Here is a 234,294-nt window from a genome sequence, read left to right as displayed (position 1 = left end):
AGAACAGTATTTTTAATGAAAGTCATTGTATAAATCACTAAGCTAATTACAAACACGAAATTCCAGCTACAAAAATATTTGGCCAAAGCCTGAACTAAATAAAATCTGTAGAACTAACCTTCTTTCAGTACTATGAATGAAAAAACAAGAAAAGTAAAGTTATCATCTGCAGCTATAGGAAAAATTACCACTGAGACGATACCTGAATTCACATATATTGCCAGTGATTTAAGAGCACCTTGGTTAATTTGCTGAATTATACACTCAGGGACTGTCCATTAATCACTGATTTGTAATAAATACAATATATTAAAGATCTTTACAATAAAATACAGAGAACATCTGAAAAGAAGAGAATTTTCTAAAGCAGAAAATTGTTCCAGCAAGATCAGAAGAAATCAATAGTTCTGAGAGAACCAAAGTGAATTCTAGACGCTGTAGCTCTTAATAAGAAACAGCAGTAAACTGGTATTAAACTTATGAAACATTGAAATATTAACTAGTTAAAAACAGCTGAGAATAGGACAGTAATGGTTATTAGAGACAGCTAAAATTAGGGAGCCCCCACTGTACTAAGAGCTTTATTTGTATTATTTCCTATGTTTCCACAGTAGCTACATGGAGTATTATTACCATGCCATTGACAGAACAGGAAAGTGAAGCTGAGAATGGCTAGGAATATGATCAAGAACACACTGTAAATAAATGACAAGGCCACAATTTGAACCTAGACTTATCTGATATTTGAGCCTAAATTCTTTTATGTTCTAAATGTAAAAGCAGTATTATCACATTTAAGTTTAGAAGTATAATATGTAGTTTTGTATTTATGACTATCATTGCTCTCTTTGGTATTATTTGGTTTATCTATTTATAGGTATTAAAGTACACATACACACGAATGCCAATTGGCTGACTACCAATAAAAAAAGCTTATTAGAAACATACTCAATACTAATCTTGTGGGGTCATATATCAGAAACACTAAACTATTTTTTAAATTATTTTATCATGAGGGAAGGGAGTAGAATACAAAGCTAAAAACTGAAATGTTCACTTTTCCTAATCCTAATGATCAATAAAATTAGGAAATCATTTGATTGTACACAGTTTGGGTAATTTAATCTCAGAACCCAAACTAATAGTTATTTATTTTAATTATAGTTAGTATCTATACCAGATACGTCGAGCACATCAACAATATTGGTTGAGCTTTAAAACAGGCTAATGATTAACAGAATTTACCTAAAAATTATAAGGGGAGATGGTCAACACTACAGGTACAAATGGGCCATAAAAGATCCTTATATTCTCTAAGTTTGGAAATTACAGTAGGGATATTTTAAAAAATGATTTTCATTAATCTTTATTTGAAATAAAACATCTTTCAAACTGATATTGTTTGTATTTTTTGGTAGTTCTCTCTGAACAGTACATTAAAAAAATTTTATTGAGATATAATTCATACACCATAAATTTACCCTTTCCAAGTGTATAATTCAATGCTTTTTAGTATATTCACAAAATTGTGCAATGACCATCACTTTTAATTCTAGAATATTTTCATCACCCTCCAAAAAAAACTGTATCTATTAGTAGTCACTCACCATTCTCCCCTCCTTCCATTTCTGACAACCATTAGTCTACTTTCTGTCACTATGGATATGCCTGTTCTGGACATATCATATAAATAAGATCATATAATATATGTCCTTTTGTGTCTGGTTTCTTTCACTTAGTATAATGTGTTCAATATTCATCTATGTCATAGCAAGCATCAATATTACATTCCTTTTCATAGCAGAATATTCCTCTGTATGGATGTACCACATTTAATTTGTCTCTTCATCAGCTGATGAACTTCGGGATTGTTTTCACTTTTTGGCTATTATGATAATGCTGCTATGAGCATTAGTATACAAGTTTTTGTGTGAACATTTCATTTAAATTATTTTGGGTAGTACTTAGTAATTTTTAACTTAGGCCCACAGACCATTTATTGTATAAATTCACACTTGCCCACGTCTCTTCTAATAGTTGTACTCATTGCAAACAAAACAACACAAAACCCAAAATTAAAAGCTTATTCAGAGGAGATATCACAGTGAGCACTTCATTTTTATTACCAACTAACTAGTGACAAAGTGAAACTCTCTCTTTTTCTCTCCACTTTATCTATTAACTAGTGGAACATCTGTTACTCAGCAAAATTCCTGTGCTCAACACACTAGGGTGCTCAAGAGATCCACACATCTGTCCATCTGAAGGGGGTTGGACTGGAGCGCATATGGTAGGTGGAACTGAAGGGATGGCAGGGATGATGCCTGTAACTGCACAGCTCAAGGGAGCACAGCAGAAGCAGCAGATGGGCCACAACTCCAGCACCCCTTTCCAGGGCCTCCGCAGGGTGAGCGCTGGAGGCACTGGCTTCCTCCCCTGGCTGTGGAAATGAAGAACCACTATAGCTTGGTAACAGCAGCAGAGGCAGTGCACATATCTCTTGCTCCCGGGTCAAAGGAGAGCCAGCCGCCACAAGAAATCAGGAAGCAGCAATGGCGGGGCTCGGGACCCCTGCACCAGACACATTGCCTGCTTGAGACTCAGACAACCTAGATGCATCAGGGGCGTGGCCACCTCTGTGACCCTGATGGTGATGCCTGCAACAGCAAAGAAACTCACAACAGCAGCAACACTGGAAGCAGCAGGACACCAGCAATCCCAGACCAGTAACAAAGAGGGCACATTTGACACATCTGGCAGAGGCCTTAGAATGTGGAAACTCTTGGCTTTCAAATACAACCAGAATTAGCTCAGATAAGAGAAACCAAAAACTTGTGCTACAGCGCCACCTATTGGAAAACTAAAGAAAGGTCTCTGATTATCAACCTGCTGAATTGTTATAATTAAAGCTAAAGAAGAAAGGCTTTTGCTACTTCAAATGCACTGGCAGAGGAACAACCCATAAAGCACCATGGATAATCACGGTAACAAAAAGAAAATGACAATTCTCCAGAAATCAAAGTCACAGATGATTGTGACCTAAATGATAGAAAATTTAAAATTGTCATGAAGAAACTAAACAAGACAAGAAAACTCAGACAGGCAGTTCAGTGAACTCAGGAATACAATTAATGAAAAAAAGGAATACTTTACCAAAGAGATTGAAACTCTAAAAAAGAACCAAACAGATATTCTGGAGCTGAACTCAATAAATGAGATGAAGAATGCATTAGAAAGCACTGGAAATACAGCAAACTGTATGGAAGAGAGAACTAGTGAGCTCGAAGGTATAAATCTACAAATAATTCAGGTGGATGTGGAGAGAGAACTAAGATTTTTTTTTTTTAAATGAAAGAACTCTACGAGAACAATCCAAGTCCATTAGAAAGGGCAACATAAGGATATAATGGATATCCTAGAAGGAGAAGACAGAAAGAAGGGAACAGAGAGCCTATTTATGGAAATAATAGATAGGAACTTACCAGTCCTGGGGCAGGAGCTGGACATAGAAGCCAGAAGCTAACAGAACAGCTAATTACCTCAATACAAAAAGACCTTCTTCAAGATGCGTCGTATTAAAATTGTCTGAAGTCAATGATAAAAAAAGAATTCTTAAGGTAGCCAGGGGGTAAAAAGACAGTAACTTACAAAGGGACCCCCATCAGACTACATCATCAGATTTCTCAGCAGAAACTCTACAGGTCAGGAGAGAGGGGAATGACATTTTCAAAATAATGAAAAATGAAAACTGTCATACAAGAATAATACATCCAGCTAAGTGATCTTTCAGATAAGAAGGGGAAAAAAGCTTTCCCAGACAAAGAAAAACAGAAGGAGTTCAATACATCAAAACCTGCCTTACAAGAAATGTTTAATGGAACTGTTCTACTGGAAATGAAAAGGCAAAAATAAAACAAAACTTTGAATAGGGTGATAAACAGAATCAGAAAACTGAAATTCAATTACAGACTATAAGTGTGAGGCACTTAATTACAGCATAAAAGTTAAAGAGAAAAAAGCATTAAAAATAGTGCTTACTTCGATTTGGTAGTGAACACACAACATAAAAAAAGAACAATTTATGACAACAAAAACATAAAAAGGGAGGAGAAAAAGGACAAAACTTATATAGGCAAATGAAGATAACATGCTATTGGAAGAAAATGGACTATTTTATCTATAAGATGTTTTGTATAAACCTGATGGTAAATACAAAACAAAAATCACGTCATGATCAAGTGGGATTTATTCCAGGGCTGGTTCAAGAATGGTTCATCATCTGCAAATCAATCAACATGACACACCACATTAGCAAAATGAAGGATAGAAATCATATGATCATCTCAATAGCTAAAAAAAGCATCTGACAAAATTCAACATCCATTTATGATAAAAACTTTCAATAAAATAGGCATAGAAGGAAAGTACCTCAACATAACAAAGGCTAAATAAGACAAACCCATAGCTAACATCATAGCAATGTTTCAGTGAAAAAGTGAAAGCTTTCCCTTTAAGATCAAGAACAAGACAAAGATGCCCACTCTTGCCACTTGTGTTCAACATAGTATTGAAAGTCCCAGCTAGAGAAAATAGGCAACAAAAAGAAACAAAAGGCACACAAACTGGAAAGGAAGAAGTAAAACTGTCAACATTTGTGGATGACATGATTTTACATGTAGAAAACCCTTAAGACTCTACCCCATCCCAAAAAACATTAAAAATAACAAATGAATACAGTAAAGTTGTGGGGTACCAAATCAATATATAAAATCTGTTTTGTTTCTATATACTAACAACAAAATATCAGAAAGAGAAATCAAGAAAAGAATCTCATTGGGGTGACCGGTTAGCTCAGGCGGTTACAGCGTGGTGTTAATAACACCAAGGTTACCGGTTTGATCCCTGCATGGGCCACACTGTGAGCTGCACCCTCCTTAAAAAAAAAAAAAAAAGAAAGAAAGAAAAGAAAAAAAATCACATTTACAATTCCAACAAAAAGAGTAAAATACTTAGGAATAAATTTAATAAAGTGAGAGAACTGTACCCTGAAAACTATAAGACATTAATGAAAGAAATTGAAGAAGAAACAAAGAAATGGCAAGTTTTTCTATGCTCAGGAATTGGAAGAATTAACAATGTTAAAATGTCCATACTACCCCCAATGCAATCCACAGATTCAATGCAATCCCTACCAAAACACCAGTGGCATTTTTCATAGAAATACAACAAAAAAATCCTCAAATTTGTATGAAATCACAAAAGACCATTAACAGCCAAAGCAATCCTGAGAACAAAACAACAAAGCCAGAGGTGTCACACTCCCTGATTTCAAACTACACCATAAAGCTACAATAATCAAAACAGCATGGTACCAGCAGAAAAACACACATAACTGACCAATGGAACAGAACTGAGAGTCCATAAATAAACCTACACATATATGGACAAGTAATTTACAACAATAGATCCAAGAATATACAAAGGAGAGAAGAAAGTCTCTTCATTAAATGGTTTTGGTAAAACCGGACAACAACATGTAAAAGAATGAAACTAGACCACTACCTTACACCAAACACAAAAATTAACTCGAAATAGGTTAAAGACTTGATGTAAGACCTGAAACAGTAAGATACACAGAAGACAACATAGACCCTAAGTTCCTGGACATCAGTTAGCAATGTTTTGGTGGATTTGACCTCAACAGCAAGGGAAACAAAAACAAAAAATAAACAAATTGGACTACATCAACTAAAAAGCTTTGGCACAGCAAAGGAAAACATCAACAAAATGAAAAGAAAACCAACCGAATGGGAAAAGATATTTTCAAATGATACTTCTGACAAGGAGTTAGAATCCAAAATATATCAAGAACTCATATAACTGTCCTCCCCCCAAATCAAACAACCTGATTAAAAAAATAGGCAAAGGATCTGAATAGTTTTTCAAGGAAGACATCAGATAACCAACAGGTATATGAAAAGATGTTCAACATCACTAATTATTAGGGAAACACAAATCAAAACTACAATGAGATATCACCTTGCACCTGTTAAAATGGCTATTATCAAAAAGACAAGAAATAACAAGTGTTGGAGAGGATGTGGAGAAAAGGGAACTCTCATACACTGATATGGGGGTTGTAAATTGCTGCAGCAACTATGGAGCTTCCTCAGAAATAACCTAAGTGTCCATCACTGGATAACTAGATAAAGTTATCCACACACACACGATGGAATATCACTTGGCCGTAAAAAAGATGAAATATTGCCATTTGTGACAACATGGATGGTATTATGCTAAGTAAACATGAGGGTATTATGCTAAGAAAAATAAGTCAGATAGAATATGAGGGTATTATGCTAAGTAAAATAAGTCAGATAAAAAAGGATAAAAATTGTACAATTTCACTCATGTGGAATATAAAAAAAGAGAAACAATAAAAGCAAACTCATCGATAAGGACAACAGATTGGTGGTTATCAGAAGGGAAGAAAAATAGGGAGCAAAATGGGTTTTTACCTTTTTAGGGTCAAATGTATGGTGACAGACGGAAAACCAGGCTTTTGGTGGTGAGCACGCTATAGTGTATACACATATCGAATTGTAATGTTGCACACCTGAAACTTATATAATGTTATAAACCAATGTCACCTCAATTTTGAAAAGAAGTTTATTCAACATGTTAATAGGGCAACATGCATAGACAGATAATTGGGGACCAAAGGAGAAAGTTTAAATTTCTAAATCTATTTGTTTTATATAAATTAACAGTGATTTGGGCAATGAAGTCCACAAAGGAACACAAATTTTCAGGATTATTTTAAAGATAAAAACATAATTTGTTTGAATATGCTTTGTGAGTCCCTATAATTTTTATTCAAATACAAACAATATGTTTGCATTGGTATCAATCAATTTTCTAGAGATAAGAAATACATAGGAAAGCAAAACTAAGTTTGATGATTTTCAGAAACAGAAATTAGAATCACATGTCCTAGGTTAACCCTTATGCACTCTACAACTTTTCTTTACTAAATAACTAAACAACGTTAGAAAGGTAGGCAGAATCTCTTCAGTTAAATCATTCTGTTGTGGCTTCATCTGATCATTATGAATGTGCCAATGTAGGTTTTTTTTCTCAAAGTATATCAAATGCATAATTTAAATGGTTTCAAACTAATAATTTTAAATGGTTATATAGCAGTGCATGATACATTTATCATTTTATAGTTTTAAAAAATGATTAATGGGTGTAAAAATAGAAAAATTTTTGTTGTCACAGAATTTCACTACCATAGCACAAAAGAAATTCTGATTGTAGAACTGAAGACTACCTGGCTATCACAGCTATTACAAATGAGTCTGTCGTTAGTAAAATGTCACCTTTTAGATCAGTGCCAACCAAAGGAAATTTCAGTGACAAAGGAAATGTTCAATAATTTACACTGTCCAACATGACAGTCACTAGCAACACTTGGCAATGAGAATTTGAAACCTGGTTAGTGAGACTAAAGAACTGAGTTTTTAATTTTACTGAATTTAAAAATTACATTAATTGCATCTAGTGACTACTGTATTGGATAATACAGTTCTAGATGAACTGCAGCAAATTTCTCATTCCAAATAGTGAGGGCTCAAAATAGCATCCTTAACCTATGTCCTCAGTTGGATATCATACAATGAAAATCCCATTTTTCTTTGCCAATCCTAATCATCTTTTTTGGGGACCACATTCACATAACTTTTATTTCAGTATATTGTTATAATTGTTCTATTTTCTTACTAGTTATTGTTGTTAATCTCTTACTGTGCCTAATTTATAAATTAAACCTTATTATAGGTATGTATGTACATGTACATACATACATAGGTACATAGGAAAAAATGTATTATAGGTACATACATACATAGGTACATAGGAAAAAAATAGTATATATAAGGTTTGGTGATTTCAGACATCCACTGGGGGTCTTGGAATATATCCTCCACGGATAAGGGGGGACAACTTTATTTCTTTTTTAATTTTTTGAGGAACCTCCAAACCTAAACATCTTAAAGAGCTAATCATTACTGCCACTGATCTAATTTATTATGGTAAAATACTGATTTTCCGAATTTGTTTTCCTTTTGTAATGCCAAATGGGCGTCTGGTTTAAAAACTGGATCTTCTTAGCTTGATCAAGTTAAAACCATGATTCCTTAATTATGATGCATTCATATGGTCTTATATATAGATTTCTATCTTACAATCAAAACTATTGTAAAGAGCAAAAGTCTCCACTGTTCACATATAATGTATCCAAAGGATAAATGCCTAATCCAGTTGTGCTTTGTATACAAATTTAGCAATCTCACTAATCAATTACTTTGTTAATGAATAATTAGAAATACTGTTTTTAGAGCAATTATAGGTACAATATGCAATTCTTAAAAGACTGTCCTAATTGCAAAAATAAATTAGCTGACCTTTTAGTAAAGAGAAAGTCTTCAAAAGTGTTGGCTAGCTCTGGCCACATACTGTCAAATTTTCCAGAAGAAGCATGCTGCCTGGCAACAGGTAGCCCAATAGAAAGAACCTTGAGGAGAGAAGATACTGCTAGTTTCCATGTGCTTTCAGAAGGGCAGGAATACTTCAAACTGAGAGGAACCCTAAGGGTCTGTGAAAATAAAAAGACAGTTTAAGATAAGTATTAATTAAATCATAGACACTACTTAAAAAAAAAAAAGACAACAGCAAAGAGAAAAAAATAGCATAGGCATTTTCATTTTAAAAAGGATGTTATTTTCTAGAAAGACCAATTCTCAGTCACGGTCCTCAAATCCGACTGCTTAGAAAAATATACTTTTAAAGCCTGTCTCCATTTTATAAGCAACGTCACTGAAGAAGAAACAACCTTTCTAAACCTGTTTCCCATCATAAAAAATAGGGCTGTTATTTGAAAAGTTAAGAGTAAGAGTAGGAATCTTAAAACTTTGCAGCTTCCCTCAGCTTGATGTTATGGAATTAGAACATTCTGCCATAGTTCTTCTAACAGAACATAATTTGACTGATGGGGTTCTCCCACCCAAGAAAGATCAATATTGCTTATTTTTTCCCAATAACGGTTAGGGGAGAATAAAGATAGCTTAAAGAATTATTAATTTGACGTATCTCTAAAATTCACTGAATTTTATCTTCTACTTTAACATTTTAACATATTTTTCCTTTTCCAAATATTTTAGTAAAACTAATAATTCAAGACGATGGTTTATTTTATCTTTCACCCTTGAGGATACTGGAGTAGAGCATCTGAGCTATGTATAGTGACTAAGATGCTGAGACTTACTTTTTAATTGATCAACTTTTGAGACAGGCTATTGTTAACCATGAAAGCACTAATTTGGCAGTTCAGAATAGAATTCTCTGGTCAGAGTCTATGCAGCAACTAGAAGACCAGACTGATCAAACTCTCACAGTGAGTTATCCCAGAGTACCATCAATTAATACTATCAGTATACTGTCACATAATTTGCATCAGAGTGAAAATTCTGATTTTATGGAACAATTCTAGTCAGAGAAAGAGTAAAGAGATAAATTTTCATATTTCAATGTTATGAAGTGGAGTGAATGAATATAAAATCCAATTTTATCATCCCCCACACAAATTACTACTGAGTATTCACGTAGTACACATATGAACCATGATATATTAGCATGAAATGGACCTCCACTAACAGAGAATTAGGTTACCTAGAATTTGTTTATCCCTTTCTCCTCCCCACCTGTTTTGGGGGAAGCTGACCCCACCTTCAATAGGGAATTAGAGTAAGGAGATGATTACCTTATTAAACCAATCTACTCCATTTCCCTGGCTATAATCACTGGTTTAATATTAGACATGGGACTAAAGCTGGTCCACTTTAGGTTAATTTTGGGAACTTAAGAATAATAATGTAACAGAAGCACATGTACACACACACACACACACACACACACACACACACACCCCTTCTATTGGACATATAATGCCGTTTTTAGTCTACAGCTATAAGGAAAAACAGTTAGGAGGCACTCAACCCTTAGCAAGCAGACCATAGAGAAAAAAATTGGCGTTTTGGTGATACTACGGAATCTCTGAATTTTCCAACTAAGCACACTAACAAATCCTTTTTATTGTTAAAACTAGTCAGAGCCTGAATGTATGTCATTTGCAAATAAAAAAATACTAAATTATACTAGGGCCATCCTGAGTTAACATTTTATAACTCAAGGTTAGAGAAAAGTATGGTTTACTACTGCAATTAGTATTTTACTGAAATCAAGGGAACATTAAGCAAAATAGATCTGTTCGATTTATACATTTTATTTTTTAACATATTTAAGCAAATAACAAAGGGATTGGAATCTAGTGCATACTCAGTAAATGTATGTGGAACTGGGAAATTCAGTCTTGCTGTCACAAAGTTCATACTTTTTGAGAAAGGAAGAGCCTTGTCCAGTTAACCACAATACAGTGCAATTAAGTGGCATCAACTAAGTGGGAGTACAGAAAGGAATTATTTAATTCCTTTAAAAATGCAAACTGATTCATGCCACTCTTCAATGTTCGACCATTCAATCATTAAAGAATAGTTTGATTCCTTATGAATAAAACCCATAGCTATCTTTTCAGAATTATTCCAGGCCCTGTCACCTCCCTAAATTGAATGTCTCAACAGTTCTTTAAAATATATCATGATCTTTTATGCTGCTTAATTTACCTGTAAATCAGGTAATAAATTTACCTCTCTCTCCCTCTATCTACCAAACACTATTACTCTTTCAGGTGTCACTTCTGTTAATCCTTGCCAAAATCCCATAGGTAGTTTAGTTACTTCCTTGTCTATGGGAAGAACTAAGTTTTATTAAGCAGACTACTTGACAAATATTATTATTAGGTTGGTACAAACATAATTGCAATTTTTGCAATTATTTTTAGCCTTTTAAACCGCAATTACTTTTGCACCAACCTAATAAATGCTGTATCTCAATTGGTTCTCTTTTTAGTTAAGACATGTAAGTGGTATTGGTATTATCCTCATTTTTACAGATGAGAAGCATTCTCAGACCAGTTCATTTGCCCAAAATCATAGAGCAGCAAGTAAATCGGAGGGCACTATTTCTAAGCCAGGTCTATCTGAATGCAAAGCTGCCTCCACTCTGTGGTTGTTACTTAGCACTTAACACACTGTATTATTATTTACCTTTCTATATTCCTATATTGAATTATTAAATGTAAGAATTATCTTACTCATTTTTTAATCTTTACTATTTAGTTAGTATCTACTAAGAGAGATGACTGAAAAAATATTCTTAATAAATGAGGAGAGAGAGGACAGTTACAATGCAATGAGTGGCGAGGGGTAGAAAGAAGTACAACAAAAGTCAAGAGAATAAAGAGTTTTAAGAAGACAACGGCAGTAGTTCCACGTTATAGGGAAGATAAAGAATTAGAAAAGGGCTTAGGATTTGAGGATTTGATCTTAAAGCTTTAACTTTAAGCAAGTACTTTCTGTAGCACAATATGGAAGTAAGCCAGCATGCAATAAATAGGTCGAGTGACTGGTGCCTAGGTGAGGGCCAGAAGCTAAGGAAAGGAAAGTTGAAAGAGGATGGCAATTTGAGTAGGAAGTAAACGAAGAGAAAGTACTTGTATAAAAGGCTTACTCATCTTTCCAAGATAAAGTCTAAGAGGCTGAAAGGAAAATGAAGGAAAGAATCACTAACAAAGAAAGGTGGGAAGAAGAAAGGATGGACACAAAGAAAGAAACAGAGAGGGGCCGGCCCAGTGGCTCAGGTGGTTAGAGCCCCATGCTCCTAACTCCAAAGGCTGCCGAACGGCACCCTCCACAACTAAGATTGAAAGGACAACTTGACTTGGAAAAAAGGCCTGGAAATACACACTGTTCCCCAATAAAGTCCTGTTTAAAAAAAAAAAAAAGAAGAAGAAAAAAGAAAGAAACAGAGAAAGGTGTTCTTCTTTGAGGGCAGTCTGTTCATATTGGCCTGTTTTTGTTCAGTAAATAAGAGGCACATCTGTGTGCTAGGGAAAGAGCAAGGTTTAAGTTTTTCCTTCGAAGTAGAGGGAAAAACAAGAAATAAACTTTGGAGGAATGGGGCAGAGTCAATAGAGATGGATTTTGAAGATGACTGACAGAAGACAGTATGCGTGATCAGTGAAAACAAAGGGCTACATTGTGAATTTCTCCCTGAATGCTCATCGACCTCAAAATACGACAAGTACTATCCTAAGAACCTGGATCCTCACTGCCTTATGTAGCAAAATTTAAGAACTGTAAAAAAACTAATGCATACTTACTTTAAAATATTTTTCATTAAAAAAACCTCATGCGTTAGAAAAACGGCTTCCTAAATACTATCCACGAATGTTGGAGAAAAGTCACTATAAATAATAATATAAATTATATTTTCTATTTATCTCAATATATGATAATATATTATTACCTAAAGAGTAATTTCAATAATACTGTCATCATCAAATGAAAGTGTAGAAATTAAAAAAAAGAGAGATACCTTAATAATATTCTGGAGTACTTTCTCATTCACCACTGCTTTGTGACAGGCTGTTTTTTGGTACAAATCCACAACTACTTCTAAAGACCTTTCAGCAAACGGTACATAATTCAAGGCTACCCATTCCGCCTAGAAAGTAATATTTTTAAATGAAGTTAAAAATAAATGAGATTAAATGAAATCATGTTGTTTTCAAAGAGAAAGCTTCTTGGTCTTAAAGTTCAGGCCTTGGTTTTAGGTCAGATTATATCACATGCAAAGTTTTCAAAGAGATATGTACTTCATGAAATAATTTTCAGCCAGGCAAAAATTAAAACTATCGGAAAAAGCACACAGAGCATTCTATCAGGAACTGGGAAAGATGTACTTTATTTGTTGCCAATAGGTTAGGACAATTTTAGGAAATTTAACTCACCGGTGCAAATAGTTGGATCTATTGTGATTCCATTGTGTTGCAAGACAAATAGAATGAGAAAAGTTAATACACATTAAAACTACTTTTCGGACCATGTAAAATTATAATTTTAATGTTGTGTGAACAAAATCAGCATGTGCACGCATTCAGAAATTTACTTTTCCCCAAAGTTAAAGTTTGCCAATTATGGCTATAAATCTTTTATGTAAAATCCAACTGAATTTCACACCAGTAGTAGATAACTTCTTATTTAGTACACACAGATATTTTCATTTTGCATTGCAGGTGTCTATTTTAGATAAAATTAGGCTTAAGGATTCAGAAACCATTTTATAATGGTATGAGGCAGCCAAGAAAGGAATTTTGAAGGAAGATGTCCTATAGAGTAAAATGAAATGCCAAACTTCCTGGAGAATCACGTGTGAAATGAAAATCATAAATAAGAAAAAAAGAAACACAGAAAAGATTTTTCAAATAGTATTTCTTTTCAGCTTAAACTGTTAACAAACATATGAAAGTTTATTTGTGAATGAAAAGTTTCTGAGATAATCAGAGTCCATCTTAAGTGGAATTGACTTGCATTTACAAGTCATGAAATCTTACAAAGTAAATGCAATTTAGAGTAAATTACCTGATTATATTTTGCATTTGCAATGTGCTTTGTTTCCAGCTGTCCATACTGTGGAGGTTTACAGGAAAATTCTACAAATGCCAGTAACTGGTCAAATATAGCCGGATACATTATCTGCATGTTTTCTGGTCCTACACAGATGGCCTATAAAAGGAAAACATGAACAGCAGAATGCGTAATCTGAACTCCATTAAGTTCTTTACTATTACATGCATTTGTTTAACGGAAGAATCTTAAGGACCGTCCTATTTTACATATCATACAATCTTTTATAAGCCCTGGAGGACAGTTAAGCTATTTTAAATTATTAATGATGAAGTGTAGGTTAAATGTATTAATCAACTAAAAAATGCTTTTTAATAAAAAGTGTGATTACTTAGCAGACTGGAAAAAGGGCAAGCACTTAAAGAGAAGTACAGGCAGTCCTGAGGTTCTCCAGTCTGATCATTTGTTCAGTAATACAGACATCATTAAGAATGCTTCACTGACCAACATGGTATTGACTTCTATGTAAGTGATGAGATCAGTTCATTCAAATGACAGCTGATTTCTGCAACATATCTGGTCTATTGACTTTAACAAATAATCATGTGCATTACAACTGGGAAAATAAATCATGTATGAAAATTTATTTTGAAAAGATATGTATGCTAATGTTTTTTAACAGGGTAGTATCTATTTAGTGTCTAATGTATCTAAATATAGACTTGATTTAAACAAAGAATATTAAAATATTTTTAATAGAAAAAACTCATTGCTACAAATAATTTGATAAAACACAGAATAAAATGCACATCTTGACATTGAAGATTTTAATTACCAATTCACATATGTCTAAAGTACTTAAAATAAATCTTGTTTTTATTTTTTTTCTAGCCACAAATGTGCTTTCTTCTCTCATCCTTGCAAATTTTCCTGTTTTACTATTTATTTTCTCTGTGGGAAAAATATTTAATGATATTCATAGATTGTCTAAAATATACTTGTGCTCTACATAACAAAAACCGTGATTACACTCAAGGTACCCTCAAAATACTAAATCAAAATTCAAAATATTCATATTTTTAAGGAATTTCTTTTTAAAAATGTTTACAACATTTATATTTTTATGCCATCATGGCTTTTTTAACTTGTCAGATAATAATTAGATTAGTTTTATTTTCCCTCAGAGAAGATACAGCTATTTAGCTATAACTGAAATTTTACATAAAGCTGTCCCGAGATACAAAGCAGATAAGCAAAGTGCCTCCCATACCTAAGTTAGATCATTTTATAATTACAATGTAAAAAAGTAGAATAAAGATATCTAAAATCATCTCTCAGTACTTAGTTATTTTTTGTCAGAAATAGTGAATGAAGAACTTGAATGGCTCATTGCCTAAAATATTCTCTCTACTGATTGCTTCCAATAGTCTTACTTTCTTCTTTATTAACCTCTTGCTGAGTCTTAACTCTTATAAACAAGCAAGTAGTAATTACTGTGGAAAAGAGATAATTAACCTAAGTGAATTCTTTTATTTTCAATGACTGAAAAAGAAAAAGAAAACAACAACAAAAAACCCTGTGTGGACACCTTAGAAAACTAAGAATCACCATTTTTCTGGATATACCATAACACCAAATAACGACTTTGACTATATGTTTTGATTTTCAGTAATTCTTTATAAAAAGAAAACATATAGTGTTATAATAGATTACAAAGCTATTCTAGGATCTTAACATGCATAATACGGAGTCAATTTTTGTTTAAACAAACTTCATCTAAGTAAAAGCTATTATTGGCTTTTTTTCAGTATTCTGAAGTCTGTATACCAGGAAAACCTATAGTGTGAACTTGATAACAGATTTTACTCCAAAAGCTGAGAATCAATGAGCAATATGAACAATATTTCCTATTAGTCCTTGAAAACTGTGTACCTGAAAAGGAGAAAAGAAGCTGGACATCTAATCTCTGGTATGGTTCAAACATTCTCTCATTATTTAACAAGAAATCATTCAGTGCCTATCATATAGTCACTAAATCTTACAAACTTTATCCCACTTAACCAAAAAAAAAGTTGTAGGTTTATTATTTTCATTTTATAGGTGAGGAAGTAGAGATTCAGAAACTAGCCCCTATTAACTAGAAGACAGGGCTTCATTGCACGACTCGAAGGGCGCCATTTGCACACAATGTGATGGTGTCTCCTGGAGTGCCACTCCAGTACCTTGATGATGGAGGTAGAGAAACTATCTAGCCATCTGACTTTAGGAAGTTTAGCAATAAATAAGACAGATGCAGTCTTCTGATCTCAGAACTTGGGGAAAGCAGATAATCAAATTCTCAGGTTCCCCATGTATGCCAAAATATCTTGGCAAAAAAAAAAAAAAAATCAATTATCATTCATAACTAAGGCAATTTGGTCAGAAACTAGTGATTTGAGAACCAAGAGAAAACTGTGACCCTAAATATCAGGGTAAACATGAAACAAAAAAGTATTTTTTTTTTAAAAAAAGTTTTTAATCAATAAAATATTTTAATGAATAGCTTATTAGTTTAAGGATAGTCCCAAATCAAGTAAATTTTGTCCCAAAGCAAAAAATTTTCCAACACCTATGAAAGAAAATATCAAAACACTCTTACAGATAATGAAAAATACATTAACTTTGTTAGGAAATATTAAAGACCCCATGTTTGTATCCCTTTCAAGTATTATGAAACACAATTTAGATAATCACATAAGTAATAAACAATGGATACAGTGAAATTAATAATGCAAAATATCAATCTGATAGAAACGAATAACAATAAAGCTTTTTAAGTTTCAGGTTGAAGGTACATATTGTTTTCAAAGTCATTAAAAGCTCAGAACAAATTCCTAGTAATTGGGATGAATCCACTTATTGTCTTATTGCTAAAGCAGATTTTTTTTGTTGTTGTAAGTATATACTTTTTTCCCTTGAAAGGAGTTTTTGGCATTTGTTGTTTCTTCTTTATTATCCTCTAAACATATATAAAAGCTTGACTCAAACATCTGAATGAGACTTCTAGATTATATGCATCCCACAAGGCCTGTGGTGTTTCTTTTCTTTTTTGATAGAATAACTTTTCCGTTCCCTCTAGGGCAGTCTAGAAAGCAATTTAGGAGCATGGTCAATCAAGGGAAAAAAGTAATTATTGAGAGGCTACTTTTTTCCCCCCCAATTAAATTAAAACCAGCTATTTTGATTTCAATTGTAGAAAACTGATATCCCTACAATAATTTTTTTTTAAATGCCAGATTCTCTTAAATTTTAAGTTTCTATTCACAATTTGTTTCCCTGCACAATGAAACTAGGGTTAAAGAGATTAAAGAATTACTGCTCAGCTAGACTTCCTCCAGAGACAATTAAGAGGTATTATGGTATAATAGAAACCACCATTCCTACTGTGAAAGTTTTCATCATTCCAATATAATGCCATCAGTTAATTAGAAAACATGATTTACAATACACAAATGATTACTGATCACACATGTGTAATCAGGATGTAATTACATTCTAATTTTGTTAGAATGTCATAGCTACCTTGTTGGACTTGCTGTCTCTTCAGCTGGCATTTTTTCGTTTATTTAGCATTTTGGTTGTTGTGAATTGCACTAACAATTATCTTGACAGTTTAAAGAATTCTTTGATTTTGACCTACTCTTGCTTGCTAATTGGGATTTGCTTGATGGTTTTTACGTCTGTTTTTAATATTTTTTTGCAGTAACAAAACATACACAGATAAAAATATATCTTTCTAAAATTTCTGTGAGAGAAAAACTTTATAAATTTATTCTTCTTTTTTTAAGAAGTAGTATAGGTGTCCAACAATTCCCGAACTCAATTTGAGTACAGATGAAAAAATATATATATTTGAAAAAATATAAATATATAAAAATTTATATATCCCATTGCTTATTAATTTTCTAATTACACAAGTACTTTATTCAAGTTGTTATTCCAAAAAGTACATCCACTTGTGAAGAGATGCATGTACAAACTAAAACTGCTGGTGAATAGAAACAGCATGCAGGCAGTTTCTTAGACTCTCAGAACAAACCTGATTTACCTTTTAAAATAGAAACCCACAAGTTTTCAAAACAATTAGATGTTTACAAGCCTGAATTTATCCCGAAGTATACATACACAACAATATTGATCATCCAGAATCTATCCCAAAAACTATACAGCAAACTAAAACAATCCCAGAGAACCATATGCATTATTTCATAGATAGCCACTAAGATTCTATTACCTTTTGGAGAACATCTAATGCTGTAAGTACAGCTTCCTGTAAACTTGTCAAAACTGCTTCAGTATAAGATGGAAGGATGAAAGGGGATGCATCTGAACTGATTGGCACTGAAACAGCACTGTGCAATATGACTCCCAACTTCTGCAGGTCATCCATGTTGAAACCAGTTTTTATGTGTTGGTAGAGAGCTGGAAATATCTGAATTAAAGCTGTAAGGAAAGGCTGGCTGGGAATGAAAGTCAGTTTATCAAAAGTAACAGGCGGCTTAGTGCTTTCAGATCCAATCCTATACCAGGTATTCCATGCAGCCCACCAGAGATTCAAATCTTCAAGCTCATCGGTAACTGTGGGTGGCTCCGAGCTACCACCGTATCTTCCAAGTCTTTCTCCAATGGAATCTGTTCTTACAAATGGCCGGCTCAGGCCAGGGCCTGATATGGGCCCTAAAAGGACAGGGACAGGTACATTGACTGCAGGTGGTGTCTCAGGCTTATCTGAGTCTCTGACAGGGGACACAATCTGTAAAATTTCCTGGAAGCTTTTCAGTGCAGCCAGAGATACTTCATTGTTCTTGCTGAGTGCTGCTGATTGTATATGGTCAAGAAGAACATCCCACGCTCTTGAAAAGTCTCCTACATTCGGAAAGAAAAAAAAAAATCACCATAAAAGTGATCAAATTTTCTCTGTTAAGACACTTTAAATTCTATGTGCTTTATTTTTCTGCTTAAATTCCTATGGAACTAGAAAAAATACTGCTTAGGCACTAGCAATGTGCATTAAAATCACTACAACCTGAAAATCCAAATTTTTTTTTTTTTTTCAGATACAGGAACCAAGGGCACCAATAAGAGGACAATGGCATATCAAACAATGTTTTGGTCTTAAAAACAAAACTCTATAAATGTAAGTATACATGTTTATACTATTTCCTAGTATTTCTGCCTGAAGAGAACAGAATAAAAACTTAAGAGGGTGAAAATAAAAGCTTTTTACTAACATCTTTGGTCTATCTACCTTCATTAAAGACTAAGTAAGATGTTATCATTCTTAAGCATATTGGAAGTTACAAGTTGTAACAGTATGATACATGTTTTTTACAGGCCTAACTGTTTCAAATAAACTGTATGTCATACTCCTTAAATCTTAATTTTATACTTTAATTTTCACATTTAAATAATTTATAGTTGCAGAACTTGCTTAAATATTTTTTCTCAGAACAGCTCGTGAGTTACCAGTCGAAAATGCACCATAAAAAATAGACTGTCCTTTTTTATAATGAGTCTAAATTTATTTCTCTCATGTGAAACTGAGACTGCTGATCCACCATCAGCAGAACATAGGCTGAATGGCAGTTGCTGGTTTCCGTGGATCAAGCCAATCTCTTGCTCTATCCTATGACCAAGTAAACACATTTATAATGAAGCTCTCTATGGCCAGGTGCAGTTTGTTTCTATGAAGCCCAGCAAAAATGACCTTGTTCCTACAGCAATCTAGCTCAACAGTTTGATTAATAGTCATTTTAATTTTAATAGCCACTGTATTACTTACATATTTACACTTAAATAATGCAAAAATCAGAAGAAGCGACATTTTTCAAAGCACTGTAATATAATTAAACTATGAAACATAAATAATCAAGGTTTAAAGACTTCTATTTTGCAAAGTCTATAAATGACTTGATTTTTTTTTTTTTTTAAAGAAAGGATAAATCCATATGCCTGAAGGAGCATTCAGTTAATAGGAAAGCTGGAAGTAGGTCTAGTAGGAAACAATAAGTACTATTCTGCCTGTATAGGACAAACTATAACCTTCCCAATTACGTGCCTCTTCTACTCTATACTCTTCTTTTTTTTTTTTTTTTGCAATCCCACCAACAGTGCATAAGGATTCCCTTTTCTCCACATCCTCACCAACACTTGTTTGTTAATTTATTGATGATAGACATTCTGATAGGTGTGAAGTGATATCTCACTGTGGTTTTAATTTACATTTCTCTGATGATCAGCGTCATTGAGCATCTTTTCTTATGTCTATTGGCCATCTGTATGTCCTCATTGGAGAAATATATATACAATTTTGCAATTCTCCTCATTGGAGAAATATATATACAATTTTAATGTAATTCTACTTCTTCCTTCATACAAGGATGGGGTGTGTTTTGCTCATCACTGTTTTCCCTAGAGGCTAGCCCACAATAGATACACAATACATATTTTCTCAAAGAAATGAATGAAAACATGCACGCTCATGCACCTACCACACATAAACATGAAGACTGGCAGATATATTATTCTTGGCAAGTAGCATTTATATGAATTTTACAAGAATCTTCTATATTTTCCAAATTTCCTTCAACATGAATTACTTGTACCACCAAGAAAATAAATGTATGTATACCTAAAGGTTGCAGTAAATATCGTCTAGTGTTGAAGATTCTTGCTACTCCAGCCAATGTTAAAACCCATGTCTCAGCCCACTGCTTCTCTGCTGTGTCTCTCGAATGATGAATGAGAATATTGCCACCTCCGGATTCAATCTTTTCTTTGTCTGCAGTGGTAGAAGACTCTCGAACTCGGTCCAATAGATGAAAGAGAACCTGAACATTTATAAAAATACACATAAAAAGTATTGATAACAAAAGTATTGATAACATAACTGATTTAACAGCATAGGAAATTAATAATTGTTACAAAAATTATACCTGACAATGTGATCAATCCTGTATATTAGAAAAAGTTGAACAATAGAGACATTGTTATATTCTTAAGTTTATCCTTAAGGTCACTGAATATGAAAAATTAAAATAAATTGGACAGAATATTATCTAAGACTTGCTGAAGTGTTAGTGTAGCATCTGCAGGGTAATGTACAAGAAAGGAACAAAGCTAAGGAGAGGGGTCCAGGCAAAAAATATTATGGGAAGCATTTGGATACAGATTATAACTGAAGCTTTGGGATTAGATGAGAGTGCTTGGAAAAATGAAGCAGGAAGTGGTTAGGACTTGGAGAATGTTTACATTTAAAGAGTACATTCAGGGGAAGGAATAGGAACCAAAAATAAAAATAAAAATTGAATACAGAAGCAGAAGCATGCTGAGAAACAATCTAAGGAAAGAGAAATTTCAAGGAGAAACTAATCAACAGAGTTAAATGCTACAAAAAAATGAGTAGGATAAGAATTGAGCATAGAGCAAAAAACTTGGCAGTTAGAAGACCACCTGTAGCCTAAGAACAGTTTCTGCAGTTCTTAAAATATGGTCTCAGAAGCAGCATTAGCATCACCCACGAGTTTCACAGTCATGCACATTCTCAGATCCCATGCCAGAGGAAAAAAAAATCAGAAACTCTAGAGGATAGGGGGTGGTGGCTCAGCAATCTGTGCTTTAACAAGTTCTCTAGGTGATTCTGTTACACACTAAGGTTTAAGAGACTCTGGAGTAGAATAATCTGCAAATTAAACTACAAGGAATAAAGGGCATGCAGGAGAGGTGAGGAAGAAAAAAAAAACCACTGAGAATTAGGCAGCAAGATTAACAATGAAGCTGTATGAAACAGGAAAACAGAAATTAGAGAAAATATCAGTTTGTTCGTTTCTTAAAACAGTAATGGAGACTTAAGCATGTTTGTGATCTGAGAGCCAAGGAAGGGATAGAGTTGAAACCGAGACAAAGGACGGAGCAGGACTTTTAATTATTTTTATTAGGGAACACACATTATCAATTTTTTAAGAAGACATTTTGGGGTCTTTTATTAAATTGAAAGCATTGTTAAATACAATTGAGATTTACTATGCTGCCTATTGTCAAACTTAATGATCTCAAAAATTTACAAAAGTAGTGAAAAGATTACAAATAGAATTTTATTAAAATGGAACAGAGAGAAGAAAAAAGGAGAGCCTTTTAGCAAAGAGAAGATGCTCACTAATAAGCTGTTTACTTTGTTAAGAAAGTCTTAAAAAGAGGATAAAAAAGAAAAATGAAACAACTAAAACTGTATATTTAATGTTTATCATGTAGAATTTACCAATTGGAGGCTACTTTTGTTCGGTGATTCTTTAAGTATATTTCACTGTGGTTAATATTCTTTATCAAATTCTTATTTGGTTATATTATATTTGAATTACATGTACTGGTTTAGCAACTCCTATTTTTACCACTTGGGAAAATGGGAGGAAAAAAAGAAAGGGCAAAGGCAGAAATCAGAGACAGATAAGAGATGAACAGAAAAAGAAAGATGAGGCTTTAAATATTTAATTTGTTCTGTATAAGGTGCAACTTAAAATATGACAAAGCAAACACTTTCTATTTTGTCAAATGCACCAATGCATGGAAATGCTTTAAAAATGAATAGGAATAAGTTTAATTGAAAAAGTCCATAAGTGTGTTCCAATTAAAAGCTGATAACGCAAGTTATTTTATAATACCTTCCAAATAACAGTGTGCCATGTTGAATGCTGTAATAAAGTTCCATGTGCACCAATTGTTGAAAACAGAGTTTGCCCTGCACTCTTCCTGACAGCAGGTCGGGGGTCCACACACAGTTCTCCTAATTTTGCGTAAAGACACAACCACAAGCAATCAAATGGTGGTGCAGGGTGGAATGGCCGATTTAAAGCCACTCCTTTCTCTTCTGCCTGTTTTTGCTGTGCTGCCTCTTCTTTATTTAATTCTTTTTCAATAGTTTCCCCTCTTTGAAAAAAATAATCTGAAATATTCCACTGAAAAGCAAAGCAGAAAAAGATTACTTTATTCATAGATTTTATTTTAAACACATAAATAAATATGCAATTCATGGTTGGTTTATAATGCCTTTCAGAATAAAACTTTTAAAAATATTTTTTCTAGAAGGGATTCAATAAAAACATCTCCTCCTCTGTCAAGAGTCTCTATCTGATTTCAGAAGAATATAGGGGAACAATCTTGTCTTAACATTAATATTTTTATAAATTTTATTATGAAAAATTTCCAGAACACACAGATAAAACAAGGAGAATATATCATTATGTTGCTATATCCACAACCTAGATATAACAATTGTTATAATATCTTGTCACATTTACTTCATGCCTATATTTTATAATCTACTAGAAAAAGGCTTTAAAAAACATAATGCTGATACTGTTAACACCCTAACTAAATCATTAACAATTGCTTAGTATAATTTAATAATATTTTGTAATTTAATAATATTTTGTAATAAGAGTGATTACTATCTCCACATATATCTTATGACTTCATTCTTAACCATAGTAAGGTATGCAAGTTAATGAGAATCATGTCAATGGTAAAAATGTAGAGCATATGTTATCTGTGAACATAAATATAAAACAAAGGAGGTGATATATAGTAGAAATTTAATCAACATCGAATTAACCAAACACAGTTTGGGAGCAATTATATACACAAAATGCCTGTACTTTTTCCCATGATTACATTTTTAATGGTAAAATACTAAGTTATCTAGCTTGCATGGGATACTTAAGTTTGACTTTTAAAACTTTTGAGTTATAATATACATTTAAAAGAGTCTAAATAATTGCCTTTAAATAAATTTTTGCTGTGAATAGCTATTTGTTTACTTCATATAATAGTTATCAATACCCTAACTTAGATGCTACTACTTCTATATTCAAAATAAGTAAGATGAAGTTCAGGAGGTCAATACTTTAGCAATTAACAAGAAGCTGACAGAATTAAAATACATGTATATCTGTTTCCACAGTCTAGGCTCTTCTATTATCACATGCTGTCTCCTTATAGCTAACAAAGCAGTGTTGACAAACTACAGGACTATGTAAATGGTAAGGCCTTTCATAGAAGCTTTATTTACTAAGTAAGTAGCATATGAAAATACTGCTACCAAAACAATATTGAAAATCAGTTAACCTTCACACTAGAGTCAATTATTTCTCTTGTATGTACTATTATTTGTTTACCAAATCCTCCCAAGACAAACCTTGCGAACACCAAATTTCAGCTCAATATATCAAAATTATTCCAACTAGTCTACTATTAATGAATTGTTTCTTAAATGATGTCATTTAATCCTTTATGTAAGATATGTTTGGTACTTCAGAGTCATTTAAACAACTCCTATAGAGCCAAAAGCATAATTGCTTAGCATTCATTCTCAACTGCAACCAGTGATTTCTAGATTATATTATTATGAGAAAGGCAATGATACTTACCAGTAAACCTATTGAAGTTAAACTAATATTAAGTTCTTGGTTATGAAGTCCAAAGCTACCTGCAACATCAACAACTATCTGCAGGCAAGTGCAAGGCATTGTTGGTAGAAAATCTGTCACAACCAACTGAAGACATTGGAATGCAGTTCGTATCAAGGACTCTCTGAAAAAACAAAAGAAATGTATACTCATGCATTTAAAAGAAATGTAAGGGAAAATGCATACCTTACAGTAATTTGAGTCATGCAAAATTTTATTTTAAAATTTGAACAAGAAAATCTTCCCTAATATAGATGATATAGTACTTCAACATTTACATAGATTTTTAAAAGATATGGTTACTTAAAATAATTAACAAATAGAAAAACTTCACAGGCATATGAGAATAAAACAGTAGCCAAGAAAAAGGAAAAGAAAGTATGTATTAATGCCGTGTTATTACTATTTGTATTTTGCATCAACTAGCCCAAGAAAACTTAAGCCACTGAATGAGAAATTGGATATAGCTGCTTTCTCACCACTGTATCCCCAATATCTAGCATGGTGCCTGGAACATATGAATACACACAATTTATTCACAGAATGAAAATTGTTTCCTGATTTTTTATACCTATACCTCATTTTAAAATCCTGTGTCTAGTCTGTAAAAGAAAAGAGTAATTTTGAATTTCAAATGAAGAGAATAAGAAAGAAGTATTTGGCTTTGGAGAGAAATTCTGGTAGTGAAAGATAATAATGAAAACAAATTATAACAGCTAACACATTGAGTTTTTACTATCAGAGTTTTACATGTATTAATTTCATCCTTACAGAGTCCTATTTTATAATTAATTGCACTGTATGTTGGGAGAAAAAACTTCAGTTTCATTTAAGCTATTGCTGATCTCTTTCCCCTTTAATCATCTCAATATTTTGTAAGGATTTAAGTAAATTTGTTACTACAAATAAGAAAAATTAGATTTCCATAACAGTCTCAAGCATCTCAATCATGTAAAACTCCTAAACTAGTTATCAAAACAAAATATTATGAATCCTGCTAAAGAATTACGAATATATCCAAACATCTCTTAACTCTCTCACTGTACTGTCCTACCTTAAACAAATCCACACATTTCATCCAAATGTGCTCTTTTTCTGTATTCCCTATTTAGTTGGATGATACCACCATCTACTAAACTGTCTAAGTCCATAATCTGGGAGCCATTCCTGATTCTATCTCCTATTTCTGCCTTTCCCCCTGCAGTCAATCAGCTAAGTAGCTCAAATCCGTCTCCTCCTCTGTTTTCAGAGCACTGCATGCAGGCTTTCCCATCCACCCCTCCATGCTGCTTGACACAGTGATATATCTCAAATGCATATCAGATCACATCTCTCCTCTGACTAAAATCCTAAAATGCCACCCAAACGCATTGAGGGTAAGTCCAGACAGTTTATAAAGGCATCTAAGTTTCTTCATAATTTTGGCTTTGCCCCTCTCCAGGGCATAAGCACCTCCTACTGGAATCTTGTTCTTCATGCATAACAAACTCCTCTCTTACTAGGATTCTACTTAGAGGGCCTGTTCCTTTTTCATAGGATTCTACTTTTTGAGAAGGAGCTATTTGTTTATCTGTGTAATCAGAATAACTAGCAAGCACAGTGTTTGGAATATACGAGGCACAGAATGTTTAATAAATGAACAAATCAATGAAAATGTCACTTAAAAGCAATTTCTTAGACTTCCTAATATATGCAGAGAGATCATATAGCATCAAATATCAAAAAAAAGAAAGCCCAATCTTTGGATATGTTACAAAGTTTGTTAGATTGATACATTTATATTATTATGAGAACATTGTATTCTAGTATAAATGTCAATAAACAGCAATTTTTCCATCCTTCCAAAACAAAGGTGAGCCGTAATAATTCCCTGTAGCCACCCAGGGATAGGGCTAAGAAAAACTATTCTAGATCTTAAACTTAAGCAGGAAGGGCATACATAAAAAAATGAACACAACTGCAAGAATTTAGGATGGATTCCTTTTTCTCCCTATCACTTTTTGGATATTAATTTTAAACACTTACCCTTGATCATTTCTGATTGCTCCCATGACTCCAAGCACTAATGGCCATCCAGGCCCAAGACTGTCTCCCTGACTCTGGAGAATCTGTAGCACACATTCTAATTGCTTGAGTCGGATATCTGGATGGTTAATACTGGACATCTCCTTCAATGGGTTCAATAAAAGCAACTGCAGCCTCTGAAAAGGGGGCAAGAAACTAATTAGAAAAAGAAGCCCAAGAGACAGGAAGGCTCTGCTGTTACTTTTTAAGTTTAAACTCACCTCCATTCAGAATGCAATGGTAAACAGAACTTTTTCTAGTAAAAAAAACACCGAGTGTGATTTTTCTAACAGTAATCATTAGAGGTTTATTTTGTCATCTATGTTTTTTTACTATAAGAGAAAATAAAAATCAATCTTTAAGGTGTTACATTTCAGGATAAATGGGGAGTGTCCTTATGTTAAAAGTATTAATTATAGACCCACATAGAAATGAATCTCACTAAAGGAAATATATCTATATAACATCTAGCTCTATTTGAAGGAAAGCGATTCCTATTTTTAAAAATTACCTTTCATTTACTCTATTAATGTACACCACGTGTATTTAAATTTAAAATTCTCAATACTACTAAAAAATGAGTAAGTATGGTAAACAAAGATGACATATAACCACAAAATCAGCTGGAAAGGTAAAAGAAAGTATTCTATTCTACTCCTTTCAGAATCGGAAAGCACTTGCTTCATTTTTAACTTTCTTCTCTCCATAGATGATTTATTTGGTTCATTGATTGAACAAACATTTATTAAGCTCTCACTGTATCAGGTATTATATTAAACTGGACATTGAAGATATATAATAACAAGGGTTTTTCTTTTAAAAAAACTTAAAATTGTAATAGGAAAAAATATGAAATCACTAAAATGAAAGCTCTATAAAAACATAGATCTTTTCTGTCTTGTGCATCAATCTGTTCCAAAAACTAGAACATTGTCTGGCACGTAATAAGTACTCAATGATTATCTGACGAGTAAATTTGTGGAATACAATTACAATGCAGTAAGACAATGAGGGCAATGGGAATGGTTATTAAATACCTCCTCCCTACTCAATCCTCAAACAAAACTTTGGTGGATGTTTAAAAACATTGTAAGATCTATGTGAATGATTAGGTGAGTCTGGACAAAGGATTTATGACAAATGTAAATTCTGAAAGTATGAAATAACTTTTAAAATTACTTGAAAAGAGAAATCTGTTTTACTCTGCTTGCCTCTTCTGCCACTTGTTTTCTCCTCATGTCAGGGTAATGAGAGGAAATAAATCAGAGACAGGTAAGGACCAAAGCAAAAGAGGCTAATAATAGGGCCCCAAAATAAAGCCTGAGCATTGAAACTTCTAGATCAGGAGACCAATTCTAGGTGGTTTATTAACTTAGATCATTGTCATGTACAAGAAAGATTTTACAACTTTAAATAAATTCTAAAACTATAGGCATATAAACCTTCTATAAGAGATCTATGGCCCACATATAACAGGATATTAAGCAATAAAATCCACTTTTAGAATATACATTTGATAAAGTAAGAAAAAAATGCCATATGGGACAAGATGATTTTATATTAAATAGTTCTAAAAAATAGATTTTTTTTTACCTGGTTTTGTGAAAGTGGAGGATCGTGGTTAAATGTTAATCCTGCTTTAATAAGTGAAGTTAAAGCTTCTGCTCCCCATTCTCTCATTCGAGAATTTGGGTGCTGGCAGACCTGAGGGTACATATGTTAAACAAAAATTAAATATGTAATTTATATCCTTAAGCTCACACATCATTTTGATAAAAGAAAAATGAAAACATTACATTTCCTATTCTTTCACATTAAAAAAATTGTATCAAATGAGCATCAATAAGAGTTGAAGGAAAACATTATATCCAAAATGTAAGTAAGCTTACCTTCTGAATAAGGGGCAAGAGGAAGCAATAGAGAGAAGATAAAAGATGAAATTAAACAAGTCACAGAACAGAAAGGATTTCATAAAAGTAAATGATGTCATCAGAGTAAACAAAAGAAGCAGATACTAAGGTTCCTCATTAGGCCTACCCTCATAATTGGAAAATGTGCTACTATTTTAAAAACCTACTTTGGGCCACGTGATGAATGTCCATACTCAAGCAATGTGCATGTATTCTTTAATTGCTCATAAAAGTAATGCCAATTAGATGGGAAAAAGAAAAAGAAAAGCACAAGTACAATGATCACCATATTAATACCTTTTCGGGGAGTAGGGGGAGGTGAAGGGTAATAAGAGGTTCAAATTTCCAGTTATAAAATAAATAAATCAAGGGGATGTAATGTACAAAAAAAAAAGATACCTTTCTCAGTTCACTAAAATAATATAAAATGATCAAGGCAACCTAAATCTCAACTGCACATAAACATGTATCCTGATAGAAGCAGCTGTTATTAAGAAGCAGCTAATTATTAGGAATCACTTAACTTGAATACAAGAGAATACAAATCCAGATAAAATTCCCTGGCACTATCTATAATTAGTGACACCAAACAGGTTTTTTCTTTTGTAGAAGATCTATCTCATAATCATAGGAATGGCTATAAAGGAGCAGTGTTAACTATTAACTCAGCCCCAACTGCCTTGAAGTTTCAGAATTAGCTGAAACTAAGGTGACCAAAGATTGTATAATAAAAGAAAAGGGGCCCAGGCTAACAGCTGAAGGAGACTTCAGAGATTAATTGACAAATCATCCATTTTCAACCAAAAAAAGCAACCCATTCCTTCACCAAAGCAATTATTATAAATCTTTAGTCCCTGATAAAAACATTATATAAATAAATAGAAGCACACGAAAAAAAAGTTAATCCTGATTTTTCATATGGTTATCCAGAATCATAAGTTCACTGTGTATGTCTTTATTCTTATCAAAAAATTAAATACAATAATTTAAAAAAAGAAGTTACCTCAAGTAGATGGCCAGTTAGAGGTCTCCAGAGAATTTCTATTCGGTGCATGTTAACTAGACCAGTTTCTAACAATTTAGCAACAGCAAAAAGAGATGGTTCCTAGAGAGAAAACATTGCATTTTGATATTATAAGGAGAATTTCAGTACTTCAACTGTAAATAAAACAGAACACTCTGAAGAGCATGACTACAATTAATAAATGATTGACAAGTATAAAGTTAGTAATAAATATAACAAAAACTCAATTATCATGAGACAAGCCTTTCTATCTACTCTCAAGTATCTAGAATAGCTCCTACTTGGAAAATTTGGTTACGCAGAAAATGTTTTAGTGAGCAAAGAGTGAAATTCAAAACTTATTCCAGACACACAAAATGGCTAGTCTTCTGACCAGAAGGAAAGATGATTTCTGGTATGGATTGAATTATGTCCCCTTAAAATTCCTATGTTGAAACTCTAAATGTTATGGTATTTGGAGACAGGGCCTATGAGGAAATAATTAAGATTAAAAGAGGTAATAAGGATCAAGCCCTGATACAATAGGATTAGTGTCCTTTTAAGAAGAGACCAAAGAGCTTGCAAATGCTCTGTCTCTCCTCCACCACCCCTGCCATGTGAAGACACAGAGAGAAGGCAGCCATTTTCCAACCTAGGAAGAGAGTCTTCACGAGAACCAACCACAGAGAACCACCCTGATCTTGAACTTCCAGCTTTCAGAACTGTGAGAAAATTAATTTCTGTAGTTTAAGCCATCCAGTCTATGGTATTTTGTTATTGCAGCCTGGGGGGACTAATATGAATTCATATTAACAAAGTCTTCAAATATCCAGGTTTTATGTGTGAATGTCAGAAAGCATTAAAACAACAACAACAGCAAACAAACAAACAAACAGAAAAGAGACAAGTAAGTAAGAAAGGGAAAGTAAGTAAGACAAGTAAGTAAGAAAGGGAAAAGAAATATAAAATCAAGACATGGCACAGATCAGGGCTGTCAATGCAGACAGTAACAGAAAAGTTGCAGAGACAGAAGACAAACCCTTCTCCATTGCTGGCATTTCAACAATCAGAAAGGGCATCAGTATATTTCATATATTGCTAAATTAGAGTACTTGGTTCATGTGTTATAGGAACAGTTTCAGTGAAAAGATCAAAGGGCAATTAACACTAATCCAATATTAATAGAGGTGTTAAAATATGCTTAAATGCAAACTCAGCTGATCAACACCATGAGAATTTCCTGATGGGTGGCTGTGATATAGAGACAGTGTATTAGAAAAAAAAGAAAGAGCAACTGAAATTGAAAAAGCAAATTATGAGAATAATTTTATAATTTTTAAAGGAACAGATGTTTAAATTATTCTATACTCTTGACATTTTTACAGTGCTGATAAAAATCTAACATGGAAATGTTTAATAATATATTTCTTTCCTAGTAGAAGTTGGTGAACCAAGTACACTGGAGTTTTAAGACAAATACGGTGAGGGTGATCCTTTCTGCATGTGCTAATGTTGCAGGCACCCTAAAATTTTTTGTGGAAGAAAAATTTATTTTTCTAGAGACAATACGATATAGTGGTTAAGACTGATGACTGTAAAGTTTTACCAGCCTGGGATTTCATTTCAAATTTACCTCTTAATAGCTATGTACCTTGAGTGAGTTACTACCACTACTAAATTTTTTTTAATCTATAAAATGGAAATAAGGTACAGAAACAACCACACGTTAGAAAGTGCGTGGCACGTACATCTCCATAAATGTTGCCTAGTATTTATTACTTTTCCTCCTCATTCTAACAAGGATGTACACAGGATGTGTGGCATTTAAAAGAATGTATAGATGTCCAAACCTCATAGCCAAAGATTCTCATTTAGAAAGCCTCGATGCGGCTTTGACATTTGTATTTTTAAAAACTTCCACACCTGACTTTGAAGCACACAGAAATTAGAGTCATGAGTGAAGTGGTTAAGAATGAAGCTCTAGAATGAGACCTATGTGGGTTAAATCCAAGCTCTACCAATTATAAAATAGGTGATCCCACACAGGTCACGTAAGATATTTCATATTTCATCTATAAAAGGGGGGTATTACTATTGAACCTTACAGAGTTGTTTTTAAATGATTAAATAAAATAATGTAAGTTAGTTCCTGACATACAGTAAACAATGAACTTTATTATTTTTGCTTTATTATTACTTATTATGCTTTATTACTTTGGTTTATTATTTTTATTATTGTTATGCACATAGTAATATGCCTGCTCTAGTGTCATCAGTATCACCTCTATTTAAAGAAGAATTTGCAGGCTTTATTACCATCAGCTATTTTCTCAATACATTAGGACAAATTCCTGAAATGAGGAACAAAATGAGATAACTGGTCACTTTAAAGCCACACCTAAAGAACACTGATATATATATATATATATATATATATATATATATATATATATATATATATATATATACATACACACATCTTTAATCCCTAGAATATTTAAATTACTTGAATGGCTGACATTAATAAACTTTCTTTAAAAAATGTAGAAAAATTCAAAAGTGTCTACTTATTTTAACATCTGCATATTAATAATTTTTATAGAAAGCACAAATAATAAACTGTCTTATGTCTCCATCAAAAAACATTTTTATAAAGTTTATACTTGAATATTTTTATTTTTAATTCCATTCGTTACCACTTCACTTTACAAAATTAAATCCTAAAATGGAAAGATGTGACATTCTCATGAAAGTGATCTCTATTCCAGTGTATCCATTTTCTCAACACTTGTTCCCTCCAAGCATCTCTGAAATATCACATCTATTCCTATCACTCTCTTGAAATTGTATTCTTCAAGGTTAACAATAAACTAATAATAATCAAATCCCTTATTTTTTCAGTCCTCATCAATCTTGACTTCCTGTAACATTATTCTCTTTTGATTTCCATCTTTCCCTTTCCTACCTATCTAAATCCTACCATTCTTCAATATCCAGCTCCAATTACACTACTCCACCTTGATTAATCTTAATTCATTTTAGTAGAAATGTGTACCAAACTGTCTATGTAACAAGATACATAGAATAAGTCTCATATCACTTAGTACTATACTATTCATTTAGACTCTTATCCCACCTTAACTGCCACTTAATGATGAGCCAAATAATTTATATGCTCTATCAAAGTGGAAATCTTATCATTCTTAGGAGAGTGTCGTGTACATAGTAAACATACTGTATTTGTTAAGTGAATAAATTCTCAAGACATTTCCGTATAGACTTGCTGAAATTACATTAAGGTAATCTATTAAAAACATTATACTTCTATATTAAAAATTAGTCTTAACGATGTAGAGTTATTGAAGATATCAAGAAATTGATTACTTCACTGTATTTTATATTATCCTTGCCTTGACTTGCAGAAAACTGTAATATATATTTTCAAATATATGGATGTTTATGTAATTCTGTAGCTATGTACTGTAATATACAAAGTTTTGTCCTAATAAGACCTTATTAACTAATCTTTAAATGAGTCACATGGGCCTAGATATGCCACAGTACACAGAATTATAATTAAGGACTAGCCAGACAACATAATTTTGGTTCCTGCAGTTATGTGTTGAACAAGTTACAAAGCTGCATTCTCAGCTTTTTAATCCTTTTCTGGGATTGCTCACTTATTTGTAAATGGTCCAATTGTATCTATTCATTTTAAAATGTAGAAAACATCTTATTTAAATCATTTCTAAGATATAAATAAACCAAAATATTCCTGTGCTTTTCAAGTATAACAGAAAATGTTTTGAGTATAGAAAGAAATGTTCTCAAAAGTACTTTCTTACTTTCTAGTCATGTAGTCAATGAACAAAGCAACAATGCAATTTTTAAGGCAGGAAGAATAATTACTTTTAGAAAGAAATGATTAGTTCCTTATTGTCTTTCCCAACAAAGGCAAGAGCAACTGAGACATACATTCCTTGATTTAAATCTTATATTGCCCCAATCATAAATTATAAGTATTAATGTGACATTTTATGGAACTCATTTATAAATGGGATGTTGCATTATTCTTTATAAAAATATTTTTTGTAAATATTCAGTACATAAGAGAAATGGACATGATTTAAAATCATAGTACATAGTGGGTCATATCACAAGCCAAATCATGTTCTCTTCACTTCCTTCAACAAATAATAACCATAAATGGTAAAAACCCAACAGAGTAGGGTTAGCCTACCAAATTTTGGTCTGACTAGTAAAACACTAACATCATACCAAGTATACACCTTATTTAAGTAAATAATGTACTATATTTAAAGCAAATAGGTAGAATATCACACCTTATTATTTCCATAGGCCATATCCATTGCTTCTAGGGATAAGGAGCAAAGTGCATTTATTAAATGATGCAATGATACATCATCAAGATACCTAAAATAAAAAATGAAGAAATAAGACATCCTCATCTAAAAATACATAACTAATAGTGTTTCTACCAATTTAAAAAACTGACTCTTACTGTGAGCTTTCAAACAATCTTGAAAGTATATTGGAAATCACTGGTAAATCTGTCATCACCGCTGTTGTTAGAACCTAAGAGAAGAATAAAATTAAATGTAGTATATAAACATTTTGGGAAGCACTAACTAAGTAAGACTGACTAGAACTTACTGTACTGGGTCCTTCTACAGCTCTCCCAGGTTTCAAAGCACCACCACTACTAGGCTTTAATCCCAGAATCCACACAAGATGCTGAAAAATTAAAAAAATTAAAACAAATTGATAAAGTTATAAAGATTCTAATAACTAAAATTAAAACTCAGTAGTAACTTCTAATAACTAAAATTAAAATCAGCACTAGATTTCTAATAACTAAATGTAAATCAGTAATTAATATTCATATAAAACACTTATTAAACCAAGGATAGGCAGAACTCAGGCCATTAATGAAAAGCATTCCATTATTTCATACAATATAAGTCGTGTATTTTTTCTTTCCCAACTTCTTTTTTCATACTTACTGTCTAGTCCTTTGGCCTGCTCAAAGTACCAATAGGCATTGCTTAGTTTAATTATTAGCACTTAGATATAAAAACAATACTGCCTTCTGACCCAGAGACTATAACGTACCTGTAGAGTTGCCAAGACAAGTTGCCATGATGTTCCAAGAACAGCCCCATGACAGTGTGCCAAGTTAAGTAAAGTCCTCATACACTGGATATTTTTGGAAGTTAGCTACATTAAAAAAGGATATATTTGCAAGAACTGTTATACATTTTTGAAAACTAAAAGCTTGTAAAGCAGCATTATCATATTCAAATATTTTTTAAACAAAAATATTAAGAAAATAGGTTCAGATGATTTTGTATAGAACAAGTTCATTTGCTTAAAAATTGTGTTATCATAATTGGTTATGATAATGTCAGCTGTATATTTATCTAATTTCTTCTAAAGGTATCACCCAGGTAAATAAATAAGTAAACAAGTATAATGACACATTTTGGCAAACACACAAAAAAAGGTACAAAAGTTTTCCTGGTAGTTAATTGGTAATCAAGAGGAGAATAAGTCCTTTACCATTACTGTCCCTTGAGGCTGAACTGCTAGTGGTTGACCCACTGCCACAACTTGCTGGTGAGATTCACTTGATGGACTTATCATCATAACATTTTGGCCTTGAATAGAATATGCTAGAAGACAAAAGAACACGTAAATAATTAAAATACACTTTTTATGTGCATTCAAAGTAATGTTATATCTTAGGACATAAATTTGAGTAAACTACATTCAACTATGAAACTCATTTAGTAATCGATATGCAAACATTTTAAAAACTCAGGAATTGGAAAAACATAGGCAAATATTAGGTAATTTTCTATTAGGTTGGTGCAAAGGTAACTGCGGTTTAAAAGATCAAAAATAATTGCAAAAACCACAATTACTTTTGCACCAACTTAATATACAGCTTTAACAAATTATAAAACTTTATAAGCAAAACAGAAATTGAGCACTAAGTATTTTATACATGTATTTCCAATAAATTTGTCAAGTTAAAGTTAGGGATCGATGCTCACATTTTCAGTTTAAAAACTGAATATCATACAGAAATATATTTATATGTAACAAACTTGAGTTTTTCAAAGTATTCAAAAAGAAAATTTTTTTTGAATATCAGCTTAATCTAAGTATTTGCAAATATTATTGTTCTACTAATTCCATTTAAGAAAAACAAAAAAACACCATTTCAATAGTGTGTTGTAGTTTACAAAGGACTTTCAGATTTTTCTTCTTTCATCCTCACCATTACTGTTTAACATTGGTATTATCCTTCCCACTCCACTTCCATTGTTTTAAAAAGATGGAAGAAATTGAGGCTCAGGAACATTAACTTCTCACAGAGGTGACAAGAGTCAGTGAGTAAAAAAGCAGAGGCTTGAAATAAGAATTTCTGTAAACTTTTCTCCACGCCATGTCACCCCACTAGATGAACAGAACTTTGAGTAAACTTTAAGTCTTACATTTGTTGGAAAGCGTGGCTGCACTGGTGGTATTCAGCACAGTAAGAGCATAATGGGGAGGCAGGGAACCTTTACATATTGCAGTTATAAAGGCATCTCTTGAAGTTATAAGGCCCAGTCTTCCACAAAGAGCAGCCATAGTCAGTTCAGCTTTTAAAATATTCTCAGTGGCAGCTTCATCTGTGCTGAAAAAAATAAAGTATTTCATTTAACATGATTAATACAATTCATTTTTAATTATAATACAAACATGATGTAGATTTAGGTATTAAGTGAAGTTTTAAGAAAATCTATTTAAAATTGTCAAAATCAATATACTTAACATGGAATTTTAACTAACATATATCTGAACATTAAAAACATTAAGATAGGAGGAGAGCTGACCCTGGGTGGTGAACACACAATGTGATATACAGATGATGTATTACAGAATTCTACACTTGAAACCTATGTAATTTTACTAAACATTGTCACCCCAATAAATTTTAATTGAAAAACAAAAGGAAAAATATTAAGCATTTTAAAATCAGTAAGTGCTGTGATTCTGAAGAAAAACATCAAAGAAATTGAATAATATCATCATCATAATTGCAAAAGCAGTAATAAAGCTTAAAATGAAAAAGGAGCTCTATAATTTTAGGACTGTATTTTCCATTAAAGTATTATGGCAACAATTCTGGTGGAAAGTAGGGAAAGGATAGGATGAGGGAGGGGGATTGCAGGAAAAGAATACTATTATACACTTGTAAAATGCAAATATTACGAAATAATTCTCAGGACAAATTTAAGTAAACAATTTTAACGTTTATTTTAACTGTCACATGCAATATTAAACTTACGAAGACTTAATACCTGGCATCAAGAAGGAGTGAGAGAGCAGCAAGTAGACCACACCAGCAGGCATTCACCATTTCTTCCCAAACAGCTCTATTAACTTAAAGGAAAAAAAACATACAATACTTAATGATAATTACAGATGTCAGAGTATTTGGTAATATGTCAAATTCTAAACTATCCCCAAATATTCCATCAACAACTGAATTATTCAATACTAAAGCTCTTACATTTAAAATATTTCTGAATAAATGAAAACTTAAAAACCATACTATAGCTCCAGAATTCAAGACATCGTAAAACTAAGTCATTTTAAAGTATCAAGGGTAAGATCTTCCTGTATACAAGTTAAATGATACCTTTAATAATATATATTACCATATATATACATATATATTACCACATATATACATAAATACATATATATATACAGATATATATATATATATATATATATATATATATATACACACACACATATATATACATATTCCTATTGTCTTCCTCTTCATTGGGACAAACTTTCAGCCTGTTACCAGCTGGCATTAAATCACTGTAATAAGCAGCTCAGCCAGATTGGTTACATATACTGGGAATCAAGCAAATAAGTAAATACATTGAGTAAAATGGGATCGAGTTTCTCACTGTGGGAGAAGGGAATTACAAATATGTAAAGTTAAAAATAAATCTTGTGGTATTAACTGGAATTGGAAAAACTGGTGAGACCTCTTGGTAATTAATAAAGTTAGATATTTTTAAATGTAGAGAAATGTCTGCTCTGCGTGTGTATTTCCTATCAAAGTAGCAAGAAGCATAGCTAAAGCCCATGTGTTACTTTCTAAATACTATTCTCCACTAAAAAGAACTAGGGCTCCTTGGAAAAATAACTGACTCCCAGACAGCGCAAGAAAAATCCAATACAAGATTGGAACATTTTGTTGTATCAGACAGTAAAGTAGTGCTCAGAAAATGACGAAAGGATATGGGGATAGGTTAAAAGGGCTCAGGGGCTAGCTTGAAAGGGGTCCCCACTGGCCATGTTGGGTACAATCTTAGTGTCAAACCAAAGAATGATAAGCACAGATTATAGCTCTTTGAATAAAATAGGAATCTAAGAATTCATATTAATATAAACAAATTAATGGAAAAAAATGAATGAGGGAGAAGGGAAAGTTCTCTTTCATAGTAGAGGTCTCAAAGTATTTCTCCAAAAAAGATAATTAACTTTACACTGAAGAAACAGGGCACACATCATATTAACCAATGATAGAAGTTAACGTCACCAATAATGAGACATAGTGGCACTATATGTCTTTTGATGTGTTGAATACATTAAGTATAGCACAGCAACATTTCTGTGGTGGCCCTTCCAGAAATGATTAAGTGGAATCTAATTATAAGGAAATAAAAGACAAACCCAACTGACCAGGATGTACTCTTAAAAAATGTCAACATCACATAAAACAAAGAAGAATTAAGTAACTTTTCCTGGTTAAAGGACAGTATAGAGACATTGAACTAAATTCAACACATGACCCTGAACTATAAAGAACATCATTGGGGCAACCGGCAAAATTTGATGGGGACTGGGATTAGATGATAATATTGGATTGATGCTAAGTTTCTGATGGTGAATGTATTATGATTATTAAGAACACTGTCTTTATATTTAGAAAATACACTTTAAAGTATTAAGGGGTAAGGGGTATCATATTTGCAAGTTACTCAAATGGTTCAGTAAAAAAGTACAGTGACATGTATATAAATAGAGAGGTAACGCAAATATGGTAATGTTAACCATTGGGAAATCAGGGTGAAGGATACATGGAAACTACATGATTTTTGCAACTTCTATGTAAATTTTAAATTATTTCAAAATAAAAATTAAAAATATAGAATCATAATAATATACCTATTTCCTTATCCATTTGGTCTGATGTTGACTGTAATTCTTGCTCCTCTGATGACTGTGTTGGTGAAGAAGCTGTTTCAGTGCTAGTCTGACATTCTGCTTCAACCTCTCCTAACTCTCCTTCAATCATACTAGTGATTCCACGTACAAGGTCTAACAAACAATGGAAAGCCACAGACATGGCATAACCTTCTGGTATAGTCGGTGGCTCAACTTTGTCCAACATCTCTAGGCTGAAATTATGAAAAAAACAGAACACTAATAAACCAGCTACAATGATGACAATATATTAAACTATTTCCATAACTTGTAGACAACAGAAATTAAAATTAGCACAATAACAAAAGTAAATGGACATTACTGAGTTTGTTTCCTTTGGAGGAGGGATGCCTTCATGGTATTCTAAGAAACACATTAGAAAATTTAAGGTGTAACCACTGCCATAACTAATTATTTTAATAACTTTGCCTCTCTCCCCAATGTGTCAATATTTTTATTAATTGTTGATATTAGAAAAACAAAGGCTTAGATACCAAAATAGAGTAAGACATAAACCAATTACAAAATGTCTTTAACTATGACTTAGATGTTTTTAAAATAAGGCGCTATAAAATCAAATCAATCCTTGAAAAGGAAGATGCTTTCACACTGGGGAAAGTGTCACTATGCGGTACCCAACTCACCTATCATCGCAGATACAGTCTGCCACTGGGTAAGAACAACAGTTCAAGCATCAGTGAGTGAAGTTCAAATTTGAGAGCAGTTTCTACCTCACAGTTAGGACAAAGCTTTCAGAAGACAACAAATCTTCTGTCTTAAATCATAGTAAACAGAGAATTGTGGTTTTAAATTCCTTAATTTTAAAACCTGACAAAATAATTCCATATAGAAAGAATAATTCAATGGGGAAAGAACTAATTGTGCTGGAACAATTGAATATTCACATGTAAAATGGTGGTATTAGAGACCAACCTTACACCATAAACAAAAATTAACTCAAAATGAATCAATGACCTAAATGTAAGAGATTAAACTAAATACTCTTAGAGGAAAACATGGGCAAAAATCTCCGTGACCTCAAGTTAGGCAACGGTTTGTTGTTAAACATGATATCAAAAGCACAATTGACGAAAGAATAAATAGGTAAGTTGAATTCATTAAAATTAGAAACTGTTTTCAGGGACACTATCAAGAAATGCAAAGACAATCCAAGAATGCAAAAAAAAAAATTTGCAAATCATATATTTGGTAAGGGACTAGATCCAGAATATAAAAGAACTTTTACAACTAAATAATAAAAAGACAAATAACCCAATTAAAAAGAAGCAAACGATGTGAATAGGCATTTCTCCCAAGATGATAAATAAGTGGCCAAATAAGCACATGAATGAGATGTTCAATGTCATCAGTCATTAGAGAAATGCAAACTGAAACACAGTTCAGATATAGCCACTAGGATGGCTATAATCAAAAGACAGACAATAACAAGCATTGTGGAGAACGGAGAAAAATTTAGACTTTCATACATTGTTGGTGGGAATGCAAAATTGTGTTGTCACTCGGGAAAACAGTTTGGCAGTTCTTCAAAAAGTTACACACAGAGTAACTATATGACCCAGCAATTCCATTCCTAGGTATATATCCATGAGAAATGAAAACATATGTCTATGCAAAACTTGTACACAAATGCTCCCAGCAGCATTATCATAGCCAAGACATGGAAACAACCCAGATGCCCATCAATTAATGAAGAGATAAACAATATGTGATAGGTCCATACATTGGAATATTATTCAGCCATAAAAAGAAAGGAAGTACCATCCATCTTGCAACATAGATGAACCTTCAAAACATTATGCTGAGTGAAAGAAGCATGTTACAAGAGATTATTTATTGGGCCGGCCGGGTGGCGCAGGCGGTTAGAGCTCCGTGCTCCTAACTCCGAAGGCTGCCGGTTCAATTCCCACATGGGCCAGTGGGCTCTCAACCAAAAAAAAAAAAAAAAAAAAAAAAGAAATAGCAAATAGCAAATAAAAGTAATGGTTATTTAAAAAAAAAAAAAAAGAGATTATTCATTACATGATTCTAGTTATATGAAATATCCAGAATAGGCATAGCAATAGAGACAGAAAATAGATTAGTGGTTGCTAGAGGGTGGGGAAGGGAGGTTGGAGAATGACTGCTAATGGAGTTGGGATCTTTTCTGAGATGATAAAAAGTTCTGGAATGGTCACATAACTTTTGAATATCATAAAACCATTAATTGTACATTGTAAAAGGGCGAATTTTATGGTATGTAAATTACATTTCACAAACAAAATTGAAATTACTAAGAAAATCTAATAATACAAGTAATTTCCTATCTCAAATTCTAAAAGTCTCTGAATCATAATCAAAACTAGGTAAGGCAGGAAATTTATAAAGAAATGTAAAACTCAAAATAAATAATTATTCTCAACCTGGGACTCTTATACACACACACACACACACACACATATATACATATATAGACATTCTCATATATATATATTATATATTATATATATATATATATATTCTCATTCAGCTCCTCACAAAGCCCCTAAAAGATATAGATGATGAAACTGAGGACTAAGGTGACACAATTATTAATCAGCAGTTTATAACCCAAGTGTGACTCTAAAGGCTATCAATTTAACTCCTAATATGTGCCAACTCTGAGTATTTTAAAATTTAGATAATCAATAAAAATATATTTATGTTATTGATCAAGAAATTTAAGCTCAAATGGGGAAGTGAAGTTTATAGGTCTTATCTTTGCCAGGCCCATTAACCTTATAGAGCCACGTACTAAACCAATAAGCCACAAACTAAGCATCTTTGTTAGACAAATCTCTGTTCTCAAAGAACGTATGATCTATTGGGAAAATGCATGTAAAAAAGATAAAACAATCCTAAATATAAGAAACTCCAATTCCCAAATCTATGGCATAGACTACAAGTGCTAAAATAATTAAGATATAAAGGTAATTTGTACTTATTTTTATTTATATCACAAACCTAAACAAAAGTCCTTATTTTCTTACCTCACTGTTTTGGTGCTATTTTATTACAGTTACTATGTAAATTCCAGTTTTAGATAAAATGTAACCCATTTATATAAATATTTTAAAATTAAGGTCAAGCTGCAAAAACTGTTGCAAGCTCAACTTTGAAGGCAGCCATAGTGTAATAAATCTGAAAGAATATAAGGTCAGCAATACTTAGGTCAAAACTACTTCTGTCTATACATCAGTTAGGTGGTCAAATTATTACACACTTAAGAAATCTAAGAGAACAGAACATACAATTAAGATTTATATGTATGCCTTCAAAGAAAATAGTGAAAATCATTTTATACTGAACCTCACAATGAATGAATGAATGAACGATACCAATTCAACAGGGAAGCTCCAATGTGAACATACTAACCTTCGTGCAAAACAACAATTAAAATCTTCTGGCTGAAAAGTAGATATATTACTACTCCAATTTTATAGATGAGGAAACTGAGACTTCTAAACAGTGAACTTATTTGCTGAAGGTAAGTCAGTATTAGAAGACCTAAGTTCACAGGGTCTGAAATCAAGCCCTATACTTAAAAAACCACACAGAAGAGCTGAGTAGGTTCTTAGGTAAGGAACCAACATTTTGTTGTATAATGTTGTTAACAGTCTACAAATAGTACAAAAGAAGACAAACAAAATCCAGTCCTAAATAAAATTCTCATAACACAACAAAAGAAAATTAGTTCTAAAATGTGTTAAAAATACTAAGTCTAAAATTTCAAGTATAATACAGAGAGAAACATATTAAGATAAAATTTCATTCCCAACAAATAATTCCTTACAAGATAATGCTACTACTACTTACTAAGTTGCTTTAGCACTGCCTTGTACTGTTATAGTCAGAATAGGTATCCAAGTTCCTCTATATTCAAATGCTGGTAGCAAAGTAACTCCTCCACCAATCCCCAACATTCCTGAGTTAGCTGGTGCTGAGACAGTGCCACCTGAATTATTGTTTCCTATTAGATAAGGGAAAGAAAGCAAAGATACCAATTTACTACTTAATCACAAATCAACAATATTCAAACATCTGGTCAATTAAAAAAAATTTTTGTGCTATAAGAATGGATATTGAACAAATAAATGAAATTCATCAGTTCTATTTTGGCTATTAGGAAGTCTCTCTGTTTCCCTAAACCACCATTTCCTTTTTTATATAAAAGGTACTAATAAAAACATAGACAAACTTTATAATATACCTTTCATTAGATCACTTTTTATCAGAGGTGGGAATAAAAAATTAAAAAAACACTAATCAGATAGTAAAAAGTGGAAGAGAAAGAAGGTAAAGGGAAACAAGAAGACATGTTGATTTCCAAACTTAAATCAAGTTCACCTGTTTTGTTAAAAGGGGGACTAACAGACCTCCCAAGGTATCAACCAGACTCTTTATAAAGAAAGGCAACAAATGAAGACTCTTCTAAACTGAAGATTAGCATCTAAACTTTTGTTATGGAATTAGAGGAACTGAAAGTATGTCAGAGAAGGAAACATTCTGTAAAGAAATACACACACTTGCCTCAGTGAGATCAAATTATTCTTTAAGTATGTCTTTATTTCTACTTATATGTAAACAATTATAAATAAGTGTAACAAAATATTATAAAATAAATATATACGTTTAAGTAATCCAAATTTCTCTAGTCACAGGATTTCTATAAACTATCCTCTCAGAATAGTGAATATTGTAAATTATCACAATATAAAAATGAAAATATGCAGGAGCCTTTACCAGCTTGGTTTGTTGTAGCAGGATTTCCAGTAGGAGGGACAAGAAACAATGACTGGATAAAAGATCCCAGTGCATTCACAATATCACGAAAAACCTTGGTAGAATGTTGTTTCATATCATAGGACTGACAAAATGACCTGTAAAATAATTTTAAATGTTTCGGGGGAAAACATTTGAATACATTAAAATTTTCAGACTTTTTTTTTTAATAGCAAGTAGTGTTGATAAACCAGTCTAAATGCTATACTTAAAATACATCTGAGTGATTTTCCTAATTTAGGACACAGATTCAGACTGAGGTCAGTGCTCTAAAAAAAAATTATCTTGGCCATATTAACTCAGTAAACTTGATTGATGTCAAGTTCTAACTATACTTTTTGCCCACGTCCCAGTTCTTTTCCATACCCATACCTTTATCCCTCCGTATACATAAAATACACATTTTTTGTTTGTTTGTTTAGAAGTCACTAATATTTGGAAATAAATACTTAAACTCTTTCTATTATCCTATCCAAATATTAACCTATCCATTTAACATAATATTGCTGAGACTTACCTTAATAGCTGAGGCTGTACACAGAGTCTATGTATTGATTCTACTGCAACAGCTCGTAGCCACTGCGGTTTATCTGCATCCAGAAATTTCACCAGAAGTGACAGAAATATCTCACATTCAGTTACCTAAAACGTGTAAGATTTTAAAATAACATTTCTTTAAATCTAAGAATTGTAAATTGCATTCTTGTTCTTCGTCCTATGGACAAGCCAACTAAAATCTTTTAGTTTTAAATAAATTAAAATTCTTAATGAGGAATGGAGAAAAAGGAAAAAGTTATATTTGAAAATCTAACAGTAAAAATAATCAGTTTCTCTCTAAATACATTCTTGAAAATTCACCTAGTGACCTGGTAATATGGTTCACTTTCTATCCTTATTCTTTAGAAAGCACTATGCACCATTACGCCATCCCCATTCCTGGCTGGTAGCATAAATTGCTAATAGGATGTATGCTCTACCCTTCAGTAATACCACAACAGTTTTTCCACGTGTTCTTTTGCTGCTTAAGAAAAAACAGTCCAAGCCAAGGGATGTTCAACATATGTTTTATATTAACAAAACAAGAAGGAACCTGTAGCAGTTGACTGGTATAAAATATGTACATATAACATATGTATGTGTATATGCACATACATACACAAAGTGTAAACACATTTTAAGAAAGGAAAAAACTGTATTAAAATTGTAATAATACACCGATAACAAAAGATGAATACAAGTCATGTTTGACTACTGCAATTACAAGAGGTGTTCAAAGTGGTGACCATCAGCATAATTTTAATAGTTTTTTCCTTTCTTAAAATGTGTATACATTTTTTTTTGGCACCGTGTGTGTGTGTGTGTGTGTGTGTGTGTGTGTGTGTGTGTGTATGTGTGTATTATCTAGAACAAGGCTTGGTAGTTTTGCTTTATTAAATGTTAGCTACCATTACCTTTGTTATTAAAATAAACCATCTCTGCAAGCTCTTTGTAAATAAAAAATGTTTAAAGCTCATTCTCAACATTATTCATTAAATGTTTGATGATTGAATGAACAAAAAGTAACCAGTTTATTCAGAGGTTAATGGACTGTTTGTTACATATTTGTTGAAGACACAGCAAGACCTCCAGGAGGTAAGAATTAACCTGATGTGATCCCTAGGCCAAACTGAATCTTCCTTCTACTTCAGGTATAGCAGGTTATTGGACGTTTCAGCTGGGGTGCCCTGAAATGAGTGAGCATACATGGGGCAAGAGTTTGGGGGAATATAGTAGCCCTCAGGATTTTAGCCCCGTATCTTTCTAAGGTATTTACTAATGCCTTTCAGCATTTTTAACTGGAGGCTTAAAAGTAGGACATAATCATGAGGATAAAGTAGGAGGAATAAAACAACTTTATCCTTAGATTGGGGAAGTCATAAGACCGAGGTTTGTCACTGTCCTAAATGATGGTGAAAAGCACTAGATCAGAAGTCAGATGGCTCAGCTTCTTCATCCACCAACTTTGTGGATGACAAGCTAGGTAATTTTCTTATAGCAGATCTACACCTTCCTGAGAAATCGAGAAAAACGTAATAAAAATGCCCCTAATTAAGACAAGTGATATGCAAATACAGAGTGCATTATTACTTTTTCTAAACAAAATGACCCCCTTTTAGTACAGAACTGAAAAGGAATCAGGCTAGTGACTCACTGGGCAATAGTTATCTATTGAAGAGTTTTAACATTAGAAGGTCCTTCAAAAGGTGCACTTACTGCTTTAGAGTGAAAGTGGAATACAAACGTGGTAGTAGAATCGAAGGCTCAGCAGTTAGGTTTTGAGGCCAGAAAATAAAGGCTCTCAGAAACATCAAGAACATGTCTAATACAGCCAAAGGAATTACTAATGTTAAAAAAAACCTTGCCTTGAAGGTTATATCCTGTGAGAATGACTAAGTACAAATCAAACAATCATGCAATTCATACTATAGCCACTAAAATATTGCGATTTGGGTAAAAGAGCCTCTCCCCTTGGGTCTGAAACTTTACTCTCCCTTTCTCCCTCCTTGCCAAGTGTGACAGTCTGGTCAGAAAATTAGTGTTGAGGACAGTGACTTGTTTTCAAGGGCTTCAATGGAAGGTGCCTCCTGTGAATCTGTTAAGCCTTTCCTCTAGGATACACTTATAGGAAAACAGCTATCAAGATTAGTATCCATGGCTGAAGTCCAGTTCTTGTGGCGCAAAGATACTTCAGGAACTCCATTATACTAGAAAGAAGGGTGATGAATGCTTCTGAATTCCTGTAGTTCTTTGGTACTGCATAATAGTCAAGAGATAAATGATGCTTAAAATGAATCAAAGTCATCTTGGTGGAAATGCTAACAGATGTCTAATAAGGAATCATGTACATAAGACATCTGTTGGCTTAGGAGACTATGAACAAAGGCTGCAAGAATATATAAATGCAGTAGTTATGCATTTACTGATGATAAGATCTTCTGTTAGAGAAATGTATGTGAAGTAGAAAATTAGGTTGGACAATCAGTTTATAGCCCCATTTGTTCCTGTTTAAAAGCAGTTAAGGCAAAGGCAGAGAAGAGATGTATAGCCACATTAAGTTTCATGGATTCCTTAAAGATATGTTTCTTAAAAAGATATCTGGGCATGGAGCCTAACTGATTCAGATGACAGAGGAACACCAAGCTCAGATCATAGAAAGGGGAAAGGATATTAGTGTACTAGCTAAATTTTTACCTAAATGCCCGTGGTATTGTAATTTCCCATAGTCACTCTACATATACCTATTAACAGAACTAACCTGTAAAGATTCATTACCTTCACTCCTGAGCTACTAGATAGAACAAGATAAGCTGGTGAATATTGGGGGAGAACACTGATTCTCCAATGCAGTGGTTCCCAAAGTGTGGTTCCTGGATCCCTGGGGGTGCTGAGACCATTTTAGGGGATCTGTGAGGTCACAATTATTTTCATAATAATACTAAGATACTACTTGCCATTTTCAATGTGTTGACATATATTGATGATGCAAAACAATGGTGGGTAAAACAAGTGATGCTTTAGCAAGAATCAATACAGTAACACCAAACTGTACTCCTACTGTCACTGTATTCTTGACCATAACACACAAGTTTTTTAAAAGTCTGTTTTACTTAAGAACCACAACAAAAATAAAATTAAAATAAAAATGATTGATTTTATTAAATCTGACCCGTAAGTGCCTATTTTTCTGTGCGACAAAATGGGAAGTACATGCAAAGCACTTTTGCTGTGCCTCAAAGTACAATGATTATCTGGAGGAAAAGCACAATTGGGAACTGACTTAGTCACTTTTTTTCCCTGTGGAACACCACTTTAACCGAAGGAGCAAATAGCCAACTATAACTACTTAGATTTGTGTGTATTACAGACATTTTCTCAAAAATGAACACAGTAAGCCCGTATGGGAAACTGAGAGTATTTATTGGCAATGATAAAATTCAAGCTTTCAAACAAAAATTAGAATTTTGGAAAATGTGTATCTGCCAGAACACCTTGACAGCTTCTTAACAACAGAAGACTTCTGATAAATGGTTGGTGATATTAACATGTGTGTTTTTTGGAACTGTATAAAGTGTTAACATTTGGAATATCTGCACAACTAAAATAAGTAATGTTACAAAATCACACTTGGGTAAAAGATACAATAGAAACACAAGATGAATCAATGAATTTTAATCTAACAGAGTAGGAAAATGTCATTAATATGGTTTCAGATTCTACACTTTATGAAAGTGTCACTGTTCCAGTTTGGATATCAAAGAATAATATCCACTATTACCTGAAAAGGCCATTAAAATAATTCTGCCTTTTCCAACTACGTATCTTTGTGAGGTCAGATTTTCTTCATATGCTTTGACCCAAACAAAAGAATGAAAATAGAGGAAGATATGAGAATCCAGCTACCTTCTATTAAGCCAGACATTACAGAGATTTACAAAAAAAAGTATAAAACAATGAATTTTTTCCTTTGGCAAATATAGGTATTTTTCACAAAATAAATTTTTATGGTAACATGGGTTTTAGTATCACCTCAGATAATTTTTAACACAGTAAATAATGTAGAAATAATCCACATACACAAAAGCTCATCAATATTTGTTAAGAGTGCAAAGGAGTCCTATGACTAAAAAGTAAGAATTGCTACTTAGTAGTAAAGTCCTCTAAAAGATTATCTTTAAACCACGCTTAAATAAAGAAGACACAAATAAATAAGAGGGAAACATTCTACATCAATCACATATCTCACCTCACAAATACCATATCTCTAACTTTTGCCGTTGGAGGAACTAGGATGTCTGAACTTTCCCATATTAATAAGTCCCAATATAACAAATTATAATACTGAGGAAATAATATCATACACATCTGAACAATTCATCTTTGCAAACACAGTCCTAGAGCTGCCTTATTGTGAAGAGAGGTTTTACTAGTGGGTTATCATACCCAATTGATGAGTGAAGTACAGAAGTACGCCTTTCTCTTCCTTGAAACAGCAATATTAAATCTTTACTGTGGCTTGTTGTGCTGTTTTCTCCCCCCTTTTATGCCCCCCAAATCAAGGAGACTAAGGTCAAAATACGGAGAATAATACAGAAGCAGTACAAGAAATAAGCACTGGCAGACTTGGAGAGGGGAAGAAATGAGAAATAAGAAAACAGTGTGGTAAGATGCAGTAGGGTTAAGAGCCTGGTTTGGGGGTCTAAAAAAATTATTTAACATCCCAGTTCTAAAGCTTATAAACTGTATAATCTCAGGCAAATTACATAAACATCCTGAGTCTCATTTTTTCAGCTATAAAATGAAAATACAAATGCCTTCTTTATAGGTTCGTAGTGAAGTCTAAATGAATTAAGATATCTAAAGCACTCTGCAGTGTCCAAAATAAAATATATGCACTCATAACAGCAATTTCATCCAAAACTGAAATTACTAAGGAATAAAGTATCTGTATCTCTGGAAAAGTCACTAAATGAACTGCTCAATAATAGAACTGGTGGACAGAAACGAAGTGCCTTAGTCTGCTCAGGTTGCCATAAACAAACAAAAATAGCACAGACTGGGTGGCTTAGAAATTTATTTATCACAGTTTTAGAGGCTTGAAGCCCAAGATCAGAGTGCCAGCATAGCTGGGTTCTGGTAAGAGCTCTCTTCCTGGTTTGCAGACGGCTGCCCTATCCCTGTGTTCTCACATGGCAGAGAAAGAGCCAGCAAGCAAGCTCTCCAGTGTCTCTTCTTATAAGGTCACTAACATCATCATGAGGGCCCTTCCTCATGACCTCATCTAAACTTAATTATCTCCCAAAGATACCATCTCCAAATACCATCATATTGGGGTTAGAGCTTCAACATATGAATTTCAACAATTCGGAAGCAAGCTTTATAAAAATAAAAGATAAGTAAGTTGGTAATTCTTAGTTTGGAAACAGAAACAAAATAGAAATTCTGCATTTGTTATGATGAATATGTAAACATGCTGCATTACTGTGGAGAAGAAAAACTTGGCTTGCCGTGACTGACTACTGAATATAAAAAGGAAAAGGACAAATGTCTTCTCTTCCAATAGCCTTATGTTAATTAGTGAAAACAACATTTTGCAGAGGGAAAAAGGAAAAGCCCTCCTAAGACAACTCTAATAATGTTTAGGGAATAAGTAGGGAGGTGATATATATTTGGCCTAATAACTCTGTTTTGTTTTGTTTTTAAATCTGGGCAAATCTTAATTTCTCTTTCATTTTTTGAAAGAAAGTTTTGCTGGGTACAATATTCATGGTTGACAGCTTTTTCTTGCAGTACTTTGAATATATCACCCCAGTCCCTTCTGTCTGGCAAGGTTTCTGATGAGACACCTGATGATTATCTTTTAAGAGCTCCCTTGTATACGAAGACTCATCTTTCTTTTGCTGCTTTAAAGACTCTGTTCCTCTGGCAGTTTGATTATAAAGTGTTTTAGAATAGGTCTCTTTGGATTAATCCTAGTTGGAATTCCTTAAATTTCATGAATTTGTGTATCTGTTTTCTTCTTCAAATTTGGTAAGTTTTCAGTCATTACATCTGCCCCCTTTTCTCCTTGTCTGCAACTCTCACAATGCATAGTGAAATTATAAGAAATATATATACTGATCTCTACCCCAAGTTCTTGACACAGAACCCCTTGTATATAGGAATGCTAGGAGTATCTTTTATTCTAATATTTGGTTGTTTACCCCAGTTCCTGACACAAATCTCCTAAAATCCTAGTAATTTCCTGAGTGATAGGAGTGTCTGACACTAAGTTCCTAAATCCCTTAGAATTATCTGGGTGATAGAAGCACCTTTTGAGGCAACTAATGAGGCAATTCTTGGTGGATGCTGGGATAAGGGCTGGTTACCAGAAAGACCAAACCATGATTAGAAGCTTGGTACTCTCAGGATCACCCCCCCATTCTCTGGAGAGGGCCTACCCCAACTTCACAGGGACAGAAATTTCTGCTCTCAGGATCCTTCCAGACTTCATCCTATGTATCTCTTCATCTGCTTCATCACTGGTATCCTTTAAAATAGCCTTTGTAACAAATTAGCAACACATGTTTCCTCCACTATCTGAAGTGAAGCATTACTAAGAAAACTTTGTACACCAAAATGGTGTAAAGCAAATAGTATCCCCCACTTTTCAATAGTTCGTATTACCCATTTTGCTTTTACAAAAGACATACATTAGTACAGTAATGACTCTTTTCATTAAAGCAAAAATTCTCTATAGATTCCTTTCAGTTAGTGAAAACAGTTACTAATGTAGGTCTCTCATCAAAGTGAAGTGGCACAATGCAAACTTTCAGAAAGTGCGGAGTACCTGTAATAAGTAAAATGTGTTCCTGGGTTCCGTGAAAAACTCTATCAAATTACTGAAACCAAGAAGAGTGTTGTGGGAACCTCCAATTTGTAACCAAGTTAAACAGAAGTTGTGGGTTACTTGGGGACACACTACTTACAGAACTGAAATGTAGGACACCCCGCTGTCAGAGAATTGGTCAGTGTGTGGAGAAAAATCCACACATCTGGTGTCAGAGGTATTGTGAGTGTAAGAGCAAAACACAGTGCTTATTTCCTAGATATGTATATATTGATCTGCTTGACAATGTCCCATTAAGTTCCTTAGGGCTTCTTAATTCTTTTTCCTTTTTGCTCCTCTTAGTTGGTAATTTCTAATGGCCCACCAATTCTTTCTACTGCTTGTAAGAGTCTGTTGTTGATCCCCTCTAGTGACTTTTCAATTCAGTTACTGTATTCTTCAGCTTCAGAATTTCTGTTTGATTCTTTTATATAGTTTCTATCACTTTGTTGATATTCTCATTTTGTTCAGACACCATTTTCCTGATTTCGTGTAGTTGTCTGCGTTCTGTTTGAACCCACTGAGCATCTTTATGATGGTTATTTTAAATTCTTTGCCAGGTAACTAAATCGATTCCCTTTCTTTCAGGTCAGTTTCTGAATATTTATTTTGTTCCTTTGATTAGGCTGTTTTCCTGTTTACTTGTATGCCTTGTTATTTTCTGTTAAAATTTGGGCATTTGAAAATACAGCCAACTCTGTTACTCCCTATGTATTAGTTTTCGTACAGCGAAATATTTTCACCAAGCAACCTGCCTAGAAATTTTGGGGTTCTCTCAAACCTTTTCTGTCGGTGTGTTTCCTCTAGGCTTGTGTGTATAATTTCCCAGCTGAAGAGGTTGGCCTATTTCTATTCAGGAGCTCCTCCTAGTGTCTTTATGAAGTATTGCAGTCTCTGGTGCTATAACAAGCCACGGGGGATTGCCTTTATTTTCAGCAGGCCCTTGGGCATCCAAGAGAGCTACCATCTTTTCTGTCAGTGTTCCAAGAGTTAGGTGAGACAAAAACCAATCCCTTGAGCAGTATCCCAAAAAGTTAAAATGTCGTTGCACATTTCACCCTTCTTTCCTAGCTGAAGGAGAAGCCATAAACTGGGAATTTTCTCTTGATCATGCTGTGCTATGCCGTGCCAGGAGTGGGATAAGGTATGGCAGGTAAGTCCAACAGGCTTTCCCACGCACTCTAATGAACCTCTTCTTGGCCTTGCACTTCCCTGGGGTGCTTTAATCTCTCAACTGGTTTCTGAATTCTCACAAACACAATCTGATCTGTATATTGTTAAATCAGTGTCTCTGTGGAGGATGGAGGGCCTGGAGCTTCCACCATCTTGGTGATGTCACTCTGGGTTTTTTTTTTTCTTTCAGTTTTTTTGTGGATTGAAATAGACTACAAATAAATACAATATAGAAAATATAATAGCTGACAGGTAAAAACTTTCCATCATTAGAGAAACTAAGCTACTGTTCATTTATTTTCAAAATGCCTACTGACCTTTCAAAATTTCTAAAAGTTAATCAATGTAAAACTCATAGCATTTCCCTCCATTTTAATTGTATAAAATTGACAACAAAGTCTTAGTTTTTTTAATTTAATATAATTATTGGAAATTGTATCAAATAGCTAACATGTTGCAGGGAACACTGATCATAATTTTTTAAAAGTTAATCCTTTTAAGAGAAAGATGGAGCTATGAACTAAAGTAAGTTTATAAACTTATATACCTAATGTTCATTTATATATTATTAATCCAGGCCAACAATTAGCAGTATACCAAAAGACTCTTAAACCTTTGGCATCAACCCCGGATAGCTTACAGGGTCTCTAAACAGCAACACAAATAAGTTAATCTTATTTAATTTTCTATAGGTATTTCTAAACAATTCATTAAATACATCAATGTATATTATACATATACGTTGTGTGGCCAGAAATAATTATAATAAGTATATATAAAGATTATTTTAATTGCATTTTGCATAAATGGATTTTGAATATTAAAAGAAAATTTGTAACAAATTATCATAACTATAAAAAAAACTTTATTTTAAAAAGCTCTCCATAGAATTTAGTATAAAAACTATCTTTGCTATCTTTTAGCTTGTAATGTTGCTTATCTCTAACATTTAGTACATTGACTGCTCATAGTAGGTGATCAAACAACCAATTACTTTTGTTAATTAAAATTGAGGGCATATATGCTACAAAATTATGCAATGATGAATTTGACTTAACATAAAATTAAAAAGAAACATAATGCACCATTTTCTTTGACAAATATTTGAATGTTTAAGAGTAAGCCATTATACTGATACAACTATGACAAGGTATCATAACATACTCTGCAACCATAAATTTATGCAAAATAGATACAATATTGGACCAGAAATCAAAATTGATTTCTAATCCTAGAATTCATCAAATCTTTAACATTTTTGCTTTAATCTGTTCTTTTTTAAATTAAAGGTTATTGGAGTGACAATTGTTAGTAAAGTTACATAGATTTCAGGTGTACAATTCTGTATTACATCATCTATAAACCCCATTGTGTGTTCACTAATCTGTTAATATAAATGAAAGAGTATAAATAAAAACAGAATAAATTGAAGACACTGTAATTTGAATTTTCATCAAATTATAGATAATTAGCTAAGAAACTAAATCCAAAGCCACAGAGCTTATGCTGCCTTCAGATAACAGGCTATGACTCTCCTAAACGTACATTAAAGATACTATCTAAACATAAGACACATTCAAGAGAGAAAATAACGAACCTTTAGAGCAGGGGTGTCCAAACTTTTTTCAACATTTTTTACCAAGGGCCATATGCAGTAAAATACACAAAAGCCGGGCCACTTACTCGAGGTGAAGTACGTATTGCCTCACCTGGTTTATTTAAGTAAACTAAATGTATTTTTGGAATTTGCTGCGGGCCAATTAAAAATGGATTGTGGGCCACCGTTGGCCTGCGGACACCCCTGCTTTAGATTATCTAGGAGAATACCTATAGGTACTCATAAAAAGAAAATCTGATTAACTAAAGTGAAAAAGATAAATACTATAATACATCATTTTCTAAAAAGCACTGTCTGCAATTACACACACAAATATGTATGAAAATTAGCACTTACCAAAAGACTGTAAAATTGCTTAATCAGAACAGATACTACTCTCAGCAAACGCATGCAGATAGGAAAATACGGTTTTTCAACTGGTGCCGGAGAAGATGAAGTGCTGGAACCTTGTCTGAACTTTATATTTGGAGAAAAGAGCTTTATCACAAGAGGACATACTCTTTCTTTAAGAAGGAAACTAAACTCCTGGTGCTATTTGAAAAAATAAAAAAAAAGAAGAAAAAAGAATTAACTTAGCTTGTACTTAATGCTTTTAAAACAGTCTCCCTGGTAAATAAAACTTCTTAATAATCAGTGTAAATAATTTAGCTTTATTATGTAAGTTTATGTAGTTTATTATTTTACCATTCACACACAATTCTGAAATTAGTACTGCTCTTTGAGAGTGTAAGCTCAAAGTCTAATCAATATTTCACTAAGTTTTAAAGAGAATCTAAATTTAAAAGGAACATTTAGCGATTTTGGAATTAAGTGATGTATATCCTAGGAATTTTAATTTTAGTAAGACACTAACAATTAAAAACAAAGAACAGAAGAAAGAAAATTGATTATACAAATTCAAACAGATAAAGTATTTAAAATAGGCAGCTGAGGAGACAAAACTTCATTAATAAAGTATAAGATACAACTTACTGATTCTTTTTTGCAAAGATAAAAATTCCATTCATGCATAGACTTACTAATTAACATAATATTTTGTCCTACTTAGGCTACTTAAACAGAACACAACAAGCTAATAAAAAAACAACAACACAGTAACAAACAAGTATAGTTTTTTAAAGTCTGGGAAACCTTGAAAATAATTCTTAACCTCAGAGTATATTATGCAGAACTCCTTTATTTTATTTTATTTTTTAATATTTCAGGTGTGTAAAACAATGCAATAGACATTTCACCCCTCACAAAGTGGTAACCCTCTTCCCCAATCTATTGCCCCTTGGACATCGTATTTGTCTATTACAATTCCATTGACTCTATTCCCTATGCTGTACTCCATATCCCGGGACAATATATATATTAAATTATAGAGAACTCCTTTAATCTGTTAATTTCCTGCCTGTATGAGCCAAAGTAGTCCCACTTTACTGACCATATAAGGCCCAGTTGACCTCAAACATATATTTATGGTTATTTCAATCATCCAAATTTCATTGAGGCAGAGTACAAAGACACAATCATAAAAATCAGCCAATCTAATACTTTAATGTCACATAAAAAGAGAAAAATAAGACACAAGGAAGGTTGTATGCTCAGAATCACAACAATTTTTAAATGTATCTTTTAAAAAATCAGATTTATTCAAGAAAAACAATTAGGGGGGAAAATGAGATTCATTAAAGAAAAAAATGCAGGAACATAAAAAGATAAAAATGAAAGTCTTGCATAATCTCACCTCCTGGAAATAAATTAGTTAGCCATTGTTAATTCCAAAAGTATATCCTTCCAGACGTTTATATTCATTTTAATGTACTTTTTAATTCTTTCCCCCCCCAAATGGGATCTTAAGAGTTTAGTGATTTGAAATTCTACTCTCTATCTAGTTAGTTTGTCTGCCAAAATTAAAGGCAAAGTTCATTTTCATAACTTCACTAAATAATTTTATGTATCGGTTAATTTATGAATGTTACAGGCAATTCTTAGAAGTTTTATTTATTCACTTTTCTCCCCTCACTACTCAACTGATTAAAGTTGGGTTTCCTCCACAATTATCTCGAACCACCTCAGCTCAACTCAAACTATTCTAATTATATTCATCACAATCTCTGTGGCTAAAGCAAACATAGCCTTTTCAGTCTTCATTCATCTTACCAGATCTCTCTGAAGCACTTGACATAACTGACTACTTGGTTTATGTGGAAGCTTTGTTTTTGTCTTTTATTGTGTCACACTCTCTCAGATGCATTCCTGCCTTTCTTTCTGGCCTCATGTTCTTAAGTCTCTTTTACATTCTTACCTTTTTATGCCCAACCATTCAATGCTGAGATTTCTCAGAGCTTCAGAGTACCTATCACTTCCTAGACTATGCTATCACCATAGTTAATCTTATTCATTCCCATATCTTCAGTAATAACCATAAGCCAGTGACATTTAAATTTATAAATTCAGCCCATAAATTTACTTCTGAGCTCAAGATGTATTAATTCAACTAACATTTTGTAATATCTCATTCTGAGGTATCCAAGTATGTTCAAAACTAAATAATCTATCCTTTGCAATAAAAGTTCTGCCCATAGTGTATTCCACCTTAGCAAGCAGTTCACTGCTCAAGCCAGAAAGCTAGAAGTCATCTTTGATTCATAAACTATAAAAAGTTATATAATTTGCTGATTTTATTTTGAAGAAGGCAAAAGACTGCCTTTTTCCTCACCTACTACAATTTATTGATTTATTCAGCAACTACTCACTGCTAACATGTACTAGGAACTCTGCTAGGGAAAGGCGTTCAGGGTTAAGCTGAACTTTGTCCCTTCCCTTATAGAGCTTATTTTCTAGAGACAGATCCTTTCTCAGGGTCACTGGTCTGGAATATTCTTTTGCTATTCTACCTATTTCGGCCAACTAACTATACACTTCATCCTTCAGGTAAAAGCTTCATATGTTCAATTCCTCACGTACTCTCCACCAGGCTTGGTACCTATGTTACTTATTTCCATAGCACTTTTTATACTTTTTCTTCACAGCACTCATTACATCTCACCATTCACTTAATATTTTTCTCCCAGTTGGATTTGCAAGTGCCATAAGGGCAAGAATTTTAATTGTCTACCGTGTTTCCCCAAAACACAGTTTTATTTTACTATAAGACCCGGTATAATATAGTATTTTATTTATAGTTTTATTTTACTATTATATAAGACCCAATCTTCAATGTAAAATAATATAATATAATTAATATAATGTAATATAATATATGATACGATACGATATAATATAATGTAATATAATACCGGGTCTTATATAATACAAGGCCGGGTCTGATATTAATTTTTGTTCCAAAAGACGCATTAGAGCTGATTGTCTGTCTAGGTCTTATTTTTTGGGGAACACAGTACTTAACTTCTGTATCCTTGGCACAGAACACATAGACCAGCACATTATAAGTGACTGGTAAATTTTGAGCAAATGATGAGTGAAACAAAAATATTTCTCTCTCAATGAAAACTTTATAAGAGTAAATTCTAGGATCTTACACAGGATAATTCTTTTTTTCCTTGAGCGTTACAGCAAGGAGAATAAAGTAGAATAGGAATTTTGTGGGGACAACAAATATAGAAACATTTTTTCAAATCTTTTCATACAAAATCAGAAAACACAATGCAAACTAGAAATTTCTAATTAAATTCATTTACCAATTCATTCATTCACTCATTCATTCATACACATATTTATCAAACTCCTGCCATATGCCAGGCTCTATTATAGATACCTGTACAACAGTGACTAACTCCCTGCCTCATAGAGCTTACTTTCCTATAGAGGAAGAGAGAAAATTAACTAATGTACAAATACATATGTCTGGAAATAATATGTGTTATAAAGAAAAATAAAGAAGGGTAAGAGAGATAAGGGTTTGATAAGTTGACCACTGAGCAGAGATCGCCAAATAAGAGAACAAGCTACCTAGGAGAAAAGCAAACCCAAGAAACAGTAACTACAAAGACCCTGAAGCAGGAATTTACTTGGGTCATTTAAGAAACAGCAAGACTGACAATGAGGCTAAAAAGTAACAGCAAGAGAAAGAGTGAAAAGAGAAAAGACCAAGAAATATTGGGGAGTAGATTATAAAAAGTTCCACAGGTCATAATTAGGACTTCATTTTTTACTCTGGGCAAAAAGGCCATCTACTAAAACACTTTTACAAAAGACTGAAAAGATGTGACTTGTTTTAAAAGACCATTCTGGATGTTGTGTGAGAAGCAACCATAATAGAATGGATCAGGTATAGATGCAAAGAGACCAGTTGAGAAGCTAATACAGTAACTGAGGTAAGAAAGAGGTGATTTGGCCTAGATTCGGATGATTGTGGTAAAAGTCATATGAAGTAACTAGATCCTGTATATATCTTTCTTTTTTTTTTAGATTTTTTTTAATTGGGGAAGGGGTACAGGACTTTATTGGGGAACAGTGTATACTTCCAGGACTTTTTTTCCAAGTCAAGTTGTCCTTTCAGTCTTAGTTGTGGCAGGCGCAGCTCAGCTCCAGGTCCAGTTACCGTTGCTACTTGCAGGGGCGCAGCCCACCATCCCTTGTGGGAGTCAAACCGGCAACCTTGTGGTTGAGAGGACGCGCTCCAACCTACTGAGCCATCTGGGAGCTCATCGGCAGCTCAGCTCAAGGTGCCGTGTTCAATCTTAGTTGCAGGGGGCGGAGCCCACCATCCCTTGTGGGACTCAAGGAATTGAACTGGCAACCCTGTGGTTGAGAGCCCACTGGCCCATGTGGGAATCGAACTGGCAGCCTTCAGAGTTAGGAGCATGGAGCTCTAACCGCCTGAGCCACCGGGCCAGCCAAGATCCTGTATATATCTTGAAGGTAATGGTTGGGATGTGGGTGTGAATGAAAAAGAGGGGACAAGGAATCTGGACCAAACTGAGTTCAAATCCCAACTCTATCACTTACAAACCATAAAACCTTAGACAAATTACTTAATCCTCTGAAAGCCTTAGCTTCTTCCTGTGTAAAGCAGGAATAACTGATACTTCTCAGGCATTTGTGAAGAGATTCAATGAATGTATTACTATGTATGTAAGGAATTTTGCACATTCATAGCCTGTAGTAAGCAGTTAAAAAGTGGTAGCTGTATGGCTATCATTTTATACAAGACTGTTAGACAAGTTATATCTAAACACTACTTATTCTAGTATAACACAAGAAAGGGAATCATAAGTTAATATCGGTCACTATCAACATATTTGCATAATATGTACCAAAAATTATGAACCACATAACAAAAATTTCAGTCCTAACTCCTGGGCTAAAGGATGTTCTACTATTGTGACACTTGATTCACACATTTTGTAGGTAAGCGCTAAGGACAAAACAGATGACTTAGAGAAGCATGACAGGGAAAGAAGCTAGATTAGTAGTTAAAAGATCTAAATTTTAGTTCAAGATCTGCTAGGAACCCTATGTAAATCACTGAATCAAATTTGGACTTTAGCTTCTAACAAGTAAAATGAAAAGTTTGAATTCTTTCTTACTGTTTCTCCTATTAACTTTCTGTTTTGAAATATTTTTATTGTACATTAAGTTTATTTAGCATTGACTATTTCTTTTTTCCATTTAAATTATCTATAAGCACATAGCTACACATAATCAAGTAAAAATCAGTAACAGTTTTTTTTGGTTTTAAATATTATAAAAATAGCTCACACATCACACTCCCTCATACACCCATCGATTGAGAAATGCCTGACTAGACAGTCTCTAGAGATTCCTTCTAATGTTAAAATTTCAAGATGTGAGGGCACTACAAAAATGTAAGGTAACACTGAATTATATGTCTAAAATCTAAGAATAATTGTTTGTGTATTTGAATGTGGGAAAGAATACATGTTACATTCTTGAAAAATATCTGTGAAAAAACTAAAGACTAATTTTGTTGCAAGATACTAATGGCTTACTTGTAAAAAGACTTGTGGAAAATCATTCAGGACTGACTCAAGTAATTCGAGGCCAAACGTTCGAGTCATTTCTGTCATGCCTACTAGCCAGTAAGGGGCATCAGCATTAACCAACTGACAAAGGTCCTGAAAAAATAAGTCAAACAAATAAGACATTCACATGCTGGAATGAAAGACGTTTTTCAAAATTCATAGTTCATAAAATGTTGTAAAACTACCTCTTCTTAAACAGTAGTTTACACCCCTTAAAAACTAAGGATTGGTACTTCAAATTTTGACAAATTATATACTTGACTATGTAAGTAAACTTTTACTGAATCATGTAACTATTAACAATAGAGTGCACAGATAAATGGTTAATCTACCATTCTTTTAATGAAAACCCACTTAAAACCTTTTAATCAAAATTAATAAAACATTCAGTACAGATAAATTTTACTTTACTTGAAAGGTTTATTAATGACAAGTAATATAAAAATCAGATATTTGTATATCAAACTATATTGAGTAGACCAGAGGTTTATTACTTAAATTTTCCTGTTAAAGAAATTATTTTATATGACTACTCATCTCTAATTTACCTATATTTTAGTTCTGGGTTTAATTAATTTTATTTCTTTAAAGTAAAACATAACATTTTATGTATCACGTTTGTTAATTAGCTAGATACTGTTCAATGTTTTAGAATTCTTCTGAAATACTACTTCCGACACTTTAAAATTTGACAATTTAAAAAATTGACACTAAAAAAAATTAAATAATACATATAAAATTCCATAATCAAAAATTCACACAAAATTATATTCTACAAAAAGTACTTGTATCAACTGAAATACCTGGAAAAGCATATATGCATCTTTAGCACAAGGTTTAAGGGTACTGACAGATCTTCTGTTACTGTTTGCTTGGACCAGTACTGGTTGTTCTATAATATCTGCAATCAAAATAAGATGGGGTTTAGGAGTTCATAATGACCTTCACTAAATCAAATACTGCATACTATATAAAAGGCATGTTTAAAATATATACTTGCTTATAGAATTATAAACTTTGATTATAAATTCAGAACTGTAACTCCAAAATGAAAAAAAATTGGGAATCTATTTTTATACAAAATGCTATAAAAATCACAGTTCAATATCATACATTCATTTTAATGAGTTCACTATTTTTACCCATCTATTTGATTTTCCCAGTCTCTCATTTTCTAGCCCCTTTATTTCATGGATTTGAAATTCACATGATCTTTGAATGTGCCTTTAAAATATCAAACAAACATAAAAGTTTACCACATGGTTAATTCCTGTATCATCTTACCATCTTCAAGAGAATTAACTGCTGGATCTACCAAAATTACTGTCAGTTATAGGTACTGACTAGCTAGCTAAGAGTCAGCTGGTATGGTGCTTCCCAACTTGGCATTTCTTTGAATACTAATAAAATACTGTTCACTGTAAATTATGACAGCCTATTTGGAATAAATGTTGAATTAGAGACTACTTGAAAAGAAAGAAATTCTAAGTATGGTCTACTTTATTAGAAAGTATCAAATAAAATATTAGTGTTAAGAAATACACTGCTAAAACTACCAATCCAGGAATTATGTTGAGGTTATGAATATATAAGACATTCGAAATGGAGAACTATCCTGTTTTATCCTGTTTAATTCCTTAATATTTCAAACTGCTGGAATTCCATCTGCATTTCCCTGTAGGAAAAATGCATGAAAATCAATAAACCAAAGTCAGTGTGAACATTCTGATAAACTAACAGAGTCATAATGCCTAAAACTGAATGTGAAAAATCTGACCAATGGTTAATTTCAGGAAATGTGAAATAATTATTACAGTAGGCAGCATTACCATTTCTTACTTGTATTACCATTTTTACCAGTGCTACCAAAAGAACATCAAATAAAATGAAAGACTGCATAATATCAAGAGTTTAAGGGAAAAAAACTATATAAAGGGAAAGATAATTTAATCTTTCGTTTCTCGACTACATAAAGCAGAAAGGTTGCTCATGATGGCAGCACATTATGATCTTTTCAATTAACCATGAAAAAAATTACTTTTCATCCAATAAAGGATAATAGATGAAAAATACATAATTTCTATAGTTAAGGTTATCAAATTATAAAAATTGTAACAAACAATATCTGCCAGCTCTCTGAAAGGACATGTTTTTAAGTTTTTAGGAAATTTTTAAAATCACAAGATGTCAAAAATCACAATAAAGGTATAGGATAACATTAATCTTTACATTATATAAATATTTTTAACACATGTTAATACGCAGAGACAAAAATTCACATGAGGGAAACCCACTCTTGGGAATTTACACTAAAGAAGTATTTCAAATGGAAAAAGTCCATGTAGGAAGACACTCAAAACAATACTAAAATATTGAACACAATGTAAGTGCACAATTAGAGACCTGTTCATTAACTTACAGAATAGAAACAAAATATAATACAACTATTAAAATTACAAAAATGAAAAACAAAAAAATGAAAGAGTAACATGAAAAAATTATATAAATGTAATGTTTGGCCAAAAATACATATAATGCAAGATTTTGTATAAATGTGAAAATATCATTTTTAATATGAAATTATGCATCCATTATGCAAATATGGATACTAAAGAGTCAACCTCTTGGGGTGATAAAAATGTGGGGTATTTATTTTTTGAATTGTCATCAATATAATAATGTTGCTAAATATATTTTTTAAAATATTCTCATTTTTAGATAGCCTAAATTCACAGGAAAGAGGCTGAAAATAAAAGAGGAATCATGGATATAAAGAACCACCCACTGTCAAAAAGAAACATTTTCATCACTTTACCTCTGTGTCGTTCATCTTCAGCAACCATCCTCTCAAAAACAACAGTAACAACTTGTCTCACTGTAGCAGCAGCTGTATTATTTGTAATATTATCTTTTGTAAAATGTAGTCGAAAACAAAGAACAATTGCCTAAAAAAAAATTTCATTTAGTGTGAAACAAGATTGAAGAACATGACTTTTATTTTTAATTTATCTGATGTAACCCAAAATGAAATCATTTAAGTTTGGCTGTCTCAATCACATATACTAAAAGTCCTACCCTTTTATACACTAAAACTACAAATATCCTTGTATCGTGAAACAATTCAAGCTCTCAGTAAATATATAGCCCCATAGATTAGATAAGGTAATGTGAAATACAACTTTTACAATTAGGTACTTTTAACATGTATATAATAATATGCTGTGTTTTTATTACTCCAGAATGTCTTGCTTTGCAAATAACAAGGACTCAAAGTTTGTTATGTCACTAAATCATCTGGAGAAATACTATATAAACTTGCAAAGTATATAGATAAATAAAAATATAATTTTTTTAAACATAATTTTTTTTGTTTTTTAAACTTTTATTTATTTTAAGTGTGTTTTTCCAGGACCCACCAGCTCAAGCAGTTGTTCCAATCTAGTTGTAGAGGGCGCAGCTCACAGTGGCCCATGTGGGAATCGAACCAGCAACCTTGTCATTAAGTGCACCGCCCGGCCGTCCCCAAGTGTGTGCACTCTTTTGTGTCTGGTTTCTTTCACTTACAATATTTGTACTTTGTACTTTTTTTATTCCTGAGTAATATTCCAAAGTATGGGTCTATCACATTTTGCTTATCATTCACCTGCTGACGGACATTTGAGTTGTTTCCAGTTTTTGGCTATTGTAAATAATGCTGCTATGAACATTCACATACCAGTCTCTGTAAGAACATGTATTTTTATTGACCTTGTGCAAATAAATACTTAGAAGTGAAATGGCTGGATCATATGGTAAGTATAAGTTAAACTTTTAAAGAAACTGCCAGCTTTCCAAAGTGGCTTTACAATTTTATATTCTTGCCAGCAGAATGTGTGAATTCGGAACTCCACATCCTCAACAGCACTTGATATGGTCAGGCTTTTTAAATTTTAACTATTCTAATGGATGTGTAATGATATCTTCTTGTGGTTTTAATTTGCTTTTCCTTGATAAGGCTGAGCCAATTTCCATGTCTTCATTAGCCACTTGAATGTCTTATTTTGTGAAGCGTTTGTTGAAATCATTTGTCCATTTTTTTCTTGGGTTGTTTGTCTTATGAATGAGCTGTAAAAATTTTTTATAAACTCTAAATAAATGTCCATTGTCAGATATTTGTGAATATTTCCCCCCATTCTGTGTTTTCTTTTGTGATTCATGGATTTTGTCTCCTACCTAAGAAATCTTTGTCTATCCCAAGTACATTTTCTCCTATGTGTTCTAGGAGTTTCATAGTTTTAAAAGAAGCCATTTTTGAAGAAAAACATAATGGTAATTTCCATGTCTTATTAATGGTATTACAGGTTTTAAAGGAAACAAGCCCTTGATACCACAATTACTCTTTAAATTTCAACATAAAGGAAAGATACATGTTATATAGAAGCTTTTGTATTACTCAATTTTGTATGATTTCTTTATACTTCATTTTTTATCCCAAATTATTATATTTCTAAATTAACCAACATGCTAAAATAAATCCAATATTTATTTATAAAACTATAATCAGTTCTTATTACTTGGGTAGGTCAAATGATAATCTTTTATAAAATTTTAAATACATATATATCAGAATAATAATTTGATAGCTAGAAACCAAGAGGAAATAATGTACAACAAAAGTACATATAAAAATACATAAAATATTTTCTAACGTAGATAAGAGCTTAAAAAGAATAAACTACTTGCAATTAAGTAAAATTTCATTATGACCTAAGAACATCAAAGGAGTAACTAGAAAAGATATCATACTCTCTAGAGATAGTATACATAGCTTAATCTGACAGTAGCCTTTTCTACTTTATAAGCCATCCATCTGTGAAGGCATGCAAATTATATTAGAATTATTAGTAAAAGTCCAACAAATTCCTTAAACAATAAACTATTAATTAAAGACTGTTCTTTATATTACTCTCTGTACTTTGTTTTTTAAAAATATTTCATAATTTTAAAAAAACTTTTTAAAGAATGAAATAAATAATTGAACAGCTGTTATATATTCCAAAGAGGGTGGGAGTAGTAAGAAATGAGAAATACGTATCATACATGCAGCCTTATCTAGTATAAATGCCAAAAAGACACTTCTCTAGCTATGTAAAGGACAGGTTTAAACTATCTGGCCTAGGTATCATATACATGTAAAATTATTTTTAAAAGCGGATAATGGAGAGCTACAGAGGGAATACCCAAGGCAATTGTGCAGAATACTGATATCGCAAAACACATTTTTCTCTCTCACTCTCTTCCCCTATTCTTATTCCTCTGCTACTTGTCTTTTTCTGTTTCCTATTCATAACTAAGGCTGTTAGCCATACCCAGAGGGATTTGGTTAATGACGCTAACCTGATTTCAACTCTAGGAAAAATAAGGCACTATACAAGGTCCATTATAAACAATAGCTGCAGAGAAGTTGCTTTAGGTTCTACCAGTACCAGGCTTTTTTCTTTCAGCCAGCTTATTCTAAGCACTTACACACTTTGTCAAACAGGTTTCCTACCTTAGAGAGTGCCTCGTCATGAACTACTGTATTGGTTGTTAAAAGAACAAGAACTGTTTGAAGTAGCTTAAGTTCTTCAAGACTATTTTCCATTAGCTGCCAAAGCATGTTAATTATATTTCCAGCTGCAGTCTGTAAAATAATTATTTTAATTATTGTCAACAAATAAAACATAGGTGTTTAAGTCCCTAAATAAGAAACTGTATACAATTATTACCTTACCTGGAAAAAATTTCTTGATCACAGTAAGACCCATGTTTCTAGATACATAGTTTCAAACATGTCTCTCAACCAATTTGAGACTTAACAACCAATTAATTTTCTTCTAAAAAAATCATTTCTTTAAAATGTAATATACCATTTGAATATTTTCAAATAGCAGCATACAGTTCTGAAATACCTAGTCAAAATCAAAGCTCATGTCTACAATAATATGGGTATCTTTCATTTGGACACTGATGAATATGGACATACACAAACTATGAATCTGCTACTGTTTCTCATATATAATTCCTTCTACGATATGTTATAGAAAAAACAAATTATAACTTAAATTAACAACACATCTATAAACTCAAATCTGACATTGTTTAGAATGTTATACTAAAGGCAAAAGAATTTACCACTTCTATTAAAGTAACTTATGGAGTACAAAGTTAAGGTTAACACCATTACATTTGGAAAAAGGATGCAGATTCATAGTGATGAAATGTTTTTCCTTGTTTTAGTATTGTAAGATTAGACACGAACAATACACTTAAGTTAATGAACAACAAATTATCACTTCAGATAATCTAGGAAACAGTCATGATTTTTCCCTCCTACCTTTTAAAAACATCTTATGACTTATATTTTCTTCAGTGAATTGACTATTGGCTGGGTTCTCAAAATTATCTATATTACTGAACAGTGACTACTTAAATAATAAAAAACTTGACAAAATGCACTTCATCTTTATTCATATTTACAAGTGTTTAATAATGAGATAATATGTTGATCTTTTAAAATTAAGCCATGTCTTTCAAGAACATTGCTAGTTATAAAACTTTTACATTTAATATCAGGTATGTTTCATTCTCCCCTTATGAAAACTCCTGATTTGATTTTTAGGTACACAGTTCAGATAAAATCTTCATATTACCTCAGACACAACTTCATGTGACATGAGTCTCTGAATGGCAGCCAAACATAGCTGAGTAATCTTCGGTTCCTTGGTTCCACAACCCATTAGAAAAGGCTGAACAACCTCCGAGCTGTTTTCTTTCAATGCTTTATTTAGAACACATAAAAATGAATTATTAAATCTAATTTATAAATAGCAACACATTTTATATAATCAGAACCAGTAATGACAATTTAATAAAAGCTACTTTATATAAAATAAACTCCAACTTAAAATCAAGCATAAGAGTTAAAATACTTCAAATAAATGCTACAGACTCTGTATCTAAACTGCTGCTTAACTACTGCTTTGCCTTGCCTTTTTCCTGACACTCTATCCTTTGGTTCTTCTTCTTATATAAACTCTTTAAGGTCAACTTCTCAGAAGTTCTATCCTGCCTCAGAGAAGCATGCTATTTCTTCAATAGTGCAGAAGGGAACACATGAATAAGAATTTGTATTCTAGAGCAGAAAAAGTAATTTAACAATTCTGAACGTTCAGAAACTCCTTATAAGTTTATTACATGCTCTAAATTTACATAGCCATAATTTCTTCTTCAAGAAATAAACTCATTACAAACAATAACATTACTCCTCTTAATACTGAAGCATTACTTTAAATTAATTGGATACACATACTGTAATCCCAAATATTAATTTAACTCCTTCTACCAAACCAATTCTTTCAGAAGTTTTAAAGGGGCAAAAAAATGTAAAAGGTTAGAAAATGCACAAACTGAATTATATATAACTGACAAAATGAAATTAAATCAATATACCCTGAATGCCTACACTAAAATGGATGAGACCGGTCTGTCATCCTTGAGAAATTTAATAAAAACGTGGAATTCTGACTGAAGAGCACAGTAAACTTATGTGTTTGGTATATGCTTTCACAGATACTACTCTGTCCATCAACTATTTTTTGAGGTTAAAACTCATAATAAAGACCTACAAATCTGAGTTTTAACTTGTTTTTCAAAGGAAATTATGAGAAGGCATCTAGAACCACCATTAAAAGCATAAAACCAATATTAACATCAGTTTTATCATTTAAATCTCCACCTTTCTGCTCCCAAAGTTCCCTTTACGATACGGGAAATAAAGACTACAATTTCCTCTGGCATGCCCTGCAAAGTCCCTCAGTACACCAAAGGGCTCCCTTGCCTTATTTCCTAGCTTTCTTGTGCATAACGTTTTGATTCAAACCCAGAGACATAAATTTTCGATAACAATGTTTTAAAACGCTTATATGAATGACTAAAAGATGACAATAGAGCTCCAAAAATACTATTCTGAAGTAGTAAATATCCTGTTGTACCAATCCTGCCAGAGTGCAGCTACCCCTAACTCTGCTAAACATTTTTAATTATTACATGTTCAGGTAAGTAAAAGATTTCAATAGTAACAAGCTGCTATTGAAATTTTTATGATGTTAATATGCACTTCTCATTTGAGTATCACAATAATCATATACAGTTTATAGCCCAAGTGACAAGTAAGTAGGTGGTACAGACAAAATTTGAAAATACAGAAAAATATATACACATTTTAAGATAACATCGCTTTAAATATGTATACATTTTTTTGGCACCCCTGGTATGTCTTCAAATCTGATTCACTCTTCTTCCCACAACTTTTTAAAGTACGCAGCACTTGATACAAACAGAAGTAAAAAGAGTTACAAGCGTTTAAGAGGAAGCAATGATCTGCACTTTAAAATCTGCCTGAAATCTTCAGATAAATGAAGGAAAGGGATCCTGTCTTCATTGAAGGAAAAACAATGTACTTTCATAGTCTCTGATGACAATGATTTTAAGACACAGCCATAAGACACACAGAAAGAAAATCAATGCCAAGTAAACTATGATACAATGCTCACTAATTACTTAAAATTTTTCCTCACAGTTTCATCCTCTAAGCCATCAAGAGCATTGGAGATGCCTTTGTCTTTGAGATCTACTTCACCTTTGTCTCTGAGATCTTCGAAAGCAATGACACCCATTATGCATGTTTAGATGCTGGTGCTGTTTTTACCTGAGATGTTAATGGATTCTGCACAATAACTAAAGTGGCACTTAAATAGCACTTAAACTTATGTGATATCAACAATGCAAGTAACTCTACTGATGTGATAATAATATGAACAAATATGAACAAGTTCACACATGCACTGAAAAAGACAACTACAATACTATCTGGCCCACAATGATTCTAAGATGCCATCAATTATCAGATGAACACCAATTTGGGGACTACTAAACTGTGAAAAAACTATGCATCTTAGAAAGAATAAAATAAGGTGAGTTACAGTGAAATGTTATATACATGTCAGTCACAGTTATCCAGGTCTATCAAGCTGAGATTAACTTAAGGTAGTAATCAAAATAATTTTTAAAAACTTCATTTTAATGTAACTCAAAGGAATCAAACATCTATCTCTCACCTCCGTCTCACTTTTTTTCTCCCACTTTATATGAGAATATAATGGCCAAAAAGGAAGTTTCTATGTCATCCAGAATAGATGGTCAATAAAAAAATGTTTTTAAATCTATTAATCTATTCTGTCTTTTGAAGCATAGTGTGAAAAACAAAAACATATCCGCCATATCCAGATCATAGTGCAGTAAGATAAAGATCATAAAAAAAATAAATTACTGATTTTTTTCCTTCTTTTAAAAGTGATAATTGTTCTAGGAAGCAGAAATGTATCTTGTTCTTCTGTCTGAGAGATAACTGCTCTCCTTTTACATACAGTATTTAATGATATGCTATTTAAGCTCAGGTTATACAAAAACCTTATGGATTTAGACTCTAGAGATTACATTGAAGAAAAGGCTATATAACAATATAAAAACACTTTTGTTTTATCATTCCAGGAAAAAAGGAAGAAAGGGTCAACTCAATCAAAATTTTCTACTTCAATTTCCGTTAAAATATAAAGACAGCTTTTGGGGTAAAAAAAGTAAAAGTTTATTTTCTACAAAGTCCCCTAATAAGCACACTTCCTTTAGTAGAAAACACTGTGTGTTTGTTAAATAGATTTTATTTCCAAATTTTTAACTGTGAGATCAAATGATGCACTTTCACACACCTGAAAGAGGTCCAGCAGGTCCCCATATCCTAGGGGTTTCCTTGCTCTGAGCAGATTCACTGCATAATTGCAGTTTTTATCCTGGAAAAAAAGAATTAAGCTAGGATACCCCACTGTGAATCACATTAATAGGGGTTAATAAAAGTTTTATTATGATAAATTTTAATGGTCATTAAATAACAAATTATAATTCTTGTGAAAAAAATAAAATGCGACATAGATACAATTGTTATCCTCAAATCCCTTAATATCTACATATGGGAAAAACTGATGCTCCTAACAATATTTTCAAAAATTTAAATGGTTCAAAAGATCTGAAAATGTTTTTAAATAATTCAAGAACTGAAGGATAAAAGTATGAGTAGTTTCATATTAAAAGAAGATTAGGAAAAGGAAGGATTATTCAACAAATGATTAGTAATTTTACAAAAGAAAATAAAATCTAGGTCCTCACATCATCCCATATTTTATTAAGAAAAAAAATTAAACCATAGAAAAACTATCAGAAGATGAAAAATGGCTTTCAATTATGTGGAAGGATAAGCACTTCCTAAGGGGAGTGCAAAAAACCAGAAAATTTAGATTATGTAAAAATACAAAGCATCAAGATAAAAAAATTAAATGGTAAATGGCTGTAGAAAATATGATATACATACGAGGGGAAGTTTTTGCTACATAAACAGCTCAAACAATTTGATAAGGAAGACACAAAAAATCAAAGAAATAAATGTAAAGTAAAAAATATATTCAGAGAGAAATGTTCAACATTAAAAAGATATGCCAATGAAAATGAGAAGTAATTTGCCTGTTGGGTGCCTTCCCTACGTTCCCATAACAAGCTTGTCTATACTTCCATGTTGGCATTTACCATATAATATTAAAATTCTCTGTTTAGGGTCTGTCTCATCTATTATCAGGCTGACAGGAACTAATCATGACACGTAAAATTGAAGAGAGGTAGAAAAGCATACTAGAGGCAGCACTAAGAGACTTACGTGCACTTGTGGAGTGACTCATGTAGCAGCCTACATTCAATGAGGGTATACTACTTCACACGCAATGTACTAACTACTAGTAACATAAGAAAGAATAAGATATTGATCCTGTTGTCAGGAACGGAAAATTTCTGGCAAAGGACTTCAAAAAGCAGGTAAGCTAAACAGCATGAATGGCACATACTGGTCAAGTATATTTCTTGTATTTCTATACAGATTGTAGGTGAATTACATTAACCATCTTTGTATCTCTCCTGCTGAGTCCTACATTATTATTTCTTTACTATTTCTTTACTATTTCTTTATATGTTGTACAATATATTCTATAGATATATTCTATAGATGTTTATAAAATATCACAAGTATGTGTATTGATAAAATAGAATATACTAATTAAAATCAGCAGATAAAAATTCCAAAGTATATACTCAAATTACTTAAATTGGAAACCTTTTAGTACTAAGACCATGTAGAAATGAAAACGGTGAGGGAAAATGTGTGATATGAGAAGAACCTAAATAATAGAAGAACCTACATAATGATTATTTCTGTAAAAATTCTGTATGTATACTGGCAGTAGCTGAAAGCAGCCATAAGTAGATGTAATCATTATGGCTTTGAGTATGGGGTAAATATACAATTTTAAAAGATATCACAACTTTATTGATTTCCTTGTTTCAAATATTTATTCAAAAAAGCAGAATCTCTGTTTATGTAATTTTCGTATGACACAAGCCTTCTCAGTCAATTTCAAGTATGTTGTAAGCTTGGATAATAAAAACAGTTTGTAATGTATGGTAGTCAAATGTAAGATTAAGGCATTTGGCCTTAAATGAAAAACTTATGTTGCTATCTCTCATTCACAGAGTTTTATCTTTAACGAAAAAGGAAATTTTGAGATAATGATCTGTATATTTGAATCAATGCTGACATTACCTGGCATAGCATTCCCACTTATGTCAGCATTCATGACAGCAGTGAAAACAAAGAAAAATAAACATTAAAGGAGGATGCTTAAAAGAAGGAGAGATGTAAAGCAAAGATTTATTTTGCAATGTAAATAAACTTCCCTTGGGAAATAAGTCTAGGAAAACTAAAGTTGGCTAGAAATTTATGCTGAGTATCATTGATCAGACTGATCCTAATTAAGGTTCTGGTTTTCATGGCAACCCTTTATCTTTTCTGAATATGCCGGATATTTGAGGATTAAGTATCTCATCTCATGTGAGACTCCTCAATAGTATGATGTATTAACATCCATTACAGCACAAAAACAGTAACCTACAGTCTCTAGCACTATAGAGAAGTAAACACTTCTCAGAATATTAAAACAAAAACGTCAACCAAATTTTTTTCTCAGTATTAACTGTACTCTGAATTGCACTCTGAATTAAGTAGTTTAAAAACTACATACTGACAAATTTAAACTCTGTTTGTTGTTAAGAGCCTTTGATTTTCAAGAGGACAGTGGTCTAAAATCTATAAATTTTGATGTATCAATAGCTATAAATACTTAGTAAAAAATACCAGGAAAAAGTTTAAATGCATAGTATAGCTCCTCAAGTACATGGCTTTGTGTACTATGGATAAAGACTGTGCATAAAGACTTATTCTACCTTGATCTGAATAAAGCTTATTGAATGAAAATGAAATTAACAGCTCACCCGTATGTTAAACTCTTACTGAGACAAAATTTTTCTTACTCATCCTTAAGATTAACTAATTAGACATTTTACTTGTTATACAACTCTGAACAGTGATCCTCTGAAGAAATCAGTCTTTTAGAAATATCTTCCATCAACTCCAGACTCAATGAAAATTACTATGATTGGAGAATCATTAAGGACTTACCATGATGTTGGCAATTATAGTACCAAAAGTAAATACTTGTAATGATATTCTAATATGATTGGCTGATGATGTCTCCAACTTAAAAATATCCAGGTCATAATTTATCTTTAAACATTCATTTCCTTATAGTAACTAATTCACCCAAAGTGCATCTCCCAAAACCCACGCATCGGCCCTAGCAATCCAGTCCTACATAACTACATCTTTACCGGTAACGTCACTTTCGCTATAGCCCTTCTCAACGTTCACACAAAGCATTATTCAGTGAAGTGAATAACATTATAAAACTATTTGGTGTTTTGACAGAATATTCAAAATCAGAGAAGCTGTGAGAAACAGATGTAACTCAGGAGAGCTAACCCTAAGGGCAAATTTTCAGCAAAGCCAGTAAGCATAAGTGAAACTCACTCTCCTCTCCCACCCTTAAACTGCTCCCCAAAGTCTTCATTTTATTTTGTAAACAACACTCTGAAATTCCACCAGTTAAGGTTTATTGGTATCCTTTTTTAAAAATATAAGAGATTTATGAGAGTTAGAGAGATTCTTTACTAGTGTTTGGACTTTACATAAATTAATTTAATAGGACTGCTTTTGTCCTACAACTAGCTGAGACCAACAGCACTATTGGAACTGGAAATGCAGATTGAAGGATTGGTGAAGTAAACAATGGTTAGGTATAAACACTGGGGAGGGAGCAGCTGGTATGGAAGCCTCTCACTACCACAGCAGCACACTGCAGGAGGAAGAACATGGGCTCTAAACAGCCCTGGATTTGAATCTGGTTCTACCACTTATCATGTAACCCTAGGCAAGTAACTTCATCTCTCTGCATCTCAACTTGCTCTACTATAAAATAAGAAGAATAGTTCCCCATAAGGTTGTCTTATATAAAACAGAGTGGCATAAATGCCTGACATGTAACAAATTCTCAAAAAATGCCAATTTCCTTCTTTTCCATGTTCATTTTTGAGGCAAGAACACAAAGGCACCAAAGAAAAAGAAGTATACTGATTATCAAAATGGTGCCAAAGAGAAACTTGAAAATTCGCCCTTGGAAACCAGGTTCAATCAAGAGACTGTAAGAAAACACTTGTTTTCTTTTCTACACCCCACTCCCATTCTTTCTTCATGACCATATTGTGTTAGCCCCAGGACTCAAAACTCATACAGTACCACCAAATTTATAAAACTACATTATAACTTGTCTGTATTAATTAAAGATAAAATAGATCTTAGAAGGTGAACTAAGAACCATTCTTCCATTCAATTCAGCACAACAAATATTAACTGAATGCCTTTTATGGGTAAAGTGTGTCTTAGATGATTGAAAACAGGTGGAAGAGAATGCAAAGATGAGTAAGAAAAATCCTTGCCTTTCAGGAGTTAAGGAGTTTTATGCTTTTTTGATTTCAGAGAATTTTATAGCATTCATCTCTGGAAACCCAGTTCGTTCATAAGTTAGGGACTTTATGCTACAGAAAATTACGTTAGTTTTTGTTGTTGCTTTCGTTTTAAAGATTCAACTTCTACTATTAGTCAAATTTTCATTAATTGTTGAATTTTTAATGCAAAAAATTACCTGCCAAAATTTCGGTGTTTCGTGCAGCTATTGTTTTAACTTTTATTATTCCTGATTCAGCCGCCTGCAAGAATAAAAATAATTAGAATACAAAACTTACTATCAACATGAATTATTTAGGGTAAAGAAATCATATATGATAGATAAAATCTCAAGCAGAGTCAGTCACTGTTATCTTTTTTTATTTTCAAAACTTCAATCCTAAAGCCTAGTCAGGACATATACAACAAATGTAATATTATTAATTTAATTATTCACATGCAAGCTCTGCAGTAGAGCATGTTGCCTTTCTCTGCCTTAAGGTGCATCTGAAATACCCCAATCCCTCATAAATTTAAATGTTCAGAAAGTGAAAAATAAACAAAAACAAAGTCTAATGAAAAAAAAATTAGGTTTCTCTTCCCCATTTCACACCTGCCTTCCCACCATAAAAAAATTGTAAAACACTGCAAAATCATGTAAAACTATTTTGGATTAGAAGAGAAAGAATAATCAAGCACTTGTTACTACTTTTAGGCTACATTATTTAAACACTACTCAGTTTTCATAAGATGTCTAAAATACTTCATCATAAGTATGTTTAGCTGGCAGTACTTGGAAGCCACACAGCATTTTATACAGTGCCACAAAAATGCTATTTTAATATGGTAGCCGCTGACTACCTGTGGCTATTAAGCACTTTATATGTGACCAGTCTGAATTGAGTTGTACTCTAAGTTTAAAATACACACTAGATTTTGAAGACTTAGCATGAAAAAAATGCAAATTATCCCTTAAGTATTTATATTGAATACTGAAGTGATAATATTTTGAACATACCAGGTTAAATAATATACATTATTCAAATTAAATGTCTGTTTCTTTTTACTTTTTAAATGCAATTTAAAATTACACTTATGAATTACATGTGTGGCCCACATTATATTTCTATTAGACAATGTTACCATATAATACTGAAAAATAACTTCAAACATATAAACTCAGAATATTTTAACTATTGATAAATGTACCTATTTGATATTTATACTGGTCTCCACACCTCCAAAAGTAATACCTAAATACTTGTAAGTAATATGTCCAAGTTTCCCTATTAATTTGCATGCTACTTGCTCATTTATTTTGTTATCTCTTATTGTTTGCTAAGGGACAAGCGGTACCAGGCTCTAAATGTTTAACAGTAATTGTGGAAAAACACCAGTGTCCTTATGGGTGCTTAGTTTGAGGGCCAGTGAATTAATACATAAAATAAATACCACACTGTTAGCTATGCTATGCGTAGTACACCTCTGTCACTTTGTTAGCGTCCAACTCTGTGAAGCCCTTGCTTGTGTTTGGAGAATTCCCAACTTCATGAGTTCCGATGCAAGACAGAGCCAATCTTCCACCACTAAAAACTGAAAATGCCAGAGACACGCTTGCTTTCCCACATGCCCTGGAAGCCTACGCTTATCCAAATACATACCTACCAGAGATTTTGAATATGGAGGCCAGTGGCACAGAAAAGCAAAGACAAGAGAGAATTCTTTGTGACAACAGGCACAGTGAAGGCACCTTGTCGTTTCCCAGGGCAGTGATAGCAGCAGAACCAGTGGTGGCATAAAGTGACCAGGGACACCAGCAGGGCGCCCAGTTACTGTTCAGCAGACAGTAGTCCTGTCTCACCGGCATGACCTATGCTGTGGGTCTGCTTAGCCTCCCTTTGTTCCTGTATTTTTCGTCAGGCATTCTGTGAGCCACTCAACAGTCTACCAGTAAATGTCATTTCTGCTTAAATCAGCCAGAGTAAGCTTTCATAGCTCACAGCTAAGAAGCCTAATGGATACACTAGGACTTAACTAACTTTAAGAAATACAAATGTCCCAAATTAAACAAACATGGCTACTAGCATAAAACTATAGTAAAAATGAAGGGACTATTTAAAATAAATAGGAATAAAATAAAGGGTCTACTTCAGGAAAAGACTATGGATTTTCTGATTATTTGGGACAGTGCATATAAGAAACACCAGAAGCTTAAAAAAAAATCCTGATGCCCAGGTTGCAACCCATTCCAATTAAATCAGAATGGCTGCCAATGGGAGCCAGCCTTCAGTATTTTTAAAAATGTTCAGGTGATTCCAAAATGCAGCAATATTAGGACGTTATTGCAATAACATAAGCAAGAGAGGATGGTAGATAGGCCCCAGGTGACAGTGGTTGAGATAAGCAGTGGTCAGATTCTGGATATACTTTGAAGATGTACAAACCACAGCAAATTTACTATTGTACAAATTAAAGAACACTGAAATTATTATGTATACTTTGTTCTACTCACACAATCCATCTCAAACTCTTTTGGGTAAATTTCTTACTGGGCCAGTTGAAATTCATCTGTGGTCACTGAGATTTCTGCCACCAACATTTTCAAATATTAAACCTCTCCCCCTCCTCAGTATTGCCCTATGTACCGTGCATATGCTCAAATTCAATATTTCATTCTGCTTCAGTCGACAGAGATTGATCAAACTGAATCATCATAAATACCAATGTAATTGGACTTGACTTTCTGAATTCCAGTCAGTATGAACTTTCCAAATCCTAACAATTTCCAAAATCAGTCCTATAGCATGCCAGATGTCAGTAAAGGATGTCAAATTTGCCAGACACTATTTTATTTCCATACTTGTTATTTCCTAAGATAAATAAGAGTGGACTCATGTATGTGTCGTAAATAAGCATAAATAAGTATAAATAAATGACATTGTAAATAAGTATAAAATATATTTAACTAATATTTTTACACATACACACAATAAGGAAAGGGATAAAAAGGAGTGTTGCTGTGTTTTTAGATGTTTCAAAGTAGTAAATGTTTTAAAAGATATATAACTGGTATTTTCATTCCTAAACTCAAGAAATCATCAAAGGACCACTCGTTGCCTTAGATGTAATTAGATCTATCACATAACTCCTCATTTTTTAAATCTAAGTTTTGACTGTCAAACTTTGAAACTGTCATGTCTTGTTCTCCTCACAGGCACCTTGTGTTGCTGGAAAGTCTCCCTATCGATGTTTATTGATACACCTGTATATTAGGGTCCACTGAACCACATCTTCAGGCCTAGCCTACATCTTCAAGATCACCCTGTATAAATGAAGTATTTAGACTAGCTCCTCCTTCTGTTTGTCAAGGATTGTCTGTGGGAAGAAGGGTCTTTAATTTCTTACTTTAAAAGTATCCCCTACTTTGATCAGATACCTTGTATATCCATAAGGGAACTACACAATCGCAAACATTGTTATTTTTTCCTGAATTGGCCCCCATGCGGAAAAAAAAAAGTATCAGATTTGCGGACTTGGATAGAAATGATACAGGTTAAGGTCAGTAGTCTAATAGGTATCTCTATTACTGAGGGCAATCTGTGAGTTGGGAAAGGAAGCTAAAAGTCTTAAATACACTGCAGTATTTAATACTTGCTGCTCTTATCATTTATCTCTCTCAAGGATTATTTTTTCTCTTTCCCAATATACTTTGCTTCCCAAATAGACACACCCACCAGGAATTTTGAATATTGAGGCTAGTGGCACAGAAAAGCAAAGACAGGAGAGAATGTGGACTCCTCTTCCAAGACCATCTAGAATATCCCTGGCCTCAATTCTCACTCAATAAAATCTTCCTGGGCAATCTCATAATTCCATGGTTTCAATTACTTTTCTAAATGCCGAAGACTCCTAAATTATATTCCTTTCCCTTACCTGTTGCCTAACCTATAGGACTTTTTAACCTAGATGTTTAAAAGACAACCTTATATTCAAGACTTTCAAATCAGATGTTGTCATCTCACACACATACACACCCCAACTCTCACCTGAGCCCCAGAAGAAACTGTTTCCCGTCCCATAATCTCCATTTTTAGTATTCATCCAGTCACTGGCCAGACTTCTGGGGGTTCTCCCTCACCCCACAAATCTAATAAGCCACACAGGCTATGTAGTGAACATATCTTGTATTCTTTTTCTTCTCAAATCCCACTTCTACAGATTCAAACTTCTCATTATCCATCTAAACTAAGCAATTTCTCTGCTTACAATCGTGTCCTCTATGCATCCATCGTCTCAACTCTTCAATGGTTCCCCAGCACCCACCCCTACCAGTGCTTCTCAAAGCTGAGTAGTGTAAGGATATCTTTTAAGAAGAAAAAAATCTCATGGACCTACCCAATCACTGACAAATTTAAGTGTGTATAAATAAAATTAAAATTAACTATTTTTATAGCTCTTAAATTATAAAGCCAACAAATTCACAAATTAAATATAAACCCACATTAACACTAATTAAATGTGAAAAATAAAGCTTTGCTGAACTGAAACCATTGCTAACAACATGAGATAGCTGTAGGCTTATGGTGCGGTTCTTCTGACGTGACACTCTTATATATAGTTCCATAAACAGTGACAAAAACCATTTCCTCCATCACTTTTTTCTGTGGCAACTATCAAAAAGCTCTCTATGGTTTGTATCTGTAACATTTTATCCCATTTACCTCATTACAAATCTGTTTCTCCATTCTACCTGGAAGTCCCACGAGGGTAAGAAACATATTTCACTCATCTCGCCATATTACTAATGCCTATCAGTGTGTAGCATACAGTAGCCACATAGTAAATATTTCTAAACAAACAAATGGAAAGTTATAAATAGAAGGAGAGACTTTGCTGCCCACTAAATGAAAAATCCAGAGGAAATCTGATCAAGAGATTTACAACAACATCAGGGCTGCAGTTTCAATTTCTGCCATTCTCTTGGTTCTCTCCTGTTCCATGGGTAGGTTTACCCTCAGGCTGCTTCCAATCTTGGCAATGAAGATAGTTGCAGCCATTCTATACCTCACAATTTTATATGACATGATCTGGACAGAGAGAAAGGGTCTCTTTCAGTAGTAGTTCTTGAGAGAGGAAGAAGAAACATTCCTTTCTCAGGAGTGGTCACTGGCACTATGTGACTTGGGCAGAAATGAAGGTGAGAGTAGTGAGGGATTAAACACTGGAGCAAGGAATGAGATGAATGCATCTAAATCCAAAGAAACGTTAATGAAGAAAGAGTGCAGGCTGCCACTGAAGGAAGCAAGAGGAAATGGATGCTAGGCAGGGAATTAACAAATGTCTACTACTAGAACTATGTAAACAAATTTATTTTAAAAAATAATAAATGCTGCTTCCCTTCACCAAAGCTCCTATGTTCTGTTTTTAAAAACATATATTTTTCACAACATCTATGAGAGTAGAGCCTCAAAATTAAAACAAATTTACCAAATGACCAAATTAATTATTCATAGGACATAGCATGAAACAAGAGCTAAAGAAATCTAATATTCAAGTTAATGGCAACTTAGCAAAAGGTACGCATGTGACACCAGGGTAGTACGAAGCTGCCTGAAGACTGATGATTTTAGATGGCAGGTAAAATCAAAAGACCTAAAGTCAAGTCTACACTTGGGAATACTTAATAGATCTAGAACACTCTCTAGAGGGCAATATTATGCTCATAAAACAATTACTACATTGAAACCAATAACACTTTCTTCTGTAAAATGCAATTAATCTATAATCCCAAAGCTTTGAAAAATGTATATCTACATGGCATCCTATTCAAAACCTCCGGGAAAACAAACAAACAAACAAAAACCAAAAATAAAAAAAGGTCTAGCTTCTAGGAAACAATAAAATTTCTTATAACATATTAAATGAACAATTGAAAGCCAGTTAAATGTGGAAAGCGCTCTCTCTCTCTCTCTCTCTCTCTCTCTCTCTCTCTCTCTCTATATATATATATATATATATATATATATATATATATATATGTACATACATACATATATATAGTATGCCTATATATACACAGAATCCCTTTTTTAAAAATTTAATCTGACAAATACCTACTTAGCATCTCCCAGATATACAAATATTTTGTACTATACGGATAGCAGGATAAACAAGATGCAAAACTGACCTATAAGGAGCTAAAATAATTACAACAGAAGGTGAATATAAGAGTTATAAGGAAATAACATAAATAAGCTTAAATGAAAGTGAAGAAAGCAGAGGAAAACATACTAACTAGCTTGAAAATCTGGGGCAGGAGCTGTTTTTGCTCCAGAAACTAGCTAGCAGTAGTACATGGCACACAGTAGGTATTCAAAAATTATTTCATAAACAAATACAAGAGGGAATGAGGAAAGAAATTAGAAAATTGTCTGTGAAGTTGGTTCATTCATGCAACAAATGGATGAGCAACTACTTAAAGTGGGATTAAACAAAGGGTAAGATCTTAATTTTAAAAAGATGCCAGCAGGTGATTCCAGGCCAGCCAAAGGAACCTCAGAAGCCGCAGCATGGAAGAGAAAAGCAGTATAGCAAATTTGGAAAATAAATAGCAGGTAATGCAGTTTAGCTGAAGTATAAAAGCATATAAGGAAAAGCTGATGGTGATGAAGCTAGAAAAGAAGGTTGGGAAGATCAAGACGGTCTCAAATTCGATACCAAGGAGTTCTATAAGGAGAGTAGCACTGAGGGTTCTTCAGCTGTTTATGTGCATTAATCTGGTGATAACATACAGAATGGTTTGCCTTTTGTGGCCTTAATGCATATGAAAGGCCAGGCATACAACTGAAACCTGGAATTATAATAACAGCTGACAAAAGAGATAAAAGGAGAGGTATGTCAGAAATCACAGAGCTGGGAGAAATAGCTGACAATGAATAAAGAACTGAAAGAAGGTAGCCAAATATGATTAAGGTAAGCAACAGTGATAAATATCATTACCGGAGTGAATGAAATAGGATGAAAGGACAAGTTTTAAGGAAAATCAATACAAGAAGTCCCATCGGAAGTCTGTGCAAGATATCCTGGTAGATGCAGTAAAGAGCAGAATTAGTGAAAATGATTGAGGGGTCATCAGCATTTTGGTAAGGCAGAAGCAACAGGAGTGGATGACAGTGGTAAGAAATGAGCACGGAGAATGAAGAGATACACTTATATGTAAAGAAGAGGAGAAGGAATATTGAGAGGGGAGAAATAGGACAGAACAGTGTTTTATAAAAGTCAAAATGGGAGCACTCCAAGATGGAAAGATGAACAAATCGTACCAAATAGTGAAACAAGGCATACAAATAGTAACGATGATAAATACAAGTGAAGCAGGTTTTAAAGGCGTGTGCAATGTGATATAAGGGAAAGGAGAGGCATGAGAGATGGGTGCACATGGATTAACACCCCAGTTCTTTCACTTTCTAGCTTTACTTACTACCTCATCCCAAACCGCATTTTCCTCATCCGTAAAACTGAAATGGCATGTTGCAATAGACTCAATGGATGCAAAATTCCTAGCCTGGTGGAAAGACAATGTGTTCCTTAACCGTGAGTTAGCCTCATGGAGCTAAAGGCAGTTTCATTCATATCTGTATTTCCAGGTATGCTTCACACGAATAAATTTTTATTAAATTATAACAGCAATAGCAAAACCCAGTATTTTGTATATGGTTGAAAACAAACTATACTTATATAAAAGAAAAAAAAGAAAATAATTCCGTTTTTGAAGTATGTCTCCCTTTTTCTTTTAAGCCTGGAACAATGTCTTATTTCTTCTCTGTTACCAAAGCACAGTGCTAAGGAGATGATCAATACAGTCTTTTGGCTCAAATATGTGTTTATTGATCTTTGCTCTCTATTCATTTTCTACATGAAAGTAATGGTCAAAAACTTAGTAAAAAATAAACTTATGTTTTATACTTTAACAATAAATTTCAGTGGTGATGGTACTGACTTCCATAAACATATAAAACATGTTATAGACTAATCAAAAGCTTTTTAAAGAACTCTCATTGGAAAATGCTCCTAGAATACTACAATAAGCTGGTAAAATTTTCCCAGAAGTCCTAGTGGAAAAATTACTGCTCATATTACTCTTCAAGTTAACATCTAAAATATTTATCAGAAGAAAATAAATTTAATGACACTCTAAGAATCTAATGTACTTTTTCTGGAATAGTCAACAGAAGCTTAAAAAGAAAGAGCAGAGTCAAAAACAGGCTTCTTGCCTGTCTATACAAGTATGTAAAATTGTATGATGTAGGAAAGTAAGCCTTGACCAAAGTGATTAACTCCTCACCACACTTATCATATTGTTTCGGCTAGTGTTGGCAAGTCTTTTTGAATAAAATATGAAAACTAATTTATTTCAGTATATAAAACATGAATTTATTCTATTATTTTTATGAGAGAAAGAACATAATTGGTTGTAGCATGAGCAAACTTCTCTGACCAATGTCAATAAGGAAAAAAAACTATAGTACATTGTAAAATACTAAACCAAAACAGCTCCCAGTGTTGCATGTAAACATTATCCAGCCCTCACTCTTCACTGCCATAAGGAGCTGAAAACGAGATCTTCTCCCACCAGAAGAGCCAACTGACTTGGGCCTCAGTCCCCAAACAGCTGGTTAAAGAGAGAATCCTGTCCTGGTAAGTAGAAGGCATCTCTTCATCAAGGGTCCGTACCCACCCACCCCCAGCCAGCTAACACTGGACACTCAGGAACTCTACTCCAGGACCTTTGCTAATTTAGGCAAAAATCCCTGCCCACCAACTTGTATCAGGCCCGAATGGGCAAGAGGAACTTAAAGTACATAGCCTAGGAAGGCTACTTGCACTTTTTAATCATTTACACACTTACTGATTCCACTTCATTAAAAAAGAAAAAAAAAATCCACCCCAACCCTAATTTTGACCACCTCAACTCAAATGACCTTCATTCCCCTTGCTCTTCTACCACCCACTCCCTGGACGTCATCCTCCTCCAGTGCTGCGCTACTTAGCAATCTGAAATCCAATATTCCCGCTATTGTCCCAATCCCTGTCCTTCTAGCTCTGTCACTCCCCAACTCCATTGCTCTTTGACTAAATTGCTGCCGCTAGTCCCTTAACCCTTCCATCTTCCAATCAAAGCTCTGCTGGATTTCCTTCTTTGGGAATCCAACCTAGATCTCACAATCCATCGTCATCTCAACCACTTTTCCTGCCAAGACTCTTAAGTGTGCCAAGTCAATTTCTCCTCCATTTCTCCAAACTGATCCACTGCTCCTCTCAAACTTCCCACACATCACTTCTTTCATCACTAATTACTCACAGCAACAACCTTGCATCCTATTTTACCAAGGAAACAGAGGTTAGAGGTCTAACTGTCCACAACCTCCTCTCTTCTCTATGCCCCTCATTCAAATGTATCACATTCAAACCCATTTTTTTTCTTTTCCCTTCCTCTGGCAAAGAGAATGTGTCCCTTCTCAGATTGGAAGCCAATCAATGCCCATAATTATGCCCTCGAAACTCCAGCTTTCTCAGGGACCTTACTCTGGCAAGCATTCCCTTTCTCCCCCATATCCTTACTTAGTGTACCTAGCTGCCTCTTTCCCCTTAGTGCTGTTGTTTCCCAAAGTTCCTTCTTCAGCCCTGATACTCTCACTGTATACACTCTTCCTGGCTCATCTTATCCTCTCCTATGGCTTCTAATATCATGTATAAACTGATAATCCTAAATCTGAAATTCTAGACCTCCCTCTTAAATACCAAACCATCATTTTCAAATACCTACTGGATGTCACACACAAATCTTCAACTTAATATATATTCATGATTACTCATTTTTCCCAAAAACATTTCCTCCTCCTATCTTCCTTCTCTTAGTGATCTCCGTTTCCCAAGTCAGAAACCAGAGAGGCATCATAGATTTATCTCTCTACGTATACCAAAGGACACTATACCCTGATAATTTTAGCTGAAAAACCTCTTTTTAATCCATACTCTCTTTCACCCAAGTCTACCACAAGGCAAACAACTTCCTGTCTACCTCTACTGCGACCTCAATGCAGGCAATCATCACTTTTTAAAATCTGCCCTCTCTGCCTTCCTTAGTCTCAGTCCCCTCTAATTCTTCCCACCAATACTGTTATGGTAATGTTACTAATTATGAATTTGGTCATATGCGCCCTCTCTTAAAGTTTTAATGGCTTCCAATCACCTTCAGCATGAAATTTATTTCACATGGAATACAAACGCACGCTATTTCCTCTGCCTAGAAGGACCCACCACCACTACCTTCTTCTGTTGGCTACCTTCTACTCATCCTACAAACACTCATCTCAAGAATTACAAACTCTGACCACGCTTCCATGCTCAATTATATCCCCTCATCTGTTTCTATAGGGGTGCCTGCCAATAGGCAATGACCAAAAAGTTTTTATTCATTAAATACATAAAGTTTCAGAGGTTATTGCCTTTGAAGGCCATTAAATATCAATTACATAAAAGTGATTTTACAAAGCTTTAAAGTGGTTAAGACAAAATTTTTTATACAAATATTCCAGAACAAATTAGCTAGTACACTTGTGCTAAAAAAAAGTTATACTGCTGAAGCATGAAGATTTATATTTAAGGACTAAGAAAAATAAGCCAGGGGAAAGAGAAAGAAATGTATTGCTCTTATCATTTAATGACTCCCCTTATTATAAAATGACAGAATAAAATTATAGACACTTTAAAAACTATTTACTATACAAAGGATAGGTTTATAAATGGAAACAATTCATATGGAGAAAACTGTAGGAAATCCAAAGATAAGTAAATATCAATAAATAAGGCACTGTCCTTTATCAACACTCTTCTGTTTTTCTAATGGATTTCAAATCTTTAAAAAAATCCATTTTATCATTAATTTATAAATTACATATAGCCAAGCTCTGGGGCCAAAAATGTATAAATTACTAAACTTTTAAAACAAAGACTAAATACAGATTGTCTTAATTAATTCCACCTTTTTAAAAAACGTATTGGGAAGGAGCCATCTCTTTCAAAGGACATATGTAATTATCACTGTATTGAATTAAGTTATGAGTATTTTCAGGTAATAATGTGTGAAGAATACTAGGCGAGTGTTAATTAGCAAACCAGTATACAGACGGAAAAGCTTCTTATACTTAGAAAGGCTCTGCTTTAGAGTCTACCAAGCATCCCCACAAAAATATAAATAAAACTAAAAACTTATCAGTTCCTTAAAGAACAAAAGCCAAAATTTGGCATTACTATTAAATTACCAGGAAAAATTTAATTCAACCAAAATATTTCTTGAAAGTCAAGGCTCCCTCCTAAAATATCACTATTAGGCTAATTACTCCATTCTTGTTTTAAACTTGTGACATAGTCAAAGTCATTTTTTAATTCCTAAATTAAGGCCTTGCGCATATTAGAAGTGTCATTGGTTAAGGAGTAAAAGTTCTCACATTCAACAAATTCTTATGAGTATGAACTATATGTGAAATTATGTATCAGACATACACCAACAATTACTTTTGCAATTACCTCAAAGACTAGGAACAGTTACTAAATACCTCTTCAGGCAATACAATGTTCAAGCAAAAAAGTTAATGAGGCTTACTGAAAATTCCTAGATTAGAAACTTTGTAAGTTACCTCTTTGGAACTCTGAATGTTTTTCCAATAGAAATGGTGTAACAAATGGCAACTAAATTCCCAAGCCAGGAATCATAGTTTTTAGATTAATTAAAAGAAGTCAGTCCTATAAATTATTGTTAAAATTACAAAATAGAATTTGACATTTTCTAAATGAGAGCATTTCTCTTACAACAGCCTAATTCTTTAAAATTACTTGTTACGACTTTCAACAGAAGATGATATAAATAATGAAAAGCAATATCAAAACAAACTACTTAATACCTGAAATAAAACATATCATAATAGTCACTTTTCCAAGTGTGGCACATCTGGTTGGCATCATTGAGTAATACTTGCTTACTTTATTAAAAATAATAGACAGTGTTTGTCGAAGACTGCTGAGACCAACGCACTTGGTTAAGGTTCCTCGGAAGCCTAAAATCCAAACTAATTACAGAATCTTTATAATGATAAACGCAAAACATTTAAATAAGGATGAACATATTTCAAAACTCTTTGGTGAACTTTTGGGGAGATTAGTAAATGAAATTGTAGGTATACCAAACGACATTACATAGAAATAGAAATAATTGCTTTTTTAAAAAAATATCAGTGAAACATCTTATTTCAGAAATGAGAAAAGAAATTAAGCAGCGTTTTACAAAAGTTTGAGAAACAAAATGGCACCTTACGAGAAAGAGCCCATAGTGACCAAACCTTAAAAACTTCAATTCGGGAAACATGTGGAGCGTTCAATTTGTTTATATTATTAACTTGAATCTCTTTAATAATACCCTTTTTGCTCTGACGACATTCCCATTAAAATCGAATAAATCCACCCTTTCACCCTGTTTTACATCTGAAAGAAAACTGAAGCTCAATGAGGTTGAGGCATTCGTGTTGCTAGCACAAACGTCCCCCAACAAGTATTGCTCCTATCAAGGTCTAACGCGGTTACTGTGCGTCTTCAATGTATGTCGTAAGTGGGGCTCTGGATAACGTGTTAATACTTCATGGGATTGACAGAGTTACGCTGCACAACATGACCAGAAGGGAAGCTACTTGCAATTGAGTGATACATACTGCAAACGCGAGGTGCATTACAGCTCACCACAACGACGGAGATTAGCTTTTGGACGCCACAAAAACAAGTTTTCCAATTCTGGCTTGGCTAGTGTCGCGTTTGAAAAGGCCAGAAGAGGCTGAATCGGCTCACACTTGCGAACTGCGTTCCTAACTCCAGAGACCAGGAGCGTAGAGAAAATCAGCGCCGCTCAAACCTCTCCAAAGGAAACTATAAAAAGCGCTCGGGCACCCACCCACCAAGCCACTCGCCCGTTCGTCGAGGGGAAGGCCAAATGACAACTAGACAGGGCTGGCGGGCAGCTGTGGACTCCCGAGTGACATACACAGGACTAGACACGCTCTCCGTGCCCGGCCCCAACGTCACCCAAAGCTTACCTCCTTGACAGGTGGAAATTTCTTCTTGCATTCCAGGGACAAGGCCCGTAAGTCGCTCTGCATATTCTCCAGCAGCTTCTTCACAGCCTCGGGGCTGTTGGTGCCAGACATGATCCACCGAGCTCCAAGCCGATCTCTGAGCGGCGCAAACGAACTCGGGCACTGTCAGCTGCGTGGGGCGACAGGGCAGCCCCCTCCTGGAGCCTCTGGCCCTTCCGGAGCCCTCCTCTTGGGCTCCGCGGGGACCCAGCCAGGCCTGCGCTGCGAAGACGGAGCGTGCCCGAGCGCCCCCCGCAGCCTCCTCGCAACTCCCCCGGCTCCTCTCCGAGGCGCCCCCCACAGTCAGTCCGTCCCGCTAGGACCCGTCTGAGCTCCGGCCGAGGAGCTCACAGTGCGGGCAGGTCCCTCCCGCTACCGCGGGGCCCAGCCACACCGGTCGTCACCAGCCAACCTGGCTAGAAGCTTCAGCGCTGGCTCCCCAAACCCCCCAGATTCGCCGACGCCATTAGCCGAATCGCCCACAATTCCAAGCGCAGCCGTGACACGTCAGCTGCACTTCCGGGCACCAAGGCCACCGCCCCCGCCGCGACCAACCCGGGCAGGCGAGCCGCCGGGGGGCGTGGCCAAGGGCGTGGTCACGCCCAGAGCGGGCTCGGTTCCGGTCGCGGGCGCTTTCCCCAGCCCCACTCCAGGCGTCCGAATAGGCTTAACGCACCGTTTGCCTCGTCAATTTGGCTTCCTTTTCGGTGACAAATGTCTGAACGGAGCCCCAAGTACTCCTTGGCGTATCTCTTGGGGTATGTTTGTGTTAAATTTTATTTCGGTGTAAATAGTTGGTCTCCTTTTGGAGCAATCTTCATTTGCCGTATCCGTCTTCACGTCTTGACACTTGCAATCCCTGGGCTAGTGGCCCCAAATCAACGCATACCTCCTGCTATTTTTTTTTCCCCCTCTGAGCACCTAAATTGCAATTTCTCCATAGAGTTGTACTGGTGCACTTACTGCGGAGTAGTCACTGACTTTTCTAACCTATAAAATGAGAAATGAACCGCAAAGTCGAAGCCAAAATTCCTCGGTTCACCAATCCCCTTCAACGCCTATCTGCTTTTCCGCTACAATGAACGTTTCAGAAGCTTTGGGATTTATTTTTCTGTGTTCTTCCTTGCTGTATCTCGAATGCCTACAACAGGTCTTGGCAATAGTAGATGATCTAATTTCTGCCTTTCTGTGTTATTTTTATCTGATTTTTAAAATTAAATGTATTGGGTGACATTGGATAATAACATTGTTTCAAGTGTATAATTCTGTAATACATAATGTATATATTGCCATGTGTGTTCACCACCCAGAGTCAGTTCTCCTTCCATCACCATATATTTGATCCCCTTTACCCTCTTTTACCATCCTCCTTCCCCCCTTACCCTCTGGTACCCACCATACTTTTGTCTGTCTATGAGTTTTTGCTTGTTTGTGTGTCTTGTTCGTTTGTTGGTTTTAGCTTTGTATCCCACATATATGCGTGAAATCATATGGTTCTCAACGTTTTCTGTCTGACTCATTTCGCTTAGCATGATAATTTCAAGATCCATACATGATGTTGCAAATGGCAGTATTTCATCTTTTCTTATGCTTGAGTAAGATTCCATTGTATATATGTACCATATCCAATCATCTATTGAAGGACACTTTGGTTGTTGCCGTGTCTGGGCCACTGTGAAAAATGCTGCAGTGAACATAGGGGTACATATATCTTTATTGATAAATGTTTTCAGAGTTTTGGGTAGATATCCAGAAGAGAGATTGCTGGGTCATGTGGTAATTCTAGTCTTAATTTTATGAGGAACCTCCATAGTGTTTTCCATAGTGGCTGTACCAAATTAAATTCCCAGCAGCAGTGTATGAGGGTTTCTTTTTCTCCACAACCTGTCCAGCTTGCTATTACTTGTCTTGTTGGTAACAGCCATTCTAACAGGTGTGAGGTGGTATCTCATTGTGATTTTGATTTATATTTCCCTAATAGCTAATGAAGTTGAGCATTTTTTCAACTGAGCGGCCAAATAAATGTTGGCCATTTATTTGTCTTCATGGGAGAGGTGTCTGTTCAGGCCCCCTGCATGCATGGATGGATAGATAGATAGATAGATAGATAGATAGATAGATATTAGATAGATAGATAGACCTTTATATATTTTGTTAAGTTCTTATTTATTTTGGATATTAGCCCCTTATCAAAGGTGTTATTTGCAAATATCTTATTCCATTTGGTTGTTGCCTGTTTATTTTGTTAATGGTTTCTTTTGTTGTGTAGAAACTTTTTAGTTTGATATGTCATTCATTTATTTTTGCTTTTACTTCCCTTATCTTTGAGGTCAAATTCTTAAAATCCTCTCTAAGACCAACATCCATAAGTTTAGTACCTATGCTTTCTTCTATGCAATGTATTGTTTCAGGTCTTATGTTTAGGTCTTTGATCCATTTTGAGTTAATTTTGGTGTGTGGAGACAGATTAACAGTCTAGTTTTTTTGTATGTGGCTAAAAAGCCGAGTTGTGATTCCCAAATTAGGCTCCGATATAAAAGCCTTCATTAGGTCCAACGTGCCATATATATGTGAGGCAAAGGTAAACAGAAAATCATTTGAGCTCGAAGATCTAGCTCAGTATGTTTTTGCCCAAGACATTTTGCAAACTACTGAGTAGGAAGCAAAGAAAGGTAGAGGGAAAACCTGAACCAGGGTACAAGTAGGAGATTAAAAATGAACACCTTCAGACAACTGAGCTGATGACACCTTTTCAGGATGGAAGAATGAACTATGAGATTGTCTGTGGGCGGCAATGTTGGGCAGTAAAATAAGGATTTATACCATAGTACTTTGTAAACTAATTTTTTTTTCCTTCTGAGAAGGAACAAAGCAAGGATGGATGAAGGTGACAGATGAGGTAATAGGAGGATGCTCCCAGAACAGTAATTTGGATCATTTGTGTCTACTATACAACTTCTAGGAAACTTGACAGCTCCTATCGTGTAAGCTTTATGTATTAAAAGCTGTGGATTTAGCCAAAAAAAAATGCTTAGGTCAAATATGTGGCAGACATATTTCTTTAGGTCCCAGGGAGCTTTTAAAAATGACCTAATAATTGGCCCAATAATCCAGAATCAAGCTCCTGCCCAGTGCCTTTCCTTACTATGTGGCCAATTATTCTTTTGAAATTTAATTTTTTTTATTATTGATAACTTTGACACGATTGACTCAAAATCATCTTCCTTAGAGTCTTTTACATCTCTATTATATAGTTGAGGGAATGCAATCGGAATTCATTAACTGTAAACAATATCTATAACAATTTGAAAAGAGAGATTGTACTGCTTCAGAAACAATGCATGGCTTTATTGATAACTTTGACACGATTGACTCAAAATCATCTTCCTTAGAGTCTTTTACATCTCTATTATATATAGTTGAGGGAATGCAATCGGAATTCATTAACTGTAAACAATATCTATAACAATTTGAAAAGAGAGATTGTACTGCTTCAGAAACAATGCATGGCTTTATGCCAAAACCAAGCAAGTTAGCAGAGGTAAAAATAATTTTTGGTTCTGTAGGTTAAGAAATGAGTTAAACTCAGGAGTTAGCACTCTGAAACAGAATCATTTTTCTTTTAGTAGCAAAAACAAAAACAAAACCCAAAAAACCCCAGATTATTCAAATACATATTATTGTTCTCAAGTACCTCAAGAAGTACTTTCAAAATTGTAGCACACCTATAAATGGTAAAATGGTTGTCTGTGGCTACAAAGTCTGCCTTCATTGAAAATTACATTAATAAATGCCCAATAAATTTAATCTTTTATTACCCTAAGTAATGCTTTCACAGCATTATCAAGTAGTACTTAATAAGCCTCAGTCTCTGAAGTCTAAAAGCCCTCAGTTTGAATCTTAGCCCTGTTAGTTTAGTACCTAGGTGATTCAAGCAAATTACTTAACCCCTCTAATCTTCAGTTTCCACATCTTTCCACATCTAAAGGAAAATAAGACTGCTGTCCACATGGGGTAGTTCTAATATCTAAATGAGATTTTGCAGATAAAGCACAATGCCTGGCACACATTAACTATTAAGTAAATGTTTTAAACAGGTAGTAAAGGTAACTCTTTGCAATCATCACTCACACTGTCTTCTTATTAACTTTTAAACAGACTTAATTATGAGCAAATTTTAACCTTCTATTTGAAAATTAGGAAATGCATGCCTTCGTATCTAACAATGAGCATGTATTCATGCGTAACAAGAAAACTTGTCTAATATCAGTCTGAAATATGTCTCAATTTAATGATGAAATATACATATCACTCAATCTACCTTTCTAGTTCAATTCCTCAGTTTTTACTACAACTCATTTTTCTTTCTTGGACTTTTCTCTCTTCCACCTACTCCTTAGATATTAGTATTTTTTAGAATTCTATTCTCCGCTTTCTTTTCTTCTTAATTTATTCTCCTGGAGTGATGTTATGCACAGCAATGGCTCGATTACTACCAATGTATTGATACCACTCTTTATTGATAAATACCAATAGAAATGTGCAGATTAACAGAAATACCACAACAGAGACACCACGTGGATTTACTTATCTAAGGGATACAATATCAGCTAAGAGATGAAACTGCCAGCTTCTAAACCTTCCAAATACTCAGACTTTCTGGAATACATAAACCAGACCTTGTGGAAATATCACTTCCCCTTCTAGTCCTAACCTTATATACACAAAGCTAGACTGGTGCTATACCCAGCCATGTTTATAGGTCACCTCACCTAGGCCAGGTAGCTTATCAATCTCATGTTAAATAGTGAACAATATAATAGCTGAGGTACAGTACAGAGGATATTCAGACTTGAACAGATCGTTTATTCTCAGCTTCTGTGGGCTAACACAGCTTAGTCCAAGTAAGTTCCTGAAGTTAGGGCTATGGGAATAAAATAAGAAATCTTTGCCAGATATCTCTGAAAATCATGAAATCAAGCCCTTATACACAAACGTACAGCTTCCAGACCTCTTGTGTGAGGTCTAAACATGAATATTCCACTGCCTACTGGACATCTTTACCTGGAAGTCTCATTGGCACCTAACTCTCCTCCCTGAAAAGGAGTTGGTCCTTTGTATACATTATGTTTTCAAAGAAAAGCACCACCATCCATCTGGTGGCTCAAACCAGAAAACGAAGAATCAAACTTAACTCTTCCTACTCCCTCATCCAGTACATCTAAGGGGAATCAAATTCTATTCAGTCATCCACCTTTCTTCATTCTTACTAGCTTGGTTCAAGCCATCATCATCGCTCTGGCTTAAAACAACAATTTGCAAAATATAATCCCTACCTCTAGTCCATTTTCAATTTATTTTCCACACTGGTCCCAGAGTTTTCTTTCTAAAATGAAAATATGAAGCCCTTTTATGATTTTTTATTATTTTTCAAACTCCTTTACATGATATACTAGATTCTTTTAGATACCGTGAGCAATAGGGGTTCAAAGAAATAAAGCATGAGAAAAAAAAGAGATAGGAATTTCACAAAGCCAGGCCCTATGGGAATATAGGAAAAACTTGGCTTCACAGAGCCTAGAATGTAGTTTGGGAACTGGAAAGCCCTTTGGCATCCATAACTGCTCGATTAATCTCAGCAGCAGGTGTGTTTTGCTTGCTTCCTTCTCCCTCTGCTAGTACGTAAGTATTACCAAGACACATCTATCTACTTTGTGTCTCTGCTAAGATTTCTCCTGCTTCTACCAACCATTTGTATCACGCCTAATTCTATATGTACAGAGATTCTACTTTCTTCTGCTTCCTCAGGTCTTCGGCTACCTTAGGGCCTCTGCTGCTTTTCTTTTTTCTCTGTGTCTGTTTAACTTGTCTCACTACCCTACCAACTACAACTTTCTTTTTATGTATCACATTCTAATTTCTAAAGAGAAAGAATCCAAGTAGTTCAGGAAACCAAATATAGATAGTGCATTCTGATTTTTCCACGCTTCTTACCAGACCACCTAAGTCACTCGGAAGAATACAGATCAACTGTCCTTGGAGCATGGGACACCCCTGGTTCAAACAGCGGCCCAGGGTGGTCGGTTTCTGAGGTCAGGGTAAGACGTTCACATAGTACAGAACGTGGGCATCTGTGCTAAAGAAAACATATCAGAGATCTGTCTGCTGAGAACTGGTAAGAAATTTTATTTGCAAATGTGTTTGGAAATGCTTTCTTATGCACTTTTATCAGTAATTATATTTTATGTATTTATAAGTTAAAATTTTTATGTTTGGAGATTAAAACTGTTGAATTTAATAGCTACTTTGAATTTAATTTTAGATTTATTTTAGTTATTTTTTCCCTTGTCATCACTTTCTATCTCTGAACTACTTTTCCTGAAATTAATTCACTTTTACAGTTTTCTTTTTCAAAGTATTTTACTTAAGTAGTCCAGACATGATTAGTCTTTAATACCTCATGGTACATGCTGTCTATGTATTTCTTAAAATATACTTTTCAAAGAATCCCTTAAGCTTTAATATTCAGAATTAAAAATTATAACTTACCTGTTTAAATTACATACTGATTGAAGAATGTGATGATTTCTTTACAGAAGAGCGAAATGATTATAAAAGACCAATTAGGAGTAGAGAACATATAATTTACTATTTCAAATACCACATTCCTCGATGTAAGAATACGTTATGTTTATATGTTTCTTATGGTTACTCTCCAAAATCATTTTTCAACATTTTACTTTCTATCTTTATTGTAACTGCTTTCAGAACATAAAAAATGATTGTTACATGTGGTACCTCACAGTGAGGTTTGTGTTGTGTGAAATGGCACTAACAGTGATGTTACAATGAAGGAAGAGGTTTTCAGCAAGGTAGCCATCTTTACTACAGAACTTCTCTTAGCTCGTCCTTCCCTAACTCACTGTCTCAGTCAGTTACTGGAGTGCCAGTGGTACAGAAATAATTCTGCTATGAAGCGGCAGAAGCAACAGTCACCCCTGGTAGATGTCCTCCACTCCTAGCAGCTTACAGAATGTTTTATCCAGCAAAGGGGAGAGGGGGCAGTGTACAGATCTGCCAGGTTCTTTCTGCGTCACAGTCGAGATTGAAATACTGCAGCCTTTTCAGAATCCAGAGGATTGTAGACTCCTTTGTTCTGTGGTTGTCATGAATTCTTTGGAGATATTTAATATTGACAACAAATTATTTTAGAAGTGTTTTTCCTAATAATTCTGTTGTTTTTACACCAACTTAAGACTTTGTGCTTTATTCTTGCTTTTCACCTTGTTCCTGAGACCAAGACCACATTGTCTGGTCATCCCCAGCTCCTTTAAATCACCTCTCTCATTGCCATGTCTCACACTGCAAACCACACTGATGGAGGTTCCGGTCAGACTTCTTGTTCATCGTCTTCATTTTGAACTGCTCTCCTGGACTTGGTCCTCACACCTGACTCTGTTCTTTGACCTTAGCCTAAGCTGGCTTCCCTGGTAACAGGCCCTAAGGAGAGATTTGTCTGCAAGTAATTTATTAAGGACAAGTTCCCAGGAGAAACCAATACAGAGTGGCAGAAGCAGGAAGTGGAAAGAGGCCAATCAGGCAAAGCCCCAGCAAGGGCAGGGGAACATTAGGGAACCCTCTAGGCAAGGGAGCTATCTCACTCAGATCAGCCATTGCCAAGGACCTTTCACTCTCTGTATGTGGGGCAAAGAAACTACAGAAGCTCAAAGGCAGTCTTTTGGAGATAAAAAATGCTGAAAGAAGGGGAGCAGAGAAGGCAGGACACGCTACACAGAAATGATAAAAGTGACAGGGATCTGGACAGAATGCTCATTATACTGTCTTACTGGACATTGTCATTCATTACGTCTTCAAGAGCAACTCATCCCTGACACCTCTTATCCCCACCTGCACTACCGGAGCAGTGCTTCTCACCAGGCATACTCTAGGCCAGCAGTTCTCAACTGGGGCAGTCCCCTCCCCCTCCCCACACTGGGACATTTGGCAATGTATGGAGGCATTTCAGATTGTCACAACTTGGGGAGGGCATAGTAATGGCACCTAATGGGTAGAGGCCAAGGCTCATTGTCATGCAGGGTCTTAGCTCCCATCCCCTGCACAAGAACACAGGATATGGTAAGGCCAAAAAGGGACACCAATGGAGCCATGGATAGGGGGTTCATACCACTATAGTCTCGCTGGCAGCTGGGTTGGAGACACAGGAAGCAGGGGCCGTAGTCTGCTGTCTGCTTCTCTGCCAACCAACCAACAACCCCACTTGCTAGCTGCAATTCGCTGTCCACTTCTCTACCAACCAACCAACCCCTTAGCCACGGCAGTTATATTAGTGGCTAATGGCTAACCAGTAACAGCTCATGGCCACCCAGCCACAGCGGATGGCCATCTGATTACAGCTGATGGCCATCTAATAACCGAGCCAGCACCTTTCCAAGCGTCTTCCGTGAGGGGCCCTGTGTCAAGAACCTGGAAGGTGGATGCAATATCCTGGGCACAGCCAGGTGTTCTCAGGGTACTGCCAGTTTTTCTGGGCACAGCCAGACTTCCTGGGCACAGCCAGGATTCTCAGGGTACCATGCTGGAACAATAGTGGTTCACAACCAAGGCACTTACATATTCTCGACAGTGGCCAGTCGAGAGACAAACTCAAACATCCGCCTGTTCCACTACCTGGTGGCACTTTCCCAAACAAACAGTCAAGTGGTCCATTACATCAGGGATGGAAGCCAATTCCCCATAGTCTACAATCATTCGCCAGGGCTCTGCATTGGCCTCACAATGTGTGCCCTCTCCGCAGGGTGAGGGCTCCAAGTCCTCCCCAACCTGGGGGTGAGGGATGACCCTGACCTCACCTGCAACCTCCACCGAGGACTCAGCAAGTGTTTCCTCCTGGGACTACAGGGCCCGCACCTGAGCTGCCTCAGCAAGCACTTCCTAGCCCACAGGGCCCCAACAGCTGCTTTCTCCAGCCTATATTGGTCGGAGAACCGTCCACATCCCCCAACCCCTTCATGGGGGTCCAGCTCCTGAGAAGAGTGGCCAGCAGGCACCACACACTGTGTGAGGGCCACATGTCCTCCTGCCCAGAGTCAGACATCATTCCTACCTGGCCAGAATCCTGCTCGCTCTGCCAGGCATCCGAATGGGTGGTGGTCCCTGCGCAAGATGTTCACAACTCTAAGAGCCCACGGCAGCAGCAGACCACCAAAGGAAGGTGACGCCTGCTATGGCCAACAGGGCGGTGTGCCATCTGGAGGCTCAAGAGGACCACCAATTCACCGAGGGGGTCACGTTTCTCACAAGCAGGTCATGTTTCCTGTTCCCAGTGCCGCTCCTCCTGGTCTTCCTGAGACTGAGTGTTCATACGCACAAACTGCTCCACCACCCTTTGGATAGTTCTGGCCGGCACCGTACTCTGCTCGCAAAACTGAGCTTTCATACATATAAACTGCTCCATTACCCCTTTGAAAATTCTGGCCAGCACCGTACCCTGCTCGCTGTGCCATGTGTCACGCAGGGTCTCAGCTCCTGCTCCCTGCATAAGAACGCAGGATATGGTGAGGCCAAAAAGGAACACCCACGGAGCCATGGATAGGGGAGTCATACCACTGTATTCTTCCTGTAGGTTGGAGACACAGGAAGCAGGAGTCGCAATCTGCTGTCCGCTTCTCTGCCAACCAACCAACTGCCTACCATAGCCATGGCAATTATATTAGTGGCTAATGGCTAATGGGTTAACAGCTGATGGCCATCTAATAACGGAGCCAGCACCTTTCTATGTGAGGCCGAGAGCCTGGAAACTGCTCTCTGGGACCCTGTCCCCACACTCATGCTAAACATTTTATAAAGCACAGAGCAGTCCCCCTAAAAAAGAATTATCCAATCCAAAATGTCAATACCGTCGAGGTTGAGGAACCCTGCATCAAGCTTCAGTTCTGGTAGTTACTTCACTGCTTTGTTCCCTATGTTTGAAACCCTGGTTTCAAACCAGGGTTTGAAACGTGTGGTACCCCCAATTCTCTGAGATTATTCTTATGATCCCCAACCTCTCCTCAGACTGAATTAATCCCTGAACCCCAGCTTCATGGATGCCCACCTGCGTAGATCTCAGAATATTGTCTGCCCTTAAGTCCCCGTATCTAGGAGCTTTGTCTGCCCACATGGCTAACCAACCAGTTCTTCTGGCTGGCTTTTCTTGAGGGCAAGAAATAGCTATCATCCTGAATATTAATATCCTGTGTTGCTTATGAATCTGCTCTTGGGTGTCAAATGCCACCTCCTTGTCTAGACTTCTTCCTATGGCTGATATTTAATCTGTTCTCTCCTGGCAGGTTCTTCCCACTTCTCAACTATTGCTCTTTCACCAAAGACACATGTAGTTTCCTACTCCCATCTTTCCTGGTTAGCCTTATCTCAATGCAGTCAACACATCTATGTCGAGCTGCTTGACTACACACCTCAAAATGTGCTTTAGAGTTCAAAGGCATGTCCCATGAAGCCAGAGGAAATCAAGGTGGATTAGCTCAGTATTTCCTAACTGGAAAAATCAGGAGAGAAGTGGTCCACGCAAAGCAGCATTCTGACTAGGTTTGTCTCCTCTAAGTCTGAGGAGAGGTAATAGTTTCCATTGACAGAGCAGCTATGTGGGAGGGTCTATACTAAATGCATTTACTATCTCATGTAATTTAACCTTTGCAAAAAAATCCTGGGAATTAGGAATTACTGTTTCTACTTTAAAGATGAGGAATCTCAGGCTCAAAGAGATCAACTCACTTAATAAAGATCTTCTAACCAGTAAGTGAGGAGTCAGAATTTCCTCTCAGGTTTTTTGACTCTAAAACTTGTGCTTCTTCTTCATCTGTATTTCAAAGTGACAAGCTGTCCCGTGAAAAATCTGGTAATGCCTGAGGCCTATCTCCTCTCTTAACCTATTTCCTAAACATCTTATTGAGTAGAACCTTCCTTTCAGATTGATTATTTGCTTAGAAACAAAGAACTTTAGGTTTGTCACAAGACTCAATACATTTCCCTGTGGGGAATAACATATATCCCACTTATTAGGTTGGTGCAAAAATTAATTGCATTTTAAAAGGTTAAAAGTAATTGCAAAAACCATAATTACTTTTGCACCAACCTAGTAATTGTAAGGTTATTTTTATGTCTCTATGCTATACTATAAGCTTTTCAGGGGAAATGCCTTTGTGTTGTTTATAGCTGTACTTCTGGCATAAATATACAAAGCTTCAGTAAACATTTGTTTTAGTTAAGTGGATTCTTGTCTTCAATCATAGAAGAATAAAGGTACTGAGAAAGTTACCAAGACAAGAATTCAAGCAAAGGAAAACAAAATAAGGGACTAGATAGACACACTGGGCAACCTGCACACACAGAGAAGACTGGAATAAATCTGGTAGAAGTTCCGGCTGCTATTATATGTACCTGCCACCATACATCTTTTCCCAAACAGCTGCTTCCTTCCTTCCTTCAAGAAATATTTGTTGAGTGAGTGAGTGAATGAGTGATTGAGTAAATGATGAGATTTAAGACCTCAAGTGTAAAAATTCCTGGCCATTATAAAAACAACTGGTTTGTGCCTGAAGTAAATGTCTCAAGTCTTTGAAATATAACTTGAATAACAACCAAGAATTCTTCTTGAAATCAATGAAAACAATGTAGATTCCTGACTAAGACTTGGTTACTTTGCATGCAGTAATAAATGACTTTTGTTGTCTAACTTCCCTCTCCCTCCATCTTCTCCCAGTTCTCCTACCTCCAGTTTTCAATAACAAGCAGAGCATGTTATCTGCTCCGTACAAACAACAGGGAGAAAAAGGTTTTAAAGACAGGATTTAATGGTTTATTGGTTCCCTTCCCTTAACAGTCCCATTTCCCAGATGCCTGCTGCTACAACTAGCCAGACCTACATCTAACAGTCCCACCTTCAGAGTCATCAGTAACAACAGGTACTGCCTTTATTTCTTAGCAATTGATATTTTCTTTTTTTCTAACATTTCCATTTTAATGGTACATATATTCTGATCCATTTCAAGACACAAAGCAAGATCTTTGTAGTTATAAGGGATTAGATCTAGAACGGACATTAGCGACCATCTAACCTGCTTGTTTTACAGAAAAGTCCAAGGCCACAGATGACCCAAGCTAGTTACTGATGATATAATAAACATAAAATTCCTAGCACACTGCTCGCAATATGACTGGTGCTCAAAAAGCAGGAGCTCCATGTCCTCCTAATACACAGCCAAGAATAGCCAGGGAATATTTTCCCTCACTGCATTAAATAAAATGCATATTTAATTAAAATTAAATGCACATTTTAATTTTAAGACATTTGTGGGCACCTGGTTTTATTTTTTATTTAATTATTGGCGAGGCCAGACGTTAGTCAAAATGGTGGAGTAGGGAGCTCCAAGGGCACATCCCTCCACAGAGGCACCAAAACAGTGAATAAAACTCAGAATCAACTTTGCCAGAACTCTGGATAGTCAAAGATGTATAGCAACCAAGAGAACACTGACTCAAGAAAAAACGTGACTTAATCCATTGGGAGCAGTTTGTGGTATTTTAACTTTGTCTTGCCCCACCCACCTCCCCAGCATAGCTGTGGGTCTTCTGGAGGGCAGTTCACATGCCTGGTGTGAGTACCTGGTACTGGGGAGAGTAAAATGGGCCTTGTTCCCAACTAATTGTGTTTGCTATGCTTTGTCTGGGAGTTCCCTGGAGGACTGACACAACACAATTGCCTTTGTTTTGCCTAACTCAGAACTCTCAAAATGAAAAAGCAGCTAAGTGAGGGCATTCTTTGAAAACACTGAAAAACAAATGAACAAACTCAGGAATCTTTCTCTTGAATATATAAATACAATCTAAATATGGATCTATGTATAAATATATGTTTACACAAATTATTACACTATATATACTATAAACATATAAATGTAGGTTACATATATATTTAGACTACACTTATATATTCATATGCTTAAGAATTTATGTATTTAAACTGTAAACTTCCAGACTGCTTTACAGAATGGGTGAATGAATTTCATCTTTTACCAGTAGCACATGAGGGTTCCTGTATTTCCACCTTCCCACTAACACTTCAGCAAAGAGATAGTAAGCACAAATAAGGACATAGAAACCATAAAGAAGAACCAGTCAGAAGTAAACAATGCAATAATTGAAATGAGGAATATACTAGAATGAATCACCAGCAGACTAAATGAAGCAGAGGATTGCATCAGCGACTTGGAAGACAAGGTAGCAGAAAACACCCAATTAGAACAGCAAAAAGAAAAAGGAATTCCCCTCCCCCCCCCAAATTCAGGATAGTTTAAGAGACCTCTGGGAAAACATCAAGTATAACAGCATTCACAGAGGTACCAGGAGAAGAGAGAAAGCAAGGGGCTGAGAACCTATTTGAAGAAATAATGACTGAAAACTTGACTAACGTGGCAAAGGAAACAGTCATACAAGTCCAAGAAGTGCAGAGTCCCAAACAAGATGAACCCAAACAGGCCCACACCAAGACACATTATAATTACAATAGCAAAGGTTAAAGCCAAAGAGAATCCTAAAAGCAGCAAGAAAAAGGCAACTAGTAACTCATAAGGGAGCTCCCATAAGATTGTCAGCTGCTTTCTCAGCATAAACTTTACAGGCCAGAAGGGAGTGGCAGAAAATATTAAAAGTGATGAAAAAGCAAGGACCTACAACCAAGACTACTGTACCCAGCAAAGCTATCATTTAGAATTGAAGGAGAGATAAAGAGCTTCCCAGACAAGAAAAAGCTAAAGGAGTTCATCACCACCAAATCAATATTACAAGGAATTTTAGAGGGAATTCTTTAAGACGGGGGGAAAAAAGATCAAAATTATGAATAATAAAATGGCAATAGCTACATTTCCACAATTACTTTCAATGTAAATGGATTAAATGCTCCAATCAAAAGATATAGGAGGGGTGAATGGATAAGAAAACAAAACCCTTACATATGCTGCCTACAAGAGACTCCAGATTGAAAAATACACGCAGACTGAAAGTAAAGGGATAGGAAAAGATATTTCATGAAAATGGGAACAAACAAAAAAGCTGGGGTAAGGCTACTTATACCAGACAAAATAAACTTTAAAACAAAGGCCATAATAAGAGACAAAGAAGGACCCATTAATCCCACTTCTAGGTATTTGTCTGAAGAAACCTTAACTCTACTTCGAGAGGACATGTGTATGATCATTGAAGCACTGTTTACAATGGCCAAGAGTGGAGGCAGTCTGGGTGTCCGTCAATGGATAAAGAGTAGGTGGTGCATGTATACAATGGAATATTACTTGGCCTTGGAAAGGAATAGGTTCTTGCCATCTGCAGTAGCATGGATGGACCTGGAGGGTATTGTGCTGACTACAGTATGTCAGACAGAGAAAGATAGATGCAATGTGATTTCACTTACATGTGGACTCTAAACAAAATAAACAAAACAAACAAACTCAGGATACAGAGAAATTTTGTTGGGTGCCAGATTGGAGGGGTCTTGGGAGTGAGTGAAAAAGGGGAAGGGATTAAGAAGTATGAATTGAGAGGTAGAAAAATAGTCATGAGGATGTAAAGCATAGGGAATATAGTCAACAGATGGTAATAACTATGTGTAGTACTAGGTGGGTACTAGACTGGTGAGGGGGATCACTTAAATATTTTAAATGTCTAAACACTATGCTGTACACCTGAAATTAATATAAAATAATACTGACTGTCTAAAAAAGGAACACCTTTGTACCACCATTGACATTAAATAAAACAGTATCAGTTAAATAAATAAATAAATACATAAATAAATAAATAAATAAATAAATAAAGAGTTATTCTTTACTCCCCTTAGCTGCATGATTGACCTTGGTTTTATTTTGATTTAATTATGAGTTTTCATTGGCCCTTTCAAATCATTAGGAGGCATCTCCAAGATCCACAAGAAATTTGACTAATTGATAAAGGTCTGAAAGTTCTGGAGAATATGCCTCTAAATCTAATCTGAATTGTGTAGAAAATTGGCTTTTCAAGGGAAGTGCTTTATTATATAGGGCAGATTGATACCAATGCTTAAAAATGACTTGTTGAGGAGGAACAATTGAGTTCCTTCAATTTTCCTTCCTTGAGATCCAAATACCAGAGAAGTAGGGCCAAGGTCTCCAGTAATAGCAGGAACCTGGGGAGCCAGCAGAGTAGGAACAGGTTTGGGGAAGAGTGGGCAGATATGAGGAGCCTCAGGACATGGCAGAGAGGGAGACAGGAAGGAGTTTGGAATTGCAAATGGATTAGGAAAGGAAAAGGAGGCAGGTCTGAGTGTCTTTGAGGTTGGAGTGGATGAGGGAGTAAGGGTTGAGGAGGAGAGGTGCGTCCTTGAGAGGTTAAAATAGCTTCCGGTAAAGCAGACTGAGACTGTTGAGTGGCATAGTTAAAGTGAGAGTGAGAAAGCCACAAATTCGTCTTACTAAGAGAAATAAGTAGAACATTATTTAGAGGGGGTTTTGGATACTTAGAATTCAAGGGCCTCCCATAGATGAACCAAGCTGAGGAGATCCCAAGAACTCCAGAGAGAGGACGTTGTACCTCCAAACTATCCTTTGTAAAATGTTGACATTTTTGGAGCTATTAGCCTGCATTCATGCCATACCGATGGAGTATAGTGTCAGGAGGAGAGGAGCCCGATGGAGTGAGAATTACTCATGAAATTAGGCTACCATTCAAATATAAAAAAGAGACCTCACAAAAGATGTAGGAGGATTCCACTCAACAGGAAAGAGCCAGGAAGAATTTCACTCAATGGAAAGGGATTGAATCCTCACTCAGAAAAACCAAGAAGACTTCCACTCACGAAATTTCTCTTAGACAGAAAAGAGCCAGGAAGAGTTCCTCACAATACAGAGTCAGGATTAAATAAATGCTCGCTCAGAAAGTGCCAAATAGTGTAGCGTTTCCTCAAAAATTACAAATAGAATTATCATATAACCCAGAAATTCCTCTCCTGCACATATATCCAAAATAATTGAAAGCAGGGTTTCAAAGAGATATTTGATTCATAATCATAGCAGCATTATTTATAATAGCCCAAAGGGTGGAAGAAACCTAAAGGTTCACTGATGGATGAATGGATAAAGAAATTGTGGTATATACACACAATGGAATGTTATTAGCCTTAAAAAAGAAGGAAATCCTACCACATGCAACAACATGGATGAACCTTGAGGGCATTATGCTAAGTGAAAACAGCCAGTCACAAAAGGACAAATACTGTATGATTCCACTTATATGAGATATCTAGGGTCGTTAAACTGATAGAAACGGAAAGAATGGTAGTTGCCAGAGGCTTACAGGGGAGAGGATATGGGGAGTTGTTGTTTAACTGGTACTGAGTTTCAGTTTTTCAAGAGGAAAAAGTTCTGAAGATTGGTTGCCCAACGTGAGTATACTTCACACTGCTAAACTATGCACTTACAATGGTTAAGATGGTAAATTTCATGTTGTGTCTATTTTACCACAATTTCTTTTTAAATTTTTAAGAAGAGCCAAGATAACTCTTGTCCAGGAAAATTATTGACCACACAGAAAAGAATCAGGAAGAGCCCCATTTAGCAGAATCAAAGTAATTCCTTACTGTGTTACAAACAGACATGTATCTGGATACTTGAATTAGGAGTTGTCACTTACCACTGTGTATGTGTTATTGTGTCCCCTCAAAATTCACATGTTCAAGTCCTAACCCTCAGTAACTCAGAATGTGACTATATGGAGGTAGGCCTTTAAAGAGGTAATTAAGGTACAATAAGGCCGCCTGGATGGGCCCTAATCCCGTATGACCAGTATCCTTATAAAAAGAGGAGATTAAGACACTGACACAACAAAGGGACAACCATTTGAGGACACAGTGAGGAAGCACCCATCTGTAGGCCTAGAAACAGGCCTCCAAAGAACCAAACCTGTGGATTCCTTGATCTTGAACTTCTCAGCCTGCAGAATTGGGAGAAAATACATTTCTGTTGTTCAAGCCACCCCATTTGTGGTATTTTTTTTTGGCAGCCCTAGAAGACTAATACAGTGTGGATCTCAATTTCCCCAGCAAGGAAGGACTCAAAGGATCCAAGAAGCCGACATGAATACCTGGGAAGAATACTTCTTAAAAGTCTTTCATTCGTAGTAAGATACATAAATACACACACACACACACACACACACACACATTTTTTGCTTGTTGATTCATCTCATTTGGCATTGCACTTTTTTTCTTTTTCGCTATAATTTATTTCTTCTTTAAGAGAGATATCAGTTGAGTGCGGTGTGAACGTGGGGGAGCAAAAGAAAACAAGGAAGAATATGACCGTGAAGCGAATGCTTAGTCTCAGAAATCAGAGGCTTAAAGAAAAGGATAGATTAAAACCTAAAGAGAAAGAAAAGAATGATCCCAGTGCACTCAATGATCCCAACACCCTCCCTGTTTATTCTTCCAGTATAACACACAGTTGGGCCCACCTTACCACATCCTGGTGGATACCAATCTTATCAACTTTTCCATGAAAGCCAAACTAGACTTAGTGTAGTCAATGATTGTCTATATGCCAAGTGTATCCCTTGTATAACTGACTGTGTAATGGCTGAAATTGAATGGGGACAAACGTATTGAGTAGCTCTAAGGATTGCCAAGGATCCAAGATTTGAACGATTACCATGCACACACAAAGGAGCCTTTGCAGATGACTGCTTAGTACAGAGAATAACTCAGCACAAGTGTCACATTGTGGCCATGCTTGATTGGGGAGGGGGTCTTATCCCCTGGAGTTCCCATCATGTGCGTTTCTAACCACAGGTACAACACTGTGCGGATGCCAGATGATTGTGGCACCCCTCGGTTCTAATCCTTAAAAGACAAAATTCCTCTGCTCTCCTTCAACCAACTTTCTCTGTTGCCAGTTTATGAAACATGCTACAGCATGAATTATTATTCTGCTCACCCATTGGCTCTGTTCTGAGCTAAGAATGGTGAGAGACACTTTTTGATGTTGTTTTGAAAACGATATTTGTGTATCATTTAAAAATTTGTTGTATCTTTTTTATAAATCTGATAACTGGTCACCAAAAAAAAAAGTATCCGTTTCCAACTAAAGAATCTATAATTAATGCTCTGGAAGTCTGGTGTGAATTAGTAGCCGCCTCTCGTATATTTTCCATTGCTTGGTAAATTTTGGTTTTGACAGATGAGAGGGATGACTGCTCACTGAAGGATGTGCAAGGTGATATGTAATCATTTTCTAGAGTAGTATGTGCTCTGGCTCTATCCAGAGCTTTGCAATCTGAATTTATATGTTATTCACTACTTTAAGACCACCATGTTTACTCATCACTGTATAGACCATTCTGAGGGCTAAGATTTATACAACATAAAAATAGTATTGTAAGAACTTTGTCAATGTTGAAATGAAAACAAACTGAAAAAATACAGTCTGCCAAATGTACACCAAACTGTCAATGAGGTATTTTATCCTTTACAGCAAAATTGTCTTTTAGCCAATTGTGTGGCAAAAATGCTTGTGGCAAAGATGTTTCAGGTGAAACTATCTAGAACCCCAACTAACACCCCCTCTTTGGGTGCTGCTCTAACTCTATTCCATTTGACAACCTCTTGATAAGAGGTATCTACAGTCCCATCGTCACTCACTGCTGTGTCCTCCTCTCCCTCATTCCACCCTTAGTTCCCAATGGCCTCTGCCTTTGCATCTGGGCTTTCATGTCCATGACCAGCCTAGTCCTGCTACCAGCCGCCCTCTACATTCATACTCCCCTTTTCCCTACTCACATCAATGGCCTTATCTCCTCTGCTTCAAAGGTATCCCTTGCCATGAAGCTCTGTTCATTTTCTACTTATTATCTCCTGTACCAGTCGTCTTTGCCACCAGAGTCCTCCCTGTCATTAGACCCCAACTCACCTCATCTCCCCTTTTCCCAGTTTCAAATCTGGGCTCCTCTCTGTCACCGGAGCATTTGTTACCTCTGGACCTGACCGCTCCCTCACTTTTCTTGTTTTTTTCCTTACCTCTGGCACCTCTCTTACAGCAGAGTGCTTTTTGCCCCATTTTACATTTGTAATGGACTTTTGTTTACCCTCACGCCTTGCCTTTTCCGATCTCCAGTGAGAGCACACTCAGATTCTTGGCCCCGTCCTTTATCAGACCTCCCTGCATCTCTGAACTACGTCTCCTCACCTGATGGCACCCTTTCTCAGAACATAAACATCTACTAATCATGGCCCAACTCATGAATCCCAGGGATTCTTTGCTCTGTTTCTTCCCAACCACCAATCCTCTCTACACGACCACCAGCAGCCTCTACTTTCACTGTGACTCAATCGGAGTCAACCCTCCATGTCACATGGAGCTCAGCTCCATGAAACACTTTCTGACTGCTCTCTTCTTTCCCAGCCATCTCAGGCATTGCGGGCCAAGCCTGCTCCCCTTTCAGCCTCACCAAGGAAGGGGAGCATCCCCTCTGAGCTCAATTTTTGTGTCTGGAAGAAGTTGGTGGAGAAGCTTTATCTGTTTCTACCATGGTCAAAGCAGCCTGGGAAACAGTTGAGGAAAAGACCTCCATGTTTCTCAGCCACAATAGGAAGGCATCCCAAGAGTTAAAGAGGAAAACTTGAAGGGGAACAAGAAGAGGAGGAAGAAGAAGGGAGGAGGAGGAAGAGGAGGAGGAGGAGGAGGAGGAGAAATATTAACAAGGAATTTAGGGATTTCAGGGTGTCAAAGAGATCCTGGAAATTGTCAAATCCAAATAGGCCCTTGCTTCTCAACAACTATCAGGAGACTTTGTAAGAACTAGTGACCCAGGAAATTAGCATATGGTAGATAGGCATGTATGTGGTCTCGAGCCTTCAGTAAGCAAGGAATTCCCCACATCACTAAGCATGTTGATTAGCAAGATCAGATTCAGGATAGCCATGCTTTAGAGAGCTGCTTCCTGGTAACACTGGACACAGAGCCCGAGAACCAGCCCAGGCCTGTTTGGCTGCATTGTCCCTAGCCTCAGACAGATTGATTTCTGCGTCTGAGTGTCATCCCAGAGCAGGGCCAGTGGAGACCTGGCATCTTCCCAGGTGCTTGCTATTGACAGGGAGGCCTGAGAGAGCACCCTGTACCTGTGAGAGCATGCTAAACTAGGCTGCAAGAAAGAGCCAGAAAAAGAATGCAATCCTGATGAGGACTCTAGGTGCTCCAAAACAGGAGGCCGTGTAGGGGTCACAAAGGGGTAGAGGATCCCCAAGTCAGAGGGGAGAAAAAAACCTGCCCAAGCCCGTGAATTACCTGAGATTTTGTGAGCAAGACTGCCCCGCTCCTGCCACAGAACACACAGGGTCCTTCCAAAGGAAAATGGAAAAGAAACATACTCGTAACAAGCTATTTTCAGTGACTTTGGTTTCAGGAAAAAAAGGCAAGGGGAAGGGAAAGCCCACTGCAAACAGTCCAGTCAGTACCAGCTTCTGTGAGAAGCCCCAGGTCAGATGAATGTAGAGCTACATGAGTTTTGGGGATTCTGAAGCTCAAGGGACACATGCAAGTTTTGGGGCCAAATCTTGGAAAGAAACAAGGTCTTAGGCAGACTTTTCCAGCATTTGAAAAAAGTCAGGACAAGGAGGAACTTCGGGTCCAAGCACAGTTTTTCCATGGGAAAAGCTGTTATCTATAAGGCCCCTTCCTATCCAGATCAAAGGAAATGGACCAGTGCCATGTCATGCAACCATAAAGCAGGCTCTGAGGATGGGAGTCATCCTAGCAGGGATGGGGGTGATGAAAACCCTTAGCGTCATCCTTGCAAAACTGTCAGATTTCAATGATCAAACAAAGGGATAACAGGTAAATTCCCTGGAAACATGCAAGAAACCCAACTTTTTAACACCACTGAGTTGGGTCTGACTTCTGGGAATACATGGCCCTGTTGTAACAGCTGTGAGTGCAGAAAGCTAAGAGATCAGAGAGCAAGGCTTAAACTTTCAACGTCAACTGGACATGTCCCCATAATGTCCATAGCCCCTGCAGGATGTGTTTCCCTGGGCAATCCAATATGGCCTTCGCTCTAGTCTTTGCAAACTTCTTAAACAAAAACTAGGGAAGTTAAATAACAAGCCCAAGATTACCCAGCTGGTGAGGACTCACATTCTGAGAGTATGTCTTTCTTTCCATCCCTGTCCCCAGTTGAGATTATCTGCTGAATGTAAAGGTAGAAAATTTTGTTACTTGGGTTCTAAGAGAGCAGCCAAATTTTTGTGGGAAAACAAAATTGACAGTCATTATCAGTAGAAACTTATTCCAATTTACCAGTTTTAACATAATACCAATAGTAATTTTGCTATGTACCAATTCTATAGCTTAAAAAATTAAAAGAATTCAAAATCAAATTAGAAGCACTTTTTTTTTATGTAGGTCTTGGGAAAAATCAGAATACAGTAATTTATACAGCTGGACACTCTTGCCCTCTGCTGGCTAGAATTCATTGCAATCTGACTATCTCAGGTTAATTGTACAAACTTGGTATCTGTCAACATTTCTAATAGAAAATAACCAATTCTTCCTGTACTTTGACTAGGAAATTTCTTAATTTCCTGCAAGAGACAGAGAAAGAGACAGAGGAAAAAGAGGGAACAGAGACAGAGAAACAGAGAGAGACAGAGAGACATAGAGACAGAATAGGTAGACACAGAATACCTTACATTTCTGCCTTCCCCTCCCCCTCCACCTTATTGCATTGTAATAGCCTGCTCAAGTAATGATTTGTTTCATTATACTGTGAGAAGACAGAGACAATTCTTTTCTGATTCAAAATATAATCACCAGCCTAAAATAGTATCTGGTATACAGAAATTTGTTGAGTGAACGAGTGGCAACCAGAGAGAAAACAGGAGGGATTGAGAGAGGAAGAAGACAGACAAGACCTATTCTTTCAAGGACTCTTATCACCTCTCTTTGAGAGAGGTTTATTTCAGAAATAATAGTATCACACTTAACCGTGTTTCCCCGAAAATAAGACCTAGCTGGACCATCAGCTCTAATGCGTCTTTTGGAGCAAAAGTTAATATAAGACCCAGTATATATTATATTGTAACCATTTAATAATATGATAATATAAGCATTTTACAAATATTTGTATATAATCCCTATAACCTATCCTATAAAATAAACACTATTATATTCATTTTACAGATGAGGAGACACAGCAGGAAGAGAGTAAGTTCAATTTTCCAAGGCTAAAGAGCTACTAAGTGGTGGGAATAGGATTTGAACCCAGGAAGTTTGGCTTCACAGTTCACACTTTTAACCAGCAGCACAGTGCCTCTCCAGGAGAGAGCAGAGATAGAAAAGAAAAATAACTTCAGGAGTATTGTACCATTCTTTCTATGGAAGTCCCCTGCCTGCTAGAACATATTTATATCACAGATGACATCATCATAGCAGGGAACCAAATTCATCAATCCAGTGCTTTTCCCACTTGATAACTAAAGAGGAGCTAATTGCATACCTGGGTAAAGCATACACGGAGTGGAAGAGGAACCAGAACAGTCTTAATAAGTCTTAGTGTTTTTATTTACATATATATATATGTATATATACATATATATATATATGTATATATATATATATATATATATATGTATGTATATTATTAGTTTCAGGTGCACAAGACAAATACTTAGACGTTTATCATTTATATCCCTCACACTGTGGACCCTCCTCCCCCCATCCATTATCTCTCTGACATCGCACCGAGCCATCACATTTCCACTGTCTCCACTCCCAATGCTGTACTCCACCTCTTGTAAGTATATATACATATGTATACTTGTATATATATAAAATTATAGTTGGCATTCATTATTGTTCAGCTTCAGGTGTACATTGCAGTGATCAGGCATTAGTAGTTTTTTATAATAAAACATTTATTAAACCTTTTTACTTTCAACGATGGATAGATCATCTATGCAGAAAATCAATAAGGAAACACTGGACTTAAACTACACATTAGATCAGATGGACCTAACATTTATTTACCTTACATTTCATGTAACAGCAGCACAACACACATTCTTCTCAAGCGCACGTGGAATAGTCTCCAGGGTAGATCATATGTTAGGACATAAAGCAAGTCTTAATAAATTTAAAAAGATTGAAATCATATCAAGTATCTTTTCTGACTACAGTGGTATGAAACTAGAAATTCATTATAAGTGGAAAACTGGAAAATTAACAAATGTGTGGAGATTAAACAACATGCTTCTGAACAACCAATGGTTCAAGAAATCAAAGGAAAAATAAAAAATATCTTGAGACAAATGAAAATGGAAGCACAGCATACCAAAACTCATGGAATGCAGCAAAAGTAGTTTTAAGAAGAAAGTTCACAGTGACAAATGCCTCCATTAAGAAAAAAGATCTCAATAATCAACCTCACTTTCTACCTCAAGGAAAAACAAAAAGAGTAAATAAACAAAGCCCAAAGTTAGAAGGAAATAAAGATCGGAGTAGAAATAAATGAAATAGAGACTAAAAAGATGGTAGAAAAGATCAGTAAAACTAAGAGCTGGTTCTTTGAAAAGATAAAATTAATAAGCCTTTATCTTAACTCACCAAGAAAGGACTCAAATAAAATCCAAAACGAAAGAGATGTTACAACTGATAACAGAAATACCAAGGATCATAAAAGACTACTATGAACAATTCTATGCGAACAAATTAGAAAACCTTGAAGACAAGTGACATGAGAAATATGGCAGCATGCAGGGTCCCCCCTTGATCTCTCCCCTGGAAGTATCAAGTTGAACAGCTATAATTCAACAAAGGACTCCCTGTGTAACACACAAACACATCTGAGAGATCTATGCATCAAAACATCTAAAGGTGGGCGAATCTCTAAAGGTGAGCGAATCGGGGTGAATGGGAGGAAGGAAGGGAGAAGTGCAGAGGTGGGGGCCATGAACACACCGGAGCTTACTGCGGTCCTAGAGGAGGGGAGGCCTGAGATTGCAGGCGCACACTCTGTGGCCCCAAGTAGTCCTGCCTCAGTGATCAGCATATAATATGGCTGAACTAAGAGATTGATAGGGGCAGTAACCTTAGGGCAAAGACTGAATACAGAAGCGTGACAACTGATATAACAGCCCTCACTGCCAGGCAGAAAACAAAGCTACTGAGCCTGGCTGCCTCCCCTGACCCTCCCAGTGCTAGTAGCGGGCCCCAGAAGAAACTGTAGCAATGTCGAGTTAAAAAGCAGAATATCTACAGCCCAGAAAACTGAAGAGATAGTTCCTGACTGGCAAATGCACAACGCAGCTAATTCCAGTGACAAGGGAGGAGATATAGGGTAGAGGAAGCTATGGTCTGGCAGTTGCCATTACTAGGAGGAGAACAAAGACACAAACACACCAGAGGCCTCTTCTAGCCCATCCTGCCCTCACCTTTTGCGGTTGAACCCAATGGGGGCACACAGCTCTGTATTTGGCTGCAGGGATTTCTAATCCCATCGTCCACCACATTCTCCCATGGGGGTGATGCCCCGAGACTGAGAGGACTTGGTCACAGAGGAAACCCACTTCCCCAGGAAATCTATCATGAGAAGCCGGAAAGGGCAAAAGAAAATAAAATGCTCCAGTGCTACCTACTGCAAAAACAAAATGAATACTTGACCAAATAGGCTGAAATTTTTAGAAAGAACCAAATAGAAATACTGGAGCTGAAGACCTCAATAAAAGAGATGAAGAATGCAACAGCAATCTTAGGACATAGAGCTGACCAGATGGAGGAAAGAATTAGTGATTTTGAAGATAGAAATCTGGAAATGACACAGATGGAAGAAGGGGGAGAGACTTGAGAGTTAAAAGAAATGAAATAACTCTAGAAGAACTATCTGACTCCATCAGAAAGAGCAACATAAAAATAATGGGTATATCAGGAGAAGAAAGGGAGAAGGGCACAGAGAGCCTATTCAAACAAATAGTTGATGAGAACTTCCCAAACCTATAGAAAGAGCAGGATCCTCGAATCCAAGAAGCAAATAGAACACCTAATTACCTCAATCCTAAAAGGCCTTCTCTAAGGCACATTATATTGAAACTGTCAAAAATTAACGACAAAGAAAGAATTCTCAAGGCAACCAGGGAAAAGAAGACGGTAACCTACAAAGGAAAGTCCATTAGATTATCATCAGATTTTTCAGCAGAAACTCTACAAGCCAAGAGGGAGTGGAATCAAACATTCAAACTATTGAAAAAGAGAAATTACCGGCGAAGTATAATATATCCAGCAAAGCTATCCTTTATTTATGAAGGAGGAATAAAGACCTTTCCAGACATACAGAAGCTGAGGGAATTTTCCACAAGTCCTGCATTACAGGAAATACTGAAGGAGGCTATTCAACCTGAAACAAAAAGATTAAAGGATACAAAACTATGAGTGAGATTACTAAAAGACAGACAGAAGCAGAAAATGGCAACCCCTACACAGAATAGGGCACTATACACTTAAACATAACTTAAAGTGTAAAGGAGGTAAAAACAGAAAGAGAAGAAGACAATTTGCTACTGCAACTCTGAAATGAACTCACAGTACAAATAGGGATAATTTGTGACAACAAAAATATAAAAGGGGGTAAAGATCTGAATTTGCAAAGTGGAATGGAGATAAGATGCATGCTTAAGAAAAAGGACTACTATATTTATGAAACTTTCTTTTACATAAAGTCAAAAATCCAGAACTGACACACAAAATATAAAAAAAGAGGAGAGGGGAAAAAAATCATAGAATACCACCAAACTAAAATAACAGACAGGACCCCAATAAAGTTAATAAAAAAATAAATAAATAACAGACAGGAACATAAAGGCAAAGAAACAATGGAGACACCAAACTACCAGAAAATGAAAAATAAAATGGCTATAGGAAATCCTCATATATCAATAATCATATATCAATGTAAATGGACTGAACTCACCAATAAAAAGGCACAGAATAGCAGACTGGATCAAAAAACAAAACTCAACCATATTCTGCCTTCAAGAGACACATCTTTGCTGCAAGGACAAATACAGACTCAAATTTCGTGAAAGGGTGGAAAACAATACTCCAAGCACATGGAATCCAGATACAAACTGGTGTAGCCATATTTGTATCTGATGAAACAGACTTCAGGATAAAAAAAAAAGGTAACAAGAGACAAAGGTGGGTATTTCATAATGATAAAGGGAACAATACAAGGAGACATTAACACTTGTCAATATATATTCTCCCAATCAGAGAGCACCAAAATACATAAAGCAACTACTAAAAGAACCAATGGGAGAAATTGACACAAACACAATATAGTAGGGGACCTAAATATGCCATTGACAGCTATGGATAGATTGTGCAAACAGAAAATCAATATGGAACTATCAGCCTTAAACGACACGTTAGCCAAATGGACATAATTGAAATTTACAGAACATTTCATCCTAGAACACTAGACCATACATTCTGTTCTAGTGCACAAGGAACATTCTCAAGGATAGACCATATGTTGGGACTCTCCAGTGGAACCATTTGGACCGGAGGTTTTCTTTATTGGAAGACTTGCTACAAATTCAATTCTTCTAGTAGCTATAGGACTGTTCATGTTATCTATTTTGTCTTCAGTGAGCCTTTTAGGTTTTTCTCTTTCATGAATTTGTCCTTTTCATCTAAATTGTCAAATTTAAAGTTGTTTGTAATATTCCCTCATACTTGTAATATGTTTATTTTGTAGTGATGTCTCCTCTCATTTCTGATATTGATCATTTTTGTCCTCTTTTTCTTCATCACTATGATTAGAGGTTTATCAATTTTATTGATCTTTTCAAAGAATCAGTGGACTAATTGTTAGCCTCCTCTTTGTTTTCTTCCTAAAGAAAGCTTATTGGAACTTGAGTGCGAATGATATTGTACAGTGATAACCATTCTCGTTTGTAAAGAAAGTTCATCCCCACATTTGGGTACTACTTTATTAGAAATAATACCTGCTGTATTCTTCATAATGATCCAATCATTTTGAAAGGTAGGTAATACTCAGTGCCAGGAGTGGCTGGCTCATGTGGATGGTGAGTTTATAAATAGCCCTTCACCACAAGTAAACTGTACAGTTTGAGAAAAATCATGTTTGCTAAGCAAATATTCAGTTATAAGAGTCTTACATTCCTTTTAATCCTGCTTTCACCCCAAGCCCTCCAAGATGAAAATCCTGGAGCTGCTCTAGTTTGGAAATAGGAGGAGAGTCAGAGAGGTGACGTACGTGCAGAAAAGTGGTAGGCCCAGAATTCCGGTGGTTTAACTCTTGAGCCTATGTGCCAAACCAATCTTTTGTTTACATGGAGGCATTAGAGGAGAACTTTAAACTAAAGAGAGGAACAGAATCTGATTTTTTTTTTTTTAATGGAGATCACTCTGACAGAATAGAGAATGGACTGGGATAGGAAGGTAGTAGTGGCCAGGAGACATAATCCTGTGAGTGGATCCGAATGTATAGATTTTCAAAAGAGATGCTACATCTTGGTCTGCCATGACATGCACAGTTATTTAATACTGGTTAAATTAAAATGCCTATAATCGTCACTAAATATATCCAAACGTAATCTTTAACTCAAATGATTTTAGATAATGATTTATGAAATTGGGGGGAAAAGACAACATAATTCATGTCTGCTGAAGGCAGAGAAAAGGTTCTAAATGTAAAAGCTGTGAAATTAAGCTCATAAATAGCTTTTAAGATCATATTTGTCAGTATATAACTGGATTCTAGTACCCATGATGAAATTTTAATTTTCAAGCTTACCATCACACCAAGACTTCTGCTCCAAGTCTTCCATAGGAGCTAGGAAAAAAATTTAAACAAATGAAAAAAAACAAATATTAATTTGACCCATACTACTGATTATTCTTTTGCTAAAAATGTATGTGTATGTATACACTTTAAGAATAACTTCAAAAGCTGAATGTGAATGCAAGCATTGGCGAAGTATTTATTAGTGATAATAGAGCCGTGATAGAAAAGACTGCCTTGTTTTGCAAAACCGGGAAGTTCACACCTCCACATCCATTAACTCCCTCAGTCCTCGCAAGAAACTTGTATCATTTTATGGTGGAGAAACGTGAAATGCAAGATAGCGGTGGTGAAATGGTTCTAAATATAAAATGTTTCCTACCATATCTTTTTGTCTCCCACCAAAATATTACCCAAGTATTTATGATTATTGATGTTTACTGTGTGAATCTGCAGCATTAGCTCAACTCAAATAATAGATGCATGGCTCAAAATTGAATGTGATTCTGAGTTGTATAAATTGCAGAGTTATATCTTATTCAAGCCACTCAATATTTAAGTTTTATCGAAATTCCTTCTCAAATTAAAAACTTGTAAATATTTCCGTATTTATGTATTTTTTTGTTTTCTGAGAACAATTCTAAAATAATTCATGTTGTAGGCTGCTTTGTCTTAAGTAATTACAGGACACTGATAATTCATTGTAGGAATTAGGGAGTTTAGGGGATTGACAATGAATGACCTGGGTGTCTTCAGCTTCTTGTGGGAAATGAATTAGGTCATGATGGAATTAATTCTGAGGAACTCAGAGGATTTAATAATTTGCGCACTTGATGTTAATAGAAAGATGGTTCTCACTATAAAGAAAATTAAATATTTCAGTAGTTATATGGAGAACTCAAGGTCAGAAGAAGACAGGGCAGATGAAAGACTGAAGGCATACATGTAGGACCAGACATAAGCAGAACACTTCAAATACCTGAGTCTGAATTATTTATAAGCTAGTATACCTAAGAATTAATGCACAGAGGAGGAATAATGAATTATAATGTGTGTTAACCTACAGTGTTCCTTTATAAAGTTTAAAATACTGCAAAAAAAGTTTTAATGAGAGACTTCTGTTCAAGATGTTACAAAGTTTAAGAATCCTGAAAGATTTTAACTAAGAATTAAAAAGCAGAGTAATTAAGGTTTAAAACAACAGTTTGGGAAATGTTAAGAATTTGTCATTACTGAGAAAAATGAAAATAAACATTATGGGAAAAGACTGTTGGGGTGTTTCCGTATTTATTGTTTTACTTTTATGTATGTAGATTTAACTCCAGCTGGTAATCGACTTAAAGGTCACAGCAAACGAACTATTTTTTGTTTCACCAAACTATATAGAACAAGCTACAAGTTCCTGACACGAGGGAAAATTCTGAGCAAAATGAGCACCAACTTCAACCATGATTTTCTACAGAACATAGTTAAGTAGCAATACAGTTTAAACATTTAAAATATTTGATTTTTGTGCATATTAAAAATGTGCAGTCTTTTTACAGCATTTCCATTTTAAAAAACAATTTCCAAAGAGATAGCTGCATTTTTAGCTGCTTTATATAAATCACATTTAATAGACATTTCTAGAAAAAAAAATTACATTGAAACCCACTTGACTGATTTTCTCCTGTTCTTTGAGCCTAGTCCAAAATATTGTATCAAATTTTAATTTTTCTTGAATGGTTTATCGACTCTGGATTTCCCTAATAACCTAGAGTTTTTTCCATTCACTACCCTGGCAATTTCCAGGCTCTCAAAGGCAGAGCTGAGATATAATTAGACAATGGTATGATGTGGGGTGAGAATGCATATATTTGTCAAAAATAATTTTTGTACTGTCTGTTTTATATTATCCATTTTAAAATTCTTTACCCCATCATTAGTGCAAATAAGGCTTCATCAATATTTGAATTTTACCATGTACATTTTATCTTCCCAATTCTGATATTCAAAAACCTATCTATATAGCTTATTAAAAAATTGAATATAATTAACCCAGTTTTAAATGAAAGTTTTGTTGTCTGAGCTTTTTGGAAATTCCTTTGCTTAATACATAGTAAATATGAAGTAAGCACATGAAAAACATACAGATTGACTTGAAATGCCCCCCCAAACCTAGAATAATGCTTACAAGAAAAATGATGTATTTTTCATTAGAAAAATCTGATAATAAAACAATATAGTATAGCTCTGCAATTTAATATGTAAATCAACAAGGATATAAACAAACTCCTGTTTTCTTTCTCTGTCCTCTAGCATTTAAAAGAATTATTGGGGAGTTATCAACAAAATTATATTTTCAAGAGAATCTGGCTCAAAGAAAAACAAGTTTCATTGTAGAGCAAAAAATATGAATAAAGATTTCCAGTACTCTTCTTTGGCTCCAAAAAAGAAATGTATTTTCCTTTCCTTCTCATGCCTCCGAAATTTTAGAGAAGTTATTATCCCTTTCCATGATGCACAAGAATGCTTCACATTTGTACCTTAAAAACTAAACTGGAGAGAATGTGCTCATCCACACTGCACAAGCAAATATCAGAAGCTTATCAAATAGGGAGGGTAGGAAGCAGGCAGTAATGAAATGCATTATCTTTAAAAAACTTAATTAAAACAGACTAAAAGTTGGCCTGCTTTTCATTATCACCATGCACCAATGATACTATATTCCTCCTCTCTGGGGTGGCAGGCTCTACTGGCATGCCACCCTCCTAGCCCCCTTTTGGTAAGCCACTGAAGGAGACTCCCCTCATTTGGTCTCACAGGTCCTGGCTTCCTTCTATGTCTTCACCTCAATGAAATTAGCTGACGAAAAAGCACTGTCCTCATACTGTATCAATCAGTGGCTTTAGTACTTCCTGATTTTCTTCATGCCCAAATCAGTATTTTGTGTGGTTTCATATCTAGTTGCCAGGAAAGCAAAGATAACCATAGGACTAAAGAAAATGGATTATAAGAGAAAGCAAGATATTTAAATAAAGCATCAGACTGCAGCTTTTTCACAAAGTTTACTTAAAACTAAAGTATAGGTGAAGAAGCAAGTCCTGAAAATCAGGATTGTATCTGGGGAAATGTAAAGAAGGGCACACTTGAGTTGGATGAACAAGAAAAAAGAATGCCATCTGACATTTAAAATGTAATTAAAATTGTAATAAATGTACATACGTTGAATTAAGTTAATTGTAAAAGGCAAAGGTTGGTCAAATTCCAGCTGGTATCTTTCTTATTCAAATACTGAGCTGAAGGTACTTTTGGAAGCCAAGTGATCGACTTCAAGATGACTTTCTATTTAGACTGAAGAAATCAGTAATGAGTATACTACATAGTTTAAAAGTACCTTCCCATAAAATACATGATCACATCTGAGTTCTCAACAATCCTGTGAGGCAGACACTACAAGAGTGGGAGGTAGTACATGTATCTGAGGATAAAATACTGGCTCTACCACATAGTAATCATATAAATTTGGAAGTATTGCTTAACTGCTTGATACCATATGGTTTTTCCATATAAAAAATGGGAATAATGACTGTCCCTACATCATAGCTATTGTGGGAGTAAATTAAATGAGATTGTATATATAACACTTTAATATAGTACTTGTACCATGGTGAGTACTCAATGTTATTATTTTTGTCATTAATTATTTTATAGGTAAAGAAACAGACTAGGAGAGATTAAGTTCAAAGTCATGATTACTAAGTAGCAAAGCTAGAAGTAGAATTCTAGACTGGATATAATATTCCTATTACCCTGTATTACCTATGAATACCTAATTTTATAGTATAGATAAGCACTATTTTTAGTTAATTTTTTTGCATCTGGCATTAACAACATCATTTCCAATTAAAAAACACAGTGGGACTAGAAATTAATTACAAGCATTAAAAAGGAATGGTATCTATGGACAATTAGGGTGCAGACTATAATCTAGAGCTAGAAAAACAATTTTGGCTTTTCTTTAAAATTCAGAAAAAAGAAATACAGTCTATCAGTAGGTAACAGAAAGACTGCAAGCTCTGTGAATGCAGGGATATTTGTTTACTACTTTATCTCAAGATTAGAGAAAAGTGATTAGTAGGTACACAAACATTAGTTTAATGAATGTTTAAATTTTAAAAATCAATTTTAAACATGTCCTTAAACAGTAGGATTCACTTTATCTGATGTGCTTTCCTTTCTATTTTTAATGATATGATAACTAAAAAGTCTAGCATGTGGTCACCTACCCATAAGACAGGATTTTTATCAAAGATTCAGAGTAAGAAATAAAAGACTAAATAAGGCCTTGAATAGCTTTATTGAAATCTGTATAAATAAACATGCACATTTCAAATGTAAACCCAAGTGAACTCAAGTGCAGACAAAATTTTAACCTCTGTCATGCAGGAGGTTAGTTTACAATAAAAAAAAAGAAAAGAAAAGAAAAGAAAGGAAAGAAAAGAAAAAGAAAAAAAGAACAGACAAAAAAGAAAACCCAAAGCAGCTTTTAAAATACCAGGATGAAAACCAGCTTTAATATCAAGGTATAAAGCAAAGCCATGATCAACATACCTCATTTATCCTGGTCAAATGCATTTTTTTTGAACTTTTAAATGCTAACATAAATAAATAATTTACCAAAATGTGCACTCACAGAGTGAACTTTTATGTACAATACACAATTTATAATCTATTGTATTTGATTAGTTCAAGTGAAGAACATTATACTTTTTGCTTTAATAACAGTGGGACACAAAGCAATTTCTCAGGTAGTCGATAATGTAAAATGTGCCCCAGCATTTAGATTTTCTATTAAAGGCAGTATTGTATGCCAATTGACAATACATTCTTTCAACTAGATCAAAGGGAAAAAGCAGCAAATGAAAAATGTTTCAAATGTTCACACATATTTTTGGCATTCTGGATCCTTGAATGTGGTGAACTAAAATCAAATTCAAGGTTTGTATGCTTTATATACTACACAGGTTCAGAGTCTGGAACATGCAAATGCCAATTGTCTTATAGCAAGTTACCTTCTGAGAAAAGCTGTAAGGCTATGGTGATTCCATCAGGAACACACAAAGAAAGTTAACAGACCTACCTTTAAAGCCAATTGTCCATTAATGATTTAAAGGCCAGTATATAAAAAAAAATTTTTCTCATCCTACGCTTGATGTATTACTATGGATACAGAATACTATTAAGTCTGCCCTTATATTACAATAATTGGGAGAGCTAAAAGTTGCCAAATTACGAAAAAATGGGGTAGAGAAAAACAGACAGCAAAAATTTTAATTTTGGACCAACACCAGATTAAAGATATGCATTTTAAAGCAAGTCAAAAATCTGAATGTCTAAGGAATAGATCCCAATAGCAGTAAAAATACTTACATTTAAATGACTTTAGATGAAGTATGAAATCTAGAACCTGTTCCCACAGTAGCAGTAAAATGAACAAAATATTCTGGATTTTTAATGATACTACAAAAGAAAATAACTTTTTCAAGACTGTTTCTTGTATCATGATTTGGTTTTTTTAATAGGCCCACAATGATTACCAGGGATAGTTTGAAAATTTGGTTTTCTAAGAATACTACTGCAGTATTTATGCCACATTGATACTGCAGCTAAATATTATAGTAGTATATATGGCAGCCTAATGCACATGAACTAGATTATCCAAAAACTAAGTTCAGCCATAATTCTTGCAGTATTATTAGAGCAAAATAAATGACCAACATCCACAAATTTAACATTTCTCATCAATTAACTCACATCCAAAAATTAAAGAAAACATAATTCATCAAAACAGCAGCAAACTTAAAAGGGATTTATTTGTGATTTCCTATATATATTTAGCTTGTAAATACAAGACTGTAAATGTATTAAGAGACAATTTCTGTTAAAGTTTTCATTGTGTTTCACTTCAAGTACTGCACAAGTTAAAATCTGATAAAGGATTTACATTCGGTTATCTGAAACTCCCCATCTCAGACTTTTGTTTAATGTGGTGGATAACTTCATCATCTCAATAGATCACCACCAGCAGGAAAGTCTCTCTTATGGCTTCTAGGACTTCCATTAGTTAGTGTGCATACAGTTTTCGTTTTCTATATCATTGTCATTATCATTGCTATCTTCATCACTTTCTAATGGGATGCCTGTGGCAGCTGAAGCACCTTTAGTTTCTCGGTCAAGAGGAAAAAAGCCAGTTCCACTGAAAGTGTCTTGCCTCTGGTAGAAGAGTACATATGCTGCTTTGGACTGTTAAAATAAACAGAGGATGTCAAAAAGGTCATGATTCTCAAAGATCACATTAAATATGAGTTTTTAGCTGGTAACCAATTTTGGTGACAGAGCATAAATCAAATAGAAAAACCACACATGGTCAAATGGAAATTACTAAAATTGAATAATATGACTTCTATACATAAAGGAAGAATACACGGGAATTAACATTTTTATTCTCTTATAAATTAGTTGGACAGATAAATAAATGCAACTATCAGGTTGTTGCAAAAGTAATTGCAGTCTAAAAGGTTAAAAATAATTGCAAAACCCGCAACTACTCTTGCACCAACCTAATATACCACAGATTAATCTACTCTAACATGAAATAGAATTCTGTGCCTATCTTCCTCCAGTCTCTTAGGAAAAGATGAGTTTCTTTCTAATACTAATCACTTCTATGTTTGCTGTGCAGTCCAACTTTTCCTACTGTCATAAGGATATTTTGCTCCATCAAACATCACTGTATCTTTAATGCGTCCTTATCGACTAGACTTTGTGGCATAAAAAGTCTTCCTCACAGCCAGGCTAGTAGACAGAATAGTCTAATATTCACCATTTACTCTCATGTACACTCAATTCAATGTGACCTGTTGTCCCAGCCATTTTAATTAAATGGCTTTCACTAGGGTCAATAACCTCCTACAAATGAATTAAACGAACATCTTTTTCAGTTCTTTAAGTCAATCTCTCTGTAGCATTTAATGCCGTACTACTCTTTCTTGCATCCAAACATTTTTGGCTTCTATGACACTACTTTTCCTTAGATCTTCTATCTCTCTGGTTTCTTCAGACTTTTCTGTGGGCTCATTAAATCCTGACCGTAAAAAAAAAAAAAAAAATTATTTACTATCCTTAGCTCATAATGAAGAAGGCCATCTTTCTTGATCTGAATTTCAAATTTAGCTAATTTCTGCCCCATGTCCCTAACAAGAGTCTTTCCTTTCAGTAATACCTAATTAGCTGCTGTTCCTAAATGCCATGTTTTTGTCATGCCTACTTCTGCAGGTACTGGTCTTCTTGTGTAGAATACTTTGCTTCTATTGTCTGATTTACTCCTATTTGTAATTGCAGACCCTGTTGAACACCACTTTCTCTATGCAAACTTCCTTGCAGTGGTCCTGTCCTCTTAAACCCCAAATCAGTTGAGACAGCTGTCCCCTTTCTATGTAGCCAAGATACTTAATAGTACTTATCATATATAATTGTTGATTTGCTTCTCTGTCATCTTTAGATTGTAAACCTAGATTGTAAACCTCTTGAAATCAGAGCTATCTGTCTTTTAACCTTATTTAGAATAGTCCTACATATAGGAGGTACTCAAATATTTGTTGACTAAATGATGAATCATTATTTTTAAGAGCAAGGTAAAATCAAATACATATATTGTACATAAACAAGATATATTGTTTACTTATATAAACAGAATACATTGTTTATTTATATAAACAACATATATTGTTTATTTGAAGGCAACACTAGGATATAGGCTATTTCAGGATGTTTTGGCAAATTAAAGAAGAGAACAGAATTGTAAAGTGAGGGATATGACTTGAAATTAGAAGTCCAAATATAAACCGCAAATATAGTTAATTTAGGCATATAAACATTTAAACAATATTAGAGTTCAAGTCTCTCTTTGTTCTTTGTTATAGCTATAGGGAGATAAGCAACAGTACATAATTTATATATACATACATATACGCAGATACATAAGATAAAAATATAAAACATCTATGGAGAAACAATTCAAAATTTCCTATCTGTTCATCCAATGACAGACTAAAACTATGCCAACAATTGGCCTTAGAAGTTTATTAATTTATTAAGTTGAAGAATTTTAAAGTATTATAAACTAAAAAAAAAGCTAGTCTCTGCCCTCAAGGAATATACAATTTAAACTGGGGAATAAAGTAAAGCAGTTAGTACTCCCACATCAAGAAAAAAACCTCTGTACAGGGAATATCACATGAGCAAATACTGTATTTCTCACTCTTTGTAATAGTATGATAAATAAGTAAAATCTACAGAAATGCAAAATATATAGAAAAATAAACATTTATCAAGCAAGCCTGAGCTTTCTTCTTAGGATATAGCAGTCATCTTTTCATCAATCAGTATCTGATAATAAAAATCTGCTTTGATGGGAAGTAAAACAAAAGCCAGTATCCTGCCTCCAGCTGTGGCTGATACACTGCTGCCAAGAGTGTGAAGAGATGTAACTTCCTCATTTTTCTACTATTCAGAAAATATCAAAGTTAACAAATACACAGGGTTAACTAAAAAAAAAACATAACTTGTTTTATCTAATTACATCATTGTGAGTTTAAGTGTTTGTCATAAAGGATAACGCTTTACTTTAAAAATCATACGTATGGTAAGGCCCTTAAAGCATTTTTTTTTTCCATTTTAGCATCTGAAAGTAGTCGATGTCTAGAAATGTCCGAACCTATTTTCCAGAGGAAATTTTTTTATTAGAATAATAATTTATTATTTTTCTTGGAAAACTCCAGTTTTCATGTTGAAAACTACCAGAAAAATTTTCACATTGCTATTTATAGTTCTTAGTGGGCAAATTTAGAAGACAAATTTGTAGTTAGGGGCCGATTTTACACTTCTTTAAATGAGAGCACGTCTCTCTTAGTTGACGGAATTACTAGAATATAGATTACAGTGTCCCATAGATCCCTTTTAAAAAGTGGATTCCTTGACATTCAGAAAAGAAAAGACACACTTACCACAATCTGATCTTCAGATGCAGTTGAGACACTACTGTCATCAAAGTAGTACCATTTTCCATCATCTTTATTTTTTGCAAAAGCAGTATCTAATGGAAAGATACAATCACTTCTGTGACTGAAACGATCTATGGTTTCCTGGGGGGAACTCTTAAAAATTTTAAAACATCTGCATGAGAAATATCTATAAAAATTATATGGTAATTATCTATATAAAGCTTATCTATTACACATTCAACTAATTTCACTGATTAAAGGATTTTAGAATAATTTCCTATAATCTATGTGCCTAACATACTTTTCATATCAGATGAACTTCGTAACTTTTTTCATGCCAGGGACAAACAGAACAGATTTATTCACAGAATAACAGTACTAACGCTAATGTATGGTAATTACCACTTATCACGCACCAGGCACAGTGCCATGCACTTTACACGCATTACCTCATAAAGAAGGTATTATCATTACTATTCTTGTGCTTTTAGAGTTGGGGAAAGTAAGACATCAAGAGAAGTTTTCTTTGTCCAACAGCATAGCTGTTAAGTAGCACAGTTAGGATTCAAACCCAGGTCTGTCCCTGACTGCAAAGTTTGAAATTCAACTGTAATTTATATTTTCTATGACAAGTATTTTTCCAACACTGCTATTCCACTAATATGTAGTGATTTTTACAACACCAGAATCATTTTCAGTCTTTAGCAAAAGTGCATAGAAAGAGGAAGGCAAAAAGCGATTAATCTGCGCAATTTTTAAAGATTTGCATTATCTTTAAGGTAAAAGAAAAATGCCCTCTTTCCTATGCTTCATATAAACTACCCAATAACTGAGAAAACAAAGTTGCAAAATGTCCCCAAAACAATTTTCTGCTGATGTAGATTCTAAAAAGTGACACTTTATAGACCATGTTTTCTAAATAATTCTCCCACTCACAAAACAAATTTATTGTTTTTCTGGGTTGGAGTCTATTGTGGGCTGTAAATTTGTCAATCTGAACTCATGAGCTGCACTCACTAATGAAAAGAAACATGTTGTTAGACTGAATAAAAAGACCAAAAAAAGTTAGACTAACATTTTTAACTTTGAGAAAAACAAAAGGGAAAAGAAAATGTCAATCCTGGTAAAAGGAACAATAGAGAAAGAAGAGCTACCCATTATAAACATAAATGCAACTAATAATGCAAAATAACTAATAAAACTGTTAGAAGAAACAGATAAATCCACACTTCAGTAGTAGTACTGATAAATTCCTGTAATAAACATTCAAAATGACCAGAGATGGTAATAATTTGAATACAACTGATAAGCTTAAACTATTAGAGAAATGTATAACCCTATGTTTGAATAGAAAATACCTGTTTTTCAAGCACACAAACATTTAAGGAACAGACCATTTATTAAGTCACATGGAAGTCTTATGGACAATGTCCGTTAACAAATACAATTAAAATTAAGAGGAGGAGTGCTTTACCAAAACCATATGTGTAGAGCTTTACAAAAGCCATAAATTTATATAACTGAAAAATACTACATTTCAAATTTTATGGGATAGAGATAAAGCAGTAATTAAGAGGGAAATTTAGAGTTTTTATTATAGCTTTCAATAGAGGAGAAAAAATGGAAAGCAAAAATCATTCAACCCAAAAAGTTGGGAAAAGAGATACAGAGCAAACCCAAAGTAATAAGAAGAAAAATATACCAAAGGGAAGTGAAGAAGTCAATGAGATAGAATACATACATGTAACAACAAAAGGAAAATTTTAATAAACTGGAAAGCTAATTCTTTTGAATAGGTTAATAAGACAGACCTCTGAGAAGACCAATTAAAAAAAAGATAAAAGAACAAGAAAAGGAAAAAAATATAGCATAAGAGTATTATAAACAACTATTATCAAATAAATTGGAAAACACAGATACATTTTTACAAAAATTGAAAAAGCCACAATGCACACATTTTGGAAAAAAGAAACTGATAGACTTCAATAAGCATGACATAAACAAAAAAGTTTAAGGCTGTAAAGCCCATATAGGTGAAATTTTATAGGTGAATTCTATTAGACTTTCATGAATAGTTCATTCCTATACATTACCAGCTGCTTCAGGAAACAGAAACAAAGTATCCCAGCCTATTTTATTAGGGTAGACTATAATCTTAATTCCAAAGTATGAACAATATAAAAAAAATTACTGGACCATTTCACTTATGAATTAAATTGTAACAATCCTAAATAAAATTAGTTCACCAAATCTAACTGAGTATATAAAAAATACTAAAAGATAAGTATGATTTCCCAGGAATGCAAAGTTGTTTGAACACAAAAATCTATCAACTGGAGAGTGTAGACTGGTTTAACCATCCTTGAGAGCCATCTAGCAGTACTTTAAATACTCATGACCCAGCAATCTCACTTCTGGGTATGCAGCTCAAAGAAATTCTCTCAAAGGAGACCATAAACAATGATGTTTATCAGTCTTATGGTGGCAGAAAGTTCAAAGCAATTTGGATGTCCACCATGAAGTGAGTAGAGATAAAATCTGGTAGCTGTTAAGTCATAAGTGTTTGGAAGCAATGGACTATATGGACATGTCATAAGTGTTAAGAGAGAAACGTAAGATTTATAGTACAGCACCAATTATGTAACTTAACAATGTGGCAGGATTTATAAGAGCACATACACATTAGAAAGGGAAGGAAAAGTAGAATGGGGAAGGACAGGAGCCCTGAATGGACAAGTAATCTTCCTGTGCTCTCAACTGAGGAGTATGAAAAACTCAGTCCTCTAACTCCTGATGTCAAAAAAGGTTCAAAAGCGGATTCATTCATTAATCAATATTTTTGAACCATTAGTACATGTAAGACACATCTCACATTTTCCTTTTAAGAATAAATATCTTAAGGGAAAAAGTCTGGAGTTATCAAACATGATTTTAGTAAAAGGTAAACTGTCAACTTACAGTGTCCCCCTCCCATCCCTCCATAGTGGTTGGAAACAGCAATCAAATTGTAGCGGCAAGGACCTGCATTTGGATTAATTAGGAACTCCGACATATCCAAGTCACTGTTTTAAAAAGAGATCAAGTTAGTTTTATGTTTTCCCTAAATGCAATGAATTCTATTCCTTTCCATAATATTTATCTCACTAAAAAAATTACTAAGAGCCAAATAACTTTATGAAAACAAATCATGTATATATATCCTCGATATTTGAATGTTTTGGCAAAAATTTTCTTACGGGTTGAGAATTCAAAAATTCTCCACTGATTGCTGTTATTCAGATTAATATTTTTATGTTAATACATTTAACTCTCAGTACTAGGAAAAACAGTCATCACTATCATCTTGGTCCTTTTTATTTTTTATGTTTTAAAAGTTATTTTTAGAATGATTCATTTATAGAAGAATAAAGGAGTAGTGGGAAAAAAAACTTTCCTAGAAATTTTACAATAATTTAAATATATGTAAGCCCCAATACTTATTCCACATTTTCTTGGTTTTGATAATCTATATATCCCAAATGGGCAACGTTCTTGGAAATGAAATGAGTTGTTTACATCCATCATGCACGAAAATGGAACAGGACCATCTTATAGCTTATCAATATTTCTGGTTATTCTTTCTGTACTTGCCTCATTAAAAAGCAATAATGATTCTAAACTTCTAATACATCTCTAATAGGTCCTAGCTTATCATTACTTCTGGTTCTTCTTGTACTTAACATTGTCCAAATGCTACCTTCTTGAAAACTTTGAGGGCTCATAATTTTCTTAAAGAGCAAATTAACATTTTTTTGTTTCCATAATTACAAAACATTTTCAATTTTAAACTTATAAACACCAATTGGAATAAGCACTCCAAAGAATAGTTTCAATATTACATCATTTCCTTCCTTCCTTCCAGTCATCTTTGTATATAAGATGTATATGCCTTCCTGTATATGCCTTCAGCATATCTACTTATTAACTATATCAAAGTAAATTTGGTGCACAGACATCATGAAATATAAAAGCATACCGTTTCCCCAAAAATAAGACCTAACCGGACAATCAGTTCTAATGCGTCTTTTGGAGCAAAAATTAATATAAGACCCAGTATTATATTATATTATACTCAATCTAAATAAGACTGGGTCTTTTATTAATTTTTGCTCCAAAAGACGCATTAGAGCTGATTGTCCGGCTAGGTCTTATTTTCGGGGAAACATGGTATTATTCAATGTTCTTTTAGCAAAATAGAAGAGAATCAAGTTCTTGTTGCAAAGTATTGTAAAAAAGTCCTTCCTGGACTACATGAATGAGAATACAATATTCCTTATTAGTCCTTCTCAATTCTCAATTACACTTAGTGAAAGCTTTAAAAAAAAGGACTACAAAAATAATGTCTCCAGACTGCTTTATAACTTTTTACGAATATGATGTCATATTCTGGACAGTGCAATAAGAAAACTGAAGGATGACACAACAATAGGGATGATCACTCTACTGTGTTATCCTTCTAAGCAACTCCATTATTCTATTTTTATATATTTCTTAAGTCTTTTTAAAAGCATATTTAGGAATAATTGATGATTAATGATGAAGTAAGTCCGAGGAAAAACAAAATCACTAAGGTCCCATCAGTAGCTTAGATTTATAAACAGGGTCAGTGAGTTTTTAGTAATACAGAATGAGTTTTATTCTATTTTCTAAAATAATATATTTTCTCTTTATTCTTTGGAAAAAATCTCTCAGTAGGAAGAAAAATTATTAGTGATCCCTACAAATTGTTAGAGCTACTCAAAAACACACTCAAAAACTGAAACTGGGCCCAATGGTACCATATATTTAAAAAGAGTTAGTTGTCCAATGTTTATGAAGCATAAGCAAAACTTACTTGATAGGAAAATCAACTAAAGTATCCAACTTGTCTCTCATGTATCGACTGTAAGAAAATCTCTTGAGATGTACCACAAGTACTGGAGGCAGAGACCATAAGTCCAATTTCTTTGTGGCTTGCTGATGTTCTTTACAATTTGGACAATACCTAAGAATGAAGAGAAACATTTAAAGCTTGATAGAGGTAATTAAAACAATACATATTTTGAAAGTTTGAAAAGTTCTACATTTATTCAGTGAGCAGTTAGGCCTAATATGTACAGACTGACAGGAACTCCTGTTATTATTTTTATCTTCAGTACATTTTTCAAATAGATTTAACTATTATAAACTAATATGATAAATAAGTATTCAAAGAAATGATGAGGGCTAGGTTATATCCATCACAGTATGCTAGAAAGACATGGATGTGCCACAAAACTGTGCGAAACTATAGGTATTAGAAAATCTCAAAATTTCTGGGCTCTAATGGAATTAATAACACCACAAAACATATCATTGTGATTTTCCTAAAAGTTTCTCTCAAAATGGCTGCACAGCTAAAAATTCTTAAGAAAAAGTAATTAAAGTTAATTATTCACAGTCAAATGGGTATTATGGGAAATACAGTAATGAGATTAAAGCTTAACATAATACTTTTAAAGACATTCGCATCCCCCTAATAGACTATTACCATATAAAGAAATGCTTATTTAAAATATCAAAGGGAATTTAGTTATTACTTTTTTAACTTGATGTAGCACATACCTCAGTATAAATCCTTAAAAAAAAATTAGAAAAAATTATTTAACTTTGTTTCTTACCAGGGATCTTCAGCACCTAGCTTTTCTTTTGTTGTAAAAAGCTCAATGCAATCTTTTAATTTCACAAAGGGTTTTTTAGGAGGTTTATATTCCACACTTTCATGTTTTTCAAAATCCTAAAGAGAAGTATTTCTTGAGTTAAGAGAACAAATGAAACAAAACTCATTTTAGTGATACCATCTTACTATGAATAGTAATGAAAACTCCTAAACTTTCTCAAAAGAACCATAAAGCTTATTTCAGCTGAGATTTATACCATACTTCTAAATAACTCCTGTATACACACCTATAAACGACTAAAAAGTGGAAACAGAGAGCATGTTCAAAATCAACAAGCCTTTTCTAGTACATAGCCAATTTCTACTGACAAAATAAATACATTTGATAGAAACAGAAGAGTGTTAACAAAACTGTGATCAACATGGAAAAGATAAGGAAGGAATGAGCAATGACTTACCTCAGCAGCATTTTCATCAAAATATCTTTTTTTCAAATCAGGATCCCAATCCAAAGCAAGAAAAGATCTTTCTGAGGTAGGAAACATAGTTTTTCTTTAAAATTTAATACGCCACAATATTAAAACTAATGTATTTTAATGTTGAGCTATATGCAAGAATAAATAAACAGCAATCTTTACTTTTACTAGGTGAACAAGGCAAATTGCTGTTTCCAAGCCATTAAAATAGTTTAGGAGTTAAAAAAACAAAACAAAAAAAAACCCTTTAAGCATAAGTTCAACCTCCATTTAATAAATATTGACATGTGTTTTAGTATACTTGGAAATTAAGGCTTTTCATTTAATAGGTAAGTAAATGTTATTTTTCATGAGTTGAACTTTGTGGTTTTTACCTAAAAAAAATAACATGCTTTGCTCAAGTTTAGTGTTGAGGCCTTTTTTCACAAATACTTACCATCTAGCCTAAGCTGCCTATCATCGAATCTTATATGCCTGGTATCATCTTTGATGTAGTTGATATCAGTATTGCCTAAGTTGTTGAACTGGAATGTAAACAATCGTTTTTTGTGTCCCGTGAGTTGACCTTTGCAAGTTTCCTCAGTACATAATCCATTTTCAGAATCATTATCTCCTCCAACTGAATCTTCAGATTGACTGTTTTCATTCTCAGAGGGAAGTTCTTGATCCTGGCTGGATTCATCATCTGGCTCATCTGTTTCCATTTCACCTAATTTTAGATATTAGAAGTCTTTAAATAAAGTCAATGCTACATTTAAAAATTATTAATACTAACATTATTTTTTCCAGGCTTGCAAATATTTTTCAGTTCCTTAATCCCCATCCTTTCAACTTTTCTCTAAGGCAATAATCCAGGCGAAGAGTTCTTACAATAGGGAAGTCTTACTTGGTGAGCCTTCTTCATGTATGCCATTTGGACCATTCCCATTAATATTTTGGTCCTTACAGCAGTGTAGGGATCCTTCAGAGTCTTCTGTTTCAGTAGATATTTTGACATATCGGCTTTAAAAAAATCAGAAATCAAGTAAGTTCAGTTCTACAAAGGTAAGAACTTAAAAAAAAGTTTTCTATTCTTTCAATGAAACAAAACTTTTTAATGCAGTAACAGTGGTCATTTAGTAGATTCAAGAATAAATTCAGACTCAAGATACAGTTCCATAAATGCAAATGACTGACTAATCATTTACGTTATGGTTGTCTTTATAAAAAAGTAGTTTGCTCTTCTTGGGTTTTAACATCTTTCTTTTATGTGTTAAAAGTTTGTGGCAGATAATTTTTAGAGTTAAAAATTTTTAAATGAAAGTCCTCATTTAGATAGATATATATATATATTAGTTTTTTTAAGGCTAACATCATTTATAATTGTATAACGTGATCTTTATGTATAGATAATGGGACTACAATGATTAAAATAGAAAGAATACTAAATATATCAGCTATAAAGGATAAAAGAAAGGGATCAAATGGTATTCTTGATTACCTTATAATTCAAATCAAGGTTTTAGGAAGAGAAAAAGGGGTTGCCTTACAATAATATCAACCATGAAAGTTTATCCTTTTAAATAAAAGCTATTTATTAGTACGCATTCTTGAACTTGCAGAGTACATAAAGAAATGAAACATGTGACATTATGATTTCAGAATGCAAACATGCTAAATTTTTATTATCTTCCAACTGTCAACTTTTGTTGTAAAACAGCTAGAAGAATTCATGTTTCCTTGGTTTGAAATAACCTCAGTAATGTGTTACATGATCAAGAAATTGGATTAGACTATGATTTTTTAAAACTGTTACCTATCTAAACAATGAGATTGAATACAGACTTATCTAATCATATTCTGATAGTACCTTGCATATTTACTTTCATTAGCTATTTTATATTATTTTGTGAATGTAGAATTATCTGGCACTTACCACATTCTCAAAAGCAGGAGATTGTAGAGTTTATCTTCGGTATTGTTTCGTGGTACAGCCATAAGAAAAGGCTGACCAAACAGTGAAGAACCAGTATGGTGGGTGTAACTTGAGTGTCTAAATTTTTCTCTTAGACAAACAGGAATAATCACATGCTCTGTATCTTCTGTCCTATTGATGTTAATTTCAAACCTACAAGGACAAAACTGACCATAAATTCTGAAAATTTGTGATTTCTTTTGAATTTTTTCTCAAGTAATATTTTGAACAATGAATTTTATACTTACACATAAATATCATCCCGTTCCATAATACTACTAAGGTTTTCATCCACTGCAAATATTCTGTGAAATCTATGATTGTATATGTCAGTAACTATCATCTAAAAGAAAATAAATTTCTATTAAGCTGGTTTTACAGCACTGCAAAGCTAAACTCCACGTAACATACTTCAAACCCAGAAACATCTTACCTTATCTGCAGGTATTCCTGATAAAGCAGACAATGCTGTACAAAGATCAAGTATGTTTCCAATTTTTGGGACAACCACTTTGTACTAAAATACAAGAAAATTGTAATGAATTTATTACTTTGCAACAAATGTTCAATAGATGAAAGCAACCTCATGAGGCTGCTTCCTCACATTTACTTGGCATGTTGCTCAGGGTATGGCCAATCTCACCGTTATCCTGGGTGACAATATCCATAGGCATGGTTTATCTGCACCTACTATTCCTTGGCTCCTCAATTCAAAGACCTCCACTTGCATTCAACTGTAGCTAACTTCGTGGACCTCAAAGTTAAGGGTAACCTGATCCACCTCAGATATCTTACACTCTTAACAGGCTACTGTCTAACCATTCCTTTCTTTTCCTGGGAGCCCATTATTTTCTATTCTTGGCTTGCATTGAGATCTTTAGTTCTTTTAATTCTGATTTTTCCCCCAGCCTACCAGGTTCCTGTCTTCACACCTTTCCATCCAGACCCCACATGATTCCTCACTTCAACTACTGCATTGCAAAACCTTTCGCTGTTATTCAGTTTTATTCTTGTTACACTTTCTTAGAGCTGTTCAGAAATGCTGGGGAAAACTAACTTTAAAGATTGGTGCACTACAAATTCACAGTGCTCAATCTCAACTGATTCTTCAATACCAGTCAGAAATTCTCCCATGTATCCTTTATTTACTTATTTTCTATTTCTCTCAATAACTATTTAAAATCTTCACCATTCCTTAGGCTTCAGATTTCACCATTTCTCCCTTCACTACCAGCAGAAGACCTGTTTCAACTAAGAAAATTAGAGGCTACTGGATAGGAAAATCTCCAGCTTCTTTTCCCTCTACAAACTTGAGTGTAAAACATCCCTTTCCATCTCTTACAATACATGCAAAGAGGATCAGGGGTCATTCTTCCCATTCAAGGCTAACTCTAGCATCTATGCTCTGAATTCCATGCTCTTCTGCTTCTTCTGGAATCTAAACCCAGCAATTATCCTTTATTTCATTTTACCTTGACTCATATGTAAACACTGGAATATATATACAAGTTTCACAAAAAACAAAACAGTCTCTCATTTCTTTCCCTCTAATAATTCCCCTCCAATGATCTCCCTTTCTGGTCTGCTTTATAAATAAGCTTGATAAAAGGAATGCCTACGGTGACTATGATAACTTCCTCACGTCCCATTCACTTACAGATCACTCCTGGCTTTTGTCTTCACCTCTGTATGTAATGTTAACACACAACCAGGTCTTTATCAGTTCTTCTGTTATTGACCTTTCCATAGCATGGCTGCTGACCACACCCTCCTTTAAAATTTTTCTTCCCCTGCATTACTACTTCTCATTCTTTTCTATTGCCCTGGTCACACCTTCTTCTGAGGCTTTTCTCTCATGTCCTTTAGAGTTTTATCCTTAATTATCTTCTTGATTCTGTATGCTCTCCCTAGACTAGGTGACAATATATCCTGGTTTGCTTTGGCCAGTCCTGGATTAGCCTGCTGTCCTGGTATAATTATTAATAACAGCCCCTTTTATTTTCTAGATGATAGATAACAAATTACAGGGTCACCCTAAACTTAAATAATCTCATCCTTCTAAGACACTCATTACCACCTTCAGAGCTCACCACCCAATTTATATCTCAAGTACAGATCTTTTCCTCTAGTCTAGATACATAAACTCAATACTTACTGATATCTCTACCTAAATTTTCCTTATGCATCTCACTCAACATGTCCAATACTAAATACAGATTTAGGTCATAGTAGGTCAACATATCCAATACTAATACTTAAGGTTCGTCGTAAACCTTTCTTCTATATCCCATTAAAACAAATAGTACCATTGTCGCCTCAATTTACAATCCAATAAACTTGGCTTCATTTTTGAATACTCTTAAACATTCTCACTCCTATATTCAATTGTTCTTCTATCTACCTGCCATCCTGATACTAACCTTAACAGTTCAATCCCTTGTCATATGTCATCTGAACATTGCAAAAGCCTCTCACTTGGTCTTAGGTACATCTTACCCTAAGCCTTTCCGATCCAATCTTTGCATTAGCCAGAGTCTTTTTTGTCAAACACAAATCTGGCCAAGTGATCTCTCTACTGAATACTCCTTCATAGCTCCCACAGTCTTCAGGGTAAAATTCAAACTTTCTGTCATCAAGGTTCTTTGTGATCTAGCATCTGCTTACCATATTATCTACTTGCAGTTTCCATATGTGGGCCATGTACTTTTTCGCCTTCAGCCCTTTGTACATGCCTCTTTCCTGATCTATAATGCTTGTACTTCTAGTTTGCATGTGCTTAAAACCTAATCATCCTTCAGGATTCACTCAGGAATCATCACGAGTTAGGCATTTGTATACTCATACTCATACATTTGTATACTCATACAGCATTCTGTCAGAGCACTTTCTACACTGTATGATAAGCTTCTTGAGAACAAGGACTAGGAACACCTTTGTGTTTCCAGCACCTTATACAGTATGAGATTCTAATATATAATACACGTTCAATATAATTACTAATAAACTTCTATGACCTAAATCAAGTTTGGTGATGGAAAATCTCCAGTAGGTTAACTCAGCTAATCTCCCTTTCCTCTCCAGCTGGTTAAAGCATAGTGTTAACTAGGCTGTCATTTTGTATTTGCATTGTTACTCCCTCAAAGTGGGAAAAAAAAATCCCAGTTCCGCTGTGCTGACCATGGATTTAACCCCCACAAGTTTATATTTTTGGTCACCAAGTAGGAAAAGAGGTATATTAATGAAATTCCCATTGCTAGAAATATAATTAAAAACCCATATGGTAGAACATTCAACATATATCTTATAGCTAATGTGTAATCTGAATATAATCTGTAATACAGATTATATTATTGGCATGGGAAGGTACTGTACAGAAAAAGTATCCACAATTTTTTGGTGTTGTTGTAATAAATTTTATACTCTTCTCATATTCTATTATACCCATTGGGATATATTTGTAAAGTTACAAACTAGAGAAGTAAGTGTGTAGAATAGCATTGTTACAGTTTCTCTCCATTGAAAAAAAATGTTAACAGTTCAATACTTAGAAACAAGTGAATACTGTGAGTATCTAAAGCATGTGATTTTAGAAATGTGAACATACATCTCCGGGCCAAAAATAAAAGTGGGTCTTTACTGACTCTGCTCATGGATAAGGGCAAATACCATGTTTCTCTATACTATTCTCAACACTATTGGATGAAATACTAACATGAGGGCACCAAGTTCAATGAGTTCATGAGGGAAGCATAAAGCAGCAGCAGCAAAAAAATGGGTGAAATCTGCATAACTGAGTAAATAACTAGTCTCTACTAAACTTTAACTTTTAATAAAAGGACTATATTTTTATGAAGACTTCATATACTATGCCCTGTTGATAGTGAACCCAAACACTTCCACTAAATGAATGGTTAAGATCATAATTTTGTTCAAAGCATTCCTTTCACATAGATCTCAAGAATATTGCTATGGGCTGAACTGTATCCCCTCAAAATTCCTATGGTGAAGCCCTAACCACTGATGTGATGGTATTTGAATATGAGGCCTCTGGGAGGTTTAGAGGAGGTCCTGATGGTGGGGCCGCGACAATGGGGTCAGTGCCCTTCTAAGTAGAGACATCAGACAGTTCACACACGTGTGCTCTCTCACCCTGCCATGTGACGACACAGAGGAGGGGGCTGTTTGTAGACTGTTTGTAGAGCCTGCACGAGAAACCAGCCATGCACGATTATCTTAGCCTTCCAGCCTTCAGAACTGTGAGAAGAAATTTCTGTTCTTTAAACCACTTAGTCTATTGGATTTTGTTATGGCAGCTTGAGTACGAATGAAACTATTATGCTCTAACAAACTGTACTATCTGGCTGGGACCCTGAGCTAAGAATCTTTAGTAAACATTCTTCTAAAGTAGGAACTATGTCTACTTTGTTTACCAAACAAGAGCTTTACATCCAGTACATGCTCAGTACATATTTGAATGAATAACATTTTTGAACACTACTTCTGCAGTAGTACCTACAATCATGAGGGTTAGAAATACAAAGATTTAAAGTCCATATCTTCAAAGAACTCGTCTACAAAAGAAAAGATCAAAATAAACCAAAGGTCATAATGATATTTTGTAAGTGCTATAATAAATAGAATTTAGGGGAATAGAAGGTAGAAGAGAAGGAACTAGTTTTATTAGGGCAGGTCAAGTGTCAGAAATGGATTAATTGATTACTAAAGGAAGAAAATACAGTGTTTTGCTCCACAAAACGTAAAATAATCCAATTATAACACTAGGCAATGGAATCAGACAGACAACTAATATTAAGGCCTAGCATAGGGCTCTTGAATAGAAAAAGCAATATTTGATACTCCAAACTATTAAAAGATTGAAAATTATTTTTAGTCCAACTACATTTCCATTTCTTTGAAGTTCTTAAGATGCCGAAAAATTATACATATTTAAATTTATCACTATCTTATATCATGAATCAAAATATATTGTAGTTATTAGTTTTATTTCCAACAGCTGCTAGGAATAAAATTATAATTAACATTAAAGAAAGTTCAGGTTGGAAAATAAACAAAATTATATTATGTTACTAATCTCTGTAAACTGTTTGCCCCAACATTGTAAAATCAAACAACCTCTCATTTTTCTTTAGTAAGAAAGGAAACCTTTGAGAATTTTGTTTTTACATAAAAAACAATATATTTTGCACATCCCTCACCCTTTCAAGTTTCGAAAAAGTTGTACTAATTTCCGAAGTATTTAGCATATGGACTCAACATTATTTTTTATAAAAACAGCAAATGCAAAGAAAATAATCACTACTTACCTGCATAGGTTTGGTAAGTGGGTCCATTCTAACTAAATAAACTTCCAAGGTACGTTCTTTTTTCATGGGCAATGGAAGTGTCAAGTAACAAAAAGGATCAAATGTCACTGAAATCTTAGCACATTCAGGACAAACTAAAGTTGATTTGAACAGGCCATGAAATATATCTACTATGATAGAATCATTTCTTTTTAAATGGTTTTCCCAGGCTTCTTCAGCAACTACCTATAAGGAAAACAGACACATATTATACAGAGATATTATGTTAATAAAACAATGGTGACAATCATATGATTAAACTTACCTTATCTGGCCTTCCATCAGCATCTTTTAATTGTATATATGGTTTTTTCCTAATTCTATTCAAATCCTCATGTAGTCCATCTAACAGGAAAGCTAGTAGTTCTTGACAGTCCTGCTGCTGGTATCCAGAGAACTGAGGTGCAAAACGTCCTACTTGTGTCTGTAAGAAAAGCAAAACTATAAAATCAGTTTGAAAGACAGATTGATTTTTAAATAAATAGTCGGTTCTCATTATTCATGAATTCTATACTTGTGAATTTATCACCTTGCTAAAACATATTTAAACCCCAAATCAACTTCTGGCACTTTTACAGTCATTTGCAGATATGATAATTACATATGTGTAAATACAGAGTATTGCATATCTAAAAATATTTTAAAAATCCTAATAACTAATCCGTAAAATAGAAATGCTGACCTGAGGAAAGAATGAGGAGACAATTTGGAAAACACTAAAGTTTTAGTGGGAAACACTGAAGACTATTAAAATTCAATTATTTCTTGGCCACTAGAAAAAATTACAAAGTTCTCACTTAGTTTCTATGTGTAAAAAGAGGTTGAATCTCACAGAGAAAACAGGAATATTTGTGTTCATATGTAATTTTCCTAATGTTTCCAGTATTAAGTACTTCTTTGATGAGACTAAAGAAAATGTTAAAGGGGTGGTGGATGGGGGGAGGGGTTCACGGTGTGAGAGATGTAAAAATAAAATAAAATAAAATAAAACTATAAAAAAAAAAAAAACCTGAAAAAAAAAAAAAGAAAATGTTAAAGGAAAAAAGTCAGGTATCAAGAGGATATTTATGCAATTTAAAAATATCTAGCAAAATGAAACTAATCATTGGTAAGGGTTGAGAAATGGTTTGTCTGAACTAGTTTGTCCAAAGTTTAGAAAGTTAAAGAAGATAAATGCAGTTTTCTGATAATGTTTTTTATTATTTTTTAAGAACTAGTATATAGTTAATAAAATGTTGCCTAGTAGATGTCCTCTACGAATGTCATTTAAAATGTTTGTATAAAAAAATGGTTAAAACTGCTTATTTTCTTTAAAATTTTAATGACAAACTAAAGTACCTGAGATTTTACTGATTCTAAGTAACCACTTCAGAAATTAGAATGAACCTAAAAGTTTAAGAATTATATTGAAATGTTTAATTAATATTTAGTGTTTGTTTTGTAGACAAACATTTCATACTTACAATGATTCTTAAAATAAACTGAACTCTTTAGAGTTCAATAACATGCCCAAATTTAAAATTTAGTCTTTCCATCTGTACAAAACGTTTTTGTAGGTTCCCCAGAGATGTACTGTGTCCTAATACCTGTGAATGCTCCCTGCTATCTCTCTAAATAGTCACTTTGTACCACACCATTGTTTCTCAACCTTTACTTCATCACTTCCTTCCCTATCCCCTGGAGCATTTTTAAGACATTTTAAAAATAGCCATCTGTCCCATCCCCCAGCCAGAAAATTAAATGCCACAGATAATCATACTATCTGTTGATGTGCTGTGTCACTTTGACGGGCCACAAACCATTGTAACAGCTTTGATTTTTCACCCCTTGCCCAGAGAACCAAGTTTTGTTCTATTGGGGGTGATACAACCCTCATTCAAAATGTATTTACTAACCTTAAAGGCTCTTGGTGTGACGTAGCTAAATTTTCCAGACCACATTTGCTTGATCAATTCAGCATAAGATTTAGCTATTTCACCTCTCATTCCTAAGGGATTGTCAAAATTCAGTTCTTCTTGATACTTATCATTGAGGAAGTATTCAGTAAGTGGAGGGGTGTTGCTCAAACACTGCAAAGAATAAAATAAATTTTCAAGTCAAAGTAACCACACGTTAAACATGTTAAAATGAACAGAGAAACAAACTGATTTGCCATAACATATACAGAAAAATTTAAGTGATGGCCTCTTGTACTAATAAATAACTAGTCAAATAAACACTCAAATGATGCACTCAACTGGTCATTTACCAAATTTCAAATCAATTACTTATGATAATTGAAAATGCTAATATTTGTTGCTGTAAAATCTGCATTAATTTTAACCACAGCAAACTACCTGTTAACTGGGAGAGAAGCTCAGAGTTTTCTTTCCTTCTTTTACTTGATTGGTAGAAATTATGGATTGTCTACTCATCCCAGGCACCTGCAAATTAGCCTGAGTAGGTAAAAACTGAGATAGAGTGCAAGCACGAAATTAACTTAAAAGAGTATTTACTGTGTTCATTTTCAATTCCTTATCATGAAAGAGAAGCCTTTAAATTTTCCATTTGGTCAACCATTTATATAGGGAACAGTACAGATTAGCTGAGCCTAAGAAAACAAAGTTTTGTCATGTGAATTCTGGCTAAATTGTGTTCTTACTTCTTCAAGCTCTCCTTTAATATCATAATCCAATTTTCCTTTATGGCAAGATTAAAACTATGAATAAGTGAGTTCTCCAACCCTTTTCCTTTTTGAATCAAATAATCTAGAACTTAAAATAGCAGAAGCATAGTTTTTCCATAATACTTAAGAAGGAATAATTTTAAGTTGATAATACCATCTGTCCCATATGAACCCAATATTACGTTATCAATTAGATGTCTAGGGTCATTAAGTAGAGTATATAATGAATGACACAGACATACAGTCATATAGGTAACTTTTTTTTTTTCCTACAGGAAGAGATATTTGTCTTGGAGTCAAGTGACAGTGCTTTAAATGAAGCTAGTTGCATGTAAAGTAGTAGAAACCCACTCTTAGGAGAGCTTGGATTTATATTAATGGAAATCAAAGTGTTTCAAACTTTGCTTATCACTCATTTAGATTAAGTTAAGTAAAGTCTTGATAGCTATGAAAGGTTCCGCCTGCTGGGTTCATGCTGATTACTTGGAAGCTGTAAGTTATGACTATACACCTTGTGCTGTTTGGCTAAAACTCCAAAATTAAATATATTCACTTACTTGAAATAAATTATGGTGTTCTATTTTGTGGTTTCAATTATAAATCAATTCATGTTTACTCAAATAACCATAATATCTATTTTGGAGTTTTTTTATATAATAAAAATAAGACTGTCCAAACCGATCGTCTAACCCCTATGTCAAAGAAAAAGGGAGGACTGTTTATAGCATCATGGAATTTGTTATGTAATTCTTAGGCAATAAAAACAGTATAAACAGTTAAAAATGTTTGGGTTGGGCTACATAGGCTTTAGAATAATTTACGTGTCATTTTCAGCAGAAAAATTTTTATGTGAGCAGATAATAGAGATACGTTACAATGTAGGAGGCAATTAGGGAAAGAATACTTTTCCACCTTTCTTCTTAACTCTTTTTATATTTCCAACCTTTCATAGTGTTACATGCCTTCTGAGTTTCATTTTCTCTTTTCTTTTTGATTGGCCTTTTACTTATAAACCCAGCACTGGAATAGAGCCAGAAAACCCAGAGTACAACATGGCTATACAGGGTATATATGCCATCACTTAGTAGTATCATCTGATTTAGTATAGTGTCACCACTAAATAGTCAATGAGGCAAAGAAGAGGTAGGACAGTATTTCCAACAATGATCAATTAGTTTGCAAATCCTTATATTTGATCAGTTCAGGGTTATACTAAGAATATTCCACTACTGGCTGTTAGTTATACAAAGAACCCAATTTATGGCTTTACCAAACACCTCAAAGAACCAAGCTGTGCAGACATAATTCTTGAACTTTGTTTTTATGCGATTTTTCACATGTATCCTTATCTTGCAAGGAGCTTCCAAATATAATTTAAATTTTTTCAGATTTCCAATAGCATCCAGAGTGATCTTTCTAAAATTTGCACCTAATCCTGTTCCTTGCTATAAATCCTTTAATAGCAGTTTCAGATTAAAATCTCAGATCTTTAGATGGGTCTATGTTTTGCCCACTTATGTATGTAGCTTCATCCCTTATTAATACCTTTTTTTAACTCCATCCCAGCCTTATTTGATTTGTGGTTCCTTGACCTCTATGCATTCTCTCTCTGTAAGTTTGCAACATTACTCCATTTACATAAAATATACCCTTTTTACCTTACTTTTAACTAAACCATCAAGATTCAGGTATCCTGTCTGGGAAGCCTTTCTAGACTCCCTTACAGTGTTTCATCTTGTACATTTCCATATTGCTTAATGCTCATGTTTTGTTACATCACTTATTTTATAATACACTGTAACTTTAGTTTTCAGTTTGTCTGTCTTGCTAAATGGACTGAGACCCTGATGAGAGCAGGAACTGTGGTATCTTTACTTTTATATCTCTAGTACAGAGCACCTATATTACTTGGCACTTAGCATGTGAACAATAAATGTATGCTTAATAAAAATGATTTTGCTTATATTTACTAATGTATTCATCCTCTTGTTTTTTTTTTACTCTTTTCTTTCAACGTTTTGCAGAGAGCACTTAAATTTTATTATTTATTTATTTTAAAAATTTCCCAATTGCAGTAGACATTCAATATTATTTTACATTAGTCTCAGGTGTACAGCATAGAGGTTAAACATTTATATAATTTATAAAGTCATCCCCCCAATAAGTCTATTACTCACCTGACACCATCCATAGTTATTACAATACTACTGACTATATTCCCTACGCTGTACTTTACATCTTCATGACTACTTAAATTTTTTGAATGAAATATTACTAAGTGAGGCAAAAATATATTTGCTTGTAATAAACAATACCAAGTTTCTTCAAGCACTTCTACCTGAATACTAAACCAAAGAAGAACACCTACTAAAAAATCGTCCCCCCTTTTGTTTGACTGTCATTCAATCCACTACCTGCTCTGTAGTGAGTCACTGCTTGGATTTTTGTTATAAGTCACTGACACAGAGAACAGTGCTTATTTTCATAGTGACACATCCTAGTTTATAAATGATTATAGTTCAACGTTAACAAACCAAACAACAAAACACAAATAGTTTTAATGATAAGAAACCGTCTGTAAAGATATCATAACCAATATATTTTGAGATAAATCTTATATTTAAATTTCAAACATTCTTACATGGCCCCAATAAACATTATTTGTTGAACATGGTTTAAGAAACTCACAAACTACATTTTCTAAAACTTTGTACAAACACATACAAATACAGAAATTCAATAGCCAGTTGATTGTTCTACTAATGCAGAGATTGTAATAGTTTAAAAACTAAACTGATGCCAGACTTTTCTTCATCTTGAAAATATCATACTCTTCTCCCTCACCTTGAAAACAACATTATTCTAGGAGTCTTAATATAGTATAAAGACCAGTTAAAATATTAAAAGTCCTCTTATAACTTCGATAAAAATTTCAAGGTATAATTGGAATAGAGGTAAAACCACTAAAATATGTCCATGCCCCAGGTGGTATCAGCATTGAATGCAAACATTCTGGTAGAAGAAAGCAGTTTCTTAAAGTTGGTCATGAGGTTTGATTTGTAATTTATGCAAGTCATTATTCAATATTTTAACATGCAGTTATCTTACAAACATGAACATCTTTGACAATTACAAGAAAACTGGATATGTGGACTGGTGTCATTAAATACAAGGTTTTGGGACAAATACAGTTTTCATTAGTTCAATAATAAAAATCATAACCAGAGTTCAGAAGCATCTCTCTAGAAGATAGTATCACTTTCCTATCTGATTAGGATTGTTTCAAAACAATTTATTTTTAAAGATATATATATATATATATATATATATATATATATATATATATATGTAAAGTCATATATGTGTAGATATGGGAAATTGCTTTTTTAACTTGTAAGATACTTAACTGGGTGATATGCTATGAACCAGAGATCACATACAACGTGTTGTGCCTATGTAGATATATCTCTTACTCTCAATGTTTCCTAAACTGTAAAACAGATCAAAACTCATCCTTCCTTAATACATGGTTTTTCTTATCAAAAACTAAGAATAGATATGAATGTATCATAAAAGAAATTATATAAATAGTATTAGTATGTTATTGTTGTGGCTACTTAACAAATTTTGTGACATTCTACCAGTCATGTGCCATTTTGAGCTTCACCTCTGTTAATTCATTTGATTTCAATGTCTGACATTAACAAATGCTAACACTTCAGTATTTCAAGGAGCTCTTACAACTCATCACCAAAAAATGAGGTCCAAATATGAAGTAAAGTGACTGACCACAAAAACACTTATCTTAAGCCACATTTTGTTTATATCATAATTGTACCTAGAGTTGGTTCTAAAATTGGGTAAAATTTTGTAAAATACCACGTTAAAAATAAAAGCAACACTCAGACTGAAGAAAAAGATTCTATACCGGTGGTTTCAATTCTCAATGCAAAAGAGAAGGAGTGAAAAACTTATATTAATGAACAGTCAAATGCACTCTTAAGTAGGCTGAATATTTTTATGTTTAAATCCCTACGTAAATTAATAATGTGCAAAATGGACAAAAGCTTTTGAAGATCTAAGGATTAAATAACTAAATTTCATATTTATTGTACAGTAGACTTTTGGCATTCATTAATTTAGCCTTAGTGATATGGTTAGTTGCCTAACTGGAAGGTTCAAGACATAAGCTGGTATGAAAAGCTGTTGATCCATAAGGAATGATGAGAATGGCTGGTGTATGTGCAAGCCAATCATTTTGTGAGTAGACGTGACTGCTAAGTATCTGTTCCTCAAAGTGGTTTTGTGGTTCTCTACTTGTGCTTACTTATGCATTTAAAATTGGAAACTACAAGAAATAAGAGTACTCTTGAATGTAAATTTGAATTAGGACTCTCAAGACATATTCCTTAGTTTATAACGTATTAAGATTGATGCTTGTCATGTACTCTTCCCCTTCGTAGAATATTCTTCCCCTATAAGAAATTCCTACTTGTTCTTTAACACTCATCTCAGTATCTTTTACAAATGTTACATCTTCCTTAGCGCCTCTAGGAGGAACCAACATTCCTTCCTCTCGGCTAACTTTATACCTTGAACTCACTTATACTGAACTTATCTTGAGAGCAGAGTCCATGTCTTATTCATCTTTGTACCTTAGGATCTAGCACAGTGCCTGGCACATATCTCAATAAAGGTGTGTTGAATGAATCAAAACGTGTATGGTAGAGAGACTGGAAGCAGTCCTTTCAGATCAGAGGAGAAACACTTGACTAAAGAAATCTGAATTGCAGCCTATAACATAACTATAACCTATTAAAAGTTCTACAAGTTAAAGATGAAAGTCTAAATAATGCTGAAAGAGGCTTTCCTAATGAAGGAAAATAACTACTGTGAATGCCCCAACAACGAGCAAGATAAATCCACGTAAGTAAAAGATATGTGAAGGAAAAATAGTTGGAAGATATTTTTAGGACGACTCTTTTTCCCGATTTTCAACCTGGAACCAGACATAAAATTTCTAAAGAGAATTCTTCTAAATAATCAAATGTCTCACCCAGTGGATATTCTCTATGGTTCAGTGTATAGAGACCTTTAGCCACTGCCACCATGCAGAACTATTTTTAAAAAGAATGCATATACCATTATACTATTTTGTAAAGTATTAATATTCTATGAAAAACTCGTTATAAATTTTCATCCTTAATCCAACATCTTAAAATTGGATTATACAAAATATTATTTTCTTTCATTATTTAATTACTTGGAAAGACTACAATGCTTTGCACATAACTTTTCCTTATATACACATGCAGAAATCCTATTGCTCTTACATTACTTTCAAAAAGTTCTATGAAATATGTTCTCATCAATAAAATTGATGTTTTCAGAGCTCTCTGAGAAACTATAAGTGACTCATGTGAGAGTCTCAATTTTGTATTTCACTATAAACTTCTACAGTTTTTTTTTAAATTGATGAAGTAAAGTAAGGTTCTACTGTATTACCATATCTCAAGTCTGTAATCAACATATTTTAGGAAATGAATAATTAATAGCCATCCCAATCATGAATCTGGAATTTCCCCAGTACCTGGAAAATAGCCAAAGTAATCCCCTTCAAAAAGAGAAAGTTGTCTTTTGTAATGCTGAATATGAACCACTCCCTTTCTGTTCAGGCGCTCCAGAAGCCCAATTTTCAAGTGATCATGTATGCTCACTATTTTAGTAAACCGGTAACTAGAACAGGAAAGAAAACAAACTTAATTTTTGATTACCTAAAGCTTTTGAGTTGCGTAACTCATTCTGTACCTGATCAAAATGTAATGCCACTCTTAACCATTTAAAAAAGTAGCTACACCTTCAAACTGACCAATACTAAAAATAAAAACCCAATCTAAAATGAGGAAACCATTTTATTACGATTAAAAATTTTTAAAACCCCGATTAAAAGGATTAAAGTAATCTTAGAATACCCCCAAATTATTTTTTATGGATTTTAAGATTAGATGGATAAAGAATTTTCAAATTTGCCACGTTACTGTTGTTTCTCAATCTGTTAAGACAACAGTATAAACATTCTAAAAAGGTACTGTATAATTCTGAAGCATTCTATTAATACTGCTACTGGCTATAGTTCTGTAAATAAATGAGACAGGAAATTGTGATGTAGACTTTACAGTGAAGAACTACAAATATAAGCCTCCCCCTGAACCACGTAGATTGAAAGCAAATGGGACTATATTCTGCTATTTCGCATTACCATGCTCTCCTCAGCTTTCTTTAAAGAAAAATTCATGTAAGAAATATATAAGTGGATATAACTTTCTTTTTATTTATTTAGTTTAAAAAAAACTTACTTTAACTATGTCCCCGCCCCCCACGCCCACCCCCACACCGTCCAATCCCAGTCAGTAGAGAACTGGCATAAACTCTACTTAAAATATTGAAATTTTAAATAAAGCAGTTTTAAAGGGAGCATTTTTGAATTGGACAAGGATGTTGTTCTAACATTTTAACATTTATCAATCTGGTTACTATGCTTAAGGCATGAATAAAATTAAACTTTATTTAAAGTCCCTGCTGTCACCCTTTCCTTCAAATTCTATGGAATGTCTTCTTTCCACACTACTTGAACTCAGTGAAGAATTATTATGAAAGCTCTGGGAAGTATGACAACTAATGGGAAACATTCTGTTGGTTAGCAAAGAAATGCCAATGCTTTCCCTGCCTCATCTACAGAAATGAGGAAGGAGAATTCTAAGTTTGTCAAAAAGTTACCCTGTTACTTGCAGTGAGTAAATCCTGTAACTCAATATCAGTGCTAAAAAAGCCATGATTATGTAAAGACTATTGGTTTTCATCTTAAAAGCTAAAAGCAGAAATTGAAGAGAAGATCCCTTGCAATATAGATAAATTTGAAAGCTTCTGTCGTAATGATTACACCAGCAACAATGCTATGAAGTTTCTGATATGAGGTTTTAAAACTACTAGACTATAACAGCAATGGTGTAATTTATTTATTTATTTTTAATTTTTTTTAGTAACAGGCTATTTTAATGAGTGATTTTATGTTTAGGTATTTACTTTATGGGAAGCACGCTAAAACTAAATGGTTCTAATAACACTAATAAACATTAATGTAAGTTATATTTAAAGAACTAAGGGGGTAACATAATCATATTTGCATTTTAAAACAATGAATCTGGAAGCAGTATACTAAATGGAACTGGAAGAGGATAAATGATAGAACGAAGAGATGAATTCAAGAGATATTTCAATAGTTCACATAAAAGATACTCAAGTATTGAAACAGTGTACTGTCAGGAGAGGAGAAAATAGATGGGATATTTCAGAGGCAGTAGGATGAACAGGACTTGGGTTACTGGGTGGATGGTTGGAGCTACAAGAGTATAAGAAATAGAAGGATCAATTTTGGGTGAAATACAGAGGGTGCCAAAAAAAAAAAATATATATATATATGTGTGTGTATATATATATACACACATTTTAAGAAAGGCAAACTGCATTAAAACTGTAATACTCAATATATAACGATAACAAAAGATGAATACAAGTCACGTTTGACTCCTGCAATTACAAGAGGTGCTCAAAGTGGTTACCATCAGTGTCCAGACACTTCTGATTACAGTGAACTACTGCTTGAGCAACGTTGACCAAAGTGTCCACTTGTATACATGTTTTTGGCACCCCTGGTATGTTTAGTCTTAGTAGACATTTTGAGTTTGAGTTATCTGTAATATTAACTAAACAGGAATGTCTAGCTAATAGTTATATATTGGAGGGAAAATTATGGTTGAGATAGATTTGGTATTTGTCAGTAAAGAATGGATGTCAACTTCTCAAAGGTAAAGGACCTAAGCAAACAGGAGGTCAAGAGTGACCTTATCAAAAGCAATTTCTGTGCGGTGGTATGACAGTCACAGTGATAATATAATAGCAGTTGATACTTACTCCTTACTATGTGCCAAGCACTTCTTAAGCATTTTATTTTCATTTAACAGCTGAAGAAACTAAGAACCTTGTAATCCATGGTCACACAATTCATAAGTGGAAGAACTAGGATTTGAATCCAAGCAGTCAGGTTCCAAAATTCATGCTTTTAACTACTATGCTATGCTGAAGAGATGAGGACTACTGAATAGGAGATGAGAAAGTAGGGAGAAAGTATACCATCCTTTTCAAGGTCAAGGTTCTTCTTTACTCCATACCCCCCTCAGTTAAAAAAAAAAAAGACTTGACTATGTATATATGTTAAAAGGAAAACAGTGAAGAGGTGAATTTAAAGGTACAGAACAAACAGGAGACAATGGAACACGTCTAAGGGAAGGTAATAGAGGTCCCAGGAAGTTGATAGTATAATCATGATGAGAGATACTTTTGGTATGATATTCAATGAATATAAGAGGAATCTTAAAGTATATCTATCTTACAATTAAAAATTTCCTTATAAACAATTAGTAACACTTAATTTCAAAAATGTTTTTAATTTCTTTTAAAAATAGTTACTGAAAGATTTTTCCTGGCAAAGTATATAATGCATAGAAAAGCCCTGGGCAATTACTAAAGAATTATTCAGAATACTTGAATTATATACCAATTCTTAAAATACAAACACACACACACGCACGCACATTCATGTACATATAATGAATATATGTATGTGTATGTATATTAATGTGTTAGTGATTGTTTATAGTCAAAGCAAAATCTCTCCATATGAAGGCTAGAAACATTTTTAATTATATGTGAGACATGATTATAAAGCAGAGAATGATTTTCCAGTAAACCCTTCAAATTCAAATAACCATCCTCTGATGTGATTACCTTAGGAGGCTATATGTCTGTTCCATTGGTATTGTCATGGTTCAAAATATTTTAGGTACTTCTCTTTATAGAGCTGGCATACATATGAAAAGGCATCAATATTTAGCACACAGGAGGTGTGTACTGAGTGTATAAACAGTGTTTTCTTGTTATGGTAAAATAGATTTCTGATGTAGGATTTCTGTGGTGGAAAAATGTGGGGAAGTAGCATGAGCAATAATGTTATAGTTGTATCTCTGGTAATTCATTGCTGTTTTTATGACCACATGAACAAAACGTAAGTCACAATGAACAATGCACTCTAGCAAATGAAATCAAGACCCAATTCAAATGTCACCTTTTGATGAAGCCTCACTTATTTCCCAATGGTTCTCTTCTCTACTTCTAGAAAATAGGCACCATCTTTTTCAACTCTGTATCAACAGTGCTCGGCACAGAGTAGATAGAGACTTAGTGAATGTTTGTTGGATTAGCTAAATAAATTAGCCCAATAAAAAAGGAAAACTAGTTTAGTTGCTCGTAATTCCTTTGCCCCTTTTTCTCTCCAATTCTAGATAAACCCAATTATTTATTGTATACCTCAGTCATCTATTTTATACACCATGCAGCTGAACATTGCTAGAAAAAATCTCAAGTGAATAAATTAGTATCATTCTGATCTTGAGGTTGATCTTCAACCTCAAATGAGATTGCAATACAGCAAAGAAATCTTAATCTTTCATTCTTAGCTATTGATCTGGTCTTGTATTTTTAGGATAATGGAAGTTACCACAAAATCTAGAAACTACTTGCATCTGTAATTCCTTTCTTTTTCCCTGTTGCAACAGTAGTGTCTTTCCTCCATTCAGACGGTTATTGTGAGGCTTAGCCCTAGGAACTGTTTTTCATAGATGCCCTCATTTAGATGCAATCATTTCCCTGATTTTAAATGCGACCTACAACAGCCATGTTTCTATTTCTAACCTAGGCCTCTGGTTTGTGTTTTATAGAAAAATATCAACCTGCCTATGATATACCTACTTGGATGTTTCATGGCCATCACATACTGCACATGCCAAAAATTAACTCACAGTCTTCTCCCTACCCCAAATCTATTCTTATTGTGTCCTTCCTCCTACCACTCTGGTTTCATTAAATGCTTATTATGATGTACAAGACAGAAATTAGACACACACTTGTGATCTCCTTCACTTTTCATTAATTTGAGTGCCTTCTACACGCCAGATACTGTCCTAGGTAATGGGGCTATAGCTGTGATTAAAACAAAGCTCCTGAGCTCATGGAGTGTGTGTTTGAAGTAGGGGGAGGCAGATAGACAAAAATCCAAATTACATACTCGCATAAGTCATGATGGATGTATCAAATGTGGCGCGGGCGGTTACTATTATATATTGGGTGAATGGGGAAGGATCTGAGTCATAATAGAAACCTAAAGGAAGCAGGAGAACAAGGACATCAATATTTGGAGGAAGAACATTCCAGATATACGAAATTGAAAGTTCAGAGACCCTGTGTCAGAACATTCTTGGCAAGAGACTAGTGAGGATGGAGCAAAGTGAACATGAGGAAAAGTAGTAGGAAATAAATAGCAGGGGCCCGAATCATATAGATCCTTATATTCTTTTTTCAGGACTTTAGCTTTCGTAGAGTGAAATGAGGTCATTTAGTGGTATAGAGAAAGAGTACAGGAAATACCTTAGGTTGGAAAAGAATCACTCTTTTTAGGATAGACCATAATGGGTAGAGGTATAAGCAGAGAAATAAGCTAGGAGATAAGTGCAATAAACCAGATGAGGTGACGATAGCCTGGGACCTTCAATATCTTTGTAATACATTAATATCTAAATTCCCCCTACATGGTCTGCCTTTCTGCCTACTTCTTCAAACTCACTTTATACCACTCGCCTTCAAGTATTATTCCACAGGTTACTCACCTTTCGGTTCCTCAAACTTGCCCATCTTAAGGGCTTTGCACACGTTGCTGTATCTATTTCAATTCTCACCTGCCTAACTTAACTCATAACAATTCTTTGGTAATTGCTCAAATGTTATTTCTGGAGAATAAGACATCCAGTATAAATTAAGTACTCTCCAAGCTCCTGTTAGTTATTCACAGCATTCTATTTTTTTCTCTTCATACTTTTAATTTACGATTTATTTAATGTTTATCTTCCCAACTTGACTACACTCCATGGAAACAGATACTATTTTGTTCACCATGGTATAATTAATGCCTATCAGAGTGAATGGCACTTAGTAGGCCCTTAATAAACATTTGTTAAGTGAATGGATGACTTCATAAGTATATCTTATTTGAAAAAAATATTACCCAGCTTGATCACCTACAGTATTCTTAAGATAATGCTCTGAATAACTTCAGGCTTTTGAAAATCAACTTCATCATCGAAGGAAGAGAAATATCCATCAGTGATATTCAGAAGAATAAAAGCAATTCCAAAAGGAGTTCCTGAATTGTTTTGAACACTCTTACCGACAAATGAGTAAGTGTGTATACAACCTCCTGGAGAAACTGTTTGAACTGTACAACAGTACAACAGTAACACTACTTTATGGGAGTATCTTATATTATGGGGGCCATATATTTGGCATAAACATAAAAACATTTTTAATGGGTATACAACCAGTTTAATACTCTTAATCCTGCTGAACTAAACACTTAAAATGGTTAAAATGCTGCATTTTGTCGTGTGTATTTGACCACAATGAAACATTTTTAAACCATTTCTTATAAGCTGGTTAGTATAATTTTGAAATAAATTATCTTAGAATGTTCTGAATAACAACCCAATTTAACTCATTTATTAACTTGTCTTAATGAGTGACAAGTTAATTAAACTTTCCTTGCCTCAATTTCATCGTCAGTGAAATAAGGGTACCTTATGCCCTAAGTCATACACCTCTGTGAAGAGGAAATTAAGACAGTGACAATGATACAAAAACAACCCGCACTATGCAAAGAAGGATATTGTTATTATCAGAGGCTGCAGATTCGTTACTGGGCTGTTAATATTTTAATGTGAGTTTATAAGAATTAGTAATTTATTTTAAATATTATTAATCAAGCAATGGTTTTCAATAACCAACTTGCTGATTCTCTCCGTCCAGTATAGTACAGTTCACAAATCACTGTAAAGAGGTGACTGATAACACTGAGCAATTGGTTTTCATATATATATAGCACTAAAAGAATATTGGACTAGCATCCATTACTGGCAAACAGTAATCAAGTTCATCATGGGCAATGAGCATCATCAAAAACTATTTCTACTCACAAACTAAGATAGAAAGATGATGATCCTAAGTGACATTAAAAGAAAATAATCCAGTAGATGAGGGCCTTTTAGTAATAAAGACATCATACCTTCAAGTGACTGAAATTTACATGTATACATTAAAACAAATAGGCACCCAGAGTCAGTTCACTTGAAACCTATATAATTTTACTAACCAATGTCACCCCAATCAAATCTAAAAACAAAACAAAACAAATAGACAAAAGACAACCAAACACGACCTTAATAGGTATTTAATGTGGTTTTCTTCTTTTTAAGGCTCTATCAGTCCAATATCCTATATTTTCTAATGACACTATTCAGTAATACCAATTTATAATTTAGAATGTAAGCCCAACACACTTTAGAAATTTCAATCATAAAGTGTTAATGATATTAGTATACATTTACTGAAGGAGGAAAATATATCTTAGAAGATATTTTAACAGCAAGGAAACAAGCTGTTTGATTTTTAGGTAATAAAAGTAAATTCAGAATGACATTTTCTTTCCCTTTGTTTTTTTGGAGGTTGGCAAAATTTGTAGTTACCATTATAAAAAGCATATTGACATTTCTTATGTTTTCCTTTCAATTTCAAATAAAAATCCTTCAAACAATTATTAAAATCAATACAAGATACGTCAGTCTGATTATCATTAATAACTGGTGTTCTAAGATGTGATCACTATAAGTAATCCTACCTAATGACAACCATTAAATTGGTGTTGATCTTTTATAATAATTTTATAGCTAGAGTAACAAAAAAAATGTGTTTTAGTGCCAGATGTAATTATTTACAACTCCTTGAAACAGCCCCTATATTTCCTGGTAATCTATACTAATGTCATTTCCTATTATAGACTTAGGGAGAGACCAAACATTTAAGTCATCATCATCAGAAATAGAAGCATTAATCCCAGAGAAATGTGTATATTAATCCTGAAGAATGTGAAGAGCAGACAAATAAGAAGGTCCATCTCTCTACCTGAAGTTAAGAAAGGCATGTTTTCATGATGAGAAATCACTACTAACGGGTTACATAGGTGCAAGGCATTTTTTTAGATATACCATTTCTATTTCAGCTATGAAAACTAAATTCTTACAGTTATGCTATACTCTTTCCAAAACAATCTGTCTGAGAATTCAGGTTCTCCTTTCCCATCCCCCTTTCTTTTTTAAAAAGAAGGGATACTTCTCCCGTACCCTAGTTCAAACAATGGGAAAAGTAAAAACATTGATATTTGTTTTGAGAAAGTGAATGGTTCTAATACAAGTAAGGTAGTTTCCATTTCTTTACTTTTGTCAAAACAGAAAGAGGACGTGATTGCCATTTGATAGATGACTGAACATATTTTTGATGATAGTATACCATGTAATTTTTGGCACATAATATGGCAGGAACTCAAATACTGAGTTTAATTCCCCAGATTAGATAAAAATCTGCCCTAGGAAGAAGGATTTGAATTTTCAGTCAGCCACATTCTCAGTTTATCAGAAGAAATTTTCAAGGTTCTAAAAGTATTATTAAAAATTCTTTTGTCTCAGTGTTTCTTTTTTGATGGAAATTATATTCATTTATTTAACTATAAGTTTAGTTAATTTTAATAAAATTAGAAAGCTTCATGTTAAACTGGGCTTTCAAGAATCTGTGTTCCAAAAATGCAAAAAGAATGTCTCAAGTTGAGAGTAGAATAGCATTATATTTAATCATATTCAAAGATATGAAGTACTGGAACAGAAATAATAGCTTCATTAATTATTTTTTCAGTTTTTTATAATATACTGCGAATCTAGTTTCTTAAAAGAATGTTATTTCTCTGTAGTGTTACTCATTCTCTTTAAGTCTTAAAAAAAAAACTTTAAACTTTATATTTAATATTCTTCTGAATTTATTGAATAAATTTGTCCTATCCTAACAGATCACAAGAATAAAGTTGACTTTAAAAATGCTTGGGGGGAAAAAATGCTTGGAATCCCAATTTAGTTTACATTGTATGACAGGAATAACAAACAGGTCCTTGATTACTATGATTTTTTAAATAACTTCCTGGACTCTATTTAAGGAGCCTTATTACTTCCAAGGAGCCTTATTACTTCCAAGTTAAAAGTTTGGAAACAACAATCTTACGCCATGCTGTTTTCCAGTGGAAAAGACCACATCACTCCCCAGCTTCAAATCCATCTGAAGAGTTGCTTCTTCCAGGAAGCCAATGAGCCTCCTAGGCCTCGGCAATGAAGAAGACAAGGGTTGGAGTGCTCCTGAATCTACTCAACTAATGCTAATTAAAATTACCTCCAGTTTTTTAAAAAAAGCTACACATTCTCTCAATGGAGTAACACATTTAGTGCACTAGAAAGCTATTTTGTTAACTTCTTGGTACCACTGGGACATGGTGGTACATGCCTGTAATCATAAACTCCACAGGAGGCTGAGGCCAGGGATAACCAGAACTCAAGAATTTTCAGTTCCCTGCAGACTGAATATCCATAAACATGTCCATGTTATATATCACTTGCTTATCAGCTTGCCTAGGGAGAACTAAACTAACACAGTTGAGAAATGGAGCAAATGATAAATACCATTGTTGCAATAATACTAAGTGAAAAAGAATTAAAAGTACATTAAATTCTTTCTTCATTCACTAGATCTAGCCAAAGTGGAACAAGATTTGTAGAAAAGAACAAATACAGGGATTACGGAATTCAAAATTTTTCCCGTCTCTCTTTGCTTAACTCCTTGAATTTAAAAACAAACAAAATAATAAACCTCATATGTACTTATTTATTTATGATGTACCAGTCACTATACCAACACCTTTATATTTATCAACTCACTTAATCCCCACAAAATTCCTAAGATATAGGTAGTATTATTTTCCTCATCCAACAAGAAAAATGAGTTGTGGAAATAAGTTGTATACGGTAACACAGTTAACAAGTAGGAGAAACAGGTTTTCAATCCAGGTACTGTAAATCCATAATTTGTGTTATTGTGTTTCCCCGAAAATAAGACCTAGTTGGACCATCAGCTCTAAGGCGCCTTTTGGAGCAAAAATTAATATGAAAAATTATATTATATGTTATACTATATTATATTATAGTATGCCCAGTCTTATATTTATTATTAGTAGTATATTATATTATATAAGACCCGGTCTTGTATTATAGTAAAATAAGACGGAGCCTTATATTAATTTTTGCTCCAAAAGACGCATTAGAGCTGATGGTCCAACTAGGTCTTATTTTCGGAGAAACAGGGTACTAATCCTATTATTAATTTTTAATGTGTTTTCCTAGCCAGAATATGGTCTTTAAACTATTCCTCAGAGTCTTGGGATCCCAGGAGGATGCTTCTAGGGCCACGAGTAAAGTAAAAGAAAATAGATGGGGCTCTGGGCATTTCACCCAACCAAAGCAACTTCACTACATCTGTTTAAATATTGATTATACAATTAAACTTTTCATAGTTATAATTAAAATTTTTTTCATGTTAAAAAGCAAAAAGTTTGAAAATCACCATACCTAGAATATACTCTTCGTAAGGTCAGGATATATGTCCCAAAGTCTCACATTTTGACATTAAATAAATATTAATTCAATAAATTGAAATTATATAGCAGTCCTATACTCATCAGAAAAATTTAATACACATACCATTACCTCAGAGAAACTCTTTAACACCAATATATTAAATTAAATAATATTAAATCACACTCAGATTGGTGGTGTTTAGTTTTTAATCATGAGCAATCATAAGTTTTCATTATTTCCAGGCTACTGATAGGTGAAGCATAATCCTTTTTCACATATAAAAAAAGTATGCTTTTGACACTCATTTTTTTTAGATATATCAATAATTATACTGTCTAATGTACTAAAATGCCCACTCATATTTTTAGGATTCTTTAATTAATGTAAGAAATTACATTAAAATTTATATTATCAGTAGAAATGTTTTATCATATTTTCTGAAGTTCGTAATTGTCTTCAATCTTGGAAAAAAGCATAATTGAACAAACAGTATGTAAAAAAATATTCAAAAAACAACTCTATTAGTTATCTTTTATCATTTTCATCTGTGGACCTACAAACTTACATGTGTGTTTATTTTAAAGAAAAGGAAAAAGGCTACTGCCACCATTTTGTATTCTTTCTATGGTGACTTTTCAGCTTGAGAGCTTACAACTAAATGAATTCAAAATATAGAAGCTTTAAGAAAATAAAACCGAAGTACTAGCTTTTCTAATTCTGGATTTGGATTAAAAGTCAACAGCAGCAAAGATAAAAATTCATTTTTTTCTCTTCTACAACTTGCTTAATTTTATTTTAAATAAAATACAGTTTCTAACCAAGATACAGACATGAAATAATCCCACTACTTAAAATACTTTGCTGAAATTTCCATCAAAAATTTTTATTTTATGATTATTACCAGAAAATAACAAAGTATCACCCTAAAAAACCTCATCCTCATGGCTATATCTCAGTTGAAATGGAGCATGTGAAGGTGAAATAATAATAATATTGAGAGAGAGGGTCAGCATTACATCTACCAATTAATCTAATAAAATTGCTTTGAACAGAAGCAAAAACTAATAAAATGAAATTTCTAATACCCTAAAACATAGACAAGAATGGGAAATAAATACCAAATCTAGCTCAGCATAGCTGATTAGAAGATTTAATTTTAGTATCCATTTTTGAATAACGGCAGTTAACCACATGGAGATAAACAGTAAACAGACTATATCAAAGGCACAGGAAACTAGAACGTAATATTGCCTTAGTCGGAATGCAAGCCAGATCCTCCTATGATTAGTATGAACATTTTTGTTTTCTTCTGAAAAACTCAAATTTTTAATGCCCAATGTTTTAAAAATATTTTCTTATGAAAAAGCACCAACACTGGTTTTCTATACTAGAATATAAAAAGAAAAAAAAAACTCTCAAGCTATATCAAGTCTCTAGAACCAAAGTAATTTTGGCAGTGAAAGGATAAGGAGTTACATAAAAATGAAAGACTTGATGATACTAAAAGAAGGTTTTCTGGTACTGATATAACCACCACTTATATTAAACATTTCCCAGAGATGGTACTAAAGATGATTTTCAGTATTCAAGTAGGGTAGTCCAACAGATATTCAAACAAAATTACAATTTGTCTGCCTGTCCCTCCCTGTGAAAGCTCAGCCCCCGTGCACTTACTTAACTTTGTCATCTAAATAACTGTCAGTATAATATGCTTTGGCTTGCTCTTCTCAGATGAGTTCTCTTTCTCCTCTTGCACAAAATTAAAGATCAAAACTTTAAATGTTTGTTTAACTATTGCTAGGATCCTAGAAAAACAATTTTGAATAAAATGATTCATATTAAAGTATAAACAATATTACCCATCAAAGAAGGTTTAAAGGAATACTTTATTAACCTACCCAGTACCTGCTTGAGCAGAGAAGGTATTTCCTGAGTAGCTCACCTCTAAACCAAGAAATCAGAAATTAACCAATTATGACTCCTTGTGCATTTCTAAAAGATTGCCAAATCCTGTTCTACAGATTTATGATAGTTTAATCCTAATTTTCCAAGAATGTTACAAAGACAATGGTTAATTCAGGAGACAACTGGATTAAATACAATATATAAAAAGATTTATTTAGAATTTTGGATGGTGAAGAGTCCTATATTTTTCTCAGTCAACAAGGTTTGCAATAACGTCCTTATCAATCCATACTCTATTTAATATGTATCTTTGGTCACTTCCTGTGCATAGAGGTTCAGTATTAAATATGAATAAAGAACAGAAAATTGCAGATTTAAAAATTACAATCTGCAAAAAAAGTTTGCAAAAAAAAGTTAAAATTCAAATATCAAAAACAGTATACAATTATTTGGCGCTTTTTAAAACAGGATTTTATTTAAAAAGGGGAATTAAATAACCAGCTCTATTTTACACATCATTGACAGTGATATTAAAATATACGCAGATCTCATTAGTTCAAAATCAATCAAGGACAAAAATATTTAACAAGTTAAACTGAAAGAGGGTATAGAGATAACAGGAAGAAAAGGGAAGCTCTGTGGAGAGACAAAGGGACAAAAAGGGCAACGATCTCTTATATGCCCAAAATAAAATCTTTAAGGGCAAATGTTGTGTTAAAATATTTACACAAAAGAAGGTTTATAAAATTTTCTCTTTTTTAAAAATCTTAATGTCACATTAAAGTAAAAAAAAAAGATTTAAAAATAATTTTATCTAGAGTTAGAGGATTGGCAACCACAAAATATTCATTCTCCAACATTCCCACTGATATCCAAAAAAGCAAGAGACTTCTCTTGAATATGTAGCGATCTCAGTAGCTTTCTTCTCTTCTCAGAGAGTGTAGGTTTTCTGTTTGGAATTATATTTTTGCGTGAAATGATATTTGATCCTCTATGTGGTAATCAATCACATGACCCCTAATTGAGGAACACGATAATGATATTCTACCACCAGTATTAAAATGAGTCAAATGTGTATGCTTTAAATCTTCCTTGAAAATAAAAACTCGAAACACACATAATAATCATGTTCTGACATTTAAAACCCAACTCTACTCTTCTTGTATTACTGATTTCCATGAAACACATGAGTTTCACTTTCTATGTATGGAAATACCTACCTGAATAGCTGAATTCATGAAACACGTATTTCCCAAGTTACTTAAGCCACAGAGGCCTGGCTGTTCATTGTTTCTTCCAGGTTCTGAATAATCATAGTTCTTATAAGCAGTATATGATGGGAGACAGTAATTTGAGTTTTTCACACTGGAAGAAAACAAAAATATTTTTCATCATGCAGCCAATTATTACAATATAGTTATGATGAACATAGTACTTTAAACCTATATGAGGTAGGTGGTCAGTCATTAAAATTTTTTATAAAGCACTTCACTCAGGTTCTTTTTAAGACATAAACCTAAATCAAAATACTCCCTTAATTACAACACTCCACATCCAATCAACAAAATCACTGCATCACATAACCATACGAATCAAAACAAACCACTATTATATCTTGCTACCCTTGATTAACTGGAGCAGCTTCACAGCTTGCTCCATTCTTCATTGCTTCATCAAATTTAAAACATTTAGATTGTAAACACCACCCGCAGCAATAAATCATCTCATTTATGTTCCATTTATATCCTGCTACTGTAACAGAGTAAGAACAGTAGAAACAGGAAGAGTTGGCTTTAGTTACAGGTGAGAGCAGAAATTTCAAAGGCCTCTGTGACATCACTATTCTAATGCTTTGAAGATTCTATTTATAATTTCTTTGCTTGACCAGCAAAATCTACTATTCAAATGTGGAAAAAAGCCTAGGAGATTAGAAATGAAATGATTCTAAGTAAGTACATTTAATATTATTTGGCTTTTTTTGTTCTAGTTTGTTAGAAGAATGAAATTTATTTAACTAGATGAATATAACCTCAGGATAATTTGTACTATCGGTAATAATAAATACTAATCTTAGAAATAAACAAAACTATATAATCTTCAACCTTAGAGAATCATGGTAATTTTATCAAGAAAAGTCTATCAATACGTTAAATGAGCCCCTTGTCTTTTCACAGGTAATAAAAAAGTAATTTATGGAAAAGTACAGATTTTCCTTTAATTTTTAATAGGTTATCTTATAAAATATTTATGATGGATACTTTGGATATAATTCAAAAGCATACTTTCAATCACTTTTTTTTTATTCATTAAAACAAACCTGAACATGAATCAAGGTCACTTGCTAAAAGCAAAAGATGATGTAAATAAAAAACAGTGTTACAGATAAACACGGTGAATCACTAACTGACAATCTCAATTGGCTACAATTTGTTCCTGGTATTCTGAAAAAGTTTTTACTTATAATTTTAAATACTTTTTATTGTAGCTCTATGCTCTCACTTTATTATTATAACAGTTTAAGTGAACTATCCTACCTGTCCTAACAAAGCCTTTAGTACACACACACACACACACACACACACACACACACACACACACACACGCACGCACCAAGCTTAAACAAGTTATACACAAAACCACATCAACCAAAAATTACTCACACAGTTGTATTTTTAAGAAACACCCTTCTTTACTACAAACAAAAAAGACCAACTCAAAAAAACAATCTATCCTGGACTGAATAAAAATATGGCGCAAAGAAACAAAACCTCGATCAATTCAAATTCAGAATTTCTAGTCTTGTAGCTATTTGCTTGTTTTAAACCTAAAAAAGGAAGTATGAAACAAACAGAATTCAAGCAGCCTTTGGTTTTTGTACGTCATTAACCTTGTAATTCATGTTTTATTTTGTATTCCCAATAACTAATAAAATACAAGGCACCTATTAGCAATTAAATATATATTCACTCAATAACTGATTGGATTTTTCAATCAACTTTCAAGACATTTAACAAAAAAAGTGAATCCTATTTTTCTTCTATTTTTTAAGATGTGCTAAAAATAAATGTCTGCTATATGCCACAAAACAGGTCTATATTTTTTACACATTCTACACATTTAAGAAAAAACACATATTCTGCCTATTTTTGTATTTTTTATTTGTTATATATATATATTTTATAATAAAATTTAAGCAGTCTCCAAGCACCCAGGGAAGGTATGCGAAAATGCACACTCGTGACTACATGCATACACATGCATGTGCACACAAGTGAAAAGACTAACAAACAGCACATTTACATGCTTATTCCTTAAGTGTCTATATATATATATATATACATATACATTCAGATATCTGTCTTCACCACACATAACACAAATGGATGCTGTAAGCCCTCTACTTCTTTGTGACAATAGGATGAAATTTGCTGGGATAGTGATTCCTATTTACTAAGAAATGAACAAAAAACTAACTACAGCTTTTGGTTTTGTCTTTTGAAATCTGAATCCTTAAAGGATTTCTACATTTCAGTTTAAGTGACAGGATAAGTATAATCCTTTTTCAGAGACTGAGTCCAGATGTTCAACTACAATGAAAACTGATGAATTTAAAATATTTTAACACTATTTTGATTGATCACTTATAATCCACATTTTATATGTTTTCCACATCAAGTATGAAAGCCTGAAATGAAAAATACCAAAACCAGTTCTTTAAATTCTTCAAAAAAGTACATGGAAACCTAGGCCCTAAGGACAGCTTCCATTCTTTCTTTTTTTTTAATTTAAGTTTATTGGGGTGACAATTGTTAGCTAAGTTACATAGATTGTAAGCTAGTCCTTATCCTATAAAGCTACGCTAACTTTGCAAAAATAAATAAATTTGCCAGTAATCTTAATGGGAATTTTAACACTATTTAATTCTGTGTTATACAACTATCACCTTAAATGAAGACACATTTAAAATGTAACATTCTTTTGTAAAATTGAGTCATCTTTGTATGAAAATTTCAGACTGACTTTTCAATTCGCACTTATATTTGACATTATAAACATTATAAATCTATAATTTAATCCTAATAACTATACTTTTGCTCACTTTGCAGTTAATGAAATGATGCTTTCAGCAAGTAACTTGTCAAGAGCCACATGGCTTGCTAGCTCTGGGAGTCTCCAAAATCTAGTTCATTTTCATGGCTTAATCTTTCACAGGGAGACATTTCCATTTCAAATAAAAGAGCTTTAAATGAAATAACAGAAAAACAGAAATATACTCTGATGTGGAATGCCAAGAGTTGAGATAATAAATGCATTAACAAGTTTTTTAAAAGGCAGTATTATATCAAGGTAAATGGAGCAAAAGAGAAAATGCAGGACATAGAAAAAGAAGGAATTTGATACATATTAAAAATGTAGTTAAATTATATTTGAGGCAAAAACAAATACTTAATGGAGTAACAGGAAAAATAACTACTTAGGGTAAACAATATTCCAGTAACTGGGTCTTCACAATATTAGTCCTTAATAAAAACTTTATTAAACTTAAATAATTCAAAGCATACTTTGTTATTACCTTTATAACTAATATTTCTACTTAATGGAAATACAAATGTTCTTAGTAATGCATCAGTTTAATTCGTCTTGAATTTGTAAATAAATTCCATGTAACTTGTGTGTCATTAACTATTTTAATATATACTTTATACTTGTAGAATATCTTGACATTCATGCAGTTTGAAAACTGCACATAATCTAAAAAGGTCATTACCCATTTTACATATTTTTAATTAAAAAAACTATGTTACTTCCATCTGAAGTCTTAAGCTGATACTTATTTCCATAAATTGAATGGAAAGTTAAGAAATTTTATGTGAAATAATTGTTCAGATAATTATAATATTAAACTTATTTTTAATGAAAAAACTTTCCATGTTATAGATGTTTAAATTTTATTCCTTATTAAGAAAGGTAAGCTTTAATTTCAAGCATGGTGATACCTCAGCACCTATTTGCTTAGTTTCGTAATATGAAAGGACTGGTTTAGTACCTAAAAGAGACAAATGTAAATAGTTAAAAACATAATCTAGTCATAGGAGTAATCATTAGTTAATCACATTTTAACTTAAGACAGCACTCCAACTCCTCTCAATATTTTCTGCAGAGATTTTGAAATCAGATTTTACTGTCATCTTTTTACTATGAGAGGGAAGTAAGACAAAAACAGAAGCACACCAGACCACATATTCTAATGTAGTGATTCCGGTCAAAATACAGTCCACGTTCAATACAAGTCTGTACACAATGTTAAAAATCTCTACAAGGAATAACTACAAATACATGTTACACCTGGAACTGAATCCTTTTATAGTAAATGTGGGAGCCATCTGCAATGGGTAGAAACAAATAATATTTTATCTCCTATAAAAAAAATCACTTTTGATGAATTAAAAGATACCATATAAAATATAAACCAGATTAAAGGTAAATATTTCGTTTCACTCTACCTGTGGATATACGTTTTTAAAAAGAGAAAACATACACACTATAATTTTGGATATTCATAGTGTCTTCAATATTTCACTATTACACTACAATGTAATGTTATTACTCTATGGTGTACATATCTTTTTATGAATTACTGAAATAAGGGAATAAATGTTTTAAATCTTGATACACACAATAAACTCTTTTCTAGAAAAGCTGTATTAATATTCTAACCACTCAAACAGAATCCTTATAAGAAAGATATTCATCACTTAATTTTTCCCAATGAGATTGAGGTGGGGGAAAATGGGAGTTTGTCATGGTTTTTACCATATAATTTTTTATATGGCAAATTATCTGGTTTTACTACCAACTAGAGATATGTAAATTATCTGATTTTACCAGATAATTTACATATCTCTAGTTGGTAGTAAATTTGAACACTTAAAATGTTTATATATTTTAATTCTTTTATTTTTATTACCCAGCTACATCATTTGCCCATTTTTCTAATTGTCTTAGAAAATTTCTCACTGATTTTTATGAACTTGATACATTAAAAAAATTTACCCTCAATTTGTTATTTGTAGCCAGTACTTTTTTCATTTATTTGCCTTTTAATTTTTACGTATCTGACAATTAAAAAGTAATTTAAAGTTTTAAAGAGAAATTCTCAGCATTTCTCAAGATTTCCTGGATAACCCGCCCAATTCTCCATCAGTCTAGAATGGTTTCTGATCACACTAAACTCTTTTTTTATATATAACATTCCATTTCTGGGCTGTCTTTTCTAGTCCATTAACTTTTAAATGTATTCCTGGATCAGTATTACGTGGTTTGAATTCTTATTTCTTTATAATGTTGTCAGTTTAGAGGATTAATCCTTTCTCATTATTTTTCCTTTCCAAAGTATTTAGCTATTGTTATATATTTATAATCCAGATGTATGTTAAAATAATTTTGTCAATTCTCCCCAAATATGAATTTTAAGGAAAAACTAATTAAATCTAAGTAGTCTATTAATGGTGTTATTTTAAAGATTATTTCACAAATAGCTTTAGTTTTTTTTTAATTTACTGTTTGGGATTATCAGATGCCATTTATGAACTGGACAAGTAGAGCAAATATTTAACTACATACATACTATTAATCTAATACATAAACCACAATGTATATGTCCAAGAAATAAAGAGGAGAATCATCTATGGATTGAAGTTCTTCCCCTATTTTGACTGGTAATTACAAATATAAAAGCTTTCTTTTTATCCTTTTCTGTAAAAAAACAACAAAAAAAGAACATGCCAATTTTCAAGGTAATACATCCATGTCAGAAATTCTGCTGAAGCCCAAGTGATTTTCAACTTTTTTTCTTTCAGCAATAAAGCACATACACACTTTTGCTAACTTTTATAAATTCCAAGATTCTGAATATTAGTCACGATGGGGCAATTGTTTCTCTGAACTTTTTAAAGAAAAAATGTCTGCCTTTTTAACAAATGCAAAAATTTGCGTATGCTTTCCAGATGAGACTCACTGATAATGACACTTCAAAAATACTATGTATTGTAAGTGATTACACATCTAGTTCTAAAATGACATCTGAAATTTGTACTCTTTCTAAAAAACTGAATTCTAACAGATTTTTATATATATTTCAATAATTAGTGTTTAGAATGTAAAATTCTGAAAGTGTTTTATTTCACTTTTAGTAAGTTATTATAGTATATGTACCAGGGGTGCCAAAAAATGTATACACACGACTGTATTCATCTTTTGTTATTGTTATATATTAAGTATTACAATTTTAATACGATTTTCCTTTCTTAAAATGTGTATACATTTTTGGCACCCTCTGTATTAAATTGAGAAATTTACAACTGTGCTTTCTTCCCTGTGACGTTACTCCTAGAAGAACTGACCAGTAGTTTAAAAGAAAATCAATTTTAATGCATTAAAGCTTTTATCCTAAATTTTAGATACAAGAGATTTTTTGTAACCACAATAGGGCGATCAATTAAACAAAGAGTTTTTAAGATTCAGTGCTTACTTTCTGTTGTTGATGTTGTTATAATTATTTGACAGAGATGAAGGAGAGATCTTTGGTAAAGTTGAAAAATTGGATGCACCTGGGGACCTTTAAAAATATGAAAATGTTAAATTAGATAAAAAATGCTGAATTTTGAAATTAATTATGAAATAAAGAAAAGAACCAACAGATGACAATGTATGTAGTAAATGAATGCTGGAGAAGATTTATGAGCAAAATCACGATATATCCTTTGGTTTTCAATTTCCAGTGCATTCTTTTCTATAAAAAATAACGGTACAAAGGGAACTATTTTCAAAAGAAATTTATTAAATTAAATATACAACTTGATATTATGCGTATAAATCTAACCCCAAAACACCCATTTCTGAGTTCAGGTAAGCATTATGAATATTTGACAATAAGTAATTTCCTTAAATCAATGGAATTAAAATATTCATTTTTAAGGGAGCATGTTAAAAAAAAATCCACTTTGTGTCTCTGTAGGTACCACAGCATTCTGATTATATACAACTTCGACACAAAGATCAAAGGATTTACCAAGCCTTTAAAATGTAAGGCAATAGGGATAGAACAGCATAAGATAATTCCAAACACAATCCCAAGAAGTAATTTTTGGCCAGTTATCTCTGTAAAAACAGAACAGACATAAATTTGACTATATGTTACATACCTCACTAATTCAGAATGTTTTTGGAGAAATCTCAATTATTAGCTTTTAATCAACTAATATGCTTTAAAGGCATGACTTATAATCAACAAATCCATTATAAAATACTTAAGGATCTCTGAATGATCTCATTTCCGTTTTTATTTTGTAAACAATTTTAATTTATAGGCAACATCTAGGCCATGGTCTATAATAAGATGACTTCTAGTCTAGTATCTCAGTCATCATAAATTCTAAATTAGTGAGGCCCAAAGTGATTAGTTTTTAAAAACTGCTTTATTTCCTCTACTCAGGTGCTAATGAACAATGAAATGGTCAATGGGCAGGAAAACATAATCTACAAAATCAGCTTTTAGTAATTTGGATTTCACTAAATCTACATACTTGCAATGCATTATGTAGTCTAAATGGGTAAAAAAAATTCTTATATATAAAAATTTTTATTAACTTGTCAAGAGTTATATATTACAAAATCTTGGTAAATATTTTCTTTTCATTTTAAAGGAGGTTATTTTTGTTGATTCAGCCTGTATATAGGTAAATTACATTAAGTGAGGCTAGTTAGGTGCCTTTCTGACAGACGACCCTTACAAGATTTTATTTTATTATACCAAGTTCAAAACACAAAGTACAATCAAACAAATTTTAATATAAAACAAGGTAGAGAACCTCTATAAAAGGTAATTTTATAATCTTAATATTTTAAGGTACTTGTTTTAAAATGTTAATAGAAATATCGAAGTATCTTGGCATTTTTTCCTTCGCATTAAGAATGTTAACATAGAAAAACACTAAATTTATTAGACATTGAGGTATACTGAATTGAGGTTAATTTTTCAAAATGTGACCCAGCTGAATATAGTTTAATTCAATTCATTACAACTTTTCAAAAACACAGCTATAAACCAAAATGTTCCATTGAACTGTAGTTATAGTAAAATTAATGGAAATAAAGATATATTACTTCATCCAATGAAGTGGCTGAGGCACATATGTTTTTTCTTTTTCTGCCCATCTGTAGCCTTTTTACTATTCATTAGCAACTCTATCCAAGGATAGTATTAGAAGTTTCTGTGAAATTCATTAAAACACTCAATCATTGATTTAATGATTACTATATGCCTCACCCTTAGTAAAGTACTAGGAATACAAAGACGGACACAGTTCCTGACCTCAAACAGCTCACAAACTAATGGGAGAAAATTATACATAAGCAAAATCATTCTAAAACGGTATAAATCCTATACAAATTTTAAAATTATAAAAAAATGTAAAATTTTGTGGATAACGTGGTGATTTTAAAATGATGTGCATAATTGGAGGGGCAGGTGGGAACTCAAAGTTAGAGTATTCCAGGTGGAAAGAAGAGCACATGCAAATGTATGAAACTAGAGACTATGGTATGTTTAGGGAATTACCAATAAATTCAGCTTGGCTGAAAGATAGAAAGTACATGGTAACAGGAACAGAAGTTAGTAAGGTAGGTATGATAACAAAGGGCTTTTCATATTTTATGAAGGAATTTGGATTTTATCCAATTGTGCCAGTGTATGTTGAAAGATTTTAATAGGGTATCAACATAATTGGATTTGTAGTCTAGAAAGGCAAATCTTGAGGAAGAGAAAGAGACTGAAAACTGAAAGATCATTTAGGAGACTAAAAATAACAAAGGTGAGAATTAATAAAGGCTAGGGTTAAGAGAGTGGAGTAGTGAGGGCAACATATTTTGAATGTTTAGGAAGAGGTTCTCAAAGTACAGTCCATGGAACCTTACAGGGCTCCACGATCTTTCAGGGCACCCATCTATGAGTTCAAAACTTTTCATTACACCATGGTGTTATTTAAATGTGATTTGATCTGTTTCACTGGTTGGATATTTGCACTGACAGTGCAACAACAAAGGCGGGTAAAACTGCTGACATGTTAGCATGAATTAAGGCCGTAACACCATATACTAGAGTTGTATTCTTCACTGCATCCCCCTGCGGCCCCCTGCACTCCACCCCCCACACCCTCCACTGCGCTCCGCTGCTCCTGCCAGAGCAGTAGGAAATAGTTTCACTTAAGAATACCTATGTTGAAAAAATAAATATTATTGATTTTATTAAATCATTACCTTTAATTAAACGTTAATATTGTGTAACAAATTAGGAAGCCTGTCTAAAGTACATCTGCTACATACTGAAGTAACATGGTTGTCTGAGGAAAAAGACTTGCATGATTTGAATTTTAAGCCAAATAAGCCATTCTTTTCACTCTTTTACATAAAAAGTTATCTGGCAGACATTTTATCATAAATACATGAAGGCAGCCTGTTACTTCAAGGAAAACAGCTTAAAAGTATTTGTTGCCAATGATAAAATTCAAGTGTTCAAGCAAAAAAAATAGAACTCTGGACAACTTGACTTTGCCACTACAAGCTGGACAGCTTCCCACTACTAAGACTTGTCTCATAAGATTGGTGATGTTTTAACAAATGTAATTAACAAGATATTGTATCATGAAGTATGTCAACATGAGGAATACCTGCATAACTCAGTATTTTTTACACATGGTAGATTTTAATGTAATAGTATAAAAAGTTCATTGACATGATTTGAGGTTCCACATTGCAATTAACCTTTCATCACTAAACCACTACTGGTCCAGTTCTCATGGGGTATCAATTATCTGAAAAAACTTCTCCCTGTTCCAAATACATACTTCTGCAAGGCTGAATATACCTCAACCCAAAGGTAATATATCACAATAAACTGAATGCAGAAGCACATATGAGAATTTAGCTGTGTTCTATTTTAAAAATTTGCAAAAATGCAGAACAATTCTATTCTTCTTAGTAAATTGATTTTGTTTCAGAAGTTTTTTACCAAAATATTACTGTGTCAAAACATAATGGTTTAGTATTGCTATTTATAAATAAGTATTTAAAAACTCATTTTAATTTCTAAAATATATGTATCAATAGATATAACCCACATAACAGTTCTTTGGGTCCTTAGTAATTTTTAAGAATGTAAGGGGGAATGAGATCAAAACATCTGAAAACTTCAGGTTTAAGAGGTAAAATCTGTAAGATTTGCTGACTAATGAAATGAAAGAGATGAGGTTAAGGAAGAATTCAAGATGACCTTCAGACGGTACCTGAAATAAGAAATACAGGATATAGACACAGTTTAGGTTGAGGAGATGGGAGAAAGTGAGGTAAGAAGATTTTGAGTTCAGTCTGACATGGTGAGTCCTACATGACATTTAGGAAAAATCTGCAAAGCTCCAGGCTAGAAATATAGAAAAGCATAGCTGTGTCAGTTTGATCTCAGGAACAGCATTAGCATAGAGTCCAACCGCCGATTTTGAGAGCCTATGATGGTATGAGAGGAGAGGTCCTCAGGTGGAAATCTGTGGACTATCAGTGCATCTAAGTGTGAGCAGAGCTGCTGTATATAGTCAGTGAAGCTGTATTCTGCACAATGCCAAGGAGGGCTTTTTACATGGATTACAATGTGAACAACACCCCTAAAAGCTGTGTAGTACACAACCAGCACGACCAAACACGGCAGCCCTGGAGAGAAAGAGAGCCAGACAGCCAGAAGATTGGTCAAAGAGGTGAAAACAGTCCTTGAAAAACTATGGTATAATGGATTCAAATTAAGAGGAATTCTTTAGGAGATAGTTACCAAAAAGAAGTATTAAAGAGACGTCAAATAAACTAGGTTAAAAAGAGTCAAGTAAGGACTTTGTTAAATTCTGAATGGGTGGTAAGAATAGTATTACCTTTTTAAAGAAATTGGTTGCCAAAAGAAGAAAAATTAACGAATGGTATTTGGAGGAAGTTTATGGCTTTTTGCTTTTGTTTTTAAAGAGGGGGGAGATTTGTTTATATTTATAGATTGTGGGGAAGATGATACTGAAAAAAACAAAAGAATGAAATAGTGTTATTTGAGTGCCTACTATATATTGTGGTGTATGCTAGGCATTTGTATATGAAGGAAAAGAGTAGATAATGAAATTAAAAGCAAGGTCTAGAAACCACTAGGATAAACAACATTGGTGGAGAGATTGTCCTTAAATAGCATGGATTTCAGAGAGAGAAGGATGGATGTGGTCCACAGGTAAATTTAAAGTATGATAATACTACACTTTTTAAATACTGTTACAGATATTATTGATGAATGTTAACAGTTAGATCACTTATCTATTCTGATTCCAACTTCTGACCTAGATTACACATAGCCCAATCTAGCTAACATTTGTGGAGTTAAATTAGGAGTTGACTTCTCAGTCTGTGGAGAATAACCTGAGTGAGTCCTTTAGCCCTCTTCCTTTGATGTAACTTGGAAATTACACTGTTCGTTAGCAACTCTGTTCTAGTGGCTTTCTAATGAGAGAAAAACACTTAGAATCTTATATATAGACTAGATACTAAGCCATAGATTAGATACTAAATTCAAGTAACCTAGTGTTAAACTAATTTTTGCTAGTTTAGGCTAGGTGTAATACAAGGCAGAGAGTCATCTCTTAAACAAGACAGAAAAAAGGTAAAAATACCAATTTAGCTGAAATAATTTCATGAAGAGAGAAAATTAAACTTTATCCCTGAAAATTGAATGCAGTATTTGAATTTTCCTATTGCCAATGTTTCAACTAAAAGCATGCAATTCAAGACTAAATTGAACTTCTTGCTTCAACAGAAAAACACACCTTATTCTTGGTAAATTAACTGGATATTTAACATACAAGGAAATCTAATACCATATTGAGCAACCAAAATATAAAGAAATCTGAAAGTTTACATAGCAAAACAGTGGTAAACACACAATGTAATAATATATTGATGATGTGTTATAGAAATGTACACTTGAAACCTATATAATTTTACTAACCAATGCCACCGCAATAAGTTTAATAAATATAAAAAAATATTTTAGTTATTTTCAAATCTGACATAAAAAAAAACAACTTTGTAAAATTTAACGTTACAAAACAAAAATTATCTTAAGAAAAACTGGACCAACGGTAAACTTTCCCTATTTCTAACAATCATCCTAAAATAAGTTCTTAGAGAAAAAGAAAATTTTACATCTGTTGAAAATTTAAACACTTTTACAGACTAGTTTATTTCAACAAGCATTTGCTATGTATGTATGCCTCCTCTGTGTCAGGCAGGGTGCTAAATAGTTAAAGATAAACAAAAGAGAGTTGAAGGGAATTTATATACAAATTGTTTCTTATAACTATATTTTTGTTCCTTATTTTGACTATTATTTGTGGTATTTATAACATAAAACATTCCACTTTTAAAAAATAAAATTACAGTAACTTTACTCAGCCATTATGAATCTTAGCACCAAATTTGTAAATTTTTATGTTTAACTCTTATTAGAGAAATTGACAAACATACATGAGACCTCATGTACCCAATATCAGTCACTCAGCTTCAAAAATTACTAGCATTCTGCCACTCTTGTTTTGTCTATAATCTCCTCAGCCTCCTTCCCCCATATTTTTGCTGGACTATTTTGAAGCAAACCCTAGATACCCATAATTCCACCTGTAAATATTACAGTAGGCATCCCTAGTAGGTAAGAGATCTTTTTTTGATACCACTGTCGGTCCCAATCTAGTTCATGTTCAATTTTAATCTCAACTTACTCAAAAGTATTTTTTCTCCCCCAGTTGATTAGTTTGAATCAGGACCCCCCAAAAAGTCCATATATTTGCAGATTAATAACTTCAAAAGCCCTTACTGTTCCTATCAACTAACTTCTCCTCTGGCTTCATCTTACTATGATGTTAACATTTAACATCTTCAATGTTAAACTGAGGAAACTCCAAGTGCAGAATCATGGGGAGTTTGTTTTTATGTAAACACAAGCATTTCCAAAAAGGATTTGGAGTTTGGACTAAAAATCACCAGAAAAAAGCAGTTTAATGGTAAATAGCAGTATATAGAATTTCATTCTAACATTATGATGCCTTTGTGTTTAGGTGACAAATACCCAGGAAAGAATGTATATATTTCTATAACAAAAAGATTTATATGTAAAGCACTTTCTCTTCCTCTCCAGGAATCCTGCCTTTCCGACCAAGCACCACCTTAGTTATAGGATTTCTTCTTTTAATATATTTCATGATGAATGTTCTACATCAGTTGTTCCATTCTCTGACTAAGTATCCATCCCCTCTTTCCCTACAATTTATTTCTTATTCCCATCATGCTGTCTCCACTTACACTGAATCTGTTCTGTTCTCTCTCCAATTGCTGCAACATTAGCATTGCTGACTATTCCCTTTCTTCTAGAAGCTCTTATTCTCTTACCATCTATGACAAAATGGGATTCAAGTTTTCCATTTGACCTTTTTGTTTTATACCATTACTTAGGGACATACTATATAGTTCTAGTTAGTATATTACTTAGTCTATAGTTCTTTACATTTTTTGATTAGATAATTCATATACGCTTATATTTCTCACCTCTAGGAATATAACTCCATATCTGCAGTTCTCATTATTCTCCAAACGTTGGTTCCCTCTCTTTAACTGCATGCTAGGCAGTTCTGTTTGGCTGTACCATTACCTCAAACTTTACAGTCTCAGAAAAAGTCATAATATGTCTTTTTCTTAATGAGAACAATAAGAAAAAGATAAAATGAGATAAAGCATGGAAAAAAATTTATAAAAATTCAAAATGTCTTTAAAAATGACAACAAATTACGGATTTTAGAATATTACCCTAGATTAATGACTCATTTCCATTTCAAATTGAAGAAGTGTTATTAATTTAAACTATATGAATATGATTGAATGACAAGTAAATAAGACTCTTGAGCCATCCTCTCAATTTCCACAAACCAAAATCTCTCAATTCCCAACCTCCAGTACTTCCACAAGGTTAAAACTGGTAACAAATTTGTATACTTTCATAGAAACTTTAAGAGTGCATTTTCTTTGAACTATACTTCTTTTAGTACCAAACTGTCATAACTGCATCTACTGTTTCAAATCAGCAGAGACTATCATGCTTATAAATACTTTAAAAGCCTCAATAGAACTTTTGTTAAAATGAAAACAATGTGTGGATAAGTTTCCTAATATGTATTTCAATAATTTTCAATCAAATAGGTCTATCGACCATTTCTAAATCTATATAGTTAATCTTGCAATTATATATGAAAATTAGACTTAATTACTCTCCAAAATATTCTAAAGAAGTATATGGTAAGTTTCTCTACCTGCATTGAAACAGGTACAATATTGAAACAGATCGTATAAACAAAACAAAAATAAAATATTGCAGTCACCTAGATGTTTATTGTTTATCCTAACCACAAATAGTATGCAATGGTTTTATTTATAAAGTACTCCCTCTCTCCAAGTAGAGTAGTCTGGGACACAGTGCTGTAAAAATACTAATATGGCACTAGATTACGTTTATACTTAGTGCTTCAGTCACCAATTTGGAATTCTTTTCATCAGAACAACACAGATGGCAGAGGGACAACGTATGAGTAAGAACTACTGGCTTAGTTTTCCATTTGGTTTTTTCAGCCTCTCATGCATTATCTGGTTGATTTTGGTTTCTTCTATGGTTGTTTTTTAGCCCATGAAAACTGCCTCTTCAAAATCATTGATGACCCTTAACTTTTTTCAGATACTTAATTACAAGTTTTTGCCAATATTTTTGAGCAATTAATGAAAATGTCTAAATTAAGTCAACTTCTCATGCTACTCTCACAAGAGGAATTTTTATTTATTTCAGAAAAATAGCAAAATTTGGAACTTTTCATTTCGACAATGTTAATAATCTCTAAGGCATTCTTTGAAATAACTATACCTAAAATAAAACCATACAGAGAAAAAAATAATAGCACAATTTAGTTAAAATTTAATAAAGCTCAGTTAGAAGCTGTAGCTAAGGAATAAGGTGTTAACATTAAGAAATTTCTGGAAAGTTAAGGGATCATCAATCTATTGATTACGTTTTTCCTCTCTTTAGGGATCTCCAGGCTTCTACAAGTATTGTCTTTCAAAATAATTTTTTAGAAATACAAGAGTGAACTAGTCACATATGTCCAACTGAATAGACTATTGACCTGATGCCAACATCTTTGGAAAATAAATGGTTACATTTAACAGAATAGAAAAATTTAGGAGTTAAAACTTTTCTAAGATATCATTAGAATAGATAGTGTTTTTGAGAACTTGTAGATACTTAAAAACTAGATTACATATGAAAAGTTCTGAAAAAAACTAAGCACTTGAGTAGTTTTAAAATATAACATACATATAAAAATTTCAAATTATATGTTGATATCTAGCAGAAAAATCCAGATAGAAAACTTTTGAGTATTTTTTTAGGTAAGTTTTTAGATTTCTAATATAGATTTTGGGTTGTTTTAGGGTACATACATTTTTATGACTACAGGACTACATGTTATAAACAAAATTATATTTTACCCTTAATGTTTTGTTTTAATACTTAGTATTTCTTCTCAATCAAGTAGTTCAAAAATTTATTTTTCAGCAGAGGCTATATGGTCTCAGTTCTGATCAAAATGGGCCCCGTACAATTTTAGGACTTCAGAGCACTTAGTTCCTCTGTTTTCAGTGGTATAGAAAAGTCAGGCAATTAAAATACTAACATGCTTTCTCTTACTGAACATATGCCTACTGTAGAGTATTCTGACATTTTGTTGCTCATAAGTAAAACCTAAAATGCAGATTCCTGGGCCCATCACCAAGATTTATATAATGCTGGTCTTTGGTGAGGACCCAGGAAGCTGCTGCTGATGGTGGTTCACATAGTACATATGTATCAACAAACACTGCCTACAGAATTTCTCAAGTGTGAACCTTAGGGTGTACCAACATCATTAGAATCATCTGTGAGATTATAAGAAATGCAAATTCATGAGCTCCACCCAGATATATTGAATCAGAAACTCCTGGGATAGATCTAGGAAACCATGTTTTAACAAACTCAGCAGGTGATTCTTTTATCACCATGTTAAATGTAGCTTTTAATGATTTTTCCTTGACTTTTGATGCTCTGTATGGAAACTGTTATGGGCTAAGCAGTATGAGCAGCCAACAGTTCCCAGGTTAGGGATATTTATTGGAACTAGCATCTCCATACCATGTTGAGGAGAAGGGGTTGGTCTCCTGACAGATATGACGGCAATTTTGAGCACATAAAACAGGCTATTCTGTATCTTAATACCTTGAAGTTTCTTTCTTGAGGGCCTAAAATTACATGCCTTCTGCTGGAGTTGAATCTGTCTAAGTTAATGTGTGCTCTTAATGTAACTTCAATGAATACACAGAATTCATTGTTTTTTTTTTTTTTTTTAAGCTGGCATTCATCCAGAAAAAAAAAATCCGCATCCTTACTTCAACTATATAACAGCAAGTGACAATTTCTAAAACTTATTTTTCTTTTCCAATCTGTACTCCTATTTTCCTCCACTGTAAGTTCTTTCTCTATGTTCTTAAATATTTTTATATAATATGTTGTTTTAAATCTACATAAATGGCACTGAATTAAAATCTCATTTTGTGTTTACTTTTTCTCTCAACTGTATATTTTAAAGCTTATCCAGTTTTAAAGATCTCATCATTGTTACTTCTACTTGCTGCACTGGTATCCACAGTATACCACCATTCATTTTCTTATTCACTCTATCCACTGTGATAGAGATTTAGCTAAACTGCCTCCAAGTCTGCACTACCACTTCCACAAGCAATTCAGCTACCTTCAGGGACCTGTGTAAAAATTCCAGAGTGCTGGATCAGAGGGTTTAAGCATTCCCGAATTAATTAAACACTAACTAGAGAATGGTGCTACTAGTTTACACTCCCACCACTGTCTATGAGACTTTTCTTACATATTCCCTCCAAACATTTCATATTGGCAATCTTTTAAATTTGTGTCATTCTGATGGCTGTTAGGTTTTACCTCATGCTTTAATTTTTCTGGTTACTAGTGAGTTTGTATATACCCTCATCTACCTGTTAGCACTTGGGATTCCCCTTACTTAAACTGCCTATTCACATCTTTTGTTTATTTTTTAAAAGCTTTTTGTTTCTGTACATTTATAGCAGTTCTTTATACAATGTAGGTATTATTCGCTTGTAGGTTTTAGATTTTCCAAAACTGACATCTGACTTTTAATTTTGTGTACCTTTAACAGAAATACTTAATTTTGATGTAATCAAATCCTTTAATTTTTCACATTACGTTCTATGATCTCTAAGACATAGATGTTCTCCAAAATTTCTTATTAGCTTTAAAGCTTTACATTCTTAACTTGGGTCTTTACTCCTGGACTCTGTCTATATACATAATGTATACGGTACTGATTCTGCTTTCTTTTTCTCCAGTTCTAACAAAATCTAAGCACCTATCTGCTTTAAGCAATCTGTTTCTCATTGACTAGTTGGTCAACTTACCAAGTTCACATAGATACATAAGTGTTTCTGAGCTCACTAGTTTATTCCAGTCTATTTGCCTTTCTTTGCCAGCATCATACTGTTTTTATCACTATAGCTTTGTACTATCTCTCACTATCTAGTAGGTCCAGTGCTTCTTGCTTGTCAAAATTGACTTAGCTAATCCTGGATCTTGATTACTGTATCTTAATTTTAGAATGAGTTTGTGAAGTTTCTAAAAAAAAAATTTAAAAAAAGAATAGAATTTTGAATAGGAGGCACTGACATGACAGATTTAGAGAAAGAGGCATTACTAGGTTAAGGCATATAGTACATGATAAATCTTAAGACATATAGTACAGGTTTTCGAAAGTAATCTGTTCTGGAAAACCGGTCCAGTTCTGAAATGTTAGAAAACAGAGGCACGGTTTCCCCATAGAAAGTAATGCAAAATGAATTAATCCGTTCCAGACCTTTAAAATCAATCCCTAAAACTGCAAATTTAGCATGAAATTTATTATCTAATGATACCATAGATCCAAAAAATTTACGGTGCTCGTAACCTGATATGTTCGTCAACGGAGACATTAGAAAACCGAGGTACCACTGTAGATGATAATTTTTTGCCTTTTAATAAAGTTATAATTTTTTTCTATGAAGGTTTGATGCATTTCTAATTAGGTTAATTTTTGTTATGCTATTTTTTAAGTATGTTACTAATGGTAATTAGGAAGGGTCAGGAATCTTTGGCTCACAAGCCAAAGCCAGTGTGCCACGTTTTTGTAAAAACAGTTTTACTGGAACACAGCCACAACCACTTGTTGACATAATGTCTATGAGTGCTTTCAAGCTATATCAGCATAGTTGTAGTTGAATCAGAGGCCATATGGCGCATAAAGCTGAAAATATTTATTATCTGGTCCTTTATAAAAAGATTGCTGACCTGTGTATAGAAAACACTTATTAATTTTAAAAAATTAACCTTACATTGGAGAATCTTGCTAAATTTTCTCAGTTCTAGCAGTCTGCTGATTGTTTCTGGATTTTATGTAGATGACTATATCCTATGCAAATAGTGACTTTTATTTCCTTTGTTTAACTTGCAATCTTACTTGTTTTGTGTCCAAAAATTACTCAAATATGTTTACTACAGAGATCAGGTATATAGACTATCAAGTTAGAAGAACTTCCTTTTATTCTTAGTTTTCTAAGAATATTTCCATATACAGATGCTAATTTCAAAAAAAACAATTTTTTTTGTATTCTAATAAAATGCCATTTGGCAATTTATATATTGTTGTATGGTATTTCTCACATTTTATAGTGAATGGATACTTAACTTTTCATGCTTTAATATTTAGGTTCTCTATTAAACTGGTTGATTCAATGAAGAATGGGACTCTTAATTGTACTTCTCTGAAACCCTAGTGTAGTACCTTCATTAACCAATATTTATTGCATGTGTATAGTGTGTTACCTATTACATAAGAAATTGTGTTTTCTCTTACAGAAGCAAGTACTACAATTGTTTAAGTAAATAAAAATGGTATTGTGCTAGCAGATAGCGAAGATAATAAAATGAAATATATAACTAGTTCTATCAGGTGAAACCAATAATTTAAAATAGACAAGATTTCTCTATATTTGAACTCATGGTACTTTTATAGTAAATCATAACGAATTTTGTGATCTCAAAATTATTTAAAGATATTAACAAGTGTATTACAATCTAAAGATAAACTAGAAAAAAACAATAGTTCTGATCAAAAGACTAAATGTGAATATTCACAAAGAAATTATTCCTAAAAATTTCATCAATTAAATGTACATAATTCTATCATGTGCTTTTACAATCTTAGTATATTAAGTTCTACCCTAATATAATTGCATTATATCCAATTAAGTAGAGTAAAAATAGAATTAATGTACTTATGCATGTTCTCATGAAATTTAAATGAAAAAACTTCACACAAGATGTAAAGGATAGAGAGCCATTCATTAAAGGTGCATTTTAGTTTTGAAGAAAATTAAATGCCAGGCCATTCTCTTTTATTTGCTAGGTTAGCAATTACAAAATTATTATTGATTTAAGAATTATTATTTTAAGCATTTCAAAATATAGGTCCGCAATTTCTTATTTAGAAAATTTGAAATTTCAAAAGCCTTGAACTTAAAACTTTTTTTCACAATTCATTTGAGAGCAAGCTAACGTGAACTGATATGAGGCTATTTATAGTCCTTATTTATCCTATTTAGTGCAAATATTTGCTGAATATTAATGTGTTTGATTATGACAGTCCCCCTGGACTCTACTGAAATATAATAGGTGGCATATGTACTTATATGACTTTTCAAAGGTTTGAAAAGTATGAATATTGAAATATAACTAGCCCTAAGTGTTTTTGATAATGGATGTGGATATGGTAATTCTAAAATCATTAAAAATATTTTTTCCCATTTTGTATGTTGCCTTTTCACTATGCTGATTGTTTCTTTTACTGTGCAAAATCTTTTTAGTTTGATGTAATCCCATTTGTCTATTACTGCTTTTGTTGCTTGTACTTTTGCTGTTATATTCCAGAAATCACCACCTACTAGTATGTCATGAAGCTTTCCCCCTAAGATTTCTTTTAGAAATTTTATAGATTCATGTTGTATTTTTAAATCTTTAAGCCAAATATCTGATAATGAGTTAATAGCCAGAATATATAAGGAACTCCTACAATTCAATAGCAAAAAAACCCCCCAAAAAACAGATTAAAAAATGGGCCTATGAACTTGAATAGACATTTCTCCAAAGAGCAAATGGTCAACAGGTATATGAAAAGATGCTCAACATCAGTAATAACTGGGGAAATGCAAATCAAAACCATGAGATACCATCTCACACCTGTTAGGATGGCAATTATCAAAAGAACAAAATATAACAAGTGCTAGCAAGAATGTGGAAAAATTGGAACCCTTGTATACTGTTGGTGAAAATATAAAATGATGCAGCCGCTATAGAAACAGTACGAAGGTTCCTAAAAAATTAAAACTAGAACTACTATATGATCCAGAATTCTCTCCTATGTCCAAATGAACCAAAATCAGTTATCTTGAAAAGATATCTGCACTCTCATGTTCACTGCAGTACAATTCACAATAGCCAAGATATGGAAACAACCTAAATGTCCAACAATGAATGAATGAATAAAGAAAATGTGGCATATACATAGAATGGAATATTATTCAACATTAAAAAAGAAGGAAATCCCCATGTGTGCTAACATGGGATAAACCTGGGGGATATTATGCTCGGTCAAACAAGCCAGTCACAGAAGGACAAGTATTGCATGATTCTATGATATATGAAGCATCTAAATTAGTCAAACTCATAGAAACAGGGAGTAAAATTGCGGTTGCTGGAGAAAGGAAGAAATGGGGGAATTACTGTTCAACAGGAATAAAGTTTCAGTTATACAAGATGAATAAATTCTAGATATCAGCTGTACAACAATGTGCCTGTACTTAACAATGCTGTGTTGAGAACTTAAAAATTGGTTAAGAGGATAGATCTCATGTTAAGTGTTCTTACCACAATTAAAAGAAAAAGTTTAAAAGATGTCTAATTCTTTCATCCCTCACTTACTTTCAAAAGCGATTCTTATACTCCTCTAATTCTACTTATGATTTTATATTCTAAAACATTCATTTTAATAAAAATATTACTTTCATATCAGAACTATTCTGTTAAAGAACATTTTTAACATACTTGAAAAATATCACAAACAAGATTGAAGAAAAATTTAACAAAACATTTAAGAGTGATTTAACTGTATTAGACAATGTTAACATAATATTTATAACATTTATACTGTACCTCATTTGGAGATTTAAATTTGAAGCATTTTTAGTAATAGCATCTTAAGTGCAAATTTTGGTAACTTCTATACTGAGATTAAAATTTAAAGCTGTATACATGTGCAACATACAATTACATTCTTCTATTATTCTGGATTTCCTTATCTCAAATCAAAGGCTTCAAACCCATGCAATAACCCATAAAAAGTGGGAGCACTTACTTAGGAGTAGAAGGACCCCTTGGCCATGTTCCGTCTTCATTTTTCTGTTCTATCACTAACACCTGCAAATATGACACAATAAAAGAGGGTTTTTCTTAACCCTGACGTTAAAATAGTTTTAGAATATTAGCTGAATTCACTAATAAACTAAAGTAACCCTGTGATTAATTAAAGGACACAGCAGACAAGGTGAAAAGGTATTTGCATTTTGATTCCAAAGCTGGGCAAAGGAGACAAAAATATAAGTGAAATGTAAGAAGTAAGCAATTAATAGTCAGAGGAATGTAAACTATGAAGAAAATCATTGATTTTATGACTTTAATTGGAAGAAAATTTAAACCAAGTAGGTAGAATATAAATTCTTTGAATTTAGGGAGTGAACTTTCTATTTCTCTTCTATTTGTAGCTTGTAACTTAGTACTGAGCAAAAACAAAAATAGATGCTCATTAAATTGCTGTAGTTGTTATTAAACATACTGATGTATGATCTTAGCTAACTAACTACCATGTAAGTATTGAGGAACAGTGACATAGACAATTCCAACTTACACATTATACATTGTGTGGGGCCTTGAAATTTGTCTTTATTTACTATTAACATGTAAATTATAGAAATTTTTAATACATAAATGACAGAACCACATTTATGAGAATCAGAGTGAAGGTCCCTATTGCAGTATGGTTAAGGTAGACTAAAATTACTTCTAATAAATGAAAAGTACTGGCTAAGGCAGAGATATACTTGATTCTAAAACATCCTGGAATCCTCCCTCATATTTTCCAGTATAAAAAAGCCTTCCTTCTAGTTTTTGCTATGTGTGAGTCTGTGCAAAGAAAAACTAAGCAAAAACAATTAAACTAGCAAAAGAAATATGTGATAATCTCAACAAGTTATATAATACTAAATGTCCATGGGAAAACTATAATATAGAAAATAAGCCCTGAAGTAAATTCAAGGTATTGCAAACTTGAACACATTCTACCTATTCAGTCTCATTAAGTTTTTTAAAGTTGCACTTTTGTAACCTACTGTACAAACTCTTGGTAATACACTTTTGTGGACTGTACGTTTCAGACCATTTATAAACTGGCATTTGGATCCTAACCATGTGAAATGTAAGCCTGTTTCAGAATACATACAACAAACAATAAAATATTGGTAAAAAAATTCATGAAACCATGTTCCTGAAAAAGTATGCTAATTAAAATATTAAAGATGTCTCTAAAAACTTGTATTTCCTACATTCAGAAAAACATACGCGAACATATGAAGTACCATATAAGTAAGTACTACACTGTGTACCTACCATCCGGATCCCTCCCTGATCATTCCTCTCCCTGCCTGCCACACACAACCAGCATACTCAATTTTCTGATATTCTGATATAGTTATATATTTATATATTTTTACAGACTTACAAAATTCAATTTAGTGATTTTTAACTCTTGCAGAAAGTTTTCCTTTATTGTAACTCATAACTATACAGATATCAAATACAAATTACATATACAAATATCTAGTCATTTAGAGGACTTAGATCACTTATAAAAGATTTTAGCTATAGAAAATTTCAAAGTTATGGATTTAATATCACTGTTTATGGTTTGTTTTTTAAAGGAAGGTCCTAAAACAAAAGTAAGAATCAAGTAATTTAAAATTTAACCATATCTTAATTCCTAATAGTATTTGTACTTAAAATTCCCTGCTTTTACAATCACAGATATTAATGTTGAAAGCCATCATAAATGTTAAAATTCACTCCTTTATTCAACTGTATAATTCTCTGAAGAAAATTTTGCTATTTAAAACCTTAACTCAAAATGAAAATATTTTTAGAAAAGTTTCAAAATTTAATTAAATTGAATACACGAGAAAGGGGGGGGAGGAGAGAGAGAGAGAGAGAGAGAGAGAGAGAGAGAGAGAGAGAAAGACCACTCAATGTAGGAGGCATTCTCTTCAATATATATCTGTTTCATTTCATAATAAAAATACTTTCAATTTTAGTAAAAAAGAAAAAAATTAAGTCTAGGATAGTATTTAGTTTATTTATCATTAGAAAACAAATATTACAATATCTGGATAATTTAATAAACATTTTTGGAAACATTCCTATTTCAAAAGATCAAATGTCCTTAAGGATATTTAATCTCATTCTTCTTAAAATGATTTATGCTATCATTTGCAATCAGGTAAATGCATTCCTATCAAGAACATCGAATTATTTAAATTCTCTAAGACTCAGTTTTCTAAAGTACATGATGGAAAAAATAATAGCCATTACATAGGATCAAGCATTGAAAAGAGTTAAAGAAATAATACTACATATTTCGAATTGTATTACTGGAGCTACCTCAAGGCTTGCTGGATGGTAATCAAGAACAGAAGTGTATGTCTCTCTGCAGACAGAAAGAGGGAGCTGGCTGGTTAGGGAAGGGTGTGTTGACTAACAGTAGAGTTCCAAGTTCCTCACTCCAGCTTCAATCAGGTAACTCTCCTTTTAATTGTAATACATGTTAGATTTTGTAAGATTTCACTTAAGAACATAATGGCTAAAGTAAATGTGAAAATCACTGTTTTTATAGCCTATTACAACACTTGACATATAGTAGGTATTTACTAAAACTTAATTTCCCTCTGTTCCTCTAAATTTTTTAATAACTTTGATCATATTATTGATGTCAATAGTAATATTTTAAATAGAACAAAACAAAACAAAAATTTTCATATATTGGAGCACCAGGCTCTGTTAGGTACTAAAAATAAAACCAAAAAATATACAATGGAAAGTCTAACCAAAATAAGCATCTCATAGTCTAAGTGGAGAGTGCAATATATAAATAACTAAAGTACATCATAAATGATACAAAAGACGTATATAAATCATGATGGAAGTTAAAGGAGTAACTTTTTCTCTAACGTACAAAAATCTTGCACTTCAAATGGATATTGAGAAAAACAGATCAGAAACGGCTGAAGAGATGTGATATCTGAGTTGGAATCTGAAGGATGAGTAATCTGATCTGGTTAGACTACATGATAGGATGGAATGGTTAGTTTGAATATTTTGATGTTCAAAAGGACTTTTTGCTGGATGGATGCAGGAATTGGGAAGAAGGGTACAACAGGCAGATGAAACAATATATAGGAAAGCAAAGGAGTCTAGATAGCACAGTATGCTTAGGGCACTATAAGCTCTTCAGTTTGGTTTTGTTAAAAGTGTAAATCACAAAGCAAAGATAATCTAAAGATGACGGAAGATTGACAAAAGATCAAACCATGACTTGGATGCTGTGTTAAAGGTGCCTGGACTTTATTCTGTAATTGTTAAAGAGCCAGGAAAGGTTGATGAAAACGAAGTAAGTTTTTCATTTTAGGAAGAGTATTGACAGAAATATGGAAGATTGAGAGTGGGCTGGAGGAAGACGGATCTGTTCAGAGACTACTGAAAGACAAAGGCTGAGAATGGCATAGAGATTAATTTAAGAAATATTTAGAAAGTGGGATTAGAAGGACTTGCTGACTATGTCTAAATGTCATCATTTCTCAACACTTCATTTCTTTGAATTAGATCATAAAGAAAGACTGAACTGGGGGTTGATACCTTTTAGCAGGAGCTGGTAAATTACAGTTTGCTTAGCTCAATGACTGGTTTTATAAAGTTTGTTGGAACATAGCCATTTCCATTTGTCTACATATCTTTTATGGCTACTTTCGTGCTACTACAATGGGAGAATTGTAGTTGTGAAAGAGACCATACAGATGGCTGAGTCAAAAACACTTACTGTATGATCCTTTACACAGAGTTTGCTGACCTATCTTCTCAGCTGTTTTCATGACGGAAAATAATTTTTTTTAAGAAGTAGATTATTTTCAAGCTCAAGGAGGGAAACAGAATTTATAGCTAATGACCAGCAGGGATAGGGAAGAGATGAGTTGGAAAGACGAAGCCAGAGCCAGTAGAACTCATTATAGATTGGCAGCATAACCACATTTGTGACTCCAGAAATGTTTATGTATGGTATCCTTAAAATAAACAGTATTGTTAAACAATACCTGTCCTTGGTATAAACCAGCATCCTGAATGGTGCTGTCTGGTTTATTCAGTGGTTCAAATGTATTACTCATGTATTTGTTCCATAATCTGGTCTCCTTTTCATCTGGAATATTGAAGATTTTTCTTATTTCCTTTTCAATTGTATCTAGATTTAAGGAGAAAAAAATGTAAATATAATAAATATTTTAAAATATACCACATACAACTAAGTGCTCACCAGCATATACGCTAAATTTTACATACTGATATAATAGCAAAAACAGATGAACAAATATGTAAGAAATATATAAAAAGCAATAAAGAAGGTTTTTAAGACCAGGAGTGTTTTCAGGAACAAAATGGAATTATAACTCTGACAGATTACTTAGGGAAATTGAGGCCTCAAAAGGTAAAGGAGTTCAATCATATAACCCTAAAGTATAATTTACATCCTATAGGATAAACTAAGTTTTTACACATTATAAAATAAACATATTTTCTGATGATATGTAGGAGTTAGCAATTAAAGTATGATTCAGAGATGCTACAAATAGAAAATATTTTAAATTATAACTTAACCAATTTAAGAACATTTAGATTAAACTGAATACAATTTATTGTTTCAACAGCTAACTAAAAATTAAATAGACTATATGGACACAAATGAAAGGAAAATGCTTTCTTTGAAGGGAAGTCTGTATTGCTCAAGACGTCTTGTTTTTAAAGTAAAGCCATATATTTTCCTTGCTTCTAAATCAATTATATGGGTGGAAGAAGTCTTTTTTTTTTTTAACTTGAGCAGCTTAAACTGCTATAAAATAAGACACAGGAGTACATACGTATTTGAGAGTACAAATACAATTAAGCTTCAGTACCGTAGTTAAATGAATCTTTAAAATTTTTAAACATTATAAAGAGAAATTAGAAAATACTACTAAAATTATTAAATTCTGGTCAATGACTCTAACTTAGACTCAAGAAAATTGTAATTCAAATATTTAATGACATTAAGAATTACACAATATTTCTAAATTTGTGAATACTTGGTTAATTTTGGAAAAAACATTTACAAAATACTGAACCTAGTATCACATGCCCTCTGGAGAAATATAAAAACCCCCATGCCTATTCTACATAATTATATATAGTCCAATAACACTGTTTATGTTCTACTTATAACCTAATGTTCTTTAATAGTCTCGTAGTCAATGAGATTTTGATTAAGGCATTAAATTAGTAGTAAATCTTACAGTGTATCTCAAAACTTAAAGTAAATTACCCAGAATATTTAAATAATTACATAAAATCAATCATCTGACAGTACTGCTTCCTATTTTTTTTTTGGTGGGGGGTTACTTTTTTTCTTTTTGTTTTTTTTTATTGAAGTGTAGATGGATATGGAAAATGCACAAGTCATCAGTATATCAAGATAAATTTCCAAAGTGGACACATCATGTAACCAGCACCCAGATCAAGAAACAGAACATTATGTAGGAAGGAAGGTAGGGGAAGAAGCCAAGGAAGGGAGGGGATTTTAGTCTACTAAAAATAAATAATTCTTGCTCATTGCAAAAATTCAGAAAATACAAATACAAATAAAATGTTTACCTAAATATAAGTATTCTTAACATTTTGATACTTCTTCTTCCAGACACTTTTCTATTAATACAGATATTTATATACATAATATAAGCATACAAACACATATGGGAATTTCCTCTTTACTGAGTTTTACAAAATACTCATGTATAGGCAGGAGAAAAGAGTAATGTAAAGACCTGAAGGTATTTGGCATGTTTAAGAACAGCATAGTGCACCAATGTGTCTGAAGTAGAAAAAGCAAGGTAAAAATGAGACCACAAAGGTACTCATGTAGGATCATATAGAATCTTATAAGCTATGAAAGTATGCATATTATCTAAGAAGGGAAGCTACTGAGGAGTTCTGAGCAGAGAAGTGGCATGATCTAATTGACATTTTAAATGTTCACTTTTGCTACTAGTAAAGAACAAACTGCAGGATGTCAAAGGTGGGAGACTAGGCTACTGCAGCAATCCAAACCAAGGTGATACTGGTGGTTGCAGTGGAACCAATGTTAAGTGGTCAGACTGAGAACAGATTCTGAAGGAATTGCTAAGAAGCTATGCTGCTAGATTATAAGCAGGGTGAGAAATAAAAGAGAATCAGAATGATACCAAGGTTTTTGGCCTGAGCAATTGGAAGAATGCAAATGGTGATTACTTATATGGAGAAGAATGACAGTAGCAGGTTTTGGGGGAAAGGAGAGAGTTTAGTTTCATAAATGTTGTTTGTTATCTTGAGATTCTTATTAGATACAAGTGAAAATATGGAATGGTTAACACTGGAATTAAAGGAGAGATTTGGATAGAAGATATAAAAGTTAAAGACATCAATATGCAGAAAGTATTCAAAGCCAGGGGACTACAGGAAGTCACAAAGAAAAAGAGAGGAGATCCAAGGACTAAGCATGGATGTTTTGAGATCAGGAATATAAAGAAGAATTTACAAAGAACTCTGAGAAGAGGTAGATAGCAAGAACTTTTACACTGGAAGACATGTGAAGAGAAAGTATTTCTAGGTGGAAAAGTGAATAAAATGTTAATTTTTTCCTTGCAGATTAAGAAAATGGAAGACTTCAATGTTACCACTGGATTTGTCAATATAGCAGTAACCAGAGACCATCACAGAAGCAGTGCCAAGGGAATGTAGGCTTGAATGTCTGATGCAGTGGGCTCAAGAGAAAATGGCAGCAGAGAAAGCGGAAGTCAGAAAACAGGATGCTCAGATTGAGATTTGGCAAGTGCTGTTATAGATAATGACAGTCTCTGGGAACTGGTGGCTGAGGTTGGGTGCAGCTCAGGATCACTGGAGTTGAGAATACCACGGCATCGAGAGCATGCATATATTTTTCCATATATTAATCAGACTCCATTAAGCAGTTAATGAAAAGCATACAGAGATAGAAAAATATTAATACAGATAATAGAAATAAAATTGTTGTGACAAAAATCTTTAGTAGGAACATTTGATAATAAAATTAAGCAGTTCTATTAATAAATTTATAAACATAAAGCATTTTCCAAGAAGTTTTATTACAAAAATAATTTTTTAGTGTTATCCTTAAAGAAAAAGTAAAACCAAATTTTGTCTTTCGCATTGGAACATGTTCAATACCCAAATATATCAATTTGGGAAGAAAAATATTCAAAGGCAAAGTATTTGGGTTGTAAATGTGGTAAATTATTTAGATCCTGCCTATAGCTACTATCATTTTTATTATAAATCAATGTAGGTAGTATTAGCCAAAAAAGTAAGACATTATTAATTTGGTAAAAAAAGAAAACAGATACTTCTATTTCTCACTTCTATTTATAATTCATATAGCTATATTTCATGTACATACTAGCTATTTTGATAATCATTTAATCAGCAGTTTTCAAAAGACCACAAGGAAAACATATACATCCCACATTTCCTTTCTTTTTATCTAAATTTTTTATTGTTTAGAATTCACTTATTTTAGAAGAATAAAATCAGCTCAATTAATATTTGCACAGATTGTGTAAGGAAGCAATTAAGATATGAGACTGGTATGAAATCCCTGGTTACGGAGTTAAAATACTGGCTCTATCACTTGGTATCGCAGCTTTATCACCTATAAGAGAGGATATAGAGTTGTTGAGATTTAAATAAGAAAATTTCTGTAACGTGCCTAAAACATAGTAGTCAATAACTGCTAACTACTGTAACTATAACCGTTAAATTTCTAAAATTCCTGACGTTTAATTTTAATTTTTCCAAACTTTGCTTAGAAAGCAAACTTGCTCTAATATAGACTTTCTAACTTTTAAAACTAAGACTTACAGGAAGAAACTGTGACCTAGTATGCACATACACATATGATATTTTCTACTGTAATATTTTCTATTTCATCCTCTTTACTCTTAAAACTGATTAATGACTAACAAAGTACAGACAACACAGTTTGAAAACACAGCTCTAACAAAATAAAAAACTTTAATTGTACAAAAATTTAATTTTAAGGCATATAACCAGTGTACGTAGCATTTAAACTATACAACATTAAAAGAAATTGAAGAAGACAAAAGACATGCCATGTTCATGGATCGGAAGAATCAGCACAGTTAAAATGGCCATATTACCCAAAGCAATATACAGATTTAATGCAATCCCCATCAAAATCCCAATGGCATTCTTTAAAAAATAGAACAAAAAATTATCAGATTTATATGGAATCACAAAAGACCCCAAATAAACAAGAAATCCAAGAAAAAAAAGAACAAGGCCAGAGGTATCACACTCCTTGACTTCAATTTATACTACAAAGTGACAATAGTCAAAATATTCAATGTGTGGTATCAGCAAAAAAACAGATAACACTTACGATGGGAATAGAATTGAAAACCCAGAAATAAACTCACATATATGGGATCAGATAATTTTTGACAAGGAGCCAAAAACATACAATGGAGAAAAGAAAGCCTCTTCAATAAATGGTGCCGAGAAAATTGTAAAGCCAGTTGAAAAAGAATGAAACTAGACGCTATCAGTCAACATATACCAAAATTAACTCAAAATGGATCAAAGATCTAAATATAAGACCTGAAACAATGAACTGCACAGAAGAAAGCATAGGTACTAAACTTATGAACCTTGGGATCGGAGAAGATTTTATGGTTTTGACCTCAAAGGCAAGGGAAGCAAAAGTAAAAATAAATGATACCAAACTAAAAAGCTGCTCCACAGCAAAAAAAAAAAAAAAAAAAAAAAAAAATCAACAAAACAAAGAAGCAAACGGAATGGGAGATTTTTGCAAACAAAACCTCTGATAAGGGCTAGCTAATACGCAAAATATATAAAGAACTCATACAATTCAAAAACAAAAAAAAACAATTCAATTAAAAAATGGGCAGAGGGCAGGAACAGACATTTCTCCCAAGACAAACAAATGGTCCACAGATGTATGAAAAAATGCTCAACTGCACTAGCTATTACTGAAATACAAATCAAAACCACACTGAATACCACCTCATACCTGTTAGAATGGCTATTATCAACAAGACAAGTAATAACAAGTGTTGGAGAGACTATGGAGAAAAAGGAACCCTCATACACTGCTGGTGGGAATGTAAACTGGTATAGCCACCATGGCAAACAGTATGGAGATTCCTCAAAAAAATTAAAAATAGAATTACTATACAACCCAGCAATTCCTCTCCTGGGTATCTACCCCAAAATTCTGAAAACATTTATCTATAAAGATGTATGCACCCCTATATTCATTGCAGTATTATTCCCGATGGCCAAGACATAGAAACAACCAAAGTTTCCTTCGATTGATGATTAGATAAAGAAGATGTGGTATATACACATAATGGAATATTACTCGGTCATAAGAAAAGATGAAATACTACCATTTGTGACAACATGGATGGATTTGGATATTACCATGCTAAGCGAAATAAGTCAGACAGAAAAAGTCGAGAATCATATCACTTCATCATATGTGGATATAAAACTGAAAGCAACAAACAAGACAAACAAACAAAACCTCAGAGATACAGACAACAGTTTAGTGGTTACCAGAGGGAAAGTGGGGAGGGAGGTGGTAAAAGAGGGAAAAGGGAGCCAAATATATACTGATGGAAGGAGAACTGACTCTGGGTGGTGAACACACAATGCAATGTATAGATGATGTATTATAAAAATGTATACTTGAAAGCTTATATAAACTTAGTAACCATTGTCACCCCAATAAATTAAAATATGTTGATTAAAATTTATGCTAATCATAAACTTTTTGAAGCAGAGATTCTTTACAAATTACGTAACACCTTGATAAATTCTTACTTAGAACTTAATGTGAGAACTCCATAATGCTCATTTCAAATTCAGAAATTAAACCAATTGCTGATCTTCCTTTGAGTTTTAAACTACTATTTAGTGAACTAATGTTCCAAAATAAGATTTCTGATTGACTCATATTTATATATAATTTTCCTGTAGAAATGAGGTAAAGAGAGAAAATATTAAACTTTAAAAATAAGTAAACAACATTATCTGTATCAAGTATTTTAAGAGGTAGCTTCTCATTTATATTCCAGTTGGCTGAACATTTCAGAGACTAGTATCAGAAATAATTTCAATAGACTATCCTTGTTGGACAGATGTATAGATTCTTATTGTGCACATTTTAATATCATGACTAATATAATTTTATATACAGTAGTCGCCCCTTATCTGCGGTTTTGCTTTCTGTAGTTTCAGTTACCCGCAGTGAATTGCAGTTTGAAATACTAAATGGAAAATTCCAGAAATATGCAATTCATGAATTTTAAGTTGCAAGTGTTCTGAGTAGTGCGATGAAAACTCGTGTTGTCCGATCTGTCCTTTCTGGGATGTGAATCATCCCTTTGTCCAGCACATCCACGCTGTATATGCTGCCGGCCTGTTACTCACTTAGTAGCTGCCTTGGTTATCAGATTAACTGTTCCTGTATTGCAGTGCTCATGTTCAAGTAACCCTTACTGTACTTAATAACGGCTCTGAAGTACAAGAGTAAGATGCTGGCAAGTTGGACACACCAAAGAGGAGCCATAAAGTACTTCCTTTAAGTGAAAAGGTAAACACAGTACAATAAAATATTTTGAGAGAGACCACATTCACATAACTTTTATTACAGTATATTGTTATAATTGTTCCATTTTATTATTAGTTATTGTTGTTAATACCTTACTGAGCCTAACTGATAAATTAAACTTCACCACAGGTATGTGTATGTAGGAAAAAACACTACAGTATATACAGAGTATATACCGTGTTTCCCAGAAAATAAGACTGGGTCTTATACTGTATTTCCCCAAAAATAAGACCAGGTCTTATATTACTTTTTGATCCAAAAGACACGAGGGCTTATTTTCAGGAGATGTCTTATTTTTTTCATGTACAACAATCTACATTTATTCAAGTACAGTCATGTCGTCTTCTGGAACATCGTCATAATGTACTGAATGCATTCATCTGGCTGACAATCTTAGCTGGGGATTTTTGGGGTAAGTCTTACGTTTAGGGAAACATGGTATACAGGCTTTGGTACTATCTGTGGTTTCAGGTATCCACTCAGGGGTCTTGGAACATATGACCCACTGACAAGGGGACACTACTGTATTATATTGAAAACTTTCAGTTTTTAGTATGTAGAAATGTTTCATTTTCCTGAATATGCTCCACAAATCTCGAAGTTCAAAAGTTAAGTAATCTATTCATAATAATATTCTTATAATGGTATTTATATATGGAATTCCTAATATTTTAAGCATTCATTTGAGAAAGATGACTGAGTTGACTGAAGTTACATCATCTCTAACTTAATGTTCTAGCTAAATAAAGAGGGTGAAAATAAAAAATTCATGTATAACATTTTATTTGGTGAAAACATTAGGATTAACAAAGCACTGAGTACTGAAGAATGGTACTATTTTATGAAAAACGTAGGTTAAAAGTATTTTCCTGCTGTGAAATGGGTAAGTGGTGAAAGTCTAATGACTTATTAAATTCAGAGATACTTTTATTTACTTTTAATCAAAGTATATTTAATGATCCATTTCAACAAGGAAAGCTATATAATGGCATAATTCATAAATGTGCTAATCACTCTTCCTTGCTGAGTTCTGTGTTGTCATGTCCTTCTCAATTGTCCACTTACATTTTCCAACAAGATCAAATTATTACTATTGATCTTGTTTTCCCATAACTTTATTTGAAAATAACTACCTTTTATAATTTTTATTTTAAGCTGTTTTTATAAAAAAGAACTGTAATTTTGTTATTAAATTTCTAATCATTTATTTAAAAAATCTTTTATTCAATATGTTCTGGATCTTAAATTAAAATGGAATGAAAAGATTTACATATATTTTAATGTACATTTGCATGTGCAAATATAGGAATATATATGTAAATATGTAGACACATAAATAGAAAAAGGGAGTTAAGTACACTTATATTTGAGACTATTAATTCCCTAATTTACTCATTAAAAAAACACACAATGTGTCATAATAATGCTAAGCCTGACAGCTACCTAGACTGTATTTAGAATCCAAAGAATGAACTAAAAGAAAAGGGAAATAAACAATTGTCACTTTCCACGCTAAGAAGGGGAAACATTATTATTACTACATTACCTGACAAAGTTTTATTTAAGCAAGTTTTTATTTAAAGTTCTACTTTATATTAATGTTACATACAAAATATACATTTTTCAAATGCTAAACTAAAACAACTTTTTAAAAATGGCACAAATATTAAAGTCATCTAATAATGTAGATTTGCAAACAATAAATAATTCAACTCTATGCTAAAATATATTACATTGAGCTTGGAAATCTATGTTTAAGTATAAACCCTTAAAACGGTTATCATTCTAGCAGCATATAACAAATAGAATTATAATTAAATTTCTAATAGCAATGGCTTAACAAAGAGAGGGTCTTGCATTACCTATCGTGTCGGCTTTGCTAAATCTTCGAGTTACAACATTGTTCATGTTTCCATTTTCACAGAGCTTCAATTCTGTGAGATATACTTCTACTTTGCAGTGCTTTACAAACATACCCTGTTCAACCACCTAAAAATCAAAACAAATCAATGTCAGCTATAGCTCAATATATTTCACCATCTCTACTAGAATATATTCCTCTAAAAAAGCTTTAGGAAAAAACACAGATCTCCAATGAAAAACAACAACTATTAAAATCTATCAACATAAAATAAAAGTTATTGGACATTTGAAAAAGCAAGAAACATTTTTGGAAAATTTATTATTTAACACATTATAAATAATCATAATATTAAACACTAACAGACAGTTTGGAAAGGTATTCTACTGATCTGTGAAGATACTTAAGTACATAATGAATACATTCAGTATATATGACAAGAAAGTTTACTCAAAATGTAAATACAGCTCTGATTAAAGATAGACATACTTATAGCTTTTAGTACTTGATCTCAAGCAGAAAACCCTTAAAAATTGTTTTACACAATTTCAGTTAGCAACAGCTATAATATCACTCTGTACATTAAAATAAATATTTTAAAGTAACACCAAATTACTGCTGCCAAAGTATTCAGCTATGCCTTGTAACTGATATGTTAGTTTTCCACCCTAAGATGACTTTGTATGACCTTTACATGCGCACTTAGTAATTCTATGCAACAAATGAAAAAGAAAAAACCCTGCTAAACATGCAAGCAACAAAGCAGAAAAAGAGAAAATATGTATGTAGTCGGGTCACCTTTTTAATAAGTATATTTCCTTTTGATCTTCTAAAGGTTAACTGTAGGATTTCAGTCATGAATACTGTTGCTGAAAATAGTAATCAGCCTGATATGTGATACATTAGACAAATATGGCAAAAGGGAGGGCTCCAAATAACTGCTGTACTCACAAGCTTAGCATCAGTTTAGCAAGGGACTTAAACATTTCTCTTTCACTTGTAGGGAATTGTTTTAGTTCAAAAAATTCAAATGTAGTTTATCTAGCATTGAATGTGCAACCCAACACTAATTTCTATGACACTTTCTTTCTAGTGCACATTCTTCCACTGCATTTCTGCAACAGCCTGTCACCATTCCTCCCATTGATTAACTTAATTGATTTTCAAACTAACATATAAATTGTCTCTTAACAATATTCTGTTTTACCTTTTATGCTTATTTACTTTGAGGTTAAGAATGTAGCAAAATATACCATATCATTTAATTTTATAAGATTGCTTGTAGCTATATTTGAGTAGAAAAATTAGGAATCAAATGTTTTTGTCAATCATAATTTTCTGCTCTGGGACTCAATATCTGAATAAGAATTCTAAAATATTATATTAAGATAGCTACTAATCACTGATGAGTTGCTATAACTGAACTAGCTACAGGCCTCATTTTTATGGGGGGGAAATGGAATGACCAACAATAGATCAGGTAATGGGATAAAAAAACAAGATAAAATAACAAAAAAATATGAAAATTCCTCACTGTGATTTATATTGAGATATTTTCTAAATAAGCGTAATTTGTTTTTTTTTAAAGACAATTTTCGTAACATTAACAGTTATTTACCTAGAAAGAACCTGGTGATTTAAATGTCAGGAAGTCATTGTAAACAATGAAAGCAAAACATCAAGATTATTTCAAAGTCCACACTTTACTGGGACTCAGAATTCTTCTCATCATTTTTCCTTCTCTCTAACAATATCGTACCATTGCTAAAACCCTCATCATCACTACTTAGAATACTATTAATATATTTATAAGATATTTTACTACTTCCAAGAGTAGTGTATTAAAAAGCTGTTCTTTTAAAGACAGTATGTTTGTCCTCCAACTATTTTTATCTGAAAGAACCGTATATATGAATGATTAAAGCTTGACTATAATAGCACCAGAACAGAGAAAAATATGTATTACTGTTATTCTGGTTGTATGTAAATTATTTGTTATATAGTCACCTACATTCATTAAAAATGTTTGCACTGAAAATAATCATTTAAAATGATGGCTATAAAAACTGTCACTGGAAGATACAGGCTTATAAAAAACAGTACAAAGTCATACTTACCTAATTATTATAATCATTAAAATATACATTTGAAACAAGACTGGAAGGTGAATATTCAGAAATAGTAATGTTTCTTTCAGATTTAGAGTTCATAGTTAAAATGTTTTTTTGTAAGTGAAGTATAATGTTGTTATATTATTCATCAATAAGGAGTGAGCACAAGATGAAATCTGGCTCCTTATTCAAAATTTAAGACTCATGGCTATATAAAAATATTTCCATTAATTCCAAGCCATGTTGAAGGTAAAGTCTCTTTACTAAGCTAGTGAGGGAAATACAAGTTTATGCTGAATTAAAGTAAATATAACTTCTACTTGTTCATTTTGCTGTAAATGTTAGAGAACATTTTGTAAAATCATGACATATATTTGACAAACCTAATTCAGTCTACACTTGTATCAGCGTATGAAAGTTTCAAAGAAACTTGACTTCATTCCAACTGCCTACTGGTCCCCCTTTGGAAACAGAAAGTAATTTCTAAAGAAATCTGGTACTCCACAACAATTTAATAACACTGAGTCTAATGGCACATTTACTGTTTTTGAGTACGTTCATTTTTGCAGCACTTACTGAGCACCTACTATGTGCTAGGAATAACCAGTGAGTTAGACCTACTAGTTCCTGGAGTCAGGAACAAGTAGATGGACAAATAGAGAAGTACAACACATCTATGAAATCATAGGTGTTAAATGTACAACAAATTAATCTCACACGTGATATTCCATCCACAAATACGTCAGGATATATTTCTTCAAAAACAAGGACTTAAACATAACCATAATACCATTTACACATCTAAAATAATTAAAATGAACTCCATAATATCAAATATCCAGTCAATATTCAAAATGTCTCTACTGTCTCATTTTTAATTCATTGTTTGAATCAGGATCCAAATAAAACTCAAACATTGTAAATGACTGATAGAGTCTCTTAAGTGTATTTTAACTGAAAAGTTCACCCTCTATCTTTTTTATTTTTGCAGTGTTTTTTAAGTTACTTCATAGATGGTGAGGTATATTCTAAACAAGATGTAAATAATATCCAGTTACTACTGCTCTCTTTGTGTAATGTTGGTAGCCATAAATTAATCAGCGCCTAAATTAATCAGATTTAATTAATTAATTAGCCATAAATCAATCAATGCCTAAATTAATCATAAATTAATCAGAAGTATGATCATTAAACTAAATCTGACTCACCATCTATTTTTTTTTCTTTTTTTTTTTTATTTATTTATTAGTTTCAGGTGTACAAGACAAGGTAATACTTAGACGTTCATCATTTATATCCCTCACACTGTGAACCCCCCTCCTCCCATCCACTATCCCTCCGACCTCACACTGAACCATCACATTATATATATAAAATTATAGTTGGCATTCATTAATGTTTAGCTTCTGGTGTACAATGCCATGATCAGGTATCCACAGTATCCCTGAGGTGGTCTCCCAAATAGGACGCATGTCCATCGGATACCCAACAAAATCTTTACAACATTATTGAATACCTTCCCCAAATTAATTTTCAAAAAAACCCTGAGGCCATCTTGTGGTTACCAGCTGCTTCCAAATCCCTTCACCTTTCCCCTTATCCCCAACCCCCCCCCCCACACCCATCTAACAACTCTCGGTTTTTCCTTTGTGTCCCCAAAACTGTTTCTGATTAGTTTATTCACATAGTCTTTTCTTTAGATTCCATATATAAGTGAGATCATATGGTACTTGTCTTTCTCTTTCTGACTTATTTCACTTAACATAATGTTCTCTAGATCCATCCATGTTGCTGCAAATGATAAGATTTCTTTCTTCTTTATGGCTGCGTAATACTCCATTGTATAAATGTACCACAGCTTCTTAATCCAGTCATCTACCGATGGGCATTTCGGTTGTTTCCATATCTTGGCTATTGTGTAAAGTGCTGCAATAAACATAGGAGTGCATACAGATTTTTGAATTGGAGTTTTGGATTTCTCCGGGTAGATGCCTAGGAGTGGAATTACTGGATCATAGGGTAGTTCCATTTTCAGATTCCTGAGATACCTCCATACTGTTTTCCAGAGTGGCTGCACTAATCTGCAATCCCACCAACAGTGCACTAGCGTTCCCTTTTCTCCACATCCACGCCAGCATTTGTTGTTTGTTGATTTATTGATGATAGCCATTTTGACTGGAGTGAGGTGGTATCTCATTGTGGTTTTTATTTGCATTTCTCTGATGGTTAGTGAGGTTGAGCATTTCTTCATATGTCTTCTTGCCTTCTGTATGTCCTTTTTAGAAAAATGTCTCCTCAAGTCCTCTGCCCATTTTTTAATTGGGTTGTTTGTTTTTTTGGAGTTGAGTTGAGTAAGTTTTTTATAGATTTGTGATATTAATCCCTTATCAGATATATCATTGGCAAATATCTTTTCCCATACAGTAGGATCCCTTTTTGTTTTATTGATGGTTTCCTTTGCTGTGAAAAAACTTTTTAGTTTGATGTAATCCCACATGTTTATTTTTTCTCTTACTTCCCTCGCGCGAGGGGATATGTCAGTGAAAATCTTACTCCGGGTAATGTCCATGAAGTTTCTTCCTATATTTTCTTCTAGATATTTTATGGTTTCAGATCTTACATTTAAGTCTTTAAGCCATTTTGAATTTGTTTTTGTATATGGTGTAAGGAGGTGGTCCAGCTTCATTTTCTTGCATGTGTCTGTCCAGGTTTCCCAACACCACTTATTGAACAGACTGTCTTTACCCCATCGTACATTCTTGCTTCCATTGTCATAGATTAGATGGGCATATAGGCATGGATTTACGTCTGGACTCTCTATTCTGTTCCATTGATCTATGTGTCTATTTTTATGCCAGTACCATGCTGTTTTGATTACTGTAGCCTTGTAGTATAATTTGAAATCAGGTATCGTTATACCTCCCACTTTGTTCTTATTTTTCAAGATTGCTGAGGCTATCCGGGGTCTTTTATGGTCCCATATAAATTTTAGGATTATATGTTCTATTTCTGTGAAAAACGTCGTTGGTAGTTTGATAGGAATTGCGTTGAATATGTATATTGCCTTAGGCAGTATGGACATTTTAACTATATTAATTCTTCCTATCCATGAACATGGAATGTGTTTCCATCTATTTATGTCTTCTTTCATTTCTTTCTTCAGTGTTGTATAATTTTCTGAGTACAGATCTTTTACATCTTTGGTTAGATTTATTCCCAGATATTTTATAGTCTTTGGAGCAATTGTAAATGGAATTGTTTTTTTAATTTCTCCTTCTGCTATTTTATCATTGGTATATACAAATGCAACTGATTTCCGAATATTAATTTTATATCCTGCTACTTTACTGAATTCATCTATCAGTTCTAATAGTTTCTTGGTGCAGTCTTTAGGGTTCTCTATATATAGTATCATATCATCTGCATATAATGATAATTTTACTTCCTCCTTACCAATTTGGATGCCTTTTATTTCTTTCTCTTGTCTGATTGCTGACTCACCATCTATTTTTGTAAATAGCATTTTACTAGAACACAGTCATGCCACTTCATTTATGTATCATCTATGGCTGCTCTTGCACTCAAAATGGCACAGATAGTAGTTTCCACAGAGACCATTTTGGCCCACAAAGCTGAAAGTATTTACTACCTGGACCTTTACACAGAAAAGTTTGGTGACCCCTATGGCCACAAATTCATTAGGTTTTCTTCAGTTTTGCTAAGTAATGTTTTGTAATTTTCAGTGTAGAAAAGCAGTTTTTGTTGGTTTATTCCTAAGTACTTTGATCTGTTATAAGCATTACTTTAAAATTCAACATTATTTGCTGCTGCTATATAACTGGTTTACATATATTGACTTTATATCCAGCTACCTTGCTAAATTTAATTATTACTTCTAATTGTTCATCAGTTCTTTTGAAATTTTCAAAATACACAATTATATATCCTAAAATATTACAATTTATTTTCTTTTTTTTAACCCTTAATCTTCTAATTCTTTCCCTTGCATTACCATACTGGCTAAAACTTTTAATACAGTTACCCTTGTCTTGTCCCTGATCTGAGAGGGAGAGCTTTGAATATTTTACCTATAAGTATATTTGCATTATGCTTCTATTGCTAGCTTTCTATTGTTAAGAGTTTAAAAAAATTATACATGGATATAGAAGTTGTATTAAATGCTTTTTCTGCATCTGTTGAGATTACTTTTCTTCATTACTCAGTTGAGAACAAAACTGTAAGTAATTTTCAAAGTTAAATCAAAATTGCATTTGAAAAAAATCCAGCTTAGCCATTTTTTTAAATTGTCCTCTTTACATACTGCTGGATTTGGCTTGGTAATATTATTCTTAGGAATTAAGTATCTATGTTTATGAGTAAGACTAGCCTGCAAGTTTTCATTTTTGTAATGTTCTTTAGGGTTTTGTGTCATGTTTATGTTAACCTCACAAAAAAAGTTGGGCAGTATTCTATTTTCTGGAAGAGTTTGCATAAGATTGGTATACTGCTTCCTTAACTATTTGGGTGACTATACTGGTGAAGCCTCCTGCACCTGCAGTTTTCTTTGTGGGAAGGTTTTCATTTAATGATTCTATTTCTTTAACCACATAGTGCAATTCAGATTTTCTATTTTTCATTGTTTCAACATTAAGTTGTATTTTTCTAGACATTCGTCCATTTCAGCTAAATTTTCAATTACATAAAGCTGTTCAAAAAATAATCTTTTAAAAAAGTCTTTAAGCTCTAGGTCCCTTTTTCATTTCTAATATGGGTTGTTTGTGCCTATTCTCTTATTCTTGATCAGTCTTGCCAGGACTCATCTTCATTTCACTTGTCTAATTTCACTGTTTTTACAATGAGTAAACTTTTTCATTTAGTGTATGTTTTTTTCTATTTTATTAATGTCTACTGTATGTTATTCTTTCATGATTAGGTTTAATTTCCTTTTCTTTCTTCTTGAGACAACTAATTTTCAGACTTTCTTCTTTTCCAATATATGCATTTAAGCTGTAAAATTCCTTCTATGAACTGCTTTAATCACCTTTTTACGTTGTATTGTTATTATCAGTTGAAAATATTAGACAATTTTAGAATACAAATTTGTCTTCTGCACTAAGTGCTACGCATATCAGTTAGGTCGTGGTGGCTAATCATGTTCCAATCTGCTTCCTAGCTCACTCATGTGGCTGTCGGCAGGCCTCAGTTCCTCTCCAGTTGTGGACAGAGACTTTAGTTCCTCATTATGTAAGTCTCCCCATAGGCTGCCTGCATGGCATATTGCTTCATGTAGAGTGATTGATCTGAGAGAGAGAGAGAGCAGGAGAGCACTCACAAGTTAGAAGAACCCGTATATTTATAAATTAATCTCAGAATTGACACACTATCACTTCTGCTGCACGTTACTGGTCACACACTCCAACCATGGGAGATTACACCATAGTGTGAATACCAGGTGGTGGCGATCACTGGGGGGCATCTTTGAGGCTGGCTACCACAGTCCACCCTCTGGCTCCCAGTGAGTCACAGTTCCTCCCTGAAAGATACAAAATACTCTCAACCCCTACAAAGGCTCCCACTAGTTTCATCCATTGTAGCATCAACTCAAAGGTCAGAAACTTGTCACCTATATCTGATCCTGATGCAGATGAGGGTCCTTGGATGTAGTGCCTTAAGTAACTTGAGTATAGTTCCCCTTGATTTATAGGCCTGTGAACTAAGAGGTAAGTTTTCTGTCCCACATAACAACCAAAATAAAATGGTGGGGCATGTAGAAGATAATCTTTAAGATATTCCTGTTAAAAAGGAGACGAAGAAAAGGTAAAAAGAAATCAATAGCCTGCAGACATTCTAAAATCCACCTGTGCAAATACTGGAAAATCCTCGATTAGGGCTCACTTCTGCCCTTGCCTGAAATCAACTCTTCGTAACTAACACGTGGCTTTGCTTTCAGAGTCATGTTTTTTCCATGAAAGGTACCACATTTGCAAATTGAGTAAATTCTTAGTCTGATTCCTGCTTGTAGAAGTCTGGAAGGTCAAACGCCTCTTTCATTTTACATTGTTTTTGCAGTCCAAGATAGCAGTAGTTCTTGAAAACATTGTAGGTCTCCAGTGGATCTCACTGGAGTTCATTCCATTTGTCAAAAGTCACATACACAAATGTCCTCTAGTTAAATCCTCTCTAACGTGAGTTTATGCTGAGGGGCAATGCCCTTAGGCTTTTTAGAAGCTCTATTGTTCTTAGAAGCCACATGAGAAAGGAGGTGTGAATTACAGTCTGAAATTCTTTTTTTTCTCTGTCAATCAAGCAATCCAGTTTACTTAATAAAATTCAAGGTGGGAGAATAGGTGGGAAGGAAAGTATAGATTAAAACAGACTTAAAAGATACGGTTTTCATTTTTGTTTGTTTTTACCAATACTTAGTGACTTTATTATTACCAATTTAAAAATAATTAAATTTATTGAGGTGATATTGGTTAATAAAATTACATTTTTCAAGTACACAATGTTATATCATCTATATATTGCATTGTGTGCTCATCTCCTGGTCTAGTCTCCCTCTGACACCACATATTTGACCCCCTTTACCCTTTTCATCCTCCCCCACTGGTAACCTTCATACTGTTGTCTGTGTCTATTAAGTTTGTTTGAGTTGTACGTTTGTTGCTGTTTTATATTCCACATATGAGTGAAATCATATGGTTCTTGTCCTTTTCCATCTGACTTATTTCACTTAGTATGATACTTTCAAGATCCATCCATATTGGTGCAAATGGCAGTATTTCATCCTTTCTTAGGGCTAAGTAGTTAGTTATCCCACAGTATATATGTACCACATCTCCTTTGTCTAATCATCACCCATCAAAGGACACTTCAGTTATTTCCATGTCTTGGTTACCATAAATAATGATGCAATAAACAAAGCGGGTAAATATATCTTTACAAATTAATGTTTTCAAATTTTTCAGGTAGATACCCATAAGACGGATTGTTGAGTAATATGATAGCTCTATTCTTAACTTTTTGAGGAAACTCCCTATTGTTTTCTATAGTGGTTGTACCAGTTTACATTCCCACTTGCAGTGTGCAAGGGTTTGCTTTTCTCCACATCCTCTCCAAACAGATGTTAGGTGGTATCCCATTATGGTTTTGATTTGCATTTCCATTATAGCTAGTGAAGTTGAACAAATTGTCACATGTTCTTTAAAGGCCCTTTGTTTCAACAGAATTGTGAGGTAACACCATTGACTTTTCTGAGGTCTTAATAGTGAATTTTACAATCACGTCTTAGGCTTCAACATTAGACCATGCTTTCCTGAGAGTGCCTTGAATTTGATCTTTGCTCAGAAACATCTCTTAGTTTTAGCGTTGTCAGCTGTAGATGCTAGGAATCTTCAAAACTATCAATTCTTGGCTCCTTTTTATTTAACGGTCCTTTCTTTAGCTTCTCCTTCTCTTCTCACATCTGACTACAGCATTACTAGAAGAAACAAGGTAGTACTTTCAATATTTTGGCAGATCATTCAGTTCATTAGATATAATTTTCTACCTTTCAGTTTACTGGAATTGATGCATTGCTAAACTTTCTGCCACTGTATAACAAAGACCATTTTCTTCTCGGTTTCAATAGGATTTTCCTCACTTTCTTTTCTGTACTCACTGGCAGCCTCTTCAAAGTCTAAAATTCTACTTCCAATTTGTTCAAGGCTCTTTAGGCTTTCATTATTACCCATAAAAGTTCTTACAGCTTCTACCCACTGCCCAATTCTAAAACCTCTACTACATTTCAAGTTATTATGGCAGCATACTACTTCCAGGTACTAAAATCCGTGTTAGCTATCTATTGCTGCATAACAAATTACTCCAAAACCTAGCAGCTTCACAAAGCAAACATCTCACATAGTTTGTGACGGTCAATCGGAAGCAACTTAGCTGGGTTGTTCTGGTTTGGAGTCTTTTATGAGATTGTTGTTAATCTGTAGGCTGGGGCTTCAACTATTTGGAAACTTGAATAAGACTGGAGGGTTTCACTTCCAAGCTCACTCATGTTTGTTAACCAGCCTCTGTTCCTCTCTTGGTCAGTGATCTCAGTTCCTTACCATGTGAGCCCCACCATTGTCCGTCTGAGTATGCAGTTGAATTTTCCAGACTGAGAAATGAGAAAGCTAGAGGCGTATGCACCCAGGATAATCTACTCTTTTCTTTTTAAATACTATTGACATATATGATTATGTTAGTTTCAGGTATAAAACATAATGATTTAATATTTGTACTTACTGCAAAATGATTACCACAATAGGTCTACTAAACACTCATCACCATGCATAGTTAACAAAATTTTTTTCTTGTAGTAAGAACTTTTAAGATCTACTCTTAGCAACTTTCAAATATGCAATACAGTATTATTAACTATAGTCACCGTGCTATACATTGCATTTCCATGACTATATTACTTTATTTCCATGACTTATTTACTTTATAACTGGAAGTTTTTTCCTTTTAATCCCCTTCACTCTAAAATCCAATCCTGAATGTGATATGCCATGACTTCTGCTTTATATTACTGGTCACAGAGACCAATACAATACCAAGACCTTGGTACAATGTGGAAGGGGACTACCCAAAGATGTGGATATGAGGAGGCAGAGATCACTGCGGATTATCTTGGAAGCTACTATCTTAACTTATATGCTAATATTGTTACATACTCTAATTTTATACATGTTTTCATCCCTGTAAGAAATTACTATTTTAAACAGTCTATCTTAAGATTTATTCACAATATTTACTTTTGTCAGTCTACATTTTTTCCTATCTCTCCAAGCTTCCATATGAAGTAATTTTTCTTCTATTCTGCAGACTATTTTGTTATTTCCTTTAGTGCAGGTCTGCTGGTAACATATTCTATCAATTTGTTTATCTGAAAAAGGCTTTTTCTGAAGGATCTTTTCCTTGGTCATAGAATTCCAGGTTAGCAGTTATTTTCCTTCAGCATGTTGAATATTTTTTTTTACTTTAATTTTTCTTGAGAAATTATTTTTGTCATATCCTTACTTTGAAGGTAATACATCTTTTTTCTGGCTACCATAAGGAATATCTTTTTGCCTTTGCTTTTCAACAGATTTATTGGGTATAGTTTTGTTTATATTTTTTCAGCTTGGGATTCATAGCATTTCTTGAGTCTGTAGAAGAGTATCTTTCATCGGTTTTGGAAAATTCTCACATATTACCTCCAGTATCATTTCTACCCCCTTCTGTCTTTACTCACCTCCTAATAGTCCACTTATATGGATGCTAAACTTATTTACTGTATTCCATGTGTCCCTTTGTTTTTTTCTGTATTTGCCATTCTTTAGTTTCTCTAAGCTTTAGTCTGTGCATTTTCTACTGATGTTATTATTTAGTTTACAAATTCTCTCTTTGGTTCTGATTAGCCTGGTTTTTAATCCAAACATTAAATCCTTAATTCTTAATTTTTTCATATTATTGTTCAGTTTTAGAATTATATTTGGTTCTTTACAGGTCTGTTGTTCTTTTCAACTCTGTCTTTTATAGTTTTGAACATAATAAGCACAATATTTTATAGTCTCTGTCAGATAACTCCATTATTTGGGTTCCTCATTGTTTTGTTTCTATTGTCCATTATTTTTCTTAGATTTTGTTTCTATTTTATTTCCTACTTATTTGTTTTTTAATTGAATGCTGAATACTACAAGTAAAACATTTTAGAGACAATTTGAGGCCCAGGAAGATGGTTAACTTCTTTCTGCACCACAGTTAGGGGTATTACCAACCCTAGATTCCTTAACGCGATGAGAGGTTAGTAAAATTCAAAGTTTGGTTTCAGACCCTAAAAGGCCAGACCATTTTTTAACTGAGTTCCATTAGCATCAGAGTTATGTGGAACATAGTATATATGGAAATTCCTGGATTTACTGATTTAATTTTGGAGGAAGACACATTTTAATAAAAACTCAGGGTAATTTTATGCACATTAAAGTTTGAAAATTATTTTACAAGTTGAGTCAATTCCAACCACCTTTTTAAAAATAAATGTATGGCCTCCTAGCAGACTGGTTAAGCCTTTTTCTTTCTACCTCTGTGAAGTAATCAGAATTCTTTTTCTTTGCTTTTCAGACACAGATTTCAAGCAATGCCAATAAGCCCTCTTTCAAAAAGTGATGCGAATGAAGTCGTTGGTTAATCTATTTACCCATAATAAAGACTTGCATAATGTGCTACATTTATTAAGAAAAATAATTGCATTATTGAAAGTGTATAATTTATATTATCATATAAAGTAATTCAGTTTAACACATTTAAGGTTATTTCAGACACAAATTTTCCTTTATCCCAGAAGTAAAGTTCTCATAGATAGTTTTATAGCTAATTAGTCTTCTCTTCAAATGGTCGAAACACTCAGTTCTCCAGTAATAGAGATAAAACAATAGGTCATTTTAAACATATCAGGCTAGTGTTCTTAGAACACAAGAATCCTAATTTTGAAATGGCTACAAGAAAAGACTAAGTGAAATTAAGGCACTAACCTAAATTAAAGGCACATTCACATTTATAAAACAAGATTCAATTCTAACCTCAACGATAGACAAATACAAATTGTTAATATAGTAGCAACTTTGTAGCATGAGTTCCAAATAAATACACATATGGTTTACTAGAGGTTTATACCCTTATTACATAATTCACCTTTTTAATTGTTTCTATGTGGGAAAACAACCAGATAAATAATTACACCAGAGATTCTGGTTCTCCATCCAATCTTTCCCCGACTCCCTTCCATACCCAAATACATGGTCAAACACTTGTATAAGTGGCAGATCTACTACAAGAATTTGGTATTCTACGGCAATACCCTCACTTTCATAAATGACTTTTTAGTTCCAAAAGCAAAGATAATTGGTCACTTTTAATGCTTCCAGACTATAATTGTGAAACTTTAAAATCAGGGAAGAGTGATATCTGCATTTTCAAATTTTAAAAAAAAATTATGTTGCAAGACATTTCATCAACGTGTAGTTTCTTCCTTATTTTCTAAATGTTTTATCAAAAAAGCAGTGCTGTACAGTGGTTAAGAAAACAGAGTCAGACTACCTTAGTTTGTAAACTGATGTGACTTTCTAAAAGGCGCTGAACCTCTCAACTTCTGCCCTCATTTCCTCATCTATAATGGGAATAATAATCCTTAGCGAATAGGGTTTTCTGTAAGGATTAATTTAGTTAATAATGTGTAAAGCAGTCCCCTTTTATCCATAAGGAGATACATTCTAGGAACCCCAATATATGCCTGAAACCATGAATAGTACCAAACCTGTATATAATATGTTTTCCTATACATATATAATATATATATACCTATGGAAAAGTTTATAAATTAGGCTCCACAACAGATTAACAACAATAACCAACATAAAACAGAAGAATTATAACAACATACTGGAATAAACATTATGTGAATGTGGTTTCTTTCTCTCTCTCTCTCTCTGATTACCAATCTGATGACTGAGACGCTACCAAGTGACTAATGAGCAGGTAGCATGTACAGTGTGGATACAATGGACAAAGGGATGATTCACGTCCCAGGCAGGACAGAGTGAAATAGTATGAGATTTCTTTACACTACTTAGAATGGCATACAATTTAAAACATCAATTATTTATTTCTTACATTTTTCCATTTAATATTTTTGGATCATAGTTGCCTGTGAGTAAACAAAACCCTGTAAAGCGAAGCCTTGGATAAGGAGGGACTACTGTTATGTGCTTGTAATAGTGGCTGGCACATAGTAAACCCTCTATATGTGTTAGTTGTTCTTGTTATTATATAGTATCAGGAAGTAACATTTGATAGCCTTTTTCTGAAAGATCACTGACAAGGCTTTACAAGTCATTATAAGATTAACAATAAAATGTGAATTGTTCAAGAAAAATATTTTTGTTCAGTTATTCTTAATATGTACCTTTCGTGCTATTGGTTCCTGACCTTCCATCAATGTATACCAGCTGACAAGTTTATTCCAGCCCTCAGTTGGCAATAGTATGTAATCCAATTCATCAATAAGATGTTCCTTAAGTGACTGGGCATCACCATCTGCAAAAGGAAAAACAAACTCAATACATAAAAAGGAACAATAGTACATATCTCTAAATACTTTGGTTATATACATTAAAAATTACTTAAACTCTGGAAGACTAATTTATATGTTTAAATGAATTTTGAAGAAAGCACTAAAGAGGTTCACATCTAACTCTACATATTCCAAAATAAACTGTTGCTTTAAAAAGTTCCAATGTTTAGCATCAGCCAACCAAAGTGTTTAAAAACATAATTTTTCTTTTATTAGGCTCTTAAAAATATAACAAGGTATAATTGTTTGCCAAGGGACCTGAAAGAAGAGTGTTTCCCAAATATGTTGAGTATCAGAGATCCCTTGCATGGTAGTAGAGGTCAATCTAGCATTAGCTGATGTAGGAGGCTCAGAAACAAATCAATAATCTTTCTCAATGACTACAAAGCACATGGGGCTGGAAACCATGATGGAAATCACAAAAGGGCATCTTGTGAACCAACTTATCACTCCAGAAGGCCCATGATCTACACTCCTCCACAGGTCGAAAGTGGAAGTCGCTTCTTAGATGTGGTTCTAATTCTATGATCCACTTTCAAAATTCTGGTTAAACTACAAATTTGGTGTACAGGCAAGAAATCCAGAAGCAATACCTTGAGTTATACCTACATCACTGTCCTAAACTGAGATTCATTTGTTATCTGGTCCTTTTATTTGAATTTCCAAAGTACAGAAACAAATAGTTTATCGAGTTATACACAACATAAAGGGCATTTTCTCATTCTGAGTGTATCTTAAATTAACAAAAATGGGAACCAAAATATTGGTAGCATTTCAATAATGAGAATAGACTATTCTTATTAGACATAACAATATAAATTAAGAAGCAGGAAAAATATGGGAGGGATTAAAGAAAGTTATTTATTCTATCTAGGATCAATCTATGGTCTCAGAATCATACTAAAACTTTGAGGAAACTGTTTCACATAGAAGTGGGAAGTCTCTGAATTTTGTAACACAGACTTCAATAGCAGAGACAAAGTAAGTATTAATTTTTAAGCTCAGTTTTTTAAAATCTTCTAATTTTTAAATTCTTGGTGAAAACTGATAATTTGCAACATATTATCAGAATCTCTGAAGGTAAAAGAAACTTACTAAATATTCTAAGCCCCTGTACTGATAACGTGCTATTGCGACATAATACAGTGGATAACCATGTTATTTCAGCCAACCCCCAAGACAATCCTATAAGATAGGTAGGTATTATCTAATTTTAGATTAGATAATAATCAGGGAAATTGAATAACTTGCCCCAAATCATATGTACACAAAATTTAAGATACAATAAAAGGTGTTATAAAAAAAAACCACACCTGTTATCTTGACTGATTTTCAAAACACTATTATGAAGTAGATATCTCTAGTTTTATAGGTTAAATACATTCAGGTAGTGATTAACTTGCCCAGGGTCACAAAGACAGAATATTGGAGACTAGTTTCCCTGAAAAAATAGGCCTAGCAGGACAATCAGCTCTAACGCGTCTTTTGGAGCAAAAATTGACATAAAACCCAGTCTTATATAAGACCGGGTATATTATATTATTATATTATACCTGGTCTTATAGTAAAATAAGACCCAGTCTTATATTAATTTTTTTCTCCAAAAGACGCATTACAGCGGATTGTCCGGCTAGGGCTTATTTTCGGGGAAACACGATAGATTCAAACACAAATCCATTTACCCTAACATCCATTTTCTTTCACTGTATCCAACTGCCTCGAAGAAAACTTTTTAGAAAAAGAAAAGAGTTTAAGACTTCTATTCTGCTTTCCACAATTCAAGTGTTTGGCTAAATAATTTTATTTCGTACCAGAATCTACACAGTAATTTGTATCTACTGGACAAATTTTTAAGGGGAGAGCACACTCATAAAATAAAAAAGAACAGCTGTTACTACTGTTACTACTATTGTTACTACTGTTTTTACATTTAGGTCTATAATTTGTTTTGAGTTAATTTTGTACATGGTGACAGATATGGATCAAAATTCAAGTGTTTTTGCAAATAGATACAAGCAGCATTTTCTTAAGACCATAACCTCTCCACTGAATTCCTCCTTACATCTTTGTCTAAAATCAATTGACTATATATGTGTGGATCTACTTTTGGATTCTCTAATCTATTCGGTTGATTTTTATCTCTCACCATATGCCAATAATAAAATTTATCAAAAGACATAAATTTAAGAGCTAACACAATAAAATTCTTAAAAGAAAACATAAGATTAAATCTTTTATGACCTTGGATTATGCGATGTTTTCTGACACCAAAATCATAAGCAAACAAAGGGAAAAAAATAGGTAAACTGACTTCATCAAAATTAAAAACTTTTGTCCTTCAAGGTACCATTAAAAAAGTAAAAGACAATACACAGAATGGGAGATGATTTTCAGAAATAATATATCTGATAAAGGGTGAGTATGAGAATGTGTAAACAACCTTTAAAACAAAAAAAGACAAGTAACCAAATAAAAAATAGGCACTGGATCTCAGTAGACATTTCTCAAAATAAAGATATATAAGCAGCATAGATATTTAATACCATTAATCACTAGGGAAATAGAAATTAAAATTGCAATGAAATAACACTTCACATCCAATACGATGGCTATAATAAAAGGTTGAAAAATAATAGGTGTTGACAAGCATGTGGAGAAATTAGAACCATCATATATTGCAGGTAGGAATGTAAAATGATGTATCTAGTTTGGAAAACATTCTAATAGTTCCTCAAATAGTTACACCGAGTTACTATGTGACCTAGTAATTCCGTATACAAGTACATTCCCAAGAGAAATGAAAATACACATCTACCCAAAAATCTGGAATGTTCACAGCCAGAACTGAAAATGCAAGTGTCCATCAATTGATGAATAGATAAATTAAATGTGGTATATCCATACAATGGAAAATTATTCATCCATAAAAGGAATGAAGTACTGATTTGTGCTACATGGGTAATACTTGAAAACTAGTAAGTGAGAAAAGTCAAACATTTAGATAAAACGTCCACAATAGGCAAATCCATAGAGACAGAAAGCAGATTTGTGGTTGCCTGGGACTGAGGGTTTTGAGTAAGGATAGGGGGTGAATTGCTAATTGGTATGAAGTTTCTTTCTGAGGTGATGAAAATGTGGAATTAGATGTCGGTGATGGTTGTATAACTGTGTGAATACCCTAAAAACCTCTGAAAAATTTAAAAGGATTAATTTTATGGTATATAAATTTTATTGCAATTTTTTAAAAGTGTGATTTGGGATCGTGCTGAACCGATAGATTAAGTGTGGGGAATTCAATACTGAGCCTTCTGATCCACTAACATGATTTCTTTTTAGGTTTTAAGTTCTGTCAGCAATGTCTTACAGTTTTCATTGTACAGGTCTTGCACACATTTTGTCAGATCTATCCATCCATCCTTGAGGTCCCTGTTTCCTTGCTGGCTATGTGGGCCCCAGGCCAATCTCTCTTCCTTGAGGATGCCTGTATTCCTTCTCATGTGGTTCCTTCCATTTTCAAACAAGCAACGATGCACTGAATCCTTCCCATGCTTTGAATCTGACTTTTTCAGCCACCAGCAACAGGGCACATGTGATTAGATTAAGATCACACGGATAGTCTCTTTTGTCACATAACATAAATAATCATGGTCATCATACTTCATCCTATTCATAGATTCCACCCATCCTCAAAGAGGTGATTATACAAGAGTGAGGGTCACTGTAGGTCAGTCTTAGAATTCTTTACCACAACACAGCATATATTTTTCACTCTCTTACTTTTAATCTATTTGTATCTTTACATTTGAAATGGGTTTCTTATACAGTATATAGTTGGGTATTATTATTAAATCCAATCTCATAGTCTCTACCTCTAATTGGAGTGTTTATACTTAATATGATTACTCATAGAGCTGAGTTTAAATCTACTATCTTGCTATTTGTTTTTGTATTTGTTTCATTTGTTCTTTATTCCTTTTATCCACTTAAAAAATTTTTTAAAACACTGATATTTCTCCTCATTATGCGTTATTTTTTCCTGCTTCTTTGCATGCCATGTAATATCTGATTGGACCCAAAACATTATAAATTTGATCTTACTGGATGCTGGATATGCTTGTATTTCTGTAAATACTCTTGTGTTTTGTTCTGACAGTCAGCAAAGTTACTTGGCAAGAGTTTGATGCTTTCAAGTTAGAAGGACAAGAGGATTAATTTTGCCCTACTCAGAGGCAAAACTGTTCTCAGTCGTCTACCCTGTGAATTATATGGTTTTTCACTCTGGCTGCTATGAACACATTATTCCTTGCCCCTCTCACATGAGCTGTATGGTTCTTCCTCTAATTCTTTTAGGTGCTTCTTTCCCTGGCCTCAGGCAACTTCCTTACAAGCATGCACTGATCAACAGTCAGCTAGCTGAAGACTTGAAGAGACCTGAGAATCTCTAGGTCTCTCTCTGTGTGCTGCTCATTCCTCTCTGGTACTCTACCTTGAAAACTCTAGCAGCCTCCGTCTCCCTGGGCTCCAAACTCTGTCCTCAACTTCAGGAAGACTGCCAGGCTCTGCATGGGTTTCCACTTCTGTGCCATGTCTTGGAAACTCTCCCTATATAATAAGCTGAGGCAATCATAGGGCTCACCTCATTTGTTCCCCATCTCTCAGGAATCACTGTTCTTTGTTGTCTGATATCCAATGTTATGAGAACCTGTTTCATGTATTTTGTCACGGTTTTAGTTCATTCAGATAGAAAATAAATCTGTTACCCCTTCTTGGCCAGAAATGGCAATTCTGATACTTACATTTCATTCTTTTTAAATGTAACGAGAAGTATAGAAGAGCTAACAAGTAGTGAGGGTTGTAGAAGATTAACACAAAAATCCAACAATGTAAACATATACCAGTGCTCCTCAACTTAAATAAAAACATCATTTGTGTCCATTAGGAAAAACAATATACAACACAGCATTTCCCCCAAATAGTAAGATAGCATTTTCTAATTTACATTCTTTATTTAAAGTTTTAAACAATAATAAACCCTTATTACATAAAAGAAAAACAAAACTTGTCATGATACAGAATAATAACTAATTTAGACAGAACAATCTGAGTTCATTAGGTCAAATCTACAATACAAAGAAATTTCTAATGTACCAATTTATTTACAATATCTTCTATATTACATATATTGACTCTAACATATTGAAATGAACACATTTACAACTTGACTGAAAGAAATAATACCTTTGAGAAGTCCAGAGTTATCAATGGGTCCAGGATATACATTTTGATCTCCCATCTGATATTTGTCCCAACTGTCAAAGCCAACATATTTCTTCCACTGTTTGAACCAGCGACTATCAACTAGGTACCTAAAAAAGAAAAAAATTGGTAAAGGAAAAACCTGGATTTATAAAAAGAGCAGAAAAGGTACCTATGTGTGATATTTCATTTTATATTAAAGTGCATGCCTACTTCAAAGATCATTGAGAATAATTTTAATATCACAGTATTTGGAAGAAAAATATTTCACTTGTATAAGTATTATTTCTATTGTTCTATAAATATCTACTTCTTGAGGACAAGTATTGACACATACATTAATAAAAAATCTTTAACCACACATTTTTAAAAATGCAAGAAATAGCTCAATAAAAATATTTGCCAACTGAACAAAAATTCAAATGGTAATCATAAAAATCAGATTTTAAAATGCAATATGGTAAAGTATAAAGAAATAAGAAAAAGTTTTTTCATAAAAAACTTACAAGTATAGTACATTAATTTTACATATTTTACTGTATCTTTTTGGGAGTAAGGAAAGGGAGTAATTAAAGGTTTGCAAGACTGATTATAATAATTATCAAAGATTTTTAAAAATTAAAAATTAGCTTCTTTACCAAAAAAAATTAACAACAAATATTGTCTCCAACTGTTTCTCATATAGTAGTAAAATCTACTGGGACAAGCAGGATTGATTTTTGATTGATTTAAAAAGTGTGATACAACAAGAAATATAAGCATTACTGAAACTATATTCACCTTATTTTCAAATACCTAGAATTAGTGTCTCAGCAGACGACCAGTGACAGAAAAAGTAAAATAATGGTTCTTTAGCAAAGAGAACATATAAAATCATAAACCTAAAAAAACTTCACAAATTTATTCTGACTGTATAAAACCTACTATAAAATACCGCTTTACCACTGGTTCATAATTATTTTAAATTCTTTTCCACAACATTTTCCCCACATGTAACCAGATTCAATCACAAACAAAATCAAAAGTAAAGGTTAAGATATTTAAAACCCAAGATGTTTAAAACTATTTGTGGAATACTATCAAAATTCTACTTATATTTATTTAAAATATATTTGTAAAATACGGGGCTTTGTCTCCCAAAGTATTTAATACATCCTTCAGCTATAGTGGAGGTTTTGCACTAGGCAGTATTCATCTGCTGCCGTAACATTTCTAGTTCAACTCTTTTTCCTAGATTTTGAAGTGACTATTTTCTGTATAATGATACTATTATGAAAGGAGACTCTCCTATTTGATGAATATTTAGCTGCTTTCAACACTGCCTTCAACTGCAAAGGGGTGTCATACTTCTACTATAGGTCACCTCTATCTTACTTGTAGAATTTTGTGGTAATGAAACATGAAGCAAATAAGAAAAAATAAGAGCATCTTACAGAAATAATGCATAGTCTTCTTAGGTGTTCCCATGAAAAACAATAATGTTACATGCAGTAGACAAATAAATGAAAACCATTTATTTCAAGACATTTACAGAATTGTTGTACTATAAAAACTCTACTCCTAATCTCTGAATCTGCCAAAAATCCCAATTCCTCAATTTGCACTCATAAAAGCCTAGAACAGAATGAATAAGTCACCAAGATTACAAATGAGTGAACAAAGACCTGAATTTATATATTCTCAAAAGCACTCTTAATCCTTCCTATGCAATTAGGGTCCAGATGGGTCCAATTTTAGCTTCTGAATTACTTTTTTGAATAGTTGTAACTATTTGTGAAGATTGATACTTCATGGCTTATCAATCTTCACAAAGTTATCATACTAGGATAAATGCTAAAACCCTTAATATTGCAATAATAGGTCTTGCATGATTTGCTCCTTCCTACCTCTCTAGTCTCAGCTGGTACAAATTTTCTTTGTGCTGAGATCTAGCTATAAAAGCCTGTTTTTCAGTTTCTGGACACACAATTTTCTGCTTCATAGCTCCTTGTGCCTAGAATATTCTCCTATTGCTCTCAACACTCAACATCTTCACAGCCTAAATATCACTTTGTTAGGAAAATCCTTCCATAAGCTTCCCCATTTCCTCTCAGACAATTTGGGAAGAGAAAAACAAAATGATAATCCCAGTCTACTAGATGTCAAATTATATAAATTACTTTTAATAATAACAAAATAACTGACATTTAAGCTTTACTCTTGGGCCAGGCGCATACTTCTAAGCACTTTAATATACCAGCTCATTTATTCCTTTAACCACCCAACGAGGTAGGCACTATTAAAATTTCATAGCCACACGGAAATTAACTTGTCCAAGGTTACAAAGTTAGTGTCAGGCCTGTGATTAAGAAAATGTGATGGTACTGGCACAGGGAGAAGTAAAAAGACCAATGAAAACAACACAAAGAAACAAGAACCAGACTCATATTTGGAACTATGATATATATGCCAAAAGCATCATCACAACTAGTGGGGAAAGATCTGACATGTACATGTGAAAAAATTAGAGCTCTCCTCACATGTGCAGTCAGCTCTACTCTGTTTCAAAAACTTGAATGTGTTAAACATGACTGATTTGTTAGGTAACAATAACAAATTTCAGTGTATGCTTAAGCATTACTTCATGTACAAGCAGGGCCAAGACTAAGGTGAGACAAGTGAGATGCCTAGGGATCCCAAAAGGGAAAAGCCTCCTTAAATTTTACGCCCTACATGCTTGCTTGCCACCCGTAGTCCTAACTCTGAAACAAACACCAACTAAGATAGAACATTTCCCAACTGTACCGAGCCATACAGGAATACACAACACACACACTTCAAACATCTACCTCAATTCTCACCTGTAATGAACCACACTCTCCACAACTGCAGTGATAACTTTGCAGATTTCAGATAATCCTCCTCCTACCCACCTCTTCACAATAAATCACAAGCTGCAACCCTGGTGAATCATACTTCCACAAGCAAACTTCATTTTTTTCAAAATAAAAATATTGTATTTATTGTGGTATTTATGCATTTCATAACTATTTAACATAAAATATGTAAAACTGTGTTATCATTTTTAAGTATTTTTTTAATATGTCACTGATGAAATATTTTTGAGCATTGTACCCAACCCCATTTTCCCCATATGCCCTGTGGTTTTTATTGCATGATTCTGCATAGAGCACGGTGATTTTTAGGAACACATACTGTGCTACAGAAGAACTGCCAAAATAAATTATAGTTGGATTAAAAACATAAATGTGGGGGTGGCCGGTTAGCTCAGTTGGTTAGAGCGTGTTGCTAATAACACCAAGGTTGCCGGTTCGATCTCTGCAAGGGCCACTGTGAGCTGCGCCCTCCTTAAAAAACAACAACAACAACAAAAACAAACAAACCCATAAATGTGAAAGCAAATGTATAATTTTTTTAAAAGATTTTTAAAAAATCCTTGTTACTTTAGATTATATGAAGAGTTAAGACAAAAAACAAAAAATCTTAAAGATAAACTTTGATAAATTTGACAAGATTAAAATGAAAAGGTTCTGTTCAGCAAAGGTAGCACCAAGTAAAGAGGTAAGACTGGGGAAGATACTTATACTGCACATAAGCAACAAAGGATTAGAACACATGAAGAATTCCTTTATTTTTTTTTAAAATGTCAATTCACAGAAAAGGAAATCAGAATGGCCTCTAACATGAGAAGATGCTCAATCTCATTAGCAATGGGAAGACAAATTAACATAATATATCATTCTCATGAAACTGGTGAACTACACAAGCACATGTATACCCATGTGTCAACAATATTAAGTGTACAGAAGACGTGTAGTACAGGAATTTGTATAGTGCCAACAGGAATGTAAACTAGAACCCTCACTTTGGAGAATATTTGGCAATATCTACTAAAGATAAAGATGTAAAGATATGGACCATACAATTATGTACTGCCACTGCTAAGTTTCATCCTAAAGAAATTCTTGCACTTACTTACAAGGATACAACTACAAGAATGCATACTGCAGCATAATTTGTAAGAATAAAAAAATGTGGAAAATCTAATACCCCCTATTCACACCAACTACTACATAAAAACAAATGAAAAATACAACTACATGGATAAATCTCAAAATGACAATGTTGAACAATAAAAAAGCTGCAAAAGGATACATGTAATATAAATGTATTAAGATACAGGTAAGTACACACAATGCAACTACAGAAAACTTTAAAACATGCCACAAATAATACACATTATTTACAGATCCATGTATAGTAAAAGAATAAATGAAGAAAATAAAAATCAATTTTGGGATAGTGGCAACCTCTGGCTAAGGAAGGAAGGGGATGAGATTAGGGAAACATACAGGAAGATTCAACTATACCTGTAATGTTTTCTTTTTACAAACCAAGAGAGATCTACACAGATTATTTTATGTTTTTCTTTGTACTCTTCTGTCTTCTTGTAATATTACATTAAATATGATTGATATGTTTATTTAATGTAGAATGGTTTATATGTATGCATATACATATACATACCTCTTCATATACATGCACAAAAATGAAGTAGAGTCTATGAAAAATGTTGGGGCCAACGTTTGACAAAGTGATAGGCAACAAATGAAAAGAAATTTCAAGCATAAAAATAAGAAAAATAACTATAAATACAGCTTAGGTTTTTAAAATTTCGATAAAAATATATACAGCAAAATGTATAAAATGCATAGTTTTAGATTTACTATTTTTGAAAACAATTCATAATTTCATATTATCTCATATTTATCTTATATATTACATTTTCCAAACAGATGAATTTGTATTACATTTTAATTAAAAATTTACATAGCTTTGAAGAATTTTCTTTGAAAAAAATCATGATTTATTTGACTGTTTCTAAAGTTATCAGACTATATAATTCTGATACACAGTAATGTATTCATTTTCGAGAAGTTACTTCCTTAGAGCAACCAGTAAGCCAGAAAAGTAAAAATAATTGAGTGATATCTCATAAGAAAATAAAAACACATAAAGTACAGAATACAGATTATCACCCTTGATACCATATTTCCCTGAAAATAAGACCGGATCTTATATCAATTTTTGCTCAAAAAGATGTATTAGGGCTTATTTTCAGGCAATGTCTTATTTTTTCAAGTACAACAATCTATATTTATTCATGCACAATTTACATTTATTCATTTCTTCATGTACAAAAATCAACATTTATTCAAATACAGTCACGTCACCTTTCTTCTGGAACATCGTCATAACTCTCCAAACCCCGAATTCCGGCTTGAATTTCTCAAAACTCCATTTCCTATAGAACCACTGGCCCCAATCTCTCATGTCCAGCAATAGAGCTCTCCTTAAATGAGCGCTTCTTGTCCATGTAGCCTGCTCGTAGTGCATTGGCAACACAGCTGTCAGTGATTTTATCCCATGAATTCTTCACCCAAGTCACGACCTCTTGCAGGTTGGGCTTCACAAAGTTTCCACGCTGATTTCTCTCCATTCTATTTTCAACATAGTCATTGATTTCCATGCGCAAATGGTCTTTGAATGGCTTGTTTATTGCAATATCAAGAGCCTGGAGATAGGTAGTCATTCCTGCGGGAATCACTTTATCTAATCTTCTCTCTGAAAGGAAGTTCTTCATGTCTTTAGCGTGGTGAGTGCTGGCTGAATCCCAGACTAGCAGACCTCTATGGCCACCTCGCAAAACAAGTGGCAGCATTAAATTGATGCACTTTCTTTTAACTGCCTTTGTGCACCAGCCTTTTTCAGTTTCAAGAACATAAATGCCTGAAACATGTTCAAACTTATCTTTCTCGCACTTAGTGATGATTAGAAGTGGGGTTTTCTTTCCATCCAGACAAATTGCCAAAATGCAGGTAACACATGCACTTTCGTAACCAGTGGAGGGAATGCAGATTGATGAGGCAGCCATCTGATCAATTGTCATTCGAGGTCTTTGGCCCATAAACACTGCAGTTTCATCCACAGCAATCATGCTGGAGAGTTGGTATTTAGAAAAGTCGATGCCATCAACAAAGGACTTGAATACAAGTGCACGTTTAATAACTTCAGTATCTTCCAGCTTGAACAACATTGTTGATCTTAGAGACAGTTCATATCGCTGAAGGAAGTCATCCAGCCATTGTTATGATGCTTTGAATTCTCTGGGGATATTTCTAACTGTGGTGCCATTGCAAGGGCAAATGCTTGGATATCAGCTCTGTGCACAACAAAGGCTTTGCTCTCCCATCAGCAATCCATTCACAGATGATGTCTTCCAGCTCAGGAAATAATGGTTGCTGACCTGATCCACACTTGTGCTTCTTAGCATTTCCCTTGTCCACCTGTTGACTGAGGTTATTGTACTCTGCTCGCCATTTTTGGACCATTCGGAGATCCAACTTCTTCTCTTTGCAGAAAGCCGTAAGATTCACGCCCTGGGAGGCTTGCACGATTCCTTTTTTTGTACTCAACGGAATAGCTCTTTCTTTTTGCACTCATCTATTCTGGGGGTCAAAATATTATTCCCTTTAAATCTACCATTAAACGAAGTGATAACTGAAGACTTCCGAAACAGGAGTGGCAACAAAAATGATGACAGTTAAGAACGATGGTCCATACAAAAGCAACGAAAATTTTAATTGCAGGCACCAAAATTCAGAAAACTTTTATTTATTTCACACGAGTGCATTAAGTATGTCCGTTACAACACATGACGTATTGAATTATGAAGATTCACATTACACACAACCATGTCCGTTTGTTATCAAGTGCGCACATTATTCATGCGTTGTGTCCGTACTCCGATTGGTCATTCGGCAGTAAGTCTTTAGTTCATCTGTTTACATAGGCGTCTGCCTGTCGTCCAAAGGCACCTGCTTGGGTATTTACAAATGCTTAATTACAATTTATAGTATCATTTATTTTAAGTATTAATTTCAATAATATTTATTTATATTTAATTACATATTAATATTATTATTTCATAATTCAATACGTCCATGGTGTGTTGCAACAGACATACTACATACATCCGTCTGGCTGACAATCTTAACTGGGGCTTATTTTTGGGGTAGGGCTTATATTACGAGCATCCTGAAAAATCATGCTAGGGCTTATTTTCCGGTTAGGTCTTATTTTCAGGGAAAATACAGTGTCTGGGAAGATAATATAAGCAAAACAATTATTCAAAAAACTCTAAAATTGACATACTAATTTTAAGATGATCAAGCTTTAGTACCAAATACTACATGAATTATTGACTTACAACCATGTAAATTAATCTAAATACTAAAGTGCAAACATCTAGAGAAATAACAGTACAGAGTAGTGATTAACAGCTTTGTGACAACTAGAATAATTTAAGTTTCTTGCACAAAGGAATCTATATCTTATGGATGACACTGAAGGTGAAATATTTCTGAATGATACTGAACCATCTGACTGTGTTCCCATATAAAAAGCAATGAAGTAAATATATCAAAGTATGATCAAGATCGCTTTACTTATGATTGAGGTTTCTGGATGTGGTTTAATCACTACTATTTCCCTCTGATTCAGTGAATTACAAGATTTTATGAACTGCCTCACACTTGTTCATTATCCATCCTTCTCACCCACTAGTACATCAATATGAAAATAGTTTTATCATAATGTTAATATTATCTGGATTCAAAATTACTAAGGAAAATCTGATGGAGATTAAAGATTTATGGTCTTCAATCTCACAAGTCTTTCAAAGATGAACCGCAATCCTTTTCAATAATTCTTTGACACCCTGCCAGACTAACCTATTAATTAGGTTGAATAGAGAACCTTGCTGCCTACTTTTCAAACAAGTTAGAAGCCTAAACTTTTCTGTCCAGCTCTTGCTCCACACCTTAATCTTACCTGATTCCCTTATAGATCAGTGAAAGATATAACCCTCCTTAAATCCAAGACTAATAATTTTTATTGCAATGAACATCAGAGCACAAATATCTTTACAGATAAACGTTTTCAGATTTTTTTGGGTAGATACCCAGGAGAGGGATCGCTGGATCATATGGTAATTCTATTCTTAATTTTTTGAGGAACCTCCACACTGCCTTACCAATCTGCATTTCCACCAACAGTGTATGAGGGTTCCTTTTTCTCCACAGCCTCTCCAACAGTTATTGTCTTGTTGATGATAGCCATTCTAACTGGTGTGAGGTGATAGATATCTCATTGTGTTTTTTATTTGCATTTCTCTGATAATTAGTGATGTTGAGAATCTTTTCATATGTCTATTGGCCATTTGTATGTCCTCTTTGGAAAAATGTCTATTCAGGTCCTCTGCCCATTTTTTAATTGAATTGTTTGGTTTTTTTGTTGTTGTGTTGTATGAGCTCCTTATATATTTTGAATACTAGCCCCTTATCCATGGCGTTGTTTGCAAACATTGTCTCCCATTCTATTGGTTGACTCATTATTTTGTTGACGGTTTCTTTTGCTGTGCAGAAGCTTTTTAGTTTGATATAGTCCCATTCATTTATTTTAGCTCTTACTTCTCCTGCCTTTGAGGTCAAATTCATAAAAATCCTCTTTGCACCCAAGATTCATAAGTATAGTACCTACGTTTCATTCTATGCAGTCTATTGTTTCAGGTCTTATGCTTAAGTCTTTGATCCATTTTGAGTTCATTTTGGTACAAGGGGACAGACAGCAGTCTAGTTTCACTCTTTTGTACATGGTTTTCCAATTCTCCCAGCACCATTTATTGAAGAGGCTGTCTTTTCTCCATTGTATGTTTCTGACTCCATTGTTGAAAATTATCTGTCCATATTTACATGGGTTTATTCCTGGGTTTTCAATTCTATTCCATTGGTCGGTGTATCTGTTTTTCTGCCGATACCACACTGTTTTGATTACTATTGCACTATAGTACAAGCTAAAGTCAGGGAGTGTGATATCTCCAGCATTTTTCTTTTTTCTTAGGACTGCTTTGGCTATCCGGGGTCTTTTGTGGTTCCGTACAAATCTGATAATTTTTTGTTCTATTTCTTGAAAAAATACTATCAGGATTTTGATGGGGATTGCATTAAATCTGTATATTGCTTTGAGTAATATGGACATTTTAACTATGTTGATTCTTTCAAGCTGATGTTCACTGCAGTTTTATTTACATTGGCCAAAACATGGAAACAACCAAAGTGTACTCCAATAGATGAATGGATAAAGAAGAGACGTGGTATATATACACAATGGAATACTATTCTGCCATAAGAAAAGATGAAATAGTGCCATTTGCGACAAATATTATTTCCTTGGATGGATCTTGAGATTATTATGATAAGCAAAATAAGCCACACAGAAAAAGTCGAGAACCATATGACTTCACTGATATGTAAAACTGAAAGCAACAAAGGAACAAGACAAATAAACAAAAACTCATAGACATAGACAGTAGTTTAATGGTTACCAGAGGATAAGGGGGGAAAGGGTGAAGATGAGGGTAAACAGGATCAAATATATGGTCATGGAAAGAGAACTGACTCTGGGTAGTGAACACACAATGTGATATATTGATGATGTATTACAGAATTGTACACTTGAAACCTATGTAACTTTACTAACCATTGTCACCCTGATAAACTTTAATTAAAAAAATAATTATTTTTGTTCAATGCTTTGGATTTAATTTCCTTCCTTGGAAACTTAGTCAATCAACAGCACCAATGTCCTTGTTTCTGCCTGTATTTTTTTTCTCATTTTCCCCCCTCCACTCAGCATATAAAAAGGACCAATTCTTTCCCCCTTTCTTCCTAACTCACCTCCCATTTCACATACTTAATTCCTCCTCTACTTACTCCATTTTTCTGACTTGTCCTTAAAGCCAATTCTTCCCTCTTTCTTCCTAAACCACCCCCCCTCTCACAGACTTAATTTCTCCTCTACCTACTCCCATTTTTCTGACTTGTTCTTGCAGCCAAGCTTGTCCTTCCTCAACTTTCACTTACTTTTCAACCTAGCAAGATAAATCTTCGGACCTCAATGGGCCATTGAAAAGGTTCTCACAAAGTCACCAATGACTACTATCATATCCAAAGGATCCATAATTTTATGAACTTTATCAATCTTTTTTCAAGTTAAATTCTGTGATTCTACTTTTTTGAAGGGAGGGATACTCTCTCTCTCTTTTTTTTTTTATATAGCCTTCTCCTCCTCTTCTTAAATGTTAGTATTCCATAGGGCTGTATTCCCTAACTGTTCATACTCTCCAATGATATTGTAATTCATACCAATGATTCCAAAATCTGCATCCCAGCACCAGTCCCCAAGTTCTTGAACCATATTTCCAATTCCTACTAGTCCATGTCAACTAGGATATTTCAGACATTTCAACCTTGAGTCACCAATCATCTTTCCCCTTCCAAATGTATTCCTTCTCTAGTATTCCTTTAATAAATTATGTCATCAGTAATTTAACTTCCCAACCCAGAAACCAAACTACTATCCTCTAGTTCTCTCTCACCCAATAACATCTAGTAACCAGATCTGTTCCTCTCCTCTTCCTCCTCAGAAAAGTACCTTAGTTCTGTACCTTCCTCCCTCTCTCTATCAAGTTTTGGGGGCAGATTACTGTAACAGCTGCCCAATTGTCTCTGTTTGAAGTCTGCCTGCTTCCAATTTGTCCTCCATTCTGCTGCCAGACATTTTAAAAACACAAATATGATGTCACTCATCTGTTTAAATTAAAATTCTAATATCACATAACAGACTATATAAATGCTTTATACTTATATAAAGTTTTTTGCATAAAGTGTTTTCACATTAATTAGTTGATCACTTTTCCTCTTTATTTAGCTGATAGGGAAACCAAACTTCAGAGGTTACTTGACTTACCAAGGTTAACACTACTAAGTGAGTATGCAGGGCCTGTTTTCAGCATGCACTCTAGTTTTCAGTCTCTAAAGTTCAATGCTCTACTATATTAAACTTTACTTTAAATCACATTTATCAAAGGTCTAAAGATGTAAGATGCTTAGTAAAACCATATTTCCCTCTTTATGAAATGGTAAGTGTTCTCTTTATAAAGCAAAGTAGCAGAAGGATATCATGATGCTTACCAAGTTATAAATAAGAATTGAAATATTTATATAAAAAGCACAATCTAGCCATTTTTATCTATTTTATTTATAGAAAGTATTTTCAAAGTGGGGAATCTTTGGTAAATCTTAGATCTTTGCCTATCGGAAATTTAGTAGTAAAGCCCGAGTGTTCATTCACACTACACCTATATGAGATATGATTTTCACCTCAATTAAGACTAAATATACACTATCTTGCTTTTAAGAGGTTTTTTTGGAGTTATGGGTGAATTTTTTTCATACTCAATCTTAATTTGTTTTCATGAATTTGTTTTAATTTCTGCTTATACATTTTCTCACCTGCTGAAATCAGCTTTGAGTAGGTATGAATTCTAAATTTAGTGTAGAAAAAGTACTAGACTAAAATTCTTTTTCTGATACTACCTGCTGTGAGGTGTCAGAGTAGTTACTTAGCACTAAAAACTCTAGGTTGTTCCTCTTAGAAGTGGAAATTCATTCATTCAAAAAATATGTATTGAAGGTCTGTGTATATGCTATTCCATATGAACAGGCAAGGTCCCTGTGTTCCTGGAATTCAGAGTCCAGTGGGGAGAGACAGTACGTAATTAAGATATGTAGGAAAATACTGTGTTAAGTGCTGTGAAGGAAAAGTACAGGAACCTATAAAAACATATAAAGGGGCCCCTATTTATAATAAGGAAAGCCTCTTTGAAAAAGTAACATTTTAGCATATGAACAGAAGTTATTTCAGTAAGAGCAAGACAAAAAAACCTATCTAGACTGAAGGAACAACATGTGCTGGACCAGCACAACTTTGGGAGTTTGGTATGTTAGAGGGACTTACTAAATGAGGTTGGAGTTTATGACAAGGGGAGGAGAAAGCTAGCTAAGGCTGAAGAAGCAGACTGGGGCAAGACTATACGGTGTGCCTTTAAGGTAATGATAACGATTTTATCCTAAATGCAATGGAAAGCCACTGAAAGATTTTTAGAAGGGAAGAGATTGTCTGATTTACATTTCATGAAGACCACTGGGAATATTTCCCAGGATTCAAATATGTGTGAAATAATAACTCAAAAACTTACATGAAGTTATGATACTTTAAAAGGTCTAAATTGTATGGTGCTAAATATTCTGAAGGCATCAATAAAGACAATTTGTATGTGGTCTACACAGAACAATTTTCAATGGCTCAAGAGGCTAGGTTAATTTCAGTACCCCAAATGAATGTGTTAATTTTCAGAGACAGTCCTCAAAGGCAGAAAAATTACATTAACAACTAAAAAGGCCAGATTTTTTTTTTTTTGTAGTGGGGGAAGATAGGAGAGTTTTAAAAGTTGTTTAGTATTTTTAAACAAGAAAGCAAATTTAAACAAAGAAGGAAATTTAAGAACGATACATAGGGACCAATAAATAACTCACAAATAGTCTTAGATATAAAATAGCTTAAAGGTACTATGGAGGAAATGAGGAAATACCAGCAGCACAATTTAGGAAACCACAGCGTTAGTGAATGTGAGTGCATAGATCCGTTGTTTTGATTAGTATATGTTTATACTGACAACTTTCAGATAAGCAGTTCCTGCTTAATTGCCTAATATCGACATTAACATAACATTATTTGTATTTTTTAAATCTTACTTTTTTCTCTGTCAAGTAGGCATAAGACAGTCATCCTTTTACAACTAAGAAAATACACAAAAATATCTGCCTAATCCAATGTATCACACTTAATCTCAGAACAATATGTATAACTATCCTTGGCAAAATTAATGGCATAAACAATTCTGGATATTCACTCTATTACTAATCCTCTCATTTAATGAATTACTGTTTAAATTACATTCAAGTAGTAAAAGCATGAAACACTTTTAAATACTAAAGCAGATATTATACAGTATCTAGTATTTTAAATTATTATAAACCAGATATTTTGCCTATTTTTTTTAGATGTAACAAACTAAAACTCAATTTGTTTCAGCAAAACTTAACCAAAGAAAATGATGATGTTCTTTTAAATAAACAAATGGCTTTCCCATTTATATCTTAATTTTTAGGTTTCAAGCGTTTCCAACCTATTTTCTGCTGAGCACATTAAATTCATCAGTTAGCAAGAACTCATTCTTATGACCTCTTTTTACATCTAAACTAAGAGACAAATAAGGAACTCAAGAGGGAGGGCAAGTAAGATTGTGAAAATGAAAAGGAAACCCACAGAATGGAAGGAAATTTGGCTAATCTATTGGATAATGAAAATTTGTATCTAAAATATATAAAGAACTCTTAAAACTCAATAAAAAGACAAATAACCAAATTTTAAAAATGGGCAAAGGATTTAGAAAGACATTTTGCCAAAGAAGATACACAAATGGCCAATAAGCATATATGAAAAGGTGTGCAACATCATTAGCCATTAGCAAAACACAAATCAAAACAACAATGGATACTTCTTTACATCCACTAAGACAGACAATAACAAATGCTGACAATGATATGGAGAAATCAGAACCCTCATACACTGCTGGTAGCAACGTAAAACGGTGCAGCTGCTTTGGAAGAGAGACTATCAGCTCCTCAAACAACTAAACATAGAGGCCCAGCAATTCCACTCCTTGTGTAAACTCAAGAGAAATGAAAACTTATGTACACACAAAACGTGCACGTGACTGTTCACAGCAGGATTATTCATAAGAGTCAGAAAGTGTAAACAACCCAAATGTCCATCAACTGATGAAGAGATAAATCCAATGAGGTATGTCCATACAATGGAATATTATTTGGCAATAAAAAGAAATTAAATACTGATATATACAATAACATGGATGAACCTAAAAAACATTATGCTAAGTAAATGAAGCCAGACACAAAAGAATCATGTATTATATGATTTCATTTATATAAAATACTCAGAATAGGCAAATCTGTAGAACAGAAAGTAGATTAGGAGCTACCTAGAGAAGGGGAATTGGGGAGAAATTGGGGGACTAACAGGTAGGGGGTTTCTTTTAGGGATGATAAAAACATTCCAAAATTGATTTTCATGATAGTTGCACAACTCTGTGACTATACCCAAATCCAGCAAATTGTACACGTTAAGTGGGTGAATTGTATGATATGGGAATTATATCACAATAAAGCTGTTACATTTTTTAAAATAAGGGGGGTGGAAGGAATAGATCTGGATGGATTTATTGGGGATAACTTCACAAAGATTGGTTTTGAGTTAGGTTTTGAAGTAAGCGAAAGTCAAGAATTAGTAAAATGTATTTGAAAAAATATGAATGATATGTAAAGCCCTGCAAGGCAGGAATAAGTAATTTGCAGGAAATGGGAACCACCACCTGTATCAACGCAGAGCTGTATTAATTAGAAATGAGACTGCTAAGAGTGCTAAACCAAGGAGACCCAGAAAATTCTACAGGTTCTTCATATGGACAAAGATGAACATGGTGTTTTACTAATGTGACAAAGCTGTCACTTCTCAATTTCAGTACTTCCAAGTATCCATTCCTCAAAAAGTTGCTCCATAATATGGGTTTGGCTCTATCACTCGTAGGCAGACAGTACAGTTTAAAATGCAGGCTTTTAGAGTTCACTGCCTAGGTTAGACTCTCTGCCCTACCACTGCCCAAGTGTATGACCATGTGCACTTATCTCTGTACGCCCGTTTCTGTAACTGTAAAATAAGAATACTTATTTGAGACAGGTAAAAAGCTCTTAACAAGGTAAACAAGTACATATAACTACTTAGGTACACCTCTCCTGAGAATCAAGTTTTTTCAGCTTGAAATCCATTCAAATTTATGAATATAAATTTTTGACCTATACCAAAGACAAATCTCTTGATTAAACCGTTAAACTTTGTCAAGCTGTTAAAATACATTGTTAAATAACATAAAGCGATCCAAATTATCAAGTCTCTTTTACCAGAATTATTTCATCTGTACTATGCTTAATCTTGTTTTTCACTAAAAGAACGTGATGCTCTTTTCTCTCAAGTAATTAATTTTGCCTCTAATGCTTCCAGGTTATAATTTAACGGACTTTCTAAAACTTGGACTAGCCTGGCCTCAGAGTTACTCTTGGACTTGCTTATGGGAGCCTTTGCTTTTTTTCATAAAGGAAGACTTTTCTACTTCTACTAAATGATTCTGTTTAACAGTAAGGAAGTATTCACTAACATCTGGGTCTTCTCAAAGCTAAAAGGAGAGTGGAATGAAGTGTTAGTATTCTTAAGTCTCCTCCTCCTGGAGAAGTAAAGTAGTCATTACTCCCTTTTTTTCTTTTTGGAGAGCTTTAAGGAAACCATGCAGAATCTTACTGATAGAAGCGGTAACGATGTTCTACGCATTATGAAATACAGGTTAATGCTACAGATGTTTTCTGCCTTACGAGATGTTACAATCTGATCTTCCCCACTTTTTGAGGAGCCATTTTTGATTGTCCCCTCAGATACATCATTTCAATCTGTACTCAAAACTGAGGTCACCTACTACTAGTCTTATTCTTGGTTTCTTTAGTAGTAACTTCTGTGTAACCCGGATGATAAAACTGAAAGGAACTACATTCTCTTTCAAAAATAGATGGAGAAAGAATCTGGAGAAATGACTTTAAGGGAATAAATATAAGGTACAGAGTGTGAATTATAGTGTTAACTGAGAAAATGAAAATAAAAGGCACAAACTGAACTGATATTATTACTCAACGAAGACAAAAAACTAGCAAATGTTGAAAAATTCTATATGGGGACCAAGAAGGAATAGTTTAATAGTCTAATGACTTAATGAAATGCTGTTTGAGTTACACTGAGTAATGACAGCACAGAACATTTTTAATACTAAGGAGATTAACATATTTAGTATTTTAAATCATTATAAACCAGATACTTAAACCAGCTCTGAAATCATCAAGCATCTATAAAATGAGGTAAATACCAGCACTTACTTTAAAGGGTGCATAAGTGTAAAGCATTTGGAATAGTGACTGGCACAGAGCAAGCATTCAACAAATGTTCACTAGTGGAATACGTGCAAATCAACTGATTTCTTTGAGTTCAGATGCCTTATGTGTAAGAAATGAATATAAATACATACTTTGATCCTTATTTTGAGAGTCAAATCAGATAATGTATGTAAACACACTGCTCAACTTTCCCCTTATCTCCCTGCCAATACATTTGATGGTTTCAATCCACTTTTATCAAAATCATGGCTTATTAACAAGGTGATTCTAAAAATGCAGAAAAATAACACCACTCTAAATTCATGTTATAAAATGGATACAACCACGGTAATGACTGACATGGAAAAACTGATTGTTCTACGAGCCGTGATGCAACCTGGACTGTCAGTTTCCAGGAAGTGCTGAAGAGCTATCAATACAGTAACGCGTACCATCGACTGTCTAACTTAATTCACATGTCTTTTGACTTTGAAAGTTTATTAAAAGTTATTTTGGGAAAGCAAATCAGTTGGTAAACATGGGATATAAAAAACCAATCACTTATATTTGCATTTTCTGAGCTGGACTGTTCCTATGGATTCACAGTCCAAAAAACAGAGCCTTATGTATTTGTGGCTTACTACAAACCAGCACTTTTAAAATACAGTAAGTACTAAAATAAATTATCCTACAAGCTCTTACTATCTGCTTGATGTGTTATTTCTATAAAACTATATAAAAAGAAACTTATGATTACCGATAAACAATTAAAATCCAAAATCTCAACAATAAATGATCCCAGTTTCTTTTGTTTAAATGTACTATTGGATCAAAATAATATTTATTCGACATATTCAGTTCATCGCCTATTAATCTTTAAACATATTTTAATTTCCAGAAGCAAGACATTAAGATTTTCTACATATTGTATCATATCTAAACTGAAGAGCCACAAGAAACAAGTAGAGGGTAAAATAGAATTGTGCCACTAAAATTAAATTGACTCCACTCGAAGAGAAAAAAAAAAAGTCAATTTTTTTCTTTTTAAAGTGAAACCAGATTTTAAAATGCATCTTTAAAATAAGAGGGAGTATAATACAGTGATTTTTTTAGGGTCTGAATAAAGTCCCCGACTAGTAGGGTTCAAATCCCAGATACATCACTGTGTGAACACCTACTTCTCTGAGCCTAGGACTCCTATTGTGTCAAATGTGAATTATAGTACATTAACTTTCTAGTGCCCTAGAACTGTGGTGATAAGTAAATAAGTTAACATACGTAAGTACTTAAAATAGTACCTAGCACAGTGTTTTAAAATGTAATATTATAGGTCATGGCCCGACAGACTAAAAATTTTATTATCCTTATGTGCAAGCAAGATTAATAGCTGTCACAAAACTATTTTGTAAAACGACTATTTATTTAATACCTTGCATGTGCTAGTGGGAAAATGGTATGGTTTAGAAAAATGTAAAGCTTGAATGTCACTAAAGAGATAAATAAAATCACTGACTAAAGCTCTGGATGATCTTGGCTTAAACAGGATCCATTAATCTTGGATTCATTAACAACCTAGAAATGATTTAAAAATTTATGAAAAGGCTTAAATTAGGAAAAAAGTGTTTTTCTAAATTTTAAACAACTAAACTGTGAGACATATGCTTTAATGTCACTACTTCTGTCCTTAGTCTTACCAATTTACCAACACTGAAAAACAGTTTTGCATTCTGGTTTCATTTCCTGGAAATGATGTAATTATACCTTCCTTTAGTGATAAACACTTTGGCACAACTAAAATTAATTAACAGTAACAGTACTGTAAAAACTTCTTTAGGATACATATACTAAAAAATTTGGATTTCATACTGATTAGCAGTGTCCCTTTACATTATTAACTGATTTGTGATTATAAGGTAATTTTCTGTTAGTGTTAATCAAAGTTGTGTAAACATAAGGGATCATATAGAGCCTCAAAGATTTCTAAGTAAAAGAGTAGGAAAGAAGGCTCTAAAACTGAAATCAATGTCTCCTGTCTAAAAACCTCATTGATCTGATGGACTGTGCCTTGGCAACTTACTGAAACAAAATATACACATTTTAAATGACTAAATAAAAACTGAAGTTACTCTCTGAAGTTACCTTAAACCTATTGAGTTACTAGGGTTTATACAAAAATGACATGCAAAATTTAATTTGTAAAGTCGGCTATGTGGTACCATTAAACATACTCGCACATAAAAATTAGTGAAAATAACTGGTAAATGACATTTAATAAAAATGGGGAAATAAAGCAGATATTTTCATTTATAGTTACCTGTTTATTTATTCATTATAGGCCTATTTTCAAAGAAATCTCCAAGGAAAGTATTCCATAGTCCGCAACTTGTCTTTGTAACTCATTTATTTAATTATCATCCTCTTAATGAGGTTCCTCCATTGCTAATATACTCACACTTAATGTGCTTTAAATAAATTTTCCTTTTCTCTCAGCAGGAGAAACCACAGTGTATTTGAAGATTAATTTATCTTTTATCCTAAGCTAAACAATTCTAGTTCTTTTATCCTTTTTCTATATTTCTAAATTCTAACGACCTTGTTCATGGTTTTCTGCATCTGTCCTTGGAGATAAAATACAGGAACAGCCTGTGAGACAACTGCTCTCCTCCTCCTAGTGTAGATCCGTGTTTCTTTCATACCTCACCTTTTTAAGAGGTATAACTCTCTTGCATCAATTTTGACTTTTTTGTGATTATAAAGTGTACTACTATATAGTACAAGTGTATCATAAAGTTTGTGTCTCCTCATCTCAGACTTGTGTAACTTATTTTCATCTCTAGAAAGTCAGTTTGCAGGTAAAAATCATTCACTATTTACAAATAAACACACTCTAATATCCATGCAGAATCAAACCTTTATCCTTGTCCAGATGTTAAGAGTTAGTTACCAGGGTACAAGACAATCCTATCTACAAAGTGCTCACAACCTAGTTAACGAAATTTATTCATCTTAATACATGTGACTCAAACATCAAACATCAGTATTAAACTTTCAAGAATAAATTTATGGTAAACCAACTATTTTTTCTCAATAGTCCAGTTTTTCCAAGATGGTTATATACATATACCAAGAAAATGTTCCTTTTGCATATGGCCCATTTTAGCTATAAGACAAGGTTTGCCAAATACCCATAAATGATTAACCCAAATAGTAAAAGAAAATTGAAAAGAGAAATAACTTTTTAATGAGTTAAAAACTCATTTTTAATGAGTTCCAAAAACATAAGCCCAAGTAACAAATGATTAAGTATCTTTACCAGTTCTGTACTTAGGAATACATTATCAAATTTGTACTTATCAAATTATTGTCCCTAAAACTCTGAATCAAACTTTTGCTAAAACAAAACAAAAACACAAACTTCTGCTTTACATTACTTCCTTTTTTACAGGTTTCACCTGCTAACTGTAAGTAAACTAGCTCACATATTAAACCAAACTAGACTCTGCGACTCCTCAGTACTATCTTGCTCCTGCATTTTCCCCCCTTAAAATAAGCTGGGAAATCAATGTGAGAATAAATTCTACTGTTACCTAAGTATCTGGGCTTCGGTTTCCTTCTCTTTAAAAATGAAAACATCAAAATGTTCAAATTTATGAACTTCCTTTGTTTACTCTTTAAAATGATTTGTATTAACCTTGTCAAAAAGCAAAAATACTTTCATTTGAAAAATACTGTAGCAAACTTTAAAAAGTTTAATGCCTACAATAAACATCCTGCTCCTATCATCCTGTAGTGTCAACAAAACCAATTAATACTCATTATACCAAAAACATAACAATATTAAAGAGAATATCTATGTAAATGATATCCATATTTTAACTTACAGATTTCTGTCTTATGAAAATCCACATTTATCTTTTCATGAGGTGGTAATAGGCTAGGTGAATTAAGAATTTTTAAGTGTTCTTCAACAAACAATAGCAAGGATTCATTTCATCTTTAACAATCCATAGGCCAAGGTGAACATGTGTCCTAGGAAATGTCCAATTTCCCCACAGTAATAAACATCTCAATATGAACGATAACGTTTATTAAATCACATTTTTGCTCTAATGCACAAATACATGTTACGCCATTAGAGATCAGCATGTAAACATAGTATGTATGTAGGTATGGAACAAGTAGAAAAAAAGTGTCAAGACTTAGATAAAATACTTAAATTCAAGCCCCAAGTCTGCCATCTATTAGCTTACTTGAAAGTGATCCGACCACCACACCATTTTATCAGCATTAGCGGCGATAAAAATGCGACTAAAATTTAATGTTATCTCATAAACAGAAAATCTTTTAACTATTTCATTGTATCAAGTTAAAACCCCCACAATGAAATTATTATCGTCCATTTCATAGATGAAGATACTGAGGTGCAATGATTAAATCGAACTTTCCTCAAAGTCCTACTGCAAGTTAAATGGTGGAACAGTGACTCTTTCAGGTCTAAATCTTAGGCTCACTCTTCTACTAACCCACATTCAAGCATATGAAAAAAACACTCTGTAATACACATACCACTGTTACGGGGATCATGAGAAGTGAAAATACTTTTTATTACAATAAAGAGGCACACCATCCTTCCTAATAAACAGAGGACCTTTTGTTACACATTCACATATTGAAGTTATTCTGGATGCCGCTTGACATGGCCGACAAGTATTAAAATCTCTACACGCTTCCTCCAGTATTTTAAGCATACCCTGTGCTATTTTGTAAGTTTGTATATTAGCAAGTGACTGAAGCCTCAAGTGGACTTATCTCCTTTTTGCAGGCCTGTGTTATCCTTCAACCCGGAGGGGAGGGCTGCACTTCTAAGAAACGCAGCCGGTGTCTCCCAAGCCGCTACTACAGCACAAGACCACGTGGTATCTCAGAAGCCCAAGGCTTCCTACACCTTCCTCTCCCTCCTTTTGACAAGGCACTGGAAACTAAGGTGTCCTTCTCGTAAGTGGCTCCCTGACACATGCCACCTGTGTCGTACGACCCGCAAACACCCTGCAGCCTGCCTCCCGGAAGAACACAAGACTCAGAATAATAGGGAACTTGGATGCCAACAATGCCGGGAAAGGAAATGACTGGAGAAGTACAGCGGGTGAGACAGTGATGAGCCGCGGGACCAGGACCTGTCAAACATCAAGAAATTCACGCTGAGCCACCGTAACCTATGGTTCGGGAAAGGCCTTAGGTGGGAGCGGCACTACGGAAGGAAGGAGGACGAAGACAACTACACGAGCCGCCACCGCCGCTCACCGTAAGCCTCTCGGCTTGTCTCCATAAGCCACAAACCCTGACCCTCATCTCGGGTCCAATCTTTGCCCCAACATTTCCGGAGTGGCCAAAATCCTGCTGCCCAGGGCGGCCGCCGCCGGACCTGCCCGCACCTGTCACTAGCGAAAGACACCAGTCCGCAGTTCCTGCCCAGTTCCCCACCATCCTCGAGCAATCGCGGCCACCTCAACCCCTTTCCCTCACCAGGTGTCCCCTTTCCGGAGCGAGGTTTTGAGCAGCGTCGCGATGTCAGACCGCTGGATGTCCAGATCCGCCGCTCCGCCTTCCGCCATCTTCTTCCACTAGCGGCAGCGGAGGCGGCAGCGACGGCGGCGGCACGCCCCGGAGCATTGTGGGAATGGCGTCCCGGGGCCCCGCCCAGTCAGCAGGTCGAAACCAAAAGAGATGTAAAGGGGGGGAGCGCCTTCGTTCAAGAGTTGGCCCTGAGGGCGGACTGAGTGCAACGCCGTGGTCTGCTGCCCCCCATCGGCCCTCGCTCATCCAGCATCTCGCCTTGGCCTCCCGCCCCGGGACCGCCTGGTTTCAACTGTCCTCCGAGGGGCTTCGGTCCTCTCCGGCTTGAGCGGTGCCGCCGCCCCGTCCATCCCGGACGTCAGCCTTCTCCTCCCTCTTTCCCACAGAAGCCTGAAAACCCTTATTTGCGCATTCATTCACGCTTGAGGGAAGGGGAGGTTAGGGTGGGCGGGGTGGGGGCCGTGGGGACGACTAAGATACGGCAGGAATTTTAACAGCCCCGTGACTACTCATTTCGTTGCGAGTCACAGAACCCAAGCTCGGTTTGGCTCAGACAAAGAACAATCCGAAACCGAACGTTTGGCTGCAATGCCCTTCCCGGGCTCCTTCCTGCGCTCCTACTCCTGCCGTAGGTGGAGAGCTTTTATAAGCTTTTTGAGACGCCTCCCCAGGCACACCCAGGTTGCTAAGCTGCAGTGAAAAACAACTTCC

At 33.8% G+C, this 234,294-nt stretch overlaps 2 protein-coding genes and 1 pseudogene across 9 annotated transcripts in view; 1 reads left to right on the top strand and 2 right to left on the bottom strand.

Annotated features, from left to right (window-relative positions):
• MON2 (MON2 homolog, regulator of endosome-to-Golgi trafficking) overlaps window positions 1-87,082 on the bottom strand; it is a 101,951-nt gene extending 14,869 nt beyond the window's left edge. The window contains exons 1-31 of the mRNA XM_081058981.1: window positions 86,529-87,082; window positions 73,586-73,649; window positions 66,047-66,174; window positions 64,906-65,037; window positions 62,191-62,320; window positions 60,179-60,276; window positions 59,343-59,468; window positions 53,716-53,910; window positions 43,701-43,825; window positions 43,145-43,281; window positions 42,218-42,371; window positions 38,327-38,559; window positions 36,433-36,514; window positions 35,581-35,765; window positions 34,640-34,752; window positions 34,193-34,297; window positions 33,734-33,814; window positions 33,582-33,655; window positions 33,403-33,493; window positions 29,060-29,161; window positions 27,740-27,850; window positions 26,108-26,283; window positions 24,044-24,206; window positions 22,280-22,573; window positions 20,254-20,452; window positions 17,857-18,488; window positions 13,599-13,742; window positions 12,968-12,985; window positions 12,553-12,681; window positions 8,466-8,656; window positions 2,590-2,692 (exon numbers count right to left, since the gene is read on the bottom strand). Of these exons, the coding sequence (XP_080915107.1) occupies window positions 2,590-2,692; window positions 8,466-8,656; window positions 12,553-12,681; window positions 12,968-12,985; window positions 13,599-13,742; window positions 17,857-18,488; window positions 20,254-20,452; window positions 22,280-22,573; window positions 24,044-24,206; window positions 26,108-26,283; window positions 27,740-27,850; window positions 29,060-29,161; window positions 33,403-33,493; window positions 33,582-33,655; window positions 33,734-33,814; window positions 34,193-34,297; window positions 34,640-34,752; window positions 35,581-35,765; window positions 36,433-36,514; window positions 38,327-38,559; window positions 42,218-42,371; window positions 43,145-43,281; window positions 43,701-43,825; window positions 53,716-53,910; window positions 59,343-59,468; window positions 60,179-60,276; window positions 62,191-62,320; window positions 64,906-65,037; window positions 66,047-66,174; window positions 73,586-73,649; window positions 86,529-86,639 (4,626 nt within the window). The 5' untranslated portion in view covers window positions 86,640-87,082. The remainder of the gene's footprint in view (window positions 1-2,589; window positions 2,693-8,465; window positions 8,657-12,552; window positions 12,682-12,967; window positions 12,986-13,598; window positions 13,743-17,856; window positions 18,489-20,253; window positions 20,453-22,279; window positions 22,574-24,043; window positions 24,207-26,107; window positions 26,284-27,739; window positions 27,851-29,059; window positions 29,162-33,402; window positions 33,494-33,581; window positions 33,656-33,733; window positions 33,815-34,192; window positions 34,298-34,639; window positions 34,753-35,580; window positions 35,766-36,432; window positions 36,515-38,326; window positions 38,560-42,217; window positions 42,372-43,144; window positions 43,282-43,700; window positions 43,826-53,715; window positions 53,911-59,342; window positions 59,469-60,178; window positions 60,277-62,190; window positions 62,321-64,905; window positions 65,038-66,046; window positions 66,175-73,585; window positions 73,650-86,528) is intronic.
• A 16,777-nt stretch (window positions 87,083-103,859) lies between these two features.
• Window positions 103,860-104,506, top strand: LOC308501681 (rRNA-processing protein FCF1 homolog; annotated as a pseudogene). The gene has a single exon. The product of its transcript is annotated as an rRNA-processing protein FCF1 homolog (transcript).
• Window positions 104,507-118,781: 14,275 nt separating this feature from the next.
• On the bottom strand, window positions 118,782-233,967 carry USP15 (ubiquitin specific peptidase 15). Of its 7 annotated transcripts, XM_081058416.1 has the most exons (22): window positions 233,533-233,967; window positions 211,976-212,103; window positions 206,570-206,700; window positions 192,483-192,609; window positions 183,959-184,104; window positions 179,905-179,966; window positions 164,745-164,831; window positions 158,434-158,578; window positions 138,871-139,044; window positions 137,241-137,399; window positions 136,937-137,161; window positions 132,046-132,129; window positions 131,861-131,955; window positions 131,574-131,765; window positions 130,545-130,660; window positions 130,095-130,367; window positions 129,641-129,711; window positions 129,184-129,299; window positions 128,379-128,528; window positions 126,464-126,567; window positions 123,509-123,597; window positions 118,782-120,746 (listed from the first exon to the last, which is right to left on the bottom strand). In XM_081058416.1, the coding sequence occupies exons 1-22, from the start codon at window positions 233,619-233,621 to the stop codon at window positions 120,564-120,566; spliced, it is 2,946 nt and encodes a 981-aa protein (XP_080914542.1). In that variant the 5' UTR covers window positions 233,622-233,967; the 3' UTR covers window positions 118,782-120,563. The 7 variants fall into 7 exon arrangements, 5 of the variants coding, with proteins under 5 accessions (XP_080914542.1, XP_080914543.1, XP_080914544.1 ...); XM_081058417.1 differs by lacking the exon at window positions 164,745-164,831 and having other exon boundaries at window positions 233,533-233,680; XM_081058418.1 differs by lacking the exons at window positions 206,570-206,700; window positions 211,976-212,103; window positions 233,533-233,967 and adding an exon at window positions 193,280-193,375.
• Between the last annotated feature and the right edge of the window lie 327 nt (window positions 233,968-234,294).

The sequence above is a fragment of the Rhinolophus hipposideros genome, assembly GCF_964194185.1.
Source record: "Rhinolophus hipposideros genome assembly, chromosome: 9".
Classification (NCBI taxonomy): domain Eukaryota; kingdom Metazoa; phylum Chordata; class Mammalia; order Chiroptera; family Rhinolophidae; genus Rhinolophus; species Rhinolophus hipposideros.
The sequence above is the reverse complement of the archived record's forward strand: the minus strand, read 5'-3'. Positions and strand labels throughout refer to the sequence as shown.

Coding starts and splice junctions, on each gene's coding strand:
- USP15 (XM_081058416.1), bottom strand. CDS start 233,621: ATGGCGGAAGGCGGAGCGGCGGATCTGGACATCCAGCGGTCTGACATC. Junction 164,832..179,904: donor AGGGGTCCTTCTACTCCTAA/GTAAGTGCTCCC, acceptor ATATTTTTAAAG/GTCCCCAGGTGCATCCAATT. Junction 128,529..129,183: donor CTAGGTGCTGAAGATCCCTG/GTAAGAAACAAA, acceptor CTTCATTCTTAG/GTATTGTCCAAATTGTAAAG.